General features: G+C 43.8%; 7 protein-coding genes and 1 long non-coding RNA gene across 18 annotated transcripts in view; 5 read left to right on the forward strand and 3 right to left on the reverse strand.

The window, feature by feature from the left end:
• The window catches only part of PAX3 (paired box 3), a 64,206-nt gene extending 50,988 nt beyond the window's left edge, over positions 1–13,218 (reverse strand). Inside the window, exons 1-4 of one of the 2 annotated variants that reach the window (XM_085232980.1) lie at positions 12,918–13,218; positions 12,475–12,710; positions 11,451–11,577; positions 11,028–11,162 (exon numbers count right to left, since the gene is read on the reverse strand). In XM_085232980.1, the coding sequence (XP_085089106.1) occupies positions 11,028–11,162; positions 11,451–11,577; positions 12,475–12,710; positions 12,918–13,002 (583 nt within the window). In that variant the 5' untranslated portion in view covers positions 13,003–13,218. Of the gene's footprint in view, positions 1–11,027; positions 11,163–11,450; positions 11,581–12,474; positions 12,711–12,917 lie in introns of both variants that reach the window. The other variant, XM_085232979.1, reaches the window with a different exon arrangement.
• Positions 13,219–23,832: 10,614 nt separating this feature from the next.
• Positions 23,833–27,456, reverse strand: RNF228 (ring finger protein 228). Its single transcript, XM_085232664.1, has one exon. The coding sequence runs from the start codon at positions 26,684–26,686 to the stop codon at positions 25,874–25,876; it is 813 nt and encodes a 270-aa protein (XP_085088790.1). The 5' UTR covers positions 26,687–27,456; the 3' UTR covers positions 23,833–25,873.
• Positions 27,457–39,579: 12,123 nt separating this feature from the next.
• Positions 39,580–63,539, forward strand: SGPP2 (sphingosine-1-phosphate phosphatase 2). Of its 2 annotated transcripts, XM_085232662.1 has the most exons (5): positions 39,580–39,913; positions 48,462–48,620; positions 55,446–55,625; positions 57,620–57,709; positions 61,597–63,539. In XM_085232662.1, the coding sequence occupies exons 1-5, from the start codon at positions 39,695–39,697 to the stop codon at positions 62,134–62,136; spliced, it is 1,188 nt and encodes a 395-aa protein (XP_085088788.1). In that variant the 5' UTR covers positions 39,580–39,694; the 3' UTR covers positions 62,137–63,539. The 2 variants fall into 2 exon arrangements, with proteins under 2 accessions (XP_085088788.1, XP_085088789.1); XM_085232663.1 differs by lacking the exon at positions 57,620–57,709.
• A 1,520-nt stretch (positions 63,540–65,059) lies between these two features.
• Positions 65,060–97,131, reverse strand: FARSB (phenylalanyl-tRNA synthetase subunit beta). The gene is made up of 17 exons (XM_085232475.1): positions 96,935–97,131; positions 96,552–96,607; positions 95,241–95,395; positions 94,590–94,662; positions 94,044–94,159; positions 93,641–93,791; positions 92,084–92,192; positions 90,761–90,831; positions 89,450–89,511; positions 89,312–89,363; positions 87,842–87,903; positions 87,207–87,414; positions 86,703–86,783; positions 84,450–84,542; positions 83,255–83,372; positions 78,112–78,264; positions 65,060–65,323 (listed from the first exon to the last, which is right to left on the reverse strand). The coding sequence occupies exons 1-17, from the start codon at positions 96,990–96,992 to the stop codon at positions 65,172–65,174; spliced, it is 1,770 nt and encodes a 589-aa protein (XP_085088601.1). The 5' UTR covers positions 96,993–97,131; the 3' UTR covers positions 65,060–65,171.
• Positions 97,132–97,162: 31 nt separating this feature from the next.
• Positions 97,163–121,347, forward strand: MOGAT1 (monoacylglycerol O-acyltransferase 1). Its single transcript, XM_085232476.1, has 6 exons — positions 97,163–97,759; positions 108,073–108,251; positions 108,421–108,622; positions 112,142–112,316; positions 115,802–116,001; positions 118,702–121,347. Exons 1-6 carry the CDS (start codon positions 97,423–97,425, stop codon positions 118,854–118,856), a joined length of 1,248 nt encoding a protein of 415 aa, XP_085088602.1. The 5' UTR covers positions 97,163–97,422; the 3' UTR covers positions 118,857–121,347.
• Positions 121,348–125,030: 3,683 nt separating this feature from the next.
• LOC104912576 (uncharacterized) lies at positions 125,031–134,093 on the forward strand. 5 transcript variants are annotated; one of them, XR_014885418.1, is made up of 4 exons: positions 125,031–126,024; positions 126,757–126,943; positions 130,917–132,124; positions 132,633–134,093. It is a non-coding gene; the product is annotated as an uncharacterized LOC104912576 (long non-coding RNA). The 5 variants fall into 5 exon arrangements; XR_014885416.1 differs by having other exon boundaries at positions 125,034–126,024; positions 130,917–132,785; positions 133,505–134,093; XR_014885415.1 differs by adding an exon at positions 128,363–128,440 and having other exon boundaries at positions 125,035–126,024; positions 130,917–134,093.
• Positions 134,094–138,016: 3,923 nt separating this feature from the next.
• Positions 138,017–182,692, forward strand: ACSL3 (acyl-CoA synthetase long chain family member 3). 5 transcript variants are annotated; one of them, XR_014885413.1, is made up of 15 exons: positions 138,017–138,174; positions 154,436–154,857; positions 160,426–160,603; positions 164,483–164,592; positions 166,282–166,420; positions 168,051–168,201; positions 168,764–168,887; positions 169,127–169,198; positions 169,996–170,135; positions 170,271–170,443; positions 171,507–171,581; positions 172,524–172,715; positions 174,026–174,140; positions 176,245–176,464; positions 176,664–176,803. XR_014885413.1 is itself a non-coding variant. In XM_085232598.1 (15 exons), the coding sequence occupies exons 2-15, from the start codon at positions 154,507–154,509 to the stop codon at positions 178,865–178,867; spliced, it is 2,142 nt and encodes a 713-aa protein (XP_085088724.1). In that variant the 5' UTR covers positions 138,017–138,174; positions 154,436–154,506; the 3' UTR covers positions 178,868–182,692. The 5 variants fall into 5 exon arrangements, 3 of the variants coding, with proteins under 3 accessions (XP_085088724.1, XP_085088725.1, XP_085088726.1); XR_014885412.1 differs by having other exon boundaries at positions 176,279–176,464; XM_085232598.1 differs by lacking the exon at positions 176,245–176,464 and adding an exon at positions 178,704–182,692 and having other exon boundaries at positions 176,664–176,821.
• Positions 182,693–200,037: 17,345 nt separating this feature from the next.
• On the forward strand, positions 200,038–201,228 carry KCNE4 (potassium voltage-gated channel subfamily E regulatory subunit 4). Its single transcript, XM_003209054.5, has 2 exons — positions 200,038–200,175; positions 200,570–201,228. The coding sequence occupies exon 2, from the start codon at positions 200,596–200,598 to the stop codon at positions 201,085–201,087; it is 492 nt and encodes a 163-aa protein (XP_003209102.1). The 5' UTR covers positions 200,038–200,175; positions 200,570–200,595; the 3' UTR covers positions 201,088–201,228.
• The last annotated feature ends 71,750 nt before the right edge of the window (positions 201,229–272,978 follow it).

Below are 272,978 nucleotides of genomic sequence, written 5' to 3' on the forward strand. Positions count from 1 at the left end.
ATGCAAACCATTTTGAAGGCTTCCCAAACCTGCAGGGTTCTGAGCTCTGTGCAGCTGATGCAAAAAGCAACAACCAAAGGCACTGCAGGGAGAGGCTGTAAGCCCAAAGCAGGACCGGAACTCAGAGTACTCCTCTTCCCTATTCTTCTGAAAAACTGAAATGCTACTGACAATGCTGTACCAAATCCAAACCTAATGCCCCATTTTTTCTCTAATCACTATTTCTTCTTCCACCTTTTTTTCCACAAAATGAAAGATAAATTAATTGTACTGAATAGTTCACAGATGCGATTTTTGGAGACTTGGTACTATTACACTATCCTTCCAATACAGCCGAAACAACAACAACAACAACAAAAAACAGAGCAGTGTTGTGCATTTTAGGCTATAATACAGCACCCATTCAGACAAGTATTTTCTACAGTTGTGTCCACCTTCACTCTGCAGTCCCTGCTGAATACAGGCACCGTGTGTTTCTCTGCTGACCTAACCTCTCTCAGCAATGAATCTGGATTCATCTGCAGTCCTCAAGGCAGTACTTACCCACCTTCTCATAGAAATAATCCTTAGAAGTGCTATTTGGTTGGTTTAAATTTGGTTGGCTGCCTTCCCCATCACCTCGGGCTGTCACCTCAGAGCAGCCCATAAATGTGCCCGCACACATTGCGGCCAGCGGTGCTGCAGCTGTGCTCAGCAGGTCATCTGCTTCCAACCCTAACCTCACAGAAGCCAATTCCTTCCAATAGCCTGGCTAATGTCAAGGACACCTAGGCATGCCTGATGGGCTTGAGATAAATGAATGCATGCAAAGAAGTCTTCCACCTCATCTTGAAGTTTTGTTCTCCATTTTTGAAGCCCTAAACACACAAATCACTGAAAACCAAGGTCGTATTACCTGGTGCTGTTTTCACACCAAACACAGAGCTAACTGGGTGAGCGTCAACAGCATGAAGCTGTCCCTGGCTCAGCCAGATGCCCCGGACAGGAGCACAGAGCGGGACCACAGCCCAGCACCACCAGCACCACCCGTCCTCTTGCAGGGCTGAAACCAAACCAGCACCAAGCGCATTCCATGAGACAGCACAACAAATTGCTGCCTGCTACAGGAAGGCGGCTCAGTGCTCCGCCACCCACGTCCTTGCCAGCCATACCCTTGGAGCACCTGGCATGCAGCTTCCCACCTCACACCACTTCCAGCAAGGAGAAGTGGGACTCCTCCGCCTTCAGAAACAAACAGCACAGAGATGGGACAGCCCAACAGCTTCCCAACTGGTGCATCAGTGCCGTGGGGACGGAGCGGCTCAGCTGGTCAGTGTGCACCTCCCATTGCCTCCTGTGCTGCTGCCAACACCAGCTCTCCCCTCACCTCAGGGAGACCTATCGGGATTGGGGCAGCCCGATGGCTTTTCCTTTGGCTTTTGAAGTTCTTCCGTGGCTGACTGACGCTCGCCCATACAGAACTGAAAGAAAAGCCCTCCTTTGTGCCGTGCTTTCCACCAAGTGCATTATTCTCCTGACAAAAGCTCTCGAGTCTAACTTTTAAACACACCTCTCTTTGGTGCACTGGTGCTAAGCCATAAAATCATTTGTTCATTTAAAAAAAAAAAAAAAAAAAAAAAAAAAAAAACAGCTTTTTCCCTGAGGCACCTACTCTGCCTGTAAGATCTCTGTATTACTTTTGCAAACAGACAGCAGCATGCAGCAGAACTGCCATTCCCATCCTGGGAAGGCTGTGCTCCCCCAGCCCGGCTGAGCGTGAATCTCCCTCCTTCTTTCAGACTGCTGCTGCTTCAGGAGTTTAAAATCAAACCAGTGCAGCCCATCTCCAACCCCTGCACCAAATGCCACCACAGAAGTGCACTCTCTTCTGCAGGAAGATTTTGAAAGCTGCAGTTTCAAGACAGAAATACTATCAATGTACTTGGCTTAAGTGCTTTAATTGATTTTGTCTCCTTCTCTTTCGAGCTCCTATTTCTGTCTTAATAGAGGCTTTAGTAAAACACCCAAATAGAAAAAAAGTGTTTCCAGCAGCTTTGCAGAAGTTTTACATCTTTACTGACTGCAACCCAGTACTAGAAGCAAACAGCCTGTGCCCAGCCGTTACCACACAGATTTCAGTCACCAAACATTTGCTCGAACCAAAGACCATTTGTATACATCATTCCGTACATTTTCCACAGCACATGTTTGCAAACAACTGTAACTATCCACAGGCAGCCCAGCAACAAGCACATCCTGGTAATTGCTGAGCTCTGCTGATCACACCGTGGCTCAGCTCTCACACATGGTGAGTGCTTCCCCACAGAAGAGAACATCATTCACCGAGCTTGCAGTTTCAGCAGCTGATCCTGCACAACTCTTGTCTTCTGCATCCCAAACACTTGGAAATACCATTCAGAGCAGAAAATATATCGTTTCAATCTCAAATGAGCAAAAATGCACAAGAGGATTTGCCCAAACTGGAACAGCTGACACAGCCACCACATGTCCTACACTCCAGCCCTTCCCCACTGCACACACTGCCTGGATGCACAGCAACAGAAGGGGGAAAAAAAAAAAAAAAAAAAAAAAGAAATTAGTAAGATTCCAGCAAGACACAGCATTCCCTTCCTGCTGGGGGGCTGGAACGGGGCAGAGGGAGTACCAGTGGTCTGTGCAGACACTGCAGAGAAGTTCTCAGGCAGTGCATATACCAGCCCAGAGCTGTTCCCATGCAAACCATACCTCACTCTCCTATTGCTTATGCTGCTGTGACCAGTCTTTTCTCATTTGTTTCTGTTTAGGTGTACTTGCTTACAAACACAAGTCACAGGATCATTCTTTCCAACTCAACTCCCTTGTCCCATCCCAAAGATAAATAACCATGCTCACCGCAGCCCTACCAAAAGCCTGGTAAAACCCAACGCAGGTGCTCACGGCAGCCCCCTTCCCACACTGTGAGCAGCTGTGTGAGCAGGGGGACCTGAGGCATGGGCACAAAGCAGAGCGTCCCTGGGTGTCACCTTCACAGCACGGTGGTGACCACAATGCCTCCTTCAGAGTGTGGAGAGGGCTGGATGCATCCTGCAGAGTGCCTTACCCATGGTCACTGTCAGTTCTGCGTGATCCCAGTGCTGGCTGGACACCGGGTGTATTTGAGATTTGTTCAACACCTGCTTTCTGCTTTTTCCTCTGTTCTACTCAACTGTTCTGATGTCAGATTGAGGGACACTTCCACCAGTCATTACCCCATCTTATGCACTGCCAGTGCAGTGCAGTGACTTTGAGACCCACTTTGTTTAAAGCTCTTCCCCAGCCAAGGGATCTCTGGGAGTTTGGAGCACAGCCCCTATGCATCGACTGCATTGGCTCCCATAGCCTTTCAGACCGGAGCTCCCAGTTTCCTGCCCCAAATCCCACTGGCACAACTGGTTGGGATCAAAGGAGGAGGAGGAGTGCAGCTGAGGACAGGGAAAGCCCCACAGCTTTCAGCCCACAAGGGGCCACACACCGACCTGAGGCATGCTCCCCACGTCCTGCCCGCCCTGACAGAGTGTGGGTCACAGAGCTGCGTGCAGCACGCAGCCAGATGACTTTTTTTTTTTGGCTAAATCACATGTTAGAAAACTTTTAAGCTCAACTTGCTAAAACAGCTCTTCTCAATTTGCTCTGCTTGTCACACTATGCCCTCTTGCCATGTCGGAGCACTCATTGACCAACAGACAGATCTCAGTGCTGCCGCATCCCACTGGTCTGAGCAAGCGAGCAGCTTTGGGGTGCAGTGAGCTCCTCGTTCCACCCTGAGTAACCACACAGCCCCATGGAAAGTGAGGGCTGCACATTGGCCAGGGGACTCTGTTACACAGGTCGAGAGGGAGACAGCAAGAAGTACAAGATGTCCGCTGCGTGCAGCCATTTCACGCTGCTGCCAGAAGCAGCGGCCCCACACACCCCATGGCTCTCCCTGAAGTCCCACAACTCCGAGAGGTTCCCCACAGCCCCACTGCCCAGCACCCGGTCTGACAGCTCTGAGTTCACTGGAACACCGACAGTGGGTGCTGAAGCAACAGGAAGCTCTGTGCCTCGCTGTGTGGCTGCAAACACCCTGAGCGCTTTGCCAGACCCCACCAGTGCAGCAGGCAGTGGGTCTGCTCCTGTTGGTGGTTCCCTGAGGGAACCTGCGGGGCATTTCTCATCTGCGGCATTCACCGCACAACCCCTGAGCAGAGGAACAGATTGCACTGATTCCTGGCTGTTTTCTGCTAGTATTTGCCTGTCCCACAGGTCATGGCAAAGAGCGTGGTTAAGCCAAACACCACGTGCATAACTGCTACCACAAGCACCCAGACTGGGAGCACACTGTGCCCTTCTCTGCACCGCACCTGCTACAAAACCCTGCAGACCTCCTTCCCAAGCAGCACGCTGAGAAGGTTCAATGCCCACCCACGTGAACAGCCCACTGGTTGTGAGGGTAGTCCTTCCTCAAACAGCTCTCCTGCTGGGAGAGCTGCTCAGCACCCACTGGAGCTACCCAGGGGATGCCACTGCCGTGCCAGTGCCATGGCTCCACTCGCATGCCAGAAGCAGTACTCCAGCTGCAGGAGTTCCCCTGTTCCACAGCATGGGAGGGGACACCCATGTCACAGCCACCTCCAAGAGGGAACCTCTGCGCACTGCACTGGCTGAGCAGCACTGCTCATTAAATAAGGCGAGTGAGGTCTGAGGGGGCCAGACAAGTGCCTGCAAAGTGCCAGCTCAGAGCAGCAATCTGTGTGGTACTACATCTGACAAAGAGATCGCTACTCAGGCACTTTCGAAGCCTCATCCAATGTGAGCATATTGTGTATGCAAGCATCCTTAAGGCGGATCCTTATATGGACACATGCACGACAAACGTTGGTCACACTTGGCAGACAGTTTGCATCCAGGCACACATCCATACCAGCAAAACATCAGAAAGCGGAACAGAGCCCACATCGCTGCCCTCCTCACAGCTCCTGCTGAAACCAGAGAGCTGCATCTGTGTGCTGTACAGAGACATGAACCTAAAACACTTTCAGAGAATAGTATCTGCTGTTCTGGGGCTACGTGACTTCTTAAGGAGCAGGGTACTCACAAAGCACACAGGCTGACACTTCGTTCAGACAAAAGAAAAACAGTGTGTTTAAGAAACAATGAGAAACCGATGACTAAAAATAACCTTTTTCAGCTCTTACTCTGCTGATTCTCCCCACAGCACCTGAGGCTCAGGCACATACCGGATAACGACCAGAAGGGGCTCTCTGGCTCTGCCCGGCCACTGTGCACGGAGCTCCCCTTGTGCCTGGGGTGGCAGCAGCAGCACCTCCTGCTCACAGATCTCCACCCAGCTGAGATCCCACAGCATCAGCCCAGGCCAGCAATTGACATCCAAGCCGCACAGCCTCCTCTGCTGTGGGGTTGGTGGGACACATTTTGTTACCGAAGCAAGCACGGCTTTTGGTCGGATGAGAAGATGCCGATCCCATGCGCTCCTGCCTGCCCTGCAGCACGAACTCGGCTCTCCCTGTAGTCTGGGAAGCGACTGTGCAGCCATCACTGCTGCAAAGGAAGCGCACACAGATGCTGCGGCTCGCTGGGACACATTTGTGCTGAGCACCCAGCCCTGGCAGCTCCTCCAACTCAAACTCCCTTCCTTTCAGCAGCAGTCCCTGGCCATTTATCCTACCAATTTAGTACAGAAAAACCCAATTTTCTTCAGACAACATCCATCCGAAAAATTACATGCAACCAAATCAGCTTCATTAAGATTCAAGGAGGTGTTTTGCTCTGTGTTTACCGTGTGTTTCAGCCACTGTTTTAGCAAAGTTTCAGCGCACTCTGTACTAAAAACAGTGATTCATACAAATGCAAATCCAAAGTGTTCAAGAAAAGCCTTCCACAAAACTGTGTACAGTGCGTACACCCAGCAGACCATGCAGAATAAGGACTCCATCCAAATTTCACATGTCATTAAAGACAACTTGGCCATTAATCCATACGGGTTTAGGAGCAAAGGATTTTCCAGGACAGATAAACTGCAACGATCCCTTTGATCCCAGAGGTTAAGCATTGCTCACAATGGGAGATGAACCACGCGGGGCAGATCGGTGCCCTTTCTGTCTGTAACAATGGCATCGCAAACACCACTTAATCAATATTTGGCCAGCGACACCGCAAACCCCCTTTTCAGATTTTAATTCCTGGTTGTAAAACAACAGCGAGATAAGACATTGCACCGACTGCTTAATTGCCTTTTACTGTCCCACTCGTTATATATGCACACTGTTAATCGCTCCGAACCTTTATTTAACAGTGAACAAATGAGCTGTCAGCAGCACATCAAACCCCGCTAACCAAACAATCTCGGCACATGACACACAGTGGCCCTAATGTGCCCACGGTGAGTTTTAATTTCATTACGTTTCGCTCCAATTTTGTTTTCTAGGGGGAGTGACTGGAGGTGAATTAGTGCAGCATGGGGCAGGAACACTGCAGGGAAGGGGAGCAGAGCGGGGTCTGCGGTGAGCTCGGTTCCCATTTAGTAGCCAGAGCACAGCAACTGGGGAATGCTGGGACGGGTCCTGCATCCCTATTTATATGTTCTCCTCTGTCTGTAGCCACACGTGTATGTCACATAGGATTTAAAGTGACGCTTACATGGAGAAATCCACACTGAGCGCAGTGCTGTGATTTATTGCTTCACGTTTCACTCAATTTCTCCTTAAATTAACCAGAGAGCACTTTGTAGTTCTGCTCCATTTCCCAACACAGTTTTACTACACAGCCCTGGGGACCCGCCATAATTTATCACTATCAACTTTATGGGCTCCTCTTGTCTCAGGCCTTATCAATAAGTGAACCTAACGCAGAAGCCATGAGAATTGAACCCTCCCCTAGTCAGAGTCAGATAAAAGCATCGGCTTGACCTGACACAACAGAAAAGTACCGCTTGGAATTAGACCCCCAAAAGAATCTGTCATAAAGATTTAATCAGCATCAACTTTTAATTTCAGTATTAATCTCTAATTAATTCTGTATCTAATTAAAATCTCTGTCTGCTGATGCCATCGCCACTGCTGCACAAGCAGCTGCTGACATCCCTGCTCCAGAGAGCCCTTCCAGTGCAACATGTACAACCTGAGCCCGGCATGGAGGCTCTGAGCAGAACGGGATGGATTCGGGCACCAGTCCTGCCCTGCCCATGGAAACAATGCACATGTGAATGGGCCTTTTCATTGGGGCTCCTCACATCTTACAGGGTGCACACAGCCTCCCCAAAACCCACTTCACAGCCTGAGCTCCACTGGGGTGCATTCCTGCTGATGGCCACAATTTGGCAATCACAAGAAAGTCACAAAGCCAGGGGACAAAAAACACAGTTTGGGAGCAAGCCCTTCAGACCCTAACCCCAGTCCTTTCAGAATTACACTAAATTTAACCAGCTATTAATTAAGAGTTTTGGAGCAAACCAATCAGATGCAAGCTTGAGTACAAACTCAGGTAAACACATAGGAAGTGATCCCAATATTTTTTGCAGCAAGGTTTGCCCTCGTTCTCGGTGCCTGAGCTCAGAGAACCATAGCAGGATGTGCCCGGCAGTTCTGCTCCAACATTTTAGGAACTATTTCTGAGTCGGTCAAGTGCCCAAACACAGGTGAGATCCCCATGCCGGGGGGGGCAGGTGCAGCTGGGCATCACTTCAGGGGCTGCAGCTGGGACAAGGAGCATCTGGGGCTAGGGGAGCAGAGAGAGGGCAGTCCCTCCTTCCATCAGCTGCTGTAGCAGCATAGCAGTATTACTAACCCCAAGGGGCTGCAGGCACTGAGCAGCCCTCCTCACAGCACGCGCCAGCCCTGTGCCCTCTGGAGCGCATGGCACCGCGTCACAGCCCGCACATCAAGCTGCTGATTGTAGCACTGCATCTAAATATTTAAGCTGGGGCCGGTGGTCGCGTGTCCCACGCACAGGCAGCATCTGTCCTCTAATTCCATTACAGTGTGCAGCAGAAATGCTTTTCCTCAAACTCACGAACAGGAACAGCATCGCTCAGCGAAGCAGAGCAACGGCTGAGCTGCTGAGCAGCGCTTTGTGCTGAGGCCCTTTCTAACCCCCCCCCCCCTCCCCCCCCCCCAAGCTTCCCACATACACACAAAAATAGGGATGGTGCCGAAATTGTATTAATGTGAGCCTCGGGCACAGAGAAAAAAAAAAAAAGAAAAGAGGAAGGGGAGGGCGTGGGGGGAGGGTTTGGTGCGAGATGAAAGTGGAAGGAAAGAAAGGAGTCAATTTAGCCTGCTGCAGCCTGAATCGCTCCCGGAGCAGCGCTGGGGATGAGTAGGGCCCTTTCTGCGGGCGCATGACTGGGGGAGGATCCGCGGGACGGGGCCCGGGGGCCAATTCCGGCCGCGAACAGAGCCCCTTTGAGGCCGGGTCCGGCGCGGCGCTCCCAGCAGCGGGCACACAGCGGCCGTGGGATGCGAGCTCCGAGCGCTCCCTCCCCGCAGCCCTCGTTCTAAAAATAGGCCCCCCGTGCCATATAAAGGCGCTGAGATTTTTCCTTCATGTGCTGCCTTTACGGTTTGGGCGGTTAAGAAAAATGCATCGTGCCCACAGGAAAAACAGATGGGCTGTGAAAGAGCCACTATCAGGCGGATAGGTGCCGTGGCACCCAGGTTGCGTTCTAAATCCACGCCCCAGACCAGGGCAGAGGACAGCAGCAGCAGCAGAACAGCAGTGCAGCACGTGTGGCGTCTGCCAGGGGTACGAGAGAGCAGGGTTAAGCGCCTGGAAATAGCACGTTATTTAAAAGGCTGTTTTTCTCTTCTGTCTGATTCCACTGCTGCAAGAATGCCTCAAATCCTATACAGGGAATCAGCCTTTAAAGTCAGCAGAACTCTGCTTCATTTTCTTCCAGCCAAGCCAACATCTGCATCGTCATGCCCCACAGCCCCTGTGCCACCCCCGCCACAGGCACAACCCAGCTCGCAGAGCACCCCAGCACACTGCACTCTCCCCACCCCACAGCACACTGCTGCCGAGAGCACAGAGCACTGAGCATCTTGATGGATTCTCCCACACCATCCCATGGAAGCAGTGCTGTCACCCTTCTCCACACACAGCCACCACCACCACAGTACCACAGCCATGGGGCTCTGCAGCCACCGCAGTGAGAAGCACCGGGCCGGGTGCCTGTGTGGGCAGAGTGGAGCCTTCACTCCTCTGTTGGCAATGGGAATTGAAGCAGAACTTCTCTTTTCTGCATGACTTTGCAAGGAGGGGCAAACCCATTTTAGGGCTATTTTGCTCCCACAATGAACTCTCTGCTGTGTTGTTGTTCCTACATCATCCCATAAGAGCAAGGCACATGCACAGTAACAAGTTCTCTCTATCAGCAGCACTCTCGCTGTAGCACACTGGCCACTCCATGACAAAACGAAGCAACAGGATGATATGGGTAAGCAGGAGTGGCTGTGGGGGGAGCTGATCCTCCCTCCCACTGCCATTCTCTGCCAAACTGGTTCCCAGCCCACAGACACACACAGACACAGCACAGGGTGGAACGGCCCATTGCGTTCAAGAGAATCCTGCCATTAACTGAATGCAAAGGAATCAAAATTGGGCACACATGCCAGCAGGAGGCCAGAAAGGAAATACATGACTGCAGAAGCAGCCCAGGCACAGGTCCCCCCTTCCCTGCGGGGCAGCTCCAACTTAGGACTAGGGCAGCTCCAGGGCTCAGACCCAGCAATAGGGACCCCCAAAGAGTGGACAGAGCCTGGATGGCTATTTTATGGAGAAGCAGAGAGGTGGGCTATATCAATATATTTTTTTCTCCTGCTGTCCCTGTAAATCACTGCTCCATAAAGCTGGAGCGTTATCAAAGTTTCCTATCTGCTGTTTTTAATCTCTGCTGAGACGTTCAGGAAGGCAGAACAGCTAGTTGTTAGTTAATAACTGGGGCACTGAGCTCAGCATTTCCCCCTCAGCACAGCTCTCCATCAGAGGCGGCACCGGGAGAACAGCCACGTGCACATAGGGGCACAGAGAGGCACTCAGACACCTTCTGGCCCTCACAGAGTTCCCGTCAGCACCTCCTGTGTGTGCATTACACGCACACTCACAGACACAAGAAGATGGGGTTTTAAGAACGGAGCCACAGAGTAACTTTGGGGAGCGCACTCGGGTTTGTTGCTACAATACGAGGGTTTAGCCTGCTTTAAAGAAAGCGTTTTTTGCTGTCCTTCCTGATCGGTTCTCAGCACCTCCAGATGTCTGGAATTACCACAAACATTCTGTAGGTACGAACAGCACTTTTTCCACGGTGGAGAGTCCATAAAACTGTGTGGAGCATCAGCTATTAGGGGCTCATTGAATAATTCATCCCTCATTGCAAGCCCATAATGTCTTTTCTCGGCCTTTTGTGGGGCTGTTTTCTCTTCTTTTCTCCTTGAATTATAAAAAGGTTGCCTTCCTTTGTTCACATCAAGCTGCTGCTAGCTGGAGCTTTGTCTACGCAAAGCCAAAGTGTGAGTTTCAATGGACTCTCCCTTCTTTGTTTTCCAAGTTCATCTCCAAGTGTAGATTGTGTATAGAAGGCCTTCTTTGTAAAAGCTGGAGAAGTTGTACAAATGTTTGACCAGCTCATTTGGTACTTTTGTCTCGCCTTCCCCAGCGCCGTGCCTGTGCCGGGCCGCCACTTCCAGCCCCAGCCCGGCCCGACCCGGCCGCCCCTCCGGCAGCCCCGACGAAGCCGGCCCGGCCGTGCCCCGCAGCCCCCGGCCCGGCCCGGCCCAGCACACACCAACACAACACAAACTTTCCGCAGCCTTTGCGGAGAAGCACCGCACTGTGGGGCCGCGGCCGCCAGGCTGAAGGCAGTCCCCCCGATTGAGGCCCCGCAGCACAGAGGCTTCCCCCGGCGGCCCGACCGCCCCCTGCACGTTTCCCGGCTCGGACCTGGTCCGGTCGGACCGCACTCCCCGCCGGGGCTCCCACCTCCCGCCGCAGTTCCCGGGTGCGGGCGTTACCTCTCTCGCTGAGGATGCCGTCGATGCTGTGCTTCGCCTTCTTGTCTCCTTCCTCCGCCTCCTTCCTCTCCAGCTCGGCCTCCTCCTCCTCGCCTTTCCCGAACTTGCTCCGCAGGATGCGGCTGATGGAGCTCACTTCGGGGGGAGTGCGGAGCTGTGACCGCCGCTCCCCCGCGCCGAGCCCTGCTTCCGGCCGCTGCCGTCGGGGCCGTCGGAGGCCTCGCTGTCCTCCCGCGGGGTTGGCACCGCCCCGCGCATTTTCCCCCCGAGGTGACGGGAGCTCCCCGACACCGCCCGGACTCGATCCCGCCGCCCCCGCCCGCCCGCAGCGTAACTGAACCCTCCGCGGAGCGTCCCCGGCTCCCAGCGCGGCCGCCACCGTCCCTGTTCCCCCCGGCACGAAGCAGCCCGCAGTGCCCCTACCTGAGGGTACGGTGTTGCGGTCGCAGACGCCGTCTTTGAGCAGCCTGTCGCGGATCTCCCAGCTGAACATCCCCGCGTTCTCCCGCTTGTACTCCTCGATTTTCTTCTCCACGTCCGGCGTCGTCACCTGCTTCAGAGCACACGGGGCGAGCGGGAGCTGTGCGGTGGCAGAGCCCGGACTCCCCCGGCCCCGCACGGAGCTCCCGGAGCGGCCGCACGGCCCCGCGGGCAGCACTGCGGGACTGCCCGAGGCTATGGAGGCGGCAGCGTTACCCCGGGGAGACAGAAGGGCCCGAACCCGCGGGGAGGGGATGGAGCTCCGCGGGGACCGCGCCGAATTGTGCGGGGACGGTGCGGGATGCGAGCAGAGCTATGCGTAGGGAGAGACTGAGTGGAACGAAGTCCGCAACACTAAACGGAAAGTAGAGCTGTGGCGTGTATGGGGTCCGGGGAGGACCCAGGGGGGTTTCCTTCAGTGCTCTAAAGTGGGGTCGAACTGAAATAAATGCAGGATGAGGGCCCGCGTTCCGTCACGCGCCTGTAGAAAAATTCGTCGTTTTAACACGAGAACAGAAAGTTCGGGAGCCGCCACTTTGGTAACAACAAAGGAAAAAATCCGGCCAGCGGCTTTCAACGAAAACTCAAAAAGTTCGCTTCTCTTTGTGTTGAAAATGAAAGATATAAGGATAGGAGAGGCAAAACTCGAGAAGAGGATCCATATCGCTCTGCGCTGTTGTGAGCGCGAACTTTTTAGCGGCCGCTTTGCAAAAAGCACGGAAGGAGCCGAGCAGCTGAAGCGGCGGCGGGCGGAGCAGGGCCGAGCGGACAGCGCAGCTCCCGGAGCCGCCTTTTCTCCCTCACTTCGTTTCGGATTATTTCTTTTTGTTTTTTAAGCGCGATTTTCTTTTCATACAAATATTAAATCTTCCCCACAATCGTTTCAAGACCCGGACCCGCCGGGAGCAGCGCGCAGGACCGTGCCCGTGCGCGGCCCCTCGCCCCATCTCGCGCCCGCCGGGCTCACCTTGGGTTTGCTGCCGCCGATGGCCCCCGGGCGGATGGAGCCCGTCTCCTGGTAGCGGCAGAGGATCTTGGAGACGCAGCCGTGGGACACGCGCAGCTGCCGGGAGATGACACAGGGCCGGATGCCGTGGTGCGCCATCTCCACGATCTTGTGGCGGATATGGTTGGGCAGCGGCCGCCCGTTGATGAACACTCCTCCGAGCTGATTGACTCTGCCCTGGCCGAGAGGGGTAGAGACTGGACAAGAGGAGAAGGAAACGGCGTTAACGTCTCCTTCGGACCCCGCGGCGTGCCGACACCTGTTGCACCCAACCGGGGAGGGCCGCCGGGCAGGGACGTGGGGCCGAAGTTTCCGAAGTCCCCGCAGCCCCTTCCGACCTCCGCACGCGCTCCGTCCCCCAACTTTCCCCGCTTTCCGTCCGCCGCCCCTCCTTCCGCTCTCACCTTCCAGCGGGAAGCCGCCGCGCGGGTAACTCTGCCCGGCTCCGGGCCGCATCATCCTGGGCACGGCTCCGGCCAGCGTGGTCATCGCGGCGGCGCGGCGCGCTCCTGCCCAGGTGCAGCTGCGGGAGAGAGCGCCGTCAGAGCCGCCCCGCGGAGAGAGGACGCCGCCGGGGGCGGGGAAGGGCCGCTCCCCGCTGCCCCTTCGTCGGCGACCCGCGCTGCCCCGCGCCGGGAGGGCTGGACCGGACCCCGCGGATTCGGGAGCGGGGCGGGCGGGGCCGGGCGGGCGGCGGCGGCTCTGTCCCGGGAGCGGCGGCCGCGGGGCCGCCTCCATTTATCGGCTCCGGACCCGGCGCGGCTCCGCTGCGGCGCCGCCGCGATTGGCCGCCGCCGCCCGGCCCGGCCGCGCCGCCCCCGCTGATTGGGCGGGGAACGGGGACTCTCCCGCACTGCCGCTGCCCGGGGCGGCCCGGCCCGGCCGAGAGCCGCCGGCCCCGGGGGGCTCCGTGCCTCGACGGCTCCGGGAGAGCGGCCGAGGGGCCCGCGCGTCGCTCCTCGCCCTCGGGGTCCCGCTCCCGGCCCGGGGCTCGCAGCGCACTTTGTCCGCGTGGAAGACGCGGAGGAGCGACCGCCCTTCTCTTCTCCGACACCGCTACAACCTCCTCCCTCCCTTCTGTTTCTGTAGTTCGCGCCGCCCGGGAGCAGCACCTCCGGCCCCAGCGTCGCGGACGGGCTGGGAGCACCGCCGCGGACCTCCGCTTTCACGGACGGACGGATGGACGGGGCGGCCCCGCGCACCCCCGCGGCTGTGCCGTACGCGAGGCGCCGCGCTCGGCCCCACCAACCGACGGGCGGTTGTTCCCAGGAATTTATTGTAGCATTCAGCCCGAAGTGCCGCAAAAAGAAAGGAGGTGACGTCCGCCCGGAGCCGGGTTGACCGCAGCAGGACATGACGCCAGGAGTGTTGTAAAGGCCGTCTGTCCTCAGAGAGGTACCATTGTGCGCGGCCCTTTATTTACAGCTCGGGAAGTGCCAGCGAGCTCGGCTCTGCGCTGTGAAGTGCCAGCCCGGCTTCCACTGCGCCCTTTATTTGCAATCCTCTATTCAGCGACTGTCACTCCCGAGCCTCGAGTTATTCAGGCCCTTAATCAATCAAAGGGATGAGAGTCGCTCAGGTTCCCCCCTTTGAAATGATGGAAACAATGTTTTGTGCCGGGCCCGTGGCGGCTTCCCCGCGCGGTTCGGGAGCTCCTTTCGGGGCCGTGGGGCCCAGCGGCGGTGCGGCGCTGCCCGGCCCGGCCCTGCGCTGCGGGGAACGGATCGGAGCGGGACGCGGCCCCGTGCAACCCGGGACTCAGCCGCAGCCCCGGCCGCTGCTCGGAGCGGAGTCGGCCGCTTTTCCCGAGCATCAGAGCCGAGCGGGGCGGGAGAAAAGTTTTACCGTGGCCACGGAACTGGCCTGTAAGAAAAGTTGGTGTAGCGGGGAGAATCGGAGCCTATTTCTCCTGTGCTGCCCTTTACCGAGCACAGTGGAGGTTTGAGCATCGAGCTCCCCTCCTGCGGGACCCGGGCACGGCCTATGGCCGGAGCTAGGAAGCGTTCCGCAGTGCTATCGACGCACCGAGTTCCAAAGCTCCCGTGTGGGGCTCGGCGGGGATGTGGGAGTATTTTTTTAAATAAATGCATCAATAAATAAAGTATTTCAGCTTCATTTTGAGCTCGCGGAACATAGCAGCTCGAGCACCTCAGCGATTCTCCCGCCGCACCCGGGGCAGCCGCGGAGCGCTCACGTATCGTGGCTGCCGCACTCCGTGCGCCCCGCGGCCGCTTTCCCCGACGGACCGCCGGCCCCGTTCCGCCGTCCCCGATCCCGCGGCTCTCAGTGACCCCCGACCCGCGCACCCACCTCGTCGAGGCCGCCGCCCTCGCTACCAACCGGCGGCGGGACACGGCCGCATCCTCCGCACGAAACTGCTGAAATCCGAGGGAAAAGATGAGCCCCGAGTGCCGGCCCCGCTCCTCCCTCCCCCCTCGCCCCCACCCCCATGTGACTGTCCTTGGGCCAGCGGAGATGATTTCACGGTGTTCCCGTGGAAATGGCTAAAAACGCTCCCGCTAATTACAGAGCTCTTCCAGGCCAGGTGCACTTTTAATTGGATTAGCGAGCGCTCGGTATGAAACCTGCGGCACATCGAATGGGCAGCGAAACTCGGCGCAGTTCGGGACAACGGCAGTTCGTTCTAAACGAGAGCACTGGAAATAAATCAGTTCCACTCTTTCCGCCTTTACGTGCATACGTTTATTTCTAACAAGGGCGTCGGAGGGAATTCTGCATAGACCTATTTCCAGGGAAGGTGATGTTGGAGAAAGGCGCTGGGGTTTGTGAGTAGGGACGTGAGCGGAGGAGTGAAAACGGAGGGAGAAGAGAGGAGAGGAGAGGAGAGGAGAGGAGAGGAGAGGAGAGGAGAGGAGAGGAGAGGAGAGGAGAGGAGAGGGAGAGGAGAGGAGAGGAGAGGAGAGGAGAGGAGAGGAGAGGAGAGGAGAGGAGAGGAGAGGAGAGGAGAGGAGAGGAAAAACTGAGACAGGAAGATATATAAAAAGAGAAGGAAGGAAGAAAGGAAGAAATAAAGGAGAGAAGAAAAAGAAAGAGGGAAAGAAAGAGAGTGATCAAGGCAGGAAAGAAAGAGAGAGAAGAGAGAAAAAAAGAAAAAAGAAAAAGAAAAAAAAGAGAATAGAAGAAAGAAGAGAAAGGAGAAAAAAAGGGAAAGAAGAGAAGAGAAGAGAAGAGAAAGAGAAGAGAAGAGAAGAGAAGAGAAGAGAAGAGAAGAGAAGAGAAGAGAAGAGAAGAGAAGAGAAGAGAAGAGAAGAGAAGAGAAGAGAAGAGAAGAGAAGAGAAGAGAAGAGAAGAGAAGAGAAGAGAAGAGGTTTTTTCCAGCATAAGTGTAGCAGTGTCTGCTATTTCTGGCCCTTGTCCCTCACTGCCCCCACAACAAACACCACAACAGAACCTTTCTGGGGGCTGTGCAAGGGCCCTGTGTGTCACACCCGGTGCCCGCTGCAGCTCTTCACAAAGCTCTCCTCCTCCTTCCCTCCCACGGAGCGGGCAGCTGTGCTGTGCTGGGGCTGCCCTGCAGGGTCGAACTGCCGGGCGTTGTGTGCTGCGGGGCGCTGCGGGTCTCCAGCAGCCGCCGTTCCCCCCGAGCACGTTCGCCTCGCTACAGTGAGGAGGGGAGGGGTGCGAGTTACATTCAGTTCGGACCGAGTTTTGGGAAGAGAGTGACCTACATATGGCAGTGCGTGGGGAAATGGCACTGGGGAAAGAAAAAGGTGAAGGAAGGGAAGAAAGAGAAGAAAGAGAAGAGAGACAGAGGGAGAGAAAGAGAGAAAGAGGGAGGGGGAGGGAAAGAGGAAAAGAAAGAGAGAAAGAGGAAGGAGGGAAGGGAAGGGAAGGGAAGGGAAGGGAAGGGAAGGGAAGGGAAGGGAAGGGAAGGGAAGGGAAGGGAAGGGAAGGGAAGGGAAGGGAAGGGAAGGGAAGGGAAGGGAAGGGAAGGGAAGGGAAGGGAAGGGAAGGGAAGGGAAGGAAGGGAAGGGAGAAAAGAAGGGATCAAACGGAGTGGTGACCGATGGCTGCGGGCTGCGGGCTCGGTTCAGGCCCCGCTCCGGTCCCGGCGGGAGGTGACGGCGGCATCGGTAGCAGCGCAGTGCCCCTCAGACACAGCTCCGCAGGCGGAGCGCGGCCGGGGCCGAGAGGAATCGGAGCCTCTCCGGGCCGCGCTGCTGCGTATGGTTCTCCGCGGTTTCGGCCCCCGAGAGTCTCGCCGGGGTCTCCACGTCCCGCAGAGCCGCCGGGAGGCACCGCCCCGCAGCGGGACGCGGCCGTGGGAGAACACGTGCGGGTCCCGCCCGCCCCGCACCGCCCTCGGCCGCCTGCGGGGAGCGATGCCCGACCACAGGGCGGGAGGGTCCGTGCCGGCGCTGCGGGGACTTAGAGACAAGGAGCCTCAGGATTAATTGTGTTCAGATTTTTATTTATTTATTTATTTTTTTGGTGTAGAAACCCAATACTATTTGGCGAAAAAAAAAAAAAAAAAGAAATTACCAGCGAAGGGCCGAGGAGATTAACGTTTGGAAACTTATGAAATGTAATCTGCACATCCAATCGATTCCCAGCATATCGGTTGAAAGGATAAAGATGCATATCTCCATGATGGATATTGCATTAATAGGCACATAAATAAAGGTTGAAAAGTCATCACGGAAAGCTTTGAACCTCTCTCCATTGCTTTTATGTCCCGTGCACACGCTTCAGCACCGGCTGATTTTTTCCCCTTTGGTGTCGTGTCCTCGTCAATTTACGGCCTCAGTGCGGCTTGCAGCAATGGGCCCGAAGCGGGGCACCGGAGACAGGGATAGGGTTAGGGAGAAGGATAGGGGCAGGGATAAGGACAGGAATAGGGACAGAGATAGGGATAGAGATAGGGACAGGGATAGGGACAGGGACAGGGCTCCCCAGGTCCTTCCGAACGCCCCACGCCCGGTGAACACCAGAGGAGGACGCGTTGGTCACTTCGTTGCCGTGTGAAAGGGTCGGAACGCAGCGAACGGAACGGGGGAGGAAATCCGCACGCACCTCCGCGGGGGGGAAATCCGCGCCCCGCTCCTCACCGCCCCCGAGGTTCGGAGCCACGGCTCACAACGACGCGTCTAATCCCCGTTAATTGCTTGTACAAACACCAGGGTGATTAATTCCAGTGCTATCGCAGTGCATTTCCATGGGGGTTTTACAGCAGCAAAGAGACCGTTTGGGTTTTACGAACTAAAGGCTCGGACGGATCGAATGCATTCTATCTCGAAGCGGGGGATTTCCGTAGCAGAGGAGAAAACGCGACCCACGGCGTGCGGTGCCCGGAGGCTGAGGGAGGGGGCCGGGTGCCCGGGTGGCAGCCCCAGCCCAGTCCCCGTGTCCTCTGTCCGCACTCAGCGCTGCGGGGCCGGGGTACCGACATCGGTCGGAGAGCAGCCCTATCCGCACCGAGACTGAGCTCAGCAATAGGCATCTCGTCTGCAGCTGTGTGGTTTTAACGCGTATTATTTTAAAGATTAACTGGATTACAATCTGGAAAGAGAGAACGCAAAGGAGAAAGAGCAAAGAAGAAAATCAAAGAAAAAAAAGAGTAAGAGAATGAAAGAAAGAACAATAAAGCAGAAGAAGGAGGAGAAGAAAGCGAAAGAGAAGAGAGGAGAGGAGAGGAGAGGAGAGGAGAGGAGAGGAGAGGAGAGGAGAGGAGAGGAGAGGAGAGAAGAGGAGAGGAGAGGAGAGGAGAGGAGAGGAGAGGAGAGGAGAGGAGAGGAGAGGAGAGGAGAGGAGAGGAGAGGAGAGGAGAGGAGAGGAGAGGAGAGGAGAGGAGAGGAGAGGAGAGGAGAGGAGGAGAGGAGAGAAGAGGAGAGGAGAGGAGAGGAGAGGAGAGAGAGAGAGAGAGAAGAGAAGAGAAGAGAAGAGAAGAGAAGAGAAGAGAAGAGAAGAGAAGAGAAGAGAAGAGAAGAGAAGAGAAGAGAAGAGAAGAGAAGAGAAGAGAAGAGAAGAGAAGAGAAGAGAAGAGAAGAGAAGAGAAGAGAAGAGAAGAGAATCAAACGAGAAAATAGAACAGCTGAACCGAGGAACACAGGGGACGAAGGCAGGCCGTGCAGAGCCGCGTCCCCGCTCCGTGCCCCCCGGGAGGTCGCTCCCCGCTCCCGGTTCATGCCCAGCACCTCCCTGCCCGTGCCGGGCGCTCCACGGGCGGACAGCTCCGGGTCGGCGCCTCGGAGCGCTGCGGCAGCGCACCCCGCCTGGCTGGGCTTCGGGCCGGAGCCCCGGCGTGCGGAGCCCTCGGTGCCGGCAGCGGTGTCCGCCCTGCCGCGCTGTGCCGAGCGTTACGGGTGGCCGGCGCCTCTCTGCCCCGTCGGATTTCTCCTTTTTGACAGCTTCTTGACTTCCGTGCTACGGCGAAGAGACGCGCAGCGCTCCCTGCAGAGAGAGGGCTCGCGGCCCCACGCAGCTCCCAGTTCCAGGAAGGAGCGGCGGGGCCGGACGCTCCCTCGGCACATCCCAAGGCCGGCCGCAGCGCAGCGGACTGCAGGAGCGCCGTGCAGGGAAACTGCCCGGCCCCGCAGCCCCGCCGCGGCCGTGTGTGGGAGGTCCAGCAGCTCTTCCCCGAGCCGCTCTCGGGAGGAGGCAGGAATCGGCGACGTCGCTGCTCTTTCGCTCCCGGTCATCCGATGCGCGCTGAAGTCTAAGGGAAATAAAAGTCTCGGTCCCGAAGCACTGCCTATCGCAGCGCCAGAGAACAGCGGTGTCGCGGCGGTCGCGCTACGGGCGCGCACCCCGAGCACCGGCTCAGCACGGGGACACATCGCGCCGGGAGCCCCTGCTCGGCCCCACGGAGGGCAGCCCCCGCTGCGGACCTTTCGGAAACATCTGGCCTCCGAACAGCTCTTCCACCGTCCGTCCCGTCCCGTTGAAAGCGGGGAGTGCTCGGGAAATAACGGGAGCGAGGCTTCGTCCCGGGGGAAAGGGACCTCAAACACCGCCTCCAGGAACCGCAGAAATGAGGGTTTGTACCGGGGGAACAACACGGCCCGGCAGCACCTGGAAGAGTACTTGCAGGATCGCAGCCGAAGACTGCTCCTTCCAGTCAGAAAGAGCGGAGGCAGCTCCAGACAGCGCCAATGGCACTCACTTTCCACACGATCGTGATACTTAAATAATACTCTGAGATCTAAGTCTGTTCTCAGAGAGAATCGTTATTATGTGACTACAGAAAAGTGTGATTACTACTTTTTTTTTTTTTAATTGTATTATTTAAATTGTTTCAAAGTCTGCAGAAGCAACTGCTCTTCTCTTTTTTTCCTTTCCTTTGGTCAGAAGAATACATTTCTATCCCCTAATGCCAACTGCGTGACCAAGAACTCCTTACTTACAATTCAGAAACAAAGCCAGAATTAGCGCTTACTGCCCACATTTCTACCACATAAAATATTTCATTATTCAAATGAAATCGAATTTTGATTTACATCTCAAATGCATCAACCATTATTGCTGTCTGTATTTATCAGACGGTTACAGAGCAGCAACGGGAAGGGATGTGTAGGAGTGGCTGCTTAAGACCCCCAGGTAGGACGGGACCTGTTGGGTCTGGATCTGAGAGGAGCTGAGGGCTGAGATCTGGGTTCGCTGATACAGAACGAGTAGAGTGGAGATACATTCAAATGGAAGTGTCTGAGCTGTTGCTAAAACCCAATGAGACAATCAGCCCCGTGGTATTTCAGTTTGCTGTAGAAACCTCCTTAAAGCAGACGAGGTGTTTGCTAACTGAAGATACACGTAAATGAGTGCAATCACCTGGATCCCAAATCCCGCAACCCAAACTCACAGGCAGAAGCGAGTGTGAGCTGAGCTGGCTCTGATCAGGGCTGCAGGCCAGTCTTGGGTCTGGGTGCTTTTTGGAAGCAGCCATGTATGCCCATGGAGATCAGCGTCGCTCTTTCCCCACAGCTCAGCCACACGTATTTTGTACAGCACTGATCAGAGATCAGTGCAGCTAAATATGTCTCATGTAAGCAGATACAAGTGCATTTGGTTAGTGCAGCCATGGCATTTCTTCCAGACAGCTCAATCTCTACACACACCCAGTTGCAGTAGAGCAGCAGGTGAGCAGCAGGGCTTTCTGGTTGTAGGAAAAGCCAGCCATCAAATTTGAACAGCTTTCAGAAGCACGAGAAGTCACAGCCGCGAAGCCATGCTGTGCAGCTATTTCCCTGACCTGTTGGTTACACACAGAGAGAATGGGTTATGTTTGTGCAGAGATCCTGCAAGGCACTGCCCCTCGTCTGGTATAAATGCTCAGAGGTCAGCGCAAAGAATGATTAGTGTTTTCTTCAGCAATGTAACACACTAACAGTGTAATTCCAGCAACATAGGGTGTATTTTCTAGTAGACCAGTACACGGGAGGGGACGTTGCAGCCACAGAATGTCCCTAATGCAGGGAAAAGGATGGGTGAGGTAGGGTTTGTGTGCACAAGAGCTCTTCCCAAGTGAGGAACACAATTCTCCTACATTTTTATTTCCAATAGACATTAGGCACTCAATACAGTGTCCATTACCACATCTTGCACTGTATGAATATCAAATGCACTGCTTATCCCTAAGTCTGCAACCAGAGACATTAATGCCCATTTATCTGAATCGTAATCAAACTCAATCTAAATATTGGTTTCTGCAGCAGTTAAATTTTGGCAGGTACACATAGCACTGACAGGGAAAAGACCGTGTTGGCCATGGACATAGGGAAGGAGCGGCAGCAGCGGCGTGCTGCGAGTCACTGTGCCTGCTCCACTCAGAGCAGCCCCAGAACCTCTCCTGAACACACAGCTGCACGCCATCCTCCAAGGAAGCTGGCAGTTCACACGCATTCAGAACTCCAGTTCTGCAGGATTTGGATGTTTGTTGTTGGTTTTTTTTTTTTTTTTTTTTTTTTGCACAACCATCAGCCTCAGCCAGCTGAGCAGTGTGCCCACGCTGCTGGGATTGTTCACTGATACAGGATTTCAACTGGAAGCCCACATCCACTCCGTAACTACATCTATCTTCAGTGCACAACAAGTAACAGCAATCCACTCTTTTGTCATTTGCAAAAGGTGTTTCACACACAGCGTGACAATGCACAGGAAGCTACTTTGGGACTTATGCCTTGAGAACTAACCCGAATCTCTCCGAACAGTAACCTGAGCTGCCAAAGAAGAGCGCTGAGGTACGAAGCAGCAGATCTCATACACACCTTTAAGCCGCTGAATTTCAGCAATGTATTTTCGGTGCACAGAAAAAAATAGCTGGAATTTATTCTTTTTTGTTCTCTGGAGAATAAATGCAGAAAGGAATTCCTTTTTAGGTTGGAGGTGCTTTTGAACTCCCCGCCTGCACTACCAGAATATAATGGAAGAACAGAGCCCGATTCTCAAAGTATCTTTTTGGAAAAACCAGGTGAAACCGGGACCCCAACCAGCAGCCACCTCTGGGAACGGAGGTCACTGCCCCAGCTTCTGGTGCTGGAGGATTTGGTACTGTTTTCTTATTTGCTTTTGTGGTACTTTCCAATTGTTGGACACCCTGGCAATGGAACACAAAAGCACTTCTGCTCGGTGCCAATCCAGCCAGATGACCACTGCCTTTATTCCTTCTGTGCATGAGCGAAGTGCTTGCGTCTGTCTGCCACACCTGCCTTCATGAGACGAAGGTCTGCCACGATGTCAGCAAACACTCTGTGATTATTACTACTAACTGTGGGCTAGTAATGCCAAAAGGAATACAGCCTCCTTTCCCTGCAGCCACAGTTCTTATCAGGGACACTCCAAAGGAGAGAGCAGAAATAACAGCTCCTACACTGTGGCACTGACAGTACATGGCATATGTTAAAAATACCTGACTGTGCTTTAAGACCTTAAAATACTGGTGTCCAGCAGCCTATTGCAAGCCATTCCCAAACGGCTTCACTGATCCTCCAGCTCGGAGCCCAGCATGCTTCCAGTCAGGTAGACTGACACGGGATTAGTGCTACACATTTAGGATCTTTGGCACACCAGGAAGCTCTCCATCTCCCAGAACTCAAGCAGAGGTCCAAGAATTCCCATGGAAGCTTCAGGTTTGCTTTTCTGGTGTTCCCATGTCTTGGCTGTAGCTGCTCCCACCAGACTGTGTAACACAGAGGAGAAAAAAAAACTGTGCAAAGGAAGCCAAAGAAGCCAGCTTGTATTTCCCACGGCTTTCCCTCAGTGCTGCGGTACATTCTGCCTTCTCTGCTCCCCCCCAGTGCTCCAAGCACTGTTTTCTGCAGGATGGTGTTCTGCTGCACAGCCCATTAGCTGTATACCTCCACGTTTTTAAACAACTTGCAAAGACCAGCACCCTCACTAAAATAATTACAATGATTAAACAACACCAGTGACGAGGATTCTCTTTTTTGTGTTTACCTTCTTTTCTTCCTGAAACTTGAGCAAGGTTTGGCTTCAGACAAGCGACCCATAAACCCGAAGGAACCCAGAACACAAATGTAAGGCTGGGACTCTACAGCAGCCAGAGATGTGTACAGTGATTTTGTTCTGACTGGTACTGTGATATGGGTCCACACTAATGCTCCAAAAATCTGTGTAAGTGCAGGGAAGGATTTAGCATATGGTGGGACTGCCCACTTTAATTAGGCTCTGAAATACTTACAATATATGGGCAGGAATCTGATATGCAATATGAGCGTCCCATTGTAAATAACCCTGAAAATCCTGTTTAGGCTGTGATCTTCCACTTCTGTAACATGCAAACCCATAAACATTTTAGATTTGATTCTCACGTAACAAATCTGAGCTTTGGGTGATTGATTTGCTGTTCTCACTTACCTTCTGTAAATCCTTAAGAAGTAATCTATGGAGCCCAGTTGAAACCATTGTTTTAGACACAATGGCAAATACAGTGAAAAGGCAGAAATAAAACTACGATGTGGAAGTATACGTTGGAGTATAAACGGACTGCAAGCAGTAGCTTAGGGCACAGCCTCCTGCTGTGACCGTGGCTCCTCTACATGTAGGCTCCCAGGTGGCAGCTGGCTGGCAGGGCAGTGCTGGCAGCACAGCAGTGGGGTTGCAGCAGCCGCTGCTGAGCGGAGCGGAACAGGAGCTGGGCACTGAGCTCCAGCCCAGCCCCATGAGTGCTCCGAGCTCTGCTGTGCCTACATGAGGCAGAGTGAGGGCAGCGGCTGCTGGTGGGCCAACCTGAGCTGCATTCACCAGAGCTCACCTGGCCGAGGGAGAACACCGAAACGTGCTGCATTAGCAGAAGCACGAGCAGGTAAACCAGAAATTGGTGCATACGATGCACACGCGAACATATTTTATATGTTTATTTTTCTTAGAAAACATTGCGGCTGTTTATGTCCATTAATTTACATATATTTATTCTTACTACAGTATCATTTATAATAATACTTTCACCTCTATAGCACCTCCTCTTCAAGGATCTCCAATTGCTTAAAAACGTCAATAAATAAAGCCTCACATCTTGCCTGTGAGGGAGGTCACCCTGTTATCAAACTTTACAGATGCAGTAACTGAAAACAGAGAGGTTAAGGCCAACATTTTCGAACATTTGTACCTGAAGTTGACCATCTAAATTGTCATTTAGATGCTTAAATAAAAGTCTCGTGGTTTTCTTTGGTGCAGAACATCCACAACTACTGCTGCAGCCAGGGGCTGGGAGTCAGGCCTGCTGCTGGAGGCTCAGCTCTGCACGGCCAACAAACTGCTCTGCGTCTGAACACTGCTCTAAACACACAGCCAACAGCAGAGCCAGAACTCAGCGCAGGGATTTACCTCCTCAGGGCCTCTCTACTAGTAAATACGACTTTAAAAGGCTGGTGTGGATCTGGTAAATCAACTTAAGTGACACAAAAGTCATAGGCTATTTCCACAAACTACGTCTGTCGTATGAATACCTTTTTTTTTTCTTTTTCTTTTTGAGGGGGTGTTTTTCACAGCTTTGTGATAACGAAGACAATGCACAGCATACGTCACTTGTGCAGTCATAAAACACAGCACACAGCTCCACTTGCTGCCTTTACATTTCTACAGAGTAAATTCCTTTGCGCTTGTGATAAATAGAAGTGGCCGATAAAGGTCTATGAGGATACGTGTCAGAAGTCATGCACACAGCTTGCAACACACATAATCAAAGATCACTGTTAAAATTCTTGAATTTAAGCACGAAAATAACTACCTCATTCCAATACAGTACTGTGTAGAAACACGGAATAAGAAGCACTATCTTATTCCCGATGTCGTAGGTTATAACAACTAATTAAGTTAAAAAAATTCAGGCACGAAATGAATCATCCCGCAACACAGAATAGTATCTATGAGTGCTCTCCTTGATATACTACAAGACCAGCCATACGGCACTACGTTTCACACCACGTTACGGGCATCTCGTCACATCTCTGACACATCTCTGAACATTTCCTACTGGCCTCCATGGAAACTCCTAATGCAGAAGAGAAACTCACCACGAGGGAAAGCCACCACCTCACCGCAGTGCCTGGAGCTCAGGGAAGCGATCAGATCGCACAGTGAGCTGTTGCACTCCACCTCTACAGCGATGCTGAAAGTCTGTACCTTAATGTGGGTTTCTCTCACTGTATAAAAACTGAGATCACTGGTCAGCAGAGTACTGTTCTCTACCACAGGAGTCTTTCAGAGCTCCATTAATCAAATAATCATCCATAAATTAAGAGTGCAATGCAGCGGTTCAGTCTCCCACATTAAATGAGAATTTAAGAGAATTAAATAATAAAGCTTATTTTAAGCAACCAATAGAGGACTCGACGGCCTTCTAATAGGAATGTAACAAAGCCGTACTCGGTACAAGGAGGGATACTTTGGCTCAGTCTCTTTAAGATAACACGCTTCTGTTACAGCTTCTATGTGCACTTGTCAACTTCATTACAAGAAAAATAGAAAACGCATTTAGCCTCGCGATGCCGCTCTGCTCCTAACGCCAGCGCAGATCTCCAATTATCTTCCAGGTGGGGGCAACAGTAAGCCGGTTTTCTCTCACACACGTTTTTTTCGTCCCGCCTTACCGAGCGGGCAGCGGTCGCACAGCGCTACACCGCTGGGCTGCGTGCCGGCGCCGCGCCCCTGGCATCGCCGGCCCCGCCCGCCTCCCGTCCCCGGAGCAGCCGGCAGCGCAGCCGGCCCCACACGGCCCCTTCCCCGGCGCTACAAACGCCGCGGAGCCACGCGGGCCCGCCGGACGTGACGGCGGCGGGGGGGACACCCGTTCCTCCACGGCCTGCCCCGCATCGCCCTCCCCCGGGGCACGCGGCCCCAGCGCGGCGGTCCCGGCGGCCCCGAGCCGCCCCCGCCCCTCCCGGCGCTACGTGTCGGTCCTGCGGGCCGCGGCACGGCCCCGCGCGGGGGCGTTGGCGGCGGCGGCCTCGGGCCGGTACTTGAGCCAGCAGATGAGCCACGTGACGACGACGGAGAAGAGGGCGAGCACGCTGGCCACCGAGAGGCAGATGGGCCCAACGGGCGACGGCGAGGCGCCGGGCCCCGCGTCCCCGCCGTATTGGTTGACGAAGATGAGGCCGGTGAAGAGCAGCACCACCATGGAGAGAAAGGAGACGACGACGCACACGCAGCCCGCGCTCAGCGCCGCCCGCTTGCAGCTCTGGCAGCTTTCGTAGCCGCCGCCCGAGGAGCGCGGCCCGGCGCGGGCGGGGGGCGCGGGGGTCGGCGCGAGGGCGGCCGCCGCCTCCCGGGCGCGGGGCGGGCGGCGCGGCGGCAGCGGCGGGAGGCGGTCCTGGGGCAGCGGGTCGCGGGCGCGCAGCTGCGGCGGGCAGGCTGCGGCCAGCTTGGTGTTGACCGGCAGGCCGTGGACGCGGTGGTCGGGCAGCGCCGTGCGGTGGCGGCACAGCGGGCAGGCGAGGGAGCCGACGGCCGCCCGTCCCGGCCCCGCGCCCGGTTCGGAGGCGGCGGGGGGCTGCTGCGCGGCGCGCAGGTGCAGCTGGCTCAGGCACTCCTGGCAGAAGGTGTGCAGGCACTCCAGCAGCTTGGGCGCCCGCCGCTCCAGGTCGAAGTAGTTGTAGCAGATCTTGCACTCGTAGTCTTCGTAGCTGGGGGCGGCCGCCGCCCCGTCCTCCTGCCGCCCGCCGCGCCCTCCGCCGCCCTTCTGCGCCGGCTCGGCCATAACATCGCGCCGCGGACGGGCGGAGGGTGCCGGGCTCCGGGCCGCGCCTGGCGGGCGGCAGCCGCGGCCCCGCCGCCGCCTCCTGGCCGCGCCCGCGGGCTGCGGAGCGGAAGGCGGTGAGCGGCGCGGCGGCGGAGGAGCGGGCGGGCTGGCTGGCGGCGCCGCCCGGCTCCGCGGGCGGGGGGCGGGCTCGGCGCCGCCCGCCCCTGGGGCTGCGCGGCCGTGCGGCGGGCACGGCCGACGGGGTCGGGGCGCCGCCTCGGCTCGGGGCGCGCGTTCTCCGGCGCGAGCGGGCGGGTCGGGAGCGGCTGCCGGGGAGCGCCGCGGCGCGGGATGCGCTGCGGGCGCCGCTTCTTTCTGGGAGGAACCTCACGTGCCCGGGCTGTTTCCTTCCTTTCTGCTCAGCGCAAAGAGCAGGTGGCTGTGCTGCAGCCGGGCCGGGAGGAGCCGCCGCTGTGCTTGTGTACGGCGTACAGCTGTTAAGGTTGGAAAAGGCCACGAAGATCATCTAGTCTAACCGTCAGCCCACGCCCGTGTCTGTCAGTGCCACATCTCTGCGGTTCTTGAACACCTCCAGGCACCTCCCTGGGCAGCTGTGCCGGTGCCTCACCGCCCTTTCTGAGAAGAAATTCTTCTGAATAGCCAGTCTGCACCTGTGGAGCGACATAAAGCCATCATCTCTTGTCCTGCCCCTGTTACCTGAGAGGAGGAGAGGCTGTTTTCAGTATTCTGCTCACTGTAAGACTCATGCCCCAGACCCTTCACCAGCTCTGTTGCCCTTCTCTGGACATACTCCAGAGCCTCAGTGCCTTTTTTGCTGTGAGGGGCCCAACACTGAACACAGAACTTGAGCTGCGGCCTCACCAATGCCAGTACAGAGGGACGATTGCCTCCTGCTCCTGCTGGCTGCCCCATTTCTGGTATAAGCCAGGGTGCCATTGGCCTTCTTGGTCACCTGGGCACACTGCTGGCTTATATTCAACCACCTGTCAGCTAACACCACCACATCCTTCTTCTAGCGTTGTGTTGTAGCACTGAGAGCCTTTGTTCAGTGCAGACCCAACCCAGGCAACAGTGCATCCGTCCCTTCCAGCACTGTAACACTGAGCAATCCAATGGGTTCACTGAGGTAAATTCTGCTCTTCTATGCCTTATACATCTGGAGTAACTCCATTATATTCAAGTTTAGCACAGGCCCTGTAAAACCAGTGTTTGTTCTCAGCAAATCTGAAATGCACACCCAGGTAGGGGTGGCTGTGGGGCTGTATTGCAGGCTCTGGCCTGTATGGGCCCCACGGTGCTCACCAGATGTGTTGCCCTTTCCCTGTGCTGGACCTTGGCCTTGTCCTGAACCTGAGGGTGCAGAATGAGGTGGGAAACTGCCCAGGGATAGCCTGTGAGGGCTGAGCACGTGTGGCTGATGTGTGGAAGCAGGTCCGAGTGTGGCCCACGAGGCCCTGAGCAGTACATCTCACAGGAGAGAACTTGCGTGGGGATTCTTAGCATAAAGTGAAATAATGGGGTAAAGTTGCGGAGCTTCAGTCTGTGAAAAGAAGAAAGGAAACGAGTTGTGCTGTCATTGTGGTGGACAGCCACTTCTGCACATGGGGTCAGCAATCATCCCTCCCTAAGGCCAATTAGCACTGCCTGCAGCCTCACCTGGGTTGGGAACTTTTTCATCCAGCTCTTGTGCATTCATTTGGTGCGATACATCTTGTCTCATTCACTTGTGAACTCTTAAATGCTTTCAGATATATTTGTTATGCTTTATTTGTTTGTTGTTTGGTACTGTCTCCCAGTTGTTTCTGCCTTCTCATTTAATGAGTTTGTTGCTACATTTCAGGAGATTTGTAACAGTTGTATGTCAGATTATCTCAGGCTCCATCCTTCCACTTAATACTTTTGCCATGTTTGTAATCTTCCAACTTTCAGTTAATGTTCAAAACACACAAAAGTGCCAAGATCCAAGCAAATTCAAATTCAAGTAAAATTATTCAAGGCACTGTATCAAATGCTTTAATAGAGTCCAGATATATCAGCCATCTTTCTGGTTCAGACCTCTGCCTTTTGTGTTTTGAGTTTTCTTATCTGAGCAGTTTCTGCCTGGAGGTCAGCTGGAACTCCACCTAGCATGGAAGGCAGCTCTGGGAGAGCTTCCTGCAGCTCGGGTGTAAACACGCAGGGGAAAGGGCAAAGTGGGATAGAACTGAAAAATAAAGGTGCTAGAGGGAAACGTAGGATGAATTTTACATTTTATTTTAGAAAAGCAAGTGTTGAGTTGCAGAAAGTTCTTGGTGATGGTTACTCCTGTGAACAAAGCGCTCTGGTTGGGAGAGGAAATGAAGCCAGGACCGCAGCAGCAGTGCTTTGTGTACAAACCTCCCCGCAGGGCACAGCCACCCCTGGCCTTACCCTGTGCTCCCAGCCGTGCCATGTGCGTGGGGTCAGCACGGTGTGGGCAGCCCATGCTCTCCCAGGAGCAGTGGCTGGGCAGTGAGGGTGGAAAATGTCTCCTTGTAGGGTGTGAAGGCCTCGAAAACTGGAATTAGGAGAACAGAAACATGTCTAGATTTTGAAAGAGTCACTGCATGCCCCGAGGTCCAGATGTGTTCTGTCCTTCAGTTGCATTAGTTACAGTCAGCATTTGTTTTTGGATTGTTGGCCTGGAGGACCCTTCTTTAATGGTAGAAAACCCTGAAATGCTGCTATGGTGATTCCAAGTGAGCCAGTGCCTGAGCCTTTGGATAAAACTGAAGTTGTAGCAGAGGTGACAGACAACCCTTGCGAAACACACATTTTTCCACTTAAAATAACCACCCTATAGCTGCTAAGGGTTGATTTTAGCATGTTAAATACTGGGCCAGTGTACCCCATGCAGCCCTCCAGTTCTGAAACTGATGCGTGACTGGATCCAGGAGGAGCTGCATGGTGAGGCAGGAGATGGTGGTGAGCCAAGCCTCAGCACCACATATTTGTCACGAGCACTGTGCTGGAGCATCCCTGCAGCACCAATGTGCTGCATTCATAATTTCTGTTTTCCTGCACAGTCAGTATGTCTAATGACATTCAACATCTTACTTTGTAGATAGGAAAAAAACATTATTTCTGATAGACATATCAGACAAGGGTGACTGGGCTGCCAGCCTGCTCATGGTAACAATGTTAAGAATCCCTTTTATACGTTCTCTATATGTTTCAACAATTCAGTAGGCTATGTAGTCTGATGGAAAGGATGTTGAAGTTAGACGGTTCTTCAGTTAAGTCCTCGTGGTTTAATGTGCTCTTGTGGTTGACACCAGAAGCTTTTTGCCAATACTTGAATATCACAAGTTTTCATTTTATGAAAGTCTGCTCACTGTAGGACTTTCTAGTGTGCACTGAGTCAGTAAGCTTGGAGCTCACACTGTAGCTGTTCAGAAGAAAACTCTCTTGCTTTTCATTCATTTACACAAATTTTCACCTCCAGTCCCACTTCCTGTCACTATTGCAGGGCATTGGCAGTTGTGCATTGCCTTTGTGCCCTATCATTGGACTGCAGGATGCTGCAGCAGCATCCTCTGCTTTCTTCACGTTAACATTTTATTTCATATAATGTATTTATGAATAATTTATAATTAAAGTGGTTTCTTTTTTGTCTTTTCTGCTTTGGAACTTCTGTAAAAGCCATTACATGCAGTACAGAAGGGAATGTTAATTTTCAGTAATATTTATGTGCTATTTTAGGGACCTGAAAAAGGATAAGAAGGATTACAGTTATGAGCAATGCCATGTCAGTTGTAGCCATGTACAAAATGTGTTGTTCCCTCCCTTAATGCATGTGATACAAAACGTGCAGAGGTAAATAGAAATTGTGGTATTATATTTGAATTTCTCTACTCCCCAAAAACTCTCTGTTGTGTTGTAGCTGCTAAATGCAGACCTGTGTCAGTTGCCTCAAGCAATGAGCAATGCGTGAAAGATCCCCAATTTTTCTTGGAGTGAAGCTGCTTCCTCCTGAACGGTGAGAAAGGAGCTGACGTTGTGCCTCCTCTGCAAGCACTGCAAAGACACTGGGTTGTTCACAACAAATGGGTGATGCGTGGGCTTGCAGCTGGGACTGACCACGTCAGACACCATTTCTGGTGATTCCATTTGTTTTCCATAACCCTGTGTTTTCAGCATGTCACAAACAGGCAGCTGTACTATAAGTGCTGGTTAAGACAAGCAGCCTTTTACAGATAAGAGGATATTTCCATTAGTGCAATACTCTTCTCCAAGAGTCCATGTTGAACAGCATCAAGGAGCATCCCTAGACTTGGTACCTAGAACAGACCTGGCTTGAGAGTTATTTAAGCCAATGGCAGGCATAGATTGTAGCTGTACAATTGAACTGGGGTAAGTCCTTTGGTTCAAACAGCGCCATGCTTTCTGCCCATCACAGTGACGGTGATGGCGGAAGTCGATGCTGGAGCACTGAGGTCAGTGCTGGCGCAGGAATGGCTGAGCTGGCTGGGCTGTGTGTGCAGTGCATGGCACAACAGCTGGCGGGGGCAGGCGTGTGTGATGGGGATGGCTGTGCCTCGTGTAGCACCGGGGGGCTGAGATTAGCCGTGTGCTGGCCACATAAAGCACCTCTGTGGGAAAACATTGCCAGGATGAATCATTGCTAGTAATAATGTGTGTATTTAGTGAACACCACATGGCTATTTGCTGCTGGGCAGTTCACTTTTGCAACTTAACTCGTCCTTGCATTGTACTGGGTAAGAAAAACTGTTTCTATTTGGAATCACTTAAAAAGATTCTGTAGTAGCTTGGGAGCTTTATTTGGAGTACCCGGACACATCACAGTTATGGCTTTGATTACAGCTCATTGTTGGCAGCACTGACTGCAAATAGGTACTGCTATCTCCAAAGTAAAAGCCTGACATGGTGAAGTTGGTAAACGTTTTTTTATAATCTTTCAGACACATTTTTATCCTTGGTAATGATGGGGACATATTTTTTAAGACATCTTGGAAAAAACTGCCATTGCTCAGACCACAATATTATGTATATGTACTTAAATCAATTTTGTTCTGAATGGGAAACAGATGAAGGGTTTGGGAATTTTGCATTCATACTACTGCGTCTATTCAGATAATACAGTTGTCTTTTCCTTTGAGCACATGGGAATTTGTTATTCTTTTAGACAAAAATTAACTTGCTTGGAGAAGAGAAGGCTCCAGGGAGACTTAATACCTCGTTGTGGCCTTCCCGTACTTGAAGGGAGCGTATACATTGGAGGGGGAATGACTGCTTACGTGGGTGGATAGTGACAGGACAAGGGGGAATGATTTTAAACTGAGACAGAGGAGGCTTAGGTTAGATATTAGGAGGAAGTTTTTCACACACACAGTGGTGATGCACTGGAACAGGCTGCCCAAGGAGGCTGTGGATGCCCCATCCCCCCAACATTCAAGGCCAGGCTGGCCCCAACATTCAAGGCCAGGCTGGATGTGGCTCTGGGCAGCCTGGTCTGCTGGTTGGCGACCCTGCACATAGCAGGGGGGTTGAAACTGGATGATCATTGTGGTCCTTTTCAACCCAGGCCATTCTATGATTCTACAATTAACATCTTACGAGAAATATTAAAGATCACTCGATGCGAAACCTAAAATCCGATCTACTGCTAGCTTAAGCCTGAGGGGCCATTTCCATCAATTTCCATGGACTCGAGGTTATTTTCATAGAGTATTATTTTCTTTTGTTGATGTAGTCCAGCTTTATGCCCAAGAAGCACCAACACGGGAGAAAAAACTTCACAGGATTCACCCAGGTTTTGTTCTGCGGTAGCTTGGAAGGGGGGAGAATACCAAGTGTTAGGTACCAAGGTAGGTGCATTAGGAACAGCCCCGGATCGAGACAGAACATGGCATTTTGTGCTGTAGACATCATCAGCACGTTCACCACGTGCACTGCCTCTTCTCTAGGACAGCACCTGGGAGAGGTGTGCGGGAGGAGGAGAGGCTGGAACACCTCATGGAAGGGCAGCGGGTTGGGACAGCATGCCCTGTGTCTGGGGAACACAGCAGCAGACTGATCGCCTCAGCTCCACCAGCCCAGGCACGGCGGGCAAATCTCCAGCGCTGCGAGGGGCTGAAGGCTGCCAGAAGGGATGCTGCCAGCTTTCAGCTCGCCCTGCCAAGGGTGACAGTAACTCTAGGAGGAGAGGGATATCTGATTTGTTACTTGGCGTACTTTCGCTGCGTGTTCTGTTATGCTGGCCCACTCCTTTCCATAATATTGGAAAGGAAGATGAGAAGCTTGTTTCTAATGGGTTGATCAGATATTAAATATTTTGGAAGAAAATCAGCCAACGACCGGGATGTCCTTTAGGTGGGAATGAGAACTCAGGATGTTACACTTGGAGAGAAAGCCCTCCAGAGTCGCTATGATGCAGTTACAGCTGAGTCAGGAGATTCCTTTATCCCAGTTTGAAATCTAAATGGCTGCAATTGAAGAGTATACGGTTCCTGAGTTTTATGAGTAAGAACAATTGCAAATGAATTCAATTGCAATATTTTGTACACAATTGCTTTTCCCACAAAAATGTGGACTAAGTTTGTGCTCTCATTAGTGACTGCCAGTTTGGAGAAGTTCCACCGACTTCCTTGCAGTTACCCTGCTTGCACCTTCCCTTCTGAGTGCAGAATCAGACCCTGCGTGCATAATTTTTCCACTTTCAGACCGGAGGGAATGCACCCAGGAGCCAGGCTGGGGTCCCATCCCAGATCAAGTCTTTCATACGCAGATTACAAAATCACTGAAAAACAAGCTTGGTTTGGCAGTTACTTTAAAAGAGACGATGGATGATTTTATCAACAGCAGAAGAGGCAATTCATTCTTGGTGCCAGGAACCACCACAGATCTCATCTCGGGAGATATGATCTATACTGACTTGTTCACGGTGAGAGAAAAATGCCATATTTGGGAGAAGGTTTCTTAGGGCCACTTTGGTTCTCTGCAAGCTTTTTTGCCTTCAAAAACCTCATCCCATAATCTCAGAAATATTTTTACACAATGTATTTAGATCAATATTTTTGTTTTATTTATTTCTGTAGTCTTGATTCGTATCTTCAACTGTCTGATACTTCAGATAAGATTTCACAAGCTCATCCAAAGTCTCTGTACTAACTCTTTTAGGAGCATGGATTTGGAGTTTGTGTTGTGGGTCAGATTTGCAGATGCTAACGTAGGAAAGCACCTGGGGAGTGCATCTTGCTCAGCTCTTGCACTGCTAGAGACCTTGTAGTTGTGAAGGTGGGGAGGCAGAACATGGCTTTCTGTTCAGCCATTGCCATTGCCAGGAAAGCCACCAACCCATCTTAAATAGTGCTTCCATTGATATTCAAAGGAATATGTATTCCCCAAATGAACACAAACAAATAGAGGTATCAGTGGGCACAGCTGTCTTCTGTAAAACAATCAGTGGATGTCTGAAGCCTTGTTCTCGGATTATTTTGTGGGCCAGGAACGCAAAGCAGTGCTTTACAAGGAGAGTTCTCGGCCTGTCACATGTGGCTGTGGGGATTCAATAGCACTGGAGGCTTAGTGCAGCTTAACTGCAATTGTCCCCTGCAAAAGCCAGAACCCTGAAAGCGCTTGCCATTTGGTGATATCTCCACGCGTTCCAACAGCAAAATGTTTGCTCTAAGAGTGAGGCACAGGAGAAAATCACTCGTGTGATGGTCTCTGAGAGGCAGGCTCAGCAGCAGCTCCATTCTCAAGCACAATGATGGAGCTTTGCGGTGCTTGGGCCAGGCCAGTCCTTATACAAGCAATAGAAATCCATCTCTGGAGTGCCGTGGATCACCTTCATGTCACACCTGGAACCACGGCAAGTGCTGTCAGTCTGACTAATGATTGTTTGCCTCTGCTGTACCATAAAAGATGCACATAAGTATCCTTCTTGGTGTGCTGTCAGTCAATCAATGTTAAAATGTTGACAGATGGGTGTGGGATTTTTTTCTGCCTTTAAAATAGGATCAATGACATTAAGGTTTGTCATGTAAATAGTAGAAATAAAGCAAAGACCCCAACAGCTATTTATGGTTTTAGGATGACATCTGTAACGTGGGTGGCAGTAGAATGAAAAGTAGAGAATCTCACAGCTCTCTGTAGCTGAATGAATTGACTGAGCCTACATTTCTGGTGGTTTAAGAAGTGGCAGTAACCCTGAGTTCATGCATATGAGCAAAATAAAACCTACGAACTAAAGTGCCATCAGTAGAAGGTTCTCAGAGACGATCGGGCACTGTACACTGTATAGCATCATAATTAAAATGTGAAGATGTACTTACTTCATGACTGCAAAAATCAGGGAAGAAATATGAAAAAAGGGAAAAAATGAGCCCAACTAAAAGAAATCAGCAGCCCAGTCAGCCTGCAGAATCTCCTGATAGGGCAGAGAAACAAACCAAGACTTTTGCCGAAAACTGAAGTTCTGTACCCCAGCAGAATGCATGCAGGTGTGAGATACCCCAGCAAACCACCCTGACCATCAGGCTAGGACAATGCCATTGCTCATTTCCCCCCCCCCATCTGTCCTTCTCTGAATCTAACTCCCTGACAGATGTTCTGTTGAGATTTATGTATTACTGGAAGAAAACAAACAAAAAACAAAGGTAACCACTGCCTTCTTGAATGCTTTGTGTTGGCGAGTTCTCTCAGGGACTGCCCCAGCACTGGCAGCCAAGTGGATGTGCCAGGCAATGCCCAGCTCCACAGTGCATGCACAGAGCTCGGGGAAAAGGCGCTCAGCCTGCAGCGTTCCTAACTCATGCTTGGCAGCAGTGACTCACGTCGCTGATAAGCATTTAGAAAACACAGTGCTGGAGCAATGGCTGAAGTTCCCTACCTATAAGATGCCACTGAGGAGAAACTATGAAGCTGGTAGCTGGTGTTTAAACTCACCCTCTGCTCTGAATGGGACGGGCAAAGAGCTCAGGCAGTGCAGCAGCAGCAGTGCATGGGAGCTCTGGCAGTATTCAGTGCCAGGGCAATGCAACGCAGTGCTGGCCAGTGCCAGTGCGTATCGATTTCTCCTCCTTCTGGAAAATTGTGATTAATATCAGCAGCACATTCCATACAGTTTTTGCTCAGTTTGATATGTGCTGCTGTGAGAGCATTGCTTGTGCTCTGTGCATGGGGACAGTGAACAGAACCAACCTTTTCTGAAAAACAGCCTGCTTGAAAGACAAGGACGTTGTGCTGGGCAGGGTGTGACACTGTGCTCAGTGGCAATTACTCACAAGCTATCAATGTATCGCCATTTCTTCACCGCCCAAATGTGTTTGCTGTGAGTGCTGAAGCTGTTGTTGAGACCATTTTTCCAGAGGGAATTGTGAATAAAATCAGATCAACTATCGATAGTCAAGTTTTAAAAACTTCCCAGGGGTTAAGTTAGTTATTTGTACACAACATTATTAGCTTCCATTTTGCCATCATTTTCCCCAAACAGTGGAATGGACAAGGAATGGGACGGTCTACAAAGAACCAGGAATGTTGAGAACACCTCCAGGAATTTCACAGTAGAAATGCATGCAATTGAAGTGTCCAAGTGATATGGTGCTGAATAATTATTCAAATGCCATGCTAATCATTGCTGGAAATTAGCAATACCATCTCAAGCAATGCAAATCATAAGCAATTACATAGCATTATCTGGTTACTTACACTGCAAACAGAAAAGTTAATTATTCCTACCCAAGACAGCAGCAGAAATTTCAGCACATTTTGTTTCTTGCAGTTTTTGGAGCTGCTTTCATCTTTCCAAGTTCTAAAATTCACTTTTTTTTTTTCATAGTTACATGTTTTAAAACTGGCAATGTGACCATATACAAGGTAAAGATTTAATAAGAAAATTATGTGAGAGTTATGAAAACGAGGGTCTACAATTCCATTTCTCTCTGCCTCAGCTAACAGGAGGTGAGGAGTTTGGCCCTTGAAGGACTGATATATTTAGCATACACAATGCCGTGTGCTGGAACTTTGCATTTTAAGACCATCTGTGCCAAGACAAGCGGCTGTGTGTTCAGCGCATTGAAGGCAGCTGATGTATCATAGAAACGTGTTCCAGTCTTGCTGTGCTGCTCAGTTTAGCTAACGGAGAGGATACTTGCATATGAAGCACTTTCTCATAGTCAGAAAGGGCATGCAGAACAGGCAGGCTGGGGGCCCACTGCAGCCGTGCGGACTCCTGTTGTGCAGAATCAGGCTGGTTTTGTGTTACCAGCTCTCAAACGGAGATGAGATCTGGGAGACGTGCAGTGAGAGTGGTGCCTGTCCTGGGCTCTATGTGCCACACATACCATCACTTCTGCTGCTGCAGAGCTGAGCTTTGTGGTCTGTGCTTTTTATTGACTGATGTTGCAAAAGATTTTTATTTTTTTTTCCTCAGAAAGTTTATTTAAAATGAATTTAAATTGAACTTTGATATGCATTAATGAAAAGAGAAGGACTGAAATGCTGTGAAAAAGGTGGTCTCTGGTGCCTTGGTATCTAAGGGCACATTATGCAGCATTTAGCCATCTCCTCAGCTTGCTTCGCAGTCAGCAGCTCTTCCAAAGACAGGGAGAAAGCCCCAGGTTGTTCCCCATGGGGTTGGTGGGTGGTTGGGTCTGACACACAGTAGAAAGTCTCATATCCAAAACAGTAATGTGGCAACTAAATAAAAGAAAATGCAGGAATCTTGCAAGAAGAGTCAGGACTTTTGCTACTAAAAATACACAATTTTTAATAGTTTCTTTTAAAATATAAAGAGCGAAAAAGAAGGAGAAGGAGGAAGATGAAGATAAGAACCGGGTTCTGCAATGTATTGAGCAAATGAGTGAGGAAAAAGATGAGGTGTGAAACCGGGGAAGAAAATTTGGCTGAGATCTGTCTGAAGGCCATGTGCCATGGTACCGATACCTGGGTGGGAATTCTTCTTCTGCAGCAGGGCCAAAGGCTGTCTGCCAGCGCCTGCAGTGAGGTGAAGCTGTGGCAGCGTCATGCACACTGAACCCAGCCAGCCCAGCCCAGCTCTGTGTGCAATGCTTGTTTCATTTGCACCCGTGCTGTGCTCTGGGACAGCCACATCATGGCATCTGGGTGCACGGCAGCAGCCTGCCCGGCTCGGAAGGGTTGCTGCCCTTCCAAGAACCTTCCTGCTGTACACACAGGCAAAAGGCTGTGTGTGTTCGCTCCTTCAGACCCGTTCCTTCAGCTTTTGAGTCAAAACAAGATGTGTCTGGCTGTCAGGATTGCTAGCAGGCTGGCACCTGGCAACAGGGCTGTGTTTGTACAGCAGCACCATCCGCCCCCGGTCGTGGGATTTGTGCCTGGCTCCTACTGCTTGGTGCTGGAGGCAAATGACGCCCGGCGTGACAGCAATACGTGTTGCTATAAGGAAAGGCTCTCAGTGCAAGGAATGATGTTCAGTTTCCTAAGAAGTTATCCTTTGTTGTCTCATCTTTCACACCTGCCCTCAGCCCAGAGGAGAATTCCTTCCTGGTGCGGATGGCATTGGGTGCTGAGCAGCTTCTGCTGGGATGCTCAGCCCTGGGTAAAGGTTTGCCAGTCCTTGCAGCTGTGTGGTTTGTAAGCTGCTTCTTCTGGACACTCAGAAGGATAGTCCTTTGCAATAGTACTGCTTCCACTGCTTTTACAGAAAGCTGCATGATGTCATGTCAGGAAATCTGTACCGGGCATACAGTGTGTGGACACTTCCTGGAGGTTTTTTTTTCTTCTTTTTCTAAAGCAAATCTTTGAAGGAGTCAAAGCCTGAGTGCTTTTATTGGCTATCAGAGATAACACAAGGCAGGTCTCAGGAAAAGGGTAGAGGAGCATTGCTCTGTAAGTGGAATGATTCATACCCTTGCTTTGAATAAGAGCAAACAGGTTCAACGGGCAGTGCCAGTGATAAAATGAGCTTCCTACTGGTGTTATTCCCAGTTCTGAGTATTCTTCCCTTGCAATAGCCAGCTTCCTGCCCTCAGCTCCCTCCAAACCCTGCATTCCTTTGGCCGATGCACCTCCCCCTGCTGCTCTCCGTCCTTGCTACTCTCCTGCCGTCCCTTCTGCTGCTGGTTCCTGTCGCCCGGAAATAAGTGTGTGCCAGGTGGGGCCACCTGGAGCACGGTGCATCCCTTTCCCTCTCCCACTGCTGTCTCTCCTGAAAACTGAAGAAATGCAGCTCCGTGGAGACCCTGCTCCCTTGCAGACCCTGCTCCTGAATGTAGCAGTTCATGTGGGCCAGAGGCAGAGCGGTCATGTTGGTGTCATCTTCCTAAGGAAATGCCCCAAAACCCACCAGAAGTTTTGTGTTATGAAAATGTCACCTAAATCCAAACTGAAATGTTTCTTTCATTCCAAAAATCAATCTATCAGGAAATTACTTTTCACAAACCACTTTCCAGAAATCTTCCACCTTACCAGAAAAAGAGCTCGCGAACTGCACTTGTCAGCTCTGGTTTGATGAGTGTCAGGTGCTGGGCCCTGTCAGGCATTAGCCCAGATCTCTGTGTGAACAGAAGAGCTTCCCAACTGGTCACAGATGCACAGGGCATGTTGTGCACCCACGGGCACGGGGCCAGAGGAACGTGGCTGTCAGCTCCTGCAAGCAGCTTGTGGCTAGGAGCAGGCTGTGCCCGGCACCCTGCCGCCGTCCTGCCCATCACAGGACCAAGGCTGCGTGGGGATCCTCAGCAGCCCTCTGACAGGGTACAGGATGCATTTCTGGGGTGAAAACTCGACCGAAACAGACGGCAAGAAAACCCCGGGTCTCTCCGCATCTTGACAGAGGGGGGGGCAGAGGGGAGCATGGCCGGCAGGGGGCGCTGCTCTATGGGGCGGGGCCTGGCGGGGCGCGGCACAGCGGGGCGGGGCGCAGCGCACCTGCGGGGCGGGGCCCATCGGGGCGGGGCGCAGCGCACCTGCGGGGCGGGGCCTGCCGGGCGCACCTGCCCGCGGCCCCGCGGCGGGGCTGCGCCGTACGGAGGCTGCGGTGGCATGGCCCGCTTGCTGGGTACCCTGCGCGGCTCGCAGCCCGTGGCGCGCTTCCAGCGTTGCTGCGGGCTGTTCCCCGCCGGCGAGGAGGGAGGCGGCGACCCCGCCGAGGGGGTCCGGCATCGCGTCGTCTGCAACGGGGGCGACGCGGGAGGGCGGCGCCGTCCGGGAGCCGCCGGCTGCGGAGCGCCCGACGGAGCGAGGGGCGGCCGCGGCCCGCGGGTGAGTGCGGGGAGAGCGGGGGCCGTGACTCAGCAGAGCCGTTCCGCGTACGAGGGCTCCGCGGGATGCGGGGCGGCGGGGGCGGCGATGAGCGGGGGGGTCCCGGGTTACGAATCTGTAACCGGCGAGAGCGCGGGGCGGGGGGCCCTCGTGGCCGTGCCGCAGGACTCGCCCCGCCGCCGGCGGACACGGAGCGCGGCCCTTCCTCCTGCTGCTCGGGGCCGCCCGCCCTCCGCAGGTGCACCTGTTGTGGTGCCGTACCGCGGCTGCCCGGCGCCGCGTCCCCGCTGTCCGTACGGCCGGGCACGGGCTGCGTTCCCCCGACACTGCGGGTCGCGGGCTTTCTGCTCGGTGCCGACCGCAGCCATCGAGGCGGGGCTGCCCGCAGCTCGTCCTGCTGCTAGGAGAGCTTCGTGAGCGGGCGGCTTTGCGGATCGGAAGGAGGTGATGATGGCCTGCGAGTCCCTGCCCGGCAAACAGCCGCCGCTCCTCCCCTTGCGCGGTGTCGTTCCTTTCCGCGTCCGACATCCAGTGCTCGTGTTGTCCTCACCGACCTCTGCTTGATGCCTTCTCAATTAGAAGGTGAACGGGATTACTGCACGCTGCTCGTGCTGAACTACGCTGAACTGTTTCAAGTAGGTTGTGCAGACATCCGCTGAAAGACCTGTCACTGCTTGCTTTTGATCGGACGCACGCTTAATGTCGTGTTGTTGACACCAAAACCCTGCCCAAGCTAACTCTCCATTGACAGAGCCATTCACGTCACCTGGAGCAGTTGTCTTGGGTTTCGCATGAATTAGGAAGACACGAAGTATCTCGGAGAGAGGGTGAATGCGACATGAATGAGGCTCCACAGCCTTGTGGGAGACTTGCGTCTGAAACTGGTTGGGAGGGATCTCTTCCTGATTTTCTGTGCGTCCTGAGGTCACACGTTTGCAAACAGTAACTTTCTGAAGGCTTCTCCATTGTTGTAGTGGGTGGCCAAATAAATGTTATCTATGTTTAAAAAGAGCTCTGCTTATCTGCAGCCTCCTGGTGGAGGCTTCGTCCTGAAATTGATAACCTGAATTAAAGGCGATGAAGAAAAAAACCCTCATTTCTGTAGACTTGCTCGTATTTACTTGTGTTTTCTCCATACTTCCTTTTCAGAGATGCTTTATCATCTCCTGCGATCTTGCTTTCTACTGTACAGGAGTACAGTTCATGTTTGCTCTGTAGTTATACCTTAACTGTCAGAAGTGCTCCAGGCTTGTGTAATGCTTACAAAGTGCCCAACAGCATTTACTGATTATGTGGCTCTTGTGGCTCATGCCCTGATGCAGAAACTAATGGCAGGGCTCGGGAGGTGATAGTGATGTCAAAGGAAAAGGTAGGCATGAACTGCATCTATCTCAGAAAGGTAAGTGAGGGGGGCTCAGGAGATGATGCCCTGAGCCCTGTTGGGAGAACTGTGAGTAGGGCGTATCTGGCTGATGTGCCGACTCCATCCTCCTGCAGGATATAGCTGTGTTTGGAAGTGGCTCTCTTAGAAGGTGCTGCTGGAGAAACATGAGGCTCAGCCTCCTGTACCAATGGGCTCAGCACCCCTCCTGTTGCTCTGGCCCTCGCCCTTTCAAGGCTGGCACTTCTGCATTTTGTCTGATTTTTGCTCAGGGGTTCCTGTGGAAAGCAGCCATTATGGGATATTGTAGTTGGTAAGTGAGAGAGTTTCTCTGGGCAGTGTGTGCAGCCCTGGGATTGCTGGTGCTGCTCAAGCCTCCTTATCCAGTAGTCAGCAGCATGTGATGAGCAGGAGCCATAGCAAAACCTGGCATGTGCTGCTAGGGACCAGTGTCTGGTGGTCTGTCCCAGCTTGCTGTAGAAGTTCTATGTGCTGCTGATGATTGCTGTCCTGCCAGCTGTGCAGTGCTGCTGGAGAAGCTGTGGGCAGAGGCACAGGGATTTGCTGGGGGCTGCAGTGTGGATCTGGTGGTTGGAGCAGTGTCAGTGGTGATGGGGCACTCAGTGACTCGGCGCTTCATGGCTCACAGCCTGAGTCATCCCTTTGGAGGCTGTTGGCCCTTGTAAGAAAGAGCTGTCAGGGGCCTCGGATTAATTCCTGCACTTGGAGGTAAGCCACTTGCTGTTGTATAATTCTGCTGAATGTCTTAGCCCATTAGCTCAGCTATCAAACAGAAGAATAAGAGCTTATCTGCCATCATTTTTCTCCTTTGGATCTCTGGAGTCCAGGAGTAGGTTTAATGGGCAGGGAGCCAGGAAAATCTCTTCTCCCTGGAAGGTTCCTTTGTACACAGAGTTCTTGTACTTCATCTCATGTATATGCTCTGCAGGAAACACTTGCAGGTCAACTGAACAGTGGGAAAGGGCTATTGGCTGCCATGGCCCTCCAGGCAAATAAATCATAGGGTATCATATCAATTTTATGTCTGATCGCCTATAGCTCATTTTTCCAAGGTAAACTATTATTGGTCTAGATTAAGAGGTACATGAGCACTGGTTTATTACCACTTTGTTTTATTACTATATTAGTTGATATTAATGACTAGATCTAAAAAAAATTTTGAATCCAATATACTGCTATGGGGTTGCTTGAGTCTGCTTGTGCCAGTACATCTGGAACACCGCAGTCACCCTAACAGCAGCCCATAGCATTGTTGACAGAGGTAGAGCTGTCTATTTGTGCTAACCAACTTAATTAGGTGCGTCGTTGTGGTGTTCCCCAGTCATATTTCTCTGTGCAGATAAAGAGCATTCAGATACCTCATTCTGCAGGAGAAGTCAGTGTCAGGCATACAAGAGAGCTGCAACTAAGAGCTGGAATGTGGATGCCCACTGACCAGGACTTACAGAATGAAGCTGGGGCTGAATGAACAGAGCACTGTTGGGTTCTGGGGAACAAGCTGTGCCTAGTGGAGCATCTCTGCTCCCACAGATCTGGGGTTTGTCCATTCACAACCGTAGTTAACCCAGCTAACCTGAAGCCTTATGCAGCATTACCTTAGGAAGCTGTGCCTTGACTTGAATCCTGGCCAGGAAAGCAATCTCTTCTCCTTGTGCTGCTGCCTTATTGTATGACATATTTAAACAAACAAACAAAACAACAAACAACCAAAAAAAAAAAAACAAACCCAACCCCAAACTTCTTAATTGTCTAAAAGTGGCAAACTGTCACTCTGCTTGTTTGGCTTCCAGAAGTCTTGTGGCCCTGTGCCTCTTGAAACAGATTTCTGCTGTTGAAACAGCTCCTTGTGCAAAAGTGAGCTGTTGGATGTGTGATGCTGCTGGGCAGGAACGCATGGCTCACCTCTGGGGTAGCTTTTCCAAGCTATGGTTTGTGTCTTAAACCATACAAGTCTTACAACCAACAAGTCTTAAGCTGTAAGCACACTTTTTGCTCAACCAGGAGAGATGCAAAATTCATCTGGGTTTTGGAGGAGTTTCTCAGCCTCTGTTTTGAAGCTGGGATCTCTGTCCCAAACTGCCTGCAGTACAGTCTCTGGTTCTTTGCTCATGTTTATTCTCTCTCCCTGCTGGTATTGCAGCTGTCTAACCCTGAAACGACTTCCTCTGCCACAGGCTCTGTGCGGTACCTCACAAAATTGCAGAGTAATTCTGGAGAATTAAAATGCAATTAGACAAACCTGTTCTCTCGCTGTACAACAGGGAGGAAGGGAAGCCGTTTCCTTCAGCCCTTCCCTCTCGCCTCCCTTGCTCTGTCCTTCCATTATACCCAGCTCAGCCAGCCTTCCTGGAACGCAGGAGATGCTGGAGATGTGGGAAGCTCCCAGAGCAAAAAAGCTGGTAGGAACTGACTCTCCAGCAAATGTGAAGGAACTAATTTATCCAATCAAATGGCTTGTGAGTTTTTTTTTGAGTGCACAGGGAATGCCTTTTGGCAGGAAGCAGTGAGTGCGGAGACTTGTCAGGAGAGGATGTGGAGTCAAGGTGCTGGGTGGAAATGTGACTGTGGGGGCTGCTGCTGGTCAAATGAACTTCGAAGGAGCTGGAGGACAAGAACAGATCAAATAACCTCATCAAATTGGAAGTATAATTGGAAACTGACTTTAGTAGGTGCAGATAGCTATTGAATGCATGGATATAATAGCTACTTGATAACAGAATGGAAAACAAGGTTGATGGTAAGAGCAGATCACAGCTAGACATGGCTCAGCCTGTTTAAAACAGCCAGCAAAAATGAATGAAGTAGTGCAAGGCTGTTCCCTCAGCACTGCTGCGTTATGTCTGATCTTTGTGCACTGTATCTCAGGACAGGCTGAGTTAAGTGTTAAGTGCTTTGCATGGGAAATGCGAAGTACCTTCCACGGGAAGCACCGGGCGATGATGCTGTAGCAGAACACTGGCTATGTCCTCTCTGCATGCTTCTAACAAGCTTCTCTGATGTCAGCCTTTAGGGGAAGGAAACTATTTGTTCCTTGTCTGCGGTAGATAAGGAAGTAACAATAGGTTTAAATTTCAGTGTGCAAGTGTCAGGCTCGGTGGCAGGGAGAGCAAAGTGCTCTGAGATGGCCCAGGGCAAGCAGCAGAGCCTCTGGCACTGGCATTGATGAGCATGGGTTGGGCTCTGCCATCGCTGACACCAGGACGATCGTCCATCCATGGTGGACAGGAACCCAGCTTTCTGTCAGCCTGTGCTGCAGGAAACTGTCCTTCAGTGGGCTGCAGCGTGGGCCTTTGCACATGGCCTCTCCAGCTGGTAGCCATTGCCCCATGTCTCTGACAGACTTCAGGATTTCTCTTTTTTCTTCTTAATTAGGAAGGCTTTCTGTTAGGAAGATGACAGTATTTTCCTTCATTAATTTTTCCTGTTTATTGCTAAGCAAGTCGTCTGTCAGCTCTAGTCTTGCTTTATTCTACCTTATACTTAAACAACCTAGCAGATCTTGTTATATCTATTTGTTTTTTTTTTTAGTAAAGAAAAGAGGCCCAGTTATGTTACTTACAGAACAATGTACAGAAATACAGCACTTAATTAAGTCTGCCTCCCAAAGTACTAATCAGGGCAGAAGGGAAAAGAATCTGAAAATAAGAGTACTGAAGTCTTCAGCAGTAAACCAAGGTGTGCTCACTACAACCGGGACCTGTTCTAGCTCTGTGTGCTGAGCACATCAGTGTGTGTGGTATTTATCCCATGAAGTCTGAAGGGGGAACACTGAATTGATGGGAGGTGCTGGCACTTCTGCCTAGGGCAGCTGTGAGTGCCCCATCCCTGGAGGCGCTCTTAACCAGGCTGGATGGGCCCTATTTGGGGATAGCCAGCACACGGCACAGCTTGGAACGAGGTGGGCTTTGAGGTCCTTTCAAGGTACTTTTTTGGTGCTTGGGATGAATTTTAAAAATGCTGGAATGCTACTGGAGGTCTGACTGACTTTCAGACCCCCTACTTGTTTACCTAGGACCCCTGAAAGCACTATGGCTGCCTGGCCTGCAGTTTGCCCACTGTTTCTGCTTACCCAGGGGCTGTCTTGCTTCTGTGTTTGGTGATGGTTCAGGGCAGTGTTCCTGACAGCTGTGCCATCATCATGTGGCACTGCAGTTGCAAGCTGGGTGATACTTCTCTGTGCTAACCAGCAAAGCACACAAGCTTTTCCTGGTGCTAGTGGAGCTGCTCACTGCTTTGTAGCATTTCTTGTGTCTTCTGTTTTTCTCCCCAACCCTACACAGGAACTGTGGGCTCTTTTCCTGTTTCTTAACTTTGGTGGCTTCTCTACATTTTGTAGTGTAAAATCCTTTAAGTGAGAATAACTGCAGTGCATTAATTAGGGGCTCTGGGAGGGGAATTTCCAGTCTTCTGTCAAGCTGTTCTATTGGAAGTGAAGTAATGTAGTGACCTCAGAAACTTTAATTAATTGTGCACATTTCCTGAAAGACCCACAGTGATTGAGAGCTGAGAGCAGAGCGTTGCTTAATGGTGTCTCTGGGTCAGCTCAGCACCAGGAGGCCAGCACTGCAGCACCAGTCCCTGGAGTGGCTGGTGGATAAGCAGTGCCTGCGTGTAATTCTTAAACAAGAGATCCTACAGGGCTGGGGAGGAGGGTGGTGTCTTTTTGCAGCTTTTTCCCTCTTGCACGGGGTAAAAATACGCAGTCTTTGTGTTTCAGCTACTGGTCCTGTGCCTCAGCCGTGAGCTAGATGTTCTCTATGTGCACGCTTTCTGCAGTGCTGGGTTCCTGCTGTGCTGCAGCATTGCATGCTGGTATCTCCCCGTGGTGTGCCACCAGCCCTGTCACTGCGGTCGGAGCAGCAGTGTGCAGGACACAGCAGTGTGCACAGACTGGGCAGTTGGCTGTGGGAGTTGCTCCTGTGCAGGTTCTTCAGGCATGCAGTTCATTTAAGGACAACACACACACCCAAGTGCATCACTTATAATTTGAGTAGTTGATTTCAAAGTAGATAGAGTTGGTGAGAAGGGTGGTTTCTGTGGAATTATCCTTCTATCCATCATTCTGGGAATGCCATGGCTCATCATACTTCCTTTTGAAATAATCTTAAAATTTTGTCTTTCCCTTAATTATTGGGCCTTAATTATTGACCATGAAAACCTTTCTGCTCTGACTGAAAAGTGATGGCTGCAGAGCCACAGGGTTTGGGGTTACAGAGGGCAGTGAGTTACTGCAGTGTGTGAGCAAATCTCCTGTGGATCAGAGATGGAATACGCTTGAGTGTCAGAAGATGCTAAGTGTTCACACAAACTACTTGCAGGGCATTTTCCTGCACGGAGGTTAGAACAGGAGCAGAAAGGGAACACGCTTTGTGAAGCACAATCATCTCTGCTTTCTTTGGAAATAAAGGACATCAACAGCAGTGTTAGCTGGCTTTGGCTCTGGTACAGCTGGAACCAAGGAGGGACCTCTCATGAGCCAGTGCCTGAAGGAGCTTGCGGTGGGCTTTCCATGTCTACGACTCCTTAGAATCACGACTGCAGCTCCAGACTTCCCTTAGAACCTGAACAATTATTTTTTATTTTCCCCCTCCAGAGAGATGACTATAATGCGAATACGTTATCCCTCACCCCACGAGGCTTCGGGTACAGAAGAATTACTGTAGGGATATGCCTGATGGTCTTTGATCTAGAGCACATCACTGCTGGTACACTGGAGGTGGCTGCTTAATTGAGGTGTTAGCATTGCAGGAAGAAAGCTTTCTTTTGGGACACATGAGAATGACCAAATATGGCTTAATGATCTCAGGCAGAAGCCTCGCAGTTGCTAATTGCACTGGGGGTGTTTTCTAAGTGGTGTATGAGGCTTGAGACTTGGAGGCTGAGTGCTCTGCAGCTGAGCCATTGCATGCTGCTAAATTTACTTAGAGTGGTGCCGGTAACTTATCTGTGACCTCTATTACTAATACATGGGGGAACACTCCTGTAACCTGAGCACTTCAAAAGTGACTCATCTTTTCTGTTTAATGATGCAAAAATCAATTTGATTATTTTTTTTTCCTGAGGTAGGTGAATGGATGTAACCTTCTTCTATCTTCCTTTTGTTGTTTTCGTGCAGTTGACTTCATCTCGGTATGGAAGGCAGGCTAAGGAACTGGAACTTCAAATTGCTCTTAAATGTAGTCACAAGTGAATGTCTAGTGAACATCAATTCTCACACTTTAGCACATAGGATGAGAATTTCTCTCTGCTAGATCAGGCTCACGAGTGTGATAGTTTTTATCTGAGAAGAGCTTGAGGAGATTACATCAAAGCTGAGTTTTACCCAGCGTGCCTTTGCTGAGACTTTTGTGCTCTCTCTTCACTCCTCATCTGTTGGATGTTCTTTCTGCTCCTATTTACAGCCAAATTCCATTTTTTATTTTACTATGGGAAAGATGAAAAGAGAACTGAGATTGGCTCTTCTCCTCCATCTTAAACTACAAGTCCTTTTCATATTTCCCTTGTTTCCAGAAGTTTTTCTAGAAAATCTGACTCGTGCTGCTGCTCTAGCAGGGCAGTAGCAGGCTGCTTGATGGCATCCCAGTCCCAACCACCAGCAGAGCAGCAAACCTTTGTGTCCCCAGTGCTGCACATGGTGGTGGGGCTTCAGCTCCAGCCTGCTGCATTTCAGAAGAGGGAAAACCAAGATTTCAGGGATTGTAAGTAAATTTCTGACTGATCTAATGAGATAAACTTCAAACGAAAGAGTTCAGTAATTCTATGGTACTTGATTTGCCTCGACACAAGTTTCTAGTGAAAGCAGTGGTGGCTCTTTTTATCTACAGATGTAGAAACTTCCAAATTAAAGCATTTGTACTTTTCCATTAAATACAGATAGCTTCCTTGGAGCAAAGGCTGATCTGATCTCTGGGAAACCTTTGTCAATGTGACTGCTGTTCTTTAGTAGTTCTGATGGATTTCTGATCTACAGAAAGTATAACAGAGCTATTGCTGTGGTCTTTGAGTATAAACACTGAACTTTTTTCTTGGCATCCACTATAACAAAGTAATTGATTTAAGGAGTGGGAACTGTAACGGTGAAATCCCTTGGATGTTTGATACAACTTGCCAACTTACTAAAACTTTTTAAAATCCTCTCCTTTTCAGGGCTGTGTACAGAAGTATGTTGTGAAGAACTACTTCTACTATTACTTATTCAAGTTTTCAGCTGCTTTGGGTGAAGAGATCTTCTATATCACTTTCCTCCCGTTCATCTACTGGAACATCGATCACTCTGTATCTAGAAGGATGATAATCATTTGGTCTGTAAGTATTTTGATCACTTATTTATGCACATACTTCTTAATTCTGTAATTGTAACAAGTGAATATTTAAGAGTAAGAATAACCTTTCAAATCAACAGCATTATTTATATGGTCCAACACGGACACTTCTGAGATTTGCTGCTGATAGCAGAGGTGTGTGTGTGCATGACATTGCAATGACTGGCAGAGGAGGCGTTGGCTTGTGCAGCATCTGCTCATCTCTGCTGTCTTGGACTAATGTATATTTTCAGCCCAAAAACTTGCTGAGCTCTTTTTGTTAGGGTTTGTACAGAGCAGCTGGTAAAAATGCTTCCCTTCCAAGATATCATGGTCTGCTATGGATGGGTTTTTCTTATACTGGGAAATCTTTCTCCCTGGGTACTTCTGTGGCTGCTCATACAATTCAGGCTTGTTTGAAATGGGTATAAATCTAAGGAAGGGGACTTGTAGGCTGCAGCTGAATGAAGATGCTGCTGCTGCAGTTCCTTCAAACAAACAAGAAACCAACCAAAAACTCAAAACAAAACCAAAACAAAAGCAAAAAAAGCTGCTACCACCACCAAAAAAAAACCCCACAAAAAAACAAAACAACCTCACATAAAAATGCACATACACAACAGGTTCTCTGAAGACTAAAGCTTAAAAGCACTGATTTTTACTAATAGAGCAGCATTCTCGAATGAACAGGCTTCAGTGTTGCTTCAGCTTCACAAATGCAGTTTAGAAAATCCAAAGCATATTTCCAGTCTTGCACTGAAAACCAGCACATAACTGAGAATTTCATTCTTCTGCACAGGGGTGAATGTTCTGTTGCTGCCATTGCTCGTCCTGGCATTTATCAGGTCTTTACCCAAATAAAACCCTTTCAGAACAGAGAAGGGAGGTAGGAAGCATCTCTGGTGAATGATGGACCCTGAAGGTTTGACTGTTAATCCACTTTGATTTAAGAAATTGAAACTTGATAAAAACATGAATGTGATGCTTAGCTCTTTTTCTTTACAACAAAGCTTGTCCTTGACTTAGTCAATTCTGGTTAGTAATATTCTCTCTTTTTGTCCGAATAACATGATTAGAAATAATAAAAGCCATTTGAACTGGGTCATGCACTTAAAATGCATTCAGTCTTGGGCAGAGAGCATCTGCTCTTCTGTGCCAGTTACCCTAGTCAATAATTTTTTATAAAGAGAATATGAAAAATAACTTACAGCTGAAATGGAGAAGTAGGTGGACACTTACTAATTAGAGCTGTGTTTTGGCCAGGACTACACCTACTTCATTTGGAAGCATGCCACAGAAAATGATAATTGGTAGTCTCTTCTGTTTGCTTCTGCGGATTGCTCAAAAAATGACTTCTCAGAGCTGCCTGCATGCCTCTGAAGGCTTGCCTTGCCTTTACCAGGCAAGGAGTCTGCCTGGTTACTGGCCAGGGCTAGCCTGGCTTAATTGCAGTATGCAAGAGTCCAGTGTTGTTTTCCCAGTTCCTAAAGGAGTTGTGGAATCAAATTTTTGTAGTGAAGAGGGGAAAAGGAGAAGCTGTTCTATATATACAAGCTTGTGATGATCTGCAGTTTTAGAAGCTCGTGCAAGTGTGACATAGCAATAGAAATACATGTGTAGGCTCTGCACTAATGTGGCAGGCTTGACTGGGTGGTGTACTTGCTTTTGAGAAGGAGCAGGCATTTGTGGTGTTACTGAGGGGTCTTGGTCTGTCTGTGATACATTGGTTGTGTGTGTGACATCAGGACTGGCCGTGCTGCAGGGGAAGTGCCAAAGTGTTCAGTGTGACAAGTTGGTACTTTTCATCTTACCTGGGGGCTTTAATGACAGAATGGGGGTCCCAGACTGTTTTGGAGAGTCTTCCCTTAAATATCAGAAGCATTAATGCTGTTTCCAAGGCTTTCACAGCATCTTATCTGCAATAGCTTCTGGAGCCAGTCATCTGTGGTGGAGAAGGATAAATTCCAGCTGGAGTAGGGCCAGGGATAGCTGGGGAGCAGGCTGTTTCTGAGCAGAGACTGAGAGCTGAGATAAGCCCCAACCAAATGAAGTCAGAGAGAGGCTGATGCTGGTGGGAATGGTGGGAAAGAAGGAGATTCTTAATATAAAAACACTAGAGCAGAAACAGATGTGTGGAAGATAGCCATGAATAAGCCCAAAGTTTTCAAGTGTAAGGATCGAGGTCATAGCTATAGAAGGGCAGAAAGAAAGATTGTGGAAAGAGTATTTCAGCAACAATAGGGGACCAGCCTTTCTGCTTTGGCTGTGTTCCCCTGTCCTGTGTCCTCCAAACCAGCTGCTCATATCTTTGGCTTAATTGGCCAGTTCTGCAGAATGTGGGCTGCAGTCTCCTCCAGGTGTTTTGGGAGCTTAAACAGTGTGTGATGCTTCTGTGGTGCTCTTCTCCTTGGGATGTGCACACAGCCTTTATGGGCAGAGGAGGGAGATGGGTGTCTGATGCCCTGCAGCAAGGTGCTGGGCAAGCACCCTTTTGTCAGCACATCCCATCCTCTTCCCTTTGAAGGAAGCACTCTTTGACCTGGCTTTGATGCCTAGGGTTCTTTCTGCTTCAAGAAGTGGAAAACAACTTGAAATAAACCAGGTCTCAGATGTAGCTTTAAGTTTTCTGCGTATCTCAGCTTAAAAGGTGAAAACGTGTTTTTCTTATTTTCCACAGTGTGTATTAATGTGAAGTGTACCCATACCTCTTTCAAGCCTATAAAGCTGTGATTTGTGCAATATAAATAACAGCCACCTGGTGTGGACTTTGTCAGGGCAAGTATGGCAGCGTGGTGCGATAAGGTGTTGAGGTGTGGGGTGGGCCAGGCTTGGGGCCCTGGGTCTGGCTTCTTGCTGGCTGCCCAGAGCAATGGCCTTCCCAGGCTGCTGTGGCTCCGGTGCAGGGGCATGCTGAGCTTTGAACTCAGGGCAACCTGCTGTGATAACGAGCAGGGATCTGCCCGTGCTCACAGTGCTACATTGCTTTGCAAGCTGAACTCTTGGCTGCTTTGAAAAGTTGCTTTGCAGCAACCTTTGCTTTTATTGCTTGTTCTGCCCTAACAAAGGTTAGTTGTTGTGCTTTCAGCAGCATCTCTCCAAGATGAGCTCCTGACAGCTGATCACATAACGCACCTGTCCAGCATGTGAGCCCTCGGAAGCGCTGTGTGATGCTGTGCAGAAAGCCGTGGGGCTCCTACAGCCCAGTCTGTCCCTGTGTCCTGTCTGATGCCCTGTGCTGCTTGGCCTCTGTACCCTGAGGGAGTACCCAGCTTGACAGCAGTGGGTAGCAGCCCAGGAGGTGTGGGGCAGCAGCATGCAGCCCTGACCTCACCCGGGGCTTAACCTAGCTCATCTTCACCGTCGTGCCTCATAAGGAGCACTGAGCTCCCTGAGGGCACTGCATGGCCTTTACTTTAGGCGCAGATGTGGAGATGAGAGGCTGTGAGTGGTGCCAGCCAGGGACTTGACTTAGTTCCTCTGTACTGAATCAAGGTGACTGCTTGCTCAACAGCCTGGAGGAGAATTGGTACTTCCAGGATGGAGGCTCTGCTTCTGCTTGGCCAATTTCCCACAAATGCCAGCTTATTATTAGTGCATCCCTAATTTTTTTCCTCCCCCTGGTGCTCCTGATGTGCTCTGTCACTCCTGTTGGCATACCAAGGCCGTGATTAAAACCAAAAGCAAACTCGTTGTTAAGCTGTATATTTCCATCCTAGGAAGGTGATACACAGCTGCAGAGCCAGGCTATGGAATTGCTATTTCTGAGGCACAGCAGTGGGTTCAGTGTCAGGCTGGTACAGTGCAAGTCCCAGAGAAGAAGGCAGTGATGCTCTCTCTGACCCCATGTCTTCTCTAGAATTTCATCTGTACCTTTAAATAGATCAGGAGTGCAGCCGGGGAAGCTGTACAATCACAGGTTTAAAACAAATCTGTTCTGACTTGCCGTGGTTATACCCAACATTAGAGTGCAAAGATCAGAACCAGTCTGACTGTCCCCTTGCCTGCATGGCAGGAGCCTCCATGCTGGGCCACGTGGAGGCTGGGCCTGGCCGTGAGGGGGCTGTGCCATGTGCCTGGAGCTGCCACAGCAGTCAGAGCCTGCTTGGTGACCCTGGGACCAAGGATGGGAGGGAGTGCATCTTTGTGATGGAGCACGTGTGGCTCAGGGCAGGCTCGCAGGAAGTCCTCAGGCAAAGGATACAGAGGTGGTTGCACTGCTGTAGTGACTGCTAATGGTGTTGAGGTGGTAAATGATAATGCTGCTGACCAACAGTGGCGTTGAAGCCTTGCCTTTCCTCCGTGGGTGTTGCTGCCTTTGGACAGTGCCGTGTTTCTGCATTGCTCCTGGCATCACAGAGATGCCTCAAGAGGGGAACAAGGAGGAAGGCTGTAGCTAAGTGCCTTTCTAATGCTTCTTGCATCTCAGCTGAACTCCCATGTGTTCCTTTGTAGCTCTCTGAAGTTGATTACGTCCCACAGAGCCCATCGTGTTTTTGACTGTTGCTTTAGTAATGGGAAAGTCTTCAGGTTCAAACAAACTTCCCCATGCAAAGACAGGTTCTTATTAATGTGCTAATTAAAATTACTTACACTGAAGAGATCTGCAGATGGCTTTCCCCCAGAAGTGTGGAAAGTCCCGTGGGTCTGCGTGGCCAAGTGGAACAGCTGGCACTGGAGATGTACACAGAGCAGCACAGAGCTGCAGTGTGGCACACTGGGTAGGCAGAAACCTCGCTGAGGTGGAGGAGAAGCAAACAGGACTGTACAGAATGAAAAACTGGCTTACCTCAAAGTTTCTGCTGCCTACAAGACAGCAAACTGTGTCTGAATACCATCTGTCTCTAGGTCTGGAAATACATAACAGTGCTTGTGGTCAGCTGTCTGGGGCTGGAGTGATTTCTACCCATCATGAATATGTTCTGGGACCACTGAAAGGTTTTTGATGGTGTGCAAATAAGTTAATTCAAGTCAAATGTTGTAGTGGAAGCTTAGTTCTGCATTTATCGTGTCCCCATGCTCATCTCTCCGTGTTTCCAGTGCTCCAATGCTTGTGATTTGCAACGCTTGTTACAGGGGCAATTAATCTGTTAGGCTGAAAAAACCTGCTGCAAGTTGCTTGTCTTCTTTCCTGGAACTGTTAGAGAATAAATCCAAAATGACAGAGAAATAAGGTGAGGAAATCTTATGTGAGAGAGAATGTACCATTAACTGAGAGAGGGGCATGCTGCCCTTGGAAGATGAGACCTGCAGCAGAGCATGGGCCAAACGTACCCTGCAGTGTGATGCTGTGCTGGGAGCCTCTCTGTCTGTGTGACACCTGGAATACAGGGATTCCCCCCCACCACGGGGGATACTGCAGGAGCTCCGTGCTGCTCCATGCTGTGCTGCACGGCACTTGTCATTTCTCTCCTAGAAGAAACTTGTCAGCTCGGCTGGCAGGGTTGTCCTGCCGTACCCATGTGTGCTGCTTTGCTCACTGAGCCAGGGCATTGCTTATAAAAATCTGTGCACCAAGATCTGGTGCTGCAGGGAGCAGTGCTGAGCATATGCTGGGATCCCATGGATATCCTATGGGTTTGGCTCACCTCTCAGTGCTGTAAGGGGCCATGCAGTGTGTATTCTAAAAAACTGTAAGGATGAGAAACTAATTTGGAATGGAAGGAAAAACGTGATGATGCCCGGTGTTCCTGCTTACCCATACCACCTCCAGCACTCAGCGTGTTTGTGTCCATCAGGGCAGTCCCAACACAGCCTTCATTTGGAAGATGACTCATTTCCCTTTCTGTAATTCTCTTACGTATTAACGCTAATAATACTTGTCCAAGTGAAAGTTGTTATTACAGAGGGCTGCTGATACATTGCCTTGTCCCACCTCACCTCTGAGATCACACATGGTAGCCTCAACATTTCTCCTTCTGTTTAGGAACCCTTGGCATTTAACTGGCTTCCAAAGGTGTGCCCACATCCATTTGGAAATAAGTGGCATGAACCAAATAAATCCATCCGGTGGTTTCTTTAAGAGGTTGTTTCCTTCTACTGTGGGCAGCCTGGGACGGCACTGGATATGGCGCTGTGCCCTGTGTGTCATTGCCCAGCAGCAGCCAGATGTGCCTCTGGTGATGTAGTGGTGTGTGGTTCACGTGGTGAGGAGCAGAGGCAGAGCAGCTGGGGCTGCCTGGCAGCACGGGGCTCTGCAGGGTGTGCTCTACTGCAGTCAGGAGGATGAAGAAACTGGGCATTTTGGCTTTTGTTCTGTTTTGTGAACCCTGAATCCCAACGTCCTTTAGACTTGAAAGTATTTTTTAAATTGCCTTTGGGGAGAGAAGGATGCAGCATGGCTATAGTGGATATGGCCACAGATGGGCCTCTTGCTGTTCTACCACAGCACAGGAAGGATGTTGTTTTAAGAACTCCCCTTTCCTACTGGAAGTGGGAGAAGCAGAACAGCGAGCTGTGTCCTGCTTTCATGACACAATGACTGAAGTGCCTGCTTGTTTTGCAGGAGAGGGGTTTCAAGGGACAGACTGGAAACTTCAGCTCCATGGTGTGGGGTGGGAGCCAGCCATCCATCTTGACCATCCTGTGCTGCTGTGTCTCATCAGCAAAACCTGCATTTAGTCCCAGTTCTGATCCAGTTACCGTGCTGTGCAGTAAAACCGCTGCTGCCTCCACTGACCAGGATAATGGAAAATCCTTTAATAATTCAGGTGACAAGTTCTGCTCTTGGGTGGTAGATTTAGCAGCAGAAAAGCTTGGAGCTGTGGTTCTGGGGTGACAGGGTGGGAATTGGCTTTGCTAGCTGATAGCCTGTGGCATTTCCTCTCCCCAGATTGTGATGTACATAGGGCAGGTCTCCAAGGACATCCTCAAGTGGCCACGGCCCCTCTCACCACCTGTTGTGAAGCTGGAGATGCGGACAGATGCAGAGTATGGGATGCCTTCCACCCACGCCATGGCAGCTACTGCCATCTCCTTCTCCTTTTTCATCACAACCATGAACCAGTACAAGGTAAGGGTTAAATTAAAAAAAAAAATAAAAAGCTTTTTTTTTTTTAAATAAATAAGAAGTATGTCTGCTTCTAGCAAGCTGCAGCAAACCCAAGGCTGTTGCCTCTTCCAGAGGAGCTCTCTGTATTCGTTTCCACTGATGTGTGCTTTTCCCTGTTGTTATTCACAGCCAGCTGATAATGGGGATAAGAACTTTGTTGGAAATTTTGCTCCTTTAGCACAAACCAGTTCAGTGTTGCTTAGAGGCTGTCGCTTTCTTGGTGACATGAAGGGAACTGTGTGTCACTTCATTTTGTCTGAGGCAGGAGAAGTGTCCTTGGAAATCCCCTGACTATCACTTTTGTTAGGCTAAATAACATATAGCACAGCTCAAAAGCCTGTTCATTGCAGAAGCTAAATAACATATAGCACAGCTCAAAAGCCTGTTCATTGCAGAAGCAGCACCAGTTCTGCTGCACTGCTGCTGTAGGCTGCTTGGGGAGATCCCATAATAATTAATTTCCCCAAATCTTCAGCCTTCTGCCTGATAAAAAGGTTTGTTTCCTGGAAACCTATTGCTCCATTGTGGTTTTGATTCTGTTTTATAAATCCTAACAAGCATTTCCTGTGTTCAGCAATAACAACGTCTGGGTGCAGCATATTTAAGCGCGTTTCTCATCCTCTCCAAGTGACTTTCAAAGATAAACCTACCTCATAAATCCAGACGACTCTTGGCCTGGTTGGAGTTGTCCCTGAGACACCTTGCACCATCCCACCACCTGTGCAGGGACACAAAGCACTCACTCCTTTGGTGAATGTCATAATGCAGTAGGTGACTGCTCAGGGTAGTGGTGGTACAGCTCTGGATGCAACAACACTGACTTCTTTGTTAGAAAGGGCCCCAGCTCTCTGGGCTCTGCTGAGCATTGTTGTTGCTCAGAGCGATGGATGAGCGGCAAGGATGCAGACATGTCCTGCAGCGGGCTGGGTCTCCGCTGTAAAAGCAGCACAGTCCCCCTGCTTTATTGTGTTGTAGTAAAACCATGTGGGGACAACTGCTGTAAGGAGTCGCACTGCCACCCTTTTGGTGCACCAGGCCAAAAAGCCTTTGTCAGCAGCACTTTCTCCTCCTCCTCAGCTGATTAGCTGGGGGTGGGACTCACAGATCTTCCCAGGCTGTTCTCTACCTGTTGGAGACTTCCATGGGACAATAAAACTGCTGTAAAATAATTACGTGGTTTCATTGGCCTCTGTTAAGAATAAAGGAATCTACCAGTACTTCACAGAGCTGCCCTCATAATCAATTACTGGGCTGGCCCAGCTCCATGACTGCCTGCTGGAGAGGGAGTGGGGGGTATAGCTGCACTGAAGGCTCTGAGGAGCAGGAAAACACAGCTGTGTGAGCTGGGAACAGCACCCACACGGAGCTGGGCTGGCTGGGCTATGGACATGGCTGCAGCAGCATGATGTGGTCAGGTGCCAGGCTCTTGGCAGGAGGTGGGGGCTTTGTTTCAGACATGGGAGAACTCATTCCACTTTTTTTTTTTTTTTCTGTTCCAGAAAACTGTCTTGTAGGGAGTGAAATGAACCCACGGGGCTTCTTTTCAATTGAGCCCTAAGATGGGATTTGAAAGAGTGGAATAAGGTCTAATGTGTTAAGCTTATTCATAGATCCATAGATATAGAATGTCTTGGGTTGGAATGAACCTTAAAGATTATCTAGTTCCATCCACCTGCCACTGCCAGGATTACCAATTATTCTACGTTACCAAATGCAATTTGTTTTTTTTAAAATACTGATTTATTTTAATGCTCCCCTCTACGCTAGTAGATACCTCAGAGAGAGAGCTATCTAAAACCACCTTCCTTGGCAGGTGGCTGAGCCTCACCTGCCAGATAGGAGCCCCCAGCTTCTGTATCAGCTGTGTAGTGGTTGCAGCCTGGCACCGGCTCCTGCTGCTACACGATATTCGTGTGCACAATGGTGTAACACGTGCATTTGTTTTGCTTTTGCAGTACCCGTTTGAGCTCGGCCTGATGGCAGCGTTCGTGTTCTCCACGCTGGTGTGCCTCAGCAGGCTGTACACAGGGATGCACACGGTGCTGGTGAGGCTCCACGTTCCCTCCTTCCTTAGGGTGGGCCTGGCCGTGCCCTCTGTGTGACCGCAGGGGTACGCATGCCATGCCTGTGGTGAGGCTGTGCCTTCCAAGGCCGCCGTGAGGAAGCCCTTGGGCTACTGCTGTTGGAATCCAAAGGGAATTATGAACACAGCTGGGGAACCCACTGCCATGTGTGGGTTTGAGAGCCGGGCAAGGATGGTGTGGGATGCGAGTTGTCACTCTGTATTTTGAAATGTTAATTGTGAGGAATGCACTTGAGCAACCGACGTGGCTCCGTGCGAGGCTGTTGTGCAAGGCCCTGCGTCAGCAGGAAACGACTGGGAGCTGTGGGGGCGGTGGGCAGGGCACCCTGGGGGGCACAGCTCCTCAGGATGGGCTTTGAAATGGCATTACGGTCAGCTGCAAGAGTCAGGCTGGGAGGGGAACTGAGCCTACGGGACTGAGAGGTGCAGACTTGCTGTGCAGAAATACCACGGTGCTGCAGGGTGGCCGTGGTTTGTGGGTGTCAGTGCTGCTCTGAGAGCTGATCTTGGGGTAACCGATGCTACTTGCAGCTAATGGGGAACATCACTGCTCTGTCATGTGAGGCTGTCAGAGTGTGACCCTGTTCTGCCGTGTGAATACAGCCAGCATCTCCCACCAGCTGGAGATGTGAGTCTTGGTGGGTGCATGTGAAGAAATAGTGCATTTTTTTGTGACCGATAATGGTGCTGTAATAAGGGGAATTGATGAGTGTAAGAAAGAGGGCCCTTGTGCGATGAAGGTTGTCTATAAAATATAGCCTGACCTTCCCGCCGGGCCTGGTGGATCAAAACAATATCTTAAATCTCATCTGGAGACATCCTTTCTTCACCAGTGACCTTAAGTCAATCAGTAAAAATTCCTGGCATATTTCCCTTGCTGTTCCATTATAATGAAAGACGCCTCTAAATTTAGATGGATTTTTAGGGTAAAGAAGAAAAAGTCTTTTGTGCCTTTGACCCTATTAAAAAGGGCTTTAAAATGAGTAAATAAAAAAAGCTCCCTCATGTCACTAGGAGAAATGCTACCCCTGCGGCCACACGTCCCTCCTGGGGACTCCTCTGCACACCGTGGTGACACAGGGAGCTGGCAGGTTGCACGAGTGCAGCCCCTCTGTGCATCAACATCTCCAGGCATCATGGAGGAGGGCGTGTGGCTGCCTGCTGACAGCAGAAGTGTGGTGGTTTGAGAGCAGGGAGTAGTAAGCACCCACTAACCTCAGCTGTTAGGAGAGTTCAGCCATGGGAAGGGATGGAAGTAGTGCAGTTGTTCAGAGATGACTTAGGTACAAAACCTTTCTCTGCTGCCCTAACATGAGAGCATTCCCTGTTGGTGGAGAAGCAGAGGAGATGCAGGGGTGTGTGCCTGCAGGTATGGGGCCCGAGGAGGTGCAAATGGGAATTACCTGGATTATAGAAATATGGGCATTTTTCTGTCTCGGTGCTGTGTTCCTGTCAGAATCATGTGATGCTGGGGCTGATGAGTGCTGGCTCTTCTGAGCACAAATTCCAGCTGGATGTGGGACTACACACAGAAGGGCTTTGAATCTTTGGAGGAGTGTTTTGGAGTGCCACCATGTTTGGGTGCAGGTTTGATGTCCTGGGTGCCTGTGCGGGTGCTTGCAGTTCCAGCATGCATCTTCAGGTTCATTTTAATGGCAGGCATAGAGCAGGCTATTGCCTTCCAAGAGCCAGACCATATGTGTTTGTACTCCTAAGAAAAAAATGCTATGAACAGAGAAGGAGCCCAGTGGTGGGACCCTCCAAGCTGGCAGTGAAGGACATTGTCTTTAGGCAGCAAAGCAAAACAGTGACTTTCCAACTCAGATCTGCAGGCATGAGGTCCGTTCTGTGTGCAGCCTGAGTGGAGTGGGGCAGGAAGGGGAAGGCTCCAAGCATCACCACCTTGGGCAGAGTTTACACCTGTCCTAATTTGAGAATTCCTTTGTAATTGCAGGTCACAATTAGAGGAGAGGCTGAGCTGCTCACACAGCCAGATGGGCAGAGGCTGCATTTCCTGCCAGCCCTGCCAGCATCGTGCCACAGGGTGAAGCTGGGATCCCCTTAACACACAGCATGGAGATGCCAGAAAAGCACTTTTTCTTTCAGAAGTCACAGAATGGCTTGGGTTGGAAGAGTTTCTCCAAGAGGAGAAGTGCTAAGCTCATGTCCTGTGGGAAGACTGTATAAAGCAGTGCTCTGCTAGCATTTTGGTTGCACAGCCTTATCTGCAAAATACTTCTGGCCTTGCTCCCCAGTATTTTTATATTTGTAGACTATGCATGCGGACCCCTGCACTAATACATGTGTACAGTGAGGGGACAGCATAGCATGATTTGGAGAACTGTGCCCAGGTCCCTGAGTAGGGGGTGTCCGTGTGCAAGCTGTGCTCCAGTGTCTGTGGAGCTGTTGCCTGGGAGCTGTGAGCAACTGAAGTTCGGCTGTGCTCTATAATGCATTTACCAGAAAGCTATTAAATATTTGTTGTGAACAAGTCCTCTCATTCTGGCATAACTAGAAATTAAGTTCTTATAAATAATTCATGTTAGACTGTGACCAAGCATAGAAGTAGTCAACTGTCATGACTTGCTGAAAAATATACCATCTTGAGAGCAGGACGTTGCTGTATGTGCTTAACTACAGCATTTGCAGTGAATTTCATGGTCGCAGTACAAATTCTGCTGCATCTTGAGCAGTAGCTGAACAGCACACTGACACTTCTTACACTGCTTTCATACAGAAAGCCACTGTTTTGGGGAAGCTTTTGTCTGCTTCCTCAACACTGTTCTTAACAACAGTCAATTTCTCAAAACATCTGATTTCTCTCTGTTAATAAATGAGGTTTTAACCATGGGCTTGCCTTGGGCGCCTAAATGCAGCCAGATTTCAGAGGCTCAGGCTATAACTTTCACCCTACCCTACTCCTGCCTGGAGGTGCCCTGTGCTTTGTGTTCATGGTGGCCATCTGCAGCAAAGGAAGGTACCTCTCCATGCAAAACAGGCGATTGATGATCCAGTGGATGTGATGAAATTACTTACAGGATTATGGGAAGGGTTTATGCCAAGGCATTTTCCCTTAATGTCATCCCTGGGATGAAGCTCTGTGTCTGTTTCTTCTGTTGAAGTCATGTCTGGACAGTGACCATAAAGTGTGAGAGGAGGGGAGGGGGGGGATCTTCTGGTCATGTTCAACATCATCACTGACCTGGATGAAGGGACAGAATGCATCATCAGCAAATTTGTTGATGAGACAAAGCTAGAAGGAGTGGATTACATAGCAGAAGGCAGTGCTGTCATTCACTGAGACCTGGAGAAGCTGGAGAGTTGGGAGGAGAGGAACCTGAGGAGGTTCAACAAGGGCAAATATTCAGAGTACTACACCTGGGGAGAAATAAATGCATACGTTAGTACAGTGTTGGGGCTGATCTGGTGGAAAGGAGGTATGCAGAGGAGGATTTGGGTGTCCTGGTGAATAACAGGTTGGCTAAGAGCCAGCAGTGTGCATTGGTGGCCAAAAAGGCCAATGGTGATCTGGGGTGCGTTACAGAGAGCATGGCCAGCAGGGCAAGGGAGGCAATCTGCTCTGCCCTGGTGAGGCCACACTGGAGTTGTGTGCCCAGTTCTGGGCTCCTTAGTTTAAGAAGACAGGAACCTCCTAGAAAGAGTCCAGCAGAGGGCTGCAAAGATGACTGGGGCGTGGAGCATCTCCTGTACAGGGAAGGGCTGAGAGCCCCGGGACTGTTCAGCCTGGGGAAGAGAAGCCAGTGGACCCTGGTAGCAGAGGATGTCGATGCCTTACAGGCAGCTGAGGAGTTCTGTTTTGCAAAGCATTTCACCACCATCTCTTTGCAGGATGTGATTGGCGGGGCGCTGATCTCAGCAGTGCTGCTGGTGCTCCTGTACCCCATGTGGGATAGCATCGACCACGTGCTGCTGACCAGCCCCTTCTGCCCGCTGCTGTCCATCGCTGTGCCCCTCCTGCTGTGCTACAACTACCCTAAGCTGGACTACTACAGCCCCACCCGTGGGGACACCACCACCATCCTCGGGGCTGGAGCTGGAGCGACTGTGGGGTTTTGGCTGAACAACCAGTACGTGACACCTGCCTATGTGGGCAGCAACACGGGATTTCCTCTTGTCACCAGTACCACGGTGGTGCTCATGCTGGCCAGGTTCTTTGTAGGTCTCCTCGTTATCCTACTGACACGGCAGCTGATGAAGAATGTGGTCCTGCGTGTGCTATGCTACTGCTACATGTTCCCCATTGCTGACCTGGATGCCCGGAGGAGGCTGGAAGTAGAAGTGCCGTATAAATTTGTAACGTACTCATCAGTGGGCTTCACTGCTACCGTCATCGTGCCACTGCTGCACGAGCTCTTGGGGCTGATTTGAGCCTGATTCCTTGGCAAGTAACGCATGGCACCACCATTTCAGAGGGAAGTTGTTCAAGGCTTGAACTTGATCAAAAAGGGTTTGTTGCCTTTCTGCACTGGCAAAACACGCAGTTCTGAAAACTGGGGAGGACTCACTGTACCCAAATAACTTTGAGTTAGATATCATCAATCCCACTGATACCAGATCCCATAAAGTAGTGACCCATGGCCAAGGTGGCTGAGCATAGCATGTGAGCACAGCATGAAGCCATATCCCCAAAAGTCAGCAGTGCCATGGACACGCACAGAAAAAGAAAAATCCAACCCCACAGAGTGATTTCTAACCAATCTCTCTCTAATCCTAACCCAAAAGATCGTTTCCCTGTACGGTGGAGCAGAGTGGTGGCAGCGGTGAGGCTTGTGGTGGTGCTGCTGGAGCCCAGATGTGTCCATGCAGGGACCGGGCGCAGACAGCCCCTGCAGTGCCCTGGGCTGAGGGGTGATGCTGAGCTGCCACATCACTGTTTGTTTGCTGCACATCATGCAGTACTGTACAAAGTTGTAGAATAGCATTAGCAGTGTTCATAGGCATGCCATCACTGTGCTGCTGAGGCTGCTTATTTTACAGTGTGTACTTGCTCTAGGACCAATGAGCCGTATGACAAATACAGCAGTGAGTGTGGTCTGCTGGGCTGGGAGAGCATAGTGCTGCACCCCGAGATTAGGATGGGCCTGTGTGCCTTCCCTGCCTGCACAGCGCGAGCTTTAGCTGTGCACCTTTGTCTCATGGCTGCAAAGTTGACTTGGATGGAAGGGAGATGCTTTGCCATCTGTTGGCTGCCTGTACACTCACAGCCGAGCCCCAGTGCCGAGCTGGGGGCTCTGGCTGACCAGCTGGGGCACTTGAAAGAGCCATGTGATCTCAGACACGGTCGGTGAGCTGCAGAAGGAAGGCAGGCAGAAACGTTAGTGATGCGTAGGTTTGCCCAGGCTGCGGTTAAACTGTTTTAAATCAGAGTGTGTGGACACATCTGTCTTCACATGTGCACACAAAGAATTTGGATGGATTTCCTCCCACAGTGCCGTGGTGGGCGCAGGGCAGAGGCCACCAAAGTTGCTAGGTCCCCATTTGGCCCCATTCTGGTGCTGCTGGTCATAGGCAGGGGACACAGCGTCACTGCAGGTGGGACCTGGGGAGCTGAGAGGCAGAGCCTGGAGGGGGGGCACCTGTGCGTAACACTCCTGTTCTGAATCGCAGCTATTGGTGATATGGGAACTTGTGTAAGTTGTACAGAGATGCTTAGATTTATAAAGTATGTGCACAGATATTTTTATCTTTTATAGTATTCACCCATATGGGATTCATGTGATACCTGCAAACTGTACTTGGTTCAAATTTTAAAATATAAATCTTTTGCGAGATTTGGTTTGCTTCTGTGTTCAAGTTATGCACTTTTTCACTACCTGCAAGTGGCTGCTGGGCTGGGAGGGGCTCCCAGCTGGAAGGGAGGAACAGGAAATGTTTGAAATCACAGCTCTAGCCCTGCTGGAGTCTGCTCTGAGCAAAACTCCACATTTCTGCTTCATGAAAGGCCAAATCCTGAAGCAGCAGTGAGACACTGTGGCCTCAGCACTGCCTTCACACTCACTGAGCATAAATTCACAGGAGAATTGGGACACCCAAAGAGAGAGAAAATCATGCGTGGAGAAATACGTTTAGTGCATGCACACATGCCTGCAGTCTGCTGAAATGCAAATCTGCCGTATTGCCGTCCTAATCCCCATGCATGACACACCAATAAACAGGGCTTTCTAATGCCTTCCATCTGTGTTTGAGGCCGCTTCCCACACTGAGCAGCCTGGTGTGGCTGGGCAGGGCTCGCTGTGCTGCACCCCGCACGCAGGCAGATGGGCCCTGGGGGCACGGCAGTGCGGCTGCAGGATTCTCCCCCCTCCCTCCCCCCCCCCCCCCCCCCCGTGGACGCTGCTCTGGGGAAACTGTGGTGTTTTCAGGTGTGTGACGGCAGTGCGTTGCTCACAGGGCTGCTCCTGGACCAGAGGCCGCCTGGCTCCCCAGAGGCGACGAGCCACAAAAAATCAGCCTGCTGCTACTGGCATGCAACATTGCAATGGCTGTACCAATGCAAATGAGCAACAGCCAGCTTCATGGGTGGGTGAATGATGAGCCAGGAGCACCGGGCTGAATTCTGTGGTCACAGCGCACTGCCTGGGTGCGCCCAGGGCCAGTGCCATGTCCTAGCTGTGCTGCTGGGGCTCAGCCACCCACCGGAGGGCTGTGCAGTGAGCGCTGCCCCAGGCAGACAAACACTGACCTCAGTCTGACCAAAGCTTTGATATTTACAGCTCTTCCTGCAGACAACCACGGGCATATGCTCCTAAATGCATTTCCCCAATTTACTTTGGAGCTTCAAAACCCACTTGGCTTACATCAACCATGGAAAAATGTAATTCCACCCACGCCTTCTGAATTTAGAATGATAAAGGATCGGCACTGATGTCTGGAGCGGGACAGCAGATATTACACACATCTTGCTTACAAAGTATCTCTGGTTTTCATGAAATAAGTTTGTTTTCCTCCCCCAGCCACTGATGAGCACATGACAACCGTACAGAAGAAAAGCTCAACTCCTTCGTTCTGCTCACATTCATTCAGCATTTGCTCTAATCAATTATCTTATTTCATGCAATAAGAAAAGAATGAGATTCGTTACGCAGCCATAATCAGTTACAGTATGAAGCTGCGTCTGTGGAACATTTCTGATTTTGAAAATGAATCACGTGCTCTGCCATTACATTTCTCTTGTAGAACGCTGGGCTGTTACCCAGCTTGGCTTTTTCACCCCTCTACAAATACCGGCGGCACAGTCCCACTGCAGCTCCATCCTACAGCCTAAGGAACACATCTACCCACAGAGCCAGACTCTGTTTTTGTTGTTTATTGAACCATAAAAGCAGAAGCGGATGTTGCCTACAGAGAAAGAGGAGCAGAGGGTGAAAGCATGGGAGTGGGCGTCTGTGGGTGAGGCCCTGTCGTCACACGAAGGGCTCAATGTTGATCTCCAGGGCAGAGCAGGGCATGGTGAGCTCGAACTTGGTGATGACGTCGGGGTGCAGCACTCCCAGCTTCCCCACGCTCTGACCTCTGGCAAAGATCTCAGCGCAGCGCCCAGGGAAGAAAGCGGAGCCTGTGAAGAAAGTGAGAGAAAAATCAATATTTCTCTGGGCCAAGGAAGTCAATAGGCATTTACTATGGGGAACAAAGCACTCACTATTAGGCAGCTCTGTGTGCTGAGATGCTAAGAATAGGCTCTCACTTTCTGCATTAGCAGCTGCCATGATTGATAGCAAATGAGGAAACACTTTGAGTTAAAAATAAAACATGAAGCTCAAAGCGTGGGCAACTTTTGCACTCAGTTATTTTGACTGTGTTATGTCTTTAACGGGAATAAGCACAGATAACCGAATTCAGAGGGACAGTGAGATGGGCTTTCTGGGCTTTGAGTACTACTGAACACCAGAACGTTTCCCACCTGACTCTGTTTAAGGAAATGGAGCTCACTGGCACCTACGAGTCGGCAGCATGTCATGCCTGAGTACACCTCGCATAACTGGGCATGAGCTGCGTTTTTCATCTGCAGCATGAAGAGGTAACACATGGCTTTCCCCAGGGAAGAATGATGGAATGCACATTTGGAGCTGGGAAACTCGTCACATAGGAAGAACCCTTCCCAGCTCCTTCTGCGGTCATTTCCAGCATGATCGGAATGCTGGGATGCTTCATCTGCATTAAACCTGAAGGGATGACTTCTGTCTTTTAAGCTGAAACAGGATGCTAGTGTATTTTATTGCTGTTTATTCCTTCCTTCAGTTACTGTAACCCTGAGAAGAAAGTGAGGGCTGGTTGCTGGAGCACAGCTCGGGCTCACTGCCAGTGGCACTGCAGGCAGTGCAGGGAGCTCAGGGAGGGAGGAGGGGATGAAACACAGTGCTGGACACTGCAGTTCCTCCTGCACACAGCCTCTGCACTGTGCTCCTACAGCAGCATCATGCAGAGAGGGTCGGGCTCATTTCTATACTTCCACTAGGAAATCAGTCAGCACCAGACAGCAGCACCTCCAATGACCTCTACCTTACTCTGCATCTTTTTCTCAATAGCCTAAAATCCAACAAACATCTTCTATGAGAACAGACAGTGGATGGGAACAAAGAAGCTGCGATGCTGCAGCTAGGGTGCATCCTGCAGTGCCAAATTTAAAAAAGGGCCAAAATTAAACTCCAACTTCAGGAACATTTCATAGCATCGTACGCTCATAGAATGGCTGGGGTTGGAATGGACCTTAAAGGCCACCCAGTTCCAAGCCCTGCCATGGGCTGGCTGCCCCCAGGCTGATCATCCAGCCTAGCTTTGTGTGGGATGGAGCACCCACAGCTGCTCTGGGCAGCAGTTCCAGCGCCTCATTGCCCACTGCTGACCCCTGGGAGGACCCAAGAGGATGGCTGCAGTTCTCCCACATTCAGGCAGACCAGTAGGGGAACACAGCAGCCCCAAGCATCTCAGCTTTGTTCGCATCACAGTAACATGAAGTAAGGGTTGTTAATAGAAGTATTCTGACCCAGTGTATTTTAAGTGATCCATTTCAATGTTATCCCTGAGCAAAGCCCTGCTGCCCGCACTGGGCACACAGCTGTGCCATTATCTGACCCTGACTTTCACCCACACGTGACTCTGCCCAAACAGACACTTCCCACTGCCACGCCGCACGCTGCAACGCCAGTGTTAAAATAAAACTTGACAGAACACATTTAGAAAAGAAACAAACGCCGTGCATACAGATCACTCTGCAGACTGTGGGTGAAAACACAGCCTAAAAATAAAGAACCCTTGCAGTTAGTGGTAAAGACTTTCCTCTCTGTGAATAAAAGCCAGTATTGTGCCAAGGATGTAAGCAGCACAGTGACGTTCTTTCAGAAACGCCTGTGTGAGCTTACCCTGGCACAACAGCAAGAACTGAACACATGGTAATAATGCTGGCATGCCACTGCAAAATTAGGGAGAAAAAGCAAATAAAATAACAAAAACTTTGACAATAGGGTTAATTAAAAAACTGAGTCTGAGTTGAGCTCGGTGCAGCCTTGGGAGAGTTACTTTTTCCTCGCACATCCATCCCAGTTACATCATGCGACTCAACTGGTTTTAAACTTTAAGCATCTGAATGGGGTCTAACACAACACTGCACTGGGTCAAATGCTTCAAAACCAGCCATCATCCCTGCATCCTTACAGCCATTAAAGATGTTTTTCCTTGTTATACTTTCACCTGTAGCACCCAGTGAGCTGCCAGTGGGCCACAGGTTTCCCAGAGGCCAGTTCTACTCTGGGTCACCTCGTGGTCAGCGGGGTCAGGAGAGCACCAAGCTGCACGCCATTCCCGAGATCTGTGCTGTTTCCCATAGCGTGAAACAATTTTGTATTTCAGGCCCAAGAAAGGGCATGGGCAACAGTCAGCCTTCCAGTTAGCAGAGCACAGATGGGATGGGCATCTGCTGCCTGAGCATTTGTAATACTCGTTGGAAGCCACTGGCAATTAACTTGTGTTGTATCAGAAGCTATGAAACTGTTTAATGATTACATCATAAAGTGAAGTGCTGAATCAGCTAGAAGCTGAACAATGGCAAAATGTGTTCCTTCTTACCGTACGCTTATAGCATAACTTCAGAATATTTAACACAAGCAAAGAGACAACACTAAGGCTTCCAAACACAGAACAGAGGTGGTGCTCTCCTTCTCCCCATGTCTGCAGCTTCACATGCTCCAGCCAGTACTGGTCAATGACCACAATGCTATTTGATTTGATATTCCTTGAAGAAGAGTAAAAATCTCATCAATTTCAACAGGAAAAAATTTACTCCTCAAAGTCTGTGGAACAGAACCTTCAAACCACCTCTTCTCTTCCAGCCTAGAAGGGTTCACTGCTCATGGGACAACCCACAGTGCGTGTGGTGCTTTGCAGACACACACCATTACTCTGTGACTGGAAGAGGTCAGACAATCAGCAAATACAAATAGAAGAACCTGTTAAAAGCTTTAGGTTCCCATCTGTCTGGCTAACACTTGGCTCCTGCTCCAGAGAAACATGAGCTGAGGAATAGTTTTACAGACAGTTTATGAACTCTGGTTAATAATGAAACTATTATTGTGATAATTAGCTGCACTATGGAATGCCTCAGAATATATCCCTGCTTGCCAGAACAGCCTCTGGGCTGCATCCAGCAGATGGGGGCCTGAGGGTTCCCTTTGTAAGCAGCTCTCCTACAGCCCAATAGGCAGCGGGTGAGGAAGGTGGGCTCACACCCGACCCTGTGCTGGCACACACAGCTCTACCAGGCCGCTACAATTAAGAGCCAATTTCAGATAACAAAAAACAGGTGTTGAAAAGGGAGCCCATAAAGGAAGATTAAGAAGAAACATACACAAGTAGAAACAGGTACTGTGAAGTTGGAGGTGTGATTTGAGTGAAGTACCAACCAGCACTGGAAGAGAAGAAGTGAGAAAGAGGCAGCTCCTTAAGAGGATGGCTGGAGCTGCAGCAGAGCCCACAGCAACAGCAGCCCACAGGTGCTCCAAAATAACAGGTATGCTTCTTGCTTTGTATTTTCCTTGTGGTCGGAGGAAATGGTAGTAGTGTCTCAGGCTCTGAGGAAGCTTACGTGTTGTGAGCTGGACCTTTGTATTAGCTCTCAAAGTAAGGTATAAAGCCTTAGAGAGCCAAGGCTTGTGTGAAAGATATGTGCTTATGCTGCTTTATATGAATGAGGAGTCGGCAAAAAAGGCACGATTACTTTGTTTGGAATATGCCAGACCATAAGCTGGAGCTTATTCTTAAATGTCAATGAAGCAGAAGTCAATGTTAAGTGTGTGTTGTTCTAGCTGCATACACAGTATTGTCAGGAACTGTAAGGTTGTGAGGAGTATGGCCTTCCTGGTCAAGGAGCTGCTGCAGAACATCCAAAGGCAACACTGAGCGTGCCAGGAGGTGGCTGTTGTGATCACACCCAATGCCTGCTCCTGTAGGACTTATTGCCTGTGCTATCAAGTGCCCCGAGAGCCAAAATTCATTTAAAAACTGCAATTTACTACATCATTCACTTCAATGATGGCAAGCCTATCGCTCTTCTGATATAGTCCTGTCTGCTCCACATACAAATGGCTCTTCACAAACTTCACCTTGAAATCCAGCCAGGGATTGTATTGTCCTAGCTAATGGAGACTTGCACAATGCCAGAGGAAGTCAGAAGGTATGACAATGGAAATCCACCTTTTAATATGTCAACGTTATAATTGGTAGTTGCCAGAAGGGGTGGGGTGGAATACAATGTGCATTCCTGACGAAGAGATGCCGAAGCCAGTCATGGTTTATGCTGATATATTACACAGAAGTGAAAGACAAAAGTTACTTCTTGTGGCTGCGACTATGAATTTAATTTCTAATGTTCAGTGATGTAGAAATAACACCTTTTAATTACAGCTTTTGTAGGTTGTCCTCAAAAATCTGTAATTGCCTTTCTGTGTTCAGGCAACTGTGATTGCTTTGGGGTAATTCTTTGGCCAGTAATCCAATAGAGCATGTAGTCTTTAGCACATTTTCTGGCTAATTGACCCTCAGAATGCTCGGAGTTCCCTGCACTCTTTGTTGTCAAACACCTTGCACAGTTTCTTTTCTGTGCTTTACTCTCCCTCCTTTTCAAAAAGAAATTGATTAAAGCAGTATTAGAGGCCTACAGTTGCGCTAAGCCTTCAAACCTACTCGTTTGTTCCTATAATTTGAAGGAACATCGGAAGCTGAAGCTTAAGAAGGTAATAGAGAGGAGCTCATGTGGCCTCCAAAGTCTTTCATCTTAATTCCCCGTCCCCTTGTTGAGAGGGCAGCTGGGTGACTACTTCACCCTGGCTCATCTGCTGAAGTATTTTACCTTTGCAACACTGTATGGAATTTAGTTTGGATGGTAGTGGTGGCTTTTCCTTTTTTAGGATCAGGTTCTTCACATTTCTTACTGATTCCCTTTTCCAGCAGATGCACTTAAGAACAATGTCACAGCACACATCAGCATTTTTAAAAGGCAATCACCTTTTCTTCTGCATGTATACAGTACAGTTGGGCTCCCAAAATCTTATGCAAAGATCTCCAAAACTGCAGCTACCTCAACATCACATCTTTCAACTAATACAAATTCGTAATACGTGTATTTGAAATGATGTCCTCTATTTGCCTAAAGTTAAAAGCACAAACAAAATATCCTGTTGTAAACATTCCTATGGTAGTTTGCTGAATGTTAGTTACTTCTATAAAGCCTGCAACAAACTTCTTACTGTAAAGAGTGTGGAGAAATCATAACAGCACTTAGACCCAGGGTCAACTGTTACAGTCGCGTTAAGAAATTGGTGCAGTGCTAACCTGGGGACTGCTAGCACTCTCCTCCTCTCCTTTGCCTTCAACAGAGAGTGGTAGAGGGTTCAGGATAGCTTTATTTTTCCACTTTTGCTGTGAACAGCAAGAGCGGTAACAGGGGGTGTTACTGGATGTCCAGATATGATCCAAGAATGTAACAGGTTTAGGGTTCGTTTTTAATCTCCTGTATTGTTCTCAGGATTACAGTACTGTCAAAAGAATTTAAGATCATGTGGGTAACATCACTGTGTTCCTGACTTTCCCAGTGGAAGCAGTATTTGGGTGGAGGCTGAGGCTAAAGAAACCAGACATCCTGGGTCTCCAATCTAGGTAATGGGATTTCAGGAATGCGATGCTTAAGTACCAGCATGACTGCTTCAATAATCTGTACAGGAAAAATTTGCCCCGAGTAGAAAACCTAGAAATAATTCTATCAAATCTGTATCTCTTTTTTTCTTGAAATGCTTATTTGTGTATCAAGCTCAATAAATCTGCATTTGTGAGGCAGCTCTGAGAAACAACAATTCTACATTGGCCTTTAGCTAGACTCTAGGTGAATCATCACATAGCCAAGCTTTGTTTTTAGGCCAGTCCTGAAATCTGGATTTATCTGAAATGTGGGTCTGCCCTGTCTAAAAGTCCCACACTTTAGCTGATACTGCATCACAGCTAACTTCTCTGTTCCGGGATCTTTTTGTCCCTATGCATACACATAAAAGAATAATTCACCTTTTACATCAGTATTCCTCAGAAATAAAAATGAAACAATAAGCCATACTCTTCATGGTAGGAGTATTGTGTACTCCATGTTGTGCAGTACGCCAGTAAGTCTTAGCTTCTGACTTGAACAAGAACCAGCACTGTCAGCCTGCAATTCTGCTTTCGCGTGTCACATCTAGTTTGCATGGTATGTTTGCATTTCACACCCTTGATCAAGCCATCCTCCCCTCCCAGTGACCTGATGCCACTTGCTGAGATAGACAGGGAGGTGGTTGAGTCACTGTCCCTGGAGGTGTTCAAGAAACGTTCAGGTGATGGTTTAGTGGGGAACTATTGGTGATAGGTGGATGGTTGACTAGATGATCTTGGAGGTTGTTTTCAACTTTGGTGATTTTATGATATGCTTTCAAGGTTACTGGGCCTTAAATGACTTAATTATGTACTATTCCATGGTAGTTTAAGCTACGAATCTCAGCACTCAGTGAAACTGTCAGGGCTAGCAACCAAGGCTTCTCAAGTCTTGGTCAAGTCAATTCCTCCAACATAGGCACAATCTTAAGATTCTGCATTCACACTGATGTAGAAGTTTGAGGTGAAAACCTTACAACCTTCCATTTAAAACTGTATTGCATACATAATTGTGAGAAATGTATGTAATGTTAAGTGCTGTCTCTGCCTCTGTATCACAAAAATCAGAGACCTGCTTAGCTACAGCCTTACAGCAGTCTGGAGATGTGCTAGCACATCCAACATCCACGTACAGCCCCACTCACAACTGATGACTTGCACGCTTGATGTGGGATTGTTATCAACTGTGCTTTGGGCTGATGCACCCCTCAACATCAGTTGCACTGCAGTCAGCCAGCAGCATTACTCTCTATCTTTATTAAAGCAGATGTATATGTGGGAAAAGGCCATAACTAGATCTTAAAATAAGCTTCGAAAACAAATGAAACAAGGAAAAAGAAGCCTCACCGTCACAAGAAAAACCAATCAAACAACAAATGCAAGCCTGTGCCGATGGGAATAAATAAAGCTAGAATTACTTTAAAAACAGAATCTGATGTATTCAGTGATTATTAAGGGTACAAGTTTAACAAGATCACTAACCACAGCATTGATGTTGTAGCAAAAATGTGATCAGCTGAGAACACAGCCTGCCTCTGTCACAGCAGGGCACCAGACAGCAGGGAAGCAGCACTGCAGCCGCCGCTGACATCACTGGCGCTGCCCCTGCTTGCTGCAAAAGGAGAGATGCAATTTGCTATTTCTGCTTACTAGGTTGGATGAATCATCTTTTATAGAGAGGGCTTTGCAACAGCTACATTGAAAACACAGTTTGTGACAAAGCAATCGTTTTGTATTTCAAAATCTAAGGAGAGAATATAAAAATGACCTAATTCTGTATCACATAATGTAAGCTGTGCCAGGCTTCAAAACTCTTGATGCAAGGAAGATTTTAATCTTACACTTGCTAAGATAAATGATTATAAAAAAATATAGTTGCCCTTGCTGATGGGAGTAGGGAGCAGCAGAACGCAACTCTAAAGAGGCCTTTCTAGTACAGGAACAGCAGAAGAATAAAGACTAAACACTGGGGGGAGAAATAGGTGTCTTCAGCTGAAACACGAAAGCCAGTGTTTTAGGTGGGTCTGTGAGTCAATGGAAACGGGTAGAAAATGAGATGTCTAACTGTTAGGAGGAGCCTTACTGCTGCTGGGAGCACCCCTAGTCTGTGAAAATGAAATGCAGTGGTGAAAAAATCACTGTAATCTCTATTAATTTGTACTAGGGGAAGGAGAATGGTACTTGAACGTAGTCTGTCACTGCAAGCTGACCTGACAGCCCTCTCCAAAATATTTCTGTAGTATCTGTAGACTTTTTTTCCTGCTATTATGCCATAGAAAATATACCTCTAAGTGAGGCAATTCAAAGGTACTTCTCATCTGAATGACCATCAGTCAAATGGAGGTTGGTAATGAGAGTTCAAAAGACAGAGAAGTCCATGAATGCCAAACCTCTCAGTGTCCCATGATATGTCACAGTAACACAGTTTTCCTCTGCCTGATAGCAGTGCTGGCACTTCTGCAGTTCAAGGAAAAAATATTCATGTGCTGCCAGTATTTCCAGGTGAATGGTCAACAAAACCACAAACCAGTGATCTGACACTGATCTTGGGCTAAGAAAAACATGATTTGGTAATTGGCAAATCTGAAATTCAGAGGATGTGGATACAGTCAATTAGCAGCTGATACAGTTTTATGGAAAATGGATGTTGTCACAAAAATGTGATTCTACTCTTTCAAACTAAAATCTGGTAAATACAATGACAAGGATGCAATAGCAACTACAAAGTATCTGTGTTTGAACGGCCATTAAATGGATGAAAAACTGGCTAGTATTTTCTAATGTGTTACAAATGGTGTTTGAGGCTTCACAGTAAGATGTGCACGTTTCCTTTATTTATCTATGAGTAAATACATAATTACCAACACTTGTGGATGGTGCAACAGCTGCCAGGACAGCAGACTGAAAAGCCAGGACTGCTACTGAGTGCAATTGAGCTCAAGTTAATAAAACCAGAACAGGCTTTAATAATGCCAAGTTCAGTGCAGGTAGCAAACTTCTGTGCATGGTTCAACCTCCCAGTTCAAACTGACCACCAGAGAGAGATGCAGGGGCTCAGTGCTACATCTGCAACTCGGAATTAGTCCCAGACTTTTGTCTTGTGAATTGAGATTAACTTTAAATGGAGATTTAGATTCTGATCTGTTGCATAATTATTACTTTAAAAGCAAACTGATGTTCTTAGTTATGGAGATAACTATTACACCTCTAATTTCACAGCTAAACCTCATTAACTGAGAAGTTATTACCGTGATTTACTGTGGAATTAAAATTTTCTACACTTTACCACACCTTTCATTTAATTAAGGGCTGTAAAAATAAAGGGGAGCAATTTTTTTAAAAGACAACTGTCAATTACTAAGGGAAGCAAGAGTTAGTAGGCATTCAAGTATGCATTTATTAAGCAGACATTTATGGTGAACACAAACTGGCTGACTTCCCAGCCTTATTAAGCTGCTGACTACCCTAACAGAATGAATGGCATGCAAATTTATCTAAAAAGATAAATAAACAAAAAGTCTAAAGCTTGAGCTGCAATTCACATGAACAAATAAAGGAGCTGGTGCTGTAAGCCCACGCCATCCAGAAACTGTTTGTTTTCATGTGAACAAGCAGCATTTGTATTTTCTGTGAACATATCAAGTTGCTTCATTTTCATAATGCATGGGCATTACTCTCTGTTTTCAAACAGGTTGTGCTCAATTCATTTATATGTGCAAAGTACAGGAGACTCTCAGGACGTACTGCAAAAATAGGGCTTTTTTCCTTCATATTCAGAATGACTGTCACTTTCTTTTAAGGTAACAGAGTAATTATATCTTATACCTTACACCATAGCTTTGAGTATTGTGCAAGGCAATCCACCATCAGTATTTAATATGCACAAAGTGTTTTTCTAGCTTAAGTACAACTTTACTGTGAACCTAAGTCCCATGAGGAACACCTTTTCTGATCATGGTCCTGACTTCTGGAAGAAAATTCATCTAGGACATGGGATTACCAAAACGTTGCAGAAAACTTCTCTGTTTCTGCAGAGATAAAAGCTTGAAATTAAGAATGACTCCCAGTGTATTTATCAGAATGATGCTAGCTTTCATTTCAAAGAAAGTGAAACCAATTGAAATGAAAAAACTAATTCCATTAAATTCATTGGCTCTTCCTACTCATATTTATCATTTAAAAAGATTGATCTATACATCTTATGATATAGAATTTTGAGATAGCTTCATGCAAGGAGACTGTATTATGGAGCACAGGAAAATGCGAGGAGGGAAGCAGTAATTATACCCAGACTGCTCAATTATGGATGCCTAGGCTGTTCTAAAACAAACCAAAATCTTTTCTAGGTCAGTGATCATGGAATTCAGAAAGTCAATACTGTGTGTTTTAAAACAGTGGGTAGCATTTCAGCATTCTGCCTTTAATACTTCATAATCTTCTATATGTAGCAATAAAGGAAAAGTTTCCTCAGTAACTCTAAGAAACTGGAAAGCTCTGCGTGCCAAATGTACATATATTGAAATTGAATTCAGCCACTTAGAACCCTCCCTTCCTTAAGGCTGCTTTAAACATCTTTTCCCCACTTATTACCTAGCTCAGATTACACCAAACTGTAGTGCAAAGGCTACGGGAACATCACAATTTCACCCATATTTTCTAGCATCTGCACTTTTTCACAGGTGTTGCTATGAAGGCAGAAAGGCTCTGACCTTTGGGTCAAATCACAGGGCACTTAGGTGTTGGTAGAACAGAAGGAGCTTAAATAACTATGATTTGCACATATGGGCCAAAGAAGAATATAGTAAGGGTGTTTCATTTTCCAAAGTGAATTTGGAAAGGAGGAAAACATGTGCCCAATACATCTCCTCTATTTATTCTGTGTTGCTCGTACAAAACAAGGTTTTTCCCAGTGTTGTTTTCCCAACAATTATTAGAGCCATTTTAAGCAGTTACACCAAGTATAAAGTTCTACCTTCAATACTAGTCTCAAGTTCTACTTAAGGCTGCATACAATAGTAGTATCAGTCTCATAGGATAAATCCATTTCTCAGGATACAAATTTTAATTTGGCACAGGCAATAAGAAACATGCTCCACAAAGATGCATCAAAACAGCTGTGCCACGTTAATGTCCTGATTTAAAACTTCTGAAGTAACTAGCATTGCTCTTTCTGAATTATTTCAGGATGCTGCAGTCTCATAAGATGTTATAGGATATCTTTCTTTCACTCAGCAATTGACCTTACTCCATCATCTGCTGACACTTTCTTTCATGCGTGCTTAATGCACAGATTGCAGCGCAAGTTAAAAACAAAATCAAACAAACCTCTCTTGGCCACTTTGACTGAGTTACCTCTGCAGTCAGTATCTTTTAAATAAGTTGGTGCAGTGACACTGCATTCACTTGGCACTACGAGTATCAGCCATCTGCATTGTTATTGAGGTTAAATTCCAATGTCAGTAGAACTGCAAGGGATCTACATGTCATCCCAGGAGAGTTTCTGAATCGCTGCTGAAACAAAGCAGTAGGCACTTCCTTTTTCTGCTCTATAGCAAAGAGCTACAAGCTGCCTGTACTATATTGCATAGGGCAAGGCATTACCCATCCTGCAGTCTGTGCACTGTAATGCCATGAAAATGCAGGGACATTTTTAAAGGTATTGCAAATCCACAGCATCAAGAATAACAACACTAGAATCTAGAAATAACTACTTCACTTTATTAGGATTATTTGTTCATCTTATTCCAGTTTCAGTCATATGTTACTGAAATACTCTGGTACAGAATACAAAACATTTGCAAATACTTCTCTAAAGCAAACTTCATATGCCTATTTGAAAACAAGGAGGAATGTAACAATTAGGTTTGACTGACACATCAATGGCACCTGTGTACTCAGCTCCTTGATTTCTTTTAAATCCTCCCAAATAAGCTTTGCTGTTACCAGTTCTGTACTGTGTAGAATTATAACAAAAACTACAAGACTTTGAACAGCCCACTACTTGACTCGGTAATCATTTTAATAATACAAATTAGCAAACCCTTTGAATGTCTTCCTAACTAATACTGAGCCAATTACTTTGTAGAAAAAATGGGAAGGGAAAGGCAGAGCTTGGGGGAAAAAAAAAAAATCGCTCTATGACACAAGTGTGCATCAAAAATGGGCTAGGACACCACTTGGTTGAAGAGTTACGCCTGGCATTTCTGGCAGCAGACTGAAACAAGATGTGTACTGTAATGCCAAATTACTAGACAAATAGGTGAGCTTTTCAGGCTGTAGGGATCCTATACTGGTGCCACTGGTTTCAGTAAGTGCAGAATGGAAGCACTTTTTCAAGCTGAGCCAACTTATGTCATTATTTCATACCTCTGAACACCAATACACAGTTAAGCAAAATCACAGTCACCATCTGCACAGTCTTGTTTTTCTGCAGTGTAATCACTATGCTTTTGTTAAGTTAATTGAATAGATTAATTGCTGCTGCTTGTTCTCTTGAGTTGACCTCACTGCTCCTACAATCAAGTCAGTCTGCTTTCTTTATCTCTTGCACACAAATGCACATGCAAGGGAGGTTGAGTACTTAAGGATGTTATTTTTAATTCATGTGCAGCTGACCCTGTATGGAGAATGAAGAGGTCTGTTATACAACTGCTTGTCTGAGCAGTCTGAAAGGCTCAGTCTCAAAGACAGCAGGTCTTCAAATAAAAGATAAATGAAGTGTATAGCTTCATGTGAATATACAAATAAGAGGCATATATAAATAAATGATATAGCTATAAAGTAAAAGAACAGCCTTTTCCAGTTACTGTTAGCCAAAGAGAATGTAGTGGGTATATAGCATACTCATTCATTTTATGAATTCCTACTCACCTAATAATTAGGTGAATTTATCATAACCAGTCTGCGAAGCTCAGAGCTTACAATTTACTATGAGTTTCTTTAAAAAGCTGTCAACTCATTGTTTATAATAAGAATAAATCATAGAAAGACACCAAACCTGATTTGCTATCAGTGAATGCAGTTAATGCCTTTTCAAAATTATGCATGCTGCCACACCACAATGGAATAATATTCATTCTTTGTACTGCTAGCAACAACAGAAAGTTCACCTCAGATCGTAGGGGAACATCTGAGCCCCAAAATAACCCCTGCAGTACACTGTACCTGTGTCTTGCTTACCTTCAGTTGCCTTAATTGTATATCCATTCTCTTCATTTGGTGGTACTTCCAGAAGCTGCATGACTCTATCCAGCAAACCATGGATAATCTCAAACCCAGGGCTCTTGTTGTAATAAATGGCACACAAATGCCTGTAGTTTCTTGCACCTACATCTGAAAAAGAAGGAAGTGATTATATTATCTGGCAGGCTTCATCATACTTCCAGCCTCGCCTTTTGCAGCAATTTTTTTCCCTGCTGTTACACCGAGGGTACTTGTAGCTGAAAGGAGGAATGAGTATGCAAAATAGTATTTGCTGCACCTACTGTAATTTGAGGAAATGATGGGATTTCCTTAGCTCACTAAGTCAAACAATCAGAAATGTAGATTTAAGGTACCTTACATCTTGTGCAGCAAATACGGTTGTCAAATTAAAAAAAAAAAAAAAGTTCTAGACAATGACAAGTGCCAAGCACACAGCTAAGTGCTAAAGAGAGTTACAGCTGCACCTGCAGTCTGAGTTGTACTGCCACACAGCTCTGGATGTAAGTACCAGGGCTGGGTGTGTCAGTACCTCAGGCCTTGAGATAGTTCTTTTCTACTAGGATTAATCATTCACTGCTGCATTCAATAGAAGCATTAGTGGATGCAAAAACCAGCAGGGGCCAAGCTTCAAACAATATAAGGAGTAGGTGTTTTCAGACATCACCTAGTTAAGCAGTGAATGCTCATAGGGAGAAATCTATTACGTGCTGCTGAATCCAAAGAATCACATTTGAATCAGTAAGTCTCTGAGGTATAAATGACTGCAGAATGGGGAGCATTATATATACTTACCAAATCTTTGTGCTTTTCCCTTGATAAACACGGCTAGCTATTGTTACAGGCAGGATATTAGGCTAAGTGAGCCTCAGGTCTGATCCACTCTAGCTGATCTCTGAGATACAGTAAGCTTAAGCACAAGCAGAAACTTGAGCATTCACTGGGCGTTTCCTAAACTGCTCACATCAACCACAGCAGTAATCTGTATCTTGCTTGTTTGGTCCAACTGACCATTTAATAACAGAAATCTATCAATAACTAAACAGGAAAATGTTTACCAAATGACTAGGCAGACAAGGATTTTAAAGAAACACGAAATAGTGGAGCAAGAGCCTACGTGAAAGATAAGAGCAGCCTTTTTGAGCCAAAAGTCATTCAGAACTCCTAGAGCAGTAGCTTGGCAATACAGCCACGGGTTGTCTTGTCAGTTCTCCTGCTGAACTTACTGTGGCAGTAACCTTTTAGTGTCATAATGATCATTTACAGTATTAAACAATGGAGAATTCAGTTCTGAAGACTTAATTAAAAAATGCTATAAGAAGAGCAAAGGTTACAGAGAAAATATCAATAAATGCAACATCTGATTTCTGTCCTCTAAGCACACTGACCACTCAGTTGTATTATTATGTCTCCGTTTCCCAACGCAAATAAGATGCCAGACAGTAATACGCAGTTATGAATAGTGGCTAATCTATTTTCATGTTGTATTGTGCAGCAGAAAAGAAGAAAATGTTCTCCCTTTTCCACAAGACTTTATTTGTTGCTAGGAAAGCAAGCTTTCTGTGCTAGGCATTCAGTAGGATGTGTTTATTTTTCTCTCTCACTATGCTACCAGAATTTGTGCAACTATCTGAATTTTGAAGCCAGTGGTCTTCAGATCACTATTCTTAACTAAATCATCAGAAAGAAATGTGATAAATCTTACACCTCCTGATTTCAAGCCAACTGTTAAGATCTTCAGTAAAGGACAGGCTGTATTTTGAAGCATTCCAAAAAGTTGCATTACAGAACTTATTTCTTTAGAGTTATGCTATGGCACAAGAATTGCATTCGCTACAGATGGCAGGAGAAGTATTAAGAACTGTGTGCAAAAGCTGGCGGCTGTTAGAAATGCTTCAGTTCTTTATAACTCACTTGAGAGATCTCTTGTGTCATGCCATGAAGCAATTCTATTTTTTAAATCAGCCTGCCAAGTATGTCAACTTAAATTACATATATTTCTGAGACTTCAAAGCACTTCCTGGAGATCCTACTGAAAAACAACCCAAAGGATGGGCAGCTGGTCTGGAGTACATGAGCCAAAAGAGCACAGAGGAAGGCAGAGCTGTGTTGTACAGTGCCCTCTTCCAAATTAGGGATGTTTCAGGAAAATATGTTGATCTGGAAGGGGGCACCTGCTCATTTGAACTTGGATTTTTGTGTAATTTCTGCGTGTAATTAACACTTGCAGATTGAGACAGGAAAACTGCTCTGAAATATAGCATCAGCCATGTATACTGCTATGAGCTTGCTTGCTTCTACGAGATCACCAGTCAGAGGTGATTTTTTTGATGGATTCATCTCTCTTCTTGTGGTAGGAGAGAGAAAGGCATCCTAGGTTAGGTATAGCGGTGCAAGGTGATGGCTTGCATGCTGTACTTGTGTAACTGCTTTACTAGAGGTGATTATCTAGAGTGACAACTCTACAAATGCTGTGTAACGTACTCAAAATCAGCACATTTCTCTTGCCTTGAGAAGAAACATTTCTGCTCATGTTTGGTTCTGTTTAGCAACATCAAATCTGGTGCACGTTATGACAATTTAATATGTCAAGCCTTTCTGCCAGATATGTCTGAAGAGAAATACGTTCTATTCACCTTGGTAAGAATAAGTTCTGTGTCAGCAGGTATTTCATTAAAAAACAGTGTTTTAAAAGCTAGGTTTGTTCACACATGAATGACTGCAAGATGCCGTTTCGAATATAGTTAATGTCAGTACTCTTTTGACTCATGCTTCTTACATTATTAATTGGAAATTCTGCATGCCAAAATCGTGAAATAATAAAATTAAATTAGTCAGTCTGATGACATAATTCTGCAGGAAATCTCATTCCATATGTGAGAGGGCAATCCCACGCTTTTCAGTGTTTACAGTTATCTGTTATTTCTTTTTCTCCTTCCTTTTCAAACCATTTATGATGCAAGCTTAATTTTAGAAGTGAGTTTGAGAGAGACAGCAATTGTTCTCAACACATCACTAAAAACAGTTTCAGATATTGGTCACAGTCTGCAGGCACTCAACCTGTGAGAGAGCTGCCCGAGAGCCAGGGCCACAAAGCTTCTGCCTAAACAGTGTTGCTTTCATTTGCTGCAATAACTCCCAACAAAATGAAGTACACTACAGAATCAGCCTCTCTGATACTGTGAAACAGCTACCCGAATAAAAGAAACTTTCAAGCGCTACAATTAACGTACACAAAATAAAAGTAATCAAACTTGCAAATTTTATAGTCAGGATAAATATGCTCCTTCTTTCAAGACAAACAGCCCACTCTTGGTTCTGAAGAATGCTAATGCTATTCTGCCATCTGTACCAAGTTTTTGTGCTGTAGCAACTCCACGCTCAGCAAGGAATGAGCTGCCCACCAAATTGTTTGCGTTTGATTTGAAAATAAATAAATCAATCAACATGCTTTCCTAAAACTGCTTATTTAGCTTGGCACAGCTGCTTTTTCTCCTCTAAAACTGTAATCTACAAATTAAATTCATCACCAAAGCAATTCTCTTGATGTTTCTTTTATGCCTTACAGAAACCTTTGTTTTGCAGATTCCAAATACCTTAAACACAACCATTGAAGTCTGAAACCAGATAAGGAAACAACAAAACCACTTCTGCTGCTGAACTCAAAGTCATGCCAGCTTTTCCACCAAGAAGCAAAACTTAATCCTGAGTTATAACTTGTCATATAAGCACATACTCCCAGAATTTGTAGTTGTAAGTTTTTTTTTCCACTAATATAACCTATAAGAAGAAATGAATTGGTATATTTCTTAAATCTTTTTAATATATTTTCCAGATAAACAAGTTAATCTGAAATTTTGATACTGTACAGTGAAATCAGTGCACAGATGCATCACACAAGCAGGTTTTCACTGAAGTTTTTGAAAAGTGAAAGTTGCTGTTGCTGCTTCACGTAAAGTAATTAATGATGCAGAGCAATTCAAAGGCAGCCATGCTTTCTTAGCATAGTTGGATGAAAAGGAAAGATAAGGAAAATCTTTTCATAGCTGACTGAGCAAATCTTAGCCTGTTGGGCTTTTTGCTTATTTATACATAGACTGACTCTGTTCTTCATCCTCTATATGTGTTACAAGTCTAATTCTTTGTATTGGTTGTCAGTATTCCTGGACACTTTTGGGAAACACATACAACTAACACTGTTCAAAGGTGATGAAAAAGGGATTCGTTTTAAGATATCTAATTGCACTGATTCCCAAGTTTTTCCTGAGTTACAGCTATCCAGATTAGAATCAGTCTCCAAGTATAGCTTGCCCTTCACTGACTAGAGAAGTACTGCTTTTTAGTTGGCAGTGCTGTACATCTTGACTGCAGCCATTGAAACAGGCTTCAGTACTGTAATAGCAGTGTGCTTCTAGTAGTGACTAGTCTCCAAGGTTTGTGCCCCTTGAAAACATTACTAGGAGGGAGTTTGTCTCATGAACTATGCCTCCAATATAAATGCAAAAGAGTACTGAAGTAAGACCAAGTCAAAATGAGTGCATCAATATGAGCTGTTTAGGGTTTTTTTTTTTTTTTTTTTTTTTTTTTTTCTGCAAAACTGCCTTGCACCTATTCCCTGTATTCACAACTGTCCTTGAGTCATGCTCAGGACTAGCAGCTGGAGCAGCTCTTGAAATTTGGATGCTAAATCCTCTGGCAGCTGCACTGTGTGTACCCTATGACTGATAAACAGTGTAAACAACACTGCTAGTGAAGATGCAGTACAGCTTCAAAGACTCGAACTGTAAGCAATAATAGCAAATCAAGCTTGGATCCTTTCCTTCAGTTGTTGCACCTGTCAGTGGTGCAGACGTATTCACTGTTCCATCTTGAACGTACCTGGGGTTCACATCATGCTGACTGCACTGCAGTTCTTGAGGTCATTCCACTTGCTTCTTTAAAAAGTTGGGGCTATTTTCATATTTCTCATTCCAATGGAAACACTTATTTTTCCCTGAACTTGCACAGCTGTGGCCTTAACTAGTTACTCAAATAATTTCTGAATTTAATCTGGATCTACAATTCAAAGAGGAAATTTTTTAATAACTTCTTAAGTTACAAATGCTGAGGAGACTTCTCTTACCTTTAGTGAGATCTTTTACTACAACGTCAGAAATCTCAAAGAGTTTCAGAGGCAAGGGCATCTTCCGGTTAGCAGCTATAGTTTTCAGCAGACCAGGAAGGAGGGTTGTACGTGCCACCTGCAGGACAAACGTGGATGCTGCAAGTGAAACACCTTCCAAAATAGCCAACGGTTTGCTCGTTTCTAACAAGAATTCAACAGTAATGAGATGCAAATACTGTGCTGATCTATTATGTTTGAATGTTTCTGTTTTAGAATTATTAAACCTGAAAAGATGTATTTTTGCATGTTCATTTTACGGCGTTGTCTGAAAGAGCATATACAAGCTTAGGAACAGATAACATCTCACAGATGCCAGACCTGCAGTACAGGGAGGAAAAGCCATACACAAAGAATGAGAAGCCAAAACAAACCCTTACAGTTTAATCCCGTTTATGCAAAAGGTAAATGTTAAGTTTTATTTTGGAAATATTAAATGCTATTTGAAATATTTGAAATCTTGATACGGGGGGGAGGAGGTGATCACACAATTAAGATCCCAGACTACTGAAATTCTTCTGAGCCTTCCTATGAAGTGTTTCCCTTTGAATCTCTTAGGTTAGACACGTGAATATGACTCAATTGTTTTCAATTTATTTTACAGATCTCATAATGTAAAGTCACCTTGCCTATAAGCTAAAGAAAACATCTTAAAAAAAACAACAACCTGCAAACAAAACAGAAACTTGCAATCTCTAGAAGTAAAATATAATATCAATTTTCAGTAAAAAAAAAAAAAAAAAAAGAGCAATAACAATATTTTTAAAAACATTTTTTATCAAGAACTTGAAGTTCAAAAATTGCCCAGCCTAATATCTCCATTTTTACTAACCAGCTTTTCTAAGTGCAGGAGCTGATCAAAAACCCAGGTCGAATTTTCTGTAATAAGGCAGCTCAATTTTGCCAGATGCCATCATACTGAATACGGTACTTTGCTTCCTTCAAAAGGTAATAGCATTTCACACTGAATAAAGTCTTCCTCAGTCAAGGAGTAACAGAATATGACTGTTAGCAAATGTAGCATGTAAACAGACACTCTCTTTACTGCTCTAAAAAATAGCTTTATAGTTTATAAATGTTATTTCCTATTAGCTTCTTCCTCTCCTCTTTATACATAGACTGTATGACAAATCTGACCTGAATTAAGTTACCTCACCTGAAATTCTGCAGTTTTGGGGTTTGCTATGTGCACTGCATTTGTAGCAGAGATATCCATGCCAAGTTTGTCTGCAATGTCTTCCGTAGAACACTGGGAGGAAGAAACAGCAAAAAGAAAAGAAAAAAAAGGCAAGCAGTTAAATGAGACAGTGAACCAATGGTGAAACCTGGTAACAAGAATGAACAATCCAGGCACAGCAGTAGCTCTGAGTCCCTTGTACAACACCCTCTTTTGATACAAATTAGGCCTGAGCTTTAAGACATTGTAGGCAAACTGGTTTATCTACAAATGTTAATTACTAAGCAAAATAAAGGTAGTTTTAAAGTGTTTGTTTAAGCTTCTGTCAGAGACGGCTTTCTGTTTAAAAGCAGAGGCTCAGATTCTGCCTTCTGACTTGCAGTGAATAAAATCTGATTCTGAAAATAGTTTAGAAAAAAAAAAATTATCAAAGGGAGGGTATTCAAGCTTCAAAAGAAAACAATGCCTTGGGGGCTACTTAAGGAAAATAAAGTACTACCTCAAAAAAGTCAAAACAGGATATGGCAAAGCCTTCAACTTTCACAACTGTGTGAGATTCTCGTTTCTCACTTTTTTTGTTTTAAACACGTAATCCTTCTAAAGCTGTTACTCTCAAGGTGTACTTCTAAGGAAGCAGTATAGGTGCACGTTATCAGGCTCAGATTATGTCTGTGCACATACAGCAACAAATGCTGCCGGTAAGAGCAGATTTCCAGAATTTATTGCTTCATTAACGTACTAAGAAACCAACAGCAAGCTAGGATGTGGGGATTTGATAGTACTGCAGTCTCCCAAGTGTTCCCTTTGCACTGGCGGTGCCTAAGCGTGTTGATAGACCAAACGTGAGGAAAGTGAGCGGATGATACCATCTGAAAAAGTAGATAAGCAAATTAAATAAGTAAATAAATAAATTGAATGAATGCTGACTTTACGAAGAGAAAATTGTGTTCAAGTTTTCACGTGTGTACCTAAGCAGTATGTTACTATGATGTAACTAAACGCATCTGGGCTAAATGAGAGGTACTCCCAGAAAGCACTGCTACTGTGGGCGACAACGTAGGGTTCAAAGCAAGGACAGGATGACATGCATAAATATGTAAGCAGCACTTGACATATAGCGCTGGGCTACAGAATGTTGAAGCATAAATGCTATTTGTCATAGGTCTCACGCTGATGTTTTAATGAACAGTCACCAGGTACTTAATGTGATAAAATGAAACACTTGTTTGTTCAAAATTCTGCTGTGGAAGTTAAAAAGGTTCCCTGCTGTAGTGATACAACAGTCAATGTTTTTAAAGCATCCTTACTATTCAGCGCTGGAAAAAAATAATTATATAACTTAGTGCATAAGCAAGAGCCTACAAAGGTCTGAACTTGTCATACACAGCATTTTCCCAACATGGTACTACTGCAGGTAGTCAGAATATCTTTGTCAGATACTAGCACCGCAGAAGGTAACACTAGATGTTATCCTTTTTTCTTAATTGAGTAACATCTAACAAACAACAAAATATTAAAACTGCAATATTTTTTGCAGGCTTTAGAGTTAACTCCAATACTTGCAGATAAAGCTCTATAAAATGTGTAGGTGCTAATTTTATTTGATCTGTTTGGACTACCAACTTTGGTTTCAGTACCTGAACTAATCCATGCAAGCGTTTTGCAAGCCTGTGTCACTGTATCTTAAAACTTTTGAGTATATTATCAGAACCTCATCAGTGATCCCTTAGTCTGCACTGTAAACCTTACAGGGATTCTTAAAATAAACTCTTTGAATTACATATTGACCAGGTACCTAATGCAGTCGTGAGCAGGGGACAATATTGGGAAGAGGCAAATAGAAATAGTGTGATCTGTAAAGTGCAGCAATATCCACCAGAAATCACTACATTTTGATGATATCTTTTAGACTACCAAACTACGATGAATTTTGAATCTGCTGATGGAAGTTTCTAAAGACTTGCTGTCTTACAATTTCATACATCAAGTTAAACAAAAACAGTACTTCAGCACTATTTTTGCCTCTGTACTTAGAATTGCATGCCACATTAGCAGTGACTCGTTCAATTTACCTGACCTAGAAACTCATAAAATATTACACTACAATTCCAAAGCATTAGCAAACAATTACATGCCAAAACAGTAACAGATAATATGGGTACATTCATACAAGTGAATAGTCACTATTATTTCAACGTGCAACTAAGAAAATATGAAAACAATATAATATACCAGGGCAAAAGTGAGTGCTTCAGTGAATCCAGCAGCTGCCAAGTCCAGTCTCAGAAGTTCTGTGAGCTTATTGAGTGGAAGCTAAAATGAAACAAAACACACTTTTCAACTTTGATCTAAAAACGCTTTTCTACTCTTTCCTGGGGTGATTCTGCCTGTTATGTTACAGAGAACTCACTAGGGAGGTACTCCGTGTGCTTAAAATATTTTTGAAAGCATCAGCCGGTTGCCTTTAGGTTTGCCTGAGGAAATGAATCTCCCAATTAGAGATTTAATATGGGCTCCCTGCTTAAACCCTGTCTTTTTTCAAGTACCAGCAACCACTGGTCTTGGACTTATTCAAATCAGCGGGGCATCTGTTTTGTATCCCATCCATGGTAAATACTTCTCAAGGCAAAGCATGTCAAAATATTTAATTCCTAGGCTCTGTTTTCCCCAAAGCCCTTCTGGCATGCACTGGTCGTTCACTGACAACAGAGCGTTCATTTGAAGGGGCAATCTTACTTGATTAGCTATGGTGTACGTTTTCGGAATAACCATCTGAATGTTGTTATAACCATAAGCTATTGCTGCATCTTCTACGATATCGCATGCATGGATAACGTCCGCTCTGGTAGGAGGGATTTCAATCTCTATATTGTTCCCATTCCCTGTGATGTGTGAGCTCAAACACATCCTAGTCAGCAGCTTTGCAAGGCTTGATGGAGTTTCACTGAAACAAAACAAGAGTAATAATTTACAGGTCTTAGATTATACTGTGGGGTTTTTTTTGTTGTTTTTTTGTTTTTAAGTAATCAGTGTTTCTGCTATGTTGCCTCACTTCCTGGATAATCTCTAAAGTGCTGTACATAAACTGAGTATGCCATCAGATCCAGCTCAGATTCTGACTCAAACAGTCATTTTTATTTTGCAACAGTGTGTGAGGCCAAAGAGAATGACTTACATTTACTGAAAAGAGGAGAGGTCGTCCTACAAAACTGACTGAATTGCCCAAGTTAACCTCTGAATTTCTGCTAAATTAAAAATCACACTGTAAACATTTTTAAAACAAAGCAATAACCAATATTTTCAGGTATCTTTTTTGTGATGAATGCTTGGGTGAAAAAAAATTTAAAAAGTTGTTATTTGCAGTAACACACCTGATTCCTAATTTCTTGTTAATGAGTTCAGGCTTCACCTTTTCCTTTCTGTAAGCCAATTCCTAAAAAGAAAGGCAAAACTTTTCAGCATACACAACATTTGCCATTTCTACGAGGGTTCAGTTTTGACATCATTTAGCTTCTTCTAATTATGCCCAAATAATGTCCGCAAAAGACAAGTATGGAACGTTAGGTCGATCTCAACATTTTAAGATAAAATTGTTCTTGCAAATAACATTAGAGTATATAATGCAAAAGTTGTTCTCATTTAAACTAGAAGTCTGAATGCAGCATGAAATCCTTATTATTGAAACTTCCGATAACTTCATGCAAATAACTGAGTTTCTGATAGTTTCTAGTCACCAGTTCATCTTAAATCAAAGCCCTAAAGCAATGAATGGTCATGCAAAAGACTGCATGGTCTAGTACAGATCATACAACTTTATGATGAAAAGGAAAAAAAACGTGCTCCCTCCATATTGACACAGAAATATCTTGTTATTTTACCTAGGAAGTATGTAATGCATCTAAGAAAGTTGTTTTTTGTATGTATACATGTAGTGCTTTTAAATTTGATTAAAAGACCAAATCTGTAAAAACCCGTAGCATCCAAAACTACAGCAATTTTCTGCACTCTTTTATGCAGGGAAACTGTACTGATTAATGCAGAGATTTTTGTTTTGTTGGATGTCTCTTCTACCTTCTAGGTCTTGCCTCTGAAGATACAAAAAGTCTAAGAAAAAAGAAGGTTTTCCCCTTAATTAATTTGTACTCGCTTGAGACTTATCATTTTATGAACCCAATCAGAGCTATTTGTTCTCAGTCACGTTCAAGAAACAGGAAGAATTGCTTTCTTTTAACTTAGAACAAAAAAGAAAGCCTTCATTGCTTCACAGAGGCATGCCTTGGACTCTGAATGCAGGCAGGTCTGACTTAAATATTTATCATGCAGCATGTTGACTTAAATAGCTGGAATATAATATGAAGGACTGAAAAATCCAGGATTAAAAGGTTATTTTATTCAAAGGCATTAAAGATTCCAGATGTGATAAGTATGTTACGCTGAGGCTGATTTCAGTTGTCCAGTGATTTAAGCCTCCTTCTGCATTCACGTTTCCTGACTTGGAACAGGTAGGCTTTAGACACAGACTTTTGATAGCCATCTTTACTTTTCCTGAGAATGTCTGTATCAAAACTCTAATCCACATCAGCACTCATAACTTTAAACCTTAGCCTTCTTTCTTGAGCACCAGATTAAATGAGACTGTTCCTAGCCTTATCATAAATTAGCAGTGCTTCAGAATGAGTTTTCCAGATAAGGAAAAACTGAGACACTGTGTTATTTCCCTTGTGGGGTTAAAGAAGGCCCTGACTTATTCTTCACCTCTGCAGAAAAAGAAGACAATAATGTCATTCTTATACTTTGTGTAAATAAAATCCTTCCCCCAAATGAGACACCATCTCCCTTACCGGATAGATGTGAGTCTTCCCGTTAGGATAAATTACTTCTACTGCTTCAACACTGTAAGAGATATAAAAACAGAACTAAAAACACTTCTAAAATGTGGCAGAAGTGTAATGTCTTTCTGTCTCCAAATTTATACTCACGTGAATTGCTTCTCACAGTATTCACTAAACATCGCAACTATGATATCAAGAACAATTTTTGCCTACAAAATAAAGATGATAATCACATTGAAATCTGTCCTCTGCCTGTGCTAAAGCAGACAAAATATCATAACAAAGGGGGGGAAAATTTGTTATATTCTCTTCATTCCATACTACTTAAAAACTTAGCATCTAAAATACCAGGCTGCATTTTAAGAGATGCTTTGCTTCTACTGCAAAGATGTTACTCAAGATGCTACTGGAGATCTTTGGCTTTCAAGGCTCTAAAGCACTTACACATTTTTGCTAAACTGTTCTGAAGATACTGGTTGGAACTGCATCTTCCAAACCTTTAATCTAATTATTTCATTGAAGCCAAAAGGTTTTGCACTGTTTAAAAACATATTGTTGCAAATGAGGCTACATTGACTTCTTTTATTCTATGCTTAGTATTTGAAGAAGTTAGCATAACAGAACACAATCCTGAGTTTTTAATCAAACTCTTAATCTACAAGAGTTGCTTATGATGCCTCACACTATAATTTCCTTCATGAAAAGAAACCAACACTATTTTTGTATTTACTATCAAAGTAACAATAGCAAGAAGCAGTTATGTTTTAGTTTCCTTAGAAGCCACATCACAACACACAAATTTCTGTCATTAATGAACCACTGTGTAGTAGGATAAATTAAAAGAACTTTTGTTCTTGAGTGTCAACGTACACATTTTAGGGAACCTATCAATGAATGCACAACATACATTCCAGAACAGGCAATTATAACTGCTAGGCTTTCATGCTTTGGTGTTGAGTTGCAGAATTTGCATATAGAAAGACTTCCAGTAGACAATTATTTGCACAGCATCCCTGCTTGAAAAAGATAACTAAGAAGAAAAATTGCTTTCTCCCTTTCCACAGCCCAGATTTTAATTATTCTTTACGACAAATGTTTCAGTAAAATAAGCAGTCTTAATGAATTCCATTATTTTTCTAAATCTTAAAGACTTTGGAAAGCGTTCAACAACAAAAATAAACCTAGTTTACTTTTTTTTAATATATATAAGCTGAAAACTTGGTGAAGATACAGTAAGAACAAAACCCGCAGAAAACACAGCACCACCTGTAAAGCACAATTAAAACTGTACTGAGGGAATTCCACACAGTCCCACAACTTATCCTGCCCTTTTGAAATGGACAGTCTGCTCCATAAAACAGACACTCATCTACTGTAGGTCTTTGTACTAGAGCATTGTTGTCCCCTTGGGATAACAATGACATTACAGCATATCAAAAGCAGAAAAGATTAATTTACCTTTGTCATGTCTGTGCCTGTACATTCAATAAATACATTTCTGGTTTTTAGGCTTATTTTTGAATGATCTCCTAAAACATGTGAAGACAATAGCATGTTAACAAATGTTGTTACTTTTCCTGCAGTGTCAATGATATTGACTGATTCTGTATTTCAAAATGACCATCATCACCATCCTCCCCAGCTTAAAAGCTACTACGTCTGCTGCTTCAACATTTACACCACTCTCACCAGAGTAGCAGGGCTTTTTATTTTTAAACTTATAAATCAAAAAGAGCACAAATACAACACATTCTAATCAGAAAAGGCAGACCGGTCTTGCTGACCCGGCTACCCTTGAACACTAGAAAACATAAATCGACGGAAGTCTCTGCTGGCAGTAGAGAAAGCAAACTAGGAGAATCGCAGCCATCTGCTGGTGGCACAGTGGTTCTGCATCTCCCCTTCCCCAGCTTTAGTAGCAGATTGGCATTTCATGTGACATGCATGAGAAAGCAAACTTAGATAGCAATGAATGTTTCTTAAGAAATGATTTAGACTGATGAAAATCCATAACTACTTTTATGAATAAACAAGATTTCTTGACACTGTCACCTGAGACCCTAAAGGTTTTGGCTATGTGAGTGGTCCAGCATAGGACAGGCTCCTCTTAAGCACAGGTTTGCTTTTTGCCTGCACCTGCAATCACGTGGCATACACTGTAGCACATCACTGATGTACTCAAAACTGTTTCTTGTCTGGAAGAAGGTAGAAAACACACTTAGCATCACCTAAAGTGTCTTCCTTGCAAAATAGACGTGAAGTCCGTCAGAAGTAGATTCCTTACAAAAATGAGATTCTGTTAGTACAATGTAAACTATCTATTGTGGTTAAGCAGAAATCTGCCTTGTATCACTTGCTAAACACTGATGGCCAGTGTGTACACTGTATGAATTTCATTGCCAATAACCATGCTGTGTGAATGTAGTCAGGAGCACCTGAGCTCTCAAGACTGAAGGCTGCTGTCCTCCCTTCCCAGCATGCTGTGCTATATCTCTTTACAACCAAAAAAGACTCAGCTCTTCTGGACTCGCTTCAACACCCATATAATCTTTCATTTAAGTGCTTGCAGCCAATCAAAAAAAAAAAACCAACAATGGCCATATTTACATTTAATTATCTGTTCCTGAGGGAGCAAAAAAATCTGTGTTTAAACTGAACAAAATAATAAGTGAAACATTTCTAATAGAACAGAATAATCCACATCATGTACCAACGTTTCTATTAGACATCCTGACTCACAAAATAGGAGCAACAGCATAAACTAGTCAGAAATAAACTTACCATTGATGATTGGTGGCATGGACAGAACAACACCACTGCTATCAAAAATGACAGGATAACGTGGCTTGTTTTCAATCAAGTGTAAATAGTGTCGGAGATGGCTGTCAGTCTGGGGAAACAAAGAGTAATACCACATTTAACATCAGCTCACTTTTGAATTTCCATCCTACCACAGTCCTGAGGTGAGGTATTAAATGGAATTTTTAAAGAAGGTAGGATTGGGCTTACAGCTAGGTACCTGCAGTGGAAATGCTGACATGGCCTGAAGCAGTGATTGAGCACCTGGTGGGAAGGCAGGGCCAACGCAGGGGAGCTCAGGTGCATGCAATGTTCCTGAGTGACCGGAAGGGGTGCAGCCAGGATGCACCCTTTTCCAGATCTCATTTAAGGATTGGCAGTGGAGGCGAGGGCATCTCTTGCCAGAGATCTCTGCCTACCTGAGACCTTCCAAAGGTAAGCAGCTCTTTTCTTTCATTTGGGCTTGTTCTTATTTGCTGTAGCCAAGGTCTTTACCACCCTGCTATTATCATCCCATTGTAGCATTACTAGCAGAAGCTGCTCACTCTGGGAAGTGGGAAAGCTTTTAAATGAGAGCTGGAATTTTTCCTTCAGAAACATTAGAAACTAATTCTTTAAGGATTCTCTCAAAGATGCTTAAGGCATGCTACCTAAACCAAGTCTTTGTTCACTGCAACAGTCCTTCCACTGCCAAACCCATGGGTATCCATCCTTAGTTTATCAGAATTCTCCTCAGAAGCAATAAAAAACTTCATTTATTCATTTAGGTACTTTTAATTATAAAGTGCTAAACCCTGACACATTTATGCTTGATTCAAAACTTGCATCTGTTCCAATGACAGGGATGTGTATTCTACAAAAAGCATAGTTAGCTTTTATTCTGACCTCTTTTTCTCCTAGTTTTCCCTAGCCTTTAGTCAGATATTGTTGTGAATTTCTTCTACCTCTGTATGTGTGCTCTAACAGTACTGTATATTTTAATTGTAATAGTATCATTTTCAAATACTGACTTATTTGGAAATAAGTGTTTTTTCCTAATGTTTACCTGATTTCAAGAGGATGCTGGGCCCAGATGATGCCAAGCATTAACTGAGTCTTTCACAGAGCTACAGCTGCCTAATATGTAGCTGGGTAAATAATTCAACATTGCCATCAAGCTGGCCCAATTGAAACAACATTTTGAAGTTTGATATTATTTACACCTACTTTCTTTTCAGCTTTGTACAATGAATATCTTACCTACACTGGTAAGAACATAACCCTTTTACAATATTATGAAAAGTAACCTTTGTGTTGATGAATCAGTGGGGTTTAACATCAAGATCACTATTTTTTTAGGCACCAAGCACCACGATGTATCTTCCATGAGCAATACAAATTAAGTATTACCACGCACTTACCATGTTTGCTGGCTGAAGCTACAGAAGATGGCTGTGCTCTACTTGTAAAAGCAACCCTTACACGCAAGGATATTAGATGTTAAGCTTTGGAAACTTTTTTCTTTTACTTAGCACAGTAATGCCGAAAAATCACACTTACCCTATACAGATCCATAATTTGTGAAGCTGTGTACTCCTGTGATTGGTTCAAGGGCTTGAACTTAATTTCAGAAGGTACTTTAGCTGTAAAAGTGAATGGACCAGAAATGGTGTCCAAGTCATGGGTACCTATTGCTACTAATGCTCTCCTCCTGGAAAGAAAGACAAAATAATGATTTCGCTAGTAACTTTTGGAGCTCCTTTGAGATAGCAACTTACGATACTCTGTTTCTCTCTGCTCTCAGATATGGACAAAGAAATGAGAAGCAGCAAGAAAGAGCGACTATGATGTATTTTCTTTAATATGAATATACAACGTCTCTCCACAATAGGGCAGTAAAATATTAACATAAAATCAAATCATGCTCATGCACTACATGGTATTTGAAATGTTAAGCACTAACCTGCAAATATTTTGGTGTAACTTTTCTTGGAGGTCAATGAAACTGTCGTAACGTTCTTTGGTAAAAGTTATGTTACGAAGGACTGCAGCTACAGCATAAGGACGGATTTTGACAGTCTGCAATTTGCAACAGCAACAGATTATAAATTTTGAGTACAAAAGACACAAGAATTGATTTTTCTCTTCTTGTTTTTCTTTTCAGTGGAGTAGCAATCAAAAGGAAAAATTCTGTAAATATGGTAGAAATTCAAGTGGAAACAAAATCAAATAAAAAACTTCAAGTCTGGCACAGCCCAAAAGGTAAATGCAATACAAATGTCTGAAGCTTTGAGTTGATCTGCAATTAGGTTCACCCAGAATAGTTTGCCTGCTGTTCCTTCCCTTCGTACTCCCTAAAAATAAATCACACTGAGTAGATTAAAATTTCTTTATATCTTGTTCTGCAAGTAAGACTTCTGGTCTCACTGCAGTCATAAAATTGCTATTGATATATCTTCAGGGTTCAGAAACTTCCAATAAATATACAGCGGGGCAGTAAACACTTTACCTCTTCAGTGATAATCAGCTTCTGACCTTCACCTTTAGCTGGTATTATCTTTTCATACCTAGGGAGATTTATCCTAGAATAAAGATAGTAATAAATACATAACTAAAGGACAGAATATGTGCAAAATTCAGAAAGCTTTTTAGAAGTGCAAGAGCAACTGCATGTAGAATATTTCCTTGGCAACTGTCCTTGTTTTGGACACTGGAATTCAGGTATGATACATTATATTTATGTTTAAACCTCAAATTTTCTATTGAATGGTAAACACATAACTAAAATAGAAAGAAAGCTCTCAGGAAGATGAAGTCATAACAGAAGTGAAATAAGTTATTTATGTTGGTACTTATAACACAGGAGCACAGAGAAGTACCACTGCAGGAGTTCTTTACAGAGCATAAGTCTCAAATGGAATAGCAGTTGAAAACTTTGTTTAGAACAGATTCAAAATGTAACACTCTGTCTAGTTTTATAAGAGTATTCACCAGGTCCTCCTCTGCAAAGGAACAATCATGAAACATACGGACATTAACAAATATAGCTGATTTACACATCAGACTGTCCTCAAAACCCAATCGCGTGTCAAAGCTGTTCACCAGAAATGGACTCTCATTTAAACAAATAACCAAAGACACAGCTATCTCACTCTGTTACCTTTCTTTAAAGACCTGCAGTCCTCGGACCAGCCCTTCGAGGCAAAGAAGATCATAGCGGTTGGCAGGAACATCGATTTTATAGAGAACAGTCTCAGATGCACCTGCTGCCTTTCCTTCACCTTTCTCCTTACTTATAATGTCTTTTTCGGATGTCTGAAATCAAGCAAAGTATGGCTGTTTGTTTTTTTTTTTTTAAATCTGAAATATCTTAACGTTCACAGCACTGTGACAGTGATATAATAGGAAGTAATATTAATTTAAGAAGTTTAAAAACATAATCTGGATTTATATAGCAAATAAGCATGCCAAGTACCAAAAGTACTGTAAAATCAACATTTTTCTCAGATATAAAGATTGTAATCCAGTATATCAAGAGAAAACTTCACTATCAGAATTTGAATTTTGAAAGCAGAGATAGAAACGCAAGTCTCCAGGCAGGCAGATCCCAGCAGAGAACACAGACCTTATTTTCTGCTACAGATCAGCAAAGATTTGCAGCATCATGTCTATTGTGAAATTCAGCATAACGTATGATGTTTGAATATTTTTTGATAAACCTAATTGAAAGAACAATTAATTTCAATTAAAAAACAAGGACAAAATGTGGTGTACTTCTCAAGACTTATATGGATACAGACTGTAGGGTCAGCAAACTTTCAGATGTATAAAGCCTGGATAAAAAAACACATGAATTGCAACTCAGGTTATGGAATGTCCAGGACAAACATACACTTGTGACACTGCACACAAAAATGCGTACAAAATATGGCCAAGCACATCTTTCAAAGTATGTCTAATATATGGCCTATGGCCATCCTTATGCTGCTATCTAACTTGGCCAGAGCCTTAAGAACAGGAGGCAGAGAGCTAAACTCCATAAACCATAGCAGTGTGCCACCTCAGGGTCTCTTGTTCCTAAGAGGGTAATTTTTTTGATGTTCTTTTTGTCGGATTCAAACCACCTGTGTTAACACAGCTGATGACAGTGGTATGTTGTAACAAGAACACAGGGTACGTTATGTGCTCTGGACAATACTGTGCAGAAATACAAACATGGTTGACAAGCCTGCTTCTGTACTGCTGGAGGACTGCATGTGTAAAAGGGCATGTTGAAGCCCTGGCCGTGTCCCTTTTTGAGAACAGCCCCACGCTCTGGATATGTATGGTGCCCTCCAGAAGGCACGGGCTCAATGCTGCCCTGAGGAACTCACTGCCAGCCGTGTGCCACGGATCTGTACAGGCACAAAGGCTGTCAGGCTGCTGCATCCACCCACAGAGCAACAGACCAACAGACTGCACTGCTACTCACAACTTCGTCAAGCTCCAACCCGAACTCAAAGCAAAGGTCGTTAAATTCTTCATCGGCTGTGAAGAAAAAAAAAAAAAAGGTGAATTTTGCTTCACAAGCAGAACTGAGATTTGATTAAAACTTGTTTGTTTTGGGCATTTTCAACGGCCGTTTTGAAGAAGGTGTACAAGCGGCACAGGGCATTTTGTTCACGTTCGCACGCGAGCAGCAGGTTCCTCAGCGGCCGGCGCGCTTCTGGCCGCGCCGCGTTCACAGCGGCTGCTGCGGGGCGGCAGTAGCGGCACGCCGGCTCTGCCGACGCAGCACAGACGAACGCCCGAGCCGTCCGCACGGGCAGCGCAGCCCCGCCGAACCCCGCCGCGGCCCGAGCCCGCCGCACTCACTGTAGCTCCTGCCCAGCGCCTCGAAGAGCAGGTCTCGCTTCACGCTGACGGTCGGCATGGCTGCGCCCGGCACGACGCGCGCCTGCGCTACGCACAGCGAGGCCCCCGCCGCACGAGGGCGCCCCGCGCGGCGCCTGACCGCGGGCGCCCAGCAGCGGCACCGCCCGCGCCCGCGCCGAGAGAACAGGCGGAGCGGCGGACAGCCGCAGCGGGGCTGAGGGCCTCGCGCCTCTTCCGCCGCCGAGTGGGGGGTGGCGGGTGCCGCGGGCCGTCGGGGTTTGGTCGTTCTTTACGGTGGACGCGCGTGCCACGTCTGCGCCGCTTCGATTAAAAATGAAGTTAAAAGCGAGTGCCGCGGCAGCTCGGCGTTCTCGGTCTGCCTCGCCAGCGCGGAGCTGTCCATCTCCGCCCCTACCGCACGCAGCTCGCAGGGCGGAACTGCCGCGGGGCCCAGCGCGGACCGACGGGCGCCGCGGCCGTGCGTGCGGATGAGGCGCGGACGTGGGGCTCCCGCGCGGGTAGACGAGGCTGCAGCGAGCGCCGAGCTCAGAGCGCCCGGCGGGACGCGCCGCCAGGCCCCGAGCCCCGCCTCCGCCGCCCGGCCCCGCCCTCCGGAGCCGTGCCGGCCGTGGGCAGCGCTGGCGGCGGGCGGGGCGCGGGCAGGAGGCGGCAGGTGCGGGCCGGGCGCTGCGTGCCTCCCCTGCTCCCGCTCGGCGCCCGCGCGGCTCAGCATGAAGGTCCGCTTCGCTCCCGTCAACGTCCCCCTGAAGAGGAGGATCCAGACCGTCGCGGTGCTGCAGTGGATCTTCTCCTTCCTCCTGCTGGGTAACAGCCCCGTCTGCTTTCCTGCCCTTCCCGAAACGAGAAGGGCCGGATCGGGGTTTTCTTGCCCGCGGGCGCTGTGTGCGGCGGTGCGCCCCGCGCCGTGCCCATGGGCGTCGCGCCTCTGCGATGGGCGATTCTCTTCTCTGACGGCTCCGCTCGGCTTTTCCTCTGCCGGGTCTTTTCCTTTCTATGGATTCTTTTAAGAACATGTTCTTAAAATGCTAGGGACGGCATCCTCATTGAGCTGCCTGCCAGGTTTCTGACAGCTAACGCCAAGTTGGTAGGGGATGCCACCTGAAGACTTTACCGATGCTGCTGTCGAATAGCTTAACGTGCTGTAATTCAATGAACTTCTCGTTTAAGTAAGTGATTAATAAAGATTGACAACTTGAGTGAACTGCCAGCCAGTAACACAACCGCTTCAGTAAACTAATGAAGAACGTTCTTGCTTACAGACAATTTTACCTAGTGAACTTATTCTTCCAATTGTTTTGTAGAGAGCTTTCCTAACAGGTAGGCTCTTATCACTGAATATCTAATTGCAGCAAGCAAATCTGATGGGTAGTTATCTGCAGTTTGATAAAATGAGTCACTTCATCAGGTAAGCTGATCTGTAATCCTCTGTGACCAGATCCCCAGCCCGGGTAGATTAGCAGGGCTCTGTGTGAGTACTCGTGGGGCAGACCTGACCCAAAATATGGTGTGACCGACTGCGTGTAACCCTGGAGTGCTTTGCCATCATCTGTGCTTCAGGATTTGCACGAAGAAAGGGAATGTGTGAGCTTCTTGTACATCTTTGAAATATACTGTCATTCAGATGTAGGTGTGATGTGTTTCAGACTGTTGTAGGGTTATTTGACTGTGCCCAAATCATGTATGTACGTGAGGGAAGCATGGAGGATATGGAACATCTTTATAGACTTACCCCTAGCATTTGTCTAGTTTATTCTACCTCTAAATTATATGTGGTTGGCCGTATATTTATGTCCAGCTGTTTATGTCTGTGGCTACATTGCAAATAGTCTGAGCTTTTTAGTCTGTATTACTGAATTAAATCTTAGCATATCTCATTATTCCGGTTTAAATAGAACAGTGGATGCCAAGCAGCAGTGGGAGAAAACAATTTTTATCCCAGCATTTGTGGTGGCAGTGCTGCTACTTCCTTGAGGAATACAGAAAATCCTGTCATTTCGTGCTTAGTTGGAGTGAATGAGCAACCGAAGTCCCCTCTTGCTAGGTTAAGTAGAAGAAACAGGCAGCTGTCTTCTGCAGCTGGCTTTACCTGGGAACAAGTGTCAAGGGAAGTTGACAAGGAAGTGGCCTTATAGCTGCTTACGTTGAATATAGTGAGTGAACGATGATATCATATCATAGAATGGCCTGGGTTGAAAAGGACAACCATGATCATTTAGTTTCAACCCCCCCTGTTATGTTCAGGGCTGCCAACCACCAGACCAGGCTGCTCAGAGACACATCCAGCCTAGCCTTGAAACAGTTTGTTAATGCTCAAAAAGAGGCTGAACTGATGCTGATAATAATCTGCCTGCACTTTCACTTATTGTTCCAGCTTTCTGAAGTGACCCTGTCATTTTATAGGTGCAACATTTCAGTCACGTGTCGGTCAGAATGGGAGGGTTAAAAAATTTCAGATCCAGAAAAAGGTCACTTGATTGAATCCTAAACAAGAACCAAAACAACAGATTTGTTCTTAACGTTCTGGATTGTGGTTATGTTTAGCTGTCCTTTATTCTTTTTGTGCTCACTGAGCTACCAGGTGTGGAAAGAGTTCCTAAGTTCTTGAATTCAAAAGTGATGCTTTCGGGTCATGCAGAGTATATCCAGGCACAAGTGGAATACTGTGTGAATTGATCACAGGGAAGGTTGTGGGGTTGGGGGTGGTGTTTGTGTGGGTATTATTATCGTGGGGGGTTTTTTTGTTTTTTTTTTTTTTGTTTGTTTGTTTTTAGTGTGGCTCAAACTAGTTTATACCAGTCAAGGCTTTCCTGTAAATTCAATCTTTCTCACTAAAAACCTCCAGGTAACATGAGATGGTAACTAATAGCTTCTATTATAGATATTATACGGTGAATAAATAGGGTATTGGCTTTTTTTTCCAACTGTTATTCATCTAGGATGTGCTTATTCAGCCTAAGCTGAATAAAATAGCTCAGTAGAATGAATAGACAAAGTTGGAGAACTCTAAAAATTTAGTGCCTGGAAAGACAAAAGTTGAACCAGGTGAAGACATCATTTAAATCTGGGAAACACGATATGAAAATGTGATTTGGTGCTGCAAAGGGAACGTGAGTCTGGTGTAACATTGAATCTGTGGTGTGACTTGGATATAAGACTCTGGAAATACAGCACTGATTTCTGTCTTCCTGGCTAGGACTCTTTAAGAGTACCTACATGTTTTGTAAAAAATGCTTTGTGATGGTCTTTGCTCCTGGCTCTGCAGGATTCCATTGTTGCATTGCTGCATGGTTTTCATATCATGGTTGAAAATGCCCTTTTGCTAAGACTAAAGGCTGTGGGCAATTTGGGCTGAAGTACATGTGTGCAATAGTTACCTCACACTGTGAATCTTCAGTTTGCAATTGCTTATCACCACTTGTAAAAAGAGCTAATCAGTCAACAAAGTACAGGTAAGTTCTGCTTCTTTGCTTTGCTTACTGGCCTGGGCTAGGTCTGTACTGCAAATGTATTCTTCTGCTTTAGAGCATAGGCAGAATAAACATGCCTCTGCCTCTAAAAATCTGTATAGATGCACACAGTAGTTCATTAAACAAAAGGAACCTCCTTAAAATGCAGAGTGTAAGTTTCTGTGCTTTCCTGTTCTGTAATGTAAGCTGCCAAAATTTGCCCTCAAACAGGAAAAAAACCCAAGTTTTTGTTGTAGCCCTGGTAGTTCTGTTAGTTATCCATGACTCCAGAAGCAAAAATGAGCTCTGAAATACTATGAGCTGTATCTAGGAGCTAGTCTAACAGTTTCCTGCTCTGCGCTACTTTCTCATGCACTCTAAGGGCAGCAGGCTGCAGTAGTTTAGGTCAAGTTCCATGAAAGAGAAAAGTGTTCTAAATGGGCTTGTTGCTTTTAAAAGAAAAATGTCAGCTTGGAGTCTAGGAAGGCAAAGCATCAAAGTCTGCTGTTGTCATATCCAGAAAAGCTTCAGGCTGAATTGTCAAATCATTAGTGCTTCACTGCTGAAACAGCAAATACATGAATTGTCACAATTTCAGAGTATCTATTTTGGGGGGGGGTGTGGGGAGGGAAATCAAGGTATGATTTTGGTGAGTGGAGTTTTATGCCTGTAATTACTGTTCACTGGCCTGGACAAGGGCTGGCAGTCTCAGGGCAGGTCTGACTCCAGGCTTATGCAGTGCATGGTGCTGTGTGCTGGTGGCTGTTCTGGGCTGCCTGTGCTTTTTCCAGCCAAATCCCAAGGAGAACATCACCTGGAGAAATGAGATCTGCAAGCTTGCTAGTGCTGCTGGGCTGACTAGGGGCAAGAACAGAGAGCTTGCACTGCTTCCATATTGCATCTCATTCTCAAAATAAATTGTGACAGGCAATGAACACAAGGGGTATTACAGGTGTGGGCTTCCCCAGGGCTCCATTTTAGGGCCTATTCTATTTAATGTTTCCATCAACCGCTTGGATACAGGGCTTGAAGTTATAGCAAGTTTGCAGACGATGCTAACTGGAAGGAGCTGTTGACTCCCTTGAGGGTGGAGAGGCCTTGCAGAGAGATCTTGACAAATCAGATTGCGGGGTAATTGCCAAACCACACGAAATTTAGCAAGAGCAAATGCTGGATCCCGCACCTGGGATTGTGCAGTCCTGGATGAGCAGTCCTGCAGAAAGGGATCTGGGGTTTCTGGTTGACAGCAAGTTGAATGTAGGCCAGCAGTGTACTCTGGCAGTTCAAAGGGCCATCCATACCCTGGGGTGCATCAGGCCGGGCGAGGGAAGGGGTTGTCCCACTCTGCTCTGCACTGTGTGGCAGCACCATGGGCACTGGGGGCAGGTTTGGGCATTGCAGTATAAGAAGGGCATAAAACTATCAGAGAGCATCCAAAGAAGGGCTGCAAAGAGAAGTGTCTGGAGGGCAAGAGGTGTGAGGAGCAGCTGAGCTCCCTTGGTTTGTTCAGCCCAGGGCAGAGGAGTTGAGGGGAGCCCTCATGGCGGCTGCAGCTCCTCACAGGGAGCAGAGGGACAGCACTGAGCTCTGCTCTGTGTGACAGAGACAGGATCTGAGGGAACGGCATGGAGCTGTGTTGGGGAGGGGCAGGTGGGGTCAGGGAGAGGTTCTGCACCACAGGATGGTGGGCACAGCCACGAGCTGCCAGAGTTCAAGGAGCGTTGGGACACCGCTTTCAGGCATTGGATTTGGGTGGTCTTGAGTGGAGCCATAGAGTTGGACTTGAGGATCCTTTCCCAGTCAGGGTATTCTATGATTCTGTGATCTTTGTTTTTAAGCTTGGCAGTCTTTTCCTTAAGAATCTTAACCGAATGCATTCTGCTACAGTTAGCTGTACATCTGATCTTCTCCCACTAAGAACTAGTGTGGATTTTCTGTTCCTCACATATTAACTGAGTCTCTAAGTGAGTTACAGAGGTGAGCTGTGTGCCACAGTACTGCATATCTGTGAATGAGGTTCAGCTGATATCAGTAGGAGATGGTGGATCCAAGTGTTTGTTTCAAGGCAAAATAATTTAATTTTGTTAAATTTGGTTCTCGTGCTACTTTGCGAGTGCAGCGTCGTCTTGTTCTTCCTTCCTGATACATGTAAATCAAGTAACAGTAAGTGGTGAAGGGGAGAGAGAAAATGTGTTCAATCCTTGGATAAGGTACCAGGATTTAGTTTTGAGTTGAGGCACACACCTCTTTTATGGTTTACTTTCTAGGCACAGCAGTGGTGGGACTTGGCTTGCCCTTACTGGGGAGCTGGGAAGTGAATGTTAGACGTGCACTTCTGTGTTTATTTGCAAATTAGTAATACTAAATCAATATATAATAAAAACTAGAATATGCACGAAGCCACAAAATAACATGCCAAAGGAATCTGTATACTGATGTACACCTTGTCCTCTAGCAATTGAACTTCTGTGCATGTAGGATGAAACACCCTTAGCTGAATTTGGCCGCAGACAGTTTGAGTTGTGGTTCTGGCTTCCCCAAAATAATAAAAATGATGAAACAGTTGCCAGAGAGTGAGATATTGCTACTGGAATAACAAGTGACTTCAGCGGTGAGAAAGCAGGTGCGTGCTGTGATGTGCTCATACACAAAACAAAATAACCTTTTCCCCAAACATTTCTTGATGTTTTGTTACCCTGTGTTGAACTGATTCATCAGCTGTAGCTCACTAACAAAACCACTATCTCATTCTTCTTCAAAGCTTTGCTCTTCTCTCAACAAACAAGTTTCTCTGAAAGCTATGAGCCCTTCCTGGCTAGCTGGCTGATAGTGTTCTTGTTTTCGTGCCTCTCTGTACTCATCTATCCGGATGTGTATTGCTGACCCTCGGGCAGGGACTGATGTATGATCACAGAATAACAGGGTATTTGCTGATGCCTGACTGACTAGTATTTCTAGGAATGCTGGCTCTGTTACCTGCATCTTAGGGAGGGAATTTAGCTGTGTCTCTGTGTATATAAGAACAGAAAAATGGCTGAGCTGTGTCAGGCCAATGGCCATCTAGTGTGGCAACCTGTATGTGAGCTTAACTAACACTGATTGCCTAAGGAGGAAAGAAGGTGTAGGAAGTTTGTAGACTTATATGTTCTTTGGCATGCTGTCTCAGAATTTGGTAATTAGTAACTCAGGGATTTAGTGTATCCAGACCGCTCTGCCTAACAGCTAATAGTGCCTAATGCTCTGTATCTCTACTTTATCAGTATTTGCCAATGGAAGATATGCTTGCTTGAAAATAGAACCAAATTGCAGAGTAAACAACTGTTTAAACCAACCTTCCAAACCTTGGCATCTGAGGATTTGTATTTGTTATCAGGGTGGTGTTGAAATACAACTCTCTGGGTAGGAATGCTCAAATACCCTGTGACTGTGGCTCTGGACTGTGACCAACACACCAAGGAGGAACAGTGATCTGTTCAACAATGCCGACCTCCTCGTCATCTCTGTCCTGAAGATGGCTACAAAATCTAAGTGGATTTCAACTGCTTTCCAGTGCATTTAGTTTAAATTAGCTGGCACCTTCTTTTTGTTGCAGATGTAAGTTTTGTTTAGGAGTCCATATCTGCCACAGGCAGAAAGTGGCAGCAAGTTCCTGTGCTTTCTGTCCCTTTCTTTACTAGTTATAGGTAACTTAGAAAGTGCTTCCAGAAGTTAAGTTGTTTTTTAGTTGTTTTTTTTTTTTCTTTTCCCTAACAAAAGGATCCAGTAAGCAGGGAGAAATTGTTTGCAATGACAATATCAACTTATCAGTGTTACCTTGAGTGATAATAGAGAGGAAAAAAGTGTTCATTAGGGACTAGAAGATCACTGTACCTTTCTCCTGCATTCCCTCCAGTGTTCTGTTCCTCACACACAGCTCAGAAGTGTTGCTGCTCTGAAGAGTAAGGGTGAGAAAAGATCTGTTCTGTGGTAGGTATGTCAATGCAGTTGTTAAAGAAGATGCTATCTTTATTTTTCCTCTATGGCCACAGATGTAAGAAGTGAAATTTTTAGCTTGCTTTTGTGCAGACTTGTGTTATGTATTGGTAGGCATCCATACTCAAAGCCCAGCAGAGTATAAGTATTAAAAATCACATCTTTACTAGCATATTTATTCACTGTCATCCCAGTGGCATAGAGACGTCCCTGTTACTGCATCCACTGAGGGATGAGGTTCAAATTGCCCAACTCTGACAGCCTCCTTAGCTTTGCTAAGGGTGTGCAGGTGCTGCAGTTACAGCGGGACCTGCGGCAGAATTTGGGCTGTCTGAGCCTTCGTGCAGCCCAGAGAGCTTGATGTGAGTGGCCTTGCTTTGGAAGGCAAGCTGACGGTACAGATTACTGCAGTGCTCTGGAGAGCCTACACTGGCTGGACATGAGCTGTTGTTGCTCTGAGAGCGATGGGAGGCTTTTCTTCTTGTTGCTGATCTTAGATTTGGGGGCCCTCACAGCAGATACTACTCAAATGTTTTCAGCTCTTTAGTAAGTGCAGATGGATTTGGAGCTTCCAGTTGGTGAGATCGCCTGTGTTTACCAACCCAGTGTACTGGTTTCCTACTGCCTATATCTGTGCTATTTAAGTCTTTTATGGATCTGGTGCTTGCTGCTGCAATCTCAGGGCATATTTAATGAGTGAAACATCAGGTGTTCAAGCGTCATTGGGCGAGATGGCTGCTGGTACTACCAGCTAACACTGTGTACAGATTTTTTTCATCACACTCACAGCAGAATGGTATCCCCATGTTATAATTTGAAAAACCGAGGAAAAGAAACTTAAAGTCACTAGCCCAATTTTGGCTGGCAAACCAGATGTTGGGAATCTCATAGTATTGATTTGTCTTCTGATCCATGTTGTTCTCCTTTTTCCACCCACTGCTTCAAAACTTTAATTCAAATTCATTCAAAAATTACTTACAGTGTATGCTGAAAGTACATTGGAGGGGGCAACGATACAGCCAAGTGACAAATTCCATGTCGTTCACCTTTTCCCTGGAATTTGTGAATTTAAATGTGCTCACTGACTTTTCTGAAGGTGAAAATACAGGTTTTGTGTTTACAGGCTCATTGGTTTTGAGTCATAAGTGTTTAACTCATCTTGCCATGAGTTAATGCACTGAAATAATAAGGAGGCATGGTAGAAGGAATTTGCTTTGCATATTTCCTTGTGAATGCAATAATAAATGGGCTTTGTGCTACAAGATGCTGAGCTCTAGGAAGTGCTGGCAGGGTACTCAACTCCCTATACCTTCTGCAATAAACTTGGCTCCAATTTTGTTCTGGCTGAAGCAAAGTAGTGAGCTTGCTAGTCTCCACTGTATGTTTGTCTGCATGGTACTAAATAGTGCTATCTAGTACTTCACACTGCTGATTTAATTAGCTTTCACAGCAAGGATGCTTTGCTTTGATCCAAGGCCCCTTTCAACTGTTTGGCTGGTAACTGGTACTTAAAAGCCATGTGATTCTGCATTGAGCCAAAAGTGCTTCTGAAAGGAAGGCTAGGGAATGCAAACACCAACTTCCTCATGAGAACTTGAAATTCATTAATTGATGGCAATTCAAAAACTTACTGTTCTTATTCAAATATAACCTGTGACCCTTTGTATCCTGTCCAGATTATCATTCATGAAAATGCCTATTATTTCACGATTTCTTCTTCAAAGAATAGATAAGGGCTTTTCCTCCAAATCCTTCTATTCCTTATTTTGAAGTGTTGCCAGTGTGGGATTCCCATTGAGTTCTCTCTCAGGAGAAATGCAGCTGTGTGTCCTCCTTCACCCACGTTCCTTGGCCCGTGGTAAAGGTATTCCCTAGAACTTGCTACCATTTTCTGGGGGTTTTCCACACTGACTTTGGAGGTCTGTATGTCTCAGCTGGGGTGTTTTTCTAGTTTTACTGAGGTTACCTTTGTGTGAGGTTTAAGCAGAAGCAGTAGCCTTCTGTCCTGGTTCTACTGAAACAACTGGGGAGCATCCTTCACAACAGGGATGTTTGATCCTGCTTCAGTTTTGGCTGGGGGTTGTTCTCTGTCCTTCTCTGTAAACAGATGCAGTTCCTTATTTTTCTGCTCATTCCCTCTTTCTGCACATCTCTTTCCTGCACAATCTAACCAGCAGCTTTGCCTGTTTTTGCATTCTGCAGTAGTACTCGGTTACCCCATAACAATATATCCATTTCTACACTGAAGGCACAGAGGGGTGTGAAAGGGGGGCAATAAGGGTTGAGTTGGGAGAAATTCAAGAAAAAATAAGTATTCAGGTTGGAGGAAATGCAGGACTGCCTATATGCCAAATTAGGCTCTGATTTCAACACCTCGAAACTTGCTTCCCTGATGTAGGGAATCTGCTGTTAGCTTTCAGCTCCCAGGTAAACTCTGCTAAGGAAAATCTTTAATGAAGCTCATCTTAACTAAGACAAGTGGTTTTTTACAGTTGATTCATTTGCTTATTTTACAGTTATAAATGCTGCCAGTGTTTTCACTGTGTTAGTCAAATTATTGGCTGCTGTACTTCTGTGATGTTTTTACTCTGCTCTCCTCACCTAGCCCAGGCTGTTTCACTGGTACAACTTCTTTTGGGAAGCAACAGGGTACTGCCTTCATGAAAGACTGTCAGCTGTGAGATATACAATATGCTTCTTAAAGAGCTGCTTTTTAAGGCGCCACAGAATAATGCCTGTTTGATGCAATTCTGCCTATTGAGTCTTCCAGCGAGAACTAGGTCCTGTTTTTCTTGCTGTCATATGAACAGACAGCACCAAAGCCTGGGCCACCTGGAATTTAGCATCTGCTGAATTACTCTTATCCATGCACCTGATGCATTTTGCTTGCAAGAAGCCAGAGTAAGCAGCTGATGTAAGGTGTAGTGCAGGGCAGACAGCAGCACATACTGCTGCTCTGGCTTTTGCTGGCTGCCCGCATCTGTTTGCTTTGCTGCAAGAGCATAAAATTCTGCAAGTCCTACAAAGGTAATGTTTCCATAGGGAATTTTCTTGAATTTCAGGTTTGTGCCCCAAAATAACATCATCTGTTTAATCTTTTTTTCCCTTTTTATTAGTTTTTTGAATTGTGTATAAGATATTTTGTGTGTATTTATGTTGTAGGATGCCACAATTCTGGGTCTGAAAGTAGCAGGGTGTAAAACTGCTACTGTGCCTCCATAGAAATGGTGAGCTTCTCTTTGCAGTGACATGTTTAGAGGCTGAAATGGAACTTTTGCTGTTTTGGTTTTGTCTAGTGCTTCTTCTTGGTCAGCAACAGAGCACCTTTCATAGGGAGAAGTATGATCCATATTATGTAGGTAGAGAAATAAAGAAGCAGAAAGGGAAAAAAAATTGCCCAACACCATTTCCATTAATACGAGGTCTTGCTGCAGCCCTTTTCCATTTTGCACCTCTTCTGCCAACTTCTGGTTCACTGGAATATTGCATCTTTTTTAATTTATTTTTATTTTTTCACGCAGTGTGAACAAGCTAACTTCAGTGTGTGTACATCCTCAGTAACATCCACAATAACAATGGGAATTCAAGGTCTACAAATAAACAAAAAAAAAAAAAAAAAAAAACCAACCAACCAACCAGTCCTACAGTGATTAGTAGTGGTTATGTGATTTTTGTTTTATTTTCCTTCATCTCCTGCAGGGCAGTTTTGCTGGGGATTATTCGTGCTCTTGATTCTGGGCAACTTCTGGTTCCTTGGTGTGCTGTACCTGCTGTGGCTGTACCTCGACTGGGGAACGCCATGCGCTGGGGGCAGGCGGTCACAGTGGGTCAGGAACTGGACTGTTTGGAATTACTTCAGGGAATACTTCCCCATTCAGGTGGGTAAAAGGTTTTTCACTGAATTGTAAATGTTTTAAAAGAGACAGCTTGAATAGCTGTTGGCAGGGACAATGTCAATATGTCAATATGCAGTCTCCGTGCTTTGTTGTTTTTCAGAACAGCTGTGATACAAGAATTAAAATGTCCTCCACTGTCTCTCTTTTTCAGCTAATAAAAACTTCAGATTTGGATCCAAAGCACAACTACTTACTTGGCTTTCACCCTCATGGGGTGCTGGTAGCTGGAGCCTTTGGAAACTTTTGCACTGGTTCAAATTTCAAAAATTTATTTCCCGGACTTACTCCATATCTTCATATTATGCCCATCTGGTTTGGCTGTCCCTTCTTCAGAGAATATGTAATGAGTGCTGGTAGGTAAAAGCAGACTGCCTTAGCTCTCACTGCATTTTGTACCTTCTGTTTCAAACGTAGATGTGATCCTGTACCTGTAAGCTGTAAGTAATGTCACTTCAGAATAATCAGCCCTGGTGCTTATCTGGACCTGTTATATGATCAACTGAATTCTGGTTGCAAAATAATTTTGAAACTTTTGGGAAATTTGTTAATTTTGCTAAACTGTTTGATGTATCATTTAAAATTGATCCTAGTGGAAGTCTGAGCAGATGCAATACAGCTTATACACTGCAAAAAAAAAAGAGCTTTACAGCAGGAACAGGTTCAAAGTAATTGCTCTTCTAAGAGAACTGTTGGGTGTTAATGCTAGTTATTAAATCTGAAATCTTAAGGTCAAATACTATATCTCTACCTTTTAAAACATCATCAGCTAGAACAAATAAACAACTATAGGTCAAGTAATTGCTGATCATGAGAGTGTCACTGCAAAACTGATTTTTGTCTTTCACTTCTAGATGTGGCAAGAAGGTAGGAAGGGGAGCAGGAGCTAAAGCAGCCAGGGACTGAATGGGCATGTCATCTGTCTGTCGCCTGCCTGCCAGGCAAAGCGAAAGGAGCCTCCAGCAGCCCACGCTTCCTCTGTACCCTTTGGTCAGAGGTGTTTTCCAGAGCTTAGCATTCTCTTCCCCACCCTGCTGTTCCCTAACCTCAGAACCTGCCTCAGCTCAGCCCTCCCACCGTTGCTGAACTCTGGCACTTGTTAGGTGGCTTTTGAGCAATCACTGTTCCTTCACCTTATCCTAAACATGTTGTGAGAATGAACAATTTAGTAAGTGGTTCTCAAAGTGGGGAATTGAATTAAAGAGGTTTTTTTGAACTTTTGGTTTAGACAATAGCCTGAGACTGTGCTTCTTGCACAGAAACAACCTTGACACCAAGGAAACTTTGCTGGTTGGGAAGTTGGGAGTGTGTATGGCTAAAAGGTTCCTACAGAGCTTCTAATAGATTCACCGGGGGGTTTCAGGACTGTAGGACTCTGGTTTTTTCTTTTGCCACTCATATCACCGAACCATTTTTGTTTAATGAAAAAAAATTGCTGGTCTCTCCTTTAACTGAGAGACAGCGGTCCGAAGCAGCAGTTATTCACAAGAGAACAGCGTATGAAGGTAAAGTGTAATTTAGTCATTGTGCAATGATGCTTGAAAAACAGTGAGGATAATCTCTCACCTGCAAAGCTTAAAGTCCTACTCAGTACAAACAGATTTAGTCAAAAGTCAATTACCTACTTCTGACTAAGCTCCCACATTTCATATTTGTGTAATTTTAACAGAGATGTAAACTGTAAAGACAGACACTTTTTTTTCACTGTTCTGTATAGCATTTGTCATAAAGGAGTCATACTGGTCATTAGTAGTGCAATAAAAAAAGACAAAAATAGCATGCAGTAGAGATTGGGAAATAGAAAAATGTGTAATGAAATCAGGACTACAGTTCTGTCACTGACTAGTGTTTCCCCACAGTGGTTTAATAGAGGAGCTATTTCGCTTAAATTCATTGAACTGCAGCATTTGAGAAAGTACAGTGCAGTGGACAAGAGGAGGTTTGGGAGACAGAGCTCTTAATCCTGACTGTAACATACATACTAATTTCAGACAAGCTATTCATTTGCTCCATATGGGAAACGTGCCTAGGATGTTTAGACTGATACTGGAATTGCAAATCTACATCTACTTCAGCTTACCAATGGATGCCTCTCCATGCAAAAAAGTATATAGATATATATTTTAGAGGATTTTTTCAGGCTTGCAAAGTTGAGAGACTGATAGTGATGGAAGATGACAGATTTAAACATTGCCTAGCCTGAAAGTCAGTTTACATGTTTTTGCCATCTTGACCTACAGAAATAAATATTTACCTGCTGGATGAGAAATATCTTGAGTAAAAACATGCTACGTTATACTCAGCATCTTAGCTTCTTTTTCACTGGTCTGTAGCTGATAAACCAAAGGGGACCCTTCAGTATAATACAGGTTTTCAGTCAGATTATGAAACACTTACAAAATCTTCATGTTACTAAAAGCCATGCTTGTAGCATACAGTTTTCTTTCCCAGCCTTTTTCTCCCTGAGCTGAAACTGCTGTGTGGTGGAAGCAGTGCCCTGCCTCCACTTCAAAAGGGAGAGGAGTTTGTCCCAGGGAAAGACATTGCTTTCTCTTTGAGAAAATGAACGTTGATTGGTGAAAGAGCATCACTCAAATGACTTGAGGGGCTCAGGCCACTGCCTTTTTCAGAGTAACAGTGACTGTAAAGTTGTATGTGGCAAATAGCTTTTCTTACAGAGTGCTCTTAATTTGCTGCAGTAGCAAGCTATTTCTCTTGGTAGCCAACTCTGAAAAGTAGATCACAATTGTTGTTTTTTGTTGTGAGATGTTCATAATTCGTGTTGTTATGTCTCATAACAACATAGAGATAGAAAGAAGAAGCCTTCACTCAGCATTCAAAAGAGCAGGCTTTGATGGAAACCCTGTAAAAACAGCACAAAAAACAACCAGACCAAACCAAACAAAACAACAAACCTAAAACAGCACTGCAAAAACAAACCAAACAAAAACTAACCAACCAAACAAAACCAACCAACCAAAAAACACAAAGTGGGGGGGAAAAAAAAAAAAAAGTAGATTTTATCTAATACTGTTTATTCTAGAAGGTGAGTATATTAATTCAACAGAATACGACTAAACATGGCTTCTGGGTGAGTGGTACCACCATGGGCCTTTTCAGTAAGAATTTATAATACAAAGGAACTCTGGAAGGGTTGCATATTTCTGTTAGAAAGGGGATTTCTCAGTATACCGAGTTCAGAGCAAGGTCTGAGTCAATACTACGGGCTCATGTGTCAGTGCACCTCTGAGTAGAAGTATCAGTATGGCAGCAGCATCAGGAAAGTACTGCTACTCTAGCAAGAAGGGATTAGCCTCAATAAGTTTGAGTGGCAGGTCCTGGTTACTAGGGAATGAGCTGATGTAATCATCATAAGCTGAAACAGCTGAGCCTTTCCTGCTTCTTCTAATGCTGCTGTGCCACTGCCTTCAGTGAAGCTGCTGCTAAGAGCCTCTGAAGAGAAGGGAATCAGCTTGGCACCATAGATCTGTGTTTAAGTTAACAAGTTCACCGATCATTCTGTTAAGCCTCTGTGCTTTGTGGCTTTATCTGCTGCAATTCAGCTGACCAGTTCTCTGACATGGAATGTGGGAGTGAGTTGTGCTGAGCGGGCAGAAGGGCATACTCTTCCCTGAAGATCTCAGATTTCTGTGGCAGGCAAATCATTTAGCTCCTAAGTGTGAAACTAAAGGACTTAGATCTAAGACCAAATCTTTTGTAGAGTGAGGAGGTTGAACCCAAATCTTTAAACTCTTGTCACGTGCTGTAAATGCTTAGAAACATCATTTAGACACTATTTAAAAATACTTCATGAATTCCACAGTACTTGCAAATGAAGCTGTAGTGAGTCACTCTCAAAATGTTTGCTCCTGAAGGAATGGTTTCTGCCTCCAAGGAGAGCGTCTCATACGTGCTGAATAACGCGGGAGGCGGCCATGCATCCGTCATTGTGATTGGAGGAGCAGAGGAATCTCTGAATGCACATCCTGGGAGTTTGACTTTGAACATTCTCAAGAGGAAGGGCTTCATTAAAATGGCCTTGAAACATGGGTACGTATCCCATCTGGGCTGTCCCACCAAGTGCACTTTGAATGCAGAGTCTTAAATACATACTATGTATAGTAAACCCGAATTGGAATTTGAAAGAACTGTTTGAGTATGTACATGCAGATATCTGACATAAGGGCCAGTCTGTGCACCTCGATCCAATCCGTGAGTGTTGAAAAATCCCTTTTGCCTTTCATCATTGGTGAGCAGTAGGTGGACTTATTAGCATATCTTGGTGATCTGCTTCAGTTGTTTTATATTGCAGTGGCAAAAAGTAAGAATTGTGAAACAGTGTTAGTAAACCTCAGATTTTATTGCTGACTGCAGCCATTCTGTTTTCTCTTCTGTATATTGAAGTTATATTACAACAGTTTTCTTATCATTTGAAGCCAATTAGTAAATAAGAGCGCTAGGCCCTGTTTCATTAAATCACTGTAAAGCACAGTCCAGGAAGATTTCTTTTCATCTCCATTCTGAATAATTTCTTTTAAAGATTGTTGTTTACAAAAGTAAGTTTCTGGGAATATTTGGAGTGAATCTCAAGAGAAGCTAGCTTATTTTTTACTCTCAAACATCCATGAATGTATGACTAAACAGACCTGTTATTAATACCTTTAGCATGTTGTACACAGTACAAGTTCTATTAATGCTGGACTGGTGTAGAATCTTGTGTATTAGGAAAAGTGGAGCCATTTGTTCTGCTAAACTGTTAGACACTCAGAGTTATATATGACATGCAAAGCAATGAAAAACCAATATTAATCCTCGACAGATTTGTAGCATTGTTCTTAAACCATTAACTGGGAAAAAGATGGGCTCTGAGAGAGCACTCTGTTTTCACATAGGATGCTGAGGTCGATTTTTTTTTCCTTTTTTTTTTTTTTTCCTAGAAATATTCTGACACAGAATAGTTAGAAGAGTTTTTTATGTATAAATGTCACTAGAATTCTCATAAAGGATCTGTTCTCTGATAAAGTAGTAATTTAATGTTATATTTAATGTTATAACAGTATAGATATATATATTGTATATATATATAATTTAATGTTATAACAATGCTTCTGTGTTTAAATTGGGATTTGGAGTGAAGACTTGCTTAGGCACTGATCCCTGCTCAACTGCTGATAATTCCACTGGGGTCCTAAACACCATCAGTAGTTTTTATTTATTACCGTAAATTTTAGAAGAATATTTACGTGCTTTTTTGAGCATGTTGAGATACATCTGATCTGTCAGTTGACAGAGGCTGGTATTTATCTCTCATCTAAGCTGATTTGGATTGAGAAACTAGATACTCCTGTGCCTTTCATGCTTGTGATTTCAAGAGCATCCCCACATGTGATGACAAGGTCAAGGCACTTACAAAACACAGTAAGGGCCACTTTTTGCCTTATGAAGTTTGGTGTTTCACGTAATTGTTATTCTCTTTAAGAAAGAGGATTAGGGTTAGTGCACCCTGAGAGGGCAATAATGCTCTGTCTCTACCTGAATGGCTTACCCACACCTCACACATGATCATCCTAACTGCTGGGCTACAAGTTAGTCAAAGTCTGAGCATGTTCAAGGGAAACAGCTGCTAGGAGAAGTGTGAGAATCCTGATATAACTTCGATATGGTTGGACTGTATGATGACAGGACGTTGAGCTTTTGAAGTCCTGAGATCCTGGGCCAAAGGCTCTGCATCCAGTAGTTACTCACCCTTTTGTAACATATCCCTATACATATCATCCACAACATATCCATATGTTACATATCCTTTGTAACATTTGTTTCTAACAGTTATCAAAATCTGAAATGAGCTTCCAACTCAAGTGGAAGTGAAAAGGCAATGGAGGGGTTGCAGCATCACATAGGATGAGGAAGGGTGATGCAGGGCCCAGGAGTCTTGTGCTCTTGTGCTGCTAGTACAGAGAAGCACTGGTTCCTCAGCTGGGAACTTGTCAAACATGCTCTGGGTACGTAAGATGAAGTTGTCTATGCTGCTGGAAATGACATTGTGGTCCAAAGTAATACAGGTATCTGATATGAAGTGAAGAAATCCTAAAAATGTGAAACAAATGATGAATCAGCCAACTTATCCTTAGTTTCACAATCAGAAATTACTTATTTCTCTGTCACAGCCTCCTACATAGTGTCTTGCAACAGCCTTCACCATGCAGATTAGAACAAATCTCAGTCTTATGTTGCTATTGCTCCACAAGATTTTCCTGTTTGTCTCAGTGTTGTAGTAAAAAATGGAGTATTTACATGGAAAGCCTGGTACATACTGTGCTAATACTTGCTTTACAAGCAGCTGGGTGATGCACTGCATTGGAGAAACTAACCTTTGAGCAGACACCACTTGGAATAGGGAGTGGGAGTTACAGTATTTGGGAACTCTCAGGCTTGAGAAGCTCTCAAAGCAGTGTTTTATCCATACAGGAGGTTTTGGTTGTCCCCAGTTCTTTGCAGCCAGCTCTGCCTTCAGTGCCTCTGAGGACTTCAGGAGTTCAGAGCTCTCTGGGAAATCGCCTTGGCAATATTATAGCAGTGCTGCTATTTTACTGTAAGCGTTTTCAACAGACAGTGCAAGCTGAGTGGAATGGGTGAAATTAAGACTTAAGTAAAGCAAATAAAACATCCTTCAGAGATTGCTTAGGATCAACCTGGTCATTTTTAAAAGCTTAAACTGTACAGAATGCAATTTCATCCAACTAAGCTCTAATCGTAGGTTATGCTGCCATTGAGACTGAAAGTATAGTGGTACCTTTGCCTCTTGGAGGCAAGTGCCCCGGGTAGTTAATCCAGGAACTGCTCAGTGCCTTTCCTTCCAATGCAGTTCATGAACCGAATGAAAATTCATTCAGCTGTGAAGGAGCCAGAGCGAGTTAGTATAATTTCTGTGGGTATGATCTGACCCCTGATAAAATAATAGCTGAAGAATGGTGTTCCAAGTAGTCTGGGAGTTGGACAGTGAGGGAGTTTGGCATCAGACTTTTGTTTGTACGGATGTCTGTTTTTTGTCATGTTTTCTATGCTGAGCTCAAGTGCATGCATTATTCCAGTCAGAGAAGGGCTCAGATCTGCTTCTGGCATTGCCCAGCTGGGAGCACCGTGAGGTTAGCAGTGGGGCTTCTTCGCCTGCCAAAGATGAAAACACACTGGAACAAGAGTGGACTTTCTGGAGTAGTGGTGGATAAGATCATAATTACAGTACATACAATTATCCATTTTTATTATTATGATTATTCAAAGGTTGTAATGGGTAGCAAACAGCTAAATTGAGCCCAAATGCTCAATGCTATTTGTAAGTGAATGACTTCTTTTTTGGAAACAAAACCTACACACAGCCAACAAGCAGCTGTGTATCAGAAGAGTTGAATGCTGCTACTGATGAGTTCTGGAGCTACAGTTCTGTGCTGATTATTGGGAAAGTTTCCACGCTGCTGGTGTGAACCGCAGTGCGAGTGCAGGCTGGTGTGGGATTCTCACTGTTCTTTGCTTTACAGAGCTCATTTGGTCCCAGTGTTTTCCTTTGGTGAAAATGAGCTCTACAAGCAAGTCGCAAACCCCAGAGGTTCATGGCTCAGAACTGTACAGGAGAAGCTGCAAAAGATAATGGGCTTTGCTCTACCACTGTTTCATGCCCGAGGAATATTTCAGTACAGTTTTGGCTTAATACCTTTCAGGCAACCGATTCATACTGTTGGTGAGTTCCTTGTGCCTTTTCTAATGCGTTTGCAATTGTTTAAAAATGCAAAAGTGTTCTATTGATATCTGTGTGAATGGATAAATTTAACTGAAGCATCTGGTTACTGTGCACCTAAGACAAGCACGTGAGATTTAAAATATACCTCTCCATATATTTTTCAAAGGGGGAAATCCTTTCTCCTTTTCCCCTTTTTGTTCCAGGCCAAAAGTCATCTTTATTCACAGTTGTTCCCAGGCTTGTTGTCTCAGCAGTCCTCAAGGAAACAGAAGGGGTTGTCCAGCTCATACCAGAACTGCTGTGCATTCTGGATGCTGATGTTACTTTTTAAGAGGCTCAGCACCTTCATTTTTTACCTGCAGAGAAGCGGTGCAGACACTGCAGCATGGCAGTGCTGTTGAAAGGAGCTGGGTGGTTCCAATGTGGTGCTTGCTGGTACTGGGGAAAGAAGGGAGAGCACGCCTTCAGCAGGCTGTTGCTTGGTTGGCCCTGCAGCTCACCGGGGTGTTTCCTTCCTCCCCACTCCCTGGTTCAGTTGTTTTTTTCCTCCCATGGGAAGATCCATTCACATTTAATTAGGAACATGCATGCCATGTTGACAGGCAGTTTGGAAGAGAACTTTTTTCCCTAAAGCTTTCATCCTTATCATCTTCTCTCACTGCAGTGTAGGACTGAATGTCTTTTTTAAATGGTAGAAAAAAAGAAAGGTTGTGCTAGGGGTTGTGCAAAGCAGGAGTTGGTTGCTTACATACTGTGGATAAATCTTTTTCAGCTGGATTCTGAACTAATCAATTCTGTTTCTACAGAAAACTAAACAGAGCTTGTTTGGCATTTCCATAAGGGACATCTAAGAAGGCCCTCCCTTTAGTGGAAGGAGGATTTGATTTTCGTATGAATCAGATCCATACATTTAAGACAAAAGTAGTAGCTCTTTTTAAGTTTAATTAGTGCATCTAACAAAATAATTTGGAAAATATTGAATTTTTTAAAGCCCACATTGTGCATAAGCAGGCTGAAAATGTCACTTGATTTAAAGCCACGAAGTTTTCAAAACACTGGAATGAAAAGGTTGCGTTTTCTGCAGTTCTTCTTTGGGCTACATTTCTACCTGTTCTGAATTTTACCATGTTTTAGAGGCAAATCTTCATTATTGTAATAGCTCCTGCTATTGTAATAGCTCTCTGCCAGGGCAGAGGTGGCCTGTGGCTGAAGCACCGTGATGCTACAAATCAGCAAGACCAGAGACTTGCAGCAGATCCTGTGTCATCTCCTGAAAGCCTTTGCTTTTGCTGTTTCTATTTTAAAGCTGCATTCTGGGCAGCTCACGCTATGGCTCCATGCAGGCTTGGAAGTGTCAGCTCATCTCCTGAGAGCTGCGGGGCTGCACTGAGCTTCACCCAACTGGTTAGCCATGTGGAGAACACGGGCAGGTAGCAGTGAGCCTCTTCCTCCTGGAGCTGACACTGGCTCAGACACTGTGCTTCCTGTCCTGTGTTTGATGGATAGCGATTTCCCTTGCTGAAGGTATTGCTGAGCCTGGCTTCTCACCCCTGGCCATCTTAAATCTGAGCAATTGGCAGCCAAAGCTGCAGGAGGAGCATACAGTCAGCCCCTCTGAGGCTCTGGCTGCACTTCACTTCCCTCTAGTCAACACCATCCAATTTGAATCAGCAATATGTGTTGAAAGGGATTTTCAGGTGCATTTCTGAAAACTGCTGGGGGTGCTCTTATCTCTCTGTTTTTCTAGCAGAGAGTTGATTAGATCCTCTGTAATCTTTATCAGGTCTATTATGCTCTGTTCCTCTATTCATTTCCAATGAAAGAAGAGCAGCTTTCGAAAACTGTAGTGATTGAACAACGCAACACTGAGATCATGGGAAGCTTCTGTTAGCTAACTGCATTTAAACTGCAGTATTTTGTGGAGGAGACAGCCCTCTGGACTTGTCTGGGATTACTTCATGTTCCTTCCAGATCTTGCCCCAGCTGAAGAAACACAATAGCAGGTTTCATGCAGTGCCTCACGTGTGGAGGGTGTTCAGTCTGGAATGGTATCTGTGGGCAGCGTGTGGCTCAGAGCCACCTTACAGGCTCTGGGGGTTTTAAGTGCTACCACTCGCTGGGCTGAGGTAAGCAATGAGATTTCTGGCACAGGGGCAGTGATACCCATTCTGTGTAGATTGGAGGATATCTGTCTTTCCCTCAGCCTTGTCTTTCCTTCAGTCCCGTTCTCCCTTCAGCGTTGTGTGCTTGTGCGATTGAACTCATTGCTGAGGCACGCCCCTCACGTTGGATACCTGTAGTATTCGGAACAGAAGACAGTGGGAAGGTAGAGATTTTTGCTGTGCTGTTTTAAGCTGTCTCTGTGGAGCACTGCCCCAGTGGCAAGGCGGTGTACAGCCGCGAGGTTGTACGTTAGGCGTGAACTGCTCCGAGTTAGAGCTAAGCCTCCCCATTTGCTCTTCTCATGTCAAACTGAAACGATGCAGAGTTTTAATTCATTTTATCTGACTCTGAGCAACGCTGGGGAGAAATAGAGCCAGGGAATTGGTTTGTGAAAGGCAGGATAAGGCCCAAGAGCAAGAGAACTGTGTTGTGGCTCAGCTGTGAGCTGGGGCAGAGCCTTTATTACAGGAGGGAGAGTGGTTTCTCTTGAAAAGAGATGTCAATGAAGCTAATCCTGCTCTTGTGTTTGATTTGCAGTGGGAAGCCCCATCCTTGTAAAAAGGAACCCGAATCCCACCAATGAAGAGGTTGAACAGCTACATGCGCTGTATCTGCAGGAACTCAGAAAATTATTTGAAGAACACAAAGGAAAATATGGAATCCCTGAGCACAAAACTCTTATCTTTGAGTAGTAAATTACAATTTATAATTCCAAATCTCATGGAAAAAAAAAAAAAAATATATATATATATATATATATATGTGCTGAAAGAGGTTTTTCTTGCAATCTGTATTTTGCAATCTGTAATTAGTCTTGTGTAAGGAACAATTTTAAGAAGGGATTAAATAGTTTATTGATCTTTATCTTATGGAAAGAAAAAACACAACCAACCATCCTTAAGGTGTGAGCCTTGAAGCAAGTGCTGTTTCAAGTTGCCATTTGGGGTTCATCAGTACTAACAATGCCAGTGAGAGACTCAACACTGATGTTCTTACTACCAAGAATTTTACCATAACTTGAGCAGAGGACTTTGTCCCAGCATGACATCAAGGAAAAGTTAAATAGCCCGGAGGTCTGTCGTTGGAAGCTGGGAGTCCTACCAACACGTGTCAAATATGACAGCAAGTTTTCCTCTGAACATCAAGAGTCTGCTCCATGAAAGAAGTTGTATGTTTTCAGTAGATGGCTACTACAAGCCATTTACATGTGAATTCATGAATAACTAAGTTTTCTGCCTTGAATAGGACAGTCAGCAAAAGTGGTTTGTCCAACTGATGGAGCAGGCCAAACTCTGCTGGAAGGAAGGACAGTGTGTTGAGTTATTCTGTGTGCATGTATGTTCTGGGTGGTGGGAAGCACTGAATAATGCGGCCTTTTTAGACAAGCTGTACTTTGGATCATCGGTTTGTAAGATGAAGCAGCTTTGTTCACTAGTTCTAATCTCACAGGAGATGGCAGGACAGGAGACAATACAATGAAACTAGCGTGGGAATCGTGGAATTTCACATCTTGTGCAAATCAGAGGTTGTATGCCAAGCACTGCCACAGAAGGAAGGAAAAGTGGCATTTGTTGAAGTCTAATTCTGACACTTCACCAAGAAAAGTGTGCTTGACTTATGCCTCTTTCTTCCCCACAGATAGATGTGGGGAGGCATGTGGGGAGCTGTGTCCGTGTGACAGAGCTGTAATTGCCCCAGGGCAGTGGGAGCATGGCTCTGAGGTGCGGTGGGTTGAGAGGATGCTTTGTGTACAAACAGCTGCCTAGATTTGAGAGGTTTCTCTGTTGTGTCCGCAATCCATCACTATGTACTTCAGCTTTCTTGGTGCCATGTGCTCTTGCATGCATCTGCGCAACCCTTTTGCTGCCTGATGATCGCTGTGGTGTAGGCATGTAACTTCCTCCTGCTCTGTCCATCTTTCCCCAGGTTAAGATCTCTGAATGACTATGTGCATACAAAACAATGGGTATGGACTTATCGTTCCACAGAAATGGAGTTTACAAGCAGGGTTGGAGAAAAGGAAGCACTATGAGTGTGAATGTTTAACATGAGCTTAAGCTCAGGTTTGTTTTAGCTCTTGGAAGGGCATGTGTCTAGGGAAATCAAACACAGCAGGTTTGATAGCTGGGAAGAAGCCTCTAGCATCCTGAAGGCTGTAGCAAGCAATGAGCACTGCGTAGTCGCTGACCTATTTTTGCATACCAGCTACGTGAAATTTCCTTCAGATTTGTTTTTTTGCTGCCTGCCCTGATGAGGAGTGCTGGCGTAGTCATGCAGGAAGAATTTGGAGTCTGTGTCAGACTGTCCTCTCCTAGATCATCTGCTCTAATAAGACATTTCCTCTCATTTTCAGCCTGCTCTTCTCCTAGTACCTAATCATATAGAAGCTCAGGATGTAAATTTGGAAGCATAAGCACTCTGTTGAGGATGGGAAATGTTTAGATTGTTATCAATCAAATCATAAGGAATAGTCAGAGGTGACCAGCACTCAGCCAGTGAATTTCTGCTAGGGAATATAAAGACCCTGGTTTTGGAGCAATATCTGGAACGGAGGGCACCCTGCAAACAGTCTGAATTCTATGAGGAAAAGACTTGTGGTCTCTGAATACTGCTGATAACAAGCATAGTTAGAACAAGTAGGGGCTGTGTTACTGTGACTTCTCGTGTTTTCTTTGCCTTATAACACAGGAAGATTGAAGGAAAAAGTAAAATAGTCTTCAAACCAATACAGATTGTGACTTGACAAAAGCTGCATATTGCCTACGATGGTCTTTACGAACCTTGATATGAAGACTTACGTGGTGCTCAAACTTTTGGTGGCATGTCCACACATACCTGGACCTGCATTGTGATGTTTCTCTTTGTGCCTGTAATGAGACAGGTAGTCCCAGGGCAGCTGGTCATCTATTGCAGAGACGGATGCTCTGTGTTTATACCGTGCAATAGTGCCTCTCCAGTGTTCTCCAGCCAGCAGTGCCTGCCTGTTGCTTTGTGAGTGAATGTCTCTTCCAAATTCCATTTAAGAAAGCCTTTACATATCAGTCCTTAAGAATTTTTATTCTGTAAACTACGGAAGGTATTCTACACTTTGTAGCTTTTTATGGCACCAGAAGAATATGACCACCAGTTGTTTCAGTGATAGATGTGGCAAGGTGGTGTGAGATAATAAAGGTTTGTACCAAAGAGTTTTTGTGTCGACTGGAGTTCAAATATTTCCCACTAAGGGGTTTGTAATCCATCCAGTGAACCTCGAGGGCCTGACTGAACTCACGAGGGTGTATGAGAACTGCTGTAAGGTGGTGGCTGTAGGTGTGCTCAGAGAAGAGGCAGTGCAGGATTACTTGCTGCGATCTCCTGGGTGCTCCAGAAGGGTCTGTGGAAGGAGGGGTTGGTGGCAGGGAAGGCTGAGCAGCAGCTATCTGCAGCCAGGAACAGACAGCCAAGGGAATGCAGGGGGCAGAATGCATCAAATTGGGTGACCCCTGAAGTGAGTGATGTCAGAGCTTCTGATCTGAATTCAACTTGAGCTTAAGCATGAGCTTGAATTCTAGGTCAAACTTGAAGAGTTTAAGTATCTACACCCCAGAAAGAGGAATGAACCCTAGTCTGCTTAACTCTGGAAACAGAACTAAGTGGCTGCTTGGGTAAGAAAGTACTGTGTAAAAAGGTATTGTGTTCTTCTATCAGGAAAAGAAGAACCAGCCACCTTAAAGTGGTGATGCAGCATAGCTTTCATATAAAGAACTCTGGTAACGTTTATGGCAGTAACTGTTCTGGTAAGTATGAATTCCTAAGCCTGGGAAGGGCTGACGGCGTTTGTTCCTGCTTTAGTGCTTTATGGAAGGATCCCACCTTGCATCTCTATATGCCATAAAGACATAGAATCATACGATTGCTCAGGTTGGAAAAGATCTTAAAGATCATCAAGTCCAACTACGACCTAACCATACTACCCTGACAACCCCCTGCTAAATCACATCCCTGAGGATTAAAATGGGTAAAATATGGTAGCCTTGGCTTGCTTTGAAGCAGTCTCATTGTGTCTCTGCGTGTGCGTCGATAGGAAGTTTATTATGGTTTATCCTCAGCATCACATCTCAGTTTTGTTGAAGCTAATAAAAAGAAGTGAGTGTTACCTGAAAGCAAGAAATAGGAAAAACTGAGGCGTGGAGAACAACTGAATCTTCATACATCTTGGAATGCTTCAGAAACACAAATCCTGATGTAAGTGATGTCACCTCGTCTCAAAGCAGGTGGCAGGTGGGGTTCTGGCAGATGGGAGGCTGCAGACAGCCCGTCAGCTGCTGTTTCCAGCTGTTGCATCAGTTCTGCGTTGGTACTACTGAGCACTGCCCGCACTGCAGGGGCTTTCTCAGTTCTATAGCTGCAGAAAAGGAGGATCAGATAAAAAGGGGAAGTTCACTTAAAATATTAGTATGCTGGAGAAGAACATCCATCTCAAAATGTAAGTACAGAAGGTGAGGAACTGTATCGTGTGCCTTATGGCTGCTTTCCATGCTATAACAGTAAGTATCACAAATAGAGAAAGCTTGTGAAGAGATCTTTGGCAGTGCAAAGAGGAAGGGATGGGATCAAGAAAGCATGCTGGTCATTAAGGAGTCCTCGCTATCTCTGCGTGGTCGCTCTGTCTGGCACCTGGCCTGCACTCTCTCCCAGCTGTGTGAGAGGCTGTTGGTTCCTAAGGAGTTTTTACGGCCCCTGCAGGGTCAGACTCAGGTGGGAGAGGCGGAGGAGAGAGGCAGGAGCCTCCGCCGTCTGCACAGCTCTCCCGCAGCCTCCTCCGCGTGCCGCTGTTCCCTTCTCTTTTCAAGGAGGAGCGAGGAGCGAGGAGCTCTGGGGCTGAGCGCTGCGCCTGCGGCCGCCAGGGGGCGCCATAGTGCCGCGGAGGGGCAGCTGCGGGCGGGGCGGCGCGGGGCCGGGCTCCGCTGGGCTGCGTGCGGGGTGACTGACGGCAGCTTCCCGCACAGATCGGGTTAATGAGAGGGAAGGGCTCGCCTCGAGCACCTGCGGGAGCCGGGAGTGCTTTGAGGCGGTTTGCTATCCTGTGCCCGGACTCACAGCCAGTGGTAAAAGCCCTGTGGTATAGCGTTAAGTGCTGCTGTTCTTAACTCCGTGAAACAAAGTTTTATCAGCCATGAACCAGCGATGGAAAAGGCTGTCATTTGACCATACAAATCCGCTTAGGTGGAAAATATTTGCTTATCCTATAGTACTTGGGTTGGGGAAGTGGGTGCTGTTACAGCAGCTCAGCTAACAGTGGTGTCATGTGAACAATGTTGTTCCCGTAGCCTCCTGGAGTCAGGATAACTGGTATTGCTCCCCCTCCAGAGCAGGAAAAGCCTTATTGGAAATCCTGAGGCATGACATGGCCTCATGAAATTGTGTACCGGGCATGTTGTATTTGCATCTTTTGAGGAATAAGCAGGTGCTACGTAAACACATTTTGATGCCAAAGGGTGTCTCACTCGAGTCATGGTTGTAAATTAATCCAGTTAGATTTGACTCAGATTGTGAGAAGCTGTAGTTCCCAGTCAGCCCTTCACCCTTTCACCACCCCCTTCCCGTGTGCATGCTTTGCTGTTCAGATCAGACTCCCTCTTGCCATTCATTTTCATGTCCGAGCGTCTGAGGTGTTGCTGTCTGATACCAGCAGTGACTTGGCTTCGTTCTGGCTCGTCCTGAAGGAGGGACGCTTTCATGATTCTGTTTCCTGAACTCTTCTTCAGAAGGTTTTCATCCACACCTTCCAAAGCAGGGCACGGGATCAAAGCTGATAATCAAGGGCACTTTATCTTGAAAGGGCGAGTCTGACACCTCTTTTATTCCTCTTTGCCGTGCCCAGCTCTTGTGTCAGATTCCTACCCCCTGGCAGAGACCAGGAGATGGTGCCACAGGGCCCTGCTCCCATCACTGCTCAGCATTTATTTCCTAACTTCGGGATCAGCAATTCTGCGGCTCGGGGAGATGGTGTGGATGACGGCGGGCCGGCCTGTTACATCAACTGCTCTCAGAGCGGTAGTTGGCAGCGCTAATCTGCATTATGTGGGATTAAACAGGCACAGTAATTAACTTGCATAAGCGCTTTAGCAACTTTTGGCACCTGAATTGCAGAACGTCCTGTCTGTGGTGGTGCCTGTAGCACAGGACAGCACGGTGTGAAGCTGTCAGGGAGAAAATGGAGCTCAGATTTCATATGCAAGCAGCACTGAGAAGGAGAGAGAGAAAAAAAAAAGTGCTACAGCCCAGCTCAAATATCCAAGCATTTTTTTAAGGAGTTAATGTGTGCTGAGCACGTTACGGGTGTGTTGGGAGGGCACTGTGGGCACTGTTGTCCTCAGCCCTCTTTGAATCCAAACAGAAAAGCTATGTCCATTTCCAGTCCTTCTCTGGTGTATGGCAGCTCGTCTGTGCTGCTAATTCAGATCTGCTTTGAATCAAGCTCACAGCAGGAAGGCCAAAATGCAGCGACTGCAGTATTTTGTCTTTCTTTAAAACATACGGTGACAGGGAAAAGGTCTTGGAGTCAGCAGGAAAACTGAGAAGATTTAATATCCCCCGTATCTAGTAAGGTATCCTTGGTGATATATATGAAGCTTGTTCTAGATTTATGTGAGGCAGAAGTCACTGCCAAGTCATCTGGAATCTGTGGGGTTTCAGGAAAAAGTGCTGATCCAGTTTGCTTTGCAGACCATGCGGGCTTTGTTTGTTTGTTTCAGACTTGGGGTCCTCCTGCAAGCCCTGCAGGATCATTTCAAGACCTCTTTGCTTTTCAGGAAGTGTTCTTTTAGGAGATGGCCTTTTGCAAGGCAAGGCACTCGAAGTTTTCTCACCACCCAGATGGTTCCATACAGCTCCATATGTTTTAGAAGCAGTTGGGAATATGTGTATTTCTGTAGCCATCAGCTGCCCAAGGTGTGGCGGACTTCAGTGCTGTGCCATCCTCAGTCCTAATTCCGCCCTAAAAATGGGCAGCGGCCTTGTGAAAAGCTACTTTAGACAATGGATCATCAGCCCCAGAGGACTCCTTTTCCAGCTACTGATTGGTGTAAGAGCCTCCCTCATATCTGAACGTAAATTTCAATGGAAAAATAGATCTCCTGCTGGCTTTGGGGTCCCTTTAGCCAGGGGATGGTATGGGACTCAGGATTAGGGTGGACTTGGGGAATGGGGAGTCAAAGGGCTGATGAGTTTGTAAGTTTGTAACAGGCAAACCAGAGTTCAGTAACTGCCTTGTGGTTGGCCTGAGCCCTTGTCCTGGTGTAAAAGCAGAGGGCAATAAGGTACTGTGGGAAGCTGATCTCAGCAAGCCCTGAGCACCTCATCCCTCACAACTCAGCCCTGGAATCTCAGCCAGCCAGCAGTCTGCAGCTCCTCTCCCTTTGAAGAAAACCACCCATGGGTGTGAAAAGCTCTGATCCTTATCTCTTGTGGGTGTGCTGTCAGAGTGACGTGGAGGAGGTAAAAACAGAAAGTGATAGACACCGACCTCAACCTTCTTCTGTCAGTATTGCTGTTTACCTGCATGGAGAGGCAGGTCCCCATTTCCTCCGTCAGATGATAATGTTTGTTTTGAAAGCTGGCTTAACTACTAATTGATATTTTACTTAAGAAACAGGAAAATGAAACACATTGTTTATAGTTAAAGCATTAGTAAAAAGCAAACTATGTAAGACAATGATCCACGTGAAAGAACAAACCCAGAAAGTATGAATTAACGTAAGATGACTTTCAGGCTTAGCTAATTGTTTCATTAGCTGGAATCCTAAAGACTTGCCTTGCTTCTACAAGAATCTCTTCTGAATGTTGATAGGCTGGCACTCCAAATCTGTGGGGAATAGGGTAAGTGCATGGAAATCCCTTCTTTTAAAAGGTTTCTTGTCCTGTTTGTCTGCAGTGCTTCACAGTGGCAGCTGGATATTGGTGCTGACATGTCTATATGGCACTGCTGTCAGCTCTGCTGACATTATATGTGATGTGTCCTTTTCAGTATTCAAACAATGTACTTGCAGTATTGTGTGACCTTATAGCTGTGTTGGTTTTTTTGTGTGTGTAAGATTTCAGAGTGCATAATGGTAAGTGCTGGAGAAAGCAGAGAAGAGCGTGACGTTGGCTCTATTTAGAATTGCTAGAAAGACCCATCATGCTTAGCACACAGTTGCATCAAAACTTCAGGTTCTGCTTGCAGTGAAGGTGGTATCACAGGGCTTTCATTACACAGGCCTCATTTTAAATGATAGCTTTTCATCAGCTTTCCTGGTTCTCTCTGTAGGCTCCTACAGCCTAACTCAGTGTTGTAGAAAGCAACCTTGGGATTGCCATTGCCCTACTGCAGCTCAGATCAAATTCATTAGGGCGGAAGGAAAGGGTTTCATGTTCCAAAGGTGAATTATTCCATCAGGATTCTCACTGTTGGCTTTAGGTTTGTTTCATCTTTTTATATGAAGGGTATCTTTGGATTCTTAAAAGTATTTTCCTTAATGCAGAAATATTGATAAAAATAAGTGGGATCTTTCAAGATGTAATTGTGCACAGTTCACCTGCAGTTCTTTTCTGGTTGTTTTTTTCCTAAAGTTTCCTGGCTCAGTATCAATTTCAAGCAAATCTTGCCAACTAAGGAAAAGAAGCAGGGGGTGCAGACTGGAGTTTTCAAAGAGTGCCAATCTAGAAGTGAACTCCATGGCTGCAACCACACACAGGTGAATGTTCTGACCCAGAACCGTGATTTCAGCTGCTGTCAGACCATTCCACTCCAATAAAGGTAAGTGAATGAGAATTGAACAAATTAATTCAGCAGTGCTAAATCTCAGCCCTAATCCAATGCGGAGGGAGGCTGTGTCTGCAAGTCTGGGTGTTCTCTCTGCGCACTTGTTGCTTGTGCCTCTTCCCTGCTGGGAAGCCACGTCTTGTTTCTTTTTGGCACTGAGCCATGTCAGAAGTGTGGTCGAGGGGACAGACGGGTGAACCTTCTGCAAGGGGGGGAGCTGCATGGAGCCTGAGATGTGAGCCTGTGCCAGGGGAACAAGGAGCCGCACCACAGGCTAAGAGAGAGCAGCATGGCACAGCCTGCTGAGCTTGTGCTCCAGCTCAGTTTCACTTAGGAGATGAGCTAGAGAGAAGGCACATGAATACCAGCAACAAACACGCTGTTGGCAGGCAGGTGGCACAGAGCACGGTGCTGACTCACAGCCGGCCCCAGGTGCCAGCAGGGCCGTGCTGGCTGTGGGGTGCATCGCTCACACAGGTGTTTGCTTGTGTTCCTGAGCTGGGCTGTGAATCTCTTGGCTGAGCAGTGGCCAGGGCCTAGTGAAGCCAGCAGGCGTGTGGCTCCAAGGAGAAAGGTGTAACTGTGCTTTTTAGCTAACTTGCATTGCTTCTATTTGAACCTGCTGCAGAGGAGAAAGGCTGATCTTAAGCTGATAATTCCGTGTTTAGATGTGACTTAAAATAACTGGCTTAGTGGAGAAGCAGTGCCTCCACTGATCCCAGTGAGAAGTGTTCTTCCGCCAATGCTGCCCACGGGTCCCTGAGAACGGGGAATTACTGCTCTGAGTGACATCAAAGGCCAATTATCCCATCTTTCTGTCACCCACTGGAGGACCAAACGAAGACCAACAGTGAGAACTAATGCAAGCCAACAAGAGCAAGGGAGCTGGGATCGGTCTGTAGCTCTTTTCCTCCCAGTTCCAGCCACCCTGATATGGCAGGATGTTGCAGCAGAGCTGAGGGCAGAGAGCAGCCATTGAGCTGTGGTCATTAAAGCTGTTGTGAAGAGGGGCTATTATCACAGTTAGTGCCAATGAGATGGGATGTGGATGCATGAGCTTCCAAAAATGGCATCCAGCTTTCTGTGTCAGTACAGGACATTTGCAATTCTTACTGTCACATTTGGAAATTTTAGCTCCTGAAGGAAAAATAAAAACACAGAGGGGAGGTGGCAGTGAAGGCATGTGATGAATCTTTGCACAGTAAGCTGTACTGTTGGCATGAACACGTCTCCATGCACTCGAGAGCTACCAATCTGCATCCTTGTTACTCATCGTCATGTGTCTAACCATAACCTTGTTTTCAGTTACGTGGCAGCAGAAGCATGCATGTTGTTTTTCAAGTATGAAAATGCCTTTTCCTTGTGGTTGGTGTCTTCTGTGCTAATTTGCTGACCTCTAAACTTTGGTCCTAGTCTAGTGCAACGTTGTGAGATCAAGGACACTGCTGCTTTCACAATAAGTGATGGGGACAGGGAAGAAAAAGGGCAAAGGTGAGTGTGATTGCAGGGGGTGCAGCAGCTGAGATACGGGCATCTGAGTTATCTGCTCGAGCAGATAAAGTTGTTCATGAGGACTGCAGTTCCTGCAGGGAGGGAAAAGCATAGCAGGAGATGAAGCAGAATTTTCAGGTGACCCAAAAAGTGCAGTCAAAGAGGAGGGGTACCTGGTTGTTGGCCTCTCCTTCCTTGGCACCAATTTTGCTGTGTTCTTTTAAAAGAGCTGTTGTTGAAACATAACACGTCCTCCTGGAAATGCCAGTGACAGTTCTGCTGTCTGCACGTTCAGCAGGGCACAGCTGCCGACCTGCACAGCTGGCATTCAAACACGGCTTCTTTGGCACTTACGTTAGTCAGTTCCCATGATATCATTGCATACGTACATATCCTAAATCAAGGACTGGGTTCTGTGGGCTATAAGAATTTTTTGAAGGCCACTTTGTAAGTCTACAATTAAAGGAATATATATTTACTCATACCACAAAAAATCTGAAAAAGTGTAGTAGTGTATTTAAGATTGCATTCTTTCCATTCTGGATTCTGAGCCTGTCAGAACGTCACACTTTGTTTATATAAGCACTGAAGTCTTATTGCTGGTTTTTGGGTTGTTTTTTTTTTTTTTGTTCCCAATGAAGACTGAGTGTTTTGGCAGCAGTAATGTTTTTCAGCAGGGTTGGAGATCATTTGGCTCTTTAGAGTGAGGAGTGTGGCTGCTTAGTATTACTGTAGTGAAAGATAATTGCTAAATGTAATATAAAATTACTGCATAAGGGCGATGGGGTGTAATCTGCTCCATGCTGCATGATGTATATTTGCAGAACAGCACTAATCAATGTCTTAACTCAGGCTGCAAGCTGCATTTTCTCTTGCTTAAAAAATAACTGCTTTTTACATGGCACGATTGCTGTGCTGTTGGTTGTTACCTTCAGTGCTGTGTGCTGAGAAAGGGCTGGAGTAATGGAAGTCTCAGGGGTTCACGTGTTGCTGCTGCAAACAGTTCAAGATAAAAATAAAGATAGTTCAGTAATCATCTTTTTTTTTTTCTTCTGTTTTGTTCTTTGAAGTATTTTACATTGCTACAAAATCTGTTATCCTTTACACAAGAAAAAGGAGGAGATACATATTTAGGGCTTTTAAAATTTAGTTTAATAAATATTTGTTCTCGGTGATCTGTCATGCTTTCACTGACTCAGCAGGAACAAAGCAAAGGGCACCTAATGGCAGCTCTTCCAGCTGATCGTATCCCAAAGGCATCCAGATTTCACACACAGATGAGATCTTCCACCGCACACTTTTAGTGACTGCATTCATTGTCCACCATCGCATGTATGTCACAACTAACTACAGAATCACAGAGTACTACTGTCTTTTACAGACTTAAAACCTTGAAAAAGTGATGCTTCAATTTATTCAGAGAGGCCTATATGCTAAAACAGTTTGCACTGTTGTAGCTAACAAGTTTGCACGCTACAAAACTAATCGCTCAAACACAGGAGACAGAAGCGTAGAGTGACTTTTTTTAACAGGTCCAAGATTTTACATCTGTGCATATTTTCAAGGAATCAATAAAACTTTTATCTAGGCCTCTAGAACATGTTGTCCACATTTAGTTAAGAAGCATTCACCACCTAGCCCTCCCTGGTGAATTGCAGTACCTCACTACAAGCAAAAACAGCGCTGCTCCCTGAGCTCACTCGAATGCTGGAAGACAAGGCAGCTGACTCAGTAGGTGCAGCTGAGCTCTGTAATCTCTCTCAGAATGTCTTCCAGGAGCAGAACAGGTTGTGTGAGAACATGACCTGGGTGAGCACTAATTAGAACATTTGAAATTCCAAACTTTTGTTTCAACTAGAGAAACAGATGAGACGAAATGCCGGTTAAAGGCAACCAAACGAACATTAAATGAAGTGCAGATATCATGTAAAATACTGTTAGTAACCAGGTGATGACTAGCTAAAGTGTGTTCAATTCTTTCCAAGCTGTCATAGCATGAAAAATTAATAAACTAAAGCCACACCTGCTGTGTTTCTGGAAGGTCTCTGAATGCCTGTACCGTCATGTTGTCAGATGGCAGCTGGCTGCAGAGGAACGCAGCACTCCTCGTCTGTGCAATGTGTCTAAAGACAAGCCCAAAATGGATTTTGTGAGCAATTTATAGTTGGGAGAGGATAAAATCCTGTTTGTTGTTTTGCCAATGTGCCTTTGGACTGGGGTTAGAACTTCTTGGTATCTCCAGCATGCAGCGATCAGCTGGAAATACAGCTCACGTTAAAGGCAGATCACCCCTCTGGGACTTCAGATTTCTTTGAGTCACAACGTTCTCCTGCAAGTTTGGTCTTCTGCAGATCTTTGGTCTCTTAAGGTAAATGTATGGGGAAACAAATCCTTAAAAGCATTAACGCACATACAAACTGCTTGTTGTTTCTGATTTGTTATACATATTCTCACACGCTCAACTTTTATTTCTCAGAAATGCTCATGTCCTGGAAATATCAGAAGAGATAAGAGGAACGTCATGCAGTGTTTTGAAGAACACATATGATTCACTGTCCGGTAATGCAAACACTTTGCAGGGGTGCAGATCATGGTGTGTGGATGTCCTCGTTTATCTGCTGGTAAGGGAGCGTGGTCGCAGCCTTCCTCAGACATGAATTGTCTGCCTTAACCTTAATCCTCCTAATCTTTAGGCCTTTCCTGTGTCAGGAGAGGGTGAGTTCTTCGTGTGCTCTCAAACATTACTGACCTATTTTCCTGAAACCCAGACCACCCTATATCTGAACCTGGAGTGTTGTATCACTTTAATCATTAAGAGATCAATCTGTCTTCCATTATTTATGCCTTCTCAGATTTACTTCAGAGTGATGCCAAGATGTAGGATCATAAAATCATATTTTCATTATTGCACCTTCCAGAGTAAATTCCTGAATAAGACTTTTATCTTAAATCCTCCTGCAATTCTCTGAATATTTTCTTTCATTTCCTGATATTTTTAAATTTTAGAAATATACATTCTGATGGTACTGCGAGCACTCAGTTCTGCATCAGTAGCTTTTTAATATGCTTTTACAATATAGCACAGAATGCTGACATGCATGTATCGGTATTGATTTAGAATTTATTAACAGTGATCCCCTTCTTGCACTGCAGAAAAACAATCTTAAAATTTATTGAATTTTGTAATTACTTTTTATTAGGAACAGAAAATCTATCTGCAAGTGAAGTCCTATTTCATTGCCTGCTATCTCTGATACCAGATTTTCAATGACTAAGTAATCACAGTGAAGGAAAGGAGTACATATATCAATCAAAACTTCAATAAATCTCCTGCTATCATTACTGAAGAGTAACTTGAAGAGTGAAGATTCCCTTAAGCAGTAGATTGAATCATTTATCTGAGGTAGTCAGTAGGGAGCTCTGTAAATACAGAATTGAGCAGATCTGACATTCTGCTCAGTGCTGCCCAGAAGAACCTATGGACATGGAAGTCCCTGAACAATCACTATTTTCACATGTGCAACTGATATAAATTAGTTTATAAGGGAAGGGCTAACTTTTCTTTCTCCCATTGCTACCAGCATGTCTCAGGTCGCCTACTCTGCTGCTGCATAGCTCCAGCTTCCAGCCTGCACTCTGCACGGCCTGCAGAACTGCACACCTCTGCTGTAGCACTGACTTAGGGTAGGATTTGCTAGTCAAGCTTAGTCAAATCCATGTGATAGCTTACTTTCCTTGATTCTGGAAGGGGGAGAGTGGCTGCTCCTCCTACACTCAGCTCGCTGAAAGCCAATCATTTGAAGTTTCACAGCTTTATTGAAGCGGTGCTGCCCTTCACTACAATGGAAATCCAAGTGTATTCAATGAACTTATTATTTGCAGGCTAAGCTTCATGGGTATTAAAATGATTGATTTGTTATGCCAAAGTGAAATCAGATGCACGTGTTAGAATTCAAACAACTCCAGATTCAAAATCAATTTCATACATGAACACATAACGTGGTTTGAATAGTCAGACCCTGTATGTATCAATCAGCAGCACTTTGGTCTCTGTGAGTCACCAAGAACTTGAGCTTTGCAGCCCAGACCTGGCACTCACTGCAACAGCTTTCCTTTTTAAAAGAAACTTTTGTTTCTTACACATTACGAGAGATCAACGGCCTGCTCTTACAGAACTCCCTGTTTTTTCCAGGAAGAATGTCTCTATAACTATATGATCCTGATGGACTCACGTTGCACAAATGATTTTGCAGCTTGCTTTAAACTTCAGGCAGAACTCTAAATCCTTTCAGTCCTACTTTCAGAATTCAGTATGAATTTCCAGGATAACCAAATTCACCATAAGGTAACTTACTGTTATTATACTTAGTCACAAGATTGTGTCTGAAATTTGCTGTGCTCCATCCAAAGCATCTATATTACTTACCTTCACCTAATACCCCAGAGAAAGAAAATTATTCATTCACCCTTGTTTTGCTTTTCAGGTTTGAGTTTTTCTTGCTGGTAAAGATTCCCTTAATTACATGTTTGAAGCAATGTTATATAAATATGATGGGGGTAGCAGTAATTTCTGTCATGAAATTGTTACATGGACTTGGAAAAGAAGTACACTGCAAATGTGTTGGGAGGTTTACACTGGGGATTCTGTTCGCACAGAAGACATAAGAAGTGGGGGATGCTTTCCCTAATCACATCTTGGGCTACTCATTAAGTTACAGTGTTTCCCAAACTGTAGTTTTCCTCAATTAGTTTTCTCAAATAACCCAAAATATTTGACTTGCACAAGAGCTTGAATTTAAGCTCCTGTTTTGGAAACTCTTGGCCACTTTTATTTCCTGGTTGAAATCTTGAACTGTAAAATGTTTTTGCTTCATGAAAACATTGCACAGTAGTTGACTAAAGAAAATACACCAAATAAAGGCAAAATGTCAGAAGCCTTTGTAGCTTTCACTTGCTACAGCAGGAAGGCACACTGATTATTTGAGCCACTCACTGTCTCACTACAGACAAGTCATCATCAACTCCATCTGTAACACTGCTTCATTATTGCGCTTATTCATTTAGAATTGTGGAAGAAAGCAAGTCTGTCCTGGGAACTGCCTTTTCTCAAATCACAGGTGGGCACAGGGTCATCTGGACAAGTCTGCTAAGCCTCATCAATGCAGTTTAACAACCCAGATTTCCCAGAGCTGGGCAGGCTGGCAGTCACTGCTGTGCAGGGTAGCACAGGATGCTGCGGCACCCAGCGCTGCCTTACTTGGAGCGCCAGCAGCACTGCAGCCTTAAACCTGTGGCACGGCTGGGAGAGCCGAGGCTGCGCCAGGTTGCGGTGTGCCTACAGCATCCATGCCCATGGAATGCAACTGGGACATGTGGCAGCTGTCTGCATGCGAACGCTGCATGGCTGACCTCAAATATGGGACATGGGCTCAGACCTGGGCTTGGCCAATTTGATCATTGTTGTTTTTGGAGCTTGTAAGGATCACCTTTTTTCTGCAGGCTGGAGCTACTGTTCATTGTTAGATGCTTGTGATTTCTCTTGGCTGACTTGGTGCTGTCAGCTCAACTGTAAAGTTTCACTGGCCTAGAAAATGACAGGAGGCTTTCGAGCAAGAAAGATCAAGAGCAGAAATAAAATCTATTTTTAATCCTGCCTCTGTTTTCCGTGGGCGACACAATTTCTCATAGCATGGCAGTTCCGGAGCATGTGGTGTCACAGAGTGCTCCTCGTGGGTTGTTGTACAGATTTACATGCTTTCCCTCAGCTGGAAATTTCAGTCTGGAGGAGGTTATCGTACTTCTAATACTTACGTAGCACTCTGATTTATTGCAGTAGGTTGGCAATATATACGCAGTAACAGAAAACATAAGAGAGGCATTTAAAGAAGTACTCGAGCATTAACAAAGCTGAACCATGTCAAGTGATGATGAATTTTACACAATACCCTTGATCACCCTATTATTAATGTCATCAATCTCTCTCTGTGAGAAGTGGCAGCACTTATTAGCTCTGGCTACGACCACAATACCAAATGTTCTACTAAATAATTAATCATTTGAGGTATGATGCCACAGTTTGCCTCTTTCCAATTGAAGCGTATCAACTTACTCATTTGTTCCTTTATTTGGAAACAAAAAGCTTCATGGACAAAAATGAGTCAAATGTACTGATATGTACGTGCAGACTATTCAGCATAGAAATCTCATGCTGTTCCTTGTAGGAAAAACAAAAGCCAAAAACCAAAAAGCAATCCATCCTTTAAAACAACACCCCCAAATTAATAGTTCTTAGGAACATAAGCCGTCTCTGCTGCCAGAGCCTCATCCCAGCCGGCTTCCCCTGCCTCTGCACTGTCAGTTCAATCCTCTCCCTGTTTTAAGAGGGCATCTGGAATGCCACACTACCAGGATATCCTTAGAGACAGAACCCTGCAATGCCAATTTGATTGTTTAATTAAAAAAATCAGGGGGTAAGTGCCCCTTTGTTAAACTGGTTATCGTTTGTAGCTAAGACAAAATAGGTTCCAAACAAACAGTTTAAAAACATTATCTTCTTTTTAGCTAAAGATCATTTAATTTAGAGTAAGGGTATATTAATTTGTTGTGCTCAATTATGTAGTGAGTCATGGAGAAAGATTACTAATTATAGGGTCATTTATTTTTCACAAGTATGAAGGCACACAAAAGAAATATATTCTATCCAGACCAAGAGGCTTGTCCTACCCAAGTCCTTCTTTATTTGTCCCTGCTGTTTCACATAAGTCAGTTTGGTTTTAGTTTCAATGTATGTATCTTCTTGAAGTGCTTAATTTTGTTTGTGTTCCTCCAGGGAATTTTAGCTAAAAGCTTTCACATCTGTTATATCTGTGACACTGTTTTTTCCCCCTCTGGTTTCTTCCTCAATATCAGTACACAGCAGTCTGCTCATCAAAGATTAATGCCAACCTTCCACTTGCATTTACCCATTCATAGATTCTCCTCTTTCAGTGTAGCTCTTTGTTTTTATTAATTCCCCCTGGATACTAGTTAGAATTGGCCACATTTAACAAGATAACACTGGTTCTCTGTTCTCTTTCCTGATGAGTCAGTTGACTACATTTCCTAATCAGTATTTTCATAAGCAATCTTCCCTGCTAGTTACTACTTGCTATTCATCCTCTGTTGTTGATCAAAACATATGGCAGTGTTCCTTTCCCCTTGACTGGATGCCTGGAACTTTTAGAAGTGAAAATAGCTAATGAGTTTTGCTAACTGGAAATTAAAAATAATAAACAAGCATTTGTGAATACATCAGTGCAATCTGTAGCAGCCATTAATGATTTTGCAGCTACTCCTTAACTGCCTGAATGCTCTAGGGTGACACAAAAACTTTTTAATATAAATCAGCTAATATCTTTATTTGGCAGTTCTTATCTTTGTATGTAGTTTATGTATGAAAGGTCACAACCTCCCACAGTCACCAGTGTCTTATACATTTTGTGTCTTATACAGTGTCTTTTATAGTTTGAATTTCCAATTAGAAACGTGGGTTATCAATCATTCTGTCTGTGATCATTGGGTTACTATAAATCCCCAAGTTCTTTAGTTTTCCTAGGGGTATTCAGCATAGAGCTGAACAAGAAAAGTTACAGTGTAAAGCACTCATTACACTGACATCCTCCCAACCCTCCACATCTTTCCTACTCTGTACCAAACTGTTTCAGTTAAAAGGTATGATACAATCAGTGAAATCAATATAAGCTTTGCCTGTACTAGATGTTAAACATCAGGAATCTATAAAGATGCTCAAGAGAATGCTGAATACATGTAGACGTCTGTTTAAATCAATATGCTGTCACGTATACAAATATATATGTGTAGATGTGTATTTAAACCTTTGGTGTCTCTAACTCCGAAGCTGCTTAATCAGCAGGGACTGCAGATAATCTTTCACCTCTGATGCTGAACTGTGAATGAGGAACTGCAAGGTGTGCAGGAATCAAGTTATCTAGATTAGAGTTCTGCCTTCAGCAGCTGTCAGCACTGAGTGGTACAGAGGGCAATTTAAGGGATATCACTGTAGACTAATGGAATTGGGACACAGTTGAGCCTTTTTAATCAGAACGGCTTAAAAATTGGTCTGAACATTGGTGACTGAAAGCTTCAGAACCAGTCAAGATCTCCTCATTCTTTCTAAGTGTTTTTGTTGTTATTTGAACAGCTGAGTTCTATCTAAATTATCTTAAGATATGGTATACACTGGACAGATTTTGGGGACATAAGAAGTGCTCTGTGATGAATGTCCTGCACATAGGACATCCAGGTGGGGTTTGACAGTTGGTATTTCCAGGGCAAGGGAAGTACTTCAGTTGCTTTGCTTTCCATAACAACCTTGTGAGATAAGCAGCTATAGGCATGGAATAATCTATGTTATCCGTGGATGTTATCTCACTGAATACTTCAATAGTGTTCAGATCTAGCAGTTTAATAAGGGTCGTGTTTAACTGCAAGTTGTGCATTTCATGCATTTCTCAAAGAGAGGTCTTTGCCTAGGCACTGTAGTAATTACCAGGAGGAAACACATGAACAGAGGATTCAAACTTAGATTCAATGCTGAGCAGATGAGCTCTGCCCCATGCCACTATCCAGTGTTAAACCTCCCATTTTTCTTCATGTAAAATAGCTTTTGTAGTGTTATCCTGAAAATTCTTTGTCTTGAATGAAATGGCAAAGATTACATGGCAGAGTGTAGGACTGTTTTCAATGTATTAATATTCACATCATATTCATTAAATTTACTTTGTCTCTACTGACGTAAGTAAAACCACTGGCAGAAAGCGATGTGAATTCTCTCCTGTGGCAGAAAGGCCCATGTTTTCCATCTTTGAAAAACAGTTTCTTCTCCTTCCAAAAGTACTTTTCCTTTTTTTTTTTTTCTTTCTTCTTCCAGCGAGCATGAAACTCTTAAATAGAACCTTTATGTGCTCCTAACCCTATTTCAGCTATTTCAGCTAGCATCTTTTTTCGTTGTGTAGTTCATAACCTTTGTAGCTCAGTCATCTCCTGTGGATAATATTTCCCACTTTTTAGAAGCCAATGGTCTTCTCTTGCATTTCAGTTCTAAATACTTAGAAGCATTTTTTCCAGAAACCGAGGTGACTTCTGTTGCTCTATGGTTCAGAAGTCTGTACTCTGTTAATTAACTTGAGAAAGACTCGGTATGTTCCTGCCACTCAAGGGCTCCACGCACAAGCAGAGATGTGAACCTTCTATTATGAAGAGCCATTTGCAGGATCTGGAGGTGTCCACACGGACAGGTCTTCAGTAACGGCCGGCCCGAGCCCTGAGCAGCGCTGCCCAAGGCCGGCTCTGTCAGCCATAGCCGCGGCGACAGCTGACGTCAGGCTGCCTGCGCCCGGCCGCTAACACCGACTTCACGCGGCCTCCACAACCTCCCCGCGCCTCACAGCCGCGGGACCCGCCGCGCAGGCGCAGTGCGCAGCTCGACCCCTCCGGCTGCCCGGCCCCACTTTCTGGCCCCGCCCAGAGCCGCGCCGCGCCTGACCTGTAGTAACCCCGCTCCGCCTCACCCCCCCGCCGCCATTCCTGCGGAGCCCGGCCCCGCGCGCCACCGGCCGGCGGCCAATAGGGAGGCGCCTAGCCGCATACGGGATGAGCGCGCCCGGCGGCGGGCGGCCGAGCCGGGGCTGAGCCGAGGGGTACGCCGGGACCCTCCGCCCGCGGGCAGCGGACCGGTGAGTGCCCGGCGGCCGGGCGTCCTCGTAGCGCCGAGCGGAGCTGGGCCTGTCGTAGCCCTCGGCGGGCTGGCCTCACGGCGGCCATCCGGGCCGGAGTGGTGCTGAAGGTGCCGGGGCGGCGCGGCGGGTCGGGCCGGGTAGGGCAGGGCTGGGCTCCTCCAGGGGCGGCGTGCGCTGCGCTTTGTGCGGGGCGTCTGGAGCGATGGCGGAGCCGGGCCGGGGCAGTTGCCGGTTCGGGGCCGGCTGTGCCAGCGTGGCGGGCGGCGGGCTCGGGCTCGGGCTCTGGCTGCGGCGGCCCCGGCCCGGAGCTGCGCGCTGGAAGCACATCGCGTGCGGGCTTCGTTGTGCTGTCCGAAACGCGCTGCCTGCGGGAGCCCAGCGGCTGAGGGCGGTGCTGTGCGTGCTGCCGGCCCTTGCTGCCGTGCTGCCTTCGCGTTCCGAAGGGCTCCGTGCTGCTGCGGTGTGTGCCGCGGTCAGCCCGCTGGGCGCTGCCTTTGGCCGAGGTGCGCGGACAGCAGCGCGTTCCGGGGCCGCGGCCGTCGTCGCGAGCTGCGCCGGGCTTGGGCCGTACGAGCTGGGCACGGAGCTTCTCCAGTCACGAGGCAGAAACCGCCGGGAAAATTAGAACCGTGGGCTGCACGAAGGCAGCTGGAAGGAAGCATTGCTGGGTTGTCTTCTGAGCCTCTTGAAGCAGTACCCTCTCCAAAAAAGCTCCACCTCTATGTAGCTTATATGTAATGGCATATAACGGCTAGGATGTAAAAAATAATAATAATAATAATAATAATTAAAAAAAATACTGCAGTTTGTTTAAAAGTACTAGGTTCTCAATATATCTTCTGGCCTATAGATTGGATTTGCTAGAACCAAACAAGAAGTTCCTGTGTATGAATTGATGTGCTCTTTTAATTCATAACAACACTTTGTGAAAGTTAGAATTTGTGCAAAAGGGACAAAATCAGTGGTGAATGTTCTTTAGATAGTTTCAGAGGTCACTGTGTCCTTTGGCACAGTTTGGGGGTGAAGAGTAGCAGTCAGAAATGGTGGGTGTCTAATCAGGTCTTGATGTGTCCTAAAAGGAAGACAGTAATCTGGGTGAACCCATGAGACTTGATGTCCGTTACTATCTGCACCATGGTGAGACTTGAACGTTGTATTTGCACGTCCTGCGTACCCTGAGAAGTTGAGGAAAAGCATTGTTGCTCCTGGTGATTACTTCATCATGTGCATGTATGCCTCAGGAGTGACTGAAACTGAATGCTGTGACCCAAAGGCTTGCTTCCCTCTGTATGTTTGTGGTTGTGAGTCCCTAGAAACAAGAGGTAGGGCCAGATCTGATGCTTTGTTTGTTGCTGATGGCTGTCTGACAAACAGGAATAAATGTAGTGGCTCTGCTATTCCCTGTGCTCAAGGTAACTGAAAGGCATTGGGCACTGTGGTACAGATCTGCTCCTGGTGACTGCTCAGAGCAGCTGGCTTCTTACTAGTGGAGACAGTGCCACTGGAAGAAAAGCAGACCTGCCACAGTTGTTGTGAAATAGCCTGTTTGATCCACAGTAAGCTGTCACTTGTTTCTGAAAGTTATGCTGTTTCCAGGCGTCCCATTCTGCTCAGAGTAATTGTGAAAAGGATGAACCCCAGCAAACAGTGACATCAGCTGATACAGGATATTTCACAGTTTTGCATCTTGCTGGTGTGCTGTGATGTTTTCAGAGAGAGCTGGCTTTGGGCTGGGGCAGGATCTGGGCTTGGTGGCTATGCACGGGCCTTGGGCCGTGGGGTGAGCTGCCAGGGTACAGGTGCCGGTTCCTCTTCTTAGAAGGGTGAGGAGTGCTTCTGTCTCTTTACTCCATCTTTCTTGCGTGAAGGATCCTAATTACGTAAGGCTGCTTGAGCAGAGCATCTTGGGATGAGTGTGCTGGTACATATAAGTTCTCAATTTAGGGTGCTTTTATGCAACTGTAATACTAATTTCTGTTTGAGAAACTTCTCAAATGAGGAGATCTGGCTCAAATGGAATTGTTAGAAACACCAAAAGGGCTCTTACTGGAAAACGGATAGTCTTTGAAGAACTGGATGTGATGTCTTATTTAATGTGCACTGATGTGCTCTCTTATTTAAGCCATGATCTCAGCCCGTGTTTACTGCTGGTCTGAGGCTTTTACTTTTCCTTTCAGCAGACCAGTGAATAGTTTGTGCTATAATCATATTAAAGACCAAATCTTTATCAAAGAATCATCAAGACATCAGGAACAAAGCAGCATGTGTGGCTTAGGACCAAATGTGAGAGAACTGTGGGTGGAGCATCCATGTTCAAGGACACCCAGGTATGAAGTTTGTTCCAGAGGAGAACATGAATAATTGGGTCCTGAATTGTTTAGAAATCTGCTTTTTGTTTAAAAGTACTTTTTTTTTTTTTCCAGTGGAAGAGTAACAAAATCAAAACTTACCTTGACAAACTACTGCTTCTCACCACAGTGACTGAGACCAAAGGAGTAATGCAGCCTAAAATGGTCCTGCTGGGCCTTACACAGCAGGTTCAGGTGGCTGCAATTGCACTGAATTCACTTGTCCCAAACCATGGAGAAATCCAGTTGTTTTTGGAGAGCAGTTCTGAGAATTTATGTAAGATGCTGAATGGGGAGCTGACTGAAAGCCAGCTAATAAGAAATAGGAGGCAGAAGGATTTATGTGGAATTTAGGCCATCTGAATATGGCCCTAAGATGCGACTTAGTACTACTAAGTAAGGTGTATTAACACTAAGAAGACTTGGCTTTGATTTCTATCCATTTCGCGTGCTGCTGGTTACTAAGCAAACTCACCCTTCGCAGGGCTGTCCTGGTGGGGTGCAGCCCTTCAGTCATATCACTGGCCTCACCTGATGGCCCTGTGGCAGCAAATCGTCCCCTTCCTCTCAGGGCTCCCCCAAAGCGTTGCTGTCCCATCTCCTTCCTTGGAGTTTTCGAGATGTAATTGTGCAAAGCCCTCAGAAGGGAGGTCTCATCCCCTGGATCACCCTGCTTTGAGCTGAGGGTGGAACTGAAGATCCCTGCGGTCCCTTCCCCTCAGAGTAGTCACCCTGTGTCTCCAGGTGGCTGCTACCTGCATGGCAGAGGTCTCTGAGCCGGCTTATTGAGAGCTGTGTGCTGTCTGGCAGCGTAGGTTTATTTCTCGTACTTGCAGGAATATTGCAAGCACTTCAGACAATCTTAAGAGGCTCTCAAATGGGAAGGCGTTATTTGTTTAATTTTGCAGTTAGAGTTGAGAGAACTGCTCTCCATTCTGAGATCCTGATCTACATGGTGGTTTGCAGTGAGTGAGGCCTGAAGGGCCCTTGAAGATTTCAGTACTCTGCTGCAAGGTACAGTTTTGAAGATGTTGAAGGAAATGACCTGGACAGGTTGTATCCCAATTGCACCTCCTGCATGACCGTTATTAAATTTGGGACTACAGGTGAAACAGAAATTGTAATCTCCGAAAAAAGCTCAAATCTCATTCTGCATTAGCTTCTAGGTCAACTAGAGAAATACCGTTCAAATCTCATGAGTTGTTTTGCAGCAGTCTCTATTGATTCTTTGGAAGGAATTGCCCTCACAAGTGTCTCCTTGTCCCATGAGTGAGTCCCCAGCTCGTAGGCAGTCGTAGTGCTGTTTGGTGTATGTAATCCCATAGGAGGAGGTGGCAATTTGTCAGCACATGTGTTTTGGGAAGTCGTGTGTCAGTGTTTGTGATGGTTGTCATTTAGCAAGCCATGCTAGCTCATTACAACATCTGATGTGGGACAGACCAGCTTCTCAGTTTCATTAGTTTCCTGTAAAGCAGGGAAGATAATGCAAGGCTTATCAGAAGTTACTGAATTGTGGTTTTTCACAGTCAAAAGCAGCAATAACTAAGTGCAAGCCTTTCCCTATTTCACTTAAAAATTGGAAATGTGATACTCTGTTATTGCTTGAGTACTGTGTAAGCATCATCCTTACTTGGAATGCTTATATCCACTAGATTAAGCAGTGTAAGACGTGGACAGGGGGAAGAGATGACTTTGTTGATTACGCAGTGAAATAGCAGTAGTACTGCAAATCCCAGGTCCTGTCCCATATCTGTTTGCTGCTTTACATTCCTGTCTCTGGAAAACACTTCGTTCTTCTGTGATAAACCCATTGTAAATGGAAAGTAGAAATGCTATCTAGCAATAACTTGTCTGTATCTTCAGAGAGAAAAGTATTCTTCCTTTCTCCTCTTGCTCTCCAGAGCAGGATATAGAACTTGCTGTGTTTTGTGCAGGTTGACAATTAAGAGATGTGGGAGACTTCTGCGTCCATGGGAAGGCTTTACTTGGGTTCCTTGCTTCTTGAGCAGACACAGAGCAGTTAGTGCAGTGCCATGCATGTGTGTGTGTGATGACATAAGTTTATCGGACCAAGCCCGTGGTGTGATTTCTGAAAAGCAAAGTTTTAAGGCACAGTATATTCTGTGAAGCAATGGAGCATGCTCTGCAGTTGTTAAATCAAACTTACTAAAAATCAAAATGCATGGACTCATTCTCTGAGAACTTAAAAGAAAAAGTTAGGAAGTAGAAGATGTATGGTGAGTTGTTAACAGTTTGGTATGTGTGTAACTTTGTGTTTGGTGAAGAGGCTGTCTGTTATCTGTGTTAAATATGTTAGCGTATGTGAAAGTTAGAAGGGAGCAGGGAAGAAACCAGAGGTTGAGGATGCTTTGTGGAAGGTAAGAGTGGTGTACATGAAGATCTATAATGCTTCTCTTTTTGTGTCTCCAGACTTCATAAGGATTTGTGATGAATATTGAGGAGGAGAGGGGGATGGTAAGGCAGCAAGCATAGGAAGAAGGCAGTAGTCTTAGCAGTGCTAGGGCAGGGAGCTTGTTTGCATGTTTGGAAAGAGCAGAGCAGATGCAGCTCACATGTCATAAAGTTCACAGATAATTTTGGAAGTCCTGTCACCAGGGCTTGTCATGCATTTATAGCTGTGTATTTAATGGTTCTTATGAACCATAGTCATTGAATGGCTTGGGCTGGAACAGACCTCAAGGATCATCAAGTTCCAACCCCTTGCCACAGGCAGGGTTGCCAACCTTGCACTAGATCAGATCAAGTACTAGGTCAGATTGCTCAGAGCCCCATCCCTCCTGGCCTTAACCGCCTCCTGTGGGGCATCCACAGCTCCTCTGGGCAGTGTATTCCAGCACTGCACCACTCATCCAGTAAAGAACTTCCTCTTGACATCTAGTGTAAATCTCTCCTCCTTTAGTTTAAAACATTCCTCTTTGCCCTATCACTATCTACCCTTGTAAAAAGCTGATTTCCCTCATGTTTATAAACTCCCTTTAAATATTGGAAGGCCCCAATGAAATCTCTCCTCAGCCTTCTCTTCTCCAAACTAAATAAGCCCAGTTCCTTCAGCTTATCTTTATAGGAGAGGTATTCCAGCCCTCTGATTATCTTCATCACCCTCCTCTGGACCCTCTCCAAAAGCTTGACATCTTTCCTGTGTGGGGGACCACAGACTCAGATGCAGAACTCCAGCTGGGCATAGCAGAGGGGGACAGTCCCCTTCCTCATCCTGCTGCCACTCCTCTTCAATTGCAGCCCAGGATATCATTGGCCTGGGCTGCAAGTGCACACTACTGGCTCGTTAAGTTTCTCATCAACCAGGACATTGAAGTCCTTCTCAGCTAGGCTGCTCTCAAGTTGTTCTCCCAGAGTGTATACATATCTGGGATTATCTTGACCCAAGTGCAAAACTTTGCACTTTACTTTGTTGAATCTCATAAGGTTCACAAGTTTATTAAGATCACTCTGGATCGTATCCCTTCCTTCTGCTGTTTCAACTGCACCACTCAGCTTGGTGTCATCAGCAAACTTGCTGAGAGTGCACTCTATCCTATCATCTGTGTCGTTGATCAAGCTGTTAAAGAGTACCTGTCCCAAGACAGTCCCACCCCTGGGGGATGCTACTCATTACCGGCCTCCACCTGTACATAGAGCCATTGTCCACAACCCTCTGGCTGTGATCTTCCAACTAATTTCTTATCCACTGGATAGTCCACTCTTCAAATCCGTATCTCTCCAATTTGGAGATAAGGATGTGGTAGGTGACCATATCACAGGCTTTGCAGAAGTCCAGATTGATGACATTAGTTGTTTTCCCTTTGTCCACCAATACCATCACTCCATCACAGAAGGTCACCAGATTGGTTAGGTGCAGCCTTCCCTTGGTGAAGCTGTGCTGGTTGTCTCAGATCACCTGCTTGTCCATCATGTGCCTTAACGCGTATTCCAAGAGGATCTGTTTCACGATCTTCTCAGGCACAGAGGAGAGGCTCCCTGGCTTGTAGCATCCTTCACTTTCTCCTAGATGAGAGTGATGTTTCCCTCTATCCCTAGTCCCTGAGGACTTTGCCCGACAGCCATGGCTTTTCAAATATAACAGAGAGCATCTCAGCAACCACATCAGCTATGTCGCTTAGGACACTGGGATGCATGTCATCTGGCCCCACAGACTTGGACACATTCAGTCTCATGAGTGGATCTTGGACTTACTCTGCCCTTATAGTGGGGGGGAAGTTTGCTTCATCTTCCTGTTTTAAGGAAAGTATGAAGAAGGAAATTATTTTCCTAATGGACAGCTCTGAAATGCTTAAAAATATGTTTTCTAGCTTTGCAGCTGTGATAACTCTGTAGATTTTATTTTTCTTGTATAGAAATATGCTTATGGAGATTTTTATCTGGTTTTCTTACAATCCACATAACTAGCTTAGCCTAATAATGTCCAGAATTTTCAAGAACAAGGTACAAACTGAGTACAGTGGGGCTATGAACTGCCATGTGAGTGGCCTAGCATGGAGGTTTGGCCCAACCAAGGCTGCTGGTGGGCAGTGGAACATGGCCTTAGGGCCTTTCATCAGGAACTTAAGAGGACATTCACAGGGACACGTGACAGCTTCTGTTCCTGAAAATCTGTAATTTACCAATAAAAGTTTTATTACAAAGAAAAAAAAAAAAATCCTGTCCACATTGTATGTGCATTCACAGTGTTGTAGCTGGTCTAGGGCATGATGGAGTGGAGAGAGCTTCCGGCCTGGTATAGATGTTTCTGTATCTAAAGTACAAGTTTAAAAGTATAATGGTTGAAATTGTATTTTAATTACATTATTAGTTTCGTTCATGATGATTTGGGGTATTTATTTCTTTATTGAAAGTTGTGGTTACTTTGTTGTTTTTAAATGTTTGTAGCTGTAGTATGAAATAGATAAAATTCTTTATTTCTGTTCTTAGATTCTGGAAATACTTAATAGCTTATTCTGGACTTCCAATTGTCAACATGTATTAATCTAATCTGACCATCTGAATAACACAGGCAAAATAAATTTGGCTGAGAATATACACAAAATTCCTTCAAGTGCAGTTAGTACAATGGCACTTTTCTTTCTTTAAAAACAAGAACGTTGACCTTTTTAAAACTTGTGGTGCAGACTACCCAGAACAGGTACTTGAATGTTTCGATCTTGTTTATGTACTTGGGGTCTGAGGGTGTGTTTGTTTTCCCTAATAGAGAATTCCCTTCTGCCAGAGACTATTTACCTATATTTGTGTACTGATCCTAAGGACTTGAATTAACCTCTGTGAGTAGCTAATTACCTCCTCAGCTTTATCCCCTCTGGCCCCCAGCAGTGGGTACTGGATGTAGTCCTTTGACTTTCAACACTTGGGTTTGTAAATTTGTTTTTAAAAGGTGATGAACAAGGAGCTGAAGCTGGGGATCATGCTCTTAGTTCTTATCAGTGCTCTTAGAATAAATGACATTTAATGAGTCCTTGTTTTGCCTTTGTTTTGTATTCTGGGGTTATCAGGTATGCTCATTGATGGTCCTGCCTGCCTTTGCTTACAAGAAAGGGAGGGGATTATAAAAAGAGAGAAAAGGGTATTCACTCGGTTGCAGCTAAGGAAAAAGGTAGTCGTCATGTTCTCTGATGTCTAGGGTTAGAAAATAGGGTGATATTTCAAATGAGCATGTTAGGCATCCTCATGCCTTACTTATATAAATTTCAAGTTCTCCTAGAGAATCAGAGCATCCAAGGGCTGCAGCAATGCAGCCTGCTTGTTTGTGTTTTAAGCTTCCCTGCAACAACCCCATGTCACCTCTGCACACTTCTTGAGTGCAGGGAGTGCTGTCTGCTGCGGGGTTACCTGGACACAGGGCATGGGGGGATGGAGGGCAGAGCGGAGCAGCTGAGGCAGCCTGCTGTAGAGCCCTGTCTGGACTTTTGAAAGTGCTTATGTCAGGGAGCTTTTTAACCAGTTGAGATGTTGCAGAGAACAGGGTGGTGCATCTGTGACAAAACCATGAGTTCCTAGCTGGAACTAGCTAGTGACTAGTGACCTAGTGTCATACATGACCTGGTGTTGTGCTTCTGCACATGGCACATGTTCAGCCGGCACTCATGCAAATTCCAGTGTATTGTAAGTTACGGTTTAGCTTAGTTTGAGCCTACTTGAAAACTGAAGTTAAATAAGCCATGTGATAATTTAATATTAGGTTCTGAGGAGAAAAACAGTGTCGTTACACTGCTGCGTAAGTGGACTATATGTTCAAATATAACAGAGTATTTCTGAGAAAATTCAGCTTGGGAGTCGAGGGCAGTTGTCTGTAAAGTTCTGTTTGGAGATGGGATTTCACAGTTATTAATATAAGCAGTCTAAAATGAACAATCTTGAGGAAATTGGGATGCTCAGTTTGAGGGAGAAGAGGTTCAGAGGAGACCTCATCGCACTCTACAAGTGCCTGGAAGGAGGCTGTGTGAGTTGGCGTTGGTCTCTGCTCCCAGGTAACAGCAATAGGATGAAAGGGAATGGCCTCAAGTTGTGCTGGGGATGTTCAGGTTGGATATTAGGAAGGATGTCTTAGGAAGAGTGGTGAATCATTGGCACAGGCTGCCCAGGGAAGTGCTGGGGTCTCCATCCTTGGAGGTGGTCAAGGAAGGGGTAGATGTGTACTTGGGATGTGGCTCAGTGGGCCTGGTGGTGGTAGGTGATTGTTTGGACTAGATGATTTTAGAGGTCTTTTCCAACTTAAATGATTCTGTGATTACAAAAAGTGTACTTGAATATTCCATATTCACAGAACTTAGGATATTGTCCTTTTCATTTGTGCTCAGGACAATCTCCAGATGTTGTGCTCTGCATTTGTATGGTTGCTGAAGTGAAGTACCGCTCCTTGTATGTCTTGCTTAACCTTTGTGAGAGGCTCACTTTGTGAGATACCAAATACCCAGAGGCTTCTGTGCAAGTGTTGTCCTACAGCACTGCTTCCTGCATCAGTGACTTTCCAGTTTATGTGATAGCTCAGGAGCGTTGTGGTTGCTATCCTGCTGAGTGGCTTGGGGGGGTATCCCTTCCTTACACTGAGTGACCGTTACAAAATGCAGCCTGAAACATGCAGTTCGGCCTTGGAGCAGAAATCCTTTGCTGAAATGTGATGGTTCCATCTGGGAACCTCACAGCAACTACTGCTGCCAGAGCAGGGAGCTTCCCCTGGTCTGGATGTGCAGTCACTGCGGCAGAACGTGTGGGAAGAAGAGCTGATGTTCCTGGGGAGTTAATTCATTACTTTTTTTTGCTGGTACATTCTTGTAGCTGGCTGGACACAATTATGTTGAAAAAAAAAAACCAAAACAAAACCAAAAAAGAAGGAATTAGAGCCTGAACATTTATTTAGTCCTCAAAATAGAAAGTGTATTTAAAATGTCAGCAGCTCAGCCCGTCCAGTTAAGTGGTGAAATGTGGCACTTCATGAATCCAGTGTCTGATTGTGCTGTGGATGTCCTTATCCTTTTAAAATGGACTCAACTCCTCTTGAAAGTATAGTTCATCTGGCTGGTACTTTTCTTGTGAGCAACGTCTTTAAATATTTAGAATAGATCTTTACTTTTTCTTCAGGAGCCTATAACATCATTTTGGTCTCTAGGTATTACTTTGTTGATTAACTTAAGTGTATTTGTCTGCTGCTTGCTCTTTAAAGGGGTTCTGAATTAAAGTTATCCCTAGCAGAAGCCCATAAAGTCAAAAACAAATGTTAAGGAAGACAATGGCGTAAAAATACAAGGTCTTACCTGACTTCAGAGCTAACCATATGTTGTGGGTTGTTTTTTTTTTAATTCATTAACCTATATTCCTTTAAAAAAATGTTTACTGTCATATTATAGGAAAAGCAGCTCATCTGAAAGTAAATGAGAGCATCTCTGTGCATGCTGGAAATTTCTGATATTACATTAGTTCTTATCTGACAAATATGACTGTTATGCAATGCACAGCCAGACTGAGCATACAGAAACAGAACACTGATTTCTATTTTGATTGTTTTTCGTTTGTTTTCCATCAATCCCCTCCTTTCCCCCCCCCCACCCCCCCCCAAGCCCATTTCATAGCTTGGCATTTCAACTTTCCCAGAAATAAGAGAAGTGAACTCAGGCTGTCTTTTGTAGTTGAAAATGTGTTTTGCACCATTCTGGTTCTTCCTTTCTATTCATATTGAAAGCAGAGTCTGCCTCCCAGTGGACGTACTTAACAGGATTGTCTTAAACGGTTGGAAAATGGCAGTAAGTTGAAATTTGGAGAAGGATAAACTGGCAGTGATGACTGGGCCATACTGCCCCTCTTCAGTAGCTAGAGCTGGGGATAATGTTGAGGCTTCCATTTAATTCTTATGTGGAGTGGTGTTGGTGTCCTTGTTCAACTGCTCTTTGATGTATAATTTGTAGCTGTGGTTTAAAAACCTAATCGTATACTTGGGAAATTGGTGTTTATTTCTTTTTGATGTTTACAATGTAGATATTGAAGTTATTTGAACATCTTCAGTTGTAGTAAGGTACTTCGCCTATCAAATTTGCTACCATGGGCTTGATTTCAATTACTCTTAATAGTGGAAGATTGATTTGCCAATCCATTTCATTAGACTTATATAAGTTAAAAGCTTAAGGAAAATACATTTTAAAATATTCTGAGTAGGAACATTGCTAAGAACAGAATTGCAGGGAAGGCTGTCTTTTCAACTGATGCTAGTATCTTCAAAGGATGTTTATGTGCCATAGGTGACAACAGGTTCAGGAGTGCCTGTTCAGGTGTCTGTAGAATTGCTTTCCCGTTGATTTAGGTTCCTGCAATGATACCCTAGGCTCCAGAAAGCACCAGAGTTGATACAAAGGGAGGCCCACACTTCTGGCCTAACAAGAAGGTTTAAAGTGGATCAGTGAGCTAATCGGACTTGTTCCTAGTCACACAGGCACTAAAGTAGTGGGACAATGGAAGGGAAGAGCTGGATTTTGCAAACAAACGTTCTGTTTTTATTAGCAGCCCAGCATTAAATGTGCTTGAGCCACGTGGGAACTGGAGCTGCTGCTGTGGCTGCCCAGCGCTGTCACCCATCCCGCAGCTGCCCTGCTGCTGCCTCTCCCCAGCAGCTGTCTGCTCAGATGTGCCTTGTGTGCAGGAAGGCCTGAGCTGCCAACAGGACTGGGATTCAGGAAGGTGTGCTGAGCACCAGCACTGCTCTCCAGATCAGTCTGTGTGTCAGCAGGGCCTGTGGATTTCTCAGTCAGCCGGGCCTCCGGGCTCTGTGGGATTCCCGCCAGCCAGGCTACTGGGCTGTGTAGGGTTCCTGTCTGCTCTGTTTCTTTATAAGCAGTGTATGAAGACACTTCTGTGGTAGTTGTGAGGAACATCAGTTTTCAGATAAAACTATGATAAACTGATCTTGCAGAACAGCCCTTCTACTTAGATTGGCATATATTTAGATTTCTGTTCCCAAAAGCGATCATCACCTCGGCCTGCAACTCACATACTAGTCAAGGGAATTTCCTCATGAAATAGAGGCCTCTAGCTATTTCTGTATGTTTGGCTTTCTTTCCCAATTTTATGCAGGTGAATACATGAATATTTAAAAATAAGTAACAGCGACTTCTTCTAGAGCTCTTCATTTTGTAAAAATAAGTAGCTCACTTGCTGAATATCAGCAAAGAAACATTTAAAGTCCAGATGTAAATTATCAGAGGCTAATTATGCAAAGTTTGCAAACAGTGCAAAGTTCTGTATAATATGTTTTCCTATGTTGTCTTGATTTTTCTTAATCATGATATCAGAATATCTACAGATATTGTCTGATATTTTGTCCAATAAAGCCAAGCCTATTAATAACACTTGTTAACTTTTCTGCAAATATTAACAAATCAATTAGTTTGCAGGATTCATTGATGTGAGAAATTTACGATTTAAGTCTCAGTTACACACACATCGGTGCTTTTGTGTGGATTTTCTGAACTTCCTGGGTTTGAGTTTGGTCATGTTTAGTTGCTGTATGTAACAGAAGTTGGATGGAAGCACCTTGATTCTTAACCTCCAGCCACTGAAACAGTCTTGTGGAAGAGATAATCTGCCTGAGGAGTGAATGGCTTTGTAAATTATAATGTTTGCAGTTGGGGAATAGGTAGGAAGTATTACCTATGCTACGTATTTTAAATCTGACTTGCTGGTATGCATTTTAAGTGTGACTTGTTTCCCTAAAGCGTGATAAATAAAGCCTTTGTCTATAGTAGATTGAAGTTGGTGTTTGTGATAATTACTGTTTTGTGTAGTCTGTGTAATCCAGGAATGTTTATTACTCTTGCTGAAGTCTATTCCACGCATAGATAGATGTACAGTGCTGCGTATCATTTTTTTTTTTTTTTTTTTTCAACTCCAAACGGTGGGACTGGTGGTACGAGCTGCTGAGTCTGACTGCTGCAGCACCTTGGTTGTGCTGTGCTTAGGCATGAACCAGGACCAGCCTGCTCTGCATTGTAGCAGGATTTGTTTTAACTTAATATCGTGGGCCTGGACTCTCCAAAGTGATACAGCGCAGTGGTAGGTAAACAAAAGGATTTGTTTATTTGTGTATATTACAAAACACAAGTGAAGGAACAGGGAATATCTTTTGTAATTGACATATGTAATTGGGATTTTCCACTTCTAGATCTTGCAATTGCCTATGACAGCTCCTGTTGAGTAAACTGAGACAGGAACATCTTGTGTCAGCTGATGTGCCTGCCATAATAAAAAGTTGCATAAGGTTTCTTTTTCTTACTAATTTATGCTTGTATTGTAGTGCAACTGCTATAAGCAGATCAATTAGTAAACACATTCCTGCAAGGATTTTATTTCTCATTTAACAAAAGTTTGCTTCTAAACCGAAAGGGTGTGACAGCATTAGTGTAAGAAGTGTATCAGGCCAAATCACTGCTTATGCACTAAGCAGATCAGTGCTGAGCACTGCCGGTGTGCTGCCCCAAACTCAGCAGTGGGTGTTCTGGTTGCCTCTTCTTGGGCTGCTCGAAGAAACCCATGGTCTTATTCTTTGCTGCTCGGTGCCTGTTTCATGAAATAGCTTTACATATAAATAGAACTGCTGTTAGGTGTGTGCAGAAATGTTTGCTTCTGCGCTTTTTCTGTATAAATGATTTTGCATAAATTAAAAGCTTTCTCCTCCAGTGCTTAGTTTAATCTGCCAACTTTCTTGCATATTTGGTCAGGGTTTGAACACCCCAACTGCGTTAGAATGCGTTTGTGTTATCTGAGGGCCTGAATGCTTACAGCTAACCTGCTATGTAGGCTGCTAACTTACAGATGTTTCGCATACTTCGTATGTTTTTATTTGTCAGTGACTTCCTTAAGAACAGTATGTGGGCATTGTAAAGGCGCTGGGTGCTCTCTCAGTGTATTGGCTCTCAGCAGTATTTACTAAACATACTTAGGATCCCAGTCTTGTCTACTTTCCATTCCCTGCCTCTAAATGTTGAGTTTATTTAACCTCTTCCTGTGAGTAGTTGTATTAAGAGAGTGATGACCACAAATCATCATTTCAAGGACGTCTTCAAATAAACCTTGCAGGATTTCAGTGAGAAGAAATGAGTCTCAACTGATCTGTAGGCAAGAAAATTGATTTGGAAAATCTTGTTTTTCTTAGTCTACAAAAAGTAGCGTTTGAAGAAAAAAAGCTACATTTTTGTAAATGTTAATTTTTAGAAGAATCCGTTTGAAATAGAGCTTTTGTTGTGATGAAACCTTAACACAATTAATGATTTGCAATTCAGAGAAATCAACTCCAAATGTGGGGTTTTGTGCAAGGCTTTGAATAAGCCATAAAAAAAAAAAAGAGCTTAAGATGAGACCTTGATGCATTTATTTATTTATTTACTTTTTCCCAAAGAAAGTGGAAAAGGTTCCTTTCTCATTCTGAGTTGGGAATAAAGCTGTTTGAATATCAGCAAAATCAAAGGGAAAGCTGCTGTTCCAGAAGGTCTCAGTGCCTCCCTAAGCAAAGAGCCGTGCAACTTACAGTGAATGTTTCTGGTCAGCTTGCTTGTTTTTCAGACAGGGACTTTCTTTGGAGAAGAATTTTCCAAAAGGTATTAAGTCAGTTGTCTTTATTTCTTGCTTGTCACAGAGTTTGGTTAAATTCCTTTTCTACTGCGTAGCCACAAATTACGTCTTCAGCTTTATAAGGAAAAAGTGTCTTCTCCCCTCTGCCCTGAGGTGGGCCAGATGCAATTCCCGTAGTGTGTTACTTCCTGAAAAACTGGTGAACTTCTGTCTGCTGAACACAGAATTCAGCATGAAAACGTCACGTTCTGTGTTGCTATCAGCAGCACCATAATTTTTCTGGACAACAGCAGCTTATTGTCTGGCACATGGTTATTTCCATTTAAGTATCCTTCAGTGACAGCCTAAGAACATAAGTCTCTTCAAACGATTACTGAATTTGCCCTTTAGCTTACTTAAGATTTTTTTTTTTCTCATCGCTTGTTTTGCCTTTGATCTTCAAAAATAATATATACACACTGTTACATTTTAGGTTTAAAACTCCTTTCCCTCTCTGCTACTTGCTCCACTAAGTATCTACAAGGAAGGAGTCCTACGCTTGAGTTAACACTGGTCTCTGGGTGCTTTGCAGAAATACTTTTGCTGGGAGTTCTAAGAAAGTGAATAATCTGGAGGAAGATGGAATTAATCTCATCCCACACATTTAGGATTGTGGATCGATTACAAAAGGATGTACAAGTCTAATGCTTGTAATAAAGTGAGGTGTTTTTCCATTACTAAGTTTTATCTTTTATGATATAAACTTTTTTTCTACTAACATTTCTTTTTGTTAGGGTTTTTGAAGTTGGTGGGTGTTGTAAAACAGCAAAACTGGTATGGGATTGGCACTGTAGCCTGTGAATGGACATTTGGTTCATTTAGTAAGAGCAGTCAAATCTGTGCTTCTTGTGCACACATCAGTATTAGTTTTCTGACTTATGTTATTGCTCTTCATGTAGTCGTATCAGTACATTTGAAGAGTTAACTGAATGATATGTAATTATAGTTAAACTGTTCTGCTTTTATGGGCAAAACTATTTTTGTAATGGGCAGCTGACTCGCTGTTGCAGAAATTCATCTTTAACCGTTATGACAATTGTCTTTGATTTGCCAAGGTAATTTTAATTAATTTTGTTGATTGTGTGGATCTTTTGGATAGGCAGACTAATTTATTTACTCCGAATTAGGACATTGCATCATTGTATTCATTAGATACGATAAACTGTGCTTAAAAAAAAATAGTATATATAGTATACTGGTGTTTTAGTGGTAAGGGCACTGGAGGAAGTTGCACAATCTCTTCATAGTACTGTTGCTAGGATTTGGGCTGATTAGTGGCTGGGTGACCTGCGATCAGGTTTCCCTCATACAGAATGGTTACATGACATGTTTTCTTATGTTCTGTATGGAGGTCGGACACTGACAGCAGAAGGATGTGCAGATTGCTATTCAGATATACGTGCAGGTGTTCTAATGTGATCGGAGAGAGTCTTTTGAAATTGTGAATGAGTTGTGTTTGTCCTGAAATGTTACGTGGTTATATGTGTAATTTATGGAAAAACAAAAAACAAAAAACCAAACTCAAGTCTTGAATTCCATAACAACTCTGTATTTGTACTGTTTAACATCCAAAGAAATGCAAATACCAACAGCACTGCAGTCTGTTAAATGCAGCAGAAGAGTGTTTCCTCAGTATGGGTGGCTTGTGGTGTTTGTGTTGGGAGATTAAGGCTTCTGCCTGATTTCTGCATAGAGAAGCCTACTTCTGATACGTACTGTAATGCATATTGGAAAACATTCTCTCTCAAATACAGTTTACTGTTAACTTGTTGTTTATTTTTTTTTTGCAGATCTTTTTGGATCCCTGTCCGATTGCTCCATGGTCTCAAACTCTCCCCTGTAACTGTCACAAGGAGCCAAAATGAAGTTGAAGCATAACATCAACCCCGTTCTTCTGCAGTTTATAAACTTTATTATCTTGGTGTACACGGTTGTAACGTACATTCCTTGGTACATATTTTCAGGCTCAAGACAGGCTATAGCAAAATCCAAGCAGGTTAAGGCTAGACCTGTGAATAACAGGCCTGGGGCTGCGTACAGGTCTGTTAACAGTCTGCACTGCTTAGCTTCAGTTCTATATCCTGGCTGTGATACACTGGACAAAGTTTTTAAATATGCTAAAACTAAATACAGAGACAAAAAGCTCTTAGGAACGCGGGAAATCCTGAAGGAGGAAGATGAAATCCAGCCATCAGGAAAGGTTTTCAAAAAGGTAAGAGTTTTTGCAGTCTACCTTTTGAGAACTTTTTATTCCATGTATTTACTTTCTCTTGTAACATTTCTAGTCCGGCAGAGCAAGTTGGGAGGAGAAAAAGATAGCTGCTACCTCTTATTTACTTATTTACTTTAAGTATTTGGCTGGTGTAAGTGGCTTAAAGTTCTCTAAAGTAGGTAAGCAAAAAATATTTCCCTTTGTCTTATTCAAAATTATAATTAAAGGGAGTAAATAAAAGTAGTCAGTTTTCAGTGAAGTTAACCGTAAATTAAGAGTTTACAGTTTTACCCTGCATGTTCAGGTCTTTAATGGAACTTTTGCTTGGAGAAGGATTGCCCAGACTTTAATTGGAAAACTTTTATTCTCTTGGTATCCTTTAAGGTGATCTTCTCTGCTAATCTGTAATCGTAGTGCAGAGAGGGAGGTTTAATTTCAGTACAAAACTGCTGTTTGGAGAGACTGAGGCTTTTGTAGTCTTTAAAGATCAGGGTTTGTGTTGCTAGTAGTTGATTTATGTTTGATTAGAGGCATTTAAAAATGCATTGCCTAAAGAAGTGAACCAGAATACACATATGTGCAAAGAAGGGTTTGAGCCCTTTGCTTCTATGTTAGGTGTTATTAATTGTGTGCACTTCTAGGACTGTTTTTGGTTAAGGTTGGTTTTCTTGCAGAAGAAAAAGTTATCTCTGTGTAATAAAGGGGTCCTTAAACAATGCTTATTTTAAATTCTGATATAGTAATAAATCAGTTAATATCGCAGTAGTTGGCAAAATCTAGTTGAGTTGAAACCTTTACAGATTTGTTAGTGAAACTTCCTCCCAGTCATTAATTTTTCACTGAGTTCAGAAATGCACTTTTTTTTTTTTTTTTTTTTTGAAAAAAAGGTACATAGAATCTTTTTTGATTCATGCTTTGATGCCCTGTAAAGAAACAGAAAGGAATTGGTGTTGTGCAAAGTAAGGCTTCTGGGCACAGGTCAGAATTTTCTCTGCCTGTGATCAGTGCACTGTTCTTCAAATATAATTGGTAGCATAAGGCTTAAGATCTTAAGTTTTAGCCTTTCCTATTATGCAAACAACATACTCTGAATACTGGAAGCTTGAAGAATGTTGATGTTGACCTACTTAAATTACTTATTTTTTCAGTCTTGAGATTAGAAGTTACCTAAGCTAAGTAATTCTATCTAAGCTTGACACAACAGTTCATTATGATGGTTGATTGCCATGCTTGTCTTGATGCTATTCTGTTCCAAGTTGTGGAATTAGCAAGTAGCCTTACTTTATTTTTTTTTCTCCATTAGGAAGACAATATTTCTTATTACCTCATAGCACGTTTTAGCAAGTGACTAAATGTGAAAATTACACAAGGTGTCTTTGACTCTGAATGTCAGGGTTCTTCTTTGATTTTCATCTTTCATACCATGCATCTCTTCACTGCCCAGGTCCTGTTAGTGAAAGTTAAGGCTGAGGTTTAATGGTGCAGCTTTTTAAATAGGTACATGGCACTTCTCAGTTCTTACATGTAGTGCATGTAATTCATGTACCTTATGGGAGCTGCAAAACTTGCTGATTATTTTTTCCCTTTCAGAAGTTGAATGGAGTGGTGGGAATGGCTTATGCACTTATCTGAGGTCATCTGTACATCAGTGGCAACTCTGAATGTAGACCGTGGATCTGTGTACTGAATTGCATTGCCTGTTAGAAGATAGCTTTCTGATTTGCAGATTGCATTGGGCTAAATTAGCCTCAGTAATTTATCGAGTAAAGAAATATCCCCTCAAATTAAAACAAAGCTTCTGATTTTTAACAGAACCAAGTGTATGTCCACTTCAAGCTAAAATTATTTAAAGCTAGATTTACATCTTTAAGTTCACGTACTTTCTTAATTTAGAGAGCAGTGATATCCAAGATAATCTGTACTGTTTTTGGAACTCTATATTTTATATTATTGTTTGAAAGATCTATTCATGTGTAGTGGCTAAAGAAGCAGAAATTCATAGACTTTAAGTAAAAACAAACAAAACAAGCAGCAGAACAACAAAGATAGGAAATAGCGTGAGTTTAGATATTGGGTCATTATGGTGGCAGGAGTTTAATACAGAATCCGTGCTCTTCCTCACTTTATTAAAAAATAAAATAAAATAAAAAAAAAAGAGGCAAGAGAGACGAGCAGTGAGGTACAGGAAGAACCTTTCCTGGCAGCAGAGGAGTGCTGCAGTGCTCAGGGTGCCTGGTGCAGAAACCTGCTGGGGGCTGCAGGAAGCTTCTGGCTGTGATGGACAGAACAAAGGTAGCTTGTGATGATGAAAAACGCCATAGGTGCTCCTAGGTAATCAGTATTTTAGTGAGCATGTAGTTCTTCATTTTTATTGTTTCCAAAAACGTTCAGCTTCAAATTGTAGTTGAGATTCTCTGAGGCTTCTGAGCTATTTGTCAGCAGACTGCAAATGGTCAGTGAGGTTGGGCAGTTCCATGACTGTGTGCCTGCTCTGCCTTTCAGAACATTTTGTGATACCTTCATGCTAAAAATATATATATGTATTGTCTAGAGCTGCCCTACACTCCAGGTTAAAAAATGTTCACCAGGCAGCAAATACTTATTCTTTGATAATTTGATAAATTTCCCAATATTAATTCAGTAGTGGTATTAAATATTTTCCAGCATTAAAGGATAAGATTGAAGTATTTTTACTAACTTGCAGGTTAAATCTGGTTAAAAGCTGATGCACTAGAGGGCAGTGTCTTTCTACTCACGCACTATTCTAAGGAAACATTGAGAGGTGCCGTCTCTTCTGATTTCATGTTTGGTTTTACGTGCCTGTTTAAACAGTTCTGAATAATCTTGGCTCCTTGGCCATTCTCTTGCAAACTTTCAGACAGTTACTTTCTTGGCATGTGTCAATAGTGAGAGCAGGGAGAGGTTCTGAAAGCTGCAAAGTAAAGTGTGTGGGTGAATGTCCAAAAGATTATGGCACTTACCATCGGCCTTAACAGCTCCTTATAGAAAGTTTACACAAAAAGGGCCGAGGAGGGAGATGTGTTTGAAGATGGGTACTCAGACATCGGGAAGGATGTGTGAAACCATAAGCTGTGCTGCATCCTGCAAAGGAAGCATGCAGGGAAGTGCAGAAGAAGGGAACGTATACAAAAGAGGTATGTTAATGATGGAGGGAGAGGATAGGAAAGAGACTCTGGGTGTGGGGAGGGAATGAACATGGGAATTCAAATACACAGAAGGCAGTAGCAAAAGTAAAAGCCAGCATAGACTAGTTAAGGAAAGTCTTAGTGACTCACACTCACCAATGTTCTCCAGAAATGCAACTTTCAGTATATTATTCCCTTTCTGCAGGTTGCCTCCTGTTTCAGGAAAGCAAAGCACCAGTAGGGCCTTTTTTCACTGCTTTGTATCAAACTGGCTTAAACAGTGAGGATACATTATTTAAGAAACTGAAAGGGAGAAAGAATCACAAATGTTATTCAGAAAGATCAGTTTTTTTACTGTTTGGTGATTTATTATTTCAACTCTGGCAAGTTACACCACAGATGGTGAAAAAGACCAGAGGTTGTTGATTTACTAGTTGGCGAAGCTACCTGAAGTGGTAACAAGAACCTGCTGCTTTTTCCTGCTGCTGTTTAAGAGTAGCATTCTGATACCCTTCTGTAAGTGGAGAATGGTGGTAGAAAGGGTGTTGCTTTAAATTGCTTTGTACTGGTGAGTTTTGTTGAAACTTTCCAAGATGTTCGGGGGGGGAAAAGTTTCTCAAGCTGAAATTAAAATTTGAAATAATTGAAGTTTTAATGGATAGAAAAACGTGTGAGGTTTTTTGTTTGTTTTTGAAACATTAAAATGTTCCCATTCCAGAAACACTTTGGTGTGTTAAAGTGGCTGGCATGCCAGGTCCCTGTCACTGACATGTTAGCAGCCAGTCGGTGCCCAGGCACTGTGCCCGTGGGGTTGCCAGCAGCCACGCGTGACCAGGCAGCATCCTGCAGTGGTTCTCTGGCAGGACAGCAGGGGAGTTGCTGGTGAGCCTCCTTCAGTAAGGGTTTTGGTTCTGGGGCAGCCTACTTGTCTGTGAGGCTGTTTCTGTAAATAAGACAGGGAATCTTGAGCAGATGTGTGTGAGATCTGTTTATTTTTTTGGTGGTAGTGCTGTTGTTGGCAAGTATTGTTTTTTTGTTTTGATAAATGATATTTTCTAATGAAAATGCTTTTGAAGTTTCCAAGCATCTTTCTGTGTCTGTCCTGAGTTAAAGTGTTGTTTCCCTAAATGTGGGCATTATTGAGGAGTATGGATTAAGGCTGTAGTGAGTACAACTCAGTCAGCAGTAAATTTCAGCAGCTTGAAAAAGTGTGTTGATAAAAGAAATGTATTGGAATTTTGTTTTCTTTCTGTTAAAATTCAAGAGAGACTTTCAAATTCATTCATTTTGCTAGGAAGTCTGGAAATACAGCCTTGTTAGAAATGTGGTTACATGTCCAAGTTAGACGTTCCAATCTGTAATCTCAAAACTTAGATAAATCTGAAAAACAGAATGGGGCGATGGGGAAGAAGTTTGCTTATCTGACTTTGTTTTGTAGTGTTTGTGTGCATTTATTATTAATGCTCTCTAGCCAAAGGAAAGGTCTAAAATACTTGACCGATTAAAATGGTGGTGTTCAAAATTGGCAGGGTGCTTGTAGCTGGATAATATAGGTAAATAATAGACTGAAAATGCAGTACAAAATGTCTTTGTCTTGCATCTATGTATGAAAATTTCTAGGATATCCTCTAAATAACTTCTTACTTGGTGAGAAAATGGCACTGCAAGGTACAAGCATACACATAGGAACCTGCTAGGTACTGAACTGTAAATTCAAATCCAATTTTACTGTGCACCAACTTTCCATACAGATGGAAAGTGCGGTTGCCTAACTTTTTCCACATGGCTTTTCAGTGCTGAGGTTTGCCGGCAGTTTCCCATCTTCTGTCCCACTTCTGTTTTGGCAGTAAAACATGGCAATAAGATTGTTCCTCTGCCCCCGACGTTTGTTTCAGAACAAACAAAGGGAATGGAATTTCATAATTTCTGTCAGAACCCACGGACACAGTGCTTTCTGGATTCCAGTTTGTTAGTCTTCCGTAAGAACAAACACCTTCGTGTCGTATTTGTGCAGGAGAATCTTAGTCCAAATGTCTAAGAAAGCAAATGCACAGAAAGACTTGTATTAGCTAGAACTTGTCACACTCTATTTGAGAAAAAAGCTTTGTGAAACCAAAGGCATTTGGGTCAGATAATCACAGCCTTTCTTAGGGTTTCTGAACTGCCAAATGCAGTGGTAATTGTGTGTTTTCCTATTGTGAAAACCAAAACAGAGGCGGTAATGTGCATGGAGATGTTGCAGTATTTGTGTTGGAGCTTCCACAGCTGCTGTAATTTTTGGCAAGAATATTTTCATTATTAATAAACCGGTGTTACAATTTAAACAGCTTCAGACATCTGCAGCTTATTCGCATGGATAAGGTTGCAGAGGACACATGTTAAGGCTTTTTGTTTTTTAAATTGAATTTATTATTCTTGTTAGGTCATCCTTGGCAAGTACACCTGGCTTTCATATGAAGATGTATACATCAAAGCTGTTAATTTTGGAAATGGCTTAGCAGTGTTGGGTCAGCAACCAAAGACAAACATTGCTATCTTCTGTGAGACTAGAGCTGAGTGGATGATTGCAGCACAAGCCTGCTTTATGTGCAACTATCAGCGTAAGTATGAGCCTTTCCTAAAGATTTAATTTCTTTTGATGTAAGAGGATAGCGTGAAAATAAACCTCACTCTTCACTGTAGACACTAAGAGAAGTTTATATAGGACACTGAGGATTTTTTCCCCCTTTAAAAAATAATAATAATGCTGTGTAAGATAGAGACTGTACTTTGTAGTTACTTTACTGAGTTGAGAAACCTGTAGCATTTGCAGGTGGGTTATGGTTTCAGTAAATATATCTTGCTCAATTAATTTCTGAGAGAGGCTTATTTTCTTCTAATCTCAAATCAGTACATATTCCCAAGTTCCTGAAAACAAACAAACAAAAATCACACGTGAATTCATTGACTCGATTTAAGGAGTTGATGTCAAACTTTAATCTGTGCAAGTTTTATTTTCACTGGATATTTCGTCAGTTCTTCAGTTGTGATTTTAGTTAGTTTATTGTATTGTTATCTCTAAGAGTGAAAATGAATGGGTGAGTCTTGAGCTTATTTTGGAGAGCTCTTTCTAATTAGAAAGCTTCTTAGTAACTCCTCTTCCAAAGTATAAGCTCCATGGTTTGGTATGAGGATTATTGGCCATTTCATCACCATGACTTAATGTGTCCTTCACCTAACGGTAAGTCTGTGGTGGGGACATCCTCAGGGGAACATTCCTTATTTTCACATTGGGCACTCTAAAAGCTGTAGTTCCTCGTGGGCCTAGGCCTCTTCTTGCCCATGCCATGTTTATTCTTCCTTTATAAGAACCAGGTCATAAAAGCCAGATGTGCAGAAACTTCTGGTTTAGTACCTAGTTACAGTAAAGGAGTGTATCACACAGACTTCTCTCAGGTTTTGGAAGCGAACCTGACAAAATTGTATCTAAAATGATCCCTCTGTGCTATAAATATCAGTTTGTTTATTTGATTAAACCACAGAGTTATGAATACGTAGCAGTTCTCGCATGGTTCTGTGTGGTTACCTTCTGTGTTGAAATACCAAAATGAGTCCCGAGGAGGGCTGTCAGGATGGTGGAGTGGTTGGAAGACGTGGCATAGGAGGAGAGGCTGATAGGAAAACATCTGTTCAGCATTTTATCCCATTTTACTGCTCAATTCCTTTTATTACTTTTGGGATCTGCTAGATTCCTAGTGGTCATCCTGGGAATAAAATACAAAGGCTTGCATCGGTTATCTTCACATTGGAAGTGAAGTACACTTACAAATACTAGGAGGATTTTGTAATTTGGAAAAAAGAAATCTGAGATAGTGAGTGCATGGATGTCGTGTGTAGAATGTTATGCATATGTTTTTGATTTGGTTGAATTAGTGTTTTAAATTCCTGTGTTGAGACGTGCTTCAGCACACTGTCTGATGTGATGTTTAGCATCTGAGCTGTGTGTCATCTTACATGAACTTGGCTGACTTTTGTATTGGCAGATGATGATATCATGCAGTATTCATGGAATCATGTTGCTCAGTTTGAATGAATTATAGAATTCAGTTTTTGTTGAAGTTATAGTGTGGCAAGACATTACTAAATTACTTAAATTAACACTTCTTAGTTTTCAGATACCAAATCAGCTAACTGCAACCGCTCTGGTAGCATGGCATTCTTTGAGTGTGAAATGTGTTAAATCTGATGGTAGGTGCACAGCATGCACACCAACAGACCAGGTTCACGTGCCTTGTACTTGGTATTAGAAAGGAGCCTTTTATACTTCAGAATTAGAGAGATTCAATCTTATGTATTGCACATACAAGTGGCTTGATGATAAGAAATACTGTATGTTCTTGATTGTCGTATTTACATCTTTTTGAAACTATGTAAGTCTTGTATTTGCTAGAGTAGAGTGGGATTGGTAGTTGAAAAATAGGGGGGGGAAATGGTTTTCTACCAGTGTGTCCTCTCTTCATCTGCAACGAATTGTTCAGTGGTGTGAGCAGATGCAAGACCTGGGTGTTTATAATCAAATAAAGAAGTAAATAGGAAAGGTTATGGTTTTGTTTTTCAGTCATACTTTCCTGAAACTTGAGCAGAAGTGCTTTTGTCAGAATTGGTTTTGCTGAAGCCTGTAAAGATATACCTTACTTTTTCTTTCTGAGGTACGATGGGTTCAGCAGTCTAGTTATGTTGAAATAAACGGTGAAAAAAATCCTATTGCTTTAAGACAAGATTCTGTATAATTAGCTGGCAAATGTAGTGTTATTGCTTTATTTTTTTTTCCTTTTTTCAGATTAGATCAATTTCTGTAGCAGAAATTGTAAGATCCCCTTTGCGTTTAATACTCAGTTTTATTATTGTATGTGTAAAGATGAACAAAGATAATCCTGTTTTGGTCTGTCTTCAAGGGAAAAACAGGAGGGATGAGAAGGGAATACTGGAACCACTTTCAGATGTGCCTGAAAATGTTTTAGGTGCCAGTGTGGAGCAGTGACTCAGTTTGTTTCTCCTCGTGACATCAGTACTCCATCTTATAAGTGGTGTATCTCTGTTTTTTTTTTTTCCCTTGATGCATTTATTTTGTGGATGAGTAATTATGTAAATGGTTATTTCAGACATTATACTTTTCTTTCCAAGCAGCACAGCATCTCAGTTGTGCTTGTTGGCCTGGGGAGGCTGAATTTCTGCGAGATGTTTATATAACAGGGGTCACTGAAGTAAGGAGGGAGAGCTCGTGGGAACTAGTGGAGGCACTCTTCTGGACTTTGCTCCCACCAAATTAAAGAAAACACAGTGCATGTGCGTTTGCCCTGCAACAGTTCTGAACTATGATAGACTGTTTGAACAAGGAAAAAATAAATAGAGGTCAACTATTTACTTCTCTGTGTAAGAAATGCCTGATTTTGAGCTCTTCCTTACTGTGCTGTAGTGAGTAACTCCGTACAAAAGAAATACAAAAGAAAGTCAGATACTTCGTTATATAAGTTATAAAACTTAGACCACTGATGTTGCTGTTATTAATAATTGTGATACCTGATTCTGTAACATTTTTGAAATGTGAGCTATACTAAATTGTTATACCTCTGTTTAGTGTTAAGCTTGGGGAAAAAAGACATTACCTTGTTTGTTTGTTTTCTTGAGAGCAATTCCTCTCTTCCTTTCAGAGCTGCCTTTCCTCCCAGATCCCTTCCTTCCTTGTCTCACGCAGTTCCCATAAAAGTGGCAGGGAATGAAATTGGGTTTTTTAAAATAGTCAGCCTGAAATAAATGTGGATTAATGCTCTATCACTGATGAGCTGCCCTTACATACAGGAAACAGTTTTTCCAATAGTCAATTTCCAAAGTATTTAATTTTCTTGCTATTCTGTGTTGTCATGATGTCAGTTCAGTGTCTGGTGATTGTGGTGGTTATTAAATTGATTATTAATTATTTGTATTTATTAAATTGATGGGAGAATATGATAGTCTCAGACATAATACTGAATGTAAGTAGTAATCTGCTGATAATTTCTTACTAGCAGTCCGTCTAGGCTAGTGACAACACTTCTGAAAAGAGGAGTCAAGTAAATATTTGCTGTTTCTTTCTTGTGTGCAAGACAACTGTTTAAACAATGAATTTATTGAGTACAGATGCATGATTAAAAACCATGAAGATACAATAGTAGATCTAGAATAGGATAATATGGTTTTAATATGTGTAACTAGAGCTTGAGAAGTAGTAAAGTCACATATGCTTTACTTACTCTTTATTCCCACTCTAACTGAAAATTATGCTGTATTTAAATCATGTAATATGTATTTTTAAAGCACAAAATTATACCACTTTTGTAATAGCTGACAAGTATTTTGACTGTTTGCCTAACTGGGAGCAGGTTAATCTCATCCCTTTACTGTAAACTGTACTCGAAAGTGTAAAGTAAGGTTCACCAGTTTCTTTTTTTTTTTTGTTTCAGTTGTTACTCTGTACGCTACCCTAGGAGGTGCAGCAATAGTACATGGCCTAAATGAAACAGAGGTGACCACCATCATTACTAGTAAAGAGCTGATGCAAACAAAATTGAAGGTAAAAAAGTGTTATTTGTATCTTTTTTCCAGTATATCTGTTCTTACTGTTAAAAGGTTTGGTAGCTGTATGAAATGGTGAATTGCCATTCTGTAGTTTTGCCTCTTATAGAATGAGGTCTTTGTATCTGTCTTCGAATTTAAAAAATGATAGCTTTCAGATTTAGGCTCCAGGATGACTTCTGAAAGCAGGATGAACCATTTGTGCTATTGAAGAGCTGCAGTCCTGTCTGAAACAGCACCTCCACAAGAACTGCTGTGGTTTCTGGGTGAATTTAGAGCCTATAAACTCAACTGTTGAAGGAAGTGGGAGGAACAGAAAAATGTATAAACTATATATGAATAACTGTATGTGATTATACTCTTGGATTATTCTTGGATGTATTCCCAGCAGAGAATTAATGACTTACATCTCTAGATCGGTGCTTGAAGAGTCAGAGCTGTTTTCTAGTGCAAAGAAAGCTTATGAAACATTAGTATCTCTTTTTAAAATAAAACAAAACTCTCAAAATGTGTTTTGTATTTAACTTTATGATTTCATTTAAACCAATAAATCCTTGCAATCCATTAAGAATAGTTCAAAGTTTTAATGTCATGCCTTAACCAGCAGGAGTTCTAGGTGGCTTGTTTCGAACTCCAGTGTGCTGGAACTGATCTGTTTCTTAGCTGTTTTCATAAGGAGGACTTCTAAAATTTGATTGCTCCGTTCTCTGTAAGCTTTGATTTTGAGGGTACGACTGAGTTGGTGTCAGCTACTTACTGTGGCATGTCAGTTGGCCAACTGCTGTGGAATCTACAGGCTGGCAGGACTCACAGCTTAGGTAACTTATCCCTGTGTTGTTACTGGCAGGCCAAGAGGTATATGAAACAAATGTCATGTGGTAACTTTGTGATGGTTTGTTTATTTGGCAAAGGCCTGAGTTCAGGATACCTGCTGTTTTTTGAGACCTTACCGACCCAGGTAGAACAGGTGGAACTATGCTTTTGTATGAGTTAAGCTACAGTGGATGTGAGGAAGTAGATCTTTCATGTAGGGGAGTTGTTTAATTAAAAAAATTGTGTGTTATTGCTGCATTTTGAATGAGAATTTTCCAAACTTTGTTTCTTTCTCTTAAATTACTGGAATGATACTGTATATAGTGCAAACTGGCATAAATAATCATTGTAAGAAAATGAATTTTTCTGCTAGAGATTCCATCTTCTTTCTTTAGAACTTTAGTAACTATTTTAGAACTCATAGTTTGCTTGAAATACCTAACCAGTACATAAGCACTTTTTGTATTTTTTGCTTGGTGTTGGTTATTTCAGATAAGCATAGTAATCAAGTGGTGACCAAAGTATTATTGTGAGCTCCACGATGCCCAGGGCCTTTTCTTCTCAGTGTTCTGTGAGAGTGGATAGTCAATCTCTGCTAACCTTCATAGTCTTAAGTGTGTGCTTCTCTTGAAATAAGACCCTGATGAATAAATAGTTGGAGAAATGTTTGAACTTGTAAATGGAAAGTTCAATTATTCCCACAAATCTAAATGTGGAAAACTTCAACCTTTGTAGCCATGTAAGCTAGACAAGTTTATGCTTCGTATTTTAAATCTTCAAATATTTTATGCTTTTTTTTTTTTTTGATGTATGCAATAGATAACTTTTTCTCTTGTTCACTCAAACCTCATGATTAACGTTTGAATTTCTACAGGAAATTGTTTCTCAAATTCCACGGCTGCGACATATTATTACAGTGGATGGCAAACCAACAACATGGTCAGAATTTCCCAAAGGTGTCATTGTTCACACTATGGCTTCTGTGCAAGCTATGGGAGCCAAGGCAGACAGTGGTAGGTTACCTTTTCTTTCTGTTTGGTTCATCTGTCCTAATTTGTTCCTACCTGATTTACTATAATGTAAACTTGGAGAAATTGCAGGTCTCAGAAAACTATGCAGTTAATAAAATGCATTTAATAAAAATGGTCTTTTCCACAAGCAAGCATCCACGCATGCTGAAGAAAAATGTTTAGGATAAGCATTTAGGCCAGGGCAGAAACTTAAAACACATTCGTATGGTCAGTTGTATTTGAAAACAGGTTATTTAAACCACACAGAGAAAATAATTCTGCATTTTATAGCAGAAAGCTCAGTAAATCGCTACCATGAAATTTTGTTAGAGTCACAAATAAGAAAATGTAAAATAGTTACCTAAATCTGATAGAACTTGGTCACTATTATATTTCTGAAAGTATCAATCTATAGTCTCGATTTCTTGACCTATTTCTAACCTTTGCAACATTTTTAAAATTAAAAGATGGAATTTTAGATGTTTAACTTGTCAGAGCAAAATTTTTATTCAGCTCTGAAGAGTAGTTGTATCTTAAGATTTCCTTGTATTCAATACTTTTTGTTCCTGTTTTCTCTGTTTTCAGAGTATTTTAACCACTGAAAGCACACAAATGTTGGGGTTAATTGTGTTTTAGGAGCATTATGGGTGATTAGTCCATCTGCTGCTAAAGTTTAGGGGTATGTCAGGTTTGTTGGTGACATGATGGCCTCTCAACTTTTTGTAAAAAGGTGTCTAATCTTCTTTCTCCAGTTTTTCAAACACTGTATGCTGTAAACAATAATAAAAGGACGTTACCTTTGAGTTAGCTGCTCAGAAATTATGGAATACTACAAGTAATTATTTATGCTCAAGAATGTTCTACTCACATATTAAGTAAATGAGTTTATTTTTATGTTGTTTCCTCTGTGTTGGTTACTGTGCAGGATGGACAGGGTTCAGTGAGTGTAAACTCTTAAATAAGCTTTCACTGTTCTCATAGAGTGTACATGTTGTGCTCCATGTATTACGCATTATGCAGCATTTCCTTTGAGTACACAGTTGTTTTCATATTTTCTTGTTTTCTGTGCAAGTATTTGAAAACACTTTAATCTGTTAAAGTTGTTGAATTTAAATGTTTATGGAAATTGGAGCTCATGTTGGCCCAGCAGAACCATGTCCTGACTGCTACAGATGAAGCAGTATGCTGTTCCTCTTCTGGGAAGTGCATTGCAAAGTAGATTTCTAAATGGGGATTTACCTTGTACTAGCTTAGAACCAGTGCAGCATACTTTTTTTTATAAGCGTATGAAGCTGAGAGGCATTTTGGAGAAGTGAAGATCTGCCCATTTCTGTCCTCAACAGGAATACAGGAAACAGAAGATAAAACGTTGTTTCAGTAGGCTGGAGCAGTCACTGGAAGTATTACTCAGCTCATACAAAGAAGTTCCTTATCTTTGTGAAGGCCTTTAAGCATGACCACAGTCTTTTCAAATGAAAGCAAAATGTAGTAGCAATAGTCACAAGTATCATATTAGAACAATTGTTATAGTATGTTAGCTTGTAAGATCTCCCGATCTGGTAGGCCTTTCATGCATTGTATGTTCTCTCTTTCTTTTTTTTTTTTTTTTTTTTTTTTTAAATGAAAATTGCAGGAAGCAAACAGCAAGCCAGGCCTGTACCCTCTGATATTGCAGTGATCATGTACACAAGTGGATCCACAGGAATTCCCAAAGGAGTTATGATCTCCCACTGCAACATAATTGCTGGTATAACTGGAATGGCTGAAAGGATTCCAAATCTGGGGTATGTACCAACTCTTACTCAAAGATGCACGTGGGTAGCTGCATATAATTATTGTGTAAAATATGAAGTGTTATATTGGTCTGTCTTTGACCCGTCAGATTATGCACTGATGTCTGAGCATCTTCCAGTACTGTGTTAAATGCCACGAGTGTTCCATGTGTTTCTTTCTCATCATCTGTAACTGGCAAGACTGGGACGCAAAGCCTGTGAAGCTGCCTTGCAGTAGAGTGGTTGAAATCTGCCTTCAGCAGTACTTCTTTAGCTAGTACTACATTCTGTGGTTTGTTTCTGTTTAGTGCAGATTTTAATACCATCTGCAGAGTTGCTTGTGCAGCTTTAGCACAGTTAACAGTCTTGGGATGCGTAAACATCACACTTCATTCACACTGTAAACTTACAATACTACTTAGGCAATTTTTGAGACTAAGCCCATCATTCTTGAAGTATGGTCATAAGCTCTTAGGCATTCTTCCACTTATAGTTCTTCTGAAAGCTCTGAGTAAATTTGGCTTAGTGACTTTAATGGTATGGTATAAACCTCTCTCTTAAAAATTCTTTTCAGGGAAAAAGACATTTACATTGGCTATTTGCCTCTTGCCCATGTTCTGGAGCTGAGTGCTGAACTTGTGTGCCTGTCTCATGGATGCCGTATTGGTTACTCTTCACCTCAGACATTGGCTGACCAGGTATGTTATTGATGTAAGCCCATATGGAGAGGGAAGAAAAAAAAAATAAATCACTCGTGTCAGTTCTTGGTCATAGATCCCAAGAAACAGGATATTGGCAGTTATGACTGATACACTGAGGTAGTTTAATTGTTGACAAGAAAATTAAAATGATCATTTGGAAGATGTGCTATGTCATTTTGTTTCTTAAGTTAAAAGTCTTGAAATGTGCCTGCTGATAAACTTGTTCTTCATTTTAGTCCTCTAAAATCAAGAAAGGAAGCAAAGGTGATGTTACTACACTTAAACCAACTCTAATGGCAGCTGTCCCGGTAAGTTGCTGAAGGATATAACAATGTTAAAGATGTAATTCATAATTTAAACGTTATCATCAAAATAAATGCATAGATTGTTAAAAAATAAAAAGTAGAATCTTGGATGTGAAGGTAGAATTGATATTTATTTTTATATGATGATGTTGATTCTCAATGTGTCATAAACTTTGAAAAAGTTTAAATAGCTGTGGGGATTACACTGCCATTTTAGTTATCTGTTCATCATAATATGCTCGTATGTATGCACATACTATGTATTTACATGTCTGTATACTTCCTTCACAAAAGCTGTTTATAAATCATATACATATGATATATAAAAACAGAGAACCACGCCTACAATAATACACACATGATTTGGAAACAGCCACTGTGTGATGAAAATAGCCCTTGACACAGACTTCCTTTGTGTCATTAAATCTTTTCTGAGAAGAGAGGCTGCATTTCCACCTTGTAACCTGTTAAGGACAGTATTTGCTTGTTTAGCAGTGTGCTAGATTTCACACTAGTTTGTGATGTGAGTGCAAGATGGTAGTGAAGAGAGACATGGACTCTGTCTTGTGTAATACTTACAAGGAGGTGGGTAGTTGGCAGCAGACAGACTGGGATTGAGCAGTGATCCTGTTCAGATTCTTGCTCTCCTCATTTAATTTTAGTGTTTTGTTATGTTTTACTAATGGAAGAGGAAACAGCTGGGAGTGGTTGGTTGTCTGAACTATATCATAACATCTAGATCATTTTCTTGTATTGGTTGTGTGACTTCTTTTACTTTGAGTTGGTCTTTCTTTAACTAGGAAATTATGGATCGAATCTACAAAAATGTCATGAATAAGGTAAATGAAATGACGAGTTTCCAGCGAAATCTATTTATATTGGCCTACAATTACAAAATGGAACAAATTTCCAAAGGTTACACGACCCCGCTCTGCGATAGGTAATTTTAAATTTATTTTTAATGGCATCAAAAAGTGTGTCTCAAGTCTTACCATGTGAAAGAATCTCAAATACAAAATCAGATACTCTGTTGTTTTGTTTTTAAGCAATAAATATTCTTATCTTTGTATTTTAGCCTTATTTTCCGGAAAGTACGAATGCTGCTAGGTGGAAAAATTCGCATCCTGCTTTGTGGAGGAGCTCCACTCTCTGCAGCAACTCAGCGATTTATGAACATTTGTTTCTGTTGCCCTGTAGGGCAGGGGTATGGGCTCACTGAATCAGCTGGAGCTGGAACAATCACGGAAGGTTGGTGTTGGTGGATCCTGCGGGGTGCTGTGATCCATGCTGCATGCTCTGCATTGACAGTCTTTGACAGTGCCTTCATTTGGTTTATGCCTTATAATATAATTGGGAAATCCTGGGAATTTCTCTTCATCAAAAAATTAATGAAACATTTTAATTTTGACGCACTGTGATGGCCACATACAGAATCAAGTGTTCTCACTTGTGATAGTGTGAATGGGATCTTGGCAGCATTGTATTTACTGGCTGAAGTGAATAAATTTGATCTTATTTTGGTGTGTGTATAGAAACATTAGGAAGATAATAGTAATAAAAAAAAATGGAATGCAAAAACCTGTGCCAGACTTCAACTTCATGGAACCTCCATGATTCCATTTGCCCCTTAGTCCTAAAATTTCACTCATTCTGTGGTGGCAAAACCACTCCGAGATCCTGTTTTTTTTTGGCAGTGGTGTGATATATCAGATGGTCAGATAAGGATATCTGAGGCTCATTGCTAGATCATGCTGGATTGTAGAACAAGTATTATGTTCCTTGATGACCACAGATTACTGGTATGTGGTTTTTGGTAATAGTTCTTAGAAGTTTAGGGAAAGTAATAGTGGAATTGTAATATGAGTGATGCCCTCCCCAGTAATTATGTCTGTGAAGGTGCTCGGGTGCAGAAGTGTTGGGGACTGAAAGCAGGAAAGTAGATTAAAAAAAAAAAATAGAATCTTCAAATTTTTACGAAATGTTATTTGTTGTCATTTCAAAGTCATGCAAGTACTATTAAAAGGTGTGATGCTTTCTGCAGTGTGATCCATGTGGGCAGCTTATCATCAGAGCTTTGTTGTTGTGGCTGGAGCTACCTCCAAACAAAGACATCTGTTCTCTTTCACGATAGAAGTTTTATGTGTGTTACCTTGATATATCCTTTGCTTGTTTTGTTCTGTTCTATTGTATACATTAAACTTCAGGAATAAAATAAATGAATAAAGTGAACAAAGTACATGATAACATAAATTTTTTTCTACTCTTTTTTTTAATCTGGAAATTCCTTTTTTTTTTTTTTTTAATATTGTAGTTTGGGACTACACTACAGGGAGAGTGGGAGCACCTTTGGTTTGCTGTGAAATCAAGTTAATGAACTGGGAAGAAGGTGAGAAATCTTATATGTGATTAAATGATTGTGTATTTGCAAGAACTTCAAGCTAGATTCTATTGGACTTTGCTTGGTAGTAATTACTAGAAGACTATTTTTCTTCTTAACCCTACTTTTACCTGTATAATCTTCAGGGAGAGCAGTTTCTATGTTTGAAACCATTTTTTATATTTAAAAAAATATCTAGACAGAAGCTATCAACACGTGAATAGTGTTTTGACTAGGTTACATTTTGGCTTTTATTCCAGTCACTGTAACGCAATTTGGAGAAGCCATCCATACAGCAGAGGGTGCAAGTCTTGTGTTGTCTCTTGGAATAGTTGCATTCAGTAGGCTTTCACTAAAGCACATGCATGATATCTTCTGTTGCCATTAATAAGTTTTAAAATAGTCTTCCTAGTATTATTAATAAAAGACAAAACAGTGATGTATACAAAGGAAGTTTAGTGGAAACTATATAAAGTACATTTAATGAAATGTGAACGTGTTTAGACCATTTCCTCTGAGGTAGGCTCTTAGGTATTGTAGAGTACCCCTGCATAATTCTTAAGGGAATTTAGGGAAAAATCTGAAACCTCAGATTTTGGTGGGTTTTGTTTCTAAAATATAAAGTGAAAATTTTCTTTTTTTTGATGTGAGCCTGTAGGAGGCTGATGTGTGTCAGTCCTGGTAAAAATAAAAATAAAACTGCGCAGACATGGCATTTTTCCTCCACATATATTTGAGTTTCACTGTTTGTAAGCGTGCCTGTTAAATAGCTGTTTGTGTGCTGGAAGGAATTGGAACAAGGTGTTGTCTTACTGAACTACTTAGACTGAGTTTTCAAGTGGTAACTTTGGCTAAGGGCTCACTAAATTTGTTGGCATTTGAATACAAAAGTAATAGGGATTTTTGCTTTGGAATGTATTTTTAATTCTTGGTAACTGGAACAATTCTCAGGTGGATATTACAACACTGATAAACCATATCCTAGAGGCGAGATTCTTATTGGAGGGCAAAATGTGACTATAGGCTACTATAAAAATGAAGGACGAACCAGAAAGGATTTCACTATTGATGAGAATGGGCAGAGGTGGCTCCATACTGGAGATATTGGAGAGTTTCATCAAGATGGATGTCTAAAAATCATTGGTGAGTTCTTAAATTCAGGTAAACATATTTGTATATACACACCTGTTTTTCAGGGCTGCTCGTTGCTGTAGTTAACAAAAAATCTGTATCTTCTGGCATACCGTTTAAAGTCTTATGATACAGCCCAAGCAAATTCTGATACTGTAACAAACTCAATTGTGTGTTTTAAAGATAATTTTTAAGATAATTGTTTCCTATTAAAATCTTAACATTGATTCCACTGTGTTAGTTTGACTGAGTAGTAAGTAGCTAAATATATGCTAACTTGACTCAAATAAACTGTCTTAGATCTTATAATTTATTTATTTATTTATTTATTTTTTAAAGTGTGGAGTCTGATTCAGTGAAAAGATTTCTCTGGTGATATGTTCTCAGGAATTAAATAAGTTTGTGGGTTTTTTTTTTTTTTTTTTTTTTTAATTTTTATTTAAGTCTTTCCATTCTTTAGAATAAGTATATTCCTTTATTCTAAAGGAACTAGTGGAAGAATATACTAAGATAAGGGTGATACACGTAAGCCTGTAATAGGCTCCTAATTTTTTAATGTCTACGGGTGTCAAAATAGTGCCCTATAAACTACCAGTTGTCTCTCTTGAAGTTAGGGGATGATTCAGGCTGCTCTTTAGTCCTGGAAACTAAGCTTATGTGTTTTATTATATGAGCGAAAGCTTAGGTTCCGTTGCAGCTGCCCTTCATTGGTCAAACAGGTAAAAGCTACAGAACTTTGCCTGGCTATATGAAAAAGCATACAGATACAACAAATAAGAGGTAGTCTTGGCTGCCATCATAGCCAGCTGGGTCTGGGCCTCCACCTTTGGCCTTCTTTGGGCTGCATACAATAAGCTCAAGTAATTTGGGCTTACTTTTCAGTTTCACTTGTCGTGTTTCGAATAACAGGTAGTTGCTTTTTCAATATGGATTTAGTCTAAGAATAAATAGCCAAATGTCACCAAATGCTGCATCCATCCTCCCTTAGACATCTGGTTGAGAGAGCACAGTGTATGTTTCTAGCCAGACACTGGCTTTTCTGTAATTCTAATTGTCTTCCATTCACGTGCCAGTGCTGTGATATAGGAGGTGCTGGTTTATAGGCAGAAAATCTGTACAGATGAAATGTGGTTCATGTTTTAGTGAAGGATAGGTTAATAAAATTGAAGTCTGTAAATCTGATATTAAATGCTTCCAGAACTTACTCGAAGCATGAGTCAGCTTGCTTTCTGACATGTATACATACATCTTAGAGAAGTATAAAATCCATGTCAAAATTCTGTGTTGCATAACTAAGGTTAGATTTCGTTCTTCGTCAACAGATCGTAAAAAAGACCTTGTGAAACTCCAAGCAGGAGAATATGTTTCTCTTGGCAAAGTAGAAGCAGCTCTGAAGAATCTTCCGCTGGTAGATAACATTTGTGCATACGCAAGCAGGTGAGAGGCAGCTGGTGTTTTGATATTGCTGTATTCTTTTTCTGTCTTCCTGAAGCTCTAAGCAAAATATTTTGCCCTTCAAAGCGTGGATATTTTCAACTCTTATTTAAAATACAATGGAATAGTGTTCTTTGTGAAAACTAAAACATATGAATGATATCCTTTTATTTTTCTTTTCCCATCATTTGTTGGAAAATGCCAAAAATGAGTCTTATTTTCCCTCTTTCCCACTCTGAAAAGCAACTGAGCTCTAACTGCTTTCATAACAGATGTTAATCAAGCACTTTAGCGTTAGTACTTATACAAGCCCTAGCACTTCTTGCTCTTGCTGTATTTAGCCATGATCTGTTCTTCAGAGGAAGGGGGGAGTAAAAATAAAACCAATAGCCCACAAGCTGACTTGCACCCATGCAGATCACCAACAGAAACCTTGAAGCTTGAAAGCATTGTAAATACTATGCAGACTCACAACTAACGAATAGTGATAAATGTGCTTTCAATTTATTTTCTAACTGTACTACTAAATTAGACATAAAAGGGCTCAAACATATCTTAATTTTCTATTTCTAGAATTTCCTATCTATACATAGTATAGACATACATGTTTAAACATACTTCAGATGGTCTTGTTTTCCTGTTATCATTTTGGAGCTTCTCAGCAATCCAAAATACTCTGTTCAGTATGGTCCCTATAATTCCACTTAACTTTGAAGTAAACTGGAGCAGACAGCAGGGAATTGCTAGTAGTAGTGGATAAAAAATAAACTTCAGGTTTGTTCACCTGGTTCTGTGTTATTTTGTAACTAACAGTCATCGTGTGACATCAGTTTTGACAGTTTTGGAAAAATAGGCATTGGAGACAACACTGCTGAGAAACTTTCATGATATTAAGCTTTCATCGTGGTTTTCACCCAATGGGCACATCTCAGATTTGACTGCATGAAGTTACATGCATGTTCTGAGAGCTCTCTGTAATTGATGGACATAGTCTTCTACAGATGGTGATTTCTGCAATGCTAGGATTGGAGTTCATTATTAGAAGTGCACTGTCAATTTTTTTGCTGATTTTTCCAAGGTAAACATGACATCTGCAGTGTACTAGAGTACTTCTAAAAGGCCTTTAAATTTCAGTAGTTCTCCTGCAGTTGACAGATCTACTATGTAATACTTCACATGCACTCAACAGATGTTTTGCGAAGTAATAGTAACTGAATTTTGAAATAGCCAAGAATAAGAATATCTAAAACAGATTTGTCTAGTCAATCTTAAGCATTTCGTAAGTAGAAGAGCCATCTGTTTTACTGCTCAGTCTAGCGAAGCATACTTATTCATTTTGTTGATAATTTCTTCTTCATTGACCTAATTTTTGTTATATGTGTAAGTTCACTATAGTCAGAGTACTGTTATCTTTTTTTTGTATGCATATAAAGAAACACCAGCTGGTAGTAGGAATTGATATTGATCACCAAATGTCATGCTATTGCACCCGGGTAAATACGTGGCATAATGAAATGTGTAACCAACCAGATGCACAGGGATCTTTTTGCTTTACTAAGTGTTAAACGATTTCAGTTCTGGACACAATGCTTAAGAAAAGGTGGGCCACCTAAAAAGAGTCCAGAAGAAAACTGGGAACTACAGCTGATTGGAGCTCAGTGAGGTATAACCAATGAGGAAGGGGCATTGCTTAAACTCCTGAAGAAGTTTAAGAGGGGAAAGGGGACAAGAAAGTTGAGAAGTAAAAACAGAACAAAACAATCAACCAAAAACAGTTGCAGTTTGTGATAAATGGCTTTTGTGGAGAGGAGAGAAATGAGTTACATAGCAATTCTATACGTAAGGTTCTGTTCACGTTTTCCTTAAGCTTTACACCATCTGAAAAATCTCAATTACTTGTTTCAGGGAGAGTTGTTTCATTGTTTTCCAAAGACTTTGAGATAATGGCTTTGAATGTTCTAGACGTATCAGAAGTAGACAAAGATTGCCAACAGTAGAGAGCACATGGAGAACCACTTGAAAGAGAAAGAGAAGTTACTTCCCCTACAGAAGCAGGCGTTCTTTGAGATGTGTTGTGCATATGCTTATTCCACAATCTGCTCTCCAGCCCCTCTTCACTGCAGTCCTCTGCTCCTCTACAGTAACTGGATTTCTGCAGTTGAGAGGAAACTGAGGTAGGGAAGCTGCACACCTGTCTTCATACCAAGATGCAAAACATGAGGGCGCATTGACATCGTATGGGTACTGCTTCCCCAAAGCTTTGAGCATGAGGCACAGTGGAATATGCATATGGACAGCACACCTTGAAGCAATCCAGTTGCTGTAAGGTAAGTAGCTTCTCTTTGTACTTACTTTTAAGTAGGCAGAGGTGATTTGCATACTATTTCAGAAAGATAATCAGGTGAACAGAAGTCAATTGTTAAGAGCCATATCCTTGAACAAACTGCAGTATCCTCAAGCTGTAATGTTATTTTTGATGAGTCATTAACTTCACAAAATTCATACTAAATACATTATACTTCTCAGTTTCCATTCTTACGTCGTTGGATTTGTTGTGCCAAATCAAAAGGAGCTTGCAGAACTAGCTCGAAAGAAAGGATTTAAAGGAACCTGGGAAGAAATCTGTAACAGTCCAGAGATGGAGAAAGAGGTACTGAAGGTGCTAGCTGAGGCTGCCATGGCAGGTGAGTAGCTGGATAATTGTTAGTAGCCTTGTGGACAGTAAGTGTCTGTGAAAAGGATAAGCACATGCCCTAAAAATATTTCCTTGTGCGTATGGATTTCATTATATATTCATAGAACATACATAGAGTGAAATTTCCATACAAAAGTAAGCAACAAAGTATGAGTGGGTCAGAGAACCAGATTAGTTCTGGTTCATGCTGTCTTGTAACTTTTTTATTTCTAATATGGCCAGTACCCAAGTAAAGAATATACCTACAGAGCAAGTGTAGCAAGCACAGTTTGGTTCCCTATGTCTTTGTGTCTAATGCTGTTTAGGATTTTCTATAGTATCATCTTGGCCTTTTGCTGCTAGTCCAGAAGAAAGTGGGTCTTCTATAGACCCATAATACATCTGTGTTGAGTGTAGACAGTCTCATGTGCTACCTTCCTACGTGTAGGTGACTCAGAAAAGCCCACAGTGATGTGGGCTCTCCTGTCTCATACTTCAGGGATTTCCTAAATGTAAAGCAGTGCTTTGTGGCTTTCAGAAGCCTTCTTTTGATTAACGCTTCAGTCATCTTTTAAAGTTATATAAATATCAGTATCCATACTGTCTTGTGGCAGAGTTACCCAGTTCAGCGATGTTAAAGGTGAAGAAAAGCCTCCTGTGTATTTTATCCCTGCCATCTGCTAGGGTCATTTGGTTCTGCTGAGCTCTTGTGTTGGAAGAGGCAGTGAATGGTCTCAATGGCAGTCGGGTTTCTTCAGTGCCTATTATACTTCCCTCTCAGCTGTGTCTTTATCATGCTAATTGATTTTAATCTACTTAGCTGTTCGGGTTGTGGAATTATTCAGTGGCACAGTGATATTCTGTTTCTTCTTACATAACTTTCTGCTTTTTCTTCTTTTTTCTTTTTTTTTTTTTTTTTTTGCTTTTGACCATTACTAAGAGCCAAACTTCTGTCATATAACTGTGTTATTGCCACAGAATGTTTCTTAAGTAGTCACTGTGGAGGTTAAATTTTTTTCTTATGCATCCTCTTCTACATCTTTCTTCAGTGTTTCCCACTGTTGTGTTTTGTAGTCATTCAGTATTGTGATGTCTTTCTGTAGCTCTTTGCATCTTGCCTTCATCTTTTCTCCCCTGGATAATTCTATACTTCCAACAATCTGTCCTGTTAACCTTCACCTCTCCTTCATACTGATATGTTGTGAATACTTTAAGCTATGAGAGTAATATGTTTGCACATTTGTGATGTTGGAACATAATCTTATGAGGAATACAGACTCAGTAGAGCAATAGACTTTTATTTTCTTGTCCACATCTCTAGTAGGTCTTTCTTCAAGGCACAGAGCATACAGGGAATTTCTTCTAAGGAGCTGCTGGGATGTACAACATTGCCCTTTTTTTTTTTTTTTTTTTTTTTTTTGAGTAGCACTAACTATTCTAAGAAGATTCTATTGTTGCAACTATTTCGTTAAAATGGATGAAACAGAATATTTGATTTAATCCTGAGGCACTTCTTACGTACACTTCTGTGTTATTTTACATGGTTTTGTTTTTCCCTTTGGTATCATAAGCTTTAAAGTAAGCACTGAGGCTTTTCTGAAGCTAGGGAACAGTACAGGCAGCCAAACATCTGAGGCTTATTCCACTATTTCTGTGGGAACTGGAAAATAAGCATTGGTAGATCCTACAGCTCTGTGTATGATCTCTCTGGAGTTTTTAGAGCCTGACCATAGGGAATTTGTGGAGCACTTCTTCAGTAATATCATATGCTTCTCTGTGTGAGAATATGGATCCTCATTTTTTTATTAACTGTATAAAATTGTATAAAAATGCTTATGTCATGTTTTGTATTTAAAAACGGTTGTGTGATTTTTACTATTTTTTTTCTGTAGCTAATCTGGAGAAGTTTGAAATACCAGTAAAAATCCGTTTGAGCCCTGATCCTTGGACCCCTGAGACTGGCCTAGTGACAGACGCGTTCAAACTGAAACGCAAGGAGCTCACAGCGTACTATCAGATGGACATTGATCGAATGTACGGAACGAATGTCAAATAAGTATTTTTCTGCACCACTTTGTTACAGTGAGCTTGGATCAAATAGGAAATACTTGAATTGCCTGTCTCAGCACTTGAGATCAAACACCAAACCACCATTCCTCATTTGAAGCCTAAACTGTTATTTCTGATAACATCACCCTGATGACCGGCGAGTTTAGTAAAATCTTACGGCAGCAAACTTGTGTCTGTCTCCTTTTTTTTTTTCCAGTTTTCTCTGCTACCTTGTCAGTTCTTGGATTTTCCCGACTGTTTTTGGGAAACCATGATTCTGAAGCCTCAAGTTTTTAAACATTTATAAGTCCTGTATAATGTTTTATTTGTATCTTTTAACATTTGGATGTATATAGGGAGAACTTGGCCATGTAAGAAATGGTAATACTGGGGGCCTTTTTTTACCTAACTATTTAAAGATAAGGTACTGATGTTGTGACATTATGTAAATTAAAAATGCTTATAATGACGTCACTGTTGAACAGAGGACCAGATTATTTGCTGCTGTGGTATTTTTCTGTGTGAATCTGAGGGAAAAAACGTTTGACGTTACAGCTTGTTTAAAACACCTTTAATGTGTGCTTAATGGTTACTTTTATTTTTGTCTGAAAGTGAAAAGATGGTCATGGCACAGCTCTGCATAAAGGTGGGTAACTGTGCAGGTGTTAGTGTCTTTTGTATTAAATAACACTTATTAACACAGCAGAAATGAAATGGAGGAATAATCTCTCAAATACAGAAGCCCCTTCTTGAAGTAGCTCATGATCATTCTGTACAGTAGTTGAACTGCATGGAGCTAATAAGAACTCTCAGAATTAATTTCAATTAATGCTTTATAAGTTTAACAGTGTCTAGCAGAGGGACTGCAACAAATCCTGTTCTGTTTTCTTGTTAGATTTGGACAATACAGTGGGTTTGCTGTTTGGTTTGTACAAGTATGATAACAGCCCTGTTCTTTGCTAGCTGCATCCCAGATCTTACTGGGGAGAGGGGAGGCTGAAGTCCTAATAGCAGTTATGTTCTCAGTTCACACAGTGCCTAGCTGCCCTTTGTGCCATTACAAATCTCCCTTTTAATGTTATGCTCTTCTATTCAGAGGTTTGTTTTTTTTCCTTTTAAAGACAGATATTTGAGGTATTTGTCAGCCTGAGTTGTATTTATGTTACTTGTCTAATCATTACACCCAAATTCTTACTTTGGGAAGGAGTCTCAGTTTCTGTTTTGCTGTAGATATATGTGAATGTTGTTTGAAGAGTTACCAGAAATCTTTTCATCTTCAGTGACAATATTTAGATTTGTTTCAGATTTGAGTTTTATTCTCAAAATATTTCTAGAAAGAAAATAATCAGGGTTACGTCAATGTGAAAAAACATACATCCCTCAACTTTGTGATGGAGCAAATACAAAAATGGTGTTAATTTGAAGACAGTTCTTATGTGTATCATACTGACAGTGCTAGAAGTTGAAGTCTTGTTGCTATCTACTTAATGGTATGTTATGGTAGCATGTGGCAGTTCTGAACAGCAGAAGGTTTGTTTGGGGAGGGGAATTCCTGCTGCTAGCACTCAGAGTTTTGATGTGGCAGTTGTGGAAGTTGCTCGATGTGTAAATTCTCTTTAAAAAGTATTCTGAAATGTTATTTCAATTAACACTTTCCACTGGTTACAGAAAGCAGTTTCAGAGCACTTGAATGTTATCAAATAGGTTTCAGTTTTGGAAAAATGATAAGATTTGTGCTGTTCTTCATTATCTTATCATCAGTTTCCTCTCCTGCAGTCTATGAAAAAGACTGTTATGTTTGTGGTGTAACAGGTGAAATGGAAATACAGAAAACAAACAAAAACCAGAACTGCTTTTATAAGAGTAATGCCTTCGGATACCTAGATAATGATTTTTTTCTGACAAATAGGTAAAGATTCATGTGGGAAATGAACTGTCAGGATGTGGAAGTTGCCAGGACTGCAGGGAAGTGTTGAGCTGTGTCTGTCCTCCATCAGCAGGTTATTAAGATGTTTGCACTCAGCACAGGACGTGCATTGCTCAAGTGGTTTTGGTGATTTTGATGAAAATTAACAAATCACTCAAGTACTGTTACTATGTATAACACTTGGTGCATCGTCCAGCAGATTTGATCTATTTGGTAAATTCAGAAGGAATTGGAAAATGTTATTCCAGAGTTTACATGCAGTTTTGGGTAAATTGTGTAAATGAAACTGAAATAATTTGGTATTAGTAGTTCTCTTTTTATCTCTGATTGAGTTGCAGTCTGTATTTGATTTTTTTTTTTTTTTTTTTTTTTTTTCCAGTTCAGGTTTTTTATGTTTAACATTGATGTCAGTATACACAGTTCCTCCTCCTTCAGGAGTCAGATTCATTGCAGAACTTATGGGATGTGAAGTTGAAGTGGTTCATCAATTTGAGTTTCAGTGTTGAAATTTTGAAAGACTTTTAAAATATTTGGATGAGCTTAAAGAACTTTGTGGTGAGTGTGGCAACGTAATGCTGCTCAGCTCTGCGTTCTTCCCTGTTGAGGCCAGTGAGTACTGTGACTGGTAGGGATTTAGGGCTGCCACCACATTTGCACAATGTGCACTACACTGTTGAGCAGAAAGACAACTGGAGGGAGTTTGAATTGCTAGTGGTACTGGTGTAGATGCACGATGCATTATCACCAGCCAGCAATTTGCCTGGTATCTTTCCTTTTTCTTTTTTCAGTCTTGCTATGCCCAGTGTGAAAAAGAAACAGCAGAACCACCCGAGGGGACATACTGCACGTGCCCCAAGTGCTGTAGGCAGCTGTAGAGCGAGCTATGAGAAGTGCTTGGTTAGCAGTAGCAGCCTTCATCCTGTGGGGAATTTTGCAATGGAACTTTTGAACAATCTGAGTTCAAATTAAGAACAAATGGTATATACCTCACCTGAGGGCCCCAAAAGGAGGGTGGAATTTTTAACAGAGCTTTGTAAATACAAGTCTTGCAGAATTTTGGACCATTGGAAATGGTATCTACTTTCTCTGTTGTGAGAATTTATGTAGCATAAAAATGTATTTCATTTATAAAAAAAATCTTGGCTGTCCAAGAAATTCCAAGGATGCTGTGAATGTCCTGTAAGTCCCATAACTACTTAAAACATTTGTCAGGACTTTAGACTAAATTCAATCTAGTCATGATAAATGTTCTTTGTGGAGAATATTGATTTGTGGAACAGATCAGGAAATTAAAAAATAGTGTCAGCAAAGACCTTTTGAGTTTACTGATGCTGCTTTTACTGCAGTTTGCACATGTGAGAACCATACCTCAGTGGGAAGCTGTAGCTTAGCAGTAAAATATTTGGCCGAAATGAAAGCAAAGAACAACGTGGAACTGAAGGTAAGAACATAACGCATATCCTCATGCTGTGGTTTGATGGCTAGGAAGTTGTGTGGTTGAAACCATGCACAAAAACATCCTGTAAAGCTTGTAAATCTGTATGCAGAGATTGCTGTGGGATGAATCTCTACCCTGCTAGAATGTACAAGCTTTCATTCTGTACTAAAGCTACGTGTAGGCCACGCGATGCAGCCTTTTTCCTCATGTGGTGCAGTAACTACTTTGGAGTTGGTATTAATTTGTGTACGTCTGTTTCTGGTACACCTTGGACTGGGCTAAGAAATCAGTTGAACGACCAGTTGTATATTTCTGTAATTGGTTAATTAATTTAAACTCCTTTTCAATGTGATCTTGGTTGTTTCTAGGACCTGCCTGAACATTGTATATCCTAATTGAGTTATACTGTATGAATTATTTATTTGTAATTGGATATCATGTTTCAAAAATAAAATTAATTTCACAAATCAGGCGCCATATGTCCAGTTTTTAAAGCAGCTTTTCATTTTTATCAGTCTGATCCTAGATAATGTCTGGTTGTAAATCAGTGAGTTGACTAACAAATGAGAATGTGTCAGTTGAAGGATGGGAATTAATTAGTTAAAAGCACATTCAAAATGTTGCTTTATGGGGGAAGTCTTGGCTGGGATGTGTGCTCTCCCTTGTTGCTCCTGTGTGATATCTGGATGATTTTCTGTGTTAATAGCCATGCCCTCGTGTTGGCAGACAGGGAAGATTCTGGTTGACTGCTCAGCTATTAGTGATATGCATGTGTTGGTGATTTATTTTTCTGCATGTTAGTATTGCTGCTGGCTTCTGTCTCTGGACAAGGTAACACTTGCCCTGGTGCACAGGGCTTGTCAGCTCAGTTGTAAAGCAATGACTTCCATTTCACTTCCCACTTTTGAAGAGCTCCAGCTATGCTAAAACCTTACTTACAGCTGGAAGACACTGACGGTTCTTACTCTCCATGTGTATTAGCAGCTCCATTTGGTGTTCAAGCTTTGAGTTTGTGGGTTTGAGGGTCAAATTGTGAAGTGATGCTAGATGTTTGCAAGTGGACTTCTGAAGATCTTGAGCAGAGAGATCAAAGATTGTGATTTTGATTTCCCAGACTGTTGCTGGTAATTCAACCCGGAGGCAACTCAATAAATATAATATTTTTTTTTTCCTCTTTCCTCAGAAGTTCCTCAGATGCATAGGGTTGTAGTGCTGGCTGAATGTTGAGCCTTCTCTGCTGGGCTGCTGATCTTTGCCTCCTTAACCAGCCATGGGAGGGCTCCAGCTTCCTCCTGGGTTTCAGTTCTCCTCAAAGTAATTGGCATCTTTCCTTTAAGCGACTTTTTTGGTTTTTAATTTCAAATTAATTTAGGTTAATATAACGTTGATTTTTTTTTTCTTTTCTTTTTTTTTTCTCCCTTAAGCACCCACAGCTGCTAAAACGCCTTTAGGAGGATCTTTTTAAATAACATAAACCATCCCGGGCTGTTGTAGTGGGTAATTTATGATAGCAAATGATTTCAGAAAGGATAAGTATGTAACCATTTAAGGAGTTCTGCCTGTCAGAGGGAAAAATGAGTTAAGGAAATATTGGAAAGGTATAAGATTCAAAATAATTATTACAGTAACATTATAGCTGAAGTTCTGAATTGTTAGTGTTTTCTACAGGAGAAAAATCTAGGGGACAAAAGGGGGGAATGGGAGTACCCAAATGGCTGAAAGGCAATGAGTCAGCTGTTCTGATCTGTGGAATGGAACTCTCTTTCAAGACTTAGGAGTAATGTGTTTTTAGTATTTCTGCATGCCGCAGAATCATTGGGGTTGCAAGGGATCTCTGGGGATCAACTCCAACCCCTGCAAAGCAGGTTCCTTGTGTGTGCATATACACTTTCTCTTTTGGCCATGGAAGTTAAACAAAGACCAACAGCTGTGCTTTATGCATACAGCTGTACCTGTGCTTGTGCACCTCTTCGTGTGAGCAGCTGGGGCGCTGCCTTCTGTTCAGTGTGCAGCAGGCTGCAGCTGGGTGGATGGCCACATGTGGCCAGAGGGGGAGAGTCTTCCTGCTGTCCAATCCAAAAGCTCTCTGGGTGGCAATAGCTGGGGAAAGGCAAATGACATGGAAAATTGCCACTGTTTTCCCCAGAATTGCGCATGAGAAATGGTTGTTAGAAAAGAAAGCATCATTTCCTGTTGTGTGTATAGGCCGTGCTTTCTGTGATGTACATCTCTTCAAGGGTGTGCTATTCCATGTGAGTAACAGGAACAGCTTTATTTAGGCTTTGGGGTCATGAGTGCTGCTGAGCTCAAGAGCAGGAAAATAGCCAAATGCCTTGTTTTCACCTCTAGCCCATTAACGTAGTCTGCAAATACAAAATCTTTGAATTGAGTGGATTGAGATAGCTCACACTTATTTAAAAAAAAAAAAAACAAAACACAAAACAGAGGAAGAACAAAATGGCCCAAGGTGTATGGATGATCATTTGGGCAGGAAGGAAGAGTGATTTAAAAAAAAAAAAAAAAAAAAAAAAAAAAGCTTTTTTCTTTTGAAATGTTTATGGTGCACCTTTTCTCATTTTATTAGAACAAACTTTGGTTTTTCTCTAAATCTGTAATACTTTGGTGGTAGGGGTTGTTAATTATTTGCAGGTAATTGAGAAACAACTTGATAAATGTAAATGGTTTTAATGGAAAAGTTTGTGTGGCTTTCAGGTGCAGCCCCAGTGACTGTTTTGCACAGGCCCGGTAAATGGTATCTTTAATCCCTCTAAAATGGAAAGTTATTGGTACACATTGAATGCTTGCTTCTTGAGGCATGTAGAGAGGGAGAGAAGGAAAATGGTATCATTTTGAAGTATGAAAACATGAATAGCAAAAGAGAGTGGCTATTGTATCAAGCAGCCATGAAATTCAGTGTATGTCAGTCTAGAAAAAAGGCCTGGATGGGTCACTAATGTAGGCTTTGTTTTCAAGGTTTGCCTTCATGTCACTGATCAGATACAGTTCAGTCTTCTCTAAATAAGATTTACATCAGAATTTTTTGCTGTGAAGACACTATTTTGATACCATTCCTGGTATGCTGTGTATCTGTTGGCTTAAAAGCTTAAATGTGTAACGCGTTTGACTCGAGAATTACTCAAAAAGCATCATCCAGTGAATTTTCCACTACTTGATGCAGTTGGAAGTTATGTTGTAGATGCTTAGCAAGCTGTAAGGAAGCTAGTTTTTAAAAGGCACTAAGAATTTTATGTCTAAACAGTTCACTTCTCTGGAATCTCACCCACGTTTACTGAGCCAATGTTCTTGGAAATGAAACGTGTTTGCTTGATTCTGTTGAGAGTCATGGCTTAGCCTGTTCCCTCTCAGGCTGTGTAACAAAGGAAGGCTGAGAGCACCAGTGAGAATGCCAGTGAGCAATCTGACCTATTCAGCAATCGCATCCTTTCTTTCCCCAGTAGCCAAGGTTGCATAAGAGGCATACAACAATAGAGAAAAAGGTTGATTTTTTTCCTGAATACTTTTTGCATTAAAAGGAACTGATAAATCTGTGATTTTTTTTTTTGTGACTCCATTAAGAAACAACCATATGCATGCACACACCTGGAGATATCCCAGCTACTGCTGTGTCGGTGGCCTGCAGCAGGCCGGAAGACTTTGGTTTGTCTCTATCTGATGCAGACCAGCGTGGAGCTTCAGGGGGATAGGAGCTGGAGGGGTGACAGGGGCCTGCCTGCCTGTTCTGCCTCTGCTCCCTGTCTAGCCAAGGATGCTCTCAGCAAAACATACTTTGCCTCTTCCAGAAGTGTTTTACTTGTTTGATGTCCTAGCAAATGGGTTCCTGTGAAAACTTCACCTGGTGGGAGGGTGCGGCCCCTCTCTGTTTCATGTTGGCTGCCAGGGGCCTCCGGCCTGCCTCTCTGCTGCTCGCTTTGCTGCTAGTGGGCTTCCTACCTTCCTAGCATCCTTCTCACTCCTGCTGTTGCCAGGAATCTGTTGCAGCCCGCCCCATGCACAGCTGCCTTTCTTAGCGAGTCCCCTAACTGAGCTTCCCCAGAGCTGCTTGCTTTTGCTGTAGAAAATATTTGCACCAGAAAATATGGTGTTGCGGGGAGCGATCCCCAGTGAAATCTCCTCCCTGCGTGTTGCTGTGAAATACGCAAGTAGGGCTACAGCAAGTAGAGGGCAGTCTAACTTTATCGCTTTGCACACAGCGTGCAATTAGCAGCGCTATTGAACAGCAGGCAGCCAGAGAGAGCAGTGCCTCCTCTCCCGCAGTTCCTGGACATCCTCCGACATGAGGAGCGGCTGGATTTAAGTCTTAAATCTCCTCCTCCCCGCGCACGCCTCTGCTGCTACAACAGCCACAGCAGCCCCAAGCCTTCTGCAATGCGATGCGGGGAAATCCTGTGTGCTGTGCCCTGCAGGTCCCATCCATTTGGCCCTGAGCGCCCAGTGCTGCGATGGCCGGCGCAGAGCACAGGCGAGTCAGAGCCTTGCTGCTGTCACTGTCAGTGCACACAGGGGATGCAGGAGCTGCTGATATCCCACAGCTGACTTTGCAGATGTGTTGGTTTACCACGAAACTGAAAAACCACCCCAACCCCATTCTGGTGCCCATCGAGTGCTAACAGCTGTAGCCAGCTGCCCCTGCCTGCCAGGCCGGCATCCCACCCCGTGTGCCCAGGGGTCACTTGTCACCTCTCAGCAGCTGTGGCTTTGGGGAGATGCCGTACAGAGATTGCTGCTTAGCAACAGGGAGGAGTGTCAATGAAAAAGGCATGCACTTCTATTCTTACTATTATTAGCCCATTTAAAAAAAAAATTACTTTCACTTTCAGCATTTGGCACAAGCGGGGGTGGGATAACTGCGTGGTCCTCCACAGGGCCAGGCCAAAGGGAGCTCCTGTGGCATCTGGTGTGGCACCTGGCCCTGTTCTGTGGTCCCCTCAGGCCGTGCTGGGTTGTGTGCTGCTGCCTGGACCCCTGGTTCCTGCCTGGCCCCAGATGATGTGCTGGAGGCAGGCTGGTGTGCAGGGCAGACTCTGTGCTACAGAGCAGGGCACTGCTCTTTTGGCTCTGGGGACTCACACCTGCTCGGACCAGCAGTGATTTTCCTCTCCTTTTGTGGTTTTAGATGCATGAAGCATTTTTTAAGGCCTAAACCAATCTGGGATAATTGAAATCTACTCCTAGGACTGCAGGCATTCATATTCTAATGACTTCCATCTGCCTTGCTTTGTTTATTTACTTTCTCTGAAAAGCTGTAGTAGTGCCGAGGGCAGCTCTGTCGTGTTGCAAGCTTCCAGCCCTTCAGACCCAGCACCAGGAAGGCACAGCCAGCCCACAGCGCATGGCCACTCTACTGGGCATTCCCCTTCCAGCTCAGCTGATGCTGCAGTGTGCTTCTGGGCTTCTTGGGATCTTTGTGCAGTTAAAGCTTCAAGCATTCAGTTGCTTCTCCTCTTTGCTCGTATTTTTAAATCTGTCTGCCTCTCCAGGTTTCACGTGGTGTTCTCCTTGTGCTTTGGGTCTGAGCTGAGCTGCTGCTGATCGCCGCTGGGACTCTGGTGCTGAGCGATCTCCCCAGAGCCTGTCTCCTTCGGAAGCCTGGCCACGTATCCCAGCTTCTCTGTCACTACAAGAGCAGCTGCAGGCGGTGTTGCTGATCTCCAGGCTGGGAGCACGGGGCTGCCGCGTGCTTTCCCATAGCAGTGCCACGGTGCTCGTCACCACATGCAGTCAGCTGCTGAGCAAGGGCTTGAGCCAGAGCCCATTAAGGCAAAGGGGAATTTTCCTCCTGACATCAGGAGACTATGGATGCAGCTCTGTAAGGGCTCATTATCCGTAAACAGTGACTTCATACAGCTAAGGAGGCTGTCGGTTAAGCTTTAGAGGAGGCTTCAGAACAGCTTCCACCATTAAGTATTTCAGTTTTGATTTTCATCCCAGTCCCACTTGAGAAACTCATTAGTATCTTGTTTGCTGTACTTTTTTTTCCTTTTTCTTCTTTTTTTTTTTTTTTTTTTTTTTGCTTTTGTTGCCAAGACCCCAAACTCTAAAGACTGATAGTTTGCTCAAATGCATCCTGTCTACATCTGATGAGTTACTCAGAATTAGGAAGCACCTGTGGACTCCAGTGAAGCTGACCCGCACTGACTGAGAACGCAGGACTCTTCTCCATGCTCTGTTCATGTGTGCAGCAAGAGCCAGGCTGCAGAACTTCTGCCCAGCAGTAGCGTGATATCACAGGTTTTTCTCTCATCCCAGACCTATCTGAGGTAACTCTGACTTCTGCTCTCAGCTCTGCAGGTGCCGCCACCCACCCTGTCCCATGCAGTGCTGTGATACTGCTGTCCCCTCACCCTTGGTCAGTAGAAAGCTCAGCCCTGCAGCCTGGGATTCCTCTTCTGGTGGCTTCCTCTTCCAAGCACACGTACATCAGGTATAGTCAAACATGCTAGGCTTTTTGTTGTTTATTAAATACTGATATGTAATTATTTTTGCATTCATATGAAAGAAGCATAATTATGCCACGTTCCTCAGGTGGCTGAGGACATGGGCACCGCTGTAGGTGAGGTTTCTGGTATATGTGTGCAGCTCCGTAGGTGAGCAAACATCCTGTGGGGCTGTGCTGCTGCTGGGGGAGGGCAGCGCTGCAGCAAAGGGAGTTGGTAACACAGCCCAGCTCAGGCTGGGGTAATTAACTCGATTTCCTGTGCCAGTAAACTGAAGCATTGGTATTTTCAAAGCATGCTTTCTCTACTCATTTCCTCTGCTCATCTGTGTGACAATCTCAAGTGGGTGTTGTGTGAATATCCTAAGGCACATCTGAGCATGTTTATACCCTGAAACCAAAGATTAAAAAAACATGGATGTTAAGTATGAAGGATGGCAACAAATATTCGTGCTATTTAATCATCCTCTAAGCGGTGTTTGTCCTCAGCAGTGCTGTTGTGCTGCTTTCCTCAGGCCGTGCCCCCCCAGCCTTGGTGATGTGAGCAGAGCAGTGTGCAGAGGCTGTGGCCCCACGCTATCCCTGTGCTGGGACTCACCCTTCTGGTTGACCCACTCTGTTTTTTTCACATGTAAGGACCGGGCCTGGCTTGCATTGGCCCCACAGGCACCCATTGCAGAGCAGCAGTGCTCTTTCTGGTTAAATGATCTATTGTAACAACTTCTGGAGTTCCCATCACTGCGTGCTGCAGTCTGACTTGTTTGTCCTTAGCTCCTCTTGGCTGCCAGTGAGGCTGGGCTGCTGCCGGGTGCAGGGAGCCGGGTGTAGGTTGTGCTTTTGAGCCCTCCTGTGAGCACGGAGCTTTCTGCTCTCCTTGTTGACCCACACAGAGAGCGTTTGCTTTTCTTCTGAAGGGGTCCTGTTTGCCGGTGTCACTTAGAGGAAGGATTCTTTGCAATTTTTTCGTTTATTAATCCATATACACACGTTGCATAAATACACACACGCATCCTAAACAACTCACTCTGTGCCTTAAGGCTGAGGAGGGCTTATGCATGTGTACGTAAGTGGTCTGTGCGTCCAGCTTTGGTGTAACGTTTCTGCAGCTGCACGTTGCCCATACAGTGAAGCCTTCAGGCCTCAGCCAGCATCTGTGCGGGGGATGTGAGCAGCTCTGCTGTGGGGCTGGCAGGGCTGTGTGAGGAAGGGTGGGGCTAGGGGTTTTCCACCTGCTTTTCCAGTGAGGGCCGCAAGGGTGGAACAGCCCACAGCATCTGGGCAGCACGAGAGGCTCTCGGGGTGCCAGGTGCCACCAGGATGGCTGCTGCTGCATGCAGCCTGCTCCGAGGTGTGTGTCTGAGTGCTGTGTGCCCCAAATGTGGAGTCCCCTGGGATGTGGGCGGCTGCTTGCTCACTGCTCAGCACCGTTTGTGCTGCAACTGCCTCCTGGGAAGCTGCTGCCCTTCTCCCTTGGGAAGGCAGCGATATGTACTTAATAGGGATGCAAGAGATTCTCATTTGTTTTTTGCCTATAATTAGTGTGTACAATTTGTTTCCAATTTATTATTATAAAAATGCAAATCTACTGTACTTTGTGCTCTCTTTTGTTAACAAGGTCCTTCACTTTGCCATTCATTTTCAATGCTACATTAAAACTCACCTATTTAACCAAAACACTCCCAAAGCAGCACACACGTGAGGGACTGTGGCACATTCTCTCCTTAATTAAGCCGCTGCCCAGCACTGGGAGCACGCTCCCTGCCCTGTGCAGCATCTCGCTCACTGCGATGCCATGGCAATCTCATCTCCCGAGCAGTGCTGGCTGCCCAGCCTGCCTTGTAGCCACAGCAACGTGTGGGACGGTGGCACCGGGCTGGGACACAGCAGCTCCACCGCAGCTGTGGCTGCTCAGCACGGCGTGTGCTGCACGTGGGTTTGTCCATGTGCCGATGGCCTGACCTGCTGGAAAGCTGACCTGCTCTGAAGTGAGGGACTGAGAAAGATAACAGAAATGAAAGCCTGAGTAAATTAGAGGGTGAAGCCTTGGTTCGCATTACTCACAAGACTTCTAAAATCTTTAATTTACTAAATTGACTCCTTTCCTGAGCTAAATTACAGAGAGGGCAGTTTATTTGAAGTAAATGAGAACTGGGCACCTGAGTCAGTGCCTGCATTTTTTTTTAATTATTATTATTATTATTTTTTGAGATTCATCAGACCCTGAAAACATTCAATAGAAAAAAGATATCCCAACCTTCAAGGATGACTTATCACATTGACAGTGTCCCAGGCTTCCCCTCGTTATCTGTGTGGGCAGAGCAGAGGGTCTGTGGGCTGTGCAGGAGGGGCAGGGCAGCAATCAGCAAGCTTTGCAGAGATCTGAGATCTGGAGGTGCTGCAGGTGGGGGTAGATCTGCAGAGTTGCTTTGGAGCACTACATCATAATATTAACGGGATGTGATGTTATGAGGCTGACAACTTACAGAGCTGAATTAATGGGAATTTCATCTGTGGTGGGGATTAGGTATTAAGCCCAAGGGGGACAATATGATTCACCTTATAGAAAAACAAACAAACCCTGAAACAGCCCCTGGGAGGGTTTGCTGCATCCCACAGAAATGAGAAGTACTCAGGCTGAGCCGTGCTTCCTAGCTGGCTGATATCCTCTGTTCTAAGAAGTGGGTGAGGGGTCTCCCAGGCCCGTGGGCCCAGCACCCCACAAGGCACACCAGCCGTGTCTGCCCAGCACCATGGGGATGGGGCTCCTGTCTCGGAATGGTTCTGCAGCTGCCTTTTAGCCTTTTCATAACCAAAAGGTATGGCTTTTTTCTTTTTGTTCTGAGCTGATTCTCTGCTATGCCTTGCAGAAGCTATGAATGAGGTCACTCTGTCCCTGCAGCCTGCATCCCAGCACAGCCCATCTGTGCTGCTGAGCCATGGTGCTCCTCTGTGTGGCCCTCATGGAGCCAGCCGGATGGGCTTTGTGATAGACCAAAACACTGATGGGAATTTGTATAGCTGTGTCTTGTTGGTTCCCAGCATTAGAAGAACTAACAGAGGGCTGGTTTTATTCCAGATGTGTCGGTTGGTTCAGTAGCAATTCGTTGAACGTAGTTAGTCATCAACTCTTCTTAACCCAGAAAGGTGTTTTCATTGCTTATGCTGCTGGTAGCTAATCCTAATGCTAAGATATACCCACTGCAACTACATCTGCACCCAGTTTTTTTATTTGAAGCTGTTGTTGACAAACAGATGACTTTGGATGAACCTTCTCTATGTCTGGACTCCAGTCCCAGTGAGGGGGAATAGGTAGAAGGGGCTGAGAACCTTCCAGGACAGATGCCCCTGTCTTTGCTCCAGAATGAGCAACCATCTGAGGCAACCTCTTGGAGAAAAAGTAGCCCTATGATCTGATGTGGCATGGTAAGTACATCTGTAAGTGGGAATACCAAAGAAGAACTGTAAGGCACATGGACAAGTAATACAAATGGGTGATGCTGAGCAGTGTGTGCACGTGGCTGGGTGCTTCTTGTCTTGTGGTGTTACCTAGATTGTCTTTAAATCCTTCCCGACTCCCTTCTCCTTTACAGCTAAAGGCAAGCTGCTGTTTTTTTGAAGGCTTTGATGAAGCAGCTTTGGCAACCTGGTTTGTGAAGGATGTTGATACTGAAAATGAAAAAACATGGGAGAAAGCAAAGGAAAGGAACAAGAGGCATGGGTGGAAAAGGTGGTGAGAAGTGGGAGGGCCTTTAATCTCGGAGGAGGTAGCCTTGCTGGGTATGGGCTATGTATGGGCTATGTATGGGCTGCATGAGGCCATTCATTTGAAAATGTGTATCAGCATGACAGAAGTCCTCGTTGTTTGGGATCCTTGCTGCAGGAAGCAGCAAACAGATTCCTTGTCTGCAGTGCAAAGGGAACAAAGTCCTGCTGTGCTGAACCCTTTCATCTGTGAGCTCTGTGTTTCCTCCCCATGAGTGAGATTTATGGGAGCAACCACAGCACACCATGAGCTGTGTTTACAAATAATGCACAGTTATGTCACCTTCAGGAACTCTTTAATGTTTCATTTGGAAAATTGATTATTAGTCCCCTGACACTTAAATATTTGTATGTTTGTGAAAGTCAAGGAATTCTGTCAATACAGCTGCGTCAAAATTCTTTAGTTTTGTAGCTCGAAGGAGCATTAATTAATTCTATGTGTCTGGAGATGTTTTGATGCATTTTCCATCAGGAATGGCAGTGTTATTTTCCCAACCAAACAGCTTTTCTAGAGCTTGCAAGGAAAATGCAGGATCTCTGGTGTCTGTGCTGAATTCTCCACTTCCTGTCGCTTCTCAGTTCAAGTCAAATACCAGCTTAATACCAAGAGCAAAAAGACCACACAAGACCACATGTTGTTTACTTTGGGCTGATTATTCACATGTTAGGAGCAGCCAAAAGAGGAGAGTGTTTTCCCTTCATTCTAAAAGCATAATTCCATCCAACTAATGGCAGGCTTCGCTTTAACAAACACTGTCAGGAAGAGATGAGATCTCCCCACTGAGATGCCCTTCTTTCTCTCCTTTACCATGCAGAAATCTTCCCATCTGAGCAGACGCATGTGTTACTATTGCCTCCTTTGTAGGCTTTCTTTCCTCTTTGTTGTACACCTGAATTTCATCCAACTGGTGCCATTTACACCCCGGCCTGCTGTTTGGAGCCTTTGGTTGTGCTTTCCAAAGCAGACTTTTGGAATAAGCTGTTTTGAGTATGTTATGCTCTAAAAGTAAAAGTGCAGCCAACAGGTGCCAGGCTGCAGTAAATCAAACCGAGGCCTTGTTGCTTCAGCCTGAAAGGGGCTGCTGCAGGAAAAGGCAGCGCTGAGTGCATTTGCTGTCCCATGGAGATTCAGGTCAGCACGGCAGAGAGCGAAAATGAATGGGCTGTGGCATTTGCTGCAATAGCTACAGCACATGTGGAGATTTCACAGCAAATACTCGAAGGCAGCATTACAAACGCAAGTGATGGTCAGTGCCTGATGGCGTATGAAGCCTGAGGGCCCTGAGCATGAGAGGCAGAGCGCTTGACATCTGCTATCCATGTGAAAGTAGAAGATCCAGTGCGCGCTGAAGGTCGCAGTGACCTGGGACACTGTGCTGATGTGGCTGCGAAGCAGCATGGGCTGCCTTTGCTTTGTGAACAGATTTTCCAGGGCTAGAAAAAATAGCACTAAAGAGGATTGATGTGGCTTGCTTCTCTCAGGCCTTGCAAGCCTTCATCTGGGCCATGTGAGTGCTCCTGAGAGGGCACTGTGTGTTCCCTTCATTTCTGCTGTGCATGCAGTGCTGTGGGAGCAATGATCTCATCTCTGCGTGCCCAATTTTCCTCAGGAGAGATGGATGATTGCTGAGACACCTGTGCTGCACTCCTTATTGTGTGCAGCTCTGAGCTTCTAAAGGAGCAAAATTGCTTTTGAGGTGCATGTGTGCTATCCCTCCCGTTTTGACCGTGCTGCATTCAAACCTGCTCTGAAGAGCAGTGCTAATGGAGATTGATATGTAATCTCTCTTATATACTGGCAGGAACTTTAATCTCCAGATTGAAATCAAGACAGAGCCCACGTGGGAGACTGGTCTGCTGCCTTGCTCCGTGTTAGAAGTTGGTCACGCTCAGCAAGTCCTGCTGCATTCAGTGGGAGTTCAAGGCATGTATCCGAGGCAGGGCTTATTTGTCTCCACAATGGGCTCCTTACCATTCTTGATATCTGAAAATTGAAATGAAATGTTATGTTTTAGTAAGAGCATCTCACTCTCGTGTCTTCTCAGTTTCTGTGCATGACTTTGGGAAAAGCCCAACCCAAAGTGATGGGGAATGGCAGGGAGCAGTGGGAACTGCTGTGTGCAAATCCCAGCTGAAATGAATGCTACTTAAAGAATGTCTCTCTCTCTGGCATGAAAGAATGCATGTGTTCCTACGTGAACTTCAGCTGGATGGTGAGATGTTTGTCAGTGTCTCTGAAACCTTTCCCTCTATATTGCGCAAGCATCTCAGCTCTTCCCAAGTTCCTTTAATTTCTGGTCTGTCTGTAGTCAGGTGGCAGCTCAAGCCAAGAACTTGAACGCTTTCAGTATTTCTTTCTCCTTTATTTCTTATGCTTCTCAACTAATGGGACATGCTGAATTCCTCATGGAGAATCTTGAAATGAGCAAAAGAAATTTTGGAATCTTCATGCTACCTGAAAAGAACTTAAAACAACCAACCAAACAAAAAAAAACCTCAAGATATTTGTTCATGTACAATTTGATTTTTTTTGAAGGCTTCAGTGTATATAAAGGTGCTAGTTTTGAGCCGGCCGGGGTCAGGGGCAGTTCAGAGAGAGGGTGAATGTATTCGTATTGTCAATGAATTTCTTCAAACAACTGTTCATCAAATGTAGAGGAGTTTGATTTATTTTTAATGGTGTCCAAAATTTGGTAGTCTGTAACTTTTTTAAATCCCAAACACAGTTAGTCACATACAGTGCAATTGAATCTGGCATTTGAGACTCTGGACAAAGAAAGCTTCTGTTCTTCATGGTGTTTAGAAGTATATTTTGAAGTCATACATACCTACTTCTTCTGTGCTGCATCAAAGGAAAAATGTAAGGTAGCAGGTGGTGTGTATTTCTTTCATTGTTTAGAAATATACTGATAAAATAACTTGCAAAATGTGCAAGCTACAAAAAAGAGAACTGAGAATATGATGACTTTAGACTCAGAATCTTGTATCAGCCACTGAAAATTCCTATATAATTTCTTATTATTGCTATCATGAAGAGTTATCCATCTTCACTCTGTTTCTGGTCACTCGTAGCTGAGTTAAGTCTATGGGTTGAAAAATGTCTGTCTCCAAACTGTGCAGCTCCTACTGCTGATGCCTTATAGTAAATGCTAACCTTAGTGTAAGCTGTTATTCCAGACAGCATTTTTCTGCTGCTTGTGATCTTTCAGGATCAGAAACCAATTTGCCCTAGAGGTCTCTGTTGTGTGCTTGGAGGGCAATTGCAAAACTTCAGATGTGATGTTTGGGTTATCCCTTGCCATGCAAGGGTTGCAACATTGGCTGAGAGGTTCTTCTTGGAAGCTGTATTTAATGTTATTGTTAAAAAAAATGAGAGTTGCTGCTGCTCTGGGTGCAGGGAATGCCTGCAAAACTGCCTCATACATTTGCCTCCCATCTCCCTTCAGACATGTATAAACATCAATTGGATGCCCTCTCAATCATCTTTTCCCCAGACTGAACAGACCCAGGTTACTCAGCCTTAAGTTTCCATTTGGAATCCTACTGGTAACTCAGTGTATTGCTGATTACACTAAGAAATTGCCACCTTCTATAAATTACTTGCATGAAGTATATCAAAGTGTCATCTATTTCTGTAACATGAGAAACGAGGAAGAGTGATGGAGAATGACACTGAACCTAGCGCCGTGTAAGAACTGCTCAGATGCCAGGCCAACCGTGTGGTATTGCTGTTATGCTTACACACACAGCAGTTATTACCTTCTCAGGTAGTCATCAGCAAATGCATTACAATGCTGTACCCTCACAACACATACAATTTGTATGTATTATTGAATCCATTTTGCAAGTGGGTAAATTGAGGTGTGGAAGCTTGTTACTGAGGACACACGTGGCTTGTGTCAGGCTGCTATGTCCTTCTCTCAGAAAGAGAATACAACTAGCTGTTTTTGAACTAGTTCTTTTATTCCAAAACACTCATAAGCTTCACAGAAAATTGAGTCTGAGTTGCATGGAACTTGAAAGAAGCAGATGCCATGCCATTACTTCCAATAAAAGTCCACATGCGGGAGGAAAAAAAACAGTCCATCTGTCCTTCCTCTTTTCCCTTCCCTATTTTCTTTCCATGCTGTTGAACTCCAGATGATTATTTCCAAGATTGCACATGCCCAAAAACTCTTTAGAGTCATACCGTTGACTTACCAAATGGGCTCTGCTTCCCGTAGGAACGAGCTCTCTAATGGTTGTATCTTGTATCTTTAGTCTTATTAACTCAGTAAGTGGAAAAAGCAAGATAAATGCAGCATCAGACCATGGATTATGACGGTAATGAAGGGTTAGGCTTCTATTTTCCATGGTAGTCTGCGGAGAGTCATCTGAGTCTCTAAGGACATTTCAAGTTGTCTTGATAATGGGTTCTGTCTTTGTTCCACTTTCTGTCCATTCTCAAATTTTTATTTGGAGAAAAGATTCATATTATGCTGTCCCTTAAGCCATGTTGTGAAGAATTCCTCCCCCATGGGATGCCTTGAGCTTCAACTTCTGCGTCCTTTGGTGACGGAGTTTGCTGCCACAGAAGACTCTCTAGGAGCCAGAGACCTTGAGAAAAATAATCTGGCATCGGCAACAATGTTGTGTGACCTTTTCATTACTGGAGTGCCCAACTGTTTCTCTGCTTTACTAGTCCAAATGGTTTCCAAAGGGTAAATCTGGAAGGTGGGAGCAAAGGCCACAAGGCTTATTCTTGAATATTATAGCTTGGGTGGGGAGTGATTAAAAAATGGTGAAGAGGAATGCATGAGAAGCAACTGCTGAAAGCATAAGAGAAATCTGAAAGAGAAATTTTGGGGGAAATTCTGTGAGCTTTGGAAAAAAGTAAATTTGATCTAAAAGGAGGAAGGAAAACCTCCAACAAGACATAGATAGTAAACTAAAAAAAAAATAAATTAAGCAAGTTTAATTTCCCATGATCAATAGTTTTACATTGTGCAATGTGTAACTTAATCAGTCATTTAGAAATGCAGAGTTAAAAGGCCTCCATTTTCAACTTTAGGTCTCTTTTTTTTCCTTTTACTTTTTAAAGATAAAGAAATGTATTTTCTGAAAAATACAGATTGAGAAAGCTGACAGAGCACCAGTATACAAGTGACATATGTTTTTCAGATGATTATTCCCCAGTGTCTTCCTATCCCTCCTTTCTTGTCTATATAAGAAAGCTGGTGGATTCCTTCTAGGTCTTTTTAGAACTGAAATGCTTTTCAGTATCTTGGGCTAACAGATGGACAACAGTTGTTATTATCAGCTAGCCAAAGTAAATATAGTTGCAAAGAGTTCTCAGTAATAACTCTGTGTAATTAAGCAATTAAATATTTCTGCTGGACTTCAGGAGACTGCATAGATGTATAGATGTACCTGACAAGTACTGCTGTTGAGTGGTACATTTCTTCTTGTGTAGAGCTTCACCTGCATGAAGAATCTGGGCCTTGGAGCAAACATGGGATACAGAAGAACAAGTTGGCCTCCTGCTCTGCTCTGAGAGCTCTGGGGTGTTGGTGCCTTGGCAAGTCATACTGCTACTCACATTCAGGTGGGTGATGGCTTGTATGTAACACCAGCATTGAAACAGGCGCTAGCCCTCTTGTTCTCTGTGTGAAGTGGCTTCAGAGGTGGCCTGCAGGGGTGTTATGGGCACAGAAAAGGTGTTTCTCCTAGTACTGAAAGAAATTTCATTGTCCCACCTGTCCTGGGTGTTTTCTCAGTTTTGTGAATGTCTTGTGTAATAGGCTGTTGGTAAAATCTGATGCGTTGTCTTTAATTCTTCAAATTCCAAATTTCTGGAGCAGAGTAAGGGAGTAAATGGCCAACATGTTGTTTGGGAAAGTATCTGTCTCATGGAGCTGAGAAAGATGTGAAATAAAAATTCCCAAAGTTAGCCAGAAAGTTCAGAGACTTGCTTTGGGGTGAGCCTCAGCCTACCAGTTTGTATGTTCTTGCTGCCTGTTCAGTAATTTGTTGGAAACGGGGGGGAAGAATCCAGACTTGGCAAGCTGGTGCTGCAGACAGACTTTGTCAGATGAAATCCCAGCAGACGTTAGTCCAACATCAACAGCTCCTGAGCTATCACATGGGAATGTGCAGGGAGATAAAGCCAACATCATAAAGGGTGGATCCTGTATTTTAAGGGGCAGAGAAGGGAATCTGGCTAATGTAATTTTTTTTTTTTCATTTCTCTGTGAAGTACAGAGAAACAATGGAAAATGCTGGTTTCAACAGAGTTCTGCCTTCTCTTGAACTCTTAACTTCATTTAAATGTTGCTTAACTGATCTCTCTTGCCTTTTCCTGCATGTGAAGAGAGCTTAATCCTATCTGCCTTTACCTCAGAGGGGCTGTGAGGACAGTTTTGAAAAAAAAAGTTGCCATCTATGCAAAGAATCCATGAGTGACTGCACGGTAAAGAAAAAAAAAACAGAACAGCCCAATAAACCAGACCTACCATTGGGAAAGTCCAGCGCCAGTCAACTGTTTTCTGGAAGTGGAGTGTCCTGTTACATAAACATCCTTGAAGCTTTGCAGAAGGGGTGACATTCACATCACATATGTGGGGCCTGACTAATTGGGTTTTGTGTGTGAAGAATGGGGATGGCAAGGGATAAGGAAGTGAAATCCCCAAGGTGCAAGCAGGGCCTCCTTCTTCCCATGGCCTATACTGTTGCTTACGTGTTGTAGGGGGTCTCAGAGCCTCGTGTGCCACTGAGCCCATGACTGGGAACTCAGCACATCCTCACGCTCTGGGGAGTGCAGGGCATCCCGCTCAGCCCAGCACCAGCTGCAGCGCCTGCAGTGTGTGTGTGACTCAGAGCCCTCTGCCCAGAGGGGTTAGCCTCCATCGCACTGCAGTCCGTGTTAACTCAGTGGTGCTGGTCAGTACAAGCACAAATAGCATGCAGAATGTACGGCTTTGTATGCAGGGAGAAGGGAAGTGCCAACCTGAGCTCCAAGTTGCCCTCTGGAGGGGGCTGCATCTTTCCATCGATCTTGGCAGAAACCAAGTCCCATCGTTGCTGCTTTGATGCCTGAAGTGTGATAGCAGTGGGAGCCCTCCATCCAAAATTCACCCCTGACCCAGAGCCCCATTCTCCACAGCCCTGCACAATGTGCTATCAGGACAGGAGCTCAGTCTCCACTTTGATCTGTACACACTTTGTGAGGCTCTGTCACCAGTACTGGGCAAAAAAAATAGCATTTCCTCCCCCATCCCTTCAGAGAATACTGTTTGCGTAGCAGCACGTAGTTAACAGAACCCATTATAAAACCCAAATGAATATTTTCCATATTAGGTGACAAGCACAGGATAATGTCTTGCTGCTTTGTCACACTGCAGAGCAGCTCCCAGGGTAGCAGTTCAAATGTAGCCATTGGGGTGGCAGTGAAAGGGAGCAGATCCAGTGGTGAAGGAGCCACTGCTGAGCTGGGGAGGAAAGAGTAAAATCTGAGTTCCCAAATCTTTTTCTTTTCACAGCTGTTAAGAGTTCAGTGGGTTGAACTGCAATCCTTCAAGTTCATCTTTGACTCCAACACAAAACTATTATAAACTGTGCCTCTAAAACACGTGATGAAACATTTCTTGAGGGCTATTTATTCCAACTGCAGCAGAGGAAAGTTTTCAGAGCACCCGGCGTTTGGGAGAGGAAAGGTCTCTTGAGCTTTGCACAGGGAAGAATTATTTGCATACCGACGTAAGTTGCTTTTTGATTTTTTCCTTAGAAGTTTTTCCCCTTTTTGGAAATGTGGTCGAATAGCGCAAATCTAAATTTAAGTGTCTAGCAGCATATTTCTATGTAGTTTTCTTTCTTTACTTATGTGGCTTGGGGGTTCTGTACTTCAGAATATCACTCACTGTGATTTAATATTAAGTATCATTTCCTCTAATGTTCTCTGTATCTGGGTAACAGTACATTCAGCTACAGTATTATTGCAGAGGCATGGCAGACAGCGAGCTTCAATCAAATGTGTCCTGAGAGCTTCCAATTACAAGTAATAAAGAATAGCTTGGGGATATATCCCTTTAGATGTTTCTTTAAATCTTTGATCTGATGTTTAATCTTTGTTTCCACACCAATTCTCCCCCAGGCTTTAGCTGTGGTCGTACTGTTTCCATGCTGAAGATGGACCATGCAAACATCACCCAAGCCATGCTGAACACTGAGTCCCGCAGCACGGAGAAGAATAACAGCAATGAGTATTTTTACATCCTGATTGTCATGTCTTTCTATGGGATCTTCCTGATAGGGATCATGTTTGGCTACATGAAATCAAAAAGGAAAGAGAAGACATCCAATTTGCTTCTGCTCTACAAAGATGAGGAGAGAGAATGGGGGGAAGCTGTGAAGCCTCTACCAACCATATCAGGGCTGAAGTCTGTCCAGATCCCCATGATGCTGAACATGCTGCAGGAGAGCATGGTGCCATCCCTATCCTGTGCCATCTGCTCGATGGAAGGCAGCAGCGTCAGCTCAGAATCCTCCTCCCCAGATGTGCACTTCACCATCCAGGAGGAGGTGCTGGACGCTGAGCTGGGGGAAGTGTCAGAAAAGCTCCTCAACGAGAGCAGTGAGGGCTCTGTGGAGAACATCCACAAGAACTCCTAGCACCTGCCGGGCTCCCCTGGGTGCAGCCAGAGCACAAGTGGAGCTCCCACTGACGACTTGTGGTTCTACCTTCCTGCTTGCCTGTGAACTTTCCACCAGCATCTGTGCCCTGGGGCCCACGACATTCCTGAGAACTGGCAATACAAGGAAGTGGTGGTACCAAGCTCCAACACTTAACTTGCACATAATTGGGATGCTTCATTTTATTTTTACCATTATAATTTCTCACCATAAGAGCTAAGAACAAGGAGAATATATATATATATATATTTTCTAATGAGGTAACTGTTACTGGTATGTCTCTGCGTGTTGCAGGATCCTGCAGATAGCACAAAAACCTGGCTGTTAAAGCTGATGGGTGATGCTCATTCACACAAAGCTGTGATAGACTAGAAGTACTTCCACTGTGTTTTTCTTATAACAAACTACAGCCAACAGCAGATTTGCTCAGTGAGACCTCAAAGGCCAAACCTTTGTGGATGATGGTGTTGGAGGGAGATTGCAGCATGGCTGGAGACTGACCTTAGGCACAGACAGAATGAAAGATGGAAACAAAAAGCAAGGGGAGGCCCTATATTTCCAGAAGGTTTGTACAGATGGGTTCAGATCCACATTGCTACATTTGTCTTTGCTGAAGTTGTACCTGTGCTGGCTGGGTCAGGTGTGCCAACTGGTGCTGCAATCCAGCTTTTGGCTGGACTAACAGTAGGAAAAGTTGTCTTGGGTTTTGCTTTTGTATTCTCCAATGACATGTATATTTGATTACTAAAACCAAACATCCGTAAGTTAAAAAAGCACCTGAAAAATCTTTCTTACAAGGTGCAAGATCTAGGAAGGCTTGAACAAATGCTGCTCTGTTACGCCTCTTGAAAATGGGTGGAACTTAGAATGAATTTCACCTAGCAAAGGTGAGATCCTGGCCTCATGGAAGTCACCAGCAGAGCCCTACTGACTTCAGGTAACAGGCACAAGAAGTTGTGCTTCTCTGCTGGAGTCATATTCTCCATTTGAGGTCAGTAAAACTGTATCCATTTACATCACTACATAATCCAGTCATTCTGCTCTATTTAAACCAGTGTAGATAAATGTTGCATTACGTCTTTATTTTTTTTTCCAGCTCGCATGTAACACATGCATTAGGCATTAGTAACTATTTTTTAAAACCACCATGAACAGCCCCCCTCTAATTTAATTGTACCGTGGTTTTTCTAATGCTCATGAACTGAATTACTAAATCATTGCACTGTTAAAAGGAGTAATGTTGATGTTGTGGCAGTGTATGATTATTTCAATCATACCTTGTATTTTATAGTAACTTATTACAATGGCTAGAATAGTTCTGAAGCATGAGGGCTAGAGAGCCTGAGACTTCAGCATTGCACAGCAAAATGCTTGCAAAACATCTCCACATATTTCCCATGTTAAAATAGCTCTGCGATATATCCACTGGCATTAGAGTTTGAGGGACAGCTTGAAAAATAGGAGTGCAGAACAGCGGGAAGGAGCCGGGCTGGGGAGGCTGCTGTTGTCTGGAGCAGAGCAGCGTGCAGGGCTGGAGCGGAGGTGCTGCAGCCCAGAGGTGTCCCAGGCAGCAAAACAACGGCTGCGTTGTGCTGCAAGGGGTCCTGCTCCAGTTCAGTCTGAAGGCAGCGGGAGTTTTTCCATTGACTTCGATGAACTTTGGATCAGACCATATAAAGCTTTTTGGTAGTTTTACTCCAAAAGGGGTTGTTTTAAGTTTGAAAGAAGCCAAATTCAGTTTGGCACTTTGCCTGGAATCACTTGAATCCTGAAACTTTCCAAACGAGACTGACATGCGTGAGTTGTCACATTTTCCATTGCTTCCTCCTTCATCCTTCTACTTCATTATAAATGTATTTGTATCTGTAAAAACCTGATGTATATAATTCCTGATATTGAGTTGTATATAATTGTCTCACGTATTTAAAGTTTATTGTTTCTACTGGCACTCATTTTTATTTAAATAAAGAAACACATTTCCTGGAAATGTTTCCGTGTTTGTTCACTGTCTCGAATAGATTTCAAGGAACGGGACCAAGCAAAGTATCTACAAGAGCTTTTCCTCAGCTCCTTTGGGAGGACCCATGTGTCCAGCAGAGCTGCAGCACCGCCAGCCATTTGCACCTGGGCTGTGTGCTGGGCCCGCACCGTGCTCCTGCTGCCGCCAAGTCCTCCTCCAGGGACAAGTTGCTGTGAGAGTTTTTTTTTTGCCACCAGTCTGTGTTGTGGGATTTAGTTTTAAGTGTGTGCTGCAAGCGAATCGTGTGGGTTAGGGTTGAGGTTAGTGCAAGTATCTGACACAGGTTCCCACTGGATTTCCAGCGCTTGGCCATGGTACGTAGCTGGCTTTGTTACAGGCTGTGTGTGACCCCGGGTCTCATTGTTGTGCTGTCATTTCCAGCAGCAGGGATGGGAGGCTGCAGGGTTCCGGCTCCCAACGAAGGGAGGAAGTGTTCAGAGGCAACTTTGCACTTCCGCAGCTCCTTCAAGCTGTGACGGTATGTATGGGGTCACGGGCACTGGCTGAGACCTACTTGCATGTGGGTTATTCTAGATTGCTTCAAAAATCAGGTTGTGTAACTTTCTGTTTGCTTTCCCACCAAACCTGTTCCCTTGTGCTCTGTTCTCTTCACTCCCTCCCGCTTAAATTACTCCGGGGCCTGTTCTGTGGACCTAGAGCTGCCCAGCAGCTATGTAAGCACCAGTGTAATCTCCTGGGACACCCGCAGTGTCCTGGAAGAGCGGGTCAGTAATGCTGTATCTTCCACACGCACCCGTGGTGCTGCCTCAGTGTTTCCATTGCCACAGTAATGAATCAAGAGACTCCTGACAACGCTGGCAATAAGAAGGAAAAACAGAACAAGATGTAAGTTACAGCTCTGCTTTGCAGATCAAAAAGCTATCTTATTCCAGCAGTCTCTTGTGTTAAACTGAGCTGCTATAAAGGGAAATGCTGTGCTTTGGGCTCTAAAGTGAGCTGATAAGCATGAAATTGTGACCACCTTCTTGTGGACAGCTGCGGAGCTCTTTTGGCCTGTGGGGCTCAGAGGGTATGCATGATAGTCTGGCACACATTCATTTACTAGAGCAGTTCTCTTTGTCCAAATTAGTATTTTAATAGTACTAGGGGTGAAAAAAGAGCAGCTAAAACATATTTTGGCTTTAAAAGCTAGTTGTGTGTGCAACTGAAAGCAATGATCATAGATTGGCTTGGGTTGGAAGGGACCTTAAAGATTATCTGGTTCCAACCCCCTGTTGTGAACAGGATAGCCACCCACCAGATCAGGTTGCCATGATGCCTTGAAGACAGGCTTCTATCCCAGGAATACAAGCAGTAGTTTTTCCAGACTAGAAGAGATGTTGCTAGCCTTGAAAATTTATGGATTGAGGGAGGAAGACTGCTTCCATTAAGCATGGTTCATAATCCTTTTGACTGCTATGGAGGAGAAGGTAGAGATAACCTCCTTTTTCTCCCAGAATGGTAGAAGTTTCCAGTGTGCTTCAGTAATTTAAATCAGATTCAGATCTAACAGATCCAGTTTTGAAGACAGTGATAATTGATTGTAATTGAACTGAATGGAGATTTATTTTTACAAATGTGCTGTCTTGAAAGAACACAGCAATTGGGCTCCCACCTCCTGGCAGTGTTATATACCTCATACATTTGTTGGGATTACTAATGCATCTCTCCTTTGATAGAATAGGAAATGTTGGCCACATGTGGCATGCATAGCTCCAGGACCTGCTGGAAATGTAGACACCAGCTCTCAGAATCGTCAGTCTGGGGTCTGTGGTAGCATCTGACTGATTCACAGTCTCAAAACTCTTCCAGTGGATTGCATACAGGTGAGTTACTTATTCAACAGCTTAACCTGCTGAATAATTGAAGTGAAAATGAAGAAATCTCCCAGGACTGCATACTCTGGTCCAGGAAAAGAGCTAGCCAGGGAGGGAAGGCTAACAAAGATGAAGGACTTCACTTTTCCAAATAGTGATAAGTAAGGCCAGGAGCCCATGTGCTTCAATTCAACACAAAACCTCTCTCCCCAGCTTGGCCCTCTCACAGTGGGTTCCGCTGGATCCGCCTCATTTTTTCATACATATCCTCACACCCACCCAAATAATCAAATTGATTCTCTCAGGGTTACAAAGGAAGGAAACAGGTAAGCCCTTAATGCCATTTTTAAGTCCTCAGTGACTGGTGTTGGACAAGGATAGGTGCATAACTCAAGGGCAGGGAGCAGACAAGTCCCCAAACATGAGTGTCTATCTCTTTTAATGCATTCATCTCATTCAGGAGAAGATGAAATCACCCACCTTAAATTTTCATCTCAAGGTTTCAAAACCTTGCAAAGAAAGGATGAAGGAGCCCTGCCACATGGTAGATAAGCAGTGGTCGGTGGGGTGAGGAACACTGTGCAGGATCACAACAGATACGATTGTGCCAAAGCTCTCCTGTGGCTGTGGACCTACTGTGCTTGGGTTATTATCTTACTGTTTTATATTTCTCTGAGTTCATGGTTGTATTTCAGATTTAGAATACAGTTTTTCTATCTGAGAGACATAGAAAATTAATAAAATTGTTTAAGCTATTGCTATTTTATGCACTGATCATATTTGCCTCTGTGCATTTGGTGTTTTGCTTTTGTATTCTTTCAATTTTCACACATCTCTACAGTTCCTTCTGCATGCAGCCAAAAATAGCTGCAAGATGAGCCTTTGTCTTATTACATTAACACTTCTGTATCCATTTCAACAAGGGAAAAAACGGAAAATTATATAAAATCAATGAGTCCCAGAGGTTTTTCTGGTTTAGTTTAGCCATGGGCAGAGTTTGAGTTTATACGATGCCAGGGTAGACTGAGGTTTTTGCTGTCGCAATAAGTGACTAAGGATAATAAAAACTGTTGAATGGTGTACAACAATCTGTGTTCCCATCTCTCTTCCTGCGTGATCTGTTTAATTGTCTCGTGCTTCACTGGTTTATCAGATGCTGCTGCTTACACTCCTGGCTGTGAGAATACGATGCGTCCTTGACAGATACGAAAGGCTTGTGATTCTCAGGTGGAAGATACAGCATAAATAAAGAAATCTACTCACCTAGGAACAATGAACTTTTTTACCCTCCTTGATGCTATTAGATGCCAAAGTAACCACAGGCAACAAATGACACTTGCTAACATCTGTGGCCGTCTGGAAGAGCACAGCTCATTCCTCCAGATCTCCCGGCTCAGCAGCAGCCCCAAGGTTGCCTCGGTCCCTCCCCTGCTTCAGGTTCACTCTGATACTCTGGAAAATTACTCGTTTTGGCTGAGATTCTCCTTTATAAACTTTTAAGAATAGCCCATCTCCACTGCCTATGGCGGATGTGAGAATAACTGTGTTGCGAACCTCGGGGTGCTGAGCTCTGACAGAATGTTACTCTCTGTGCTTGGAGAAGGAACCCCAGAACACAAAGTGCTTCCTCTGGTGTGAGCTCTGGTGCCCAGCAGGGCTGGCAGCCGGTGCCTCCATCCTGCTGCTCACCTTCTAGTGCAGAGCCGGTCCCCAGCCCAGCTCTCCCTTAGACAGCTGTGTCTCATCCCAGCAGTGATAATGTGAGAGCAGGCAGAAGGATGTGGGACGTGCAGTGTTTGCAAGGAATTGTGGATTCTGTCCTAGAGAATAACAAAAGACCAACCTTTCCTTCTCTGCGGGAAGAAATGTAAACTGTGTGCCTCCCAGGATGGATACACCCTTCCCTCTCTCTAGAATGTGGTGATGTGGTGAAGCCAGGCTTCCTGTAAAAGGGAAGGGAGGAGCAGAGAGGAACGGACTGCTGCCACTATTTTTAGTGAGATATGGAGCTTTGGAGCAGCAGATACATTACCGTTCAGTTGTAGCCAGTCCCCACTGGTTTCTCTGTCCCCCCACTTCTTCCTCTCCTTAGAGGAGCATCTTCTCACCCTTTTCCTTCCTGCTGAAAGTGCCTCACTGCTGTTTCCAAGCTAATAGCATCAGCAGGCATCCAGTGTCACCAGTTGCTTTCCAGCCTACTGACAGAGTGCTCCAGCTGCACAGGGAAGCAGGGGGCACTCCTGACACTCCGACAGCAGGGAGCAGATCTGTGGCTGCTGAAAGCCCAAGCACCACTGCAACACTTCTTCAGAAGTGGTTTTCCACGTGCAGCACTGCAGAAGAGCACTGTGGGGCCTGGGGCTGTGCACATATCCTCTGTGTGTGTGTTAATTTTTGTCAGTTGCATAGCATTTTGAACCAAAGGATAATGACATTTATGTTGCTGTTGACTTTGGTTAAATGGATGAGTTATCTAAGAGATGACGGTGAAGCTCATGGGTGATGCAATGATGGCACCTACCCATACTTATTGAGGAACTGCTCATCGTGCTTGCACTAAAGGCTTTGTCATGTTCCCTCTCATGGGGTCTAGCTGATGAGTGTTAAGCAGAATTAACTTCAGCCACATCTAATTAGCTGCTCCTTGGCCAAGTTGTGTACCTCAGAGAGATTCTCACTGCAAATTTTTGTCTTATTTTCACACAGCTGCTAAAAAAACGACATGAATGAAAGAGCGGATGGAAAGGACTGTGCAACTTAACTGCTGGTGGGATTCATCACTGGTGAGATGGAAATGGCTGCTGACAGAGCTCAGTGGCAGCAGTGCTCATTATGCTGCAGTAGAACGTGAAAACATTGCCTTCAATCTCACTGCTCAAGGTTTGCTGCTTCAGGTGAGCTGCAGGGGCTATGTTCAGTGTTTGGTTGATATTTATGTACTTCATTATGCATTACTATTGTATTAAGGCTCAAGAAGGACTTTCAAAATATCACAGGATTTGATCTGGTAAGAAAAATAATTTTTTCCAAAGCTGTCCCATGACACGTGGTTTGTCTTGTGAAGAACTATTAGTAAAAACAGGAATATAATATTCATATGGAATGGGCAGATTAAACATTGGGGATTAGGAGTGTCTTGTATAGGACTATTTGTGAGATACACGTGTGCCAGGGAAGGAGCACAGACCCAGGAATTTGGAGTAAAAGTACCACATGTCTTGTGTGCTTGTATTTAAGTCTAGATAGACCGCAAGCTTTCCCCGTTATTCTGCTGAGGACTCTGCCAGTTTGCTACCACAAGCTACTAAACCATATCTCGCAGCTTGTCTGGATGAGGAGCTGCGAGATATGGTTTAGTAGCTTGTGGTAGCAGTGGTAATGAGAAGACAGTTGGACTAGATGGTCTTATAGGTCTTTTCCAACCTTGTGATTCTATGATTCTATGATTTTATGAATGTCCACTGTGGGCCACCAGTTGAAATGCAAACCCAGGACAGGACCAGCCAAGGGCTGTGGGGCATTGGTGGCCTTTGCACCCCTGCCTCTGTGAGACTGGCACCCTCAGCATGCTGCAAGGAAAGACAAAGAAGTTGCATTTGATTGACTTTGTTCTCATGAATGCTACCTGCACAGCAGCATCAGGGCTCAGTGAGGGAAGGAAGGGGCAGGCTTCAGGTAGGATCTGGGACAGATAACCCCGCATGCCCCTTAGACCCCACAAGCCAGGAAGTTCTTTTAAAAGCAGTGTCACTCCCTTTCACTTTTTTTGTTATTCCCTCTGGGCTCTGGAAACATGCATTTTATTGCTACACAGTAACTTCCCTGAACTCTATCTGGAAGATTAATGGCTTATTGAAGAACAGGCAGGATTTAGATTGTCATCGAGAGACCCATAAAGTAAGCATGTAAAAAGTGTTATGGAAACAGAGCGCAGCCCCTTGGTGCTTTCAGGGATGGAGGCTGGGCTGCACACATGCCCTACATCCAGCTCTGTGCCCCTTTGCCTGGCACAGGAGGAATGGCAGTGGGAGTCATTATTTGTCCTGGGAATTAATGGGTCATTGGTGATGCCTTTTACTCTAAGTGCACCTTTGCACACAAGCTGATTTTTTTCCAGGCTAGCTGCTGGTCTCTGTGTGTGTGTCATACGTCACTGGGAGCAGTCAGGAACATTTCTTTTGGAATCCTCACAGATATCCCTAGTGATCCAATTTGAAACACTGCCTGGAAAATGATTAACTCCTCTCTTTGGTCTTACACAAATCTGCTCTGCTGTTTCGGGCCAGGGCCAACGCATTCGTGTAGACATCCTCATGTTCCCCTCCTGGGACCCGTGCTTTTAAGGAGCCTTGCACGTAAGCTATTGTTACATTGGAAGGCCAAACTGTTCCATTTAAACCCTGGTCCATAAAAATGACTGTGCAATAAAGCCTTAGGGAAAGACTGGGTTTCAAGCAGCCAGCACGACAGTGAAAACAACGCTGTGCTCCAACGTCAGCTAACTATTGGCCTTTTTTCCCTCTTCTCCCAATCTTTCCACAAGATTTTCCACTGGTAATATTTTTTGTGTAGAAATAATGAGTTCATATGCACCCTAAGTGCTGTGAGGTTAATTACACAGGAACTGGATTATTTTGCAAGTGCAGTTGCTGTCGCTGCTCCCATGACTTTGAAGATTGCTTGAAGTTCACTTTTTCCCCATGCAGTCAGTGGACCTGCATGTTAAAGTACAGTGAAACAAGTTGAAACATGAATGCTGAGCTGTAATGACACAGCTTGCTTGTTTAGGAAGCGTTTTGCTTGGTTAAGTGCTTGAAATAGAAGCTCTGAAGTCTCGTTAGGGCAGGTCACCTTTGTACACACAGCCCTTAGAATTACAGAGTAGTCAAGACTTCTAAGATCATCTAGTCCAACCATCTACCTACCACCAGTATTGCCCCTAAACCATGTTGCTAAGTACTACGTCTACCCTGCAGCATGGTGTTATCCCTAGATACTTGTGTTTTCTCTCTCAAAGGCCTTTTTTTGCCTTCAGTCACGTGTCCCCCAAAAGTTGGGTACAACCACAGCAGTGCCACACCAACGCTGTGTCCCTTCCCCACATGGGGCAGTCAGACAGCTCTTGGGCACCTCAGTGTGGCTCCCAACCCAGTGAGGATGGATCTGTTGGTTAGTTGATCTGACCACTGCAGAAATAGGGCAGACATCCTGGCCTCACGGATGCCTACACACATGATTTTCCTTTCGGTCCCCTGGGTGCTTTGTTAGCAAGTATGAAGCAATTGGAATTTGTAAAATTCTCTCTTAGTTATGCCAATAGACTCTCAGAATAAACTACAAGTAATAAAAAACATAAAGTAAGAATTGGAGCCTGCAACCAAAGGCTCACTGCACTGATTGGGGCTCTGAGAAAAGTTTCATTGTGGGGCGCTTTGGTAGAATGTGGGTGCAGGGCAGCCCAAGGGCTGCACTCAGGCCTTTCACATCTGGAATGGCCAGAAGTGGTGGTGGTGGTGATGGTCTCCTCGTGAGCTGAGGGGAAGGTTTGGGCTAGGGTAGAGGGCACTCATTGGGCAGGCCTTCAGCTTCTGGGCCCACAGCACGAGCAATAAACCTGTGATTTTCTTCATAATTGCAACTCTCAGATGCCATTGCTCACAGCTTTATGCTTTTTAACACCCCCTGAGGCATTTATTACTCCTTAGCAATCATAGCATGGTACACTTTATTGCTTAATTATATATCCCCAGTTTGAGTAACGTCTCCAGTTGCTAGGCTTGTCAAGCCCTATTTAACTGCTAATATTTGCCTTCCAGCTCTGAAAAGACCAGTGAAAGATGTGCTGAGTTTATTCAGTGTGTATTTTGTCATTGCTATATCTTGTACTTTACAAAGCTCCTTTTGTAGGATAAAAAACAAAGTGGAGAAGCTTAGCACACAGTGTTACCCAGGTTGTACTGTCTGGTGGCTGTGTCCATGTTCATGGACCAGGGATACGGCTGGTTTGTGGTGCTGACCACAGCCATGACCTCCAGCACGTGGCAACTGAAAGCTGTTCTTTCCCACAGACTGAGCTCTGCTTCAACTCTGTCTTGTATGATATTTGTGATTCTCTAATTAGGCATCCTTTCATTTTGCTTTGTGTCTGAAGATGATACCAGGTCATCCTCTATTCTCAGGAGTTTTGATATTTCCAGTGACTTACAAAAAGGGCAACTCTGTCAGGCATTTTGTGACCTTTAATTTAGGAGAATGCCATTCTTGAGCATGACTGAGGTCATTTAGTCTGCTGTGTTACTTACAGTGATAATTTTGCAATGATGGTCACTCTAGAAAAACAAAGTACAGCTTTACAAGTATGCAATAATGAATTCCAAAGTGACTTCCTTTCTGTCCAGGCTGTATAAAAATAAAACTCTTTCTTCTTATGTTTGCTGATATTTAATGTGCACAGTGAGGTGCTCCAAATGACCCAACTGGCCTTCAAAATTCGGGGGGAAAAAATAACAAAAATAACAAAGCTTGTGATTAATAAGGTTGGAAAATGGTATTTAGGTCATCCTGAAACTATTTATGAATTCAGGTCAATTTCTGTAACTAGTTGCTCTTGGGATTCTTTTTTGTCTTGACAGACACTGTTCCCCTTTACTTCAGTCAGAGACTGAAACTGGGAACCCCTGAATCAGTTCCAGCCTGTAGCTGGGTGAGCTGGATAACCCAATCCCACTGAATTACCAGTGCTTTGGATTGTCTTAGGAAGAAAGAGCAGTACACTCACAATTTCTCCCTTTGGACCTATGTCCTTACAGTACAAATTATGTTTCTCCTGAGCCAGAGAACAAAAACAGAGAAGTACTCTCTAGCTCAGTGGTTAGCAAATACACATAAGCAAGAATATACTGAATTTCAATTCCTATCCCAATGACTGTTATTTTGATAAAATTGCACACTAATATCAAGATGCTCTGAGATTTGGCTACTCTGAACGGTGGCAGCCAGGCATATCTCATCTGATATGAAATATGAATTCCTTCAGGACTTGAATAAAATCAGCCTACGTTCCTTGCTTCTTTGATCTAATCAGGAAATTAAATGCCCTATCCTCTCCCTTCTTTAGCCATTTATGAGAAGAAAATGTCTTGTTGAAACAACTGTATTTCAAGTCAAAGCCACTTTGGTTCTGCTTATTTGGTGAGGGAATGGTAACTTATGTAAACTTTGTAAATCACCTTTTTGACTAAGAGCAGTTGCTGTCATGACTCTGTTGAGGTGGGACCTCATTTGCTTGCTCCTTAGGAAGGGGTAAAAACCTACAGCTCTTACAGAGCTCACTGGCTAGGAGAGCAGACGTGGTAAAAAGATAGATGGGACAAGTAATCTAATATACGACGTGGGTGACGTGGGTCTTGTTACCAGTTGACTGGAGGCAGGTCTTGTTCATTTGGCAAATCTATCAATATTTAAAAACAATGTGCAGACAATAATTGGATCTCACTTATTGCTTCAATATGCTTCTTAAGGTGCTGCTATCTATAGGACTTTCTAGTGCAAGCGTAAGGGATTTTTCAACTCAAGAGACTGAAAGAGCCATGTGACCTTCTCTAGTCTTTTCAGTCTGTTCTGTATATAGAAGAGAAGGTGGAGCTGGACTGACATTCATTTTTCTAAGAAGAAACCCATCTCTCTTTAAACTGTTCTTTGGCTTTTTCCATCTGATTTATAAACATGCTCTTTTACGGCACCCTTAACTAGAAATGAGTCTAGGAGTTTTGATGAGAATGTTTTTGTCTTTTTCTTGGTAGCTGCTTGTACTGGGGAAGCTGCAGTGGACAGAATGTCAGGGAAAATCCTATGAAACACCAACCGTAAAACTTAGATTTTTGGTCTGGTTTGGGAGAGAGACATTGCACACCATGGCCTCTGCTATTTTGCACACTTCCCTTATAGACCTGTTTTTATTGGGCAGTGGAATCAGAGCCAAGTCGGGGCTCCAGTTTAAACAAGCAGCACTCTGCTCTGTCCTGCTCAGGTAAGAAGGAACAGAGATTACTTCTACATGTCAAGATTAAAACCATTTTATTCCTACTGCAGTATACAGTAACAGGTCAGTATGAGACACCACGGTAAAGTGAAACACTTCATTAAACTTCTAAAATGTCCCAGAACTCTTCTGTTTGGATACTTTGCATATGAATGTCTTAGAGGAACTATTACAGCATTTTAACCTTGGTGGAAGTAACAGGTGTCTGATCATTCTCTGCATGCACATGGTTGCTTCCTGAATTTCACATGGTAATTGATACTATTTGCTACCTCAGAAGTGTGACAAGTTGCCTTGGAATCTCATTCCTGTGCATGTGAGAAGGTACTGATATTCGAAGGGAAACATGTAACATAATGGCTTTGCATCTGTAAATGAATGTGTGGCTTACTTTGCTTGCTGGTTGACAGAGAGGATGTGGGAAGCAGGATAGTTAGTTGGAGGGTTTCTCTGTAAACAAATACAGGCAAGCGAAAACCAGCAGCCTGTATTGAAGATATTCTCATCGATTTAGTGAACAAAAGCAAGGGATTCGCTGCTTGAGCTGCTGGGGCACTGATCCTATGGCTCTGCAGAAGTGTGATTGTTCACTAAATGTGTTAGTGAACATTAAGTACACATCAGTACTGTGTACCTAATGTTCCTGCCTGATTAAAATGACAAACCCCACTGGACAAGTCACTTATAGGTGTGTTACTAGTTGAAGGACAATTTTAAACATTTTCAATGTTTTCAGCTTCCACGACTGCAAGGAGTGTTTAGGTTCTTTTTTGTACCCCATGCTTGCAAATTTTTCTGCCTCCGTGTGGACTGGAATACCCTGTTGCAGTAAGAAAGCAGTCAGGCTCTTCTGATCAAGGAATTAATAAATGTGGTGAGGTGTAGTATGGAATCCCCAATAAAAACATCACTGTTTAACAAGGGCTTTGTGGGTTCCCAGGTCTGTTGTGCTTTAGGGACGTTTGTCTGTAGATGCTTGTGATGTATCAGGAACATGTGCCTTCCAGCTCATGAGCTGCTTAGGGAGGGTTAAACTAGAGAGCCTAAGGAGATCACAGAACTTGAGTTTTACTGCTGATTTCTCTGGGGTGACTGAGAAGTTTCTGGTATTTAACACAGCAACGCATTCTTTGCAAGGCAATATGTACTGCAAACCCTTAACTTGAAAACAGTGCATGACTCATCACATTCAAACATGGTATTCTGTTGTGCATCCCACATGGCTGCTGGGTGACCTACAGATCACTGTGTGGGCGTGTTTTGTGGTGTGTATCCCCAGCTGTGCCCAGTTCACAGAGGATGTGTGCATATGGGACACATTTGCTTGGGAGCCTGGTGTTTTAGCAGGAAGAACTCATGCTTTTGAGCTTTGAAGGTTAATGTTTCAGCTCTTGATTTAGCCAAAATGTCCCATGATGGTGCACTAAGAGCTCTGAGGTTTGCTTCAAATGAACAGTGAAGCATGAGGCAAGAGGGAGCAGGAGGCAGATTGCAAATACCATGACATGCACAATAACCTGCCTGCCACGACCACTGGGCTGAGTACAACTTCCAAAAATCTACAATAAATCTTAAATGTTCTAAACTTTTTGGTTTTTTGTTTGCTTTCTGGAAAGCCAGGAAGGTGTGCAAGCACACTGCCAGGAGTTCCCTTTAGCTGACCATCCCTTCTATCATCACATATATAGAAGCTTTGCACGTAAATAATTCAGTAGTCTTTAAATGGACATTAAATCTTCTAAGAAAAAAGTTTAGTGAAAGCTGTTACAGTCTTTCAGATTCTTCAGTAAATTTGTCTGTATGTGCATGTTTCTGCAAGTGTTCCTATGTATGTGTAATCATATGGTTCAGGAACAAAACCTCTGTTTAACAGCAAGAAAGGCAGCACCAAACCTCCAAGGTGATCTAAGAGCCAAGGAGGTAAGTTAAGTACACTGCTAACTTCTGCTATTTCATATGGAACATTAATGTCTGTGAGAATGGCAGTTCTGTGGCACAGTACAATTTTTGGGATACAGTGCTTTGGTGAAAGACTGGAAGTAAGTCTTCCTGAGCACAGTCAGCAGAGGCACCAAGCCATAGCAAACTGAAGGCGGAAAGAATGTGTAGGTTTATTTTCCATGATCTATTTTTTTAAAAATCTACAGAGTATATTAATGGGCCTTTCCTGTTGCTTTGCTTCCCAGGCTTTTGTATTGCTTGCTATCTCAGAGCAGCAGCAGCCACTTGGAAGTGGAAGGAGAAAATGCAAAAAGCAATCATCAGTGGTTTGGCTTTGGGCACTGGTTTTCTAATATTGCTGGAGATTATGAAGATACACTGCCAAAGCATAATTATTACCTGGGGACCTGTTCATGGAAAGCAGTGCGTAGGCAGAGACCAAGTCTCAGGACCTATTGAATTACTGGTGAAAGATGGTCAACGAAACGTGGAAATGCACTAGAATTTTCCCAAAGCTAGTTTTCATTAAAGTCATAAAGATGGCAATTATGTTTAAAGTTCACATTGTCTTGCTTTTTATTTGTTATCTGTGTTGCCATAGCACTGGAGCCATTTGTGAAGGTAAAATGAAAACGATATGAGTGCGTACAGTGCCAATGTGTTCCCTTCGTGTTCCTGAGGGCAGGAGAGCTGTGGCTTCGTGCAGGTGTAAGCCAGCATCCAGGTGTGCCAGCTGTGGTAAGCAGGCACGTTAAGGTTTGAAGTTGTAAACCGATCTCTGATTGCACTGTGGTCTCTGCATGAGAAAGCTGAGTGAGAAATACCAGGATGCTGACAGATTATTCTGGGCAATTGCTATTCTGTGCTGTTATTCTCTTTGTGTGTATACTGTGCTAGATTTGGTCAAATCAAGTAACAACCATTTAATCTCCATATCTACCCCATCTGTGGGGAAAAAAAGCTACTTACACAGGAAAAAGCTTACTAAAATATTTACAACAATGGATCCAGATATTGTCTTGATGACGTTATAAGCAGCTAACATTTCTTGGATAATCTCATTATGGTATTACACTTTAAATAATTTGTTCTCTGCTTGTGCAATTTGCACCCTTCTGTTCTGCTGAAATGGAAGGGCACATTTACTCTTTGTGCTGTGCCACCAAGCTGAGTGGAACTCGGTGGCTGAAATCCTTGGGCTGGTGTGCCAGGTGCCTGGTGTGTGCCTACATCACTGCCAGCCATGGGGTGCTGCCAGAGATCGGGGGTCCTCTATGGAGAGCTTTCAGGTGAGCAAAGAGATGGAACTGGGGTAGCTGAGACCTCTCCATGCTTTGGAAACCGCCAGCAGCTGCTTGTTCAGTGGATATAAAGTGTGCCGTGCAAGCAGAAGAGCTGACTGCACTGTGTAACCACAAAGCAGAATCCAGGAGTTGCTGTGCAGTGGTATTCACTAAGGGTGGCTTCAGGTTATGCCATAGGTCTTTGGTGTACTGGTTTACTACTGAACTGTCCTAAAGTCAGTGCCTGTGAAATTGCTCTGCTCATGTGCAGCAGTCCTGAAGAATCCACTCTTCTGGGATTGATGAGAGCAGAACTGATTGTTATGTGCATTTAATGAAGACTGAGTTTCCCTGTTCTTGTGGGATGGAGTCACTGTGCATGAGCAGCAAAACAGGCTCTTCAAATGCTCAGTGCTTGTGGAGAGCAGTCATGCTGATTGCACACAGTGAGAAGAACCTCTCTGCCTTGTTGGTTGCGTGGCTGTGGATGCAAAGGCCCCACATGCTCTTGGAATGTCTCTCAGTGGATGTGAGCCCAGATCTGTGAGATAAAAGCACAATGCTGTGAAATAGACTGCTTTATTATTGCAGCTCTTCACCTTCCTCAGTGTTAGGGAACACTAACATGTATTTTCTTCATCTAGTGAGTGTTGAATTTAGCTTAGACCTATCAGAACCTAAAAATGTAGCTCTGAAATTAGAACTCTAGTTCAATCCCAAAGCACTGTAAATGTGAATTTCAGTCTGCTCAAGCTCCTTACACCTCTGCCATTTCTTCTGTCAAATCCTTTGTTTCATTTAATTCTTGAAAATGACCCACATAGCATAATCGAACAGTCACATATTAGACCTCATAGACATCTATGTGTGTATAGAATTTATATCCTCCTAACTTGTGTAATGTGATTTGAGTAATCTGAGACAAAAGCGTCCCTCAGTTGTAATTCATGGCCATATTTTAAAGGTTCTTGCAACCTAATCTACATTTTTCTTAACTGAGCAGAAAGTCGGAGTGAAATAACCACAAAAACCTCAACCAGTAGCTTTATCATTCAGAGTGTTAACAGGTGCAGAGACACTACAGTCTGGTTTTGTTGGCATGGATGCTGCTTACAAGATTCCTTGTTCCTCTTTTTTTTTTTTAATTATCTCTGCTGATTTGTTGTGTGGGTATTCTTTTTGTTTTGTTTTTGCTATTTGTTTTCTCTTTACTCAATTGTTTTATGATTTAGGGACTTGGTTGAATGTCTGTAGACTACTTAAGTCAGTCAAGACTGGATTGTGGGTATTTAAATGCCTTACCTATATAGGATTCAACAGGAATTGGGCATGTTAACATATTTGAAGCTCTGAATGTTACCAGTAGTGAAAGAAACTGGATGATGCTTTTTCTGTCTCCAGGTTGAAATAGAAATGTATTCCCATGGGAGCAATAGAGAAGTGCACTGTGTGTATTAGGTGGGTGTGTGTTGCTGAGAGAATGACCGGACCACCAGCTCAGTGCAAACTGGTCCCAGAAGACCTGTATGGGAGGAGCTCTCCAGGTTGTTGCAGTGCTCACAGAGTCAAACCTAAGGCTTCTGCTCTTGAGGCCGAGTGCATGGGTGCAGGGAGTGCAGTCTGGTTGGCTTGTTGCGTCCTGTGTTCCCTGATGTTGTCTGTTACAGCTCTTCTGGTAGAGCAGATGGAATCTGTCTGGGGGTGGGATGTCAGTGTTGAGCTGCTGCAGATGTAGCTCTGAGTTTTTGAGCCTTCATATGAAGAAAATTATCTGGGGCTTTAGATTTTAGAGACCCACCGGGGAAGATAGTGAGTGTGCATGAACTCGTGGAGGAGAAAAGGGGCACTCTCAGCAGCAGAGAAGACTTGGAAGAAGGTACACATGGCAAATACCTGGAGCGTATGCACACGCCTGATAGGATGAAAAATACTGCCCTCCAACTCAGTGATATTCACATGAAAAAATACTTTTTCCTCTTATAAAAAGCTGTCAGGCTGCCTTTCCCCTGGAGCACTCTGTGTTCAGTGTCTGAATTGATGATGTGGGTATGATCAAATTCAACCCGACAAGATAAGTCAGAGGATGTGAAATCCTCCTTTTCCCTGCATTTCTCTGTCGGGAAACAAATGTCACGTCAGCTTAGCAGAAAGTTATTTTGCTGCAGATTGAGACTTCAGATTTGGTGAAATTGCACAAGCAGTTTTCTGCATGTGAAGATAGACTTTCAGATATATACATATATGTTTGTGTATAGATCTGCTTGGGGTTGTTAAGGTGTGATATATTAAGAAGGGATTATTTGGTGCAAGGAACATTCTTCCTGCTCTTCCTGACGGTTACCTTGTGAGAAGACTTTGCAGTGCTGGCTGCAGGGTTGGGCAGAGCCAGCAGTGCTGGAATGTGCTGCTAGATGTTGTAGTCTGTTTTGCCTGTGAGCAAAAAAAAATGTGTGTAGGGAGGAAGACAGAGGTAAGGACCACGTCTGGTCAGGAGGTGTGTGTGATAACTAGCACAATAAAGAAAAAGGGATACAAGGAAAACATCAGGTAAACGGCAGTAACAACAGTAAGCTATAATGTTATACTGGAGGATTTCTTTCTTTGCTTATGGATGGTGAAAACAGGGGCTGTAACAGACACTCCATGAACTAAAACTCTGCAGCTTATTTAGACCTGAAGTGTGTGGTCTTCAGCTTTGCTATGTTATTTTAGGTAACACACCACTTAATTTTGCAGCCTTTTGAAAACAAGCCAAGGAGAAACCCAAGGACAATCTGATTGACTGTTTGTTTGCCTTTGGAAAGATGCTTTGTGCTTCTTTGCTCTTTTCCCTAGCCACAAGTAATGTGATCATACTAGGGTCTTGCTTACATTTAGTCTTCAAACTTTTCTAGCACATAGAAGCAAGAAAAAGGTTTCTTTCACCCAGCTTGGAAATTTTCCCTGCTGAGTTATAAATGGGGTCAGCATTAGCATTTGTGTGTGTGAAAGGAAAGATCTTTAAATGCCAAATTTGGAAGTAGGCACACTTGCAGGGTTAATGCGACCTTTTAATCTTGTGATACGTCATGATAGCCCCAAACACTCTCTAGGAATCCAGTTCTATGGACAGTCTGTGTGCTTTCTTAGGTGCGTGCAGCATTGCTGTGACACAGTCTGATGTGAACTCACAGAGGTTTTGCATCAATTTCCAATTGAGATATCAGCAGAAGAATTTGGAAAAAAACCAATAAAATCATTGCTTTTTGTCAACGTGAAATGGTATAACCCAAACGTTACAAAGGAATTCAAATGTGAAATTACAAAGCCGTTGGCTTTGGTTCATAATATGTGACTTTAATTAGCCTTGCTGCCAAAGGAATAGCAGGTAGCAAATGGATGCCAGATATTAAATGGATCTGGGAGGCTCTAGGTGTGTAGGGAAGGATTTCTACTGGGAAAACTGCTAGCAATTAAAAAATAAAAAATAGAATGAGTCATCATGTATACACAATGAAGAGGAGAGGTTCACATAACCTTTACACAAAGAAACCATGCCTCACATCTATCACGATTTTTTATGGTTTTAGTAATTAAGAGGATAAGCCCCAATCTCTCCTATGTTAGAGTACCACAAATCAGAACTATATAAACAAAAATCCCACCACATGTAAAACTCCTTTCTGAGATGAAGATGGAGATAAAGCAGTAGTTTTTCACAATGAAATGATTGAAAGCAATTAAAAAAAAAGACGAAAACCGACTAGGATGTATACTAGGAGGAAGGAAGAGAAAGTGTCATATAACCTCATGACTAGATTCTGTTTTGCTTAGCTTGGAAAGCAGATCGTGGCAGTTTATACTATCGGAGGAGGTATGGAAAAGGTGAACAATGAAGGCATAGGGAGTATTTCTCATGACATGAGAACTGTAAGTACACAATGAAGCAATTGGTTGGCAAGATGAAAACAAACAAAAAAATTTACTTTTTCCATAGAAACATAATTAAATGGTGGCATGCCTTGCCACAGGATGTTTTGAAAACAAAATGGTTCAAACCACGATTAAACAAATCAATGGAGGAGAAAGCCATAGAGGGCTCCTGTGCACAAACGTGTAGATACAGTCTCTGGCTGAGGAAGTTCAGAGCTGGGAGGATACCCTAGGGAAACATCATTGTGTATACTTTCTCCAGGCATCCCAGCTGCTGGGAGGGAGTCAGGAGAATCCAGTGGGCCCGACCCTGGGCCTGTAGTATTGCTAGGGAACCTCCCTGGTATATTCCAGGGAAGTTTTGTTCTCATCTAGATTTCTGCCCTGTGAAATTCTGAAGAGCAGCAGTCCCTTGGATAGGCACTGTAGCTTGGAGCCAGTGAGGCTGGGGGTTCTGAGGCACCTGGGAATAGAATAAGCTGACTCCAAACACTTGGGGCTTTGGTAACATTTCTGAGTTCTTTTGGCTCTAGTACAAGAAAGCTCTCTGGGTAGGAACAAAATTGTTCTTGAAGACCATTAAAACATTCCCTGATGGCCAAGAAGATCAGTGGTATCCCGGAGTGCATCAAGAAAAATGTGGTCAGCAGGGCAAAAGAGGTTATCCTTCCTCTTTACTCTGTCCTGATGAGGCCACATCTGGAGTACTGTGTCCAGTGAATGAGGATGCTTATGAATTAGAAATGCTGCCCTTGTTCAGGATCTAGACCTTTTGTGGACAGAACTCCTGTGATGTCAGGGGAAAATTCTTTACAGAGAGAGTGGTGAGGTGCTGGAAGAGCTGCCCAAAGAGGTTGTGGGTGCGCCGTCCTTGGAAGTGTTGGAAGTGTTCAAGGCCAGGTTGGATGGGGCCCTGGGCAGCCTGGTCTGGTATTAAATGTGGAGGTTGGTGGCCCTGCATGTGGCAGGGGGGTTGGAGATTCATGATCCTTGAGATTCCTTCCAACCCTGGCCATTCTGTGATTCCGTGATTTCCTTTTTTTTTTTTTTTTTTGGCTAATGTCTTATACCACTTTGTTTGCTTGGGCTTTACCAAAGGGATGGTGGTAACTGTTTTTGGCTTTGTGTGCTGTACAAATTGCTGTTCGCATATAAAAGATGGTAGCATATGATTGAAATATGATAGTTTTCTACTGCTGGGGATCTCTTGGAAAAGTTTTTATGTATAAATGTGCATATGCACACACATACACCTCTTGCAAAAAATCTGAGCCCAGTGGAGGCAACGGTGCAGGCGCTGGAGCGATGGGAAGAGAATCATAGAATCACCAAGATTGGAAAAGATAATCCAGTCCAACTGTCCGCCTATCACCAATAGTTCCCACTAAAACACATCCCTCAGTACAACATCTAAATGTTTCTTGAACACCTCCAGGGATGGTGACCCCACCACCTCCCTGGGCAGCCCTTTCCAGGGCCTGACCACTCTTTTGGAGAAGAAGTATTTTATTTCCAACTTGAGAAGTTTTCATCGGGAATGGCTGGCAATAAGTAATGTGTGAGATGATGAAAAGGAACTTGGAAAAGCTTAAGGTCTGTTTAGAAAAATCATCTCATGCTTTAAAAATAAAAATAAAAATAAAAAATAAAATATAAAATCTTTGAATTCACAGTTATTTCTCCAAAGAGAAACGAGTACCTACTTATACGCAGTGCAAATGGAATCCATTAATCTCATTGTGGATGAGGCAGATTTATTTTCTTGCAAGCGCATTAAATCAGAGAAAGGCCTTTTACAAAAATCTGTATTTCAGTTTGCCTGCTCAGCCTTAACAGAAGAATCTGACAAATGCCAAGCATGTATTGATAACAGGAAAAAGGAGGAAGGCCTTACATGATTTATTAGGCATCACTTTTTGTTAGGAAACTTAACAGCTTTTCCTCACTAAATAACATTTGCTTCAGTATCTATTATTTTGTTATTTGTTATGTATTTTACTGGCATACAGGAGTCGAAACTAAATTCCCCAATCTTTTGTTTGCAAGAACACTTCTGAACACTACAGATTTGTGAGACATTTACTGCCCGCACCTTTCTGCAAGTGCTGGAGATTTACGTGACAAGTTACACAGCCCAGTAGCTCAGCAGAATCTTATATGTGAGTTCGTTTAGCACCTGTGGATGAGTATTCAGGTCTTGGCTATGTGTTGCTGTTCACTTTCCAGAGCTGGGAGGAAGCCACCTCTTTAGCTCCTTGACATGAGATGGTTGCTCAGGAAGGCTGGCTATGGGCGAACCTGCCTGACCCCTCTCTTCTGAGTGCTAATGGAAAGAATTAGTTAGTTTCCTGAAACAGCTTTATCTTCTAAGGTGTTGATATCTTTCTGATCTGTTGGATTCTTCTGACAGGCCTCTGCTTCTAGTATGTTTGAAAAAGTTGTTATTAGTACTCTTTATGCCTATAGCAAGTTGTACTTTATGCCAACAAGAAAGTTTTCATGTGCCTTTACTTTCAACTTTTAACTTGGCAGAACGCGTTCCTTTTTCTATTTTCTCCACCTGTCCATGTCTTCCACATTTTGAAGTTTTGAAGTACACTTCTAAGAGCAGTCCTTACTCAGGTGTTTAACCAGGCTGTCTTCTTATTGTGACTTTCTGAGTCTTTTTTCTTATCCCCTTTATGGGATATTTTTGAATAACCCCTCTGCCGTGTGCTGTCACCCCGCTCCCGTAGCTGCTCTTTTGTAACTTATCTGTTTCCATTTTTCTGTAGCTTCATTGATAAACTTTAACATTCCTGTGGTGGAATTTGAGGCGTTCTGTCTCTTATAATGAGAGCTTAGAATGGATTGTATTGTGATCATCAAATAGCAGTTTTTCTGTGATTCAGCCTGAAACATATTCTGTGCTGACTTATGAATCACTTCTTATGAGTTTTCAGAGGTTATTTAAGAGGTAGTTTCTAAGCTTATTTAAAGTTTATTTCAGAGAGGAGGAAGAATATCTGAGTCATGCCATTGCATGAGTTTTGTCTCACCAGGGAAGAGGTAGCTGAAGTTTTCCACCTTGCCAATCTGTGCAGTTTCCCTAATCCTCATTGCCACTGTGGTCACTTTTGCCATCTCGGCTGGGTTTAAGCTACGCTTTAGTTGGATGCTGTAGGCAAAGACTGTGTAGAGATATATTTTTTCTAACTAGATGCTGCGTGGTGTGAATGGAAGCACCTGTTTCCTTTTATTTCTATAACTAGTTAAAGATGTCTTGTGACCTCCTCAACATAAATTTGTTACTGTCTTTGGAATAACATGTGCCTTGTTATTATAGTCTCCCCAGATGCTTCTGGAATATCATGCCCCACTTTAAATACAGTAGATATTATAAATCAAGTTTGAAGCCTTGACGCTGACTTTGATTCTCGCAAAGTCAAAAATAAAATAACAGATTGGAAAAGGCCTGAACTTTTTCAAAGCTCCTTTCAACACATTGTCCCTAACCTTCTTAGTCTGGAGAAGAGGAAACTTGGGGATGACCTCATTTCTCTCTGCAGCTACGTAGAGGGTACGTATACCCTCAGAAGCAGGGTTCAGGAATAACATCTTCAGATTCTGCTTTCAGTTTTCTGATTGGGGCTTTTGTATTGGTCTGTAAAATACTTTGAATTGTACTGTGGTGACTATACATCCCATGAGGGTCATGTATCCAATAGTTAGAGAGGAACATAGTTTTAGAAGCAGTGGCTAACAGCAGTAAGCAACAGATTTAGAAAATAGCAGGTGATGGAATCCCAGTCTGCAAGAAATAGGAATATGTGACCTCATTTCAGTCCAACCCAGCCAATATGCTGTTTGGCAATGACCAAAAATCAATGAATGTCTAGTAAAAAGTGAGAGCAATTGAAGGTGCATGGTTTCCCTGCAAGCACTCCCCTAGGCTCCAACTGTTTGCAGCTCTGACACTTCCTGATTAAGGCAGTGCTCCTGTGTGTTTGGGAGCCTCCAATAAATCTCTTTCATGAACTTGTGCAGTTTTTCCTTAAATGCTTGCAAACTTCTAGCATTCACAGTGTCCCATAGCAGAGTTCCACAGCTTAATAATTCTGCTGAAGAATAGTTTCCTTTTGCTTAATCTGTGTAGGAAAACCTTGAGATTTATTTTCCAGAACTGTGACCCCTCAACAGTGCGTTTGGATCCATGACTGGAGTACTGAAATTCCACAAGAGAGGCTTTATGGAGGCTGAATACATATACTAAAGTTGATGATATATAATGATATATCACAGGTCTTGACTTACGTTTATGTGCATCAGCTAAAAATGGACAGTATCTACAAAGAAGGTACCAGAACTTTACTGCTCAACCAGTTAAGAAAAATTTACCTTCGTTAAAAAATAACTCCAGATGGTTTCCAAATAATTTCTTTGGCAAAAGAGTCCATGCTTGAGTGTGTGAGAACAGCCTTTACCCAATGGGAATGGTTGTGTGGGATGTGCTATGGAAGGAGTGTTTGTTATTTATTCACATTATCTATGCTTTCAGATTTAGGTAAAAAGCAGTTTAAAATACGATTTGGACAAAAACATCATATTGCAGCCCAGCCCTGCATCAACAACAGGTTTCACTTCCATGTTTCTTGATTGAATATATGCACATTTTTGGATTTATTTTTAAGGCAAAATTGAGTAAAGATTTACATTTCATATCTACAGCCATATGGTTGTCAGCAAACACTTGGGATCCATATTTGCAATTAGCTGAGAAAGAATTGTTTGTCTGAGGAAGCAACAGAACTAATTAGATGGCAGGGAAAAGTCCATAAAAATACTAAATGATGCCAAAAAAAAAAAAAAAAAAAAGTTAAGCTATCCTTGAAATTCTATTTATGTCTTATTTATCTTAGGCTGCACTATTCATTTAGCACACAAATATATTTTAAGTAGAATTAAATCATCAACTAGGTCTTTGTTTTCAATGAAAATATGTACAGTGGGCTAAACTGTCAGCAAGATGTCACACTGGATTTCCTGGCTAGTTTGGATCTCCTCAGAACATGACATTTTATTTGGTCCTTTCCTCAAATATTTTCACTAAGCAAAATAAATCAAGTAAGTGATCTTTTTCAGTGTCAAAATAATGAAACCTATCTCTTGGTTCAGGAAAATGTTTGCATTGTAATTTGTTAACACAGGTCCTTAACAACAGGTAAAAAAAAAAAGGTAAGATGGCTTTTGTCATAAGTTTCTTTTTCTCGGCAAAAAAAAGGATTGCTCCTGTTAAAAAGTGTATTACTCCACTTTTATGGAAGCTGATGCTTCATATACTGAAAGTCATGCCAAAAGCTGGGAAGTTCATGAAATTCAGCGCTGAGAGGGGATCTGACCTCTAAATGAGCTTCACTCCATTTAGTGTCGTGAATCTGGCATGACTCACAGCAGCCCATAGAGCTCAAATCCTGATCTTAGAGAACAAAAGTATTCACCGCACAGGTCAAGCAAAGAGATCAGGGAACAAATTTTACTTTTGTGCAAAGCTAGGGAAAAGGCTTACTTAGTCCTGTTGAACAACCTCTATCCTGTTTGACGTGCCTGGACCATGCCAGTAATAGCACAGCCTCAAATACATAGAGGACATTTAGTCTCCCTTTCGATTTCAGTGGGGGTAAAGTGAAGTCAGCATAGATTTTGTGTGAGCAATCATTGAAATTTGACAACTGGAAAGAATTCTTACTCTGTTCAAATTAGATTTAAAATTCTGTGGCTTTATTTGCTGAAATAATTCTTTCATTTTGAATCAAAAGTCTCAAATGAAAACATCTCTGAAATAAGGATTAATTAAGATAATTGTCTGCATGGGATTGTTGTGGGGATCCTAAAAGGCATTGCTATTTTCCTCTCTGCCCAAAGCACACAGTTCAGTTCATAGCTCCTCTGAAGGTCCTGACTTCAAATAGTATATCACAGCTCTTTGGCCACTATGAAAGATCATGATATTATTTGATTTATTTTTTAAACTATTCCCAAGAAAGCAATATGGTTTTTAAGGGAGGAGCTTAGGGAAGTGCAGAATGCCATCTCTCCTCTCCTTTCTGGAAATTCAGCAGGCTGAAAGAATCTGAAAATGGTAGACTTATGTCTCTTACAAACCAGAAGAATGATCTAGAAATTCCAGCAATCACCAGTGTGAAGAAAGCAAATTTATCAAAACATTTTTCCAGTCAAAACTGTTCAGCAAGTAGGTGGCGTGTATCTAATGCAGTGCCTTCTATTTGATATGAGGTTCTGTTGTGGATGTAGTACTTTGTTACTGCAAGTGATAGCTTGGGGGAATAAGGCCTTCACTTTTGAGTTGTGGGTCTTTGTTAGCTTGTTTGTTACATCAGAAATAGAGATATTCTGACTGTTCCAGATCATCTACTTATACCTATGCAGCAATGACATAAAGTTAATTTCCTGGGTTGGTAATTTGCATTTAAATAGAGTTCAGCAACAGAGGAAGAGGGACAGGTATCCAGAACCTTGTGTATCAGTTAGAAAACAAACAAAGAAAAAAACCCAACCCCAATTCCATGGGAATAAAAAATATGCTTATTGCAATTTTAATGAATGATTTACTCTCCTTCCCTACCAGCTGGCTTCCTCAAAGTAGATCAAGTAGTATTGACTGTACAGTAAACACATCACTTCCGTTGGTAAACAATATCTATGAATTCATCCCAAATGCACGTTTAGCTCTAGCAGTGCTCCTCCCGTCCCCACATCACTCATCCTAGATCAGAGACAGCTGAGCTATGGGAGACAATGTTTACCTATTATATATGGGACCGAAAACCACAGATTGTTTTTAACTTGTTTCTTTTTTATAAATTAACTGATTAAATAGTAAAGTAAGTGTAATAGATAAAAATAACTTGTCCAAGGTGTTAGAAAATAAGCTGTGGTTTTATAATTTCTATACAAGAGGTGGTCAGTGATTAGATCTGTTGTCATCAAACACTTCCTTTAGTGGCTTTTCCTACCATGTGTAGGATTCCCTGAGCATCTTCCAGTAGCATGTTAATAATGTGACTAACATCTGCCGCGTGATGTGTCTGTTATCCTCTTCCCAAAGGGAGAAAGCCGCTATGTGAAATGTCTTGGCTACAAGTTGTCCTTGTTAAATTCACATCACTATTCATTTATGTTAGAAAACGAATAATGAGAAAAGTGGTCACAACAGGAGGGAGTGAGCCTTATGCTCCTTGGGGAACTTCCTTCAGGGTCTCTGACTGTCTCTGGCAGACTTCTGTCTCCAGAGCAGACAAACTCTAGCCTTTACCGCAGAGTGCTCTGCCATGCCTGAGGAACGTGGGTGTTGACCACAGTCTTTCTCACAGAGCTGGATGTTTTAGACATCCTATGTGTAAGCTGGTGTAAGTGGATGATCTGAAGCAAGCATTGAGACTTCAACCTCCAGTGGTGAAATTCAAGTTTCTTACTTAAAGATCACACTAATGCGTTCCTGCATGCACAAACAGATTACCATTAAAATATGGTGGGTTTTGAGCTGTCATTACTCAATAAGTGTTAGTATAATTTCTAGCACACCTGTGGCTTGCAGGCATCTGTATTTTATGTTCCAATGCCATGGAAGAGCTGAATGAGCTGTTCAGAAATTGATACAATTTTTTATAAAGATGGGAGGACTGACTTTCCTTGACTTTTTAGAAGGAGTAGAGAAGAATCACAAGGTGACAGAGTTTAAATTTTAAAAACAAATGGAAAAAAAAACCACAATCCAGTTCTAATGTTAAGTAACTTGTATAGTATTTGAATCACTACTTTTCTATACCACTGTTCCTTTTTTTTGTTCTTGTTGTTCTCTAATATCACTCGTGTGCTATACTTTCTGCTTAGAACCACGTTCCCCAAAAATCTTCAGTCAAACTGGGGTTGCCTTTGAGGTGTTGCATAGGAATTGCCAGGTCATAGCATGAACCAATGTTGAGCACCAGGTGAGAATGCATGGCTAATCTAGGGAGCTCAGGTGCAAGTAATGCAGCTGAGTTACCACCAGATCAATCTGCACCACCTCCTCACCCTCATTTAAGCGTTAGCATCTAAGAGAGTAGTGTCTTAGGATAGAGATTGCAGTTCTCTTGAGGTGTTGCTGGTCATCAGAAGTGGTGAGCTATTTTTTTCTTTGTTATTTTTCATTGCTCCACAGTGCTTGTGTCCTAGTAGAAGGTACTGCTATTGCCTTCCTTTGCTCCCAGATGTGAACTAGTAGGTTTGTAGCCGCTAGCTTGTGCTTAGTGCTGCTGCAGAGTTTAATTCTCAAGCACAGAATACCCTGTTGAGATCTTTCTAAACCAGTATCCTTAAAAGTGGGTTTCTAGGTCTCATTTTATGCACTGAATAAACTGGCTTTTTGGTGGTGTGAGAGGTGATTGGTAGGAGGGAGCATTTACAAGAGGTACAAGAGAGGTTCTGAACAGGAGACTGGCTGCAGCTGAAGCTGGGTAGCACTTTAAGCCTTGGATTGCTCTTCAGCTTATTGTTTGGAGGTCTTTGGCTTGGAGGTTTGTTTGTATCTTGGCTTTTCTTGTTCTGAAATCCTCAGCAGCGTGCAGGGCCTATTTCTGAGGTGACTGAAGTGAGAAATGTCACTCAGCAACTTCTTGCTGCAGGACAAGATCTGGGAGCGTAGGAGCTCAGCTTTCATGGCCCCTTCTTGAACTCTGAGGCAACACTTTCCTATCTGATGCAATCAGATAACTTTTGTGCTGTGCAAGTAAAGCAGTATTTTTCCCCTTCCAGCCTACTGTACTTCTCCCTGTTTGTGCTTGTACCAAGTTGCACAATCATTCTCGTCTGTAAATAAAAATGAGTATATATACCATGTGAGAATTTGAATGTAGTTCTTTGATGTGAACAAAAGACTACTTTCCCATGCCTAGTCATCCATCTCCTATGTAAATAATTCTGATTGCCAAAATGTTACTGTTGGATTTTATAAGCCATTTGTGAACAGAGGGAGAACGCATCCTTACTGCAGAATGCTTTCCCATCATATTAACCTGATTCCACACTTAAAGGGAATGTTCAAAAATATGTTTTTAGGAACTTAAAATAACAGGCAAATCATAAAAATGAGATTAAAATGTACTAGACACTTTTTTTAATTGACAGTATGCTGTATGTGAAACTGCAGGGAAGATGTTGCTGCAACCAGAGGCTTTCCTTCCTTTGACTCAGTGGATGGCTGGTGAATCTGGATGGATCCTGGTGTGACTGTTCGAGCAGGTTGGGTTAGCTGAATCGAAGAGCTGAGTGCAGTTTTTTTATCGGGGTTCTTGAGTAAAACATGCTTGTGTGATGCTGAGGCAGAAGCGTGCTTTTGGACTTGACTTCAGAGCTGAAATAATGGATTAGCAGGTATCAGAAAGCTGTATATGTGGCAAATCCAGGCCTTTTAACAATGTGATTCCAACTATAGTGAGAGAATCCTCAACGTTCTAACTTTCACCCACGTGAAATGACACCACTTAACTGCAGAATGGCTTTGATGCAGTGTAGGCCACTGACCCAGAAGGACCCTTCTGCCTATTTCCGTAGACCAGCAGCAGAGCAGCACATCTGCTCACTTTGATGTCGTCCAGTTTTCTCTCACCAGTCGACACCACAAACTGTTGACCAGATGACTCCAAATGTACACCTTAATTCTGACTGCTAAGATATCTTTTTAATAAATGGGTGTCATGCTGGCAGCAAGATTCCTCCCGATACCTTTTCCTTTCTTCTAGAAATCCACCCTCTCCAGACACAGTTTGCGGCATAATGTTTCATGTACCATTCGTATACATTTCTTTAACCATAAAAATGCTGTTGATTTTGTGCTTGATTTTGTTTCTTATTAAGAAACTAGGCTGTTTTTTGGATCCCCTTCTTGGACATTCCCTCCTGAAATGAATTGTCAAAAAGACTGACATATTCTGCATAGGTAAGGTCTGACTGTAGCATCGACAGATTTCAGCAACATTCCGTTTTCCATCCGCATTTATATCTGAACTAAGAGATACAGAAATCAAAGTGACTTCCTTCAAGTCACACAGGGAGCAGATCATTCCAGATAGAATCCCAAGAGGATCCTTGTGGTTCCCAGCCCTCTTCTGTAACCTCCAGACCACACTGTCTCCCTAATGCGCACTGCGATGTATTTGGCCTGAACATTAAATTGCAGCTTTGGCAATGTAGTAGAAGTTCCCTGGGCTCCCATTTGTGCTATAGCTTTAACTTTCCAGATGACTTTCTTATTGTGGTTTCTACTGTCTTCCCTGTTAGCTGTGGGCATCGTGGTGAGCACTGTGTATTTAGAGAGAGTTTCTAGGGCTGCAGTTGCCCATTCTCGTGTTAGCTACTCAACACAGTAAAAACTGTTTCTTTGGTACAAAAGGAGGGTCACAAGACATCGTGTGAGTTATTTCATTTATCATGGCTTTGTCAATCATCTAGCACAAGTAAGTTTATAGTGGACTGTCACTCCTTTTTCTCCTCCCCCAAGCATTTTGGGGTTATATGCAGCTGTGATGAACAGCAAAACTGTATTGCTCAGAGAGCCTTTCTGAGCTCTCACCTTCTGTGCCCCTCCACTGTCAAAAAAGCACTAATTACTTGTGGTCGGTTCCTGAATGCGGGGCTAATGGGCTGGCTGGCCTGGCTCAGTGCTACAGAAGCTTGCACCAGGCTTGGAAAATGGGAAGGAACTGTATTTAACTTGTTTGCCATTAGAAGACTGACGTCCTTGTCTTTCTTTGCAGTCCGATTAACGTACAGAAAATGTTGACAGGAAACCAACTCAAACTGTGAATGTACTTTTACTGTTTACAGGCAGTTTTATATCCTTGGTTGTGTCTAATAAGAATTGTCAGGACTGTGGGTAATGACCTTTGCAACTTGCAATTTAGAAATAATAGAGATCTATTTTTAGATATTGTCTCCTGGAATAAGTTATCTTTTATTCTGAGAGTACATGCTATAAACTAACACTGTACAAAAAATCTCAGCTAGTCAGTCATAAGACTCCCTCAAATACCTCCAAGTTTATCTACATGGAAGCATGACAGAGGCCAGATTGCATTGCAGAAAACTTGTAACCTTGCAGACTTCTTACAGAAACTTCATATAGAAGTTATTCATGTAAATAGAAATGTCCTCCTGTACAAGGTTCTGTTGCAAAGATCCTTCCAAGTGAAGTTATCAAAGTCTGTCTTCTGCTGAGCCTAAAAATCATCTCAGTGTTCCCCAGTATAGTCACCTAAATGCTAGTTCAGACTTTTATAAAGAACAGGGAGGAGAACTAGCTTCAGACTAAATGGGAATAACTTCTTCCGTCAGATGAAGACATCATTTTCCTTGACGTGGCACAACTTTGTGCTCTTAGTTTGACATCTCTTCAGTTTCCCTTTTCTTGTTCTTTCCCTTCATATCATCTGTCTAATGGAAATCGTAAAGAAAGAAGAATTGAAAACAAACAAAAACGCTTAAAAAATAATGACCACATATTAAAAGCGAAGCAACAACAACTAAAAAAAACAACCCCTCAGCTCTCCCTCTCAAACCAGCTGATTTTATGGCTAGAGGCTCCTGATGGGTGAGCTTGGAGCCAGAATTAGTCCTTTCATACAAAGATGAGAAGTTCCTACACTGAGTGCTAAATGTCATTACTGCATCTCTGATGTCACACCACAAACATCCATGTTGTTCATTCTGTACTGTGAACGCATTCCTTTATTGACTTTTTTTAAATTTTTTTCCCCACTCATTAGGTCAGGCTTGGCAGTGAGGCAGAACACAGCTTAAGAGCTTGTTTGACACCTGTGGTTTCATGTTTGCCAACTGTTTGTTGTTTTACCTGTCCTGTGCATAGATTGCGTGGGATTCTGGGAGTCTCCTAACCAAATATTATTAAATACCTAAAACTGGAAAATGTTTAGAGAACTTTGTCTTATGTGGATCAGCCCTTCCACATATTTGCAATCGCAAACACACATTTTTGATTTATCTTCCTTAAATTTGATCTCCCTTAATCCACAGTTATAATGTGACTGTGTAGTGTGGTACAAATAATAACTAAAAAAATCAGATCTGAAACTATAACCGTTGGTAGCTCCCTTGCACAGATCCTTACTTGGGTTATGAGAATATGAACAATTATTGTACTGCAGTCATTTGGTTGTCCTTGCTGGTTTTCAGTATATCATCACGTACCTTTATATAACGTTCTCATTTATTGAAATCCTGTTTCTCAAACTCAACTTTTCAAAAAGAACAAGGCATTTTAATGCAAATATCATCATTTCTTGAACATCAACATCTGTTCTCCTTGAAACTACCACTGCATATACCAAAGAGACAGAAGCTGTACCATTTAGTCCATTGTAAATATAATATGAGCTTTTCTATTAGCCATCTCCTAGAACTGGAGGATGTTACCTCAGTTTTGCTCATTCTTATCCATTCAAATAAGCTAACTTTTTAATTTCTGTAAGACAGAACCAGAATCCATATTTATTGGCTCCTAAAGAGCTTGACAGAGAAATAATGGACTAGGGATGTTTTGTCCCTGCAGTTTCAGCCCTCCCCTATAGCCATGCTAAATGATAAATAAATATAATAATAACGAGGTTCCTGTTTTCAGGGCTGAGCAGGGTAAACCATGGCATAGAAGTGTGCCCAGTCAAGTTGGACGTAGATTATTCTGGAGGTAGACGAGAAGCCTCGTAGTATCCCTGGCAATCCTTTGTGTACAAACAAATAGTTACGATCTTCAGAGAATACATGCATTTGTCCTCTGCTTCAGTTCAGGCCCATCTCCAGACTGAGATCCCAAGTGGAGCATTATCATAACTCGAATCGCTGTTTCCCGGAGGCTGCACGTCTCGTGCACTGTCCTGCTGTGGCCGGGAACGCACAAGGCTTGCGTCACCATTGAGCACGTGTGGTTATATAAGTGGTATCCTAAGGAGAGGCAACAACATGTCCCTCTCGGGGAAGATGTCTGAAAACCTGGCTGTGACCTAAAAAAGGCACTGAGAGGCTGAAAGGAGGAGTTGTTTACGGTGTGTCTTCACTGAATTAGAAATCTGAATACCGGTGGATTTTTATGAGAGAACAAAGAATACAGAAATACAGCAAAGGCCTTGTGTGTCCCCTGGCTAGCAGCAGCTGGGACTAACAATTCTCTAGAAAACAAGAAAAAAAAAAAAAAATTCCAGCTTTTGAGTCAAAGCAAAACTTGATCTCTGGGTCTGTGAGTTCTAACAAAATCAATAGAACAAAAGGTTTGACAGGGAAGTCAATATAAGTTACAGGCATTCAGAGTAAAATGTTGCAGCAGATATCAACTTGATGGTGAAAGTAGTTTGAGGAAGAGAGGAAAAAATGCCTGCAGAACTTATCAAATCCTCCTACTGAATTTGAGTCTTTCTCTAAGTTTTGAAACATGGGGAAAAAAATGTGGACGGTTCTTGTATGCCTGAGTTGAGATTTCGGTTTGGATTTTCATTGTCTCAGGCTCAATTTCAGAGAAAGAAATTATTCCATAGCTAAGGAAAAATAGATGCATCAAGCTTTTAATAACTATGTAGTGATGTGGTGCAGCACAGAGAGACTTTTTAATTGAGAACTTACGTAGTATTATTGTGAGTGGTGGTATTAAGAATCTCTCATCACAGTGCTGACGTTGCTACCTTGGTGAGCCAGGAAGGCATAGATCGTTCCGTATTAGTTAAGGTTTTTCCTTCTCTGTATGTTTTCAATTAGAACTGAATTGTGGGGATAAAAAGGATCAGGTTTATCTGAACAAGGAGGCTGTTACCCACTTCTATCTACGGAAAGGAAAATTTTAAGTTACTTTAGAGTGTCTCCCAGTTTCTTCAGCTGCCTTATCCTCCTTCTGACTGGGGACATCACTTGCACCCTATGGTCTTTCTCAGTGAAACTCTAGTCATTGATTCAGTCATCCTTGTTTTTGACAACAATAGTGGGTTATTTTGCTTTCAAGCAATTCTAGGGTAGTAATTTAGAGTCTTGTCTCTTAATCCACCTTGCATGTCTGTGACTCCATCTTTGCAGCTCACTCCACCATTTACTTTTTTCAGATCTCAAAGGCATCTTCTTAGTGCCCACTGATAATGTGATAGGAGACCTATGAAACAAGAGGAATATTCAAAGCTTTTTTCACCTAAAGCTTTCTACAGGTTTTGCTACAGCTGAGCATTTTATTGGTCACACCAATCCTAGTTAGATAAATGCTAGAGTTGAGTTCCAGTGCATATTGTTTTGAGACATTAAAAATTGATCTTTTAATACAGAGCAAGCAAACATCTTTCTTGCTTTTTCTTTCTGTTGTTTGAAATTCCTTTTTGGCACAGTGCTTACATACTTGTTTTGACCACACAGCAGTGCAGCTGAAAAAATTGTCGTGAAGTTCAATAAAGGGAAAGTGATAGCCAAGGCTGAGTCATTGCGTGTATGAGAGCTGGGAGGAGGAACTGTTGGACTGTACTGACAAAGATTCAGAAAATGAGGAAGAATCTATCCCAGAGGATGCTGGCAAACTATCAAGAAACAGAACAAGAAACAAAATAAACCATGGCTCCACAAAGGGATGGAAACCACCCCCCCCACAAAGTCAGCCAAAGAACTTTCCATCACAACATCCACATTAGTCTAATTCTTCCTAGTTTTCTCAAGATGAGGCAGCCACAGCATTGATACTTGTAGCAGTTTCTTTAAAATATTGATCCAGCAGATATTTCATGCAGACCATTTGCATGAGCTGAAAAATAGGTGCTGTTCAGCAGATGCTTGCAGTGGCTATGTTGAAATGTCTTGCGTACTAGGGCGGTGTGCCCGGGGAGGGAAGGGGAGCTGGGGTGACAGTGTGACAAGCAAGCAGCTACCTATGTAGCAAGGGTCTGATTGCACAGCATGCAACTGGTGTAATAGTAGGTCATGGATTCAAAGGACCATTGGGAATAGCCAGTTCTAGTCAGGAGACCAGACACACATCCATGGTGCTGAGGCAGGTCTGAGGTCACAAGTGTGGAAGTCAAGCAAAGGTTCAGCAAGGACAAAGCCACGTACAGTGTGGCTATTGCATGGTTCAGAGAAGGACTAAATGCAACTCTCAGTCCAGTGGCTGAAGGGTATATGAGCAGGCAGTGCAGCTGAGACTTCGCAGCACTGCTTCTCACACCTTTGCTGTTTTTTATGGAAGGATGTGATATTGGAGTAGGCTTAGACATAAAGAAATGAACCCTTAATGAAGGAAGATGTTGCAGCAGAGGATTACAGAGAAGGGTGACTGGAGTGCTCAGGGTAGTTAGAGCCTGCCAGCCCCCTCCAGGCCCTGAAAGCAGAGGAGAGGGATGTGGTGAATCCAAGCAGGGCTGTGTCAGGAGAGCTGCAGGAGTTGAAAGGACCACTTCTGTGCCCCCTTTCAGTTCTACTGCACAGGGGCAGCACTGTGACTATCTGTGGGACCCATGTTTCTGAGAAAACAAGGCATACAACCATGTGAACATAAGACCATAAGACATGTCTCATTGTTTAGTTCTTTTGCAGCTGCAGGAAGAAATCTCAACCACCATTGCCTGTAGCAACCACTCTCTCTACTCCAGAGGTAGTGCACCTGGAAGAGGTTAATCAGAGCAGATCCTTCCTTCCTACTGTTCTTTTAAAATCCTAACACGTCTCTTTTCTTAAGAATGAGAGGTTAGTAAACATCTTTACTTACACTTCATTTTTAGAGGCAAAGTTAACTATGTCTGTGCTACATGTAGTCCGCAGATGTTTGACATAATCAACAGAAAAAGATGCTCTGCAGACTAGATAAATATGTGACTTATTTCCCACAATTGTGCAAATTCTCAAAATATAGTGGCCTATTTAGTTCGTGCTGTCCTTGTAAATATGCAAGTTATAGGCATCTCTTCATATTTACCCACACAGACGTAGAAGTAGTCACACCTAATTAGCTCCTTGTCTCAAATGATAGGACCATCTTCCTGTCTTCAAAGGAAGATGCAATACACCCTCTAGTAGATGGCTATTACATGGTTACATTGAACAAGCAAATTCCTTTCTTGTCAATGTTTGTGCAAACTTTCCAATGCTCAAATGAACAAAGCTCTTCAGAATCTGTTTTTCAAACTGTGTGGCTGACAGGTTCATTAAATCATTGACAGCTCTCGTTTTTATGTCCTTTTCAAAGCTGTGTATGCTAAAATGTATCTGCTAGACTACTCTTGAGTATGTCAGTAGGTAATCGATAAAACTGAGCTCCACTCTATAATATCCAGGACAGCATAGATTAACAATCAATGGAGATACTAGGATTTAGGACTTGACATAATTAAGGGGAAATTTCTTCTTTGATAATCATGCACTTTTGGATTGATATCTGTGAGCTGTGTAGAAGACATTGGCCTCAACTACCAGTGAATTCAACTCTGGATTCTTGTTTGCTTATGTTCAGCTGGGGTTATACTCTGTCTTCTAGTGGATATGTTTTTGATTCAAACAAATAAGGAGCAATGTCTTAGCAAAAAAACATCAATTTTTGTATTCATGCTTCAGGGTGTCTTTAACAAAGTTTTGAAAAAGTTCCCCTTATTGGGTATTCTGTGTCCTTTGATTATTATTTTCTCCCCTTTCCTGTTGATTTTTCCCTCAAGGACATTGCATTCAGTTATACATGGCAGTAAGTGTTCATTAGCAGCTCCACTAGACTTGTTTCTTGACTTGAGCCAAGACAAGCTAGTGCATTTTCAGGACAGGGGTCAGAACATCCTCTCCCCTGTGTGCTGCAGAACGACTTGTTCCAAGAAATGATTCTCTTAAGGTCATACTTTCTGACAGAAGACAAGTTTAGAAGCAAATGATGGAAATCCTACATTATAATTTTATTAGATTTTTGTTGTTCTTCTTATCTCCCTGCCCATTTTGCTTACTAGCGTTCCTTATAGAGATCACTGGCATGTTGCTTCTTGAGGATATTGTAGTTTTCTGATAACTGAAATCTTTAGATTACTTTGTATGGTCCTGGTTGCACAAATTTCTGATAAGGAGCACTTCAAAGATTCAGGGAATCTTGTCTTTGCAATCTCCATTATTATTTTGGCTTCCAGTGAAGAGTTTCACAAAGAATAACCTCAGTAAAGTGAACAGAAGTGTTCTTCAGAGAGAAAGAGAGAAGTTTCTTGATAAGTAAACTGCATGGTTAAGATGGATTCCTCTGGCATCTGAAGTTGAACAATATGGTAAGAGCTTCCAAATATTTTGATTTGGCCAACTCCATTTGAGTATATCAGAGCTATAAAGGAAGGTCTTTGAGGTCTGTCAGGAAAGGAAAGCATCCAGAATACTTGAAGAGAACAATTGTGAAAATCTACTTCAAGAACAAGATTAAGAGAAATACGAAGAATTGTTCAATTCAGTTCTGACTTCCACGTTAGAAGATGCAGGTCCTACCACTTGAAAGAAACTTTGTAAATTGCTTGATGTTGTATGTAGCAATTTCCAGAACTGTGAAGGATTCATTAGTACTTCATATCCTGCATCCCAGTTGCATGCTGAGAGCTGAACATTTGTGAGATGCTTTCCCAGATACAGGCCAGTGGATATTATCTATATTTAACTCTATTACAGTAAATCTCATTGTTTAGTACTTCTAGATGATGAAACATGATTTAATTGCTGAACAAAACCTGAAAATGCAATTTCTGCAGTAAACTCTAGTTAAGTCAATAACATCTGTTCTTGGTATTTGAATTTTGCTTTCCTTTTGCTTTGGAGGCTTAAACTCTCCCTGTCCCATCAAGACTGGTGGGCAACTATTTTGAATTCTGGGGCATGTGATCCATGTGCTCCCTGCAAGGTGGCTTGCTTAGAGAGTAGTCAGTTCCAGTTTCCAAAAGCTCCACTGAATTAGTCTTAAAGAGACCTCTACAGTCACCACTGATTTGATAACGCTTATACCCATTATAACAAACCTAGTCCTGGAAGATAAGAAGTTGCCTGGCTTGCTTAGGCTGAGCATCTGTTGCTTTGCACTCATGCAATCCCCTGTTGTTATTGGCTACAACTCTGAATAGCAGCATCCAAATTAAAGAAAGAGAAGAGGTAGAGCTGGATTTCTTGTCACTTGGCAAGTTGTTGAAGGAGCAGGGAATGACTGAATAGCAGTGGATGATGGCCCTGGGGAGTACCAGTGCAGTGGAATTGCTGGTGAAGTTGCTTAAAACAATGTGTTGAGCTGTGCACTCTCACCTGCACGCTGGCTGGCAGATCTGAGCACAGGGATCATCATGTTATTTTGTGCTCATTGCTGAGACAGAGTTTTTTGTTGGCACAAGCTCTTTGCCATTATTTTTATATCTAGATCAGTGGTTAGCTAGATTTTTGAGCTGCCTCATCATGACCTTCTCTGCAAACTTTATTTTGCAAGTTATAATTGTCCAGACTGCAAGCTTCAAGTGTTAACTTTTTGAGCTTTGTCTTGTCCTGCTTCTACTGGTGTGAGTGTCTGCAGTATCCTTCACTAGATAAGGAGGATATGGAAACCCAAGGATTGTACCTAAATGCACATCTCAAGTGTAGGCCCATTTCTTATAATGGAAATACCAGATGTTCTCCAGATGAGCAAAAGATCTCTCTATGGAACTTAAGCATTTAATGGTAAAGGGAATAGGTCTGAGCATCCCTTTGTGTGCAGGGGAACAGTGGGGCTCAGCTGGTGTTGGGACCTCCTGGCCTTGGAACCATCTGCACCCTCATCCCCCCCAGATCCTCTGCAGGCAATGAACTCTCTGGGTGAGTTGTGTCAGACTGAAAACCCTGGAAAGTCAGGATAGTGGAAGCAGGAGCTAATGGGCCTTGCATGTTTTTATCTCCATGTCAAGCCTTTTATCTTCAGTTTCCTGATGATTTGATTTCCCATCTGTGCAGTGCAGAGCTGCAGGCAGGCTGGCAGGAGCCTGGGCATGGTTCCAGCACAAGATAGGTTTCCACGGTATTTAGCTTTTTACAATTGCTAAATGCTTTGATTTTGATGAATCAGCATTTTCCTATGGAAAAATATCCCTTTGGGGACTTTCCAGTCAGAATGAAACCAAGTTTCAGCATATTGCAAAATTCCTCCAGATCAGGATTTATTGTGTAGCTACATTTTTAAGTAATTTTTCCCTTCACTGTTTTCTTCGTACCTTAACAAATAGAAACAAATGCAAATATAGTTATTATTATATGTGTTGTAATGAGGTTGCCTATTTTTGCCTCTGGAAAGAGGATATAGGTATAGACACTTAAATACAATATCTGGAAAGTAGGTAAAATTCTTCAGGAGTCCTATGTAATGAAATAGTGAATTTTCAAACCTAGTTTTGCAATGAAGCAATATGAGACGTCATAGAACATAAAATTAGATTAAATAATTCAGTATTTGCTTAGTAATTTCCTTCTAAAGCAGACTTAGCACATCTTAATGGAATTCATAAATTTGAGCAGACATTTGTGAACATGTGTTTATATTCAATGTTGGTTGATTCTTTGTGGACCAAAACACAGCCAGGGCTGCTGAGAGAAATCTAATGATAAGTCAATGTGTGTGAGCAACACTCAGAGTGGCAAATGCAGCCCTCCTCTGTGCCTCTGTGAACACAGTAAATGTGAACCAGCTATCATCTTGAGCTTATAACCACAGGATGACAGATAGGCACTTGCCAGGGAAACTCACATCTTTACTTCTGCAAGAAACTCATTCCCTTAAAATGAGTTAAGCAACTAGTGTAGGCCCTTTCTCTTTGTTGGATTAACAGTTTAATGCTTTTGAAAACCCCTCCTCCTACCACATTTGTACAGAGTCTAGAATTCAAACCGCAGCTAATCATTTTGCGTTAAGGTGAGGTGGTAAATAGGGCCACTCAGATGACTTGCATCAACATAAATACAGAGTGCATCTTCACCTTCTCAAGCAGCTAAGCTGCCATAATGAACACCATATGGGGCTGCAAGTCTGCTGAGTGTGTTTTCCAGAGGTATGAGAACACCTAATTCCCTTTCCAACCAGCAGCCTCTGGAAAAATGGAAAAGAAATGCTTTGGTAACATTTATGGTTCTGAGTATTATTTATGTTGTTGGGGTTTTTTTGTTTGTTTGTTTTAACCAGATGTATATGTAGTGTAGCAAGCAACTCCTCTAAACATTTCCAGGTAGCTGTGGTGTATTTGTGACCATCTGCTTCTCAGGGCCAGGACTGAGCAGCATTCACCCCACACAAGCAATCAGCCAAACTGCTTTCCTGCAAGAACTTTAAGTAAATTTATGATTTGATTTTATCCAATGTAATTGAAATTTTGGCTTATATTTTGAGTGCAGCTGGCTTTATGTAAAGCTTCAATGGATGTGTTGAACCTGGGTCAGCTGAGCTGCTTTCAGATGATTTAATGCTGACATCTGCTGTTATCAGGATCGTAACTTGTGATCGGCTGCCAGTGCTTCCATATATTTCAGAAAAATTATACTTCTCAGGGGGGAAAGTTAAGCTTATGTTCACATAGTAGATAACTAAATAGGGAGGATTTTGTTTTCTTTTGTATGTATATCTATTTGTTAAACACAATCTTTAGAAAGAGTCTTGGTTTCTGATGCTAATGAAGCAGTTTATTAATAATAGAAATTGTTCAAAGTCATATAGCTATTCTAGCAGGAGCTCTGGAAAATTTTCTACAATTTGTTCTTTTTCTGTCAAAAAAACAGACTTTGTCGACAAGATCCTGCTGTTAGCACTATCATAGGCCAAGGCATTCTGAATTTGGTCCAAAATCAGCTGCTTTTTTTTTTTTTTTTTTTCTTCAGATCAGAATGGGCAAAGAATGATCTTTAAATACCAGCTGGAGCTTCCCAGCTGTTTGTGACTTCAATTTTGTACTTAAATTACAGATGATCAAAACCACTGATGATTAGTATTCCATAGGAGTGTTCGAAGTCCCAGTGCTGCCGTGTGTGAAATGAGCTGGTGTACAGAGCAGCTGAAAAATAATCCCAGTCTTAACTCTCTGCTCTGTCCCTGATGGGATGAAAAAAATCTAAGGGGAAGGTGAACGTCCTCATACTGTATTTTGCCTTGTTTTAATAATAGATTTTCATTTATAAAGTCAGCTACCATTAAGAATATTGACCTGTGACACAACAAAAGCTATCTGGGAACTCAAATGGTTCTGAAAGTGGAATGCAAATGCTGCTTACGGCCATGGTTCATCCTCATCTTGAATGTTATATCACGCTAGCAAAACATTTATAGTGTGAGAGATGTGTGAGTCCAAGTATTACGCTAGTATTTTAAACTAAAGACAGGCCAGAATTTTCTGTGTTGTCCTCTGATGTATATATAGCAGAGTGAACAACGAAGAGGAAATGTGAGTGTTGTAAATCAAGCTCTTGTTCAACCCACCATCAGTATTCAGGAGAAAGCTTACACAGCTGCTTCTCAGCAACTGCTAATAATAAAGTACCCTCCTACCTTCTTGCACATAATGGCAGTATTATTACCTAAGTGACCCACAGGAATTGACTGTCAACATCCAGGTGAAAGTTTTGCATCTTTATTTTTCCTAGGTATGGATTTTACTACTCTCTTTGATTTTAAATGTTGAGATTATCAACAATATTTGCTTACTTGAGGTGCAGTGTGTTGGAGACCCTCACCTTTGGCTTGGACCCCTTCTGTTGTGAGAACGAGGATGCTATGAGTTGGCTGGAGGATAGGGTGGCTCTCAGCATGGAGCTGGGATGCAGCCAACTGGGAGACTTGGAGTGTTCCTGGATGCCCAGCCCAGAAAAACCTGGCATATACGCTTCTACTTTTGTTCAGCAATCCATAACTGTTTGCTCCAGGGAAAAGAGTCTGATAGTCAGTTCATAGAACCACAGAATTGAATTGAATGGGACCCTTCAAGCCCATCTAGTCCAACTGTCCTGCAATTGAATAGGGACATCTACAGCTTGATCAGTGTCCTCAAAGTCCCATACAGACAGACCTTGTTCTTAATTCTGTGGGGTTTTTTTTGTTTGTTTGTTTTTTATTAAAAGTAAATACATTCCATGATTTTTAAAGTTCTAGACTTGCAGGAAATTTGTTATATTTTGGGCTGGATTCAGCTGGGGAAAAACTTTTTAAGCAGAGGAAAAATGTTTCTGCAGAGATGGAAAACTATAGGGAAATTACAGATTTAAAAGTTATCTAAATCTTCCATACCCTTGTAAAACTTGTCATTTTATTGTTTCTTGTTTGAAAAAGAATCGTAACAAGAAGTTCTCAGGTTATAACAAGTCCAAGCAAGTACATAATTTGCAAAGATGTTCATGTGAGAAAACAGAGTCACTTTCAACTGCAATGCAGAACTCAACCCAAGTCCTTTTCAAACTTTTAAAGAATTATTTCCACTTCCACAAATTCTATTCTGTTTGCTGTTTAATCTTGTGTAATGTGATGAATTAATTTACTTGCATAAGTCTGTAATGTTTTCTGCTTATGTTCCTATATTTAGCCTGCTTTATTTGTCAAGGGTGATGGTGATTCATTCAGCTACTGGCAAGTAGGCAGATTCCTATGTACTTTTTGCAGTGTGCCAGAGCACTGAAACACAGAAAACCAAATATCAGGCTGAAATTGTTCAGTTACTGGCATTTTCACAATGAAGACCACTTCTTATCTATTGTGTAGTTCTTCATTGCTTCAAGGATAGGAATCTTGTCCAAACAAAATTTCATGTTGCGTCATCCAATCTACGTAATAACAATCTGAAGGCAGTCTTGAAATCCAATTTAGACTAATTATGACTTTTTATCTGTTTTCTTCTTCCTTATCCCTTTAGTAGAAAAAAATGGTTTCTTTGAAAAATCCCATCTACAAAATCTCAAGTGAAAATAAAAAAAAAATAAAAAAAACATGAAACAACCACAGTTGTTGTCACCCTCGGTTAAATAGAAAAAAACTGGAGGAAAAAAAAAATCAAAAACAGAAAAGGTTAAAGACTGAAATGTCATTGTGAGCTGCAGCTGAAGTTCTTTCTGTCTTTTTGCCTCATGGCCAGTTGCCTTTGGGTTGTCAATCCTGGAATGGTGCCTGCGGTGGAGAGGGACCCGGGGTGCACCCACACAAACAGGGGCTGTGCACTGTAAGGGAGGAACAGCTCTGGACTTAGAAGTGTGTATGGAACTATAGGTACTAAATGTATTTCTGATTATGTGAAACATTTCATTGACTATAGAGACTTTTTCCTGTTTCAGCAATGAGGAAGAAAATGGAGGAATTGGGGGGGAACCTCTTTAAGGAGCAAGAAGTGGTGGTGATCAAAATACCTGCTGTTGGATTGTGAAAGTAACACAGCAAGTCTATAACCTGTAACTCAGGTACATTATCTCATGCCTTCACTTGCTGCTTAACCATGTGTCATTTTCAATGTCTCTTATTTTTGCTCTTTCTTAAATAAATTGGTTGCCATTGTCTTCTAAAAGTTTCCTACTGTCTGAGCTGCTGCTATTCTTCACTATCATACTTGGATAATCTTTTTTGTTTGCTGTACATTTATTTTGTCTCTTCTACTTCTGTCCTTCAGTTCTAGTCTGTCACTTGAGGACTTACCGACTTACCTCTCCCAGACTCTTTTAGGATTGTCTGCACTTTCATAGTACATTCTTCCTTCTTCTTATTGGAGAAAAAACAAGTTTAATTGCAACACCAGTTCCCCTCTTAAGTCTAAAGACTCCTAAAGACTAAAGACTCCTAAACTGCAGGAATTGCGTGTTCTGGTAATATACAGCTGGACTGATGTAGTATTTTTCAGTGACTCTGAGTCCACTTGACTGAAGGCTACTTTCACTAGAGACAAAATTCTAAATCGCTTTTTTTTTTTGAGCTGCAGCTAGAATAAGCTCTTTGATCCAATGATGGGAAACAGTTGATTCTGATCTTTCTTGACCTCTGTAGTTTTGGTTGAATGTTGAGTCATGAGCACATTGAGCCTGTATTTTTCCCGTCAGCAATCAGATCAGTTACAGTTAATTAAAATATATAGTATTGTCTTAGACAAGCCTAGATGTTGGCATGAGAGCTTAAACAGTTCATAGTAAAATTGCTTATCTGCATGAATAAAACACTTCTCTGTCACTATTCCTACATAATGGACAACTAGGTAAGCATCTCACTTTAACTATTGGTTCCTGGCTCTGGCTAATGGCCATGTGCCTCCTCCATCTAACTGCTGCAGGAACAGACAGCTTATCTCTTCCGCGGCAGCCAAATATGGAACACTCAGTATGGAGAAACAGTGAAATTCTACCCTTTCTTCTTTTTTTTTTTCTTTTTTTTTTTTTTTTTCTTAAGCAAAGACAACTTTAAAAGTAGGCAGCACAGTTAGATGGTCATGTTCACGTGCATATCAAGAATAGGATGTGGTCCACCTGTCATACAGTTCATGCTGGGGGGTTTGTTTAACAGGACTCTATTTATTAGTGGCTTTCTCATTTTATTTTCTTCCTATGCTTGAAGCTGGAGTGTTCTGCTGACTCACTGGGGACTTGAAATGTGGTATACAGATAAGGAAAAAAATCAGTCTTGTTTGAATACTCTCTGTTGATGGGATTGGGCAAACTTCACAAAAGTTACTGTATAACTTTGCTTAATACCCATTAGATGAAACTGGAGAACAACTTTTCTTTAGAAGCATCTTTGGAGAGAGATTTAGTAGTGTCTGGATTATTTTCTGCCAGCAAAATGCACACTAGAAACTCACTTATGTACAAATTGTAGGATTGAAGTGAAGTGTTTGACTGAAACTTGAACCTTTGTCTTGTGAATCCTCAAATCTATCTGTTACTGAATCTTTGTGTGCTTGCTAATACCAGTAAGTGTTGGTAGAAGAGCAGTTGAAGATGGATTTCAGCTGGCCTATGGCTTGCTAGAGGAGCACAGCTTCCTAATATGAGAGAGAAATCTCACTTTCTTTTTTTTTTTTTTTTTGGTATGCAAGTATTTGGGAAAGAAATGCCCCACGAATTATATAAAGGACACAGAGAAGAGGGTTTGTTTTTTTTTTGTTATTTTGTTTTGTTTTGTTTTTTTCCCCTGTCAGGTATAAGCAGACAGGTACTATCCTTCAGAAGGAAAACAAACAGACAATGATCATGCAGTGTTAAGTCTAGCCTTAAATGCAGAAGTTTTCTATCACCAAGCAGACTGCAAGTTCCTGCAAACTTTTAGGCTCTCAGGCAACAACAAAGCCTTCTTTTGCTGACAGACCTTTGATAAAATACATGGAAATGGTTTGATAGATGTTACAGAGCATATGATGAACAGAACTTAACAGTGGTTATGAGGATCTGGTAACGCACCACTGAGGTATCCATGCACAACTTGATTTCTCTAACAATTCAAACCCAGCCTTATTAATTTTTTCTTGGAGACTTCACTAGCCAAGACTTCTTAAGCACCTAATAAGAAACATTAGCAGCCTTCACAACGCTGTTGGGAACTTCTCAGCCTCCTGTGAGGATACAGAGGTACACAGCTTTACAAGGTGAGCCGTGTTTGTACTTCTTCCTCAGAGAAGCCTTTCCTTAAAGAAAGAAATGACATACTTAATTGCACTGATGGTCTGCTTTCCATTTTTCTCTTTTCTTTGAGATGCATTCAGAACTTCTAAAGCTCAGTTTGTTGTTTTCTCTCATGGAAATTACTCAGCAGAGAACAATGCTGAGGATACAAAACCATTACCTGAAGTAGATATGGTTTTGACTGAAGCTGTTGGCCATTTGTAAATGTTTCCCTGTCATCGACTGTGATCTTGAACCTGCTTGAGGTGAGATTACAGTGCTACCAGTATTCCAGTTCACATAAGCTGTTTCTTTTTCTGAACCACTTCAGCTCAGTGACTTCTAGCATGGTGTTTAGAGTCCAACTATACTTTATTGGTTTGAAAAAAAGTTAAGCCAAGATAGTGTTTTGGCTAATCTTTTGATGTGTTGGCTTTCATGTAACTTCATAAATATTGCAATTTAGAAACCTGATGTGAGAGGATTCCAGTTATCATTTTTGAAAAGTTACTTCTAATTAAATTCAGACAGATCCAGGAGACTCAACATCTCATCCATCTCTCTTGCTAACATTTCACACTATTATATTCCTCTTTCACTTTGGTGCAAAAGTGTTCCTTGTGGTGACAACCACCTACAAACATAACCCTCTCATGACAATGGCAAAGTTTCCATCGATGATCTTTGCAGTGCTTTGCACTGCATGGGCACTGTGTTTCTGCTACTCTGCACCTCACAAGTGTCTCCTCTTTGCTTTGGACAGAAGGCAGCTGCTTTTCTGCAAGTGAAAGCCTTCCTCCAGAAGCCGCTGAGTTCAGCTGAAGCCTGATTCAGTGAATTCTTGGAAATTTCTTCCTCGTCAGAGTGTGCTCTGCTTTGCTCTTTGACACAGTAATATTTAAAGTGTTTTCAATGTGAACACGCTGCAGTATATCCTTCACATGTTTGGCAACATCAAGAATGGGGAATGCATGTCTGCAGCCATGGGAGCTCTCACAGGAGCTTTCCATGAATTTAAGCCCCAGATGATGTGAAATTGGCCTTTGGATCTCCGGAAGTTGCATGAATGATAAATGTCTTTTCAGGCTGTTTAGGATCACATTAACTGAATTTCTTTTTTCTTTTTTTTTTTTTTTTTTTTGCTTGTTGCTTAATAGATATAAAAACCTTGCTTCAGATTTTCTACACAGAGTTGAATAGATTGGTATTCACAGGAAAATGAAAAATAATTTTTAAAAATCTTCTACCCTGTCTATAATATCAGTAGCAGTACATGTGTGAACAGCTATTGTGTCACTGCCTCTGTGACATTCTACTTCACAGAATCACAGAATTGTAGGGGTTGGAAGGGACCTCTAGAGATCATCGAGACCAACCCCCCTGCCAAAGCAGGTTCCTTACACCAGGTCAGCGTCCAGGCGAGACTTGAATATCTCCAGAGAAGGAGACTCCACAGCCCCCCTGGGCAGCCTGTTCCAGTGCTCCGTCACCCTCACGGTAAAGAAGTTCTTACGCACATTCATGCGAAACTTCCTATGCTGCAGCTGATGTCCGTTTCCCCTCGTCCTGTCTCCACGTACCACTGAAAAGAGACTGGCCTCACCACTATGGCCGCCACACCTCAGATATTTATAAACCTGGATCAGGTCCCCTCTCAGTCGTCTTTTCTCAAGGCTAAACAGACCCAGTTCACTTAGCCTTTCTTCATAGGGGAGATGCTCCAGGCCCTTTCTTCATAGGGGAGATGCTCCAGGCCCTTCACCATCTTTGTGGCCCTCCTCTGGGCTCTTTCCAAGAGATCCCTGTCTTTTTTGTACTAGGGAGCCCAGAACTGGACACAGTACTCCAGATGAGGCCTTACCAGGGCAGAGTAGAGGGGGAGGATCACCTCCCTCGACCTGCTGGGCACACTCTTTTTAATGCACCCCAGAATGCCATTGGCCTTTTTGGCCCCAAGGGCACACTGCTGGCTCATGGCCAACCTGTCATCCACCAGGATGCCCAGGTCCCTCTCTGCAGAGCTCCTCTCCAGCAGCTCATTGCCCAACCTGTACCAGTGCATGCAATTATTCCTCCCCAGCTGCAAGACTCTACACTTGCTTTTGTTAAATCTCATCTTGTTTCTTACTGCCCAGCTCTCCAGCCTGTCCAGGTCTCGCTGAATGGCAGCACAGCCTTCAGGCGTGTCAGCCAATCCCCCCAACTTCATATCATCAGCAAACTTGCTGAGGGTGGCCACTATCCCCTCATCAAGGTCATTGATGAAGATGTTGAACAAGACCGGACCCAGCACAGACCCCTGGGGGACACTACTGGTTACAGGTCTCCAGCCAGACTCTGCACCGCCGACGACCCTCTGCTCTCTGCCAGTCAGCCAGTTCTCAACCCACCTCACTGTCCACTCGTCTATCCCACACTTCCTCAGCTTTGTTATAAGGATGTTGTGGGAGACAGTATCAAATGCCTTTCTAAAATCAAGGTAGACTGCGTCTACCGCTCTTCCCCCATCCACCCACCATTTTGGTGGTGTTGGAGAAAATGTTTATGGGGGGGAGGTAACTTAATGGGGGACTCCAATGAACTGTGTGCAGACCTCTGGCTCATTCTGTACTGCATCAGCTAGTACTGGGCCTTGGCACTAGGTTTAGGGACTGAAACTGGAGTTGTAGAGGCAAGTGCAACAGGAAATCTTTCCCAGCATTACAGTTAATGCACTGATTTTACACAACTTCTCAGTTGATACTTCTTCCTTGTTTGCTTTCATCTTCCAGCCAACTTCAGTTATAATGATTATAACTTGCCTATTTAAATCCCCTTTGCTATGTAATTAGTTATTATATTTTACTCATAGTTATTCTTCAAGTCTAATGCTGCGATTTCTTCAGCAGCTGTTATGTCTCATTGCAGGCTGGCCTCTTCTCCTTAGTGAGGAGTATGAGTGTGATATATATTTTTGTACATGCTTTTTATGATCACAGCCTCTTGCAAACGGCTTTAAGTTCTATAGGGATTAAAGACAACACATAAATCTCCGATTATGATTATTATGACTATTCTAACAAGAACTGGCTGAGGAACAACAATCTGACTTGCAACAGCTTTTAAGGTTTTGAAATTCCCTGTTGGAAGAGGATCAAACTTTCTGCTGTCTGTGAAGCAGAGCTGTTGAGACATCCATTTTCATATTCTCAAGGTCAAGGGTTTCTTACTTGAGATTTTTCTCTATAGCATCAGTTAAGACCTCAGAAAACTACCCTAGCTAAATGTAAGTTGTCTCTACTGAGCTTTGCAATTCTTATAATGTTCTATTGAATGAAATAGATTTAATAAAAAATGTTTTGATGGTTGCCAATGTTCATTTCCAGAGTTTCTCCATGGCGGAGAAAATAATATCTTATATGTTCATGCTCTGCTCTGATAAATGTGAACTTACTGTATTTACCTTCAGTGCTTTTGAAACAGATTTAATATTTTTTTTAAACAGATCTTAAACTGAGATGGGGTTAGTAAATAGTTAATAAGAATTTGCATTTTGGCTGCATTCTTTAAGAGAACTCAGTACTGGGCCAATTTGAACATCCTTCGCCCTTGATTTTGTGTCTTCCTTCAGTCATTCATGTGGCATTTACCTTGGATATCCTCAGCAACCAGAGAAGGAGCTCTTTAAAATGTCTGGAGACAGCCAACAGATCATGGCAATATGCAAAATATGTGGTGTTGTAACATAATCATGAAGTGGTCTCTGGGACAGTGGTGAGGTAGGTAACAATCTCTTAAACTGGTTTTCCCTTTGTGTCCTTTGCAAAGCCAGGTGATCTCTCCTGCACTGTCCACTGAGATGCAGCAGGATGATTCACTGTGAGGAAATGGGTCCAGGTCCAGACCTAGCGTGCCTGGGGTGGATGCAAACTGTGGTCTGCATTGCGTCAGTGTGGTCCTGGGGCAGTGTATGCAAAGACATGTGAATCTCAGTCTTCCTTATTGTTAGTGCTCCTAGATGCACAGTGCAAACCCACATGTGAAGTGTGGTTGAAAAAAAAAATAAAAAATACCAACAATAGAACTGGAAACGTGAGTGAACACTGCTTGGTTTGTAGGAGTTAAGGATTGGCTCCCCCTGGGTTAATTGACTCCTCCTGGGTTAATCACTCATTTACTAGAATGAATGATCACCATTCAGTGCAGCATGTGCTGTGAAAAGAGTAACAAAGAAGAAAAATATCTAAAACCTATCATTATGCTAAGGTAGATAAGCATGCAAATAAATCATCACAGATTGAAAAGCAGTCAGCTACAAGGATGTGTTTTTGAGGTGTTTTTTTTTTTAGTAGTTCCCACTGAACTAGGAGAAGGAATAAAAATAAAATTAGATCTTGAAACCAAATTTCAACTTTCAGAAGAATGTGATTAGAATATTTGTTTATCCTTCCACCTCCAACATGCCGCTTCTCTAGGGGATTCAGCTATTGCAATCATAAGAATGATTTTAATTTATGTAGGAAGTGCATCTTCATTTTGCCGTGCTTATAACTTGCTGGAGGGAGATGAGACCCCTTGTTATCAAGTACTTTTATGGGAAACTTCAGCTGATAGATTATTGGGAGAAACACTTCAGTGTGATCTGTAGGAAATTAAAAACACCTCCACTGTCAACAATGGTGTCATAGCCTTGAGGTAAATTCTTATTGCTGTGTTCTTATCTATGATTGAAATCCTTGGAATTGCTCATGCAAATGGAATGAGTGGAATTGTCAGCCTCCACCAGCTGTGATAAAGTGGTACATGTGGGGAAGGTACCTCTACCAATCACCTTACATTTCTTAATTCTTCAGTGCTTCCATTAAAGAGCTCTAAAACCAAAACCTTTAAATCAAAATAGCATTTGTTAAGAAATGTCATCTCAGTTTGTTTTTTTTTTTCCATTAGACATGTCATCCTTCTATTTTACTGTAATTATGTAGAACTAGTATAAGTAAGAATGCAGTGGGTTCTTTACAATTTTTTCATTACAAAATGTGCATTCATCAAGAATATTTTTGGTGGAAAAATGATCAAAACAAAGGAATGTAAAAAAGTGAAGGGAAAGAATATAAAGAAAAACAAAGAGCTAGAATTAGTTTGCCTCAGGATTCTAGTTTGCTAAATTTTAGTTTGTGACGTTTTCTTTGGCATGCAAATGAGTATAACAAAATGTCTGCTTTAAAGTATCACAGCGGGGGAAAAAACATTCCTTGTCAGTGACAAATTGCCACTGCATAAGTACTTTGGATCCTGTTGGGGAATTGCTCAGGCTCTTCTCGGAGCAGGCCCTTCTGTCTATTCACTTGCCTTAGTGTCAGCCATAGACCTGTACTGGAAGACAGTTCCAGAGGTTGGTCTACAGCTTTGGCAGATACTTGTTTTCTGGAATCTGCCCTAATCCTGTAGAGCAAAAGTCAGCCAGTACACTTCTTCAGCAGAAGTTCAGCTTCACAAAACACCAACATTAGTATGAACTGCATGAATGAGTGTGCACAGTCCCTCATCTTAGTTGAAGAAGTGTTGGCTACTTCAATCGAATATAGCCTTGGAATAGCCCAAATTCTGGTTGGGTGGGTTCTGGGTACCCTGATCCTAGTGATTGGCAACCCTGCCCGCAGCAGGGGGTTGGGACAAGATGATCTTTAGGGTCCCTTCCAGCTCAAGCCATTCTATCAGTTTATGTGTGGGGCAGTGTGGTCAAATTCGCAACAGAACGCTCATTTTGAATCCCAGCATCTCATAGGCACAGTTCATTTGCTTTCTGCTATTTACAGCAGTGATTTTACCTTAAATGCAGCTGAAAAACTGCAAAAAGCTTTCTGATCTCATTCATGTAGAAATCAAGAAAAGTTCTCAGTATCAATGCTTTCTGCATTGAACTGCTAGAGACTGAAAGAGAGAGCTCAGTGCAAACATTGCCTTCATAGATTCACAGCAGGAATTTGTACAGTGTTTTACATCTGTCTGACCCAAATCTATGCTACTAATTTCTGATTGAAATCAATACAATTATATTAGTAAATACTGTTCTATGTTGTGCTTGTAAGGGTGTGTAAATGCAGGGCTCAATAGCAGAGAGATGTGTACAGACATTTCCATGGTATTAAAAATGTTACATTTCATCTTAAGATTTAAGTTCACAGAACATATAGATCTAAGCTCTGCTAGGGTGTCTGGTTAATGTATGCATCTGCATTTAGATTGTAAAGACGAGGAATACTGGCCTCAGTAGGATCTGTTCTTTATCACTTGCTTTAAGAAATGCAGAGCTTTACTCTGGCAATGACACCTGATTCTTTTTCTTACACCTTGCTTGGGTTAATTATTTTGAGACTCTTGAATTTAATGTGCTCTGCCAAACCTTAACCAGGTGTGGGCAGCATCAGAGACCACACACTCAACAAAGCAAAGGCGGTCTTCTTACGTTCACTACTTTCTCATATCATCTGTGCTCAACTGAAGATCATAATTTTGATGGTAGCAGGAACATCAGTTTGAAATCTAATTCCTTTTGGTTCTTCAGCCTTTTTTAGACACGTTTAATGGGTGGTGGGGATTCTCTGATTTAATCTTCCTGTTCTTGAGTGGCCTTCTGCAATGTGAGTTCTTAGGAAGGAAATGGATTTTCAGGTGTTGCTAAGTGACATCTAAGAGTCTCTCTCTTGGTGAAGAACAAGGGTGCCCTGGGAAACCAGTCTGACTGGGAGAATGGAAATTTTCCAAACATGTTAGACTTCCTTTTGTAAGCTGGGGTCGGGTGAATTTAGCACCCAGATCTGCAAGCCTTCCACCTGAAATCCAAATGAGCTCAGTACTGGATAGCTAACTGCCTTCGCCCATTCTTGATGTATTATGGAACATAATATGGGGTGCCCAGCCCACACCTCATGCAAGCTTGGGGCTTGGTGCAGGAATTATGGTGCCAGTTGCTGCATAGGTGGAATGCTAAGTGCCTGGGTGCTAGTTTAGCATGGTTTAGAGGTGACTGTGGGGAGATGGAGGAGGAGCCTTCTGAAGTGTAGAAGGCTGCTGAAAAAGAAAAGGAAGAAATTGTGAACAGTGAGGCATGGTTGGCTTAAATTGTATTGGGGTGGCAGTTTGGGTTGATGTTAGGAAATCTTTCCAGTGGGCAGCCTAGCAAAGCTCTGGTGTAGACTAGAGACAGTTCTGTCAAGGAAGATTTTTATGCAACAGTGGTTTAGGAATAACTCATTCAGCTTTTGAGTAAAAGGATGGAAAGTCAGGACTCAGCAGCCTCAAGAGATAGTGCTTTTGCCTTTGTTTTTCCCAACCCAAAATTCCTTCTAGAAACTCAATGAGATACAGGAGATTCCATTTTCCTGCATCAAAGCATGTGATCAATGAAATGCACATATCATACAGGATGGGGAAGTCAGCTCCTGCTAAATGCAGAAGTCAGGAGATACTTTCTGAAGTGTTTCTAGCTTACCGCATCCCATCCAAATCTGACTTTTGCCATCTGTGGTAAACAGGCTATTGGCAGCTCTCTGTTAAATGGCCTTCAAGGCTAAATCAGGCTCTGTTTTAGATTATTCTAGTCTTGCTGCCTTCACATCTGTAGATTGGCTGCTACTGTGCACATAAAAGCATTATACTTCTCCCTGTTCAAGAGAAAGCACAAGCTTGCTCTCTTTTTAGAGAGCATGAATTCTGTTCTTTCCTGTTGATGTTGGCAAGTATCTATCAGAGAGCACACTCTGTGTTTTCATTGTGGCCATCTGTCCTGGTATTAGCAAAAATGATTGCATAATCCAAACAACAGAATCCTTTGAGAGAGGGGGAGAAAGAAAGATACACAAGTCATGTGGCTGACATGTACCGCAGTGATCCAAATAATTATGGAATCAGAAATAATAATAATGTATTAGATTTCTCAAAGGAAAAATGCTTATTCTTCCAAGGAACTATTAAAAACATAATATACAATAAAAGCACCCAACTGTAATACAAATGAGTGCCTGGGGCTCCAGAGCACTCATAAAACAAAGCCATCGCTGTGCATCTTTACAGTAAGAAACATAACTAAAACACCTTTCTTGACAAAGTGAGTCACTCTTTTCTTATTTGAGTGACTCTCACCTCTAAGGGTGATCTGCTCTTGCTTGACACTGGATGGTCAAGGATCCAGCAGCTCCTTGCTCCTGTTCTTGCTGCAGTGCGTTTGAAGAAGCATCTGTAGGCACTGATTTTAAGTGGTCGTTACTTCAGTGGCACAGACGGGAAATTTGGTTTATTTGTCATGATTACTGAGCTGATGAGTCATACAAGTTGCTTGAAAGAAGGTAAGGTTTTGTTGTGATGGGGAGTCTCAGCAAGCACTGAGTCCAATAGAGCTAGTGGGAGAAGATGCAGAAATCTGCAAGTAAAAATTCAGCTGCCCAGGGAAGCTTTTTTTTGTTTTTTAAGCAAAATTTGCAGCCATCCTCTGATATTTCATGAAGTAACTTCAAGTTATTTGATTTTCTCACTTCAGCACCTCTGGCACAAGCAAGCATTGTTGTTTCTGGGGTTATCTGAGCGCTGGACTGGAGTATGACTTTGGGTGACTTTTCTAGAACTTGAGTATTGTGAAAACTTTTTTGTAAGGAACACATCATCTTCTCAGCCTTTCACTAGTTCTGTTTACGATTTTATTCCAGAATTAGTTATTTTAATGCCAAAATATTTAGTTATGATATTTATAACAAAGATAATTTACTGTCTTTGGTAGCAAGTGTTTTTTTTCAAACAGTTTGTCTAATTCTGTCTCTTGACTTGATAATGAATCGGATGAGATCCGTCTATTGTCAAAGACAGAGACAGAGAAAGGGCAGCTATGATAACTACCTTCTTTGATGTTCATATGCCATGCTTGAAGAAGAGCACACAAAGACTATACCTTTATGCTTTCAGTAATTTACAATAACCAACATTAAGTTTATTATGCTGGCCAGTAAAATGTAATTTATTTTATTCTCTCAGAGAGAGACTCTCAGCGTATGATGTGTTATGGTTACTGGATAAGAGGATCAGCGGCTAGTGTGATTTATATGCACTCCCCCTAACATTTTGCCATTTTTTTCCCGTATATGGGAACTGTGAGGATAAAGAGGGAAGATTTGAAAACTAAAGAATACACTTTTGATCTCCAGGGAAACAAGCTTTCAGATAAAAGACTCTTTGCTGCCCCTTTACCAACACAAGTGAGACTGGAAAAGAGACTCCTCCCAAAGAAGATGGATGGACCTTATGGTAGCAAACATTTAGTCTTAGATGACATGTTGTGCTAGCTTTGGTTCCCTGTGAAACAGCAGGGCAATATGCTTTTTCCTTTCTAGGCAGAACTCTTCTCAAGACAGCAGTCAGGTCTTGTGAGCGCAGTGCTCATGTGAGGGTCCTGCAGGAAGACAGCAGCCCCCCAGCTGCCCACAGTTGGTGTGAGGCTGGACAGTATGAGCTCCAGGGGATGATGACTCTTCTGGCCATTTGTTCTCTGCTTATTTTTCTTAAAGGTGCTCTGCAAAAACTTGGAAGGAGGAATAAGTAAGGACACGAACACAGTGGTGGATATCCCAAAGTGGCCTTTTTGTAGGTCTCAAGGTACTTTACTACACAGCTGTTATTGTTGCAATAATGAGAATATTCCCAGTGTTAAGGAGCCTTTCCTTATGGCAAAATAGAAGAGCCTGGTTTCTTCATCTTTTTGACTGTAAATGCAAGGCAAAATTCAGTGGTCTGCTGAGCCTCAGCTAAAATTCTCAATGGGAGCTGTAGCAGGGGAGCTCGTACAGAGGAAGCACCAGACAGATTGTCTCCTAAGTCTATCCAGGTTGAACTTGGATAACTCAGGAGTACAAAAAGAGATCCATAACAACCTGGTAATCCTACACCAGCTTTGCTCTCTGAAATTCTGGAAGTCCTTACACAAACAAAATTGAAGTACAGTGCATTGTACAAATAGAACTGAAAGACAGTGAAGCAAATTTCAATAAGGAAGAGCATACAGCGCAGGGGCTGTGCCTGAAGCAGGACTCCCCAGCACACATTATTAAGAACCCAGAGAGCACAGCCAAGCCATCTCACTTAATGAAAGTCTGATGCTGTGGAAGAACTGTACACACCAATGCAGTGAGGAACACTGCTGAAAGCATTGCTTGTGCAAAGACTTGCTCTTCCTCCCTCTCCCTTCTCCGCATTTCATAGTAACTAGGGGTGCAAAATGTGTACTACATTATTGCATAAGAAATTAAACCAGGCTCTTAATCGAGGAAAATCTTGCAGAGGAGCTGAAAGGAGTGTCCTGTCCCTTATGATTACAGCTCCAAGAGGATCTCTGAGAACAAAAGCTGGGGAAAAGGGTGAGATACCAGTGCAGCCCTGAGCATGGCAACAGACTGTGCTGGACACAACTCCAGAGCTGACTCAGGGTAAGGGAATATTACAGCATGCATGCCTCTTAAACAGGACAACTGTCCTGCTCACTCGTTCCATCCTACCAGCACAGAACCACAGCTTGCCCTTAAACACAGGGCTGAAATACAGCTCTTTTCAGCTCTCACTGTTCTATTCTGGTACTTTCAACTGAATGACTGAGGGAGAGAACTGGTGTTTCAAGAGCCTTCCTTTTTCTTCCCAATGCAGTAAGCTTGGAAATAGTCTTCTTTATTTCTGCATACTCTACAGGCACAGACATGTGAGGGAGTCTCTTTTTTACTGTGGTGATTACTTTGATTATCTGGTCTGCATTTTTTGCTTTATTTGCACAACACACATTTGTTACATTTTCAGAAACAAATAGATGGTATGAAGAATGAGCACCTTTGATGTTAAGAATGAGGTGTTGGCTTATGTAACGATGATTTGCTCTGCAGTCGACTGGACTTCGGGGTCACTCTTTACTGGAGCAAATGAATTAATGTGATGATTTCGTGGAAAGCCTGTGTAGCCAAAACTCCATCAGATTCCTTCTCAGGATTTAACCTGTCAGGGTCAGTTTAGCGTGTGCTAAAGTGATGTCAGCTCCATTTACAGCCCAGAAATCACCTGTTGCTGGTAACAGGAAAATTGGCTGCTGACCTTGTCAACTCTCAGAAGGTAACTGTGAGCTTGAGAGTGATCTGTTTCCCACCCCACAAAAGCCAAGTGGCTGCAAAGCAGCTTTAATGTGTTTTATGTTTCTGAGTGACAATGAAAGCTTAAATTTTTTATCTCAGTGTACGTGACGATAGAAAGTATGAAGGCATACGACAATGTTCACAAACATTAAAGTTCATAATTTCTTACCTGGTCTTCCATCATTTTTGGAGCAGGAATTGATGTGGGACTTTTTTCACTATTAGAGTGTTGTATTTTACAGATCCCTGGAGTAAAAGCCCTCTTCGCTTTTCAGGTCTTTGAGCACTGCAATAGTTGGTGTGGATACTTATTATAGAAGCAGAACTGGACAGTAGTTCATGCGTCATTGCTTCAAGCTATTTGCCCAGACAGATAGATGTTTCTGCATAGGTTATATCTGACTCACATTTTGAAGGTTACCTTCACATCCTCTGAGCACCAGAGACCTTTTCTCCTTTGCGTTTGTTTTATTAAAGGCTTTATGAAAAAACATTTAGGAACTCCAAAGTTGAAGTGAATTTGTTTTTATTCTTGTTTCTTTCCCAAAGGAATCCAGCTCTTGCAGATACTGAAACTGATGGCAATAGATAACAAATCCAGTGTCAGACTGAACAAAACCCAGGTAATGTGACCAAATGAATCTTGTTTTTTAGTGAGAGACCTGTTGATTACTTCAAAAGAATTATAGACCAGCAGTGTCATTTTTCCTCCAGTGACACAACATGGTACATCAAAACTCAATTTACAAAGTTAACAACAACCCTTCAACCCACATTGGTGCTCATGTGGTGTGGCTATAAGTGCTCCCCTAATGGCAATGAAAAGGATGGTGAAGACTACACTCCTGCCTTGAGTTCCATAGTTTGTCGGCTTTTCACAGGAAGCTTTGCTATGGGCTGAGAATTGCACAAATTGGCTACTGGGTGATGTCTTGGTGGACCTTGGCCAAGCTACTTGGATGCAATTGCTAAACTGAACATCCTGAAGTTAAATCCAGATGACAGGTGGTAAAAGAGCATTTGGGTTTGCTGTTATAGTTACACTTAGACGCTCCATTAGCACAGATGGAATCAGTAGCAGCATAAATGAGTCCTTTGGAACAGAATTGTTTGTATCTGTTCTGAGGTAAAATGAGCCATCAGGAAAAAAAAAGAGCTAGTACACTTTAATTTGTACACTTTTGGATTTGTGTACTTTATTGTGTTTTTTGTTGTTGTTGCTTGATTTGTTTGTTGTTTTACTGACATGGCTCTGTATCAGGACAAAGATCAGGAAGCATCATGCATCAGCAGCCTAGGAAAAGTATCACCATCTGCAGAAGACAAATGTATGAATCTACATCAGCGATAAAAGTATAACCTACACGCCAGTGAGGCGTGAGGACAGGCTGTTTTCGTTTGAAATGAGGGGCTGTCTATTTTGAATATCAATATAGGAACTGTGGAGCATTCCCATAAGTGTATTTTTGAGAAGAAATGATACGGGTGATGTGTACTGAGAAGAAAACCTTGAGCATCTTTTAAAATGTTTAAGGGTTTATTTATCCAAAGAGAAACAAAATACATCAGGAAATATCTTAGCTCTTCCTTGTCCTTTGGTACTTGCCAAGAGAGAGAATAGTAATAACAGAAAGATCTGAAATGCAGATATTAAAAGTAATAAGCACTCTTTAAAAAGCCTGGAGCATTTTTCAGCCAGTTCTGTTGGATTTTTTCCTGGCAGAGTCCCTGTTGTGCTGTGCTGTGAGCGCTCTGGCTTTTGTCACTGGTCTGGCAGTAGTGACATCTGGGTGCTTCCAGTGAGCTGCTGTGTGTGGCAGTGCTGTGGGACCTTCTAGCACATGGCAGCTCGGGCTGAATGGGGCAGGAGGCACTGTGCCCAACAGCCCAGCTACAGGGCAGACCAGGTCTTTTTGCAGCCTGGATCCATGTCCTCCCCACCACTCTATGCACCTGGACCTGACCAAAGGCTTGTACACAGCTGTGATACTTGCGCTAAGAGGAGCAGGGCTATTCACACTGTGGCTGCCCTAGGGAACTAACAAGAACTGGGACTGCACTGTGGAGCAGTCAGGAGCAGGTTTTACCCACTTAACTAGTTCTCATTCTTCTTAATTCACACTCTGGGGGGAACAAATAGTGAATCTCACACTGCAACCCAGGAATCTAATGTGGCTGAAAGCTGCGACATCTGCAGCTATTCATTTTCCAAAGACTGCCTTCCCTTTCCCTAATGTCATTGGTGTTACGGAGTTCTGCAGTGCTCCACTTGGATGCTGTTCATACAGTTACTTACAAGCTTAAATGATTTAATGAAATATATACAACATCTTACTGAGACAGTCTCTGATTTATTGATTGTCTGCACAGTGCTTGGTTTGATGCAAACATTGAGAAGGAGGGAGTTGGGCTCTCTTTTGGTCTCACTAATCTCCTTTAGCAGAATGCAATAGACTGAAATGTAGCCTTTGAGAGCTTTGGCTTAAGAACCCAATAAAAGAAAAGATGAAACTCTCCTCCCTCTTTGGTCTGAAGATCTAATAGAATGAAAAGGATAGAAAATTGAATGTATACGTCAGACAGTGCCAGTATTTTTGTTCCTGGTGTCAGGTGTGAGAAGGAGGAGGATCAGTATTGTCTTCCCCAGCTGCTCGGCAGGTGCCTGGGTCACATCACTTTGGTTTAACCAATTATCCATACATGGAAAAGAAGCTGCAGTAACTGTTCTGAGAGCAGGTTCTCAGCTCACAGGAAATACGTGCCAGTTTAAGGTACAGTAAAAGACATTCAAACTATTGTATCGAGGTGCTTTTGCCGCAAGGAAAAAGCAGGCTTGCAGGCAGCTGCCAGGTCTCAGCTGGTACCCGCTGCCTTCTGATTTATGAATCTGAACTCTGACCCTCATCTCCAGTTCTGTTGGGATCTGCCTCTGCTTAAGAGATTTGCCAGCATAGCTAAGCTAGCAAAACAGTCCTCGTGTAGACTCATCTTTTAGAGAAGGAAAAGTGCCTTTACTAATACGGTTTACCAGATCTGTTGAGTGAAATAAGCCAGACCAGCAGAAGAACTTTGAAACTCTGTGCTCCTGGCTTTGGCTGCCAGGGTTATGTAAGTTGTATCTAATTAGCTTAAGTATAGCAGCAGTAGCTGATACTGGAGTGTTAGTCTTGTTTTCCTTTAAATTCTTGTAAAAGTCGTGTTTGATGTTTGTGATTGGAAAGTGGTAAAGATGGGGACATGCAAACAGTGTGTGCCTCAGTCTTGCCATCAACAGCCTGGCAGCAATCAGAGTGATTATTCTGTGATTATTCAGAGTGATTATTATTATAAGTGCAACTGACTTCATTGATTTCAAGGGAGCCTCTCACACAGAGATATCTTTACCAAATTCAAGTCTAACACCATGCTAACATAGCCAGGAAACAAATCAGGGCTCTGTTTTGGCTACATTTAAGGCAAATACCTTCATGTGCAAGCAATGCTGTGGTATAATGTGATCTGTCCATTGTAGGTGCTGCTGACAGGTCAGACTGCTTAGTCAAAACCTTCTAAGAAATGTTTCATAAAGATATAGATCTGTGGGCTTTGGTTATAAAAATTTAGGTCATTAAATATTACATACAACTTAGTGGGGAGATCAGTGCTGCATTCTCCAACTCCAGTGCCTTCTATAGAGTGTGTATTACAGTAAATAATATGCATAGAGTGAACACTAATTAATAATCTCATTCTCTAATTTATTTTTGCTCTGATCCTAATTCTCCTGCCTTCAATACAACCTGAATGCTGCAGAATCCCTCAAAGATATTGTATATACAACAGTACAGATGACTTGCCAGGAGCACGTAATGTATTATAAAGCAAGACTGCTACCTGGATATGACTCCAGTCAAGTTTCCACGAGGATGGAGAAGCATATTAAAGACTTTTCAGAAGTCCTTGTCATATTTTTGTGCTATAAAGATATATATATCTTACACCACGAGGCAAAAGCTGTTCTTTCTTACGCCCAAGGGGCTTTTGCTCACCTTCTCAAGAAGCTGAATTGTGAAGACTGCATGGGTTTAGAGAAGCTAGAGCTGAAGTATCAGTTTTGCAGCTTGAGCTTTATTAACTCTTCTGAAGGCAATCTTGAAGTCTTTTAGTGCTGCTAGTAAGCCCAGGCAAGGCAATGAGTTCTCTCTATTGCCCGTCTGATGTGTTTTGCTGTGTTTACTCTGGGCTCACATTTTGCCCAAGTTCTAGGGGCTCTCTGAGATACTTTTAACATATTTACAGTTTGAAAAAAGGCTGAAAAAGCTTCTCAAAAATTCTTTCTTTAAATGTTTGTGTGTGTTCAGCTTTAAAGAGGTAGCAAAGCTTGGTGTTATACCCTGCTTGGCTGTTAGCTCTATTGACGCTGAATACTAATTCTTGCCATGGTGAATTATGTTTTATGTGTTTAAAATATAAACATGGAGAGATATTTATGACCAAGAAATATATGCTTAGTATAAATTTACAGAGTTAATAGATAAGATGGAGAGCTTATAATAGGACTGGTTTATTTTATTACCATCATTAACCTTCATATGGAGTTTAAATCTAGCTGAAAATACGTGACAACTGGAATCTGAAGAACACAGAATACATTTCTATGCAGTCTGCTATTTCCTGCATTAGAAAATGCGCTCATGCTGTGACATTGGTCCAGGAAAAAGGAGAAGGGAGAACAATGTCCTAGCGTGGACTGCAAGCAGTGGGGAAGACTGGCTGTTGGAGGTGCAGTTGACGAGGGACCTGTGTCACCTCTTTGTTGGCATTATTGATCCACGTTATCTGTCTGCAGTGTTACAGAGAAATGTGAACTCATGGCACTGCTGAGATCTGCTGGGAACAGTCTTTTTGATACATCCCACTTTTAGTGGGCTTGGGTGTTGTGTGAATAGTCTTTTATTAACCAAAGTCTGCTTGAGCTGCACTGTCAGGAAGGAGTCTGTGAGGAGCTGGGTGAGGGGGAGAGATGAAGAGGAAAATATGAGCATCTCGTGTGGATTTCTGGTGCACATTTGATAAATGTACTTTCAAAAGTAACCAACAGTGAACCCAGGTCCTTAACTCTGATCCCTAACCTGGACTTCAAGTCACCTGCATTTCATTTGAAATTCTGCAGAGCTTAGCTAAATGCCATAGCAGCACATTCTCCCTAGCTGCTTCAGCCAACTATATCCCTTAGAAATACAAATTCTAGTCCTTGACAAGTGCTATGCACAGTATTCCTGTTACAATAGCCATTCAGTTTATACAAAGAGAAGGAACAGCCTCAATATTTGTTTTGAAAAAGAAACGCAAAGTTTCCCCCCACTCGTGTTCTTATACCCGTTTCCTAAACACTTCTGATCTCTGTGCCTTTATAGAGATAGCTCCATAAAAGAGAACATTTAATCCCCTAGTTTTCATGTCGTATTTTGAGCTGAATTCTCCTGAATGTCAGTAGGAAGTTGGCACACGCTGGGCTCTGATACATATGGAAATTTTGCCTGTGGTTGCTTGAGATGACAATGCCAGATGTCATTTTCAAAGAGGTGATTTTTGTTCATGGCATTTCTGGTTAATCTCGAGTTGTCCCTTAGTGTTCAATTTTCTGCTAATGCAGCAGGGAATCATTTAGGTTGGAAAAGACCCTTGACATCAAATCCAACCATCAGCCTAACAGTAATAAGTACATCACTAAACCACATGCCTAAGCACCACATCCACACGTCTCTTAAATATATCTGGGAATGGCAACTCCAGAACTGCTGAGGGCAGCCCCTTTCAACGCCTAAACCCTCCTTTCTGTGAAGAATTTCTTCTTAATTTCCAATCTAAACTTCCCCTGACCCAACTTGAGGCTACTTTCTCATGTTTTGTCAACTGAGAAAAAGTACCAACACTATCCTTACTAGAACCTCCTTTAAGGCAGGTATAGAGTGGCGAAGTCTCCACTTAATTTCTTCTTCTCCAGACCGAGCAGCCTGGTTCTGTCAGTCTCTCTTCAATGTCTTGTTTTTCTGGTCCGATCAACAGCTTCATTGCTTTTCTCTGAACACAGTCCAGCAACTCAATGTTCTTCTCGTAGTGAAGGGCCCAAAATCAAATGGAATCGTTCTCTGGGTGAATAAGCAGAGGAATATCCACTCCACAGGGAAAAGGGGACATCAGAATTCACTAATTAAACTTTAATAACTCCCTCCATAGCACATCAGTAGTAAGACTGCATTCAATTAATTTCTCCTCTATAGGGTTTGGAGGAGGAGGGAACAATGCTCTAATGTTGGCTTTTTTGCTTTTAATGAGGTAGGGGTTTCATCTTGCTTCTGGCGCCATTCTATGAAAAGGGTGATGAACCAGAAGAAATCTATGGATTTTGGAAGCCACTTGAAAATCAGCAGACAGAGCCTTTCCAGTCTCTTACTTTTACACAGGTCTCTGAATTCAAGAGGCTTGAAAAACTCCATTTGCAGAGGTAATGCAATGGGCAGAAAATCTTTGTGGTATCAGTGTAACTCCAAATTAAACTGGAGTTATTTTACCACTCTTATTTTAGTTAAAATAGGCTGAAATGATTGACGCTGACTGTCTAAGACAGCTGTGCAATGTAAGAATGAAGGCTGGAATCACAAAATAGGTGGGAGGCTGAGGATTTGTATTGGGCCTAAGCAAGTATCATTTGTTCCATCAAAATTATTTTCTTTTAGCTAGATTTGGTGACTCTGACCACTGAACAGTAGATGTGTGTTTGGTTTCTGTTACTGTTTCTTTTTTGAGTCTTTTTTTTGTCAGTATGATGAAAATTGCTCCCCTCCCATGCCATCTCTGTCCACAGGGGCAATGGAGGCTGTAAGCCTCTCATTAACTCTCTGTCATTCTCTTTTCTTTCTACTTATGTTTTGAATTAAGTGGTGGCCTGGCTTTCAGGCAGCTGAACTGCAGGGCTCCCCGTGCTGGCTAAATAAAAAGCCCTTTCATAATCACAGGTAAAAGGGAGAAGAGGGCTGGGGAGGAGCGGCCCACATCCAGGAAGACACGGGTGCTGGAACCTCCATCCCTCAAAGACTCACACTGAGCTTCCCAGCTGAGCAGTACAGTAGTGTTGCTTTGTTTGATGTCCTCTTCATTTCCTGTTTGTTGAGTGATCTGAAAGTAAAACAGTCAGCCAACCAAGAAGCAAAATCTTTCAGAATTGCAGGCTGAGCCAGCTCAGTGAGCCGGGTTGCACAAACACTGGCAGAAGCTGCCCCAAGGGGCTGTGCATCTTGCATCCTTGACTCCACAGACATGCAGCCCTGGAGTGCTCCTGAATGTTTAGGAGCATCCCTTGCAAGGGACTGTGTCACCCCTAGCACAGTTCAGCATCAGAGTGCCCCAAGATGAACAGTGCTGATGGTAAGGCAGGGTAGCAGAAGCTCAGAATGGCAATGTCACCTCACGTATCCCTACAAGAGGTTACTGCTGGAGGATAAGTTACCTGAACAGCATGAGCTGGCTAGTCACAGTATGACTTGCAGTCAGATATGCTCTAATCATAATAAATAACACAGTGTGTGTCAGTAGTGACCTGTAACAAAAAGAGAAATCCTTCCTTGTGTTGCCTGCTGCTGCAGGAATACAGGTTCTGCAAGGCGTTATCTTGAAAGTACTTACTTTATTTGGGAGGGGAGAAAAACATAGGGAGAAAAATCCGTGCACCAATATGCCACAACCAATATAAAAATTGGGATTTAAGAAATTTGGTATCCAGAGACCGCAGGTAGGTAAATAATCATCCACCTCAGTGCTAAGGTAAGCTGATAATACTCAATGGCAAACAGAAGTTCTCATTGTCTGAACCATGAGTGTATTGACCAAGGCTTTGGTTGTTTTTTTTTTTTTCAATAGATGAAATGGTACTGTGTGAAGGGGAAAAATATCTCAGTGTGTTTGAACCTTTTTTTAGGAAAAATGTTTAGTGAATTGATCTTTGAGCAAAACGCTGCAAAGGGCAACATGAGTGAAGAAAAGGAGCGTTTTCCTTTCTGAAAGAAAAATGTCACCCTGCCACCTACCATCCATAATCCCCTAAGCACTTGATTGCTGTATCTACTGATAGAGGGTTTGAAGGCATAGAATCATTTCCAGGCTCTGTTAGCAATCTGTTCAGTCACTTCTGTAAAGTCATTTCTTTCTTTGCTTCACCTTTGCCACCTGTAGAAGATCTTCTGGTGGAAAGCACTACTTATGAGCAATTTTCTTCATGTACTTACAGCAGATGCTCCATGCGACAGGCAGCGAGCTTTCACTTCCTGACCTCAGCTCTGCACAGAGCACACTGCAGAGCGTGGGCAGGCCCAGAGCTCAGCGGATTCCAGTCCAGGTCTGTGCAGACCAGCCCTGCACCAGGGAACACAACTGCAACTGGTTTCAGGACAAACCCAGTCATATGTCCTTGCTGCACTTCTCAGCTCAGCTCCTGCACCCCCACCATGTCTATGCTAGTGAGAAGGGAAAATGTTTCCTACTGAAGCTTAATTTCTGGTCTGAAACATAAATATTTACATGGTGGTCAATTATGAGAATCTGTAAGTTTCTCAGGCAAGATGGGAAGAAAAAGGATTGTTGTTTTTAAGAGCCTGGGAGGTGCAGCAGTTAGTGAGTGACCGGATAAATACTGAGGATAGTAGGTGAAAGTGTGATGATAGATTCCTCTTTGCTCTGAAGGTCACATGATATGGTACAGGAGAGTATGTATGTGCACAAGCTGTTGGACTAAATCAAAAGTAATGTTTTGAGAAAAAAAAAGCTCCAGAGCTCATTGCAAGGTTTAAGTGTATGTGGACTGTTTAAAGGGAGGTTGTTTCCAAGAGAATGTATGTCCAAAGCCCACTCCAGTCAGACAACAACTTACAAATGGTTATCCTTGGTCTGCACCTTGAACATGTGCCCCAGAATGCTCACTTGCACAAAGGGCTCAATCAGGGCACAATTCTCTTCCACCTCACTCCTTCTCTTTACAGCCAGTGGCATCTATAGTCTCTTTTCATTTATAGGTGTGTAAGTGTTTCTAATGCTGGCTTTCAGACCAAGGAAGTAGCACAAAATATGACAAGTACACTAGGTGGTTCTTTTTAACTTTTTCTCTTGCCAGCTGATCTCTCTGCCTTTTCCCTTCTGGCTGATGCTTCTCCTGTGAACATTCTTCTTATCTGCTGATGGACTGATTTATCAGATATGGTCTGCTAACATCACAGAGCAGTTATTTGAAAAAAGGAAAAAGTAGAAAAAAACTGTATTTACTGGGCTATCTTCACAGAAAATTCATTCCATAGCTTGGGAAACATTAGTACTTTGACTTTCTGAAAGTTAGTTCTCTTTGAAGCAGGGATATAATGTACTAGGTGCTTTTTCTCTCAAGAAACTTCATTAAAAATAGATGATAGGACATATTGCCTCCACATCTTGAAACACCTCTCTTGCCTCTACAGTGCAAGCAGAAGTAGAGACAAGTAGGGTATCTCTGTGAAGCGTAGATGAAATGAAAAGTTTGTCCGTGTGTTGCAAGTCTGACATATCAGTGGCTGCTGTAAATAGCGGGCTTTGGAGATCACAGGGGATCCATGAGTTGTAATGTCATGCACATATCAATAAGGAGATTGATTGCACCCTGCAGCTTTCCTGCAGCTAACTGCAGAAAATAACTGCTCCTCCTTGCTGTGCAAGGACTGTACATTTTCTCTTATGGGTCTTGTGCACGTATAGATGGGCTGGCTGTATGCAAACCTACGTGAACAAAACACTCAATAGAAGAAACTTCAGGGCAAAATACCTGCCTGCTTATTTTGAGGAACATACTGGCCGAGTGGCATGTTGATGCAACAGATGCACTGGTCATGCATGCTGTATTTGTCTGGAGTCTCAATCTGACATCTCTTCCTCAGAATCCTTCAAAATAGGGCAGGTCTAGTATTGTGGTTGGACTCTTCCTTGTCCTCCTGCCTCATCTTCTGTTTAAAATTGTTAATCTAATTTCAGGAAGTCCAGATGAGATGAAAACTTTCAGCTCTAATATTCAAGATGAAGTCCTATTAAATCCCCAACTAAAACCAAGTAATACTCAATAGCGGGAATAAAACTGAAATGAAGTAAGTTTAGCAGTTGGTACAGATATATTCTGTGGTCTCATACATTCATATTAATGAATTTGCCAATGGGCACCTCAATACGGAAAGGACATGGAGATCCAAAGAAGGAGCAGGTCTAAAGAAGGGCAGCAAGGCTTGTGAGGGGCTTGGAGAATATGCCTACAAGGAGCGACTGAAGGAACTGGGGTTGTTTAGTCTGGGGAAGAGGAGGCTGAGGGGAGACCTTATTGTTCTCTTCAAATACATGAAAGCTGCTTACAGCAAGGGACCAGGGTAAATTTAGGTTGGATGTCAGGAAACACTTCTTTACAGAAGGGGTTGTTAAGCACTGGAATAGGCTCCCCAGGGAGGTGGTTGAGTCACCATCCCTGAATGTGTTTACAGTTCGTTTTTATGTGGTGCTCAGGGAACATGATTTAGCAGAGTGTTGTTAGAGTTATGGTGATTTAGTCAGGTTGCAGTTGGACTTGATGATCTTTAAGGTCTTTTCCAACCTGAGAAGTTCTGTGATTCAAAGACTTGTCCCTTTTTTCTTTTTAGACATTGGATTACATTCACTGTTTTAACAAACTTAAACATTTGAGTCAATTAAAGTCCATACTTGTTGTTATGGGTTCAGTGGTTCAAAAAGATTGATTTTTCTCCTGACTTCTGTCTTATAATTTTCTCCCTGCTTGTGACCAACTAAGAAAACGTTCTAAGTTTATTGGCCAGATTGGCTCATTTAGCTAGAAGTGAACATCTCACCCATGCACTAAAGCACTTGGGGCTTTCCTCTAGTACAGTGGATGTCAGCTATATAAAGTCTCTATCAATAATTAACCAAATTCCTATTGGAACTGCCTGAACAATTTCCTTTGCTTCTCATCAAGTACCATCACTGTGCAGTAGCCTAATTTAATCTAATTGATTGTGAAATGGGCACGTGATCTATTTTGTATGACTTGACTACTCTTTCACTATTTTCTCTATGGTAAAAATTTTGAAGCCATCAAAAAAAAAAAAAAAATTCCTCTAAGAGCAAATTTGTCCAACCAAATTTGTCCAAATGTGTTGCATTATGTAGAAAAGGCTCGACCATTGGGGTGGCAGAAATGGCAAGCATAGCTTTTTTTTATGGTGTGGCTAATGTAAATTGTTTTACCGTCTCTGCTCACCTTGATCTGGTACACAGCTTTTTTCAACAAAGAGTCCAACAGTTCTTGCATTTTCTCTATGCTCAGGACTGTTCCTTCTCCCCAGTATACTCTGTCAACCTGACATGTCATGTTTAGACCAAATAGACTAGAACCCTCCTCCCTGGCTGACTTCTGACCCTCCGGTCTTCTCTGGGATATTGTTTATGGCTGTAGTTCTAAGCCTATGCCCAGGCATATGTAGTCAAATAGAGCTACTGACAAGAACCAAGAAATTTCAAGTCTTGTATTTAGCTGGAGAGGTTTTATCGGCATGAATGTGGCAAATCCTAACAGAGTCCAGCACTTGTCCCTTTTGGTTCTATTAGAAATAATAGCATGCTAGGCTCGTGGAGTAAGTGTGCTACTCACAGTCAATCAGTAAAGGAAATTTTGATATGCCTCATTTGTTACTCTTGCTCTTAGTCACAGCTGTACTCCTCAGTCGCAGAGCTGTTCAGAAAAGACCTAGACTGATATTAGAAAGAGCAGAGGAGGAAAGTATTTCCTTCTCATATCAACCTTTCTGTTTGCCAGTTATTTTCTTTTGTAGAGATATGCCAGAAATAATATTCTATCAAAAATTACATAGAGTCATTATTATTATTTGGTTTATTTGTTATATGTCATGAAAGTGAAGCAACATTTATTTATTTTTTTGTTTGGGTTCGAAAGGAGAAAGGTCATTTATTTTGCCTGAAGGCTCAAAATGCAGTCATTGGTGAAGTTATTTTCCTGGTTCCAGCGCTGTCCATCCAGCAGGATGTGTGTCCTGCTATTTAATCTATCTCCTCAGTTGAACAGACTTAGCCCAGTTGGAGTTCGTGTCCTGACCTGCACCCAGCGTCATGTGAGACTGTATTTTAGAAAATGAAGCCTTGAGGATTTGAGCAGCTTTATAGTATTTTTCCTGCATAGTTGCGTAACACCAAGGTTTTGTCCCACAGCTTGCTTTCCCTTCATGGAAGCTGTATCTCAGATTCATGCTTGCATTTAGAGCTCTGCTGTGTTGTTGCCATAATGTATTCATAGTTTTAACCTCAGCTAGAAATTGCTTCTCACCTTTTGTCTTCTCTCATCAAGTTTTGTGAGGAAGAGCATCTTGAATGGAGATAAAAGCTCTGAGCACGGAACTGTATTTTGGTTCTCACCCTGACTTTCAAGGCCAGTTGCTTGATATTTCAGTGCCTGATCAGTTCTCATACTGAAGTGAGTCTTTGATTCTGTTTTGAAATGGCCCTGCAAACGTAGACAAAATCCTAGAAATAGGTTCTGTTCCATGCAGGAACATATCTGTGGCTATACAGAAATACCACACCTCATCTATCCTGTACAATCAGATGGTGCTGTTGTAGGACTCTGAGATGAGTCCAAATCTACAAGTGGAAGGTGGGAGTTCTCTATCAGGCAGAGGCTCAGGCTTTATGAGCAGTGTGTGACAGCTCGTAGTCATGGGGGGATAGGTTACCACCCCGTGAGATTTGTGAGCGTGCCATGTTCAGGCTGTTCTGCCATATTATAGCTGCTACCATGGGGATATTTTTCTCTGTTTGTTAGAGCTGTTGAAGTCCTGAAATGAGAGGACTGTGCCACAAAACAAACCTCCTTCTATCCAGCAGGCCCTCTGACAGAACTTCACCCTCTCCCTGCCCAGAGCTAAGCACAGTTGTGTCCTGTCTTTGCTACTGTGTAAGGCAGCGGAAAAATGGACTCTCGTCTCTGGCAGGAGGGACAGCTGGAGGACCATTGAGTACTGCCTCCTTTTCCTGAGTAAGAATCACCCACTTCAGGTATTAATTTTTCATGCTGATATTTCTGCACCATTTAGGAAGAATCTGGTGGCCCACATGGCTCCAAGAATAGCTTCCCTTCGTTACTTTTTAATGCGAACATTTTAGTTTGCTTCATCATTCAGGATGCTCTGGCTAGGATGGCATACATCTCCCTGCTGAAAGCAGATGAAGCATTAAATGTTCTACCCTGCTACTTTTACTTGAATGTCCAGCTGACAGATGGCAAAGAGTCCCGCCGTTCAATATCGTATTATCTCTATCTGTTTGCCTCTCCAGAGGTATGGTTATAGTATTGTGAGATGATGCTGATACCATTATTGCAAATGAGTGGCCTGCAAGCTGCCTTGTGCATGATGCTCTCAATGAACGTAAGCCTTTCTGCCAGATCTTGGCAGCTGCAGCTGCTGCAAACTCTTCCCATATCAAGGAGAACTACCAAACAGGAATGTCTTCTTTCTGTGCACATTTCCTTGAAGTCCTTGCAACAATATCAATCAAATAAGCAAACCTCTGTGATGAGATCACTTGTCTCTTGTTTAATGTGAAACACAGATGAGAGACAGGCTGTCAACATAAGGAAAGAAAGCGAAGCCAGCAAAATGAAAGCACCCAACAAACTGCTGGGGGCAAATCATTTTTAAACCTGCAGCTGCATCCTCGCTTTCCCAGAAATAATACATGCAGCAAGCAGCCCTTTTTCAGAGTGTCCATTTTGTTTGTTTGTTTGTTTTCACAACAGGCTTCTGAGCTCTGAGAACAATTAGCTGTACTGCTTCCCTGAGATAGTTGTTCTACTTACTCTTTTTTTTCTTTAGTAATCATACTGGTGACCCAACTGGAGCCCCGGCCTGAGAGATATTTGAACAAATATATAGAAGGGGACTATTTCTCCACATGCAGTCTCATTACGATGTAGAAAACAGCAGGTGGCTATGATGAGCCAAGCTCAAGGTAAGAATGAGAAGCATTGGTCATAGCAGAGCAGCTCCCAAGCCACTCTGTGCAGTTTGTAAGAGGAGAAGTTGCAAGAATTTTTAATTTGGCTTTAAATGAAAGTCTGTTAGGTTTTTACACAGCAAAATTCATTGGTGGACACACAGGCAGATATTTACTGGCTGAAATAACATGACAATGTATCCTGCCTTCTCTGACTGCCAAAAATTGGGGCCTAAACTAATAGACAAAATATTTGGGACTGTCATCATAGAGCTGTAAGCTGCTCTCAGATGCATCAGCTTCCTGTCCTGTGTCCCCCAGCCTCCCTACCCCAGGGACATGTGTTTCTCAGCCCGTGCTGTTTCCTGTATCCTGGCAGGCTGCTGCCTGTTGGCTCAGCAGGGCAGAAAGCCATAGGAGAACATGGGAGGTGTGGCTCCAAAGGATGCTGGAAGTCCTATCAGGAAAGTGTTTTTCTGTCTCTTCCATCTCCATCAGCTTTACTCCAGCCATGTCCCCTGAACTAGTGGCTCATTTGGTGCTTCTTGGACCCACGGAGGAAGAAATTTAGCCTCACTAGTTTTATGGGGAACTAAATTCAGCCAGGTTGAGGAAGGTCCCTGGCAGACATCAGGCAGAGGCTGGACTGCACGGCTAAGAGCAGGAACAGGAGGAGGAAGAAATGTGGAGGAAAGGGAAGGTCACCTGTCTCCCTATGACCAAGTGCTGGGCTGGCTCTGCTGCCAGTGAAACCACAGGAATGGCCTGAGCAGGAAGACTGATCCAGGGGAAAGCTTTGGTTCCTCAGTGGTTCGGTGATGGTGGAATGCCAGACATCCAAATCCTGCACTTCACAACAAAAACAAGTGCTGCACACTATCACAAATCAACCTCAGACATCTAAGATTGCTTGTTTCCATGCAGACAAATTAAAAACGGGAGCAGTCTCCTCAAGATCTTTTTAGGATCTGCTTAAGAGCTATTAAGTATTCCTTGATTATGGCTGCACATATCTGTAGAACCAAAGTTGTATTTACATTTTGAAGGTGGGAAAAATTTCTCTGTGTGATACTTGGTGCATTAGAATGTATATGAGGCTTATTTGTCTGGATTTCAGGGGCTGGCTGACTTTGTCCACACACTACTATAGACCTGGGTGAGTTGCTTTGAGGTCATGCACACTTTTACTTTATTTTTTAAATATTATTATCATATGAATACATGTGTGCTGGTGAAGAATTATTGATTTAGGAATGTGCCTAGTCTGCTGCTAGGGTAGATGTGTAACCGTAGAAGAGCTCTCTCTCGTTTTTTGTGAAGCTGTGAAATGTGGAGCTTTGTTGAAATTATAAGGAAACAAAAGTCACAAATTCATATTTTTAATTATCAACATGGCTATATTCCTGATGTAGCCTGCTTTAGTTGTCTCTGATGCCATGAAATTTGCTCACCAATGTGCTTTCCCTTCCAATGACCTGAGACATAGACCTTTATCTAAGCTGCAGTCTTGGTGGCATCGGTGGGAGTCCTGCCTGATTTAGAGTAAATTTATGGAAGCTCTTTGACACATTTTTCATTGACACCTTGCCACAACTATGTGAACATTCTGATATACCTTCCCACCCGTGCATGTGACTGTGATGGCTGCCTTTCAGAGCCACAGCTTTCTAAAATGTATTTCTCCAAGTGTTCAGGATCTGCCTGCAGACAGAAATGAAGAGCCTGGAGAATTAAGAACAAAGAAACAAACAAAACATTAAAGCAAAACGTTGTTGTTGTTTCTTTCCTTTTTTTTCCCCAGATGTGCAGTAATTGGTGAGTCCAGTTTATCCTGCCTTCAGAACTTAATGGCTAGAAACTTAGAGTAGGGAGAGGCCTGGAGAGATTAGTGAAGCACTGTTTTCTTTGTGTAAATTCTAAAATCTTACTGGTAGAAGAATGAATTTAACCTTACAGGAGCTCACTGGTGTATTCTGCACCGTCCTAGAGGATTTTCAGTTAATGGATAAAACAGTACATCCAGTAGTAAAAGAGTGAATGAAGCAC

Source organism: Meleagris gallopavo, chromosome 11, assembly GCF_905368555.1.
Source record: "Meleagris gallopavo chromosome 11, MGAL_WU_HG_1.1, whole genome shotgun sequence".
NCBI lineage: Eukaryota > Metazoa > Chordata > Aves > Galliformes > Phasianidae > Meleagris > Meleagris gallopavo.

Bases quoted from the DNA above. Each gene is read 5' to 3' on its own strand.
- FARSB (XM_085232475.1), bottom strand. From the start codon at position 96,992: ATGCCGACCGTCAGCGTGAAGCGAGACCTGCTCTTCGAGGCGCTGGGC. The intron at 89,512-90,760 runs GTAAATTAATCT...TTTATTTTGTAG, and splicing joins CAGGCACAGACATGACAAAG to GCAAAAATTGTTCTTGATAT. The intron at 89,364-89,449 runs GTGAGTATAAAT...TATCTCTTACAG, and splicing joins TACTGTGAGAAGCAATTCAC to TGTTGAAGCAGTAGAAGTAA.
- SGPP2 (XM_085232662.1), top strand. From the start codon at position 39,695: ATGGCCCGCTTGCTGGGTACCCTGCGCGGCTCGCAGCCCGTGGCGCGC. The intron at 48,621-55,445 runs GTAAGTATTTTG...TCCTCTCCCCAG, and splicing joins GGATGATAATCATTTGGTCT to ATTGTGATGTACATAGGGCA. The intron at 57,710-61,596 runs GTGAGGCTCCAC...ATCTCTTTGCAG, and splicing joins CAGGGATGCACACGGTGCTG to GATGTGATTGGCGGGGCGCT.
- MOGAT1 (XM_085232476.1), top strand. From the start codon at position 97,423: ATGAGGCGCGGACGTGGGGCTCCCGCGCGGGTAGACGAGGCTGCAGCG. The intron at 112,317-115,801 runs GTACGTATCCCA...TTTGCTTTACAG, and splicing joins AAAATGGCCTTGAAACATGG to AGCTCATTTGGTCCCAGTGT. The intron at 116,002-118,701 runs GTGAGTTCCTTG...TTTGATTTGCAG, and splicing joins GCAACCGATTCATACTGTTG to TGGGAAGCCCCATCCTTGTA.
- RNF228 (XM_085232664.1), bottom strand. From the start codon at position 26,686: ATGGCCGAGCCGGCGCAGAAGGGCGGCGGAGGGCGCGGCGGGCGGCAG.
- ACSL3 (XM_085232598.1), top strand. From the start codon at position 154,507: ATGAAGTTGAAGCATAACATCAACCCCGTTCTTCTGCAGTTTATAAAC. The intron at 170,136-170,270 runs GTAATTTTAAAT...TTTGTATTTTAG, and splicing joins ACGACCCCGCTCTGCGATAG to CCTTATTTTCCGGAAAGTAC. The intron at 171,582-172,523 runs GTGAGAAATCTT...AACAATTCTCAG, and splicing joins GTTAATGAACTGGGAAGAAG to GTGGATATTACAACACTGAT.
- KCNE4 (XM_003209054.5), top strand. From the start codon at position 200,596: ATGCTGAAGATGGACCATGCAAACATCACCCAAGCCATGCTGAACACT.